General features: G+C 39.9%; 1 protein-coding gene, 1 long non-coding RNA gene and 1 other non-coding gene across 6 annotated transcripts; 1 reads left to right on the forward strand and 2 right to left on the reverse strand.

Annotated features, from left to right (window-relative positions):
• The first annotated feature begins 6,019 nt into the window (after positions 1 to 6,019).
• Positions 6,020 to 219,154, forward strand: FSHR (follicle stimulating hormone receptor). 4 transcript variants are annotated; one of them, XM_052698362.1, is made up of 13 exons: positions 6,020 to 6,377; positions 9,888 to 10,005; positions 107,824 to 107,975; positions 123,192 to 123,317; positions 171,641 to 171,712; positions 192,768 to 192,842; positions 193,246 to 193,320; positions 199,534 to 199,605; positions 201,718 to 201,795; positions 204,573 to 204,641; positions 204,754 to 204,828; positions 209,648 to 209,833; positions 216,917 to 219,154. In XM_052698362.1, exons 5-13 carry the CDS (start codon positions 171,660 to 171,662, stop codon positions 218,142 to 218,144), a joined length of 1,911 nt encoding a protein of 636 aa, XP_052554322.1. In that variant the 5' UTR covers positions 6,020 to 6,377; positions 9,888 to 10,005; positions 107,824 to 107,975; positions 123,192 to 123,317; positions 171,641 to 171,659; the 3' UTR covers positions 218,145 to 219,154. The 4 variants fall into 4 exon arrangements, with proteins under 4 accessions (XP_052554322.1, XP_052554340.1, XP_052554313.1 ...); XM_052698380.1 differs by lacking the exons at positions 6,020 to 6,377; positions 9,888 to 10,005 and adding an exon at positions 98,635 to 98,716; XM_052698353.1 differs by lacking the exons at positions 6,020 to 6,377; positions 9,888 to 10,005; positions 107,824 to 107,975; positions 123,192 to 123,317 and adding an exon at positions 142,430 to 142,666.
• Positions 70,676 to 70,783, reverse strand: LOC128090213 (U6 spliceosomal RNA). Its single transcript, XR_008210870.1, has one exon. It is a non-coding gene; the product is annotated as a U6 spliceosomal RNA (small nuclear RNA).
• Positions 211,504 to 242,588, reverse strand: LOC128088173 (uncharacterized). The gene is made up of 4 exons (XR_008210176.1): positions 242,490 to 242,588; positions 229,931 to 230,012; positions 227,052 to 227,215; positions 211,504 to 211,595 (listed from the first exon to the last, which is right to left on the reverse strand). It is a non-coding gene; the product is annotated as an uncharacterized LOC128088173 (long non-coding RNA).
• Positions 242,589 to 288,358: the final 45,770 nt, after the last annotated feature.

Below are 288,358 nucleotides of genomic sequence, written 5' to 3' on the forward strand. Positions count from 1 at the left end.
TGTCAGTGTCTGCAGCATTGGGAAGGCATTCTGTCCAGTCCCTTGAATCTCCCCCCAGAAAGTCAGCACTCAGAAAAACATTCTGAAATAGGCAACCCCATGGTACATTTCTCCTCGTGAGACATCTATCCAGATGAGCTGATGGTGGTAGCAGCCAGGCCACGAACAAGAAAACAATAAAAGTTTAATGGGACCAGAGAGGGATGAAAACAGCATAATTCTAATCACTAGGCAACGCTGTGAGAGGAGAAGGCAGCCCCTGATTTTCTGAACCCTGCTCTTCCCACTGCTTGTGCATTTACACTGGTGAAGAAAAACAGGCCTCATTCTATCTGGGTGTATCATGATCTTCACCACGTCCTATAGCTGCGGTGTCAGTGAAGTACAGGCTACATGCTGCATTTGTTCTTTGCAAATAGACAGTTTGTCTGTTCCCTCTGTGTTCGCTGCATCATAAATAGTGATGCAGCTGTTTGTGCCTCAGGTTTAGGAGAGCAGTCACAGGAGTGCACATCTGCCTCCTCACTGCCCCTTTGCCCCAAAGGAGCTGCTGACTGCTCTGCTTAGGGCTCATTCTTATCAGCATGACTTCAACCTGAGCTGAGCCTCTGCTGTCTATGGGAAACTCCTGTGTTGGTTTTTGAGTTTGTTTCCTTCTTTTACTGACAGTGAATAGACAAAATGTTTTATTCTGTAATTTCCAAACTGTTTGAATCCTTGTGTTTTTTTTTCTGTTAGTGAATCATAATTTTCTTTTTTCAGCCTTTGTATTAGTGGCTACAATGCCTTGTTCAAAGGATGCTAGAGGAGGAACTCTTAAGCAGAAATCATACAGAAAACATGGGGAAAACCTGATACTTAGTCTAGTAGGATGTGAGCCTGAAGCCATTTTCTCTTCAACTTTCAGGAAAAATGCCCTTCATATACATAAGAAAACTTTAACTTATTCAATATTGTTTGCTGCAGAATGCCTCTCATGAATTGATCCATGATGCTGTGCTTTTGTTATAAATCATAGCCAGACTGGGAACACGGAACTGTGATATACAGTGCTATTCAAATCACACTCGCTTTCCTCTAAGGAGCTTGTTTGTTATGGAGACTTGAGAGTTATAAATAGGACCACAGAAAGTGGGCTTCATTGCAAAATATTCCAGAAAATATTTTCTCAGTGGGGAAGAATCTTTCCAAAGAGCCTTTTGATTTTCCTGCTCCGGTACATAATTCTGCTACTCTCTGCCTTGGGTTTGTCAAGGCTGAGCCAGGGCAGCAAGACTCGGCTCTTCAGAATGTGCTGCTGCTTTCCCCCACTGTGCCACAGACCCTAGTGCGTGTTTCCATTTGTTCATCTACGTAATAAGGAATTACTCTTAACCTAGATTTTAATTTGAGGACCGGCACAGGACAAAGGCTGTCTCTGACAAAGTAAAAAAGCTTCAAAGGTGTTTTAAGCTCCATCAGCCCAAAAGCAGAAGAGAAATCTAGTTGTGACTAGTTGGATTCCTTGAAGTATTTCTCTTTCTTTTTTTTTTCCAGTTTTTTTTGTCATGACTACGGAAGGCAAAATCTTCCCCCTGCAAACTCAGCTACATGTCAGCTTCCCTGCTTTATGTAGCTCACTTGAATTTATTATGATTAGTTTTCTAGGAGTGGGTAAGGGATGGAGAACAAGTTGGCTTCATTCTGGTCCTGACAGTGCCACTAGTTCACTGAATGACCCTCAGGTTGTTATTTCATCTCCCAGTGGCAGCATCTTTCTTGTTTGACCGTGGTAAATCTCCTCCCCACTGAGTCTCTTGCTCTGCATAGGTATTGGTATATAACATCTAGAAGGAGAGTCAACTCTTTTCAAGGCTAGAACAATAGGAATAGAATAATGGCAGAACAAAGGGAAATGGTTTTGAGGGAGGGAAGATTTAGGTTGAATACTGGGGGAAGTTCTTTATTGTGAGAATGATGAAGTGCTGGAAAAGGCTGCCCAGAGAGGTTGTGGATGCCCCGTGTTCAAGGTGTTCAAGGCCAGGTTGGAGGGGGCTCTGGGCAGCCTAGTCTAGTCTTAAATGGGGAGGTTGGTGGCCCTGCACTCAGCAGGGGGTTTGGAGCTTGATGATCTTTGAGGCTCCTTTCAACTCAAGCCATTCTATTATCCTAATTCTTAGTATTTCTAGCAGTAAAACTACTAGTGAATGCAAATTTTTGTCATTATATTACTACAGAGGGATCATTCACACCATTATCTTGCTGAGATTTCAAAATTTTGTGTGTGAATCAGTAAATAGGAGGAGTGAGGTCCTAGAAGTATTCTAGATCATCTGGAGGGAGATGTGAAGTAAGTAACCATAAATCATGCAACAATAATATCTTAATTTTTAATGCTTTTCCTTTTCCTGCTTTTGTGATGGATTTTATTCCTTCCCCTTGAAGTTCTAGCGGCAATTTGCTGTTACACGCGGCCTCCATCAAGAGAACATACTTTGTTGCTATAGCAATTCTTTCTCACTGATATTTTATTGCACTTAGATGCTGGTGGCAAAAAAAAAAAAAAAAAAAAAAAAAAAAAAAAGGCAAAAAACACCAACAAAAATCAGCATTGTTCTCCTCACAAATGGTCAGCCTCTGTGATCTCTTATTTCTGAGCAACTTTTAACTATATTCGCAGCAATCTATATTCTGGTAAACGCTTTGTGCTAGGCACCGTCTAGAAAGGTTTATCATTGCTCTCTAAGTGGCAGGCTGCACACAGCAGGACACGCTGCAGCACAGTGTCTGACATAGCAGATATAGATTACTGTTAAGATAAATTCATCCTTTTCATTTGAACCAGCTTCCAATTTGAAGACTTGATATCACCTTGTCAACCAAAGGGGATGTTATTAAGCAATGGAAGAGTTATCAAAGGTTTCCTCAAAGTTCCTTTTAAGACACTTTCTACATGAGCCAAGATATATACTTATTGGTGAATGTAGGGCTAGGCTAAAGTGCTAGGCTAAAATCCCTGTAGCTGTAAGGGATACAGAACGAAAGCTTTAAGTGTTTTTCTACTCCGCCAAAACCAAATGCCTAAACTGCCAGATAATTAGGCAAGAAAAGGTCATTAATTCTGTCTTCAGCTATCTGCAGCCAGGTTCTCTCTCCCACTCAGGACACCGGGATGCCATTGGCAGCTGCCTGGGGGCAACCATCTCGAACCTTGTTCCCCAACTCAGCCCAGGACCTGGAGGATGAGGAAGAGACCATGCTTCTGCCTGGATAACACTGACAACACTGAATCTCAGGACAGGTTTGACAGCCTGGGAGCAGGGAGATCCAGAGTTTTGAGAGGCTTTTCCTGCCTTGAAGTGTTTTTGCATTTATCACAAGAACAGCTCTCTTCTTCCACCTCTCTCAGTCCCGATGGTAGTGTCATTTCTGTGGGTAAAGCACTACCTTGAAATAGTAGGCTCCATCACAGCGAGGCACACAGCCAGCTAGCACATCCCAAGGGATGAGTGAACATAGCATAAGCAGCAGTGGGAGAGATCTTTGCTGTGCCCTTAATTGCCTCAGTGGGCAGAGCTTTATTCTTTTTTCATGGGTCCATATGTTACTCTGAGATTCATATAGGGCTGGCTGTGTCTGCTGCTTCTCCACCACTGCATTGCTGCAGGGAAACATTTCCATCAGCAGGGCTGGAAGAGCAACTCTCGCCAGGACTGGCACAGCCCCTCGCCTCCTTCTTTGTGTCTGCTTCACAGCTCCTCAAGGAGACACAAATGAAAAAAGAGCTATTTCACAGTCCAGTGAGCGTGAGACTTGGTGCAGCCTGGGGGTGAGGCACAGGGCCATGATGGGGAAGGGAGCGTGCAAGGTCAGCTGCTGCCAGACAGCAGGGATGGAGCCCCGAAGGACAGGCTTTGCTGCCTGCCCTGCGCCCTGCTCTTGCTGCACACAGCTCTGCCTCAGCAGGCTGCCTGCAGCTGCAGGCTAATGGGTTTGTGAGGGACCAGGGCCACAAGCAGTAGGTGTTCATGACAAAAGTACAAAGGGAATTTGGATGGATTTAGTGGCCTTGGAATGGAGCCCTTGGTGCTGGAGCTGCTGCTTCCATGAGGGCACCCATTGTGCTTTCAGGACTGAAGTAAGACCTACTCATTCATTGCATTTGTAAGCATCAGACAGTGAAGCAAAACAAAAACCAGGATTTGGGGTAGATCTGAATTGTGTCTGCATGCAGCCAGTCACCATTAGCCAGGCCCATCAAAGTGTCCAAATTCCACTCACCTTTTTTTCATCTGAGGTTATAAATCTTTTGTTTTGTCAACATACTTAACATATAGGGCTGAGAAGAGAATCCACAAACAATCCTCACTTGGCTTAGTTTCTGTTTATAGCATAAATAGGTGTGTGTTATGTCCTTATCACAACAAAGCCCCTATTGTTTAGGTGCTTGCAATTTTGGCCAGTGCATTGAGGCTGATATTTTGCATGCTTGGACTCAATTCATAGGCAGAGCATCTGGTTGCTGGAAGTAGAATGCACTCAGGAGTCTTCGAGTTGCTTGTGCTTCAATGCCATGTATTCCCCCCCAAAACACACGTTGTTGTTTATCTTTGTAGTAACTTAACAATGGGAGAGCTGAGTCATTTAAACTGTCTCATTTTATAAATCTTGCAAAGATTTATAAAACAAATAGAACAAAGAAAGAAAGGCTTGATTTTGAAATTAGCTATTCTAAAACAACACGTATTATTCCAGATTTTTTTTTTTCCTTGGATATATACAGAGGTGTTTGACTCAGTGATTTAAAACACCTGGGCTTTTTCAGAGAGCCTATGCATTGATTGGAAATTGCAAGAGCTATTGCTGTTACCTAGCTAGTAGCCATGCAAGTCTTAGGCAGACCTTTTCCCCAGTAAAACAGTTTTCTTTGGTGTGAAGTTCCCTGTTGGAATTTATTTATTTATTCTTTTGTCTCTAGTCAGTTTTTCTGGCATTTTCAGTTTGTCTAAGGCTGGTCATTAAAGCCTTGAGGGCAAGGTTTTTAACTAAGCTGCTGCTTGCTCAAACATTTACAGCTGGTAAAAGACTTGACTTTGTTACATTTTACTATTTGTAAGAGTGGATTGTGCTCTCAGAAGAGCTCCACTAAATAGGGAAGGCAGCAATGAAGGGTGTTCATTCTGCTCACTAGCATGTGGTGAAAGGAACAAGTGAGGACTGAGATCTGCACCACTTCTGCTCATTTGCTTTCACAAACATGTCTGCTTGCAGTGTGGTGCCCCTAGAGCGTTACCCTGTTCTTCACATAACATAAGTAAATGTAACTGCTCCTATTTTATGGAGAGACTGAAGGCCCACCTAAGATTAAAGGGGAAGAGGGGAATAAGAATCTTCACCCTCTGTGAAGAATTATTGTGATTTTTTTCAAGTAAATTCTAGTTGAAATCTGTAGGAAGTAAATATATATGTATTAAAAAGATAATAGCCATATTATGTTTATATGCTCCCCTCAAGTACTGGAAGGCCACAGTGAGGTCTCCTTGGAGCTTTCTCTTCTCCAAATCTAAACAAGCCCAACTCCCTCAACTTTTCTTTGAAAGAGAGGTGCTCCAGCCCTCTGAGCATCTTCATGGCCCTCCTCTGGCCCCATTCCAACTCAATCCAGGCCTGGATGCAGTACTTCAGGTAGGGCACCAGGAGGACAGAACAGAGGGGGAGAATCCCTTCACCCTGCTAGCCTCCCCTCTTTGGATGTAGCCCAAGATACAGCTGGCAAATTTCCATGAACTTCTTTATCATGAATTTTCATGGCAGTTTAACTAAACAAATAGTATTTGCAAAGCCAACTCAAAAGCTCTACTGTCTTCATTTCCTACATTTCTTGTAACATCATTTATGCAGCTGATTACAGATTCCTTTGCAATTATTCGTATGACTAATCAAAATCTGGGGATAATAGCGATGATAATTTTGTAGTTCAGGACACAACATCTGTAGTCAGTAGCTGCCCCAATGACTGCATCTGCAAAGATCTCTCTTTCTTCTTTAGTGCACTACTTGTAAAATGAATAATAATGATTGCCTCCCTCCAAAGGTGTTAATGTCAGTGATCTCACATGTGGCAACGAGGAGCACGCACACTGCTTAGCTGTGTTCAGGATCATGCCATCTAATGGACTTTGCTCACTGCTGCACTCCTAAAGCACCCCCTCTGCTCAAGGGCTTTCCACTCTGATGCTGTGCTAAGTGCAAAGATTTGTTGCCAGGGCTGTTTTCCCACATGTGAGTCCCGTGGCTTCGTTCACACCAAGAGAAGGCGCCATCCAAGGAATCTTTCGGCTTGCAATCTGTCATCAGCTGTCCTGTGGGAGAAGACAAAGTGTGGTCCAGTGACTCAGGTATTTAAAAATACAAGTGATGTGGTGTTTACCATCTGTTGGCTAAAAGGGACAAGTAACAGAGTTCAAAGGGATTGTATAGCTAACTAAAAGCATTAAGAAAGAGCTTCTTAATAAAACTGCAAAACAGCAACATCAAATGCCCAGCTGCTAATGGGTTTCATAGTAGGTAATGCAGAGGCGCTAAACTGATCTTAATGCCTAAGTAATTAACAGTATTTTAAAATAACTAATAGTGAGCTATGACGACTGCTGTAGCAGCTTTATTATTATATGTGTTTTTTGCTGTGTAGTCCTTTTAGTGTGAAATACCTTTAAATTTAGCTCACTGGAAGAGTTGTGAAGGAACAAAGGAGTCAGAAGATATAAAATATCCACTAGTTTACTGAACACACAGCTCCTTTTATACATGGCAGTGCATTATGAACAATGGTGTATGATCAGCTGCTTGAAGTAACTTACATGCAGCAGTTTTGCAGGCTCTGTTCTAGAAACAATAGCCATATATCTCCAAACCCTGGTGTAACTTCAATGGGAGAGGCAAGGAAAAATAATAAAGTGTTTCTTCTTATAGCATAGAAAAGCCTGATACAACAGATATGTTCAGAGTGCTTTGAAATGATGCTTGTGTAATAGGAGGCTATGAGAGAGCATACAAATGCAAACCAGGATAGTTCTCTATTCTCAACGAACAGTTTTAGCTGGACATTTAGGATGTAGCTCCTTAAATCTACATTTCTATGTTTAAGTCCTATGAAGAAGGAAAGGCAAGTGGGAAGTGCATTTTCAAGCGTGGAAAGGATATATAAAGTTAAATTGGGGCCGCTGCACTTAAACCATTGTATATTAAACTTTCAAGTGCACCAACATGATAAAATTTGGTAAACACGATGCAATAACAGGCAGCCATACAGTTACTGCAGGCTATTGTTTGTGTTGCTGGGGGGTCCTATCCTGTGCTGATGTTATGTACCACCATTTTCCATTGGAACATGAATACCTGGTGCTGCAGCACAATAGGATTGAAATGAATTACCTTTCTCAGTTCAAATGTTTTTTTTTTGTTTTGTTTTCTGGGGATTTGAAGCGCAGTTTGTCTTGCTTTAATTTTTGTGAGAGCTTTGGGGCTTTTGTCTCACCTGGCAGAGTGAGGTGTAGCAGGACTTCATTTATGATTATATACCTTATTTTTTCAGTGAATGTATTGCAAAAAGAAAAATACTGTTTTATTAAGACTTCCCATTCTGCGGGTGCAGCACACAAACTGAGGTTCCCCTGCTTTCAGGGGTTTAGACCAATTCCTGTTCCTTTTACGGGAGCTTCAAAAACTGCTTTAGGAAATTTGTGATCTGACTTCATAGAGTTACTGGATGATTCAGGTGGGAAGGGACCTCAAAGATCACTTCATTGCAACCTCCCCAGCCATAAGCAGGGTTGCCCCCCATCAGATCAGGCTGCCCAGGGCTTTACCCAACCTGGGCCGCCAACCCTCAGCTCTGGGAGCAGTGCCAGGGTCTCACTGCCCTCTGAGTAAGGAATTTCTTCCTAGTATCTAATCTGAATCTCTCCTCTCTTAATTTAAAACCATTATCCCTTATCCTATCACTATGCTCCCTGATAAAGAGGCCTTCTCCTGTAACCTGGAAGGTTAAGGTATCCCTGACGCCCTGTGTTCTCTAGGCTTTTCTGATCCTCAGAGCCAGAAATTATTTAGCTAGGTAATCATGACTTTGCATGGCTCACATGCAAGTCTGTCTTGCACTTCCTATATTTATCAAACACAAGATATTAGGAGTCTTGTGAGATTTTGTGTAGCTAAAGAAGCTTCAGTATATGTGATTTTGAAAACCACTAATACAGGACAGTAGAATCGTTGCATCCCCTCCATTTACCTATGACAGATGTCTGACCTCTCAATTTTTTTTAAAAAAAGCTACCTTCTCCATTCTTGCCAGCTGGAAACCTCCTTTTCCAGGGTTATTCAGTGCCTAGCCATTGTAACCTTCTCCAGCTCTTGGCCCAAACAATATGTAATAGTGAAATATCCCAGTGAGCATCTGGAAGTCCAAGCAAAACAAGCTTGTCTTCTTTTCATAACGTGGAATTGAGATGAACATAAAATAGATTCTAAATTGACTCTCATATCTGTTGTAGTATTATCTTCTGCAATCAACTTCTGAGAATTTCTTGTTCTAAACAAGCTTGTTAGATTTACAAATGCATCTTCAAATATAGATGATAAATCCCAGAAGCAATGCTAGCAGTACTCAGATTCCCAAAGGCAAAAATAGGGAGAGTGAGAAAAGTGAGAACGAAAATTGAGAGACACTGGAGTGATGCCTGTGAAAATTTAGTTGGCCTGAAGCTGGGGCATGTATTAGAAAATATGTGGTTTAAGCAATCAGTATTCTACTTCAGGGGATGAAATGAAACTTTTGCTCTGAAACTAATGTGTGAAAATGTTTCCTTATGTCAAATCCCACTTAGCATGTAAATTAGGGGGAAAAAAAGAAAGAGAGGAGAGGGAAATCTGCTTACAATGATTTTGTTTGACGCTTTCTACAATCACTCTTTATTGCTACCTTTGATGGAGAAGTATTGTTATATCTTTGCTGTCCCTCTCATTGAAGATTGTGGCTACACCTTTATACCTCCGTTTTTCTGTACCTGAAGACAAGAGGCAGATACAACCTTACACTCTTTCAATTAAACTCACTTTGCCTCTCCCCTCCCCAACGACTTCCCATACCTGGCAAGTCAGAGGCCAGAACTGGCAGTGATGGAGATCAGAAGTAACTGGATGCAGGCAGGTTTTTCAGTGCAGCAGTGCCACTGCTTGCCTCACACAAACCAGGCAGGGGTTCTGGGTGGGCTATGATGTCCCAGCAAGACATTTCTCCTCACATTGCCTAGCATCACCCAAAGGCTGCTTTTGGTTGCACTACTGGCCCATTTTGTCCCTCTGGAGGAAAGTAGTATAAGAGGAAAACACTTACTTGCCACCTTTATCTGCCTAAAATTTTCTCATTGCAAAACCAATGAACCCCAAAGTTTTGGGTTTTTTTTCAGATATTTTATATTTCCAGAGAGGTTACATTTTCAACAGAAACAATTCAGTTTGACTACCAGTGTTTTCAGGCACTTTTGTGAGATATCAAAGGTTTCCTTTCAGTGGAAAGTTTCCAATGGCTGTGCTCATGTTGGAGGAGATCAGTACTTGTGACCAAGCAGTCTCAGAAGAGATAAGGCAATAGAAATGAATGCTAATACAGAAAATCTGTGCCTAATTGATTTTCATGAAAGCAGAACTTGTTGCAAAGGTGCAATATATTCAAGGCGAGATTGGATCAGGCCCTGGGCAACCTGATGTACCCATGTGTGTCCCTGTTAATTGCAGGGGAATTGGACTAGATAACCTTTAAAGGTTCCTTCTAACTCTAAGGATTCTGTAATTCTAATTATTTTGTATCTTTTCCCTCCTATTTTCCTCACAACCTCCCTGAAATGAAGCTATGCGATGCATTTTGGAGATCATTATGTGCAGTTTGCAACATCTATCAAATGGACCAATGGATCAAACTCTCCAAGCCAGAGAAGGAGGGGAGAGTTACTGCCCTCACAGTATGAGGTAAGTCATCTCCTAAGAGCAGCATACTTCCATCTCTCAACTGAGCTGGAGCTACTGTTCAGCTGCCCACCCTGGCCAAGCTGTTAGAGTCCCATGTTCTCTTTTATTCAACACTGCATTCTCCAGGGAGGAACTGCTATGGTCTTCAAGGAGTGCAGGTTATTCCTCCCGCTTTCATACCTTCTGTTTAATGTTGTCTCTGTGAAAGGGTTTTGTTCATGTCTCTGAATACTTTGGGGATGTTGTGGCTTCTGTGCTCTGGGTTTTCATACTGACAGCTAGAACTTGTCACCATGGCTGAGCTATGTTCTAAGCAGTGTGCAAGCATGACAATGCCCAGAAAGCTTTCATCCAGAGCTGCCATATAAAATTTGAACAGAATGTACACTCATGGCTCAAGGAGGAATGCATGTGTGAATGAATTTAGCCAAACAATAAGGCCACAGCAGTGATGTATTTTTTCCACTTCATCAGCAAGCCAATGAATATGTAAAGTTTCTATGGCTTTCACCAAGCCATTGTTGGACCTGATATCCTGGGATGAACTTGGGATTCTCCATCCAGGAAACTTAACTTGCTGTCCTTTCTTTTCCTTGCCTATGAGTTGGCACACGCCTCTCAGACAGGCTGACTCTTGTGACTGACGAAGGGTTTCAGATGCTTTTTGACATTAGGTGTCATGCTGTGACTGGAGCTGTGCAAAATAGGTCCTGCTACAGTAGTTTGACAGATGCAGCAAATCTTGCTGTCAGTTTGCTGGGTTGTGTGCCGCATCCTTGCATATGCCTTGGCACTGAGAAGTGTCCCTTTGCTCTTGATAATCCTGTCAACAGTTTTGCAAAATGTGGGGGTTGATAATGTCAATGCTCTTATTCAGCTTCCTGGCAAACTAGGGGTTAATCTGAGGCTTTTGAGGGCAGACTGCCTTCTGAGTGGACAAGGAGAGGCTGGAGATTCACTTCTTTATCACTTAATTAAAAAAAAAAAGAGAGAGAGAGAGAGAGAGAAAAGTGAAAGGGCTCCATGAATTTCTTTGCTCCTGTATTTTGCTTTCAGTGCAAGTTCTAGGTGTTAGACTGTGTAGCAGAAATGCTGAGTCACAGCCTGAACCATTGATTGAGCACCTGATGAGAAGGCAGGGCCAACCCAGGGGAGCACAGGTGCATGCAATTATGCAAAGCAGCTGGGTGACCAGAGGGGGTGGAGCCAGGATCCACCCCTTCCCAGACCTCATTTCAGTGTTAGCAGTGGAGATGAGGGGGTCTGTTGCTGCCTGCCAGAGGCCTTCCAAGGTAAGAAACTTTTTCTTCCTTCATTTCTGTAGCTGCTGCATTTGGGTTTCTTATTTATTGTAGCCTGAGACTTTCATTGTTGTACCGCCATTGTTGTGGTACTTTCCATCCCGTTAGAGCGTTATGTGCTGTTATTAAAATAAAGGGCAAATGATTTAAGATGGTCTCACGTATCTCCCTTTCATCCTGCATTCTCCTGATGCACTGGGGTGAGCAATTGCTAACCCATCTGATTGATGTCCAGCCTGGTTAACTGCATGGCTTTTGCTAGGGCAGATGATAGCTTTATCCTAAGGGAAAATATGTGAAAACAAGCAAAGAGAAAAGTAGGGTTGTGAAGGCCCTAATTCTACCCATTATTCAAAACATCAGCAGAACTAGAGGTGCTTTTGATTGCTACCACCTGCCTGCTGGCCTGCTTGGGACACACCTGGGCCTCTTTAAATTTTTTGAGGGAAGACAAAAGAGTCTCAGCTACTATTTTCTCAGTGCAGGTATTTCTGATGGTTGCAGTTTGTTGCAAGAGCTTTCTGGTAGGTGCAAACTCAAGCTTCTCTTTTTATTTACTAAAATGCAAAGTCCTGTTCTGGCCTCCTTGGACTTGGTATCTGGCAATTAAGTTAGCCAGCTGCAAGCCCACTGCATGCTTCTGTAAGAGTTACTTTTGTAATTTGTAAATGTACTTTTAAGCTGTGGTTTCTTTGTTGTGTTTTGTCCCAAGGTGCTTATTTACATTGGAAAGACTTAATTGTGTGTCTGGAGATTATATGCTTGCTCTGGCAAATATGCAAGGCTGTAACTTTCTACTAGTCCCATGTTAGGAATTCAGGTCTGTGAGATGCCACATGCTTGTTCTAGCATTTTCTTCATGCTTTATCTGCTTTATTACACTTGTTCAGTGTCTGTACTGGACTGTTGTATAATAAAGATCATAAACTCTATAGGGAAATCATAGTCTCTTTCAAGACCATCAGCACAGAGCCTCAGGTGTGTGCCCCAAAGCCTCAGTTGAAGTTGTTGTTTTCCATTAACAGTAAGAGCAAGCCTATGCTTTCTTTGTGGGTGGGTTATTGTACTGGGTCAAGTTACAGCTTGTTAATGAGCTGTGATTACGAGGTCCTCTGCCACCTGTTGCATTACTGGGCTCCTGCTCTTGTGCCTGCACCCAATTCACCGCAGGTTACTTAAAGGATATGCCCTTCCCTATTGAGTTGTTTTAGTATGCTAGGTTTAAAAAAGTGTTGGTGTTTGGATCTTTTTACTGTTATTATGATTATCTTCTCCCCACTCCACAGAGCTTTCTGGGCTTGCTTCCTACAATGCTATAGCGGCACAGGTGCAGAAGCATAAAAATCAGAGCAGAGGTGGGCAGAAGAGCAGGAATGCCTTGAAATGTATATGGGGTGAGTGAGCTTCAGGAAGCTCCAGGAACTAGTTGGTGAGGTGCCCCAGCAAACTGCTGTTGAAGGTGATGGGGTCCATCAGTGCTGACCTCTTAAGTACCACTTCTTAAAAGTACAGGCACTTCCAAATGTCTGAAGTTTCCATGTGGATCAGAGCAGAAGATTGGCTTGGCTGAGCTGTGGTCTTTTTCTAGAGCTTAGAAGGAGAAAGGTGTGATCAGTGGAAGCAGTGTCATATGATATTGGAGGTCAGCAGTGATGCTGTTCACCATTGTAGGGAGAAAATTCACGCAGCCAAAACTCAATTAGAGTTGAAGCTGGTCAGTATTTTAGGGGACAATAAAAAGGGATTTAAAAAAAAAAAAAAGTTAATAGCAAAAGGAGGATCAGACTTAATGTTGATCTGTTATTTGTTGAGAACAGTCATCTCACAAACTGGGATGCAGATGAAGTAGAAACATTTAATGCATTCTTATCTGTCTTCCCCACCAATAATGGGCTCTGCAACCCGTGGAGCTCTGAGTTGAGGACCATGACTGTGTTAACAATGAACTCCCAGCCAATTTTGAAATTATGCATCCAACTGGAGAAGCAGATCTTGCACATAAGTCTGAGGAGCCAAATAGGATTCATCCCAGGGTACTCATAGAACGGGCTGATGTCATCACAAGACCTCTGTTAATTATTTTTCAATTGTTTTATGAATCTGGAGAGGTCCCAGTTGACCAGAAACTGACAAATATTGTCTCAGCTTCCAAGAAGGGCAAGTAAGAAGGCCCTGGTAATTACAGACCTGTCAGTCTCACTTCTTCAGTGCCTGGCAAAATTATGGAGAAATGTTATTCTGGGAGTTATTGAAAAACACTCAAAATATGATGCAGTCACTGGTCACAGCCAACATGGGTTCATGAGGGGAAAGTCCTGTTTAACAAATTTAATTTCTTTTTATGACAAGGTTTACCACCTAGCTGACCAAGGGAAGTCGCTTCATGTTTTCTTTTTTGAATTACAGCAATGCTTTTGTTACTGTTTCTTCCAGTATCCTTCTGGACAAAATGCCCAGCATAGAAAACAAAAACATTGTACAATTGGTGAACAATTGGCTGATGAGTCAGGCTCACAGAACCAAGCTTGTAGGTGCATACAGACTTGGGGATGAGAGGAGACTTAAGGAGAGCAGCCCCTTGGAAAGGGATATGGGAATCCTGGAGCAAGCTGAGCACGAGGCAGCGGTGTGTCCTGGCTGCTAGTGAAGTCACACCACACAGTGAGTGACTTATCAAGGTGAAAGCAATGTACGGTGCTGAGACTTGCAATAGCAGGAGATGCTTTTATTCTTTTGCTAGAAAACCATCCAGGCAGTCTATTAGAGTTGTAGTATTTAACTGCAGTGTGTATATCATGCTGCATTGTTTGCAGTGCAGGAATGTTGGTGGCAATAACAGTATTGCTTGATGTAAACCTAGAGGGAAAGTTCAGGAGTCCTGTTGAACACAAAGAGGTTGCATAGTTGCTCCCTACTGCTTTTTTTATTTATTTTTTTTTATGAAAGAATAACTCTCTTCTGGAATGAAATGAAGAAGATACTACTTTGGATCTGCATAATTTATTGCATAAGATATTTACCTTATTAATGAGTTCTGAGGAGAAATTAACGTTAGAATCTCTTGACTTTGTTCAAGTTCTGTATTCTGACTTTTTTGAAAAATAACTTGTGATTTTTTTATTAGCAAGTAGATCCATGCCTAAACAGCTGCTAGCATGTACTTTTGAGAGAAATGATACTTTCAACTATAAGTAAAAGTGTGTGGTTTTTTGTGTTCTTCCTCTGAATCTTGTTTGCTGCTTATTGGTAACTTGAAAGTCTCTTAGTAGAATAGTGAGGGAAGAAAAAATGGATCAGTAAAATTGGCCTTAAATTATGTTTAGAAAAAAACTATACTAGGAAAGATTGTTTTTACTTCTTACTCCTTGCTGAGAAACTTAAGCAAAATAAAACATGGATTTTGACTCCAAGATCTAGATTTCTTAAGTCCTACATCCAAAACTCCACTCCAAAGTCCTTAGTAGTAAGACATTTGCAAGTGTATTACTTTGGCTGGAAGGTGCCTCACTGGAAGCCTAGCTTATACTACAAATACTTATCAGTATGATTTTCTAGCCAACCATTCCACACTATACAAAGGTATAATAAAACAAGATTCCTTTTGTTGGGAAAACTTGGAAATGCTGTTGCAACTTGAATGTGGGATTTTTTTATTTTTTTTTTTTTCCGCCTAAGTTTACACTTACCTTTGAATAGAGAGCTGACCTCAGTTTCAAGTTGATATATGTAGGTTTGTAGGCAGATACCTCTAAAAGAAATTGTTTTATGGTAATGTTTGTGCATCAGGTATCAGTCCAAGCCTCAACTCTGAGTGTTGGCTTGGCAACTTACCTGGTACACAGACAAACAGATGCAAGCTGCATGTGGAGCCATTGCTGTAGAATACAGGGCTTTGATGCATACTTCCCATCCTGCCGTTGCTCAGGAGAAGCTGCTCCTGCTGGGGACCAGAAGTTCTGTGTTGCATCTTCTAGATGATACCAAATCATGCCTGCTACAAGCACAGCTGTTAGAAGATGGGTCTTGTGTAGTCTTGATTGCAGAACACAAGATAGCTTTGGGGGGTTTAGTGGTCTTTCATGACCTGAGGAAAAGGCCCCTGTCATGTGAGCTTAGGGTACTGAAAGTCTTAAGGGGAGCAAAATTAATATCCTCTGTTTGCATTGTAAGCCTAGTCTTTTTTCCTCCCATCCAATCTGATCCCTGCTAGCTAGCCAGGCAGATACCTGCTGCTGCTTCTAGTCAGCTCATGCTGTGATGATTGTTGGCTTAGCAGGATACACATTAAGTGGCACTAAAAATAAATAGGAAATTGGGCTTTCTGGTCTTTGTTGTTGTTTTATTTTCCTCCTTTAAATGAAAGAAATTGTTAAGATCTGAGAACTGTTGTTAAAGCAGAGACAAAACTAAAAAGCACCTAAACTGAAAATACTCCCTGAAAGCAGCACTGCACAGGAGGAGGTGATGTTCTTGGTAGGTGCTGTGGTGCAGACATCTCCAAAGGAGCTCTTGCACTCTTGCAAGGAGCTCCATGGGGCAGTGGCACTTCTTGATGCTGCGCCCACGATGCCATGACAAAATTGCTTTGAAATATTGCGTAAGTGCTTTCAGAAATAACATCCTCTGACTGAGGTACCCAAAAGCCTAAGGTGGGGTTAGTACAGAATTTAATTTTAAATGACCCGTTTGCAAGAGACAAATGAGACCATCTGAACTCCTTTTTTTTTTTTTTTTTTTTTTTACCCAAATGTTGTAGCTGTGTAACAGTCGTGCCAGACTGGATGTTGACAGTATTTAACATAATTTGTCTGTACTAAAATTAATACTGTACTTCATGTACTATATTTATATCTATCTATCCTCTTTCATGTCAAATAAGTTCTGGTGTGTGGGATGCGTAATAAGATTAGATAAAATATAAGTTTAACCCTGTGATGTCTTTTGCTTCCTGCAGGTAGGGAAGGTTGGCGTTATTTTGGTATCAGCCTGTTCTAATATACTTCATACTTTTTTTTTTCCCCAGTGTTTTATTGGGTTGTCTTGTTCCAAAACTATAGTATGAAAACTTCAAAAATCTTCATTGTGTGTTTTACATGCAGTGCAGCTATACAAAGATGAATATTGTGAGGGCTGTCTACAGCTGAGCTTTTTCTAGAGCTGCTTCTTAATGCAAAGCTCTAATTACAAACCTTATGATAAAATTAAAAATGTGGAAGCAGTATTTTGGAAGTTAGAGCTATTCTTTTAATTAAGGGATTTAAACCTATGGAAAAGAACTGAAATTCATGTATTACCTTTTGGCAGTTATTCTCTAATTGGTGTATGGGAAAGGATAATGAAAGGTTTCAGAAGGACACAGAGGAGTAGATCCAAATTAAACTTTCTGAACCCCAGTGGTCCAGTATATCTGCAGTCTAGAAGGAGCTTAGCTCCATGTGGGATGCAGGCTGAGGATCACATCCCCATCTTGTACCTGAGCCAAATGCACAGCAGGGAACCTGCTAAGCTGGGAAAATGCTGTGCTTTGCTGTGGAGTCTCTGCTTGTACTGAATCCTTCCGAAGAAAAGGAAACAGGCACTTGGAGACCTGTTGTGGTTACGGAGCAGAAGTCATTCTCCTCTGTCCTTGGTAGGAGCCAGCTGAACTTTCTCTTGTCAGGTGGCATAAACCACGATACTCTTTGGTGCTCCCCATCGACCGCAGAGGGAAGATAGTGAGATGATTTAAGCTTATCCTAAATGTACCTGGTAATAGCTGTTGCCTTTTCCTCTCTTTGGAGGGGAGACAAATGGTAAATCTTTTTGAATATACTTATACATATATTTATACATGTTATTGCCAAAGACTTTACTTTAGGTTTGTGTTTGGCAAAGCAGGAGGGTTGAAGTTAACTCTTTGGTATCTAAGAATCTGCTCTTTGAAAGCTGATTAAAAACAAGGACTAAAATTTGAGTGTCTGTCTAGCCTTACTTGCTTGAGATAGAGTTCTGGTTACAAGTCTTGCTAAAGTAAAACCACATCTCATTTGCCTACCTTTGTAATTGCTGAGCATGGTAGGGGAGGTGTTCAGTTGCTGTAAATAATTTTGGCTCTGATGTCAAGACAGCTGCAACAACTGACATCAGCTGAAGGCTTGTCTACAGCTAAGTACAGCCAATAGGTATTACAGCATGATTTACGAAGGATCTCGCAGCATAAACCCCATATGTTTTATAGATGCTGAAAATGAGAGGAAACTGTTTGACACGTAGAGGCGTATTTTGTAGCATCTTATATGGATGAAATTGCCCAGTTAGAGGTTTCGTGAAATAGATTTGCAGTGATATGCAGCACTGCATGATTCAGGCACGTAATACTCTAAGCATTCAGTTTATCACAACCTATCATCTTAACTTTGCTAATTTGACAGTTTCCTAACAGCGTGGTCACAGACAATTCTGCATTGTCTGCTACTCACCATGATCCGCAAGCCTGTAGGAAGGGCTCTAAAGAAAGGGGGCTCTCACATGCAGTGGGGAAAACTGGGGAAGGGAAGAGGTAGAAAAAAAACTGATTTCAGTTACATTAGCATTACTCGTAACTCATTTAATTTTTGAACTCAGCAATAGTGAAATACCATTGCTTTCATGGTGTGAGTAAATGGTAGCAAACTTCGACTAAGTATGCCTTGTGTAAGGGTTGATTCTCCAGGTCCTCACTGTTGAAGGACTGCATAATGAGTTGAATTGTGAATGGGAGTCAGCGAGGACACAGGAGAAATACAGTCCTACTTGAACCTCATGTGACCATCTGAGACATCTATCTGGGCAGTTCCTTTGGAAGCATAAGAAGATAATTGAGGATATACTGTTAGGAGCTTCTGTTGACTCCTCTGTTGTGGGGCAGCCAGCCACAAGTCAGTGTATGGGTAGTGATAAAAAGGCAGCCAGTCAGCTCTTCAGCACAGCCAAGGCTGGGCGTCCTGCTCAACCCTTGAGCAGTGCTTTTGCCATTAGGTATTCCCTAGTAACATACTGTGACGTGGCCAAAGAAAAGGGGAAGGTATAGTTAAGCTGTACCTTGGTAGATAATGATATTCTCAGTATTTAACAGAAAACTATGTAAGTAGAAATCACCTTAGTTGGGCTGATCTTATTTGGTTATTTTCATCATTAGGAGTTACTGAAGACAGCTGAAGAGCAAAAGGTGATTGTTTAGTCTATTATCTTTTTGTTGCCAAACATTACCCAACTGATGCTATGTTATTTTTTCCCCTTGAAAAACATTTCATTTTTATGTGAAATTAGCACTTGCTAGTAATACCTCTTAAATGTGCCCTGGGGTATTTTAAGTATTCCCAAATAACTGCATAAAAACCAGTGCCAACTTTCTTTTGCAACCTTCAGAAGTTGAAGTGCATAGCAGCCCCAGCTCCTCCTTGCAGAAACTGATGCTGCTACCAGTCTTCTGCTGATGTATGCTGGTACCTGCATCAAAATCCAGGCATTCCATATCGTGCAATATGTAGGAATGTCTGTTTGCTATATAAAAACATAAATGGGCTTACAAGGTAGTTAGTGAAATGTAAACAGGGAACTGGATGCTACCACCCTCAATTGTGTATAACAAGGGTGTCTTTGCTGAGGTGGAGTTTGCTGTTCTTTTTATATCTGAGGTTTCAGTTGTAAGTATGCAGAAAGGTCTATGGCCAAACAAAGTTGGGGAAAGAAAGTCTTCATTTTAATTATAAAACAACTGGTGTTTCATGATTGGGTGTGAGCTCTTAGCAGGGAAGTGAGAGGAGCCATGGTAAGATGAGCAGCTCTGAGGCAATAATTCTTGAGGCAATAATTCTTGAGGCATGTCACCAAGAAATTGCTCCCTGCTCTGGACATATGCAAGGAAACTGTGGTGACCTGCAATATTGGAGCAAATATTATTTTTTCAGCAGCATGTAATTTATATTTAATCTTCTCATATTGCCTTGCTCACAATTTACTTCGTCAAAAGCAGAATTTTGCTGACGCATCTCTGCTTTCCAGCTCAAGAGTTGGACAAAAACAGGCTTGTTTTTAGAGCAGATTCCATTCACAGATCTGCTCTTCAAGATGGGCTGATGGTATTGCTGAGGAGTGTGGGATAAATCATTAGAGAATAGAATCAATCCGTACTTGACATTGAGATGTTTTAGTTGGCTGGGTGTCTGCTCACTGACTTCAGAGTGAGGGACAACACCAAGCGATCCAACGTACGCCTTCCAGGATGTATTTAAGTCTACTTGCAGTAGTTGATACCCAAGGTTCCCAAATGTACATCTAAATCCCAGAAGATGTTTCAAGTATACATGCATAGTAAAAAGGTTACATGTCATTGTGTGTTTCTGAGAAATTGCAGATATATGTTGTAGTTTTAGGTATTTTCTATCAGAAATAACTAATGCTTTCTCTTGCATTTAAGGACAGCTTATACATCATGATAAAAAGAAACCACACTGAGGTTGCATTGCTGGAATCAGTTCTGGCATTTTCTTGATTCTGAGATACTGTTTATTTTTATGCTAAGGAGGCTTGTTTTGGTTTATTTCCTTCTTTGTTGTCTATTTCTTTTTTTTTTTTTTTTTTTTGCTTAATATTTTGTCTGCTTGCTTGCTTTGTTTTTTGGTGAGGTTTCTGAAAACACAATACATCTTGTGGAAACGGTTTTCCTTCCTATGGGTTATGTTACTGTGGGAGATTTATGGTACAAAGCTGTTGTGTGAGCTACTGAAATGGAAGGGACCTGTGGCAAGGTGTCATAGATGTCAGTGAGCCCCTGGATCAGGATGAAGTATCGACTTCACTGATTTTCTGTTGCCAAAAAGTAAATCCTTCTTGTAACTTCAGGCTCCTGCAGCACTTTGCAGTCTTAGGTGACAGCAGAAAAGGCTGTCTGCTTACGCTTGTTATCTTTCTCTGTCCATAGATACCAGCATCGCTTGTACTATTAGACAGTCTACCAGACGCAGCTTAACTCTTATGTCCCACCGCCTTCCTTCCTACGTTTTTAGTTCAGCTTTCTCTTGTGCTTGAATACTTTTTCAGATTGGGAAAATGACATCTAAGCTCAGAGCTCATCAGAGTGGCAGAGCTCAGTTTTGACAATGCAGGTATGGGGACGTACATGATCTGTTAGGATGAAACTCGGTGGAAAAGAAACTTGGTAAAAATCATTAAAAAATGGAAAGGAATGCAACTGAGTGTGTGAACAACTATGAGGTGCTTAGCTGCCTGTTAGGTTGAATCACAACACATGGTCTGTCAGCAGCAAACTTTGACATCTGTTGTTTAATAAGTAAATTTGTTGTTCTATTCTCAAAATTAATAATTCAGATTTTAAAAAAATGTGGAGAGGGACGATGTGGGGAACACTTTTCCTCTAACACACAAATATATGAACTTGCCCTAAAGGCAAGGGCTTGGCATGAGATTCCTCTGTTATCCAAATGCCACTTCTTATATTATGCTTTTACAAGTACAGCAGCATCAGTATTGCTGGTGTGGATAAAATCTAGCCTCCATAGAGCTCAGCTGTGAAACTCGCATGGCAGCAGAAAGGGCAGTTGATCCTTTCTCATTTTTAATGCCCCAATCATAGTCTGAAAGGATTTTAGAACAAAAATAAATGAGTTAAAGGCTGATTTGCGAAGATCAGGGAGCTCTCTGCTCTGTGAATTGTATGCGATGAAGGAATAAGAATCAACAGAAGGGGGGAAAACAATAAGAGGGTGGCTTCATTTGCATCGAGATAGCAATAACTTCTCTATATGACCCCTTAGCACTAAATACCAAAGTTCCAAGTCCTGCAGTTTGCCTCCTTGTCCAAACAATGCACTGAAATAAAATAATAACTCTGCCTGTGGATGATACAAGTTAAACAACGTTTCTGTGCCAGCAGTCTTTGTAAAGAGCAGTCATCCAAATGCAGGAGTAAAGCGAAAAGAAAATTAAATAGCTGGGGTATTTGGAGAGCACCAAGGATGCAGAACAGCTAAAGATAATTAAATTACATACAAATAAATTAGTTGCCATAATGGCCAGATTAGGAAGTAACACACAGAAGTATAATCCTTCCAAATATTTGAGTAGAGCACCAGACCTGGAACTTAACTGTTAGCTGACATATAAGAGAAGACTTATAGCTTTTGCTTAAACTTAAAAGCACCTACAAATATTTAATTTTTCCTGCCACAAAACAAACACAACTTATCCTCCCCAAACCTAGCTGAAGTCCTGAACTTAGTTCTTTTCTGTAAAGATTTAATTAGGTTTTAGTTGATATCTTTGGCTGAAAGCGTTAGACCTGATGGTGTCTGGGTCTGCTATGTGCCTGGGATAAATTTAAGTTAAAAAGTAAAAATAATAAAGATCATGAATGTATGGGGGGGGTGGGGAGGGGTGGATTTTTTTTTTGCTCATCCAAACACTTTTGGACTAGAATGGCTGCTGCTTGCACGGTTCAAGTAATAATGGAGTTTCATACAACATGAGTTCTAGTTGTGGCCTAATTTTACTACTTCATACGTGAAAATATCGCTGAGAAAGAGAAACAGCAAAAAGATGATATGTTAGCACTTCTGATCTTATCAGGATGAATTGGCAGCTATAATTTCATCTGCCCCTAGTTGTTCGTTGGTGTCCTTCCAGTGGGGCTTTGGAGGAATGGAGCCACGTAGTTGGTGGCAGGACCTCCTCTGTGACCATTGTATGTCCCTGCCACCAAAGCCTTTAGCAAGATCTGAAGGCAGTGGTTATGCCTACGGTGCTGGTGTTATCCTCAGTTGGTCCTGTTGAAATAGAAAGCTTAAACCAGAGCAAGGGCATACAGTGCAGGCCAGGAGCTGCAGTGTCACACCTATCCAACATGCACTGTGTGTCACTCCTAAGGTACAGCACCTCAGATGCATATGGCTGTCAAAAAATCATAAAAGCTGATCCTGTTTCTTTGTGCAGTCCCAGTTTGTGGACTGGCGATGGTTATTTTTGTTGTTGCTTGTTTATTTCTTTGAAGCTGTGTTGACCTTTTTCTGATTGTTACTATCTCTGCTGTACAATCAGAAGGTCCTTTGATGAGGGCAGAGCATGCAGATAGCGCTGTCATTTGTAGTGACTGTGCTTTTGGGTTGACAGGCAAACATGATTATTTTCAGTGGAAAGTTGCTATGTGTTAAATTTTCACTGGGGGGGAGGGGGGAGGAAGGAGGTATCAGGTAGTAATTGATGTATGGGGGGAAAAATCCATGCACTAATAAGCAGTATGAGAACAGCAGAGTAGATGAGATTGATTAGCTTTCTTAGGTCCAAATTTTGTCTTTGGTGGTATTAATGAAGATGCCATTTATTCATCAGTGTAATTTGTTTACAAAGACATGTATTCTTACTTTATTTTTGGCTTAGAATTTGGGGGTCACTAATCATATACTGAAGCTGCTGATATTTATTTTTCAGGGATCATCTCAAAAGGAAAAAGAACAGGTTTATCTTGGTTTTACATAGTGACTGTAAATGTAACAATTCAGAATGGTGGAGTTGTACAAATGGTGAGCTCAGCTTTCTTGGCCATTCATACTCTTCCTGCATCATAGGAGCACTGTAGAACTGTTCATGATTTTCTGTCTGCTTTGTGTTAGCCTTGTATCTTGTAATGAAGTGAGTGAGAATATATGAGCTGCACTGTGTTCAGCATGCAAATAATTTTGATGGCTAGGGTAGTGGAGAACCTGGATGTTCTGAATTTATTTTTTAGGAATCTTTTAAGTAACATGTTTAGTCAAACAGTTGGGCAGTCAGCACCTCCCACAGATATGAGATTATCTGCAGCTTCTGAGATGAGGAAAAATCATTTTTCACTTCTTTCATGGTTTGTATTTATTCAAATAGTTAATGTTCCTCTCCTCACTAAAATTGCTAGCTTGTTAAAGGATCTAGCTTTAAAAAAAGGAATGGGGGGGGGATTCAAAATATGTTCTACTGCCAAAAAAAAAAAAAAAAAAAAAAAAAGGGGTGTGAAAACAAATCTTTTATTTTGCAATAAATGTAAAACAAAGGCCAACTCTACCATGGTTTTATTGCACCAGGGGAAGGAAAAAAAAAAAAAAAAGCAGCAGCAAGCTGAGGCAGTGGTCGTAATGGCACCTTCATTAGGAAATATCAGCACAAATGATTATTTTATTAGGCTGTGTGTCCAGCCTCAGAGCTTGGAGTTCATTTGATTTCATGCTGCCTACTAGAATGTTAAGGAAACATTGGTGTGTTAATATGTATCCCCCAGAAAGGCATTTTGTGGTGCATCAGTGTAACATGCCGGTCATTTTTAGGCTTCCAGTTCTTCCATGCATAGGCGTTGCTTCAAGGTCACCAGCAGCATAGTGTGACTTTCTGCCTATTGCATTACTAGTGCGTTCTCTGCTCTGCTGTTTACTTCTTTTGACCACAATCATGGCAGATGGGCTGCAACAAGTGAGTCAGAGCTGCTGCATAAGTTGCAAGGTGGTAAACCTTATCTATTAGAAATGTTCCCAAGCCAAAGTCTTTTCCTGTACCTGTCCTCAAAAATCATGAAAAGCATGTAAAAAAGATCCTGGGACTACACAGATATTGGGTTGTGATTTTTTTTCTTTTTCTAGCATGCACATAGTTTACAGTTTCAGGCATATCCGTAATCTCTAGGGAAATAAACATAATTAAAAGGAAAGATATGCTTGTATGTGTGGGTGGTAGTGTAATATTCTCAGGCTTATGGCCTTAAGAAGAAACAGTAAATAGCATATGAAACTCCATAAAGTGCTAAGCGTTGGCAGTTTTGTTCCTTAAGGGTTATGTACTGACCTAAAGAAGTGAAATTCTTATTTAATAGGGTAGACAATGTCTCCACAAAAAGGTGTTAGGTATGAGCAGAGCATTGTCAGCCTCGTGTTCAGGATAATTAAAGCTTGCTGCTAGAAAACATGTGATGATAAATTTTCAGCAGTGAATTGCGTTGATTATTTGCAGCGGTTGTAAAATACAAGCTTTTTTTCAGAAGCAGCATGGACTAAATGATATTTTTCTTCAATTGCGTGAACTGTGCCCCCTTACTCCTCCCACAGGGTAGTAGATAAATCAGAGTTAAATATACACAGTTGAAATGCTCTATTTGAGAACCTGCTATGCCAATAAATCAATATTTACTTGCTGTTTATGCCATATATAAGTGGTCCATTCACAGATGTTGAATAAGTTTCTCAGAGGAAACTGCTCAATATGCTTAAGACCTTAGCAGCAATAACTAAAGTACTATTCCAATAGTATCACTAGAGTAGAAACAATTTTACAAAACAGCCTGGGCTTTATGTAGGGCTTTCTTTCAGCTGATGCTCTTAGTCTTCAGATGTCTGCTCCTGCTGAATTAACAGCCTTCCAGAATATCTGAGGTTATTCCCTTCAAGCAAATGTTTCTGTTACTGAATTCTGGGTAGCTAACTAACTTGAAATGCCTACAGTTTGTATTTTATTTTAAAATATTAAATTTTTAAGCATTTATTTTATTTTAAACTAGCAAGCTTTTTTTTTTTCTTTGCTCCATTGCAGACCTTGTTGGTTTCTTTCGCCAAGCAAACAAGGAGAAGTTAAAGCACACAATTTGGCCACGTGCTTATAAATTCATGGAATGTGGGATTTCTTGCTGAGAAAAACAGCGGAATGATTGCTATTTTATCTAGTAAAACAAATGCCCTTCCCAACAGAGATGATAATTCCTGCTGAACTGAATTCTTACAGATTTCCACTAAATATCTAATTTTCAAAAGAGCTCAAATGCTACTTCAGTATCTAAATGAAGCTCTGGCAATACCTGGCCACCAGCTGCTGTTCCCAAGGATTAGATGCCCAAATAAAAACACTTTGTTTTTCCCTTTGTGTCTAAATTGACATCTCTAGGTACTGAGCTCATTCCGATTTATATTTGAATGAATAATGGGTAATTGCACTTGTAGAATTGCTAAAAAGTCTGGTGCTAATTAAAGTGAAATGGCAGCTTTTTAGCACTGCCGTTTTAGAAAGAAAGTATCTCCAATTAGCCCCCTAAATCCTGATTTAGGCACCCTTCTTTAAATCAGGTGTGTACAGTCACAGATGGAGGCACAGCATTTGTTCACACCGTACCCATTTTAGATTATCAGCACATAAAAGCTAACACAACTAAAACAAGTTATCACTAAATAATGAGCTATTTCCACTTAATTGCTGCAGAACTGCTGTGCTGGGAGATGGACGTTAGGAGGAGCAGAAGAAGCCTGTGCACTGACTCTGTTGTATTATTAAGTAAATGATAAAGAAATCATCTGAAAAAGTAAATGCTGGTGTGCTGGCTTTTTGATGGAGATGCTGTTCTCTTTACTGAAAGGATCAGACCTTCCTGAGATGTAAGGGTGTAAACTGTGATCAATTCTGGGCTATTGAAAAAGCCAGAGGTGAAGGGTTATAACTGAGCACCTGTCAAGATGTATGTCATAAGTATGTAGCAGTACAGAAATTCTCTCGTGTATTTAGGCTCTTCATTGAAGAGAAACGCATGGAAATGAGAGTGCATTGGGAGAGCATATACAATATTAAAAATGTTGATGAGGACTTTTGTTAACTGCTTTCCCTGGTACAGAAATAAGAGGGGAAGCTGTGAAACCAAATCAATGCTAGCAGTGAGCAGAAGGGTGCAAGTCTTCCAGTTTGGGACCTACCAGCACACAGCAGGAGGCTTAAAGTTGCTGCATATTCTCACGTCAGCACCTTGTGAGGGGATGTTTGCTTGATGTAGGGGTATGCCTGTGGTGGTTTGTGATGGGATGGGTGTAGCTTGGAGACATCATCGAAGAAAACTCACCAAAGGACATTTGTTTGATATGATCTGCATAATAGCATGCAGCTAGTGAGCACAAAGATGGTTTCAGCTTTCTCTTACAGAAAGGCAGCTGGATTTAGGGAGTAGGCCACCCACTGCCGGGAGAAAAACACTTGAGTCTTCAGTAACTTCCTTTCACAGGCTTTAGGAGGTGAGAATGGTACTGTGGCAGTACATGCCTGGGAAGGACGCTCAATTTCATACAGCTCACCCTCTCCCACAGCCCACTTTGAAACTGAAGCCTCTGCAAATGAAACTTTTTTTTTTTCTGTTACTTCTGTACAAACTGTCTGTTTTCTCTGTTCAGAGGAGTTTCACTGGGAGGAAGGGAAGAAAGTTTTCCCCTTGTCTTTGCCACACTGATGATTTTTGTAGTTGTCCTTTCCTGAAATATCGAAGTTAATTTTGGAGCTATTGAAGAGCGTGGTGTAAATGCAGCTTTATAACCTTTAACCACAATGCGACACCCTCCTCTCTGTTATCTCCGCCTCCTGTACCTATTCTTGAAAGCTGCCTGGAGCAATGTTTCTGCCTCATAAATCTGAGCCTTTTAGATAGGTAACATTGTCTACAGCTGAAGCAGTCCCTCTGATTTTTCTGATAAGGTCTGTTTGATGTACTTCTGGTAAACAGTTTTATTTGTGGGTGGTTACAGTCATGGTAAAAATCCAAATAGTGACAAAATAGTTATGAGAGGCAATGCCAGAATTTCTACTTGTTTTGCGTTTACCCTTAACCTCAAGCCAAGCATCCTGTCAATTATTTTTTCAGTACACTCTAAATACAGACCACAAAGACGGTTTTGTTCCATCCAAAGTCCCACACCATCAATTAGTACAGGAGGACATGTTCCTTGGTAGCATTTGAATCCAAGCAAACCTAAAATGAACAGTCTTTTTCTATGAATTCTCTGTGGAGAAACTGAGTCTGCACCTGTGTTGAAAACCAATAGCTTTTCATAGTGCTAAACTCTTAAATGTAGGCATTACACTTGCCAGAGTGTGTGTGGTTTGTTGGTGGGTGCTCTTATTGTGCCTTATCTGCAGAAAATGAATCATCTGATATAGACATGGCTTTTCAGGAACCAGTGTATGCTGTTGAACTAGAACTGCAGAATTGAATCAGTTGCCAGAAAGATAGGAAAAAGATACCTTAGAATACAACTGGATCAGTAATACTGCAAATACTGCTTTTTTTGGCAGGCAATCAAGAAAAAGTTATATTTGGGTACTTAGAACTCTTCCTAACTGCTTAACTTCTGTTTTGGTTGTTTTTGTTTGTTTGTTTGTTTGTTTTTTCATGCAGTAACTCTGTGTGGTGTTCGTTTGTTTTTTTTTTTTTTAACGTATCTGAAAATCAAGCTGCTTATGTTGTTGCCTATGTCCAGCTTGCTGTTCACCAGTAACCCCTGCTCCTTTTGTGAAATCCAGATCAGATTGGAGACAAAGGCTCAATCATGCATGACTGCTTAAAGAATACCTTCAGAGTTTTGTTGGCACAGAGCAGCCTGTTTTTCAGGACAGATGTGTTGACCACAGACAAGGAGAGAGTGTAGGAATGGCCCCTTGCCATTAATATGTTTATAGCAGCAGTGAAGTCAGGGAGGGAATCTGTCCCTTAAAGAGGTGCTGTGAGTTTAAATCTGCCTTGCTGTACATACTGTATAATTACATGAACACAGTATTTCCTAGTGTCTCTAAGGAAAAAAATCGTTGGCTTTTTGTTTAAAGCTACACCTTTTGAAATATCAATATTACAGTTAGTTGATGTCCCTTTCAAGCCTTGTATCTCGGTACTGATGGTTCATGACTTTTTGTCTTTTAGCTAATCATTGTGCTGAACAAGCTGTTGCTTAGAACTACAGCATTCACTTCCCTAAATGCCAAATACTTTGTTTTATGTCAGTGGTTGTGCAGTGCAAATGCTTTCAGAACAAGTGTAGCTGTGTTCCCTTGTTAGTTCAGAAGTTTTGGCAGTGAATATAATGATAAGAATTATAACAAAAGGGTGGGTGCTCCTCGTTCAGATACTTAAAGCTCATTTTGAGGCAAGAACAGTGGGTATCTGCTCATGTGGAGATGACATCATTTCAACTGAGGCCATTGAATTTCAGGATCAGAGCCTCCTTTGGAATTTCTCAGTGGGAGCACTTTTCCTGTGTGTGCCTCCACTTGAGCAAAGTGTTTACATTTCATTTCTCCTTATTCTCCCTTGTGCTTTATCTCCATGACTAACTGTTCTTTTTCTGGTGCTTTTTACAACGTTTAAAAAAAGGAGGCATCCAACCATCTTTCTTTGCTAGAAGATGTCAAAGGCTTCTGATAAGTTTGTGATGCTAGAAAGAAGTGTTGTTCAGGGGGAAAGATAGCAAGTGATGCTGCTGGTGGTGTATTGGAGCATGAGAAGGAAAGGAAGAAATGCAGCACAAAGATATGTCAAAGCATCTGCACTAATCAGCACATTAGCTAGGAGGTTGCTTACATGAAGTATTGTTCTCATATTACTCAGCAGACAGTAATACCTTGCAAAAAGAAAGGGAGATCCTCTTCTTACCTCGGTCATTCAGTAACCCAGTGAACTGCATATTGAAGCACAACAGGCATGTGTTTAACCAGATCACTGAGGAAACTACGTAGCAGGCTTTCTCTCTCACTAGCAAGGTAGGCATGGTTACACAACTTGAAAAGGTTTTCTGTGGGAGGAAGAATCTATCTGATTTAGAGGACACTAACTGTAGTTAAACTGCAGAGCTGTGCCTGGGAGATTTAATTTACAGCTGGACAGAAGATGTGAGTAGAGCAGTCTAAGCTATCACTTTACAATATTGGTAGACTTCCTACAAATCAGGTTTGTTTAAATTCCAAGAAAGAGTCAGATGCTATGTGTCAGTTGACTGGTTAAATTGCATGAGCAGAGAATTAAAGAGATAGAGGTTGATATGGCAGTGAGGCAGAATTATCAAGGGCATCAAGTCCAGGGGACAGCTAAAATTCAACTTGTACAGGGACTGATCCCAGGGCTGACCTCATTTGATACTTTCATTGCTGACACTGACATAAGCAAGGGAGTTAATGGAACTTTCTGGTGTTGAGCATAAGAGCATATCAGTATAACAAACCCCGTATCTTGCATGAAAGGAGTGATGGTCATAACCTCTGGGTTTTGGAGGTGATCGGTGAGAGGGTGGTGAGTGATGGAGAGATGGAGGAGGAGAAGAAAATTTGTCGAAGGAAGTTGATTGGGTGGATGGGCTGTTTCATTTTGGTTTTACTGTTTTCTCCTTCATGTATTTGGTCAGCTTAGGGAAGCTGAGAACTACTTTGGGAAGCACAGTGTGGCCAAGGCAATATTCAGCTAAGAGTTTTTGGTGCATCATTGCTGATGTCTGAGTTGCCAAATACAAAATCCCTTTACCCAATTATTGTGAAATCAAAGAATTACGGTATACTGACGGCCAGCTGAATGCTGTTTTGTCAACATTGACAATGTCTAGAATCATGATTTTCTTAGAATACTTTTTTTTTTTAGTATATGAATAACTTATTTGTAAATCCTCTAATATTTACCTGGGGCTGGACAATGCCTGATGTTTAGATAACAAGATGCACTAAAGCAATTCATGTTACTGACTAATCCGTATGTTCTATGTGTTGCAATTAGCTCAGACACTATATTCCCAATTTTGCTTTTAATTTCATTATTTTCAAACCTCATATTTTAATTATTTTGTCGCATGTCAATTTTACAGCATATAATTCACAAATCTCCTTTTAATGAATGAGGATTTACGATTAGTTAACATGCCAAAGAATGCTGATGTAAAGATTTCTCCACAGTTGCCACCGTACCACTGGGAAGTGTGGTGAACCAGCTATTTTATGTTTTCTTCTTTAATATTAAGCGTGCTGAACATTATGGACTAACTGAAATAAAAATAAATGATGAGGAAAAACCCTTTATGTAGCTGAAAATGCAAATTGAGTGGATTTCAGGAGTTTGTATATTCATGATTTTTGTTCAGACTAACAATGTAATGCCACATTAAAAGTGTTGGAGAAAGAAAGAGTCTGAGGATATTCAAAAATCATGGTTGATTTAGTTTATATACATATAACAGTAATACCTGAGAACTACACATTGAAGCACCAATAACTTCAGATCTACAGTTTGCTCTTTGATACATACAATTTGATAATTTGTATATATCAGGTTATCACAATACACTATGATGAGAATTGCACACAATGCAGCTTGAGGAGTTTTTGATTGAAGCATATAGATTATTTCCAACACGTACAGCATGAAGTATGTGGGGATCTAATGCTGAAGTTGAGTTGCTAATGTTGCATATGAAGTCTTCCATACTCCGTGAAATAAGTTGCTTTTTCATATTCTAATCGTACAGTTTAACTAAATTTACCTACTAATATGTTTTCTCTGAAGAGAGATTACGAAAATGTGAGGTTCACACATCAGTTATCTAATATGTAGGGTCTGCAGTTCAATAGTTTTGAAAACAGCTGTGAAATTGCATTAGTGGAAGCTTTTGCTCTATACCTATTTAAAGATCAATCGGACAGTTTAAAGATGGTCTTTCTGGGGAAGCAAAAAACACTGTGCAAGAACAGTAATTAACATATTTTGAATGCTGATAAGTTTTCAAATGATCTGATGTTTGAGTTTCTTGAATAAGACTCAGTTACTCCACCAAAACCTACTCAGACTTCTCTTCTGCTTGTACTTTATTTTTTATTCTCTCATGCCTTAGTTATAAATAAGCATCCCAGATAGACTGGAGAGAGGGAACTGAGTGCTCAAAAATATGTCAGTTAAAAGTGTTTTTACTGTGTGAAGAAAGGGAATTAAAATATTTGGACTGGTTATTTTGGAATGCAAGTAAAACTCTGATTTTACTTTTAGCATTTCTCAGGCCATGCCCACTAATTCTCCTCTCTTCAAGGTGAGAATAAATATGCCATTAAAACTCTAGAATTGCAGTTTCAGTCTACTTTTTTTTCTGCACACTGTTTGTACTGCAGCTGTCAGCATCCTGTTCCAGATCTTAGTTTCCTTCATAGTTTTTAAGCTTTTTTTATTAGATGAAACCTTCCAGCTAACCAGAGCACCAGCGTCTCTGTAAATGTAAAACTAAACTCAAACTTCAGAATGTTAAAATCAGAACCAAATTTTGGTCAGATTTCCCATTTTTCCATCTGTTAATGCCAGCATAGTAATCTTCTTATCCCCATTAGTGCAGCAGTGAAAGGCCAAGATGATGCCTTTCTGTGCATGTGTTGTGCATATGCAGGAAACACACTATTATACCCAGAACTTGAAGAACTTCCCCAGAATGACTGTGACTTTCAGTTGCTCTGATTGCTGTTATTCCTATTGGGTAATGTTTTATGGAAGCACAACAGAAGCAAAATAAAACTCAGTGGCATTCAGTCATTTAGGCTGTCTGTGCCACGAAAAGATGCTGACATGAGCGGTGCAGGCTGTATTCAGAAAACTTCTGGAAAAAAGATGCATGTGTTGCTGAGGTTAGATCTTACATTATTGTGTGTTATTATAATGTCTTGCACGTGCCATAGGTGAGAGAATCAGAGTGAGAATACTAGTGAGTACTATACAGCAGTGCTCTCTTCTAAAAGCATGTGTTAATCTATTAAACACTATTAGGTTGTTTATGTGAGTCATCAGTAATCTTTCTATTGCCTCTTACTTGCATCTATCTTTTAAAAAGAAAGGAATAGCACAGCTGTCACAATAGGATGTTCTTGAGCAAGAGAACTAGTCTCTTGTGTAGCCAAACTCCCTCAGCAACTCAAGAGCTGTACAAGGCCACTTATTAGTAGCAAAAGGGACATTTTTGTCCTTGGATGTATACAGATGGTGTTTGGTGAAGTACATAGAAGCCAACGCACATCTTAATAGTAGGAATAGTTGAGACTTGTGAAAGTTTATAGCTATAAAAGAAAAGCAATTTTTTCTTTAATTTTTATAGTTGTGGCAGTGGGGAAGCACAAGCAAATATATAAGAGCTCATGCTATACAGTAGAATTACAATTGAAAATGACTATAAAGAAGCAGAGGAAAAGCTAACCAGACATTTTTGTGTCTACTTGGTTAAGGAAAAAACAAGCCCTCTGATCTTACTGTAAAAACGGTCCCTCTACTATCAATGCTCTGCTCTCTGGGCTGTAGCACTGGGAAGAGAAAGGAATTTCCCCTATTGCCCACTGGTTCTAAGCATTCTGTCTCTCCTTCCCCTCCAGTTCATGACAGTTTGCACCCTAAACGAGACATCCATGTGTTTCAGCTACCAGTAATAAAGTGACCTGTATGAGTGCTAACTAAAGGAGCCTTTATTTTCCCGTAAACCAAGAAATAAAATGTCTGTAGTTGAAAATGCAAGTGCTATTTGCATGAAAGCGGTTTAAGTGTAATTTGTGCGTATGTAAGTAGGCATTAAATAGCCAAAGCTCTAGTTTTTAAAGAAGTCTTAAAAAAGAAATTTACAGCAGGATAGCAATGCCGCCTTGGTTACCAAGGGCAACATGAAGTGTGGGTTTAAAGGTATTTCTGTTGGTGTTGCGCACATGTAACATTTTCTCTTGGATGATACTAGGTGACATAATGTTTGCATTATGTCAGTTTTTGAGACTTTATCTTTAAAGGAAGAAAAAAAATGAGTTAACTGGATATCTGTTACCATTTGAGAAATCTAGATATGTACATGCATTCCCCCCAGTCTCTTTCCAATATTAAGCATAAGTTAAACCCTGTACTGTAGCCAGTGGTTTTTGGTATGCTTGCACTTAAGCTAATATGGTATCTGCACAGTGTGAACTAGGCTGTCTCTGAGGTGAAGCTAAAACTATTTCCTAACCTGAATATTACACAAAGTAAACTGGTAACATTTGAAAATCTTTGTGTTGAAAGTCACTTTTACTGCAGCACAAAGCAACATCTACATGCCAGTTTTGGCATGGTCAGGATGAATTTTTGTCTGGACAATATTTTTTTTGCTATTAAATATCAGTAGTTGTGTACAAAACTGACTATACTCATTTCTGCAGCATAAGTGTCACAGGTACAAGCTGTTCTGTCCTGAATGTTACTCCTTTGGGTGAGCTGATGTCAGTTTCTGTGGAGAATCTGTGATTTCAGTGTTTTACCTATGATAGGAACTAGACAGAACCGTAAGTTGCTTTTAACGAGCTTGCCATGACAAGGTGCAAAGACAGCAGAGTTTTGATTTGGTATGTCATCCTATACAGTTCACAACCTTTAAAATGTTTTTCTCTCTAAACTAGAACTTATGTATGGAGCAGATGTAGGTTCAAATACATGCAATAGTGGTCAGAGCTGTAAGAGACCATCTGATACTTGGCATGGAGTTTTTCTGACCACTTAAGATTGCTTTTTTTAATAGTCCTCAGAGCTGATGTTCTGACCCATTCTCACTTGTGATTTATTCCCTGCCTGCCCAAATGTTTTTCTGTAGTTTAAACTGGGTATTTTAACTTCTAGTTAACAAACCAAATTGCTGCAACTTTTCCTGTTGGTTCCACTTTGGGTAGCCAAGTCTTATTTAAGTGACCCTTAGGTGAAGTTTGAGCATTTTGTTTTTTCCTTTTGAAATGTCCTGACTCTCAATGTACACATCTGCCTTGAGGTTGGAGCTGTGTACCATGCCACGGTGAAGTTCTTAGGCCTCGGAGTTGAAGAAAGATGTGTCCAAGTAATTAAGAGTCCTTCTCTACCATGTAAAACTCTCTTGAGTATTTGCCACTGTGAGAGTATGCGGTCTGGTGAAGGCTGTCATGAATTAAAAACAGATTTTCCACAGAATGAAGTGGAAGTTGTAATGCATGGGCTCTGAGAAATCAAAAATAAGAAATCTGCTACTCTCTATGCAAACGTTGTCCCCAAAACGTAAGAAATAGTATCTCAGACAGGATGGATAAAAGAATTTTCAAGTGAACGGCTAGGTTAAATAACTTTCTGTGATTGTGATACATGCACTTAGCCATAGCTTCAGCCATGACTGTTCAGAAATACTAAATGATCTTCAGTAGTTCCCTGTTTCTCAGTCACAGGTAGAGATCCTTGTTCCACTTCTCAGTAGTTTATAGACAGCCAGTTAGTCAAATGACAGTTTTCAATAAATGCAGAAGCTGAGTGTTGTATGCAACTTCTTACAGTTCTCAGAATATGCAACAGAATTGTGCCCATCTGCATTTTGTAGCAGAATGGGCATCTGGCACTGACACCTGCATTTGTTGTCTATGAGCACAGGCACTTTAAAAATGGGGTAATTGATATTCTGAGAGCAGAGTTTCAATGTCAGATCAAACACAAAAAATAACACATGGGCAGGTTAGCGAATGACAGGCTTGCTGTGGCTTCTGGTAGAGAACAATGATCTGCTATTGCACTAATGAAAGTCCACAGAGCAGTAGGTAAAGGGCATGTCACTAGTGTTAATTTACTTGAGTGTCCCAGCAGAAGAACAATATGAAATGCTAATCTCTGTGAGAGAGACGTTGCTGATGTGACCTTAGATCACATTGGAAGTGCATCTGCATGTAGATTTTCTTGTTTTATCAGCTTTGCTATAGTAGCTGGTTAGGGTGAAAGCATGAAGTAGATCATGGGCCTTCCCTACTTAGCAAACTATATTCTGAACTAGGCAGGCTTGGAATTATGTTGTAAGTTTGACTTGCAAAAGGGCTGTTCTGAAAGCAGTGTTTCCTATTTCATTATGTTAACCCGTGGCATCGGAGTTGTATGTTCCTGGTATGCCAGTAGAGGTTGAAGCTTCCTACCAATATTCAGTTCATTCTGTTGCTGTGTGTCATTAACTAAGCTGAGAGCTCAAACTTTCAGAGCTGGATCAAAGGAGAAAGCAACTTTTCTCTTGCAGCACAGTAACACCAGGACACGCATGAGTTTGAAGACTTTGGAGCACGTTGTGGATCTTGACTGGGCTGTCCATGTTGTCCAGATTTGGCTCCTTTTGACTTCATCTCTTTGGGCCTATGAAAGACAAGCTGCATAGGCAACATTTTCCTAGCAGCAGTGTAATCATAGCAGCTGTGAGACAGTGGGTCACTTCCATTGGTGCAGATTTTCATGAGTGCATCTTTCAGGTTCTTGTTTGTTGCTGGTGAAAATGTGCATCTAATGGTGGTGACTGTTGAAAAATAGTGTTTTGTAGCTGAAAACTTGCTCTATCAAATAGTGTTATTGTGCTCCTTGTGTCTGCTGAGAATTACGTAGAAATACACAGGAGGCTTTACTTTCAGAGCAACATATGTGTCAGTGAATATTTGGAGAAAAAAGATGAATGAAGAAAGTCTGCTTGTAAGCAAGCAGGACATAGTGTTCCTGACAAAAGTCCAATAGAAGAAAATATGCGACAGAAAAGCAACAAATTGCAAAGCTTAGGAACTGTCATTCACCTGTTCAGGTTGCCATATGATTTATACAACTAAACAAGACAGCAAGCAGTGAGCGTGCATAATTAATTGTTTGCCAATGATTTATGGATTAAGGGCTACTTGTTGTAGGCATAGCCTCATAATTCTGAGTGATGAATAAACTGATAATTTATTGGTTTAGGGAGTAATTCTTCATGAGAAAAAGGGAAGAGAATACTTCTAATTTGTTATTTGAATCAAATTCACTTAGTTATAGTTAGTCACCTAAACACTAACCAGGGAAAGATGAGAGCTAGCATATGCGTCAGTGAAAACATCTCTGTTAATTGGTCTGAACATTTAAAGATTAACGAAGTCCTTCATCTGCATTAATGCAGCTATGTGTATTCCTATAACTACTGGTTCTCTGGCTGGTTTCCAAAGTGTGGAGTTGAATTTGAGTAAACTGTAGAATAAAAATCCTTCTGTGTCATATACAAGTTTCCAGTCAAATCTAGTTGTGGTCCAGCTGCTGACTATTCAACTACTACTAGCTCACTTCAGAGTGCCATAGAAGGCAAAGGCAGGGGAGGCAAAAAAGACCCAAACGTGACAGATGATGCCATGATTGTCCATTTAATCTCTGCTGATTTGGCTACCTGTGGGCTTCCACTCCACTTTGGGTACTATGAATTGGTGTGATAGAAGACAAAAGTTTTAATAAAATCTTTTCCTTGACAGCAAATGGCAGCAAATGGAAAATGGCATTATTGCCTGAACTCTCCAGTGATTCTTAACTCTTGGAGATCTATCAGGTATTAGAGTGGTTAGGCCCTGGAACAGGCTGCCCAGGGAGGTTGTGGATGCCCCGTCCTTGGAAGTGTTCAAGGCCAGGTTGGACGGGGTCCTGGGCAACCTGATCTAAATGTGTATGTTTGGTGGCCCTGCTAGGCAGGGGGGTTGGAAGAGACCTCAAGGATCATGTAGTTCCAACCCGGGTGATTCTGTGATTCTGTGATTCTGTATTGCCTGCTTGTACAGTTACTGGTGCAATGAAACATCTCTGACTGGGATTTTAAAATGTTACTGGGGCTTTAAAGGGTGACTGTATGATGATAATATGGGGAAAAATGGGAATACATGCATCCATTGAACACTTCTTTGTGCTACTCAACTGTAATAGGTAAGAATGATGCATCAGGAGCAGAGTAGCAAAGTTCACCCTGCTGTTGCCAAAACAAGAAAGCTCTCGTTTAATATATATATATTAAATATATAGTTTATATATATAAATATATATAGTTTTTTTTCTTGTTCATGTGTGTTTGTGCCTGCCTTCCTGATGCAGTGCTGTTGAATGCAGATGGGCCACTTGTGTGTTTTGCTCTTTACCTGTGCTTTTCCAAGTAGTGTGGCAGAGTAGTTAAGTTACGCTTTCCTTCCCTTCAAAAAGCAATAGGTATTTTTGGTCATTGATAAATGGTGTTTTTAGTGCAGTCCATCTGCAACAGACACTAAAAACATTTCAAGAGTTAGATCATTTTAGCTGTGACATCATGCCAGCACTGTCACCTAGGTAATGGAACTAATCACCGTAGCAACAAGACTTTATCAGTCAGCAGCCCAAACATTTCTGACAGATGGAAAAGCCTAAAGACTTCAAGAAGGACAGAAATGAAACATATCTGATTGGGCTAAGTCATATTAACAGTTCATGAGTAGGAATCTTCTATGCAGGGAAATTAAATCAGAAGTAGTGATATTTTTTTAGAGGCCCATTTACTTCAAATTAAATTGTTGAATGTTAAAATTTTCTTCCTCTAGGGAAAAAAAAATAGCATTTAATTAAAACAAGTAGATAAACCTGATTGTTTAAATATTATTGTGCAACCTCTAGGTACTACTCTTGTTTTAAACATTGTATGAGGCTACCTAAATGACAAAGTACTCCTAAAAATCTTAGCCAAGCTTTACTTTGCTTCAAGGGCAGTACTTAACCCTACTGAAATGAGATGGAGAGCACCCCACACTGAGCCCTTCCCTGGGGATTTCTGGTGAAATGGCCAACTTCCAGCAGTACTCTCTCTGCTTTGGTCTTTGGGAAAGACAACCTCAGACTACAACTAGCACAGCCAAACACAGCTGGGATCAGGCCCAAGTTGAAGAAGAGCCAGGGTCAGTTTCTCCCTCAGTGCATTTTTTTCCTTGGACTCGAGCAGACCCAAGTGCCACCCTGTGTGTATTGCTCTGTTGCAGAGTGGTTTCAGTTTCATTGGAAGATGAAAGCTGAAAATACCCCTTCACTTTCTGCTATGGTTCCTGGGCTGTTAGGTCCTGTTGCTCATCTTTGTGGGCAGAAGTGATGCTTCTACAGGTGGCACAGAGTAAGTGATGGCTGCTTTAGGGACAAAGATAAAGGACCTGATTAGGCTTTCTTGATCCAATACAAGAAGGAAAAGACTGGAGACAAGTGGATATGTTCTGCAAAGTCATCAGTTGAGAATGTGGGTAACATCATCTTTGCCAGGAGCCTTGACAGAATAGCAAGGAGGGCTCTAAACTGCATAAGTGTTGGTGATAAGAGCTTGTAATTAAATGAGGAGGCAAAGTTTGGGGTGGCTATGTGCACTTCGGGCAGTCTGCAGATAAAAGGCGCTGGTCCTTATGTGACCTCTGTCTTAGCAAGACAGCAGGCTGAGATGCAAACAGTGCAGGAGGGTTCTGGAACTTGTCAATAGTAGTTTCTTAATGTAGACATAAGAGAAGTTTAGATGTGATGTTCTCTTAGATGTGCTACTCACAAGAAGAACTGGTGTGGGTTGTGACAATCCATGGGCCAGGCTGGTGACTGGTGTGAGGAAAGTAGCAAAGTGCAGATCCTGGAGCTGAGGCAGCAGTCTTTGGTTTATTCAAGAAACTGGTTAGTAAGATCCTGTGGAAGGTAGCTGTCTCAGTTGTATTCAAAAGTGGCAAGAAGGACAATTAGAGAAACTGCAAGTCAATCAGACTCATTTTGTTTCTAGAAGCAAATCCTCTCAGAACCCATTTTTGAACCTGTAAAGCAGAGAGTTTTTGAAAGTGACCACCATAGATTTACAGAGGGCAGGTCGTGCTTGACTAGAGCTGTGGATAATGAAAGATCAGTGGATGCCCTCTACCTTGACTTTTGCAAGGTTTCTGACATTATCCTTGTATCTACCGTGAGGTGATGAAAGCTGGGGAGGGGTGAGCGAGGCTGACTCAGGAGGGTCAAATACCAATGACCAATGGCTAGTGTCCCACTATGAAGATGGCAGCAAGAGGGAGTGTCTCACTGATCTAGGACTTACCCTGTTTCATATCTGTGACCTGGAGTAGGAGCAGATTTGCACCCTCATCACATTTTTCATCCTGCGCTGTGTCCTGCGTCTAGAACAAACCTGGCGCTGGGAAGCTGCACTTCTGAAGGGCACTTGGGTGTCCTGGTATACGTTAAGTTGAATGTGGGCCCATGGGGCTGTAGAGAAAGCCAGCTGGTTTGGTACAGCATACTGGGATGTATTAAGAGGGTCATAGGCAGTAGATGAAGTAGTTATTCCTTTCATCTTTGTGCTCATTAGATTATATCAAGTTTAACACATTCTGGTTGGTGAACTGGAAGAAGTTCAAGGGAGGCAACTGGGGTAGCCAGGAGAGGAGAACTCCCTCTATGGTCAAATGCAGAGGCTACATAACAGAGCTCAAGGGTGTTCTGGAGGCTTTCAAGCCATGAGCAACAGGGTCAGAATTTAGTTTTAATCATACTCTGAGGAAGAGTTTAGGTGAGAGATCTGCCCTGGTCCCTTCCAGCCTGAATTATTCTGTGATTTTTCTTAAATTATATTCTACTGGAAGATAGAATTTCTCTTTATTCCTCCTAATCTTTCTGCCTGCATCTAATCTCTTAAAACTCTATCCCTGTGGTGACTTGTGAATCAACATCAACATAGGTATTAGAGTTTCTTTCCTATAATGAAGAGTTATATCTTATTCAGATGAAATGCAACTAATCATAGAATATAGCATTTAAATATTGTGTGTGTTATGCTTTCTGGCTGCATCACCATATGTACTGAGATATACATTAGTGCTTTAATCAAAATGGCTTATATTGGTTCAGGCAGCAACAGTGAATAAAGTCTCAGATAAAGAACAGTGACTTGCTGTTCTTCAACATAAATATTAGCTGCTCTCCAGTAAATGCAGCTCATCCTTCCTTAGAAATGCAGTACACGGTAGATGAAATGCTATTTCTCCCACTTACTTACTCATATTATACAGACTCAATATTAACCTAAGCTTTGCACTCTGAGGGAATTAGACATAATTATTTTTGTATATTGTCTGATTGCTTTCCTTATCAGAAGTTGAGGTTTTTATTCCTACCTTTAGTATCCGACACTTTCTAATGGAAGGGGAGACTTTGAGCAAATAAGCTAGGGCTCAAAATAACCATAGCAATTACTTCTCGTTCTAATTGAGATTGTGAAGGTGTAAGTCTGCATTAAAAATTTCTCTGTGCATCTTGTGAGGTTTTTCTCATCATCTCCCTTCCAGGCAAACACAGACATGTTGTGGTTTATGTTCTGTAGCCCCAATGGTTTGGGTCTTGAAAGCTGCTTTTAAAGATTCAGAAAAATCACAGTAAAACAGCTGCTTGGATTTATGAAATATAAATGGTACAGTTGAAAACGCACAGATGGCCTCTCTTGGTGATGCATTTCAGAAATGTGCTTAGATGTTGTTCAAAATATGAATTTGAATAAATCTATGGTTGCTTAATGATTTTCTAGTTGGTGACAGAAGCTACTGGTGGGAGAGAGCAAGTAGTCAGATATTCAGTCTGATTATGGAAACTTACATATATCTCCTTGCTTTTTGCATTTGATGAGATTAAAACTATTTTCTAATTCTTATTTGAAGTTCATTTTCAGCCATCTTTTTGCTATGGCTCTGAACAGTTGCAAAACATAGGATGGAGGATTATTTCTGATAGAGACCAAGTTTGGATTCATTGCGTCTTGCACTGCAGCATTGTTGTTTCTGAAGGGAATGTCTTCTGTCTCAAAACACCATGTTCTGTAGAAGGAGTAAAGAGGAGAGGATGTTACTACTTTTACAAGTGTGGAATAACTTTGTCACAGACATATGACTGAAGAATCCCAATACTCTGCTTGGACAATGAGTGCTTTGAGAGGAAAAAGGCCCTTCATTTCATGTTAGTAGGGATTTCTTTTATGACTTAAGCAGCCACTGAAAGGAAGTTGTTTGTTTGGGTTACAGTACATAGCAAGACTTTTTAATAGGAGCAGTTGAATGTTGTTGTTTTTTTTTTTTTTTTTCTTGCATACAGGTCATTAAATTGCTATCCATACCTGTCTAATAAAAATAATGCAAAACCATGCTTTTCTGATGTTTTCTTAGGTATCTGACAAGTATTGGGCAGCACTTTAGTATGTTTCCCAATACAGTAGCATGTTGCAAAACTATTCTATTCATTAAGCACCAGTTGCCATTACATATCATTAAAATGTTAACGGTATTCAGTTTCCTCTATTGGAAAGTGAAAACTGGGAACGAAACCAACAAAGATTCATGTGTCTGATTATTACCATGCTGGAAGTAAATAATAGATCACTATGCCATTCATGGTACAAGTAATGGTTTTTGGGTAACAGCATACATCCAACTGAAAAATGATGGACGCATCAAAATGAAGTATGCCACAGTCAAAAAGTACAAGCTTCTAAAATAGATGATGATAAGTTCAAGACCTGTGCCCAGAACAAAATAATTTTCAGTCTCAAATAAGATTTATTGCTTCCATCTTAAAAAATATTGAGTGGCGATCACAGTTTATTTAATTAAAGAGTGCAGATGCGGGGAAATGTTCCCATGGTCTTCCAGCAATTGCCTTTTATTTATCAAGCTCACAAGCTTAGAGCATCAGCGTAGATGTGCTGAGAGTGAGAAGGTGCTCACAGGCAAGAATGCACATTTAAAGTACTTTATGCTAATCAGAAGTGATCAACTTGGCACTGAAGTTTTGGAGATGTTTGGAAATGATTTTTGTTGAATGTAATGAGGATTACTAAAATCTCATGCTTTCAAAAATTCAGGCCTGGCAATATTAGCACAGGTATCTGAAATCAGTGATGAAAACTTCCTACAAAAGTGTCAGCACTCAAATCCAACGTCATAGCCTTCATTCACTTAATATTTTGGTTGTAATGAAACACAGGGATAAATCCTGCAGCGTTAGCTGAGTGAGTTTCCTGGACAAAGAAGTAATGTAGGATTTTTCCTTCCTGCCCTTCTTGCGTAGAGAATGGGATTGCTCTTTGACACTGTACGCTTTCTGGATGTATAGACCTTATTGATTTATTTTTTTTTCTGGTCTTTGTTCTCAAGTTTTGTTTAGATTGTTTCTTAGGCTGCTTATTAGGATGTTATAGGAGATAAGGTCAGAAATATTATTGAAGTCAAAACTGTACTATGCTATGGTATCTACTGCTGCTTCTCACTAAGTATATCACCATGCCAAGAAGCTGGGGAGCTTTTTACATTTCTTCCTAAAGAAATCCTTGTTTACAGTTTGTCATCTTCCTTTACATCCGTAGGATAAAAAGAGGAAGAAGAAACATCAGAAATTTTCCGGACTCTCTGAACTCACGTGGTAGGCCATCCCATAGAAATGTGGATCACGTTTTGCAGGGGCATAAGAGTAGCTAAGATGTTTTCAAGGACTTTGTGTTACTTCTAGCCATGCTGGTGAGGAAGGATAAAAAGGGAATATGGAGATCTGGAATAGGAAGATATTTAATGTTTTCTGGCAGTGTGTCTGTTGTGTCCTCGGTGGCTCACGTAACATGATTAGCTCTGAACTCCAGAGTTTCAAAGGTAAATGATTCCAGAGGGAGGTGATAGTATACCTTGAACAAAAAAAACTAATATTTCTCTCATGCTTTTTATAGGCTTTTTTTTTTTCCATGCTGTGCTCTGACATTAAAGAGCATTAGCTGCAATAAAGAATAACAATAAATCTGATTCATAGATGGGAGTATGATAGGGAGCATAGAAGAAAACTCCATAAATCCTAAATGTTTTGACAAATGCAAATCAGCAGTCAAATGTAGTTCACTGAATTTGCAGTATACAAAAGCGTTTATTCTCATGCACTTGTATATTTCAAAACTATTGTATTTTTTCCCCTTTAGCATCCCAAACACTATTCCAGTATAGATTTGTTTTTAAGAAAAGCCAAATGAGTGCAAACATCGCTGGTAATGGGCCAAGAAATGCAACTGTTGTGTTTATGACTCATGCACAGATATGTCTTTTATTGCCAGGAGTAAGGTATCTGGTCATCGGATTTAGTAGGAGAATCTCACAGGGTTTGTGTTGTACCTCGGGAAAACAACATGAAGTGCAAATCTTAACTCTGACATCACTCTAAAATGAGGTTTACAAACACTTTTAATGTGACTTAAGCTTCTTACATAGCTCGTGCACTCCTGAAATTGATTAGAATAGGATTCTCAACTTCTTTAGGAGGCTGCAGTAAAAGAGTAAGTGTTGGAGGAACTGAGAGCAATGTAGCAAGTGGGCCTCCCTTCCTTTATTGTGTTTGCTAGGAGCCATAAATGTCAAAGGGTGATAATTCAGAGACAGTTATTATGCATAGTAAGCAAGACTCTTTAAAAAGGCATACATGTATATATGTGGAAAGAAAATTTGTTCCACTGAACTCTGGATAAATTTAAATTAGGGAGAAAGTATTCAGATGTACCTTCTTGCAATGATGTATGTTGCCATTCCTTCAGGGAGGAATCACAGAATGGTTAAGGTTGGAAAGGACTACTGGAAGCCTGCTCAAGCAGGACCACCCAGAACCATGTCAGGTATCTTGCAGATCTCCAAGGAGGAATCTCCACAGCTTCTCTATGCCAGTACTCCAGAACCCACAGAAGTGCTTTCTGGTATTTAGACAGAGTCTGTTGTATTTCAGTTTGTGCCCATTGCCTCTTGTCCTGGCACTGGGTGCAATTTAAAAGAGCCTTGCTCTTTCCCTTTGCATTGATAAGATCCGTTCTGAGCCTCTTCTCCAGGCTGAGCTGTCCCAGCTCTATCAGCCTCTTTTCATAGGAGAGGCGCTCCAGGAGGGAAGAGGACAACACTTCCCTTTCAACCTCATGGTATAGGATTCTGGAAAGGCTAAATTACAAAACTAGTTGATACTTAGGCCTGTGGAGTAGCAAAGATGATGCCATGGAAAGCAGTGAAGTTTAGGCCTTCTCACAGTATTGCCACGTAAGCTGCAGTATCTTCTTGGTAGCACAGCTCCAACACGTCTGTGGAACCACAGAGTACTTGTAGCTGGCTCAGTTCTCCAAATTTCTAATGCAGGGAAAAGCTTGGAAAGAATAGTACACATGTAAGCAACATCCTGGGTTGCCATGAAACGTGGTGTTGAGCCAAATGGGAAAATATTAGTTAAATTTGCACTAAGTTAATCAAGTAAAGTGCAGATTGATGTGTAAGAATTATAATGCAACAGTGGAAGTGGTGCAGAGGAAGCTGTCAGAAGTGAACTGAAAGTAGAACCGTTAGAAAGTATCTAGTGAATTATTGGATTAGGGCATAATCTGATTTAATATTTTCATTAATGACTTCAGGATCAGAAGTAGGGGTGAATTAATGAATTTTTCTGATAGCATAAATTTGGAACATATCAATAAAACATGAATTACCATATTATATGGAAATAGATGACCTTGAGATCAGGAATGTTATAAATGTGGTGGAACATTGCAGTACAAAGTTCAAAGTAATTCACTTTGGGACTATGAGCAATAATTTAAAGCATTAACTGATAAAAGCTGAGAAACCCAGTTGTGTGTTTGTCATCTGTAGGCTCATGAACACTTGCACGATGTACTGCAAAAAGAGCTCATTGGATTTCTAAACAATTGTTTTTAGCTTTATTGTAGTGATCTCCATGCTGTGTGATTTTTGTGTATAATTTTTCAGAAAAATAATATTAAATATTTAATATTAATTTACAGTGAGTGGGTAGAAGAACTGAATAGTAAAAATGGTGTAACCCCTGTAACTTTTTTTTTTTTTTTTTTTGAGAAAGGAAAAAGTGTGCTGTTTAAGAGTTAAACCTCACTGCCTGGGACAGCTCAAGGCTGCACACAGGTGGTTGTAGATATCCCTCTACTTTCCATGCTCCAAGTTTCACCCTGGAGACCTGCATTTTCTTCACTCCTAGTATTTTCCACTGTGCTTCCTTGCTTTGACCTCTTCAGATATCTGCTTGGAATATTGTGGAATAAAGGTCTGGAGGGAAGAGAGACCCAAGAAAACTAGTTAGTATTCATAAAATCATAGAATAATTTGAGCTGGAATCGACCTTAAAGATCACCTGATTCCAAATTCCCTGCCATAGATGGGAACACCTCCCATTGCATCAGGCTGTCCAGGTCCCCACCCAGCCTTATCTTGCACACCTCCAGGAGCGGGGCTTCCACAGCTTCTCTGAGCAGCCTGTGTCAGTGCCTCACCACTCTCATGGAAAGAATTTGTCCCTAAAGTTGGATGGATCTTTGAACAACCTTGTCTGGAGACAGAGAGGTTGGAACTAGCTGACCTTTAATATCCAGTCAGCCCAAGCCATACTATAAAATGATGATGGAGAACCTATTCAGTAGCAAGAATAAGTTTTTCATAGAATATGTTTAATAAAAGTTCTGGGGTAAGCTCTGCTTTTTCTGATGTTGTTATTCCACCTACCTCTACTTCATATGACATTACCAAGAATGCACAACAGAGCTATCCCTGATTTTGCTTCGATTGAATGGCATTTTACAAACACAAAGCCATTCATCTCAGCTTATACGCACAACTTGGCCAGTTTTTCCTGGGACAAGCTTGCCTTTGGAAGGGTACAAAGATTCCTACACTTCACTCAGCACTGTAGAATCACATGCAGGAACCATGCTCATCGTGTAGTCAGTCTCTCTAACAGAAAAGAAATTATTCTGCACGCTGAGAACGACTTTTCAGTTCACAGACAGGATGAAGGAGATTCACTGAAGCTTTAAAGAAGAATTATACTATTCAGTAACTAGGAACTCAGATGTTTTTGTGCAATATCAGAGAAAAGCTCCTTGAATTAACATTAAAATAGGTGCATAACATAGATATCGTTTTCCTGGCCATACAGAGTCTGCTGCCATATGCTCACAGTCAGAAATGGCATGAGGTATTATTCATAATGGCTTTTATTTATGGCAATTTCTGGGACCTAGAGTTCTAGCTATGATGGCTCAGCAGGTTTCCACAGCTCAGCTGCGACTAGACCTAATTCTGATTCTTTCAGACTGTTCCTGCAGCCAGAGCAGTAACAAATAGAAGAGATGCTGCTGATAAATTGCAGATAGAAAAATCTAAAATCAGTATAACAGTTATAGCCGATCCAATCAGAAACAAGAAGAGATATTAGAGGAAGTTTTTTTTTGTTTGTTTTTTTTTTTTCTAAAAAAAAGGGAATAAAATCCACTGTGATTATTACTAAACATGATGTGCTTCTCACAAAGGAGTTGGATACTTAGATATTACGCATTTGGACAAAAATGCAGTTGAAGAAGAAACGATGTACGCTAAAGGCAAAGTGTCTTTCTGGGGCAAGAGTGGTTTGCAAAAATACCACCTATGGCGTCACATTTGGCTCTGGACTTTATTCCTCTCCTTGTTTCTCTGCTTTGCTTTGCATTTTTTTTTTCCAGGCAATTGCCAGCTTAGCAGTCAATAATATATACAAGAGGCTTTGATCTTTTTGAATGTGGTGTCTTTTTTTGTGCTTGTTGTAATACGGAATGCAAAGCAATCCATCCACTCAGTGCAGTGTTTGAATGGACATCAACCCTTGCTACCTTCACCGCTTGTGTATGTAGGAAAAAGATTATTTGTTGCTTTAACTAAGGATTTAACAGGTCCTATCTAAACTTAATGTTACTTCTTTACAAGAAATGGTATCAACAGGGTGAAAGCTGGGGGAAAAAAAAAGTTGGTAATGTGTTTAGCACAATCTTACCCATGTTTAACTACTTCTTGCTGTTTAGACATGTTTAGTTGATCAATTCTTTATCTGGAGGAGAAGAAATTGCAGCTCACCAGGAGCTTGGAAGCCAAGTGAGCTTGCTTGGAACTATTAGAAATTAAACATTACAGCCATTCCCCAGAATAAACTGCCAGTATGTAAATCCATGTTATGTCATTTGTTTTTTCAATGTGGAAGAAATCATGATACGGGAACGCAATATACCTTCCTCCAGTGACTTCTAAGTGGGGGAAATACCTAACTTCTAGCGCAGGAAGGGTGTGCACTCTACATGTGGCAAGGACCCTTGGACAGGCAAGGCGTTGTTGTTGACACCCCTTTGCTGCTGGAGATACTCCAAGCTGCTCTTTGAGAGAAGGGTAAACTTCGATGCAGGTCCTCTCTGCTGTTCTCAAGTAGGTATTCAAGCAGAGGGAAATAAATGCTCATCCCTTTTCTTTTTTCGGTGTTCACACACATAAAGTACTGACAGCTTTTCCTCCTGTCATCCTTGAAACTGCAGGGTAATTAATAACCAGAATCTGTTTGACTCCTGGCCTACTGCAACACCTGCTTAAATAATAAATTTTTGCTTCCTTGGAGCTTGTAATGTGCTTAGAATGTATCCACTGCTCTTGAAAGGTGAAATAGTGTGGTTTTTTAATGGGCACTGAAATTTAGCTGAGCTCAACCAGACGTGGCACTTCACTGCAATGCAACTGTGATTAGCAAGAAAGATTTTGTTGTCTATTATTTGACATCAGAAGTAAACTTTCCTGATGGCAAATTACATGTCTTTCATTTCATGAGTTCATTAATGTATTTGCGGCCAAATGGAGTGATGGAAACAGAACAGAAATACTTGTGAGTGTTTGGAATCTGCACTGTTGCCTCAATAAGAATTTCTGTAGGATGCAAGCAGATGTTTTGGCTCAAATCTGAGGGGCTGTTACTGTTTTACACTCAGTGTGCTGCCAAGTGAGAGCAGCAGAATTAGGCTTTGTGAAGGTCTACAGCTTTATTGTCATGTAGTTCATATTGTAGACTCTCCTGCTGGAGTCTGTATGCCAAAACAGAGAATAGTGTTATCAATTATGTGTGTTTTCCTGCTTCTTGAAAACAGGTGAAATATAGTATACTAACACTTGATTTTGCCAGTGGAAAAAAAAAAGAAAAAAAAACCCTCTAGTATCTAAAGCTTCAATAGTTTGTAGAGTGTACTTGAATTGATAAACCTCGCGCCATATTCTTTCTTGCAAAAAGGCAGCAGCTGCCATTTCCATGAGTTCCTCTGCAGACAGCATTCCTTGAATTTTGGATGAGTGAAATGAGCGATTCCTCTTTGACTGCCTTGAGGTGTAAGCTCCTCCAAAAGGGAGGAGGCAGAGAAGCAGCCATGAGGCCAAGCCAGATTCTTTCTCTTGGCTCATATGAGTGCAGAAATGGCACAGAGAAAGGAAAACCAAGTGCTTCCATTTTGCTCCAGGCAAACCTGGCTGACAGGGCTGCCTTCAGACAGCAGCTGCTCCAGGACTCTCCCATGAATAGTGCAGATTTCTATGTGCTACGCTGAGGGCTACAGTGTAAAAGTTATACCTTGTACTCAATTTGCATACCTTAAATAGCCAATATCTCCACTGCTTTACCAGGGAGGATTATACATTTTTTGCAAAGTGAACAAGTATGCTTTCAGAGGAAAGTATTTCCATGGCTACAGATCCTTTTCATGCAGCGGAACTTATAAAACTCAGCTAGCAGAGAGCTAATAAAATGACAGGAAGTAATTAAATGAAAGGATGCCTGGGTACCATTTGATGACAGATTTCTTTTTTTTTTCTTTTTTTTTTTCTTTTTTTTTCATCCACGATTCCTGGGGGCTGTTTTACGTGGCCAGAAAAGCTTAAACTCCTTAGTTTGATAAGTGATTTGAACCAAGCCGCTCAGCCTTTGGTTCCTTAGATTTTGCCACTGCATAGAAGTGGTCCTTTTGCAGTTTTATAAATTTAGTTTCTCCATGTGCTGTTGAGTGTTTTAGCTCCCAGGTAAGAAATCAGACCTGTTATGCAAGCAGAAGTTTGGCTTATGTTGCCAGTATGGATATGAAGTTAGGAAGTCAGAGCATTAAACACCAAAAGATACTTATATCTTGTGCATTGTTTTTGTGATGTGAAGAACTAGAATTAAGAACTCCCTGGTATTAACAAACGATGAAAGTGTAGAGAATTCCTGGAAGATAGTTTTTGTTGGTGGGATGCTGCCTTGTGATCCTCAAACTTTCATATTTTCTTTAATGTTTTCTGAGATAGAGATCACGATTGAGACAAATTTCATCTTTTCTCCCTAAGCTAAAATATAGATTACTAATAAATTGTGTAGTTCAGTATCAGGAAAAATGAAATCATATGTGAGATCTAATTTTAATGTTCCAAGATCTGGTTCATTTTGGCTTATCTTTAATCATTTACATTGCACATGGACTATTCTAGTAGTGAAATGTTTTTAAATACTCATAACTTTGCTTATAATTCTAAGAGCTTTCATTTTCTAAATAAAATCATGCTATTACAATGAATTCAAGATAAATATCCATTTAGTTTAATGAGATGATCACATTTCTTAAGGATTGGACACACTTTTGTAACTTTATTAATAACTGGCAAGCTCTCATGAAATTCTGTGTTAATTGAAGGACAGCTTCAGTAAAGATAAAATGAAATAATCCTTCTGATGTGTACACATGAACCAAACAGATGGTAAAGACATTTCACCAACATACTCGAAGTACTGGTAAGTAAATGCAACGATATTATTTTGATTGAAGGGACTCTATTGGAACCCTCTGACTTTTTTTGCAACACCTGTATCGAAGGTATCCTATTTGTGTGACTATGAAGAGCTTCCAAGTCGTATTGTAATGATTTTTAAAGGCCAATTGGAAAGAGATTGCACTGCCAGTGTCAAGTTGACAAGCTCACATCCTTTCCTTCATGTGAAGTTCAAAGTTCATGAAGATGTCAGTGTGTAGCCTTGCCAGGTCACCCAGCTGGAGATTAATACTGCATAATAATCATGAAGTTCCAATTCCAGCTTTATCAGTTCAAACATTGCGAGGCTTCACAGGGGAAACTTTGGCACAAGCGGGTAATTTTCAGATAAGATCTATTCAGTGTTAGTGTCAGAATTGATCTCCTATTGAGATGTTTTGCTGGGTAGATGCAGAAAATGCAGACTTGCTTTTTCAAGTTAAATAACAATCCTGGTAATATTTGGTGGAAATCCTGCCTCAGTTAGTAAAATGTCCTGAACTTAAAGCAAGTTCAGTCTGTTTCAGGAGTTGTGTGTATGTTGGTGCGTATGAGTAATATCCATAACTCAGCAGTAGCATTCTGCAGGTTTTTGTTGTGTTTTTTTGTTTGTTTGTTTGTTTTTTACAGTATTAGAGATTAGCTGTGATCAATGTTGGGGTATCTGAGCTGGAGCTTCCTTGACTGAAATGAGTGAAGAAAAAAAAGGCCAAGCGTTGGCATACTTTGAAAGCTGTTGCCACCTGGTCTTACAGTGCCTCCTCTCAGTCTGAATAAAATTGAGTCTGGGATAGGGCACACTGCAGAATTGCACACTGCAGAAAGCCAAAAAGCCCTGCTGCTGGCCCCTGAAATTAGTGGGACAGTAGATGAGGGACAGTTGAAAGGTCACAGAACTGTTTAAAGTGGTGTGATTGAGTTTACTTGTGGTGGGATAGCTATAATTTGTATGCCTGCTTTTAAGAGGCGTTCTGGAGTTACGTTGAGTGCCTGTCTATGTGGATAAGAGCCCTCTTAGTAGTACTTCTGCACATCTAATGAATCAGTCAATCAACACCAGATTAAAGAGCTGTGCTTCTGAATGCCAGCCAGTTTTTTGCTGTCAGTTTTTCTTTTCTGCGTGAAATTGTTACCTGTGTTTTAATTGATACTTGCTAAAATACATATTTATTTTGAAACACGTACCTTACAATAGACAGCTTGAAAGCTGCCACCAGGCTTACCTCTCACTGAGATGCTACTGGCTCAGAGCAGGAAATTGTCCATCTTTTCTATATTGAACAAATAAAGCAATGTTCCTTTTTATTCCATACCTATAAATGTAGCTAATTTAAGTCCTGAGTGAGACTCTTGTCTCCTTTTGTTGGTAGCCATAAAATGTTTGAGCTGTTCCGTGATATATTCATACTGTCCAGAAAAGAGCCTTTGACTACCGTAGTGTAGTTTTCTCTCATCTCTGTTGCACAAAAGAACATATTGGTGGATGAACATATTATTCATAAAGTTAAGCCAATGTGATTCATCTCCCGGGGTGACCACTGCAAAGGCAGAGCTTGTGGTTCAGAGACTCTCACCTCTCAATGCTGGGAAAGGAGAGAGCCCTGAACCTACCAATGTCCTTGTGGTCCTTGAAAGAGCTCATTAAAAGTCTTCCCTCCAGCTCCAGTTCCTATTTTTTGGGACTTTGACGGAGAGAAGAAGGGCCACAGAAATGTAGGTCAGGTGAAGTTCAATACTTTTCTAAGCACACTCTGCTACTCATCTTGAATTCCTTCATTTTGGCTTCTTGCTTTCCTGAATATGCCCAGCACAAGCTATCTGTCTAAGTGGTTGCTAAAACCCTGCAGCACCCAATTGCCCTGTTTCAAGCGTGTGCAACTTTTGTAATGTCTCTTGGAGGTGCAGAAGTGCTAATCCCACCAGGAGGGGCTAAACTGTGGCACTCGGTGTTAGTGCCTGTGGGTTGGTGCCCTCTATAGTCTACATAGAAATGCTCTTTGTGCATGGGAAAGGCACTTTGATCTCTACGAGGTCCTTAGGCTAAAATTGTGGGTTACCTAAGAATACCCAAACTCTTACACAGTTGACTGAGGATTTTACTGGCTGCCTCGTTGCTCTGAGATGCCTGGGGAGTTAAAATGTAAAGCTTTATGTTGTACATCAACCAATGGTCCTCCCAGCTTCCCCTGGATATACAGATGACTTATTCTGGTTAAGGTCTTTGAGTGCTTGGGAACATTTATTCCTAATTTCAGAAACATTTCGGAAGATTTTTCAGTGCATTCTAGTCCACTCTGCCTTTTCTGTAGCTTCTGGACATTTACTGGAGCATACAAAGTGGGTAATGTATGTTCTTTGACACAACTCCAATAACACATTGAGGATTCTTGTCTAATTTCTCGAGAGGTGTTAAAAGCAGAAATAAGTGTGAAGCAATTAACCAAAATGCATGATTATTTGTCCCTCCGCAGACCTCAAGTTAAAATACTGAACATTATTTCACTTGAATGTGTTTCTTTCAGTTTATTTGTTAAACTCTCCATGAAAATAAATTTGATAAGTGGGACTCAGTGTTTTTGAATTATGAAAATGGAAGTTTCATTGCTGTCCTGGCCCCCAAAGACAGTATCTTTATTATCTTTTTAGTTCAGATTCTGGGCATAATGTGATATTTAAAACTGTAGATCAAGTAGAAAGCAGATAGGTTTTATGTAAAGCATGCTAGTTTTAAAAGATATAAGAAGCTGAACTGCTTTTCTTCATATGGCTATGAAAGCCCATTAGAAAAATTGGAATGATTCCCTTTCTGTGCATTAAACCCTTCCTGCACCTTGTTATGGTATTTCATGCTGGAAGAACCACGTTTATGCTACCTATAAGTTTTCTAAACCACCCACATTAAGATGGTTATGCTAACCAACGTACAGTCTCCATCTTTATGGTCTTGATACAAGCAGGACCCGAGCCTGTGGGGAGAAGCCTATTAGCTCCCATATAAGCAAGAATGATGAATTCTTTCCTCCCTGAAATCACCCTGCAGTCCCACTGTGGAACCATTTGGGAGAGCAGAGAATGAATGCACACACAGTAAATCTATCTGCACCTTATGGGGCATTGACTTCCTAAAGGAAATTGCTTTTAATGTGAGGAAAAGGCTAATCTGTAACTTACAAACATGAGAAAATCAATCAATAGATATACCTATGACAATGGGATTTTTGACAGGAAACACTGCAAAATGTTATTTATCTCATCTGCACAGCCAACAAATTCACACCTGGGAAACAGTTACTTTTGATGTAGACATATAACATAATACTCGAATGACTTGTGCAGGCATTGGCTACAGCAGATAAAAAGGAAAGCTGGATTAGCTAAAAATATTTGTATTGAAATCAGTGTATTTTCTTCCTTGGAAAGGGGGAAAAAAACCCTCTAATTTTGGACTACAAGACTACAGGTAGAAAAGTTCAGGTCTTGCCCTTCTCATTTTTGAAAGACACTTTTCTAGTTCAAAGGGGCTTTGGTTTAGCTTTAGGGGAAATATCAAGGATTATAATTGGAAGACTTTTCTAGGTTTTCCTAGCTGGATTTCAGAAACACGGTATGTACTTAACAAAACCACACACACAAAAAGAACAGAGCAACTTTGAAATAGACCTTTCATTCCTACTGCAGCCATACAGCCTATACTGTCACCGTGCATTTTCCCTGGGAGGAACAAGGGGTGAAAGGTACCAGAAAAAAAGGAGAAGTGCAAGATTAAAAATAAATCAAAAAAGAGAAAGGATGTCGAAAAACGTGGATTTATGCCAACTCCTAAATTTTCTTCTTAAACTGATACATCTGAAAAGATTTGTCCATATGTAATGGGGTTTTTCCCAGAATTAACTGTGACAAAATTTGCGTGGATCACATGGGGATGAAGACTAAAAACTGCTAATTTTAATGATCTGGCTATCTTTGCTGTGCTCTGACCCTGTTGTTGCTGAAAGACATGGAAAAGGAAATATTGGTGGCCCTACTGAAGTCAGGGGAAGCAGTGTGGCTGACTTTGGGGGTGGGAAGGCAGGATTTCACTCTGGGAAATGATGTTATAGTAGCTGTATGTGTACTTGTGTCTCTGTTTTGTGTTAGAGAGCGGAGGCAGCTGACATTTTTTTTTGCCTTTTTCTTCAGCAAATACTGTGTTTTCCTGCTCTTGCTTTTTTCTTGGGATGCACTCTGTGTTGTGCATGTTCTGATTAAATATATTCTTCTGAGTACAGACGTACTAAATATTGAAAAGGAAACAAAAAGGAAGCATTTCAGTAATTATGTAGTTAAGGTACATTGAACTGACGAATAATATACCTTCTTTATGTAAATCCTTAAGCCAGGAACTCTCGCTGTTATAAAGTGTTTTAAGTAAATGTTTTAGGTTGCAGTGAATTAACTGCTTTGCAATTATTACGCTTTAGAATAAGGAATTCTTGTATTTTTAAGTGCTCTAGCCAAGAAGAGTCTTGCTATTCTTCCAAATTATTTCTACATTGCAACGTAATTGAAGAAACACAAGTCATTTCAATGTTGTAATACTTCCTGAAAGGGATGATAAATGCTAGTAACAGTCAACCAGAACCACTTATTCACACTTTACTAGTCACCAGGAACATTTTTTTCTTGAATATATTTTTATTGCATCTACTTTTTGCAGTTAGAAAACAACTTAGATGTATGATACAAAGCTTGCAGCATTTCTGAGTCCTCAGGAATAATCGGGCAGTCCTTCCTGTGAGGTTCACTGTAAAGACTTGCAGCAGCCGATGCTCTCAAGTATTTTACAACTTGTCATTTCTGCAAAATCACCTGGCTCATGTAATGTTCTTTCTGCAGAAAAAGGTTTGCCACTTGACGTTTTAACGATAACAATATCAATTTTGATGCATTGACTGTTGAAGACTGCATCTCCTGATGGTTTGAGTCCACTGCTATGTTCTTCTCTGGGACTGATGAACACCGAAGGCCTGCATGACACTAGGATCTCCTTGTTCAACAGAGTTTTGGCCATGACATGCAGAAGTGGGAGCTGGGACTTCCAGGATTTATTCCCTGCTCTACCAGTGATTCATTATTTGCTTGAGATGCAGAATGCCTTGTAGACAAGTCTTATGGCGCTGGATGTTTTATTCCAACAGCACTTCATAGGGTATTTCAGCTTGCCATTGTTAAGGAGAGGAGAAGAAAGAAAAAAGCCAGTTTCTGTCTGTCTAGCTGAAAAGAAATGGAAAACGTAACTTGTGAAAATACTGATTTTTTTTTAAAAAATGTTAATTAAAAGTTCTAAATCATTGCTTCTAAGGTTAGAACCAATACTGGATCCAACATGGCTACTGCATGCTTGGATCTCTCTGCTGACTGAATTCAAAGTAATTCTTGGGGTTTTTTTCCTCTCCTTTAGGAAATGATATCCTACATATTCCTGGGAATATTCTGAATATTAAAGCTTTACTGATGGTAGCCATCTTAACGTTAACAATCCAAAAGTTCTTCACAGAAAACTTATTTCTAGATGCTAACTTCCGTCTGCTTTTTTTTCTTGCAAATACTTGAGTGTTTTATTTTTCATCCAAGGCCATGGGGGAAGATCCCAGGCACAGTGTGTGCTATGAGCTTCCCAGTGAGAACTACAAGAAAGCAGTGTTTCTGCTTTCCAGATGAAAGCATATAGTGGTCATCTGCAAGATGTGGCCAGTTTTTAAATGTGGGACATTGGTTTTGAGTGAAAAACCTGAACTGAACTAGTGGACGAAAGGAGAATTTATTATTTAATTGCATTGTAAATTAGTACAGGGCTGTAACTCACCAGCTCTGTAATATATATAACATCCAGGATCACGTAGCTAATGACTAGAGTGGCTTTTCTTCTCTTTTCTGGACTAAAACCTTTCTCTTGTAAGCACATTCTAAGCCTTATGTGAGGTGTATTTTTTTGTGAAGCCTGAGAAAGCTGGCATGCAGTAAGCCTGGCAGCTGCTGGGCCTCAGGGGATGGATACATGGGACCTCTTATTCTGTGAATCCCGGAAAAACTAAGAGTTAGAGCTGTGCTGTTTGGCTTGTTTCCAGTCTGAGGTTATTCTGGGTATGTGCCTGGAAACACAGGATACAAAATATATAGTTACCTTTGGACTTTGGCAGGTTTATGCGGGAGCTGGTGAGTTTTCAACTTTAAAATTGTCTTTAAATTTTTTTAAATTATTATGTTCTGTGAAAAAGTTAGGTAGAATCTGACACTTATTTTTATTTCTAGCCATTGTCAGTAATTATGCTTCAGAGTCTGATTTACACCCTCAGTACACCCCTGTGTCTCCAGCACAGGACAGAGTCCCAGCAAAACTCAGGCTAGAGTTGTGCAAAAAGATCTGTTTGCTCTTGAACATCAGGTCATGGTTGTAAGATATGCCCAAGTCTCTACGTTATTCATCTTCTTTGCATGAGGAGACAGGGAAGCTTGGAGATGCAGGGTGCATTTGATAGAATTAAGGGGAACAGAAGGGCAGTGTTGGCATCATGGCTTTTGACAAGGAGAAGCATTAGAGAGAATTATGGTGACCTGAAGTTGCCACATTGTCTACTTTAAGTCAGGCTTTGTTTGGCAAACTAGGGGAAAAAAATCAGCATTCTAGCATTTGATAGCAAATGTTATATGGTCCTGTCATATTATTTCAAGGCATGAAGTCAGCATATAATATTGCAACCTCTATCTTGAACTCAGATGTTTTGGAGCAAAGTTCACCTCCTGTGAAGAAAAAGGAATAAACATAATTTCTCTCCACCTTGCTATCACTGCTATCCACTGTTTTCCCATTTGGGATCTGAAAGATTCCTTAAGGAACTGCATCTACAGCTTCACTTATTTTTTCTGGTGAAAAAATCCTCTAATGGAAAGGGTGTCTCTGCACCCTCTTCTGTGGGAAGAAATTAGGAGAAAGAGCCAAGGCTGCCTTGGCTTAAGGACTGATGTGGTTTTGCAGTTGACGGTGGGAGATTTTTTTTTTCCTCCCTTGCAATAACATTTGGTGCTATTGGAACTGTCAGTACAGTGGGAAAAGCAATTAATATTTTTTTGCCTCAATGTCTTTCACAAAAATCCTTACTTTTCTGCAAGCAAAGCTCTTGAAAGAAATCATAGTTCACCTTGAGGAATGATAAGAGAGAAAAAAACTGTAAGAAGTTTCTACATGTCCTTTCCTCATTAGCAATGAGAAACTGTGGAGGGAAGATATTCGACGGCGCAAGTTTTGTAAATACAGTTGCAGTAAAATCTAATTTCAGGGCAAATAAAAATTGGAAAATTAGATTAATTTATCTTCAACTTTGTCTATACAAGTTTGGCCAAAAATAATTTACCAGCCTGAAATAGTAATGTAGAGAAGAATTATTATTACATGTTTTGTCAATTAGAATTTTTTTTTTAGCTAAACTTATCCACCTCTTTTGCAGATTTAGAAAGTTTGAGCATACAAAAGTCTCATCACTCATAATTTTGTTACATTACACACAGTGCTGACACTTCCTGAGCCACAAGAGAAGCTGTAAGAAGTGATGAAGGTCAGATGAAACCAGGTGGTTCTCACAAGGTGGGGAGTTGCTCTGGCTTCTGTGGGAATCCCAAGTTCTCTATCCCTTGAACTCCAGGTATTTGAGTAGCCAAGAGAGGGCTGCCCTCAGCAGACCATTTCTGTGTATCTCTCGGGAGCAAAGTGTTCCACTTAAAGCCTTTGTTGAATAACCCTGGCATCTCACAGAACCCAGAGAAAATCACTTCCTATATGCTGAGCATGACAGGGCTGCATAGCTTGCCAGAGACCGTAACAAACCCTGAACAGGAAATGGCCTCTAAGCTGAACAGCATGGAATACAAAGACTTCTATTTGCAGTCTGACTTTCCATATGGGGCTTGCACTGTCAGCTCAGTACCTCTCCCTTTCCAAAGTTAGTAGTGTAAGATGCCCTCTTGCAGTTCACGGGAGTTGTGTATCTAAATGGCTGTGAGGAGGAAAGCTTTATAAAGTTACCGAGCTATTTGATGCTGCAGTGGAAGTGTGAAGGGCAAAACTCACACTGATGGCATCAGAATTAAGGCTTCATCCTTTCTCTTTAAAACCTTGATTTCTACTGCATTAATTTTACTTTAAACTTAGGGGTTTTTTTTCTAGCGTAAAGAATTCAATAACATAAAGGGCAGTGCCTGAAGAGCCAAGCTGTGTTCATAATCCCTTTTTCCTCAGCATTAAGTAGGTACCTAGTGGAAAGCATCCCCTCTTTGGGTTATTTAAGTGCTCAGTAAGGCTCTCAGAACAGCTCTCATTTCAGATGATGCATGACCCCTGATTCATTTACAAGGTCGCTAACATTTCTCTTTAAGTTTCTTTGAAATAAGAGTGTGCTTTAAAATGTCTCAAAGAATTAAGATATTTTTGTAAGTGACAGATGTCTTTGCGATAGAAATATTTTCTTTCTTAGTGAAAGGCCAGTTGTGCCTACAAAGTTTCCACGAGGTAAGAATAATAGTGTTTAAAAGCTTCAGCAGAACATTAATGAAGGGAAATAATTTTCTGTGATTTGAGAAGTTTTCTACAATGTCTGATAACGTGTCCAGCCTACACAAACACCAGCCTTAGGAATGACCCTTCAGTCATTCCAGGTGAGAACAGATGGGGTGACAAGATCCACGGGAAAAGAGGTTTTATATTTGGTCTCCATCTTCACTTCAGACATCAGTAAAAATTGGAAAACATGAGTCTCTGTAGCTTTTGCTGTCACTGAAAAGACTGAAGTGTTCACTGGGTTGCTTCTTGGTGAGATGGTGTTCAGTAGGCCCATGCTCTGATGTCAACCTCAGCATGTGGAAGAACCAATGAGGGAGCTGGGGTTATTCAGTTTGGAGAAGGGGATGCTCAGGGGAGGCCTATGTAATGACATGGAGAGAGGTTGTGGAGAGGTGGGGGTTAACCTCTTCTCCATGACTAGAGATAGGTCAAGAAGGAATCGCCTCAAGTTGATTCAGGGGAGATTCATGTTGGATATAAGGAAAAACAGAGTGGTAAGGTACTGAAACAGTCTGCACAAGGAGATTGTAGAGTCACCATCCCTAGAGGTGTTCAGGAAACACATAGATGTACTGAGGGATGTGGTTTAGTGAGAAATATTGTTGAGAGGTGGGCAGTTGGACTGAGTGAACTTAGAGGTCTTTTGCAATCTTGGTGATTCTATGATTCTATGTAACATAACGTATGTCTGCACCTAATATCACAGCACATCAAATGGGCACCTGTCTGTAGCTATGTATGCAGGAGCTTACATGGCTGGTGATTCTGGTGAGTGCAGAGCTTTCTAATTTCCCATTGAGCTGCTTCTGAATAAGTTTTAGACAAGATGATGTATGACAGAATAAAACAAGCCCTAAACATTTTAAGTTCCCAATGAATCTAAATGGCGCAGAAAGATTTCAACGTATAAATCTCAAAATTCCTTGTCGTGTGCTTTCTTTCTCTGATAAATGAAGATTTTATAGGACCAAATTTCTTTAAATTTAAAATTCAATGAGATCCTGAGACAGAAAATTCTATAGGAGTTTGGAGTCACTAAATCTTGGACTAGGAAGTCTAATCTCTTGTTAAACATACGAGGCTTGATAATCATGGAGGGAGATCTCTTGAGTTGTACAGGTCCCCTTTGGACTTGATGGGCCATATCTCTGAAACAGACTTTGGACGGAGACTACAGCATGTGGTGGTTCAAAGTGTTTCCCAAACCGGGGATAGTATCCTACAGGAACCTTAATATTTGTCTTTTTTTTTTTTTTTTTTTTTTACACCCAGCAAGTATTAATGTTTAGCTGAGTAACAATTCAATATATTTTCCTCAAGAATATATATTTAAATAAAGGATTAATACAGCATGTTATTCTAACAAGAATTTTTTTTTTTTTTTTTTTTTTTTTTTTGTTTACAAAGACCAAAAATAATCAGGAAAAGCTTTCTGTAAACTCAGTTGCAGCAGTGTTTTCACTGAAGCTGAAGAATTCCTTGAAAATTGGTAGGGAGTTACGACATGAACAGGAATCAAGGATTGCAATCAGTTTGCTTTTTTCATCTGGTTCCAAACGGGAGTTTCTCTGCCTGAGTCAGGTGTGTTCAGCAAAGCACTGTGGCACTGCCCAACAGTGAGGATTTGAAGGGCTCCCACCTCCTCCCCAGCTGCCCTGATGAGTGGGGAGAATGCTGCCCCACAGCTGGTGCTGTATTGCTATGCATGAAAGCTGGGAGGACACGTGGTAGGAATTGTGATTAGGAGAGGCTTGCTGGCAGCACAGGTTGGACCTCTGCTCAGGGCTGTGCCTGTGAAGTTGCTATCTAGTCTTTGCATTAAATATTGAAGTTCTTGTATGAAACCTGTTTTAATTGAATTGCAAGTCTCTTGCTTGCTGCACTCTTTGCTTTAAAATCTGTGACAGCACTGATATCACACAGCAACACCAAAGGAAGTAGTTTATTCATTTGCTCAATGTTGTCTCATTTATGCATACCTATAGGGTTTTTATAGGTATGAATGGACATCTTTCCAGGGAGGTTGTGGAGTCTCCTTCTCTGGAGATGTTCAAGACCTGCCTGGATGCCTACCTGTGCGACCTACTGTAGGGAACCTGCTTTGGCAGGGGGGTTGGACTCAGTGATCTCTGGAGGTCCCTTCCAACCTCTACAATTCTGTGATCTTTAAAAAAGATACTGACTTCACTGAATTCTCCTTGTTTGAGTAAGAAAGTTGAGAATGTCACTGTATGAGTAGTGCAGAGTGGAAACAAGTTGCAGAAGCATTTTCTTCTATATGGTGTAAATTTGAACCTGAGACCTTCTATGCAAGGTGAGAACTTGTCCTATTTGTCACTACACAACTCGGTTCTGTCATTTTCACCACTAATGGGATTTTGCAACTGAGTGACCTTGTTAATACAGCAATATGTTGCCTGCCATATCATCGGTAACAGTGCTCCGAATAATAAAAGAGGGGGAAAATGCTGGCCAAAAGTAGTGAAAAAAGTAATGCTAGTTTCTTTCCATTCTTTTCTGGTAAGAGAAGAAAAGCTTCCATTATCTTAAAAATTATCCTACTTTAGAATCCTACTTAATGTGATGAAATAGTTAAAGGATGGCTCTTCTCTGCACAATTTAGCAGAATAGCTCGTTAAAGATCTTCTTAAGGGAGAAAAAGGGACGTAAATATGGAATGGATCTTTTGAACATGGCAAAGCCTATCATTAGACTGGGAGGATATTATAACGCTATCATTGGAAAATTGCTGTGAAGAGTGGCTATGATAACTGTGTTTTTCAGACATTTGTTATCTCCAAATGTCATAGTTCCATGCCTTGTACTATCTTAATGATAAATATTGTTAGCATTGAAGTAGTGCTAAGGATGGCTATTTTCTATATGTAAAATAGGTATGAGTAGTACATAGGAGTGACCTAAGGTGTTTGTTAACTGAATAAATATGGAAAGAGAAAAGGACGTAGGGAAACGGAGCTACAACCAGTTTTCCAGGTCCCTGTCCAATCCTATGCGTAGAGAGGCAGTCTGCACTGCCTCTTGATTTATGGCTAAAATCTCCACGGATAATTTATATTGCCACCTGTCTGAAGGATGTTTGAAATGAGGGCAGAATGACATTCAGCTGGAATCGTGAACCTGCAGATCTGGCAAGATGTTGCATAAGCAGAACTGCAAAGAGGGATTTGAAAATTCCTCTAATTATCACTCCCTAGTAACAAGCCAAGAACAATGTTTTCAGCAAGCCAACAGATTAACTCAAAGGCCGGCTTTTCAGTAGAGGAGGCAAGAAGCTTTATGGGATTAGTGACCTGTGGGGAAATGCCAGAGTCAATGAGGAGATCTCCACTGCTCAATGAAGCATCTTGCTGTCTCATTTAACTAAAGCTTTCTTCATCTGAGCCCACCCGGTGGCACAGTGCAGAGCCGAGGTGTTACCTCTGATCGAAAGGCAGAATAGCTGCACTGATGGCCAGAAAAGTGCCAGCAAATGTGTTGCTAGTGCAAGATCTGCTCTGCTGCCTCAGGCACTGCGGATGTGGACACAGAAAATCACGTTGTAAGTGCTGATGGATTCAAAACCCGCCCGAGTTTGTTTGCTTACTTGTTTTTGGTTAGGCTATGTCTTGTTGTTTGTTTATTTATGAAGTGCGTTTTATGAAATGAGAAAGTGATGTACTGAACATTTTTACATTTCTGGGTGTTTTTGAATTTGAGAGAGTTTCAATATTTGTTTCCCAGCTAAATTCCTGTCTGGGAGGAGAATTGGCTTGGGATACCTTGAGTTTTCTACTGGATACAGTACTTACAGCGTTTGCATGGCATTAGCAATAATTCAGGGATGGAAGAAGTATGTATAATATTTAGTACTGGACTGATTTTTGTGCGTTTCCAATTTTTATTTAGCAATTCAAAGAAACTGTAATCAGTTGATCAGTATCCATGAAGCTCATTGATAAACCTTATTAAAAAAAAAAAAAATAGCTTAGCACATAATGGTTGGTAACTTTTGATATGCCCCTGTCAGGTTATGTATGTATTTTCTGGAAGAGCAAATGATTTATGAAAAAACACTGGAGCACGTTGCCCAGAGTGGTTGTAAAGTCTTCATCCTGGGCTCCAGCTGACCTTGTTCTGAGCAGGGATGGGATTGGATTAAATGATTTCCAGAGATGAAAATTTCTCAATTGTTCTGTGATTCTGTGGCTGAGTATTTTCAAGAGCTCATAGTCCATGGGAAAGAAGGCAGACCTGCGTTAAGAAAAAAACCTCAACTTACAGATTTCTTCAACGTAGAAACTGCTGTAATTAAATGGGATACTCTTATGCTGGAGTTGAACATCATTAGCTTCTTTTATGAAACCTAAGAAAGAAAATAAGGACTTACTAATATACAAAATTTCCCTAAATTAAATATTTATATTAAGTATTGCCTGAATATATGTTTAAGTGAGTTTTTGGGCGAATGTGTCTATTGGGGCTTGCTGTTTTTCTCTTTTTATAATTGAAAGAGTTCATAATAATCAACTTCATTTCTCAGCCACTGTTTGGGCCAAGGATTGGTGTCAAATCGGTTTTTTCAGTGCACAAGGGCTGCCAAATGTGCATCTGTCTCTTCAGGCAGCTCTAATCCTTCATGGTCCACTGACTTTACCTTTATGAGTTCTTCTGATTGATAATTGAGAGAATAAATCTTTGAAGAACTTATATAAATGCAAAAAGAAACCCCATTAAGATTCAAGCAGTAAAATGCATATTTTATATGGTACCTTTTCAATCCTCTACCATTTAAATTCATTTTGCCAGACAAAGATTCAGGATTGGCATTCAGATATAGATTTTGTTTTCATATGCACTGTCAGCTGCGCCCTCTATATTTTAACTTTTAGTACCAGCAGAGTAAGTGATCTGTTCTGAGAGCTGTCTTGCACTGAAGCACTTCACTGTGTTGAAGATGCAGAACCAAACAATTCAGCGTACTGCCTCCCTGCCCTTGTTGAATTTATACAGATGAGGCATTGTTTTTAAAAAATATTAGGTCTCATATGGAAAACAAGATCGGCTAGTGGTGGATTAATAGCTCCATTCCTAATGATGGAACAGTTGGAGTAGAGGGAGCAGCTCTACACAAGCCTTTGGTAAAGCAAGAAAACAAGGTGGAGCACCAGCACCTGCTGCCTACCTGCCATCAGTTTATTAGACTGATAAGCGCGGGCTACTTTCCATTCATACAATTTGCAGATAATATCCTAGGGTTAAGTTAGTGAAGAAAGGGGATACAACTGAAAGCCTTAAAAATTTATTTGAATGTTTTCAAAAACCAATAGCATACATTTAATCCTCATGGGTCTGTTTAGCTGTAGGAAGAATTGTATCAGCATGGCAGGGTAGCGTATAAATATAGCCTTATGCAGAGGATGACAAAGATTTAACTTCAGTAAATTTTGAGACCACTTGGCTTTGCTTATGCAAAAATGCTCCATTTAATTATTTCAAATTCCCTCTCTCACTTATGCCTGTCATAAGGTAAATACAATCCCATACAAAAAGAGAAAAAGCATCAATTTTTAATGAAATTATTCCTTGGATTTCTCAAGAAAAAAAAAAATCTGTACCTTTAAGACTGTTTATACGTTGTGCAACAGTTATAAAAGCAGTACAGTAGCAACATACCTGTGATAGACATATGTAGATAGAAGTGTAATTTCCCAACAGATACAGTTTTTACCCTGTGTGGTTGTGACTGTAAAACCTGCAAAAACTGCATTTTCTTGGCAAAAAGACAAGTTCTGTTTATTCAAACGAATCTATCACTTAACTACTGTTCTCTAGTGGCTGAGGTTAGGTATGCTTTCCATAGATACAGCCCTATTCACTGTTGTCCATTGTGCCCTCTCTTTGGTATTGAGTGGTCACAAGCTGTAGGATAGGTGTAATAAGAATGGCAAGCCTTATTTTTGTCTACCTACGCTGCAGGTAGCATTAGACAATATTCAAACATAGCTCCTGGGACAAGATCGTCATTGTTTGAAACCTGACCTCTTTCTTAAAAAAACTCAGAAGTGGAAATCCTATTGTTGTTTCTGTCTGCTAAAGTGCAAGTATGCAATAGAGAGATATATCTGAGTAATTGGATAAAAAGTAATCAGGTAGTTCTTAAACTGTCTTGGCAAAGACCCACGATGGATCCTTAGATCTCATGACTTCATAATTTTTTTCTTTGCTTCATAAATCAGCAGTCTTGCCTTGGATAATTGATAGAACAGAGTGGTACCAAAACAGAGGTATCTTTCTATTTATAAGGGTGGGGGAGACAGGAGGACATGAAGTGCCATAATTTCTCTGCTTTTCCTGGAATTTATTACTCATAAAGTTGTCAGGTTGATAGTGTCAAAGACTAAAAGGTTTTGTCTGCCCAGTTACAGCATATGCAGTGGTAGAGAAAATTTTGCAGTCCTTGCCATGTCAGTGTCTGCTGCCCTGTGCAAAGACGGAGATCGTTGCAGTGAGTGTATAGGATGTGACCTGGCTGCCAGCTTTAAGTGGCATGTCCCATCTCATGGACAAAAACTGCAGCCAGTAAGGCTTTGATGAAGTGGAACTAACTTCGGGGAGAAGATCATCCTAAGCCCTAAACATTACTGAAAGTTTTAACCATGTGATGTAGTAAGTCAAAGCTTTGATTCAGTCCACTTTGTCAGGTAAGTTTCACCCCAGAGGAATGTTACGTTTGACTTATTTAAACTCTGTATTTTTTCTCATGTTAAGAGTCCTCTTCTGTTTCCAGTATCAGATTTCTTTCAAGTAATAGCAGATATTTGAGGCCTTTCAATAACAAAAAACCAGAGAAGGTGGTCTGGGTATATGCAATCTATAAAATGTAGAATCACCCATCTTTACACAATGGGAAGAGACCTTTAAAGCCCATCTCGTCCAACTCCCCTGCAATGAACAAGGGCACTTACAGCTAGATCAGGAGCTCACAGCCCAATCCTGCTTGACCTTGGGTGTCTACAGGGACAGGACCTCCATCACATCTCTGGGGAGCCTGTTCCAGTGCCTCAAGGCCCTCACAGAGAAAGACTTTTTCCTTATACCCAACCTAAATTTACCTTCTTTAAGTTTCCTGTCATTTTCCTTGTTCACCCTGCTAAAACTGCTTTATCTGCCCACGCTGACACCAGACGTATAATGCAGTGACCCAGAACAACTCCTTCATCCAGCAGTCTTAGCTCATCTCCAGTGGTTTGTGCTCAGAGAGCAGCTCTGACTCGAAAAGAGATCCAGAGCCCAAAGGAGGGCCCACAACCACTACAGAAAACCATAAGCAATGCAACCCCGCACTGTAACTTGACGTCAAAGCCTATTTCATTGCACCCACACCAAGAATTTGGAGACAGTAATGGTGTCGTGAAATTGTAACTGTTGCAAAACTATGGTGGTACTCTTAATGGGAGTTTTAGAATCATCTTTGATGTTGTTAAAATCTGATCCAGCTTCCCAAAGCAGAAGTATATGATAGCTGCAAAAAACATTTGCCTGAAGAAAATATTTTTGGAAAGCAGTAATTTTAACTATACTAAAGCATAGATTTTTAATAATTGGTATAATTATTCCTAATTTTTTTATCTCTATGTTTGTCCTATTCTCATGTTCCTGTTATCTTTTATTTTTCCTACCTTTCTAGATAGAACTTTTCCCCATTTTTCCATCTCTACCATGTCTCCTTCCCTTTCTTATTGTTGTTTCCCCTGGAAACCTCACCATCGTTTTCTTCTCCTTTACACATAGCATACCACCTCCCTTTCTGCCAAGCTGAGCATTCTCACATACTAGTGTCTAGAAGTGACATGGATGATTCAGGGATTTTTTCTGCTTAATTTGTAGCAGCATTCCCTAACAGAAGCAGCTGTAATGGCTCTTCCATCTTGCATTCAACTTATTTTTAATAAGGGTAGTTATGCTGGCAAGCTTTGCTCCGCACAATCACATATGCACAGCTAGCACAGTACATTTCATGTAAGTGTTTGGGTTGTCATTAGAGACGTGACAGCTTCACAGTAGCTATGGGACTGCTGTTCCCACTGTCTCTAACTAGGGAATGAACAGTGCTGCAGCTTTACTGGAAATTCTTTGCTACTGAAGGGAACTAATCCTACGACTGATATGTATTTAAAATATATGCATTTAGTACTGCAAGTTAAATTATATTCAATTGCAGCAGCATCAGTACCACATTTTTTGTGTATATCCAAAATAATGGGCAGACGTTTTCAACTTTAGGCATTCTTACCATTTAAGGTGTAAAACTAACCAAAGCATAAACCTGTATCTCACCGCATCATTTCAGTCCAGCCTATTTTTCAGCCCTTAAATCCCACGATGTGATGGGGGAAGAACCAGTTCAGGTCTTCCAGGTACTTGTGTCCTTACCCAACTCAGGAGGCAATGACAGCTGCACTGCGGTTCCCACTGTGTATCTCAGCAGAGGAGTGGTCAGCTCTGAGGGCAGGAAATGCAGGGCTGGCACACTCTTCTGCCCGTCTCACACTCTGTCATGTGCCCTACCTGCCTGCCAGTGTAATTCATTTTAGGATGAATTTAGCACCCTGTTCCAAGTGGCGTTCCAGCAGCACTTTGGGCACTGTGGCTTCAGATGTACACAGATCTGGACAGGTATCATTGTGGCCGATTATACTTAGATAACGTGTAGAGCTTTCTTTAATTTAAATTTTAATAGAGCTTGATGTATTGCCAAAGCACAGCCAGTGTAGTGGCATCTACCTTGAGCCATGGCTTCACAGGTCCTACCTAGTGCTAGGTCTTCCCAACCTTCATTTAACTAACTAATATGCATATCCAGTGATGCACATACCATTTCTCAATCTCTGAATGCAGTATCATGTTGGCAGAGAAACTTCAAGTTACTATCACTCCATTTCTGTCTCAGGCATAGACTGTATTGGCCCATATTGTCTCTGAGCAAAACAAATCACATTTTTCTTTACAGGCATAAATGAAATAGTTCTTGAAGAAATAAAATAATAGATTAAAGCTGTCAAATTCTATAATCTTCTCAGTGACAGATATGTATTTTCCCTTTCCTTTGAGATCATCGTTTATGATGCTTGGAGGGTGAGAACAGGCATTATTGTGCTGTTAATGTTATTATTTTGTCTTTCTTATTAGAGCAGAGATGAAGTCCAACAGATAAGAGTTGTGTGGAATTTTCAGGCTCCTTTTTTCTCATACGCAGATAATTCCTACAACAATTGAGTCTGTGGGAGCCGTCTCCCTGTAATGCATTTAGCAGTACTAACAGATGCTGCCTGCTTGGTTCACTGGCACTTTCTTTTTGTCTTTAACAATGATTTCTTTTCACTTAACACCTTAATGAAAACTAATGTAGGAGATAAAACTTTAAATTAAAGTACTCTTATATTATAATTGGTATTGACCTTACCAATTAAATGTAAAAAGAATTACATTTTTATGTTTTTTAATTGTATGCTTAATAAATGAGGAATGTAGCTTGTCCCTCAAACAAGCTTTCTTTTTTATTAAGTCCTTGATTTTATGGAATTCAGTTACTGGCATGGGAAGAGAGACCACATTATGGCAACAACAACAAAAAGAATTGCAAAGATTAATTTTTCACAATTTCCTTTTAATAACGAGAACTCCAATCCTAAAAATATTGATCGACTCAAAAATTTTAATTATTTGTTTCTATTATAAGTATTTAAAAGAATAACATGTTTGCCAGGGAATGTGTAGGCAACCTACTTTAAGTCTCCTTGGTATTCAGTGTATAAACCAATTCTCCATGACCGGTAGTGGTTCATTTTTGATGGCCCAGAAGCAGACTGTACATTCAGTCTTAAGATGTCAGAACCATAGCAGTGAAGTGCACACCCATAGTCCCCTGTTCTCCCTCCTGCTGTTCTGGCAGCTATACATGCTGGTTGTGCTTCAGTACCTGCCTTCCTCTCCAGGCTTGGAGCTCAGGGCTTGGCTGGTTGCCATTCCCATAGGACTCATGAGAGGCTGCAGCACCCGTGATGCCGAAAGCTCTCATAGATTCCAGCTCCCAAAGCACAGAAACAAGTTGTGTTGGGACTCTGTGACGTGTAAAAGGGAAGACAAGGAGACAGCCAATAGGAGATTTTCAAAAGGAAGAGGGGCTGTACCAACTATGGATAGGTGGAACAGTCTCCCTTGCAGTTTCATATTGACTGCCAGTCTGCCTAGAGGAAAACACAGGCAGTGGCTGCTCTTCCAATTAGCAATTCCCACATCAAATTTTGACCTGATATAAATAATGCAGCATAATACGCAAAGTTCGTCAGGCAACATCATTTTCAGTTAGAGAAAGGATACTGGGATTCTGAGTGATGATTCATGATTAGGACATGGGTGGAAATTTTCATCGAACACGATATGGCAAGGCAAGCCCTGCTCTGTTATACCACAAAGGTCTGAGAGAAGGAAGCTGGCAAGACCGGAATATAAAACATCTGGAAAACCAGACGTGAAACCATGGTGACATGAATATGAGTCTTGTGATTGGTTTCCATGGGACCGGGATTTCACTCTGATTTTTACAGGCAACAGATAGAAATAATAGTAGTAATTAGAGAAGTCATCCACAGAATAGGGAATTTGGCATTTCCCTTGAACAGCAGACACACATTGTAATTGTCTCCTCTCCAAATCTGTGCTTAGACTGGCCAAAAGAGTCCTGCCAAAATGACACTGTGAAAACAAGCCAAACGTAGCTCCAGTGAGGACAAAATGGTGCTGGTTTCCCTAATGGATGCTTCTGTATATGACAATTTGATAGACCAGAAATGTGCCTGTGTGAGTTAAGGATCTATGTGTTGATGTTTCTGTGGAATTGTGTGCTTTCTAAGCCCTCCAGGGTTAGCCCCATCAGCTGTGCCAAATGCTGGTTGGAAGCAGACTTGACAGAAAAAACTCTGTGAGTCACATTTGAATATTTCAGTCTTTGCAGTAGATGCTGGGTTTCGTGGAAGTTAGAAACCACCAGAAGGATTAGACTAGTTATGCCCAGAGAACCCAGAAGATCTGATGGTTATGAGCAGCTGTAGCCCTGCTGGGAAGTACATCCTTTCTAGGATATATATGAACTTGGACGTCTGTTGGATCATCTGAAATTCGGGAAGTCTCTTTGGCTCTACAGGAGTCATCTTCCTCCTCTCCAACTCCAAACCAAAACTGTGCTGCTTCTCCTCCTAGTTTGGAATACAGTTATGTACAGTATGGTAGAGCCACGCTATGTTTTCAGCAGCATACTTTCTGCCCATATTCTCAGCATTCTTTACAATTATATGTTGTTCTTCTTTCATTCTTGAGCTAATCCTCAAGCCTCACTAGAATTGCTGTTCTTTGGCTTTAACTTAACCAAATGGCAGGTCAGCTCCAAAGTATAGTGCTGCTATCTCTGTTACTTAGGGATTTTCTGGACAGCAGTTACAGTATGCTCCAGTATGCCCATTCTCTCCCAGCGTGTGGGAAGGAATGTGTATTATTCCCAGATCTGGACATTGGAAGATGTTTCTGGAACAGATTTAATTGATGTTTGGCTTTCAAATTTCTGTATCACTCAGTTTGCCTTTACCTTTATTTACATAAAGCCTCGTTCAGAGACAGTTTCTCACTCCTGCCCATAAGTACAGTCATATATGGGCAGTACTTAGTAGCCTTCTCTTCTGTGATACTCGGGAGCCATAATGTACTTAGCCCTGCTGAAGGTGAAGATGTGAGCACTTGATAATACCCTCCCTAACATCCAAGAACTAATCCCCCCAGGGACAATCATTGTTTTCTTTATTGCTTTCAGTCTCCAGATACAGTCTGACAACTGTGCAGTGCCGTTTGGAAACCTAGGGCCATTTGTCATTTAAACATCTCCCAAGTGTTACAGCCACAGCCTCAAAAGACAAAAGCAAGTGTTGGGAGCTTCTGGAAACAGTGTAGTTTGGTAATCCTTACAATATTAAGTTGGATATTAAGACTTTTTTTTTTATCAAGAGTTTCCACTCCTGCATCAATCCTCTCAATAGCAATAGAGCCTTGTCATTCTCAGCAGGGTATTTTTATTATTTAGGCTGGGAACTGTGCAATAACATCTGTGAGGATTTAGAAGACAATTGCCAACTCAGCCAATAACTAGATATTATCTTGCAAGGTGGAAACAAAATCTATGTGGGACTTGAAATGCAGAAAATTTTGGTACTTTACACTCAGGATTTATTCTCGCATAGAGGTTTGCAAGCTATTTGTGTACCTTAGCTATTATAACACTTACCTTTCTGTGGAAGGGAGATGATATCACATCATTTATTTTGTGTTGACTCTACGGGCTATAGGAAGATGGCAGATATAGCAGGAAGAAAACAGGTGGACTTTTTTTTTTTTTCCTGTGCCAACGTTTAGAATCAGAATTGTTCAAGTTGGAAAAGACCCTTAATGGTCTCTTGGTCCAAATCCCCTGCAATGAACATGGAGAAAAAATATGCAACTCTTCACAAGTTTGCTTATCATTCTTGCATAGGGGCCATGTTGATCTTCTCATCTTCTGCATCATTCCAATTTAGTATATGTGCTGCTGAAGCAAGCGTATGTTGTCTTTAAAGAGTTAGAAAGGAGCAGCCAATAGCTACTGATGGATGTGTAACTACCAGTCCTATCAGGTGTATGCTCTAATTTTCTCTTTGTCTTTTTGCTTACATTCTTAGTGTTCTTTCAATGGCCTTTTTTCCACACCACCTTTCCCACTTTCACTTTAAAGGTTTGAAAAATAGGCAAACTTTTACAAGGGGGACCCTCATAGGGAATTATTTTGATTTTCTGCCACCATTATTTCCCATCCTTCTCTTAGGTCATGTCTGGGGCCCTGTTCTCCGTCACTTCTCCAATGCATGGGTGAGGCTGACTGAGTAAGAAGGGCAATGAGAGCTGCACTTTTAAGGGGCAATCCCTCAAGCTTGGCCCTGCCCCTCTGGCTGAATTTTAAGGGAGCAATTGGGCCAGGTCTTACCAGTACAATAGGACTCCTTGGCTGTAGATGAACTTGAGCAGTATGGTTTTGGACACCCTCCGGTGAGCTGCAGGCATTGGCTGGGCAATGCTTGATCTCTGCATGCTCAGCCAAGCCAGCCTGTTTGGCTGCGTACTGCTAGGTGTCACTAATACATGTTTGTCTTGTTGTCTTTGCTCAGTTCAGACCACAGTAAGAATTTTGCTTTGCTCTGTAGGCATAGGGCACCCTTTAGGAATATGTTGCTGTGGCCAGTCTGCAGGATGGTGAGACCAAAGGAGTTAGGTAGACTTTGCTGCTGGCTGTGCTTTAAAAGAGAGAGAAAAGGAAAAAAAAAAAAAAACAAAAAACAAACCAACTCCTTGTTTCTTCCCCAGCTGAAAGTCTGCCATTCACTTTGAATTTAGGCTTCTAATCAAAATAAGCATTGGCACTTAATTGTATAATAGGTGAATTGCCTTTAACCTCTGGTTTCTTTGGCAGCCTTTTGCCTATGCAGTTTTATTTATAGTGTTTATTTCAAAGATTGATGGCAGCTGGCAGGAGGCACTGAAACAACTGATAAAGATGACTGACATTTTGTCAGCTGACTGGATGACAGGGATATATTGCTTACATTTAAACTGCTTTGTGTGAATAAATCATTGTTGATGCCAAAATCTACCTTTGGTCTTCATCTGATCCCTGAGAAGTGGTGGCTGGGAAAGGTGTTTATTTAAGCAAGGAGAAACTTGCTATAAGGAACAGGATCTTATGCTCAGTAAAACTTTCCTTAGCAATGGCATTTAAATATTTAAAGTATTATTGAAGTACTTGAGATCTGTTCATGGTAAAGTTAAGGACAAAAGTATTATTCTTTTTGAATGTTCTTGGAAAAAAAATAAATAAAAAGCAACTGTTGTGGAGTCCTGTGGGGCAGCTATTAATATGGATGAGGAGAAAGATCTATGCAGTATATGTAAGTTATTTTCTTTTCTCTTTGAAAAGGTGCTAACGATCTTCAAAAACACTGAAAGTATGTATTGCCAACCCCTTCCACGTGCCTATGATAGTGATGCATACTCCAGCCCTAAATTTTAGGCAAGCAATAAGTTTGAGCAGTGTTTGTTGGAATTATCTCTTAGTTTCTTAGTTTTCTGCACCTTTAAGTCAACTTGAGTGCTTAAAAGGCAGAGTTCTCACGAATAAATACAGTGTGGGCAAGCTGTGTAAGGTATGTCTGATGTAGGTACGCAAAAGCTGGGTGAGTTTCTCTGTATTACAGACATAACATTCTGGAGACCAGGTGTAGGCTTTTCTTCTGTTACACTTGAGCTTTCTGTAGGGCTTCTTGCCAATCTGTTCCCAGTGGGTACGTTGGTTAAGCCAAGAGCAGGCATGATGGAGTACCCTCTGCATCTCTGTAAGGCTCTGAAGGCACAATGCGGAACAGTGGGATGTTGCTGAGACCTTTATCAAACCATTCAGACTGAGGAATGGGTGAAATATTTTCCAGGACTTGACAGTTCATTTGCATGCACTGGAGTCCTTTCAACAGTGAAAAGATCAGTGTTACTACAATTGCCTGTACAAGGAGTGACAAGGCCAGCAAAACCAAATGCTTCTCACTTAACGTGTTTTTGTACTCCCTTCCTCCTGTGGTATGCTTTACACTTTTTTTTTCCCCCTTTTCAATCTGAACCTGGTGATGTCTTGTAACAAAATGAAGGCAAGTCTTCAATGTAAATGCAGAAAAACTTAGTCTTTAGCCAGTTCAGTTCCTCAGAGTGGGTTTTGGGTGGGCTGTACTAGTGTAAGTAAAAGATATACACCTCTATGGATTGAGTGTCTCTGGAGTGTAAGCTGACAGAGCAGCAGCAATGAATAACTGAGACAGTGTTGGGGATGATGAGAAAGATAATCTTAACCTTCAGTACAACTGATCAGCTCTTTCCATTGGTTTATTTATTACAGATCTGCATGGGTTTGTTTTTAACAGTGTTGGAAATAAATAAATCCAAGATAATTATTTTTTCTTAATTCGTAGAATCTCAACATCATACTTAATAGATCTGGACATGAATGTCAATAGATGTCTGCTTCTGCAGAATGTGTTTTATAGTTTTTTATTTTTTTCTCTGAACTCTATGGCTTTCCACGAGTGGTATATTTGCAGAGCTTTAGGATAAAGGCACATCTGGATCTTGCTGTGCATTGGCACATGGGATGTATTTATTTAAATGTCAAGCCATTTTTGGCTTTTTCCATTGGCACTAATATGCACCACGTCAGGTTACATCAAGCTGTCTCCCATCATAAGACTTGATGGGATTTGACATGACCTGACATAGCACAATGTAAGTGTCTCCTCACATCACACACTAACAGAAATCTGGCTTAATAAGGAGTAATAATGCAGAAAACACAAGAACTTTCTTGCTGCCTCTTATCTGAGGCAGGTAGCAAGGTTAGGTTCCTGGCACACATTTAACTGAGTCTTGCACAGTAAACTCCTGCCTTGTTCTTTGTAGCCTTATGCAACAGGATCAGCTGCCACACATATGACACAAATAAATAAAAATTCACTTTTTATCATTCTCTTTTGAAAATCTGTTGAGAACACAATAATGTAATAGTTCAGGCATTTTGCCACCCTACGTGATTCAGTTTATTGTTCTGGCCTCTAATGTTCTCATTTTCCCCTTCCTTGATCACTTAATTTGTAATGTTGGAAAAGGGGTTGTTTAGCATGGCTTTTAACTTCTATTTTCAAAGGTTCTCTTTGCATTTCTAATGCTATTCTTTATCTGTTCTGCCATCTTCTTGTAATCTACCCAGTGTTCAATACTTAATTAAAAAAAAAGTTACTTAAGCATGGTTGAGTGACCTCTTTTGAAACTCTATTAGTAACTCCATTCTGATTTCCGTAGTTTTGATGAATGCTTGCGTAGGCATTGGATTCAAAAGTAAAAGTCTTAAAAGAAACTTATGCTGACATCTTGCAGGGAAACTCTCATTGCTTGTATGGAAGAAAATAAGAGATGTTATTTAAAAAAGGGTTTGTGGAGACAAAGTGTGGGACAAAGGAAGCGTATTCTTCATGTCTAAAAGTAAGCAGGAATGAGGTCTGCTTTTTGTCTTTGGAATGGGATGGCTTTTGATGAGGAAGGCTTGTTTCTCCTCTTCAGTTGTGGAGTTCTTTGTTGGTGTTACAAGTTTTCAGTGTTTACCAGGCATCTGTCAGAGATCAGGGTGCATATAGCAGGAGGAAACTGACATTAAATAACACAGAGGTCCTTGAAGTTGCTTCTGGACCAGCAAGATTAGAGAATTAGAAGGCCCCCAAGTTCTGTGCTGACATGATTCATGTGATGATTTTCCTTAAAAAAAAAAAAAAAAAAGTTTGTGGAAGGCTCCTGATTTTCAGTACTGTTGAAGAGTATATTGGTGAGAGAAGATGATTTCTCTGTTATTAGAAAATGAAGTCGTCAAGAGATGAGTTAGGTACTCAAGGACAGCCTGTGATCAGTTCCTTGTTACTTCCCAGACAGCTAGACTGAATACTTCTCTAAAATATCATGGCTGGATGGTCACGGGTCATTGAGGAAACCCATACAAAGTTAGCTGTTTTGTTCTGTTTTCTGTTTTATATAAAATTCTTAAATATTATCAGGTTTTCTTCTTCTTAGAACTTCTGAAACTCCAGCCTGATATTGCTACTCTTCTGATTACAATTTGTTTCTCCAATTCTAAATACAAGCCCAATGTCTTTGCCTACACTGGGATTAGGTAAATTCAGATCAGGATGAGTGCATGTTATATGCACAGCATTTCTGTTCCCAGAATAGTTTCTGGAAGATATTGTGGCCTGCAGGAAAAGGATGTGTACCAAGGTCTTGTTATAGGCAGCAGGCAGGATGCTGCCAGGGGGCCTACTGGAAGACCTGGTCTGTGCAGGGTGTCACAGGGCTTATTCCACAGTTACGAGAACAGTGTGTCCAAGACATTAATAAATCACTCTTGTATTTTGGGCTCCTTTACCAAGCTGTCTCTATTGCAACCTCGTATGTAGCCTAGCTCATCAGTTATAATCACTTTAGGGAGAGCGCAAGACAGCAGTTATCAAAGTAGGATAACAGCTTGGTGGGGTCAAGCCATGAGCATTTATCCATGTTCCAGATATACATGCTGACTGGGCTTAGTTAGCCATATGAATTGCCTAATATCTGTTTGAATCTTGTTGAAATGTCTTCAACTGAAGAACAAATGTACAAAAGAAAATATATTTAAAGAAAATCTCAGAAAAGGTACAAAACCATCATTGCTATCTAGTATTTGGAGCTAAGCATAACCATGAAAAATGAGTGATGTCTGTATGTCTGGCAAATGATGGAATAGTTGTGAGAAATGCAGGTATTGATATGTGAATGAATAAAACACTAGCTGCATCTAGTGAATAAAGTCAGTGTCTGAACTGCTAAAGAAATACCTTATTCTTATGAGCACACAAACCTAAAATATCACCATCTTCAGGTTTATGAATTTAAATGAACCCTAAAATTAACAGTTATATCATGGGAGAAGAAATCTGTATTTCAAAGTAGGAAAATATGAAACTGATTGTACTGAGTGTTTCATAAAGAAATTGAAAAGTACACTTTACAAATACACACTTTTTGACATCTCTGAATGGTAATTTCATCTTTCAAATGTCTTAATTCTGTCTTTATTTTTATTCTTCAAAAATCCCTGTCAGGCTTCTGAAGATATGTGATTCTGTGTACTGGGAAAAATGGATTGGAGTATTGTCAGTTAAATATGAGGAAGTCAGGCTTCCTCTCAAGCTGAAGAGGAATGAGATATTCAAAGTCAGCTGCAGCAAGGTGATTTTAATCTGACAGTTTGGCAATCTGAAAAACTGTAATTTCGCTCATATAATCTTTTTTGTCCTCTTGAGCTTTACATATTCCCTAAATATGGTGCAGCATAATGGGGACTCAGAACTATTCTTCATTCAAAACAACAGAAATTCTGCCCACTGAATATTTAAGGCAGCCTTTTATAAAATCTGTTTCAAAGGGGGATTTAATCTGATTTTTCAATCTAAATTGTGAAGCTTCTAACAATGGCCTGTTCCTTCAGAAGGCCTGGTATCCAAAAAAGCAGATTACTGCTAGGCAAAACCTTTGTCTGCAGAAGCCTACAAGAATTATGCAAAAGAATTTCTGTTACTCAAAATACTAGTTATCTTTCTGATTATAATTCTTCCAGATGTTTTTAACCTTTGCTGAGAAGGCAGAGTTACTGAATGCTTTATTTGCTTCGGTCTTTACTGCTAAAACTGCGCCTTGGTAATCCCAGATCCTGTTGGTAAGAGAGAGAGTCTGGGGAAAGAAAGACTTTGGTCAGACCCTATTTGGTCAAATAGGATCTGATAAGAAGTCACCTAGTGAAGCTCAGTACACACAAATCCATAGGCCCCAGAGGGATGCACCCATGCTCTCCATCAACTTTGAAAGTTCATGAGAGCAAGAGAGATGCCTGAGAACTGTAAGAAAGCCAGCGTCACTCCGGTCATCAACAAGGGCAAGAAGGAGGACCTCTTAAAACTACAGCCTCACCTCTGTCCCTGGGAATGTGATGGAGCAGCTTATTCTGGATGCCACCTCCAAGCAATTGGAAGAGAAGGAGGTTATCAGGAATAGTCAAAATGGATTCACTGAAGGGATGTCATGCTTGACCAATCTGGTAGTCTTCCATGATGTTATGTCTGATTTGGTGGATGAAGAGAGACCAGTGGATGTTTGTATCTTGTCTTCAGCAAGGCATTTGACCCTGTCTCCCATACATTCTTGTAGGTAAGCTTAGGAGATGTGAGATAGGTGAGTGAACAATGAGATGGATTGAGAACTGGCTGCCTGGAGAAGCTCAGTCTTCTGATCAATGATGCAGAGTCTAGTTGGAGCCCTGTAGTCAATGGTGTTCCCTGGGAGTTGGTTTTGTTGAACATCTTCATTAATGGCTTGGATGAGGAGACAGTCCGTTCTCAACAAGTTTGCTATGATACAAAGCTGGCAGGAGCAGCTGACACCCTAGAAGGCTGTGTTGCTGTTCAGCAAGGCCTGGATAGATTGAAGAGTTGGGTGGAGAGGAATGTTATGAGGTACAAAAAAGCAAGTGTAGAATCCTACACTTCAGAAGGAATAATTGCTTATGTCAGAACAGTTTATTCAAAACCAGCCTGCCTGGATGCTTTCTTGTGCAGTTTTCTGTAGGGAACCTGCTTTATCAGAGGAGATTGGACTAGATGATCTCCAGAGGTCCCTTCCAACCCCGATGATTCTGTGATAATATGGTTGTTTCTTCGTATTCTGCTCTTCAGCCTTTCACACAGAAAATAAGTGTAGGTTTGGAGTGGAACAAGTAATTTAGCAGTAATTCAGTTTTTCTGTTAAGAATGAGTCACCATCTGACTTTCCACCCCATGCACTCCAAAGGTCTGCTGTGGTAATCACCACTTCTCATATGCTTTGAGGTCATCCCTCTCTGCTGACCCATGAAGCAAAAAAATGGCAATTTCCTCTTCTATGACAGGGTAAAGCCAGCTTTGGCAATTAAATTTGAGCTGCTTGGTGTCAGTTGGCTGTTTTGGGTAATTGTGCAGCCAACTGCTAGACATCCATCCTGTTCCAGTTGTGGAATTACAGCTACGTAGGTTCTGGACTTAGGAAACCTTAATATAGGTGCTCTTGTCATCTATAATCTGAACAGCTGTGTTATGTTGTGACAAGTGATAAGAATTCTCTGTTTAGGAGTATACAGAAAGGATTTTTGCCTAGACAACAGAGTATTCCTTGTACCTAGCAGTGAGCTCACTGTGTTTAACTTCATCTGATTTTTTTAAATTAAAATCAATAGTTTGTGTTATAAGTATTGATAGATTTTTCTTTATTGTTTGAATAAGTATTTTTATTGCCTGTATATATTAGTATTATTAGTATTATATAATAATAATGTTATATTATTATATTACTAATAATTGTATTAGCATATATTAGCTCTAGAAATTCTGCATTCTATCTTAACTGTTTGTATGCTTCAATATATAAAAAAACTGGGAAAGGAGCTAAACCAAGAGCAGTCCCTTTGAGGAATTTTTTTCTCTCCAATTGTCAGATGGTCAGTGGCTTCAATAGAAGTGCTCAGCTGCCCTTTGCAGCACATGGAACTGGGGTGTAAATAGCTTGTGGGGTTTTTTTTTGCTTTCACTAGTTATCAATTATTTTAGTATAGTGCCTTAGTACCTCACGTATACCATGACTCAGTCTGAGTATTATCCTTGCACAGTCGTTTAGTTTCAAGTTGTAATGTGTACCTCTCAGATTTTATAATGCTGTGCCTTCACTCAGAACTCTTTCTAGTGACTATTCTTTCTGTACATGGGTAGGAAAGAGCTTTATAGAGTTAAGGATTGAAGTGTCAACTAATTAAAGTCAAATTCATCTGTTTTGCTTTAATGATTCTCTTTTATATCCTTTTTTTTTTTTGGAGGGGGGGATAGGGGAGAGAAAGGGAGAAAGACTTCTGAAAAAAGGCAATTTAATCTTTAAGTATCTTACAGTATGAAGCTACTGCATTTCATAGACTCTTGTGGCTTCTATTTCCAGATATCAGCGCATTCACATAGCACTATTGTTATTCTGGGCAATAGTAATGATCTGCAGTAGAAGTGGTCTTTTGCATGCACAAACCTAGAATAATAGAGGCCTGTGCCATTCCAGCTAGAAAAGAGCATCCATTTATTGTCACTAGTGATAGCAGGTGTACAGTTTGCTTCCCAAGATACCAATTGTAAAGGAAGAAGCACATTCATAAATGCTGTGAAATGAGGTTTTATCCCTTCCAGTCAATTGCAGTGGAAATGAAGACACAAATTTGTGACTACAGTTCTGAAAGTACCTCAGAAGAGTGCAAGGTACTGTGAGCAGTTAGGTGAGCAGTGCAGGACTACTCTTGCTTATCACTTTGTTGCATATTTCAGGTAGCCAGGCATGCCTTGCTTGGCTGAGGCTCAAGCTCACCCTGTGTTCTCAATTCTCTTTATGAGTTCACCTCTGGTGTCTCTGTAGTCACTTTATCAGACACAGAACCCCATCAAGCAGGGCAGCTGCAGTAAGAGTGCAGCTTCCAGGACTATCTGTTTCTGGAGCAGCACTAAACTGTGTTGCATTTGTTGGCTACTGCATGGATTCTTGCCAACTGCAAACTGTTGGTCCTGCACAGCAGGAAGCAAAACCCAGTGGCTGTAGGAGTCTTTCCATGGCTTTCAACAGTGTGCATTGGGTTAGCCCCTATAACTGAGATTCCTGGGGAAAAAACAAATTTGCAGCAACACCATGTGGTAATGCAATTAAGCTTTCACTGGTGTGAGTTCTTTTGGTTTTAAGGTACAGATCCATAGATAATCACCAAACTACTTTGTTATGAATTTTAAAATACTTTGGGGCGCTACAATGACTTGCCTTTCCCCTTTGAGACTTCTACCTAGCATAGTTTTCAGGACTGATAAACAGAGCTTGCATTTTCTGTTATCAGCCTATTTCCTCAGGTGAATTTTAAGTTGCATTGTATTCACAATGGGGCCATCTTCCGGTCAGTTTGCTGTTATAAATAAGCATGCTATTTATAATTGCATGTAATTAGAATTGTGCATTAGAAGCATTTATGGTATCTACCAAAAATACTGATTAAATTATATAGTGAATGTGTGCCTTCCTGGTTTAAATATGTTGAACACTTTCCAATACTGTTACAAATAAATGAACATATATTCTCTTCTCCCTTGCTAGCACTCTATCTCACTTTTTTGTTAAGCTCCCTAAATTTCTTTGACTCCTTTGCAGAGGGAAAAATATCAAAGGGCAAAAGTCCAGCCCAAACCTAAGGCTTTTTGGTAGTTAATTTTTCTCCCGTGTAATCTTTCCTTTTTCTCATGATTAAAATTGACCTATTACAAAATACATCAACACTATACACAGTGATGTTGTAAATAGCAATAGATCATGCATGGATGCAAAACTTTCATTTAAACCTGGTAGCTGAATCACTGTGTTTTTTTATTTTTCCCTTATCCTCCTACCTTTTCTTACCTCCAGGGGTTTTAATCAGTAAATTCCTAGTCATCATAATGAAATTATTTCTGTTACTATCTCAAAGAAGATGTTCTCCTGGTCCTGAAAGATCCTTAAAAGTATGCAGAAGTTGGTAGGCTTGTCAGTTGCAATCCATTACCTTTCCTTATTAGAAGTGGAAAATATCCAAGTATGAAGCCGTCTTCAGTCTTGTAGTATGTCCTATACTATATTCTGTCTGATTGCAATCCCACAATTGTTTTCTGTTTGTAAAACTGGCAGTGAATGATCTTGCAAAATTCAGGAATCTGGCTGCAGAATGAAGTATTTATGTTGCTTGAAGGCATAGCATATTTTTCTAAGCACGTGCAATAGAAATAACCTATTCTTCTTATATATTGTCATCTGTGTTGCGTTTCAGCAGCATAACAAGTTCCTCTGTGTGACAAGTGTCTAGAGGTTAAGAAGTTTATTAAAAGCGTTCCTTATAGTTTGTACCATATCCAAAATTTTAACAGACTTAATGGAAGTACAGACTTCCCACTCTGTACTATGGGTTTAGCCACGATTGCTAAAAGCAACTGGAAGTTTAAGATTGAAGCTAATTATATAGGTAACTGGCTTCAATTTTATTATTATTATGAGCTTTAATTACAGGCATTAATTCAGTGATATTACAGGTGCTGTTCTCTTTCTTTGGCTCAAGAAAATGTAAATGAAGTAGGAAAAGGAAAATCTTGTTTGAAGAAGGGCATTGAAATGAGGTTGGCTCTAAACAATCTACTTGACTCACTGGGGATAGGATACTGTCATTAAAACCTATGGCGAATTGCTTATGGATTACTTTGTAGCCTGGTTGCAGTACAACGTTGTAACTGTGGACAGTGGCAAAACTCTACACGCCTGGGTGAGGAACATCTAGATCTGAGCCTGCTGGCTCCTCTGTGTCCTTTCCATTTTCCTTTGCAGTTCTTCAGTACTGCTTCGTTTCTCCTCATATCTCTCCTACATCACAGTTCTGATCTTGGCCTTATTTCTCTCTCCTTTTGCTTCTTGATCTCTGTCTATGGCTATGAAGCTACGATCCAGACTGCTAATCCCAACCTGTCATCTCTACAAGAACTTTGTTCTTGATTATTGTTTCTTTCAATCACTCAATCTGCAATCCCTTGTGCACTGGGATGTCTTCAGCTGTATGTCTACTAGCATCATTTGACATGTCTCTTGATTGTATTCCTTAGTAATGTTTGAAATGAGATCCCACACTGGGAAGATGTAGCGTGTGCTGTGTTATCCAGGTGGGACACAAGTCCTGTATGATGAAATCTAAAAAGTTCGAACATCTTGCTTGCTCAGGTATCAGTGTATCCTCAGAGACCATGCCTTATGTTTTCAGTACCGCAGACTTGCATTATAGTGAAGCAGGAACTTGCTGTAGTCTGAAGCAGATTTGATTGCTGATTCCAAGGGGACTGCTCCATGAATATGAAGAGAAACAGCACTGGCAGTGAGTTTGCAGTCCTGCTCATCAGCTATCTGTTGCTAGATGGTGTAGTCAACAGAGGTGCTGGTCACTTCTATCTTCCATAGGTCCTGAATGGTCAAAACCATGAAAAAACGGATGCATTCTGCATTTCATAGTGAACTTTAAGATTTTACTGTGACATTTCATGTTCTCTTTGTCATCAATTTCTCACTTCCTTACAAAAGGTAAAAACTCTTCTCCCATCTCCTATGGGATGGTTCTGCTGCAAAGGGAATTATTTATTTATTTATTTATTTTTGCAGCTTCTAGCAATCATTTTGAAAGGACAGAAATTAAGTTATACTGTCCCAACATTCATTTCACCACTCTGCACTGTAGCAGGGGTCAAAGAAGCACCAATGATGACATTATCTGTTGAGCTCAAGTAATGCAATAACCGTGTTCCAAAATAAAAGACAAGACTGCTGTACTTGATAATTATTTAGTGAGATAACACTGTGGAGATGCAGATTATAGTAACCTGAACCAGTGGAAGGACTGGGGGGAAGAGGGGGTTTGGTTGCTTTCTAGTGTGTGTGTGATTATTTTTCCGGTTCTCCATAATCACCTTCTGATTACCCTTGAGTTTTACTTCTTAATGGAGTTTAGGGTTTGGAGCTTTGTTCTAGCTCGTCGTTTCTTAATTTTTTAGGTTCTGTTACTGAATTGTGTTGCTGGATCAGTGTCTTACCTGTTGCAATGGCAGGAAGCAATTACCAATAAAAGCAAACAAGAAACATCTGAGCAGTTAGTGAAAACAAACTGATGATATGGTGGCTTTGTTTATAGAATCATAGGATTATTAAGGCTGGGAAAGACTACTAAGGTTATCTTATCTAACCATTAACCCATCTTCCTGTGTGCACTATGTCCCTCAGTGCCATATCTCTACATTTCTTGAACACCTCCAGGTTAAGAACCACTCATCTCTGAGAAGCAGGAGATCTGGATGTCTGCATACAGATAAAAGCCACGAGAAGGGTTAATTGGATGAGCAGCAGTAGAGAAGAATAAAAATGATTATCAGACAAATGTGAGCAGAATGAAACTGACCTGTATGTTGATGCTCGTGACCCTTTTATATTTTTCCTGTTCTTTCCACAGGTACCTTGGGGCAAACAAAATAGCAATGTTTAGTGAAAGGTGAAGTTTTTAACCTGTACCTATGCAGCTAACAAGTAGACTTGTAGAAGCATGGTCAATAAGACAGCAGCATCTAAACAGTAGCTTTGTTTCCAAAACCAAACACTTTGTTATTCTGTTGGTGCTGTGTCTTTCTTATTTGTTTGGATTTTTCCAGCTAGAATCACAAAATGACATGGGGAAAAAAATGTTTGCTTCAGACTCTTAGATCAAAAGTGCCCTAAATTACGATATGAGTATGCTGGAGCAGGTCCCCTTCAAACACTGTGGTTGAATTGCTCTTTGTCTTTGTCACCTTCTGGAGCAGAGGCTGGATTCCTGACATCCATTAATGTCGGTCTACAAATCATTGTCTGTGACACAGAGGAAGAAATTCTGATTTACACCACTTCACACCCTGATGAATACAGCTTAGGGACACTGCCCATAAGTGCTTAGGGCCCGTATCTGTTAATAGAAGCAAACAAGTGTGAACCATAAGGATTTAGATCTTCAGTGGGAAAACAAAAAACAGAAAAACCAACCAAACAAAAACAACCCGAGGTTCCAAAAGCAGACAAAGGAAGGAATTAAACTGCTCGCTCTTTATTTTATGGTCTGGCTTTGTCTTCACCTTACCTGCATGGAAGCAGCGAAAGTGGAAAACAAAAGAAGAGAGCAGTTCTGGAATGGTACCTACTTTTTTCCCTCACTTTGGAAAGAATTAGTGTTGCTATAGTTTTCATCTCCTCTAAAGCAGGGACGAGTTGGGGCCCTCCTTTGCTTCAGACTTCTGACCCCCACACCATGCCCACTTCTGTGGCACCAGAGCCTTTCAGCCACATGGCAAGAGATGGCTCTGACTCCTGTTATACGTACCTCTCTCTTTCCCTTTCTTTTCTCAGCTTGCTTGGGATTTATTAGATTTCTGCATGGTGCTCATATGTTTAATTAATTAAGGCAGGCTGAAATGTGGTTTTCTCTTGGATGTATGCAGAAAGAGTTGAAACTTGTGATAGAGTAGAAAGTGTTGATGCTGCAGGGCTGTACTTCACAGCCTTGTAAGGCCCTCAAGCAAGTCTTTCTCCTGCAAAAATGAGATTTACCCTTTCTGAAGGCAGTTCCTCTGTGCGTGTGGAGTGGCACTGCCTGTGATCCTGCTCTCAAGTTTTACATGCTACCACCACTCCTGGATATCTTTCCAAAGGAGTCCTTATTTGCATTCATGGCCTAATGAATCCCTCATCTTCACATTATACCTTGCAAGCGTAGAGATGGTGGAGGGAGGATGACTGCTGCAGGGTATAATCCCCTCTGCATATGTAGAACAGGTGAGCTGCATCCAGACAGACTGAAAATTTACTGCTAAAAATCACTAGTAGTGAGAGGACTTTCTTGTACATAGTGCTGGAGACACCTGGCATTGTGATCACTTCTTGTTTCTAGAAATAATGCACTTGTTTCTTGTCAGTAGTGACAAGTAGCCTTTTTAATGTGTTGCATATAGAAATAAGAGAAAATGCAGAATTAAATGTTCTCCTAGTTTTGGCAATGTGATGAACAACACCAGGCAGCATTTTCATGTTTCAGTGTATATAAATTCAGTATAACCCACGTCTGTCTAGCTTAGGATGGTAAAATTATAGCTGTAATAAATACAGAATCTTTCGTTCGTAATGTACTTTTCTGTTTCCCAAGAGAGAAGATTTGGGAACAAACTTTACAGATTACCTTGTTTCAGCCTAAGTGCATTCATTTAAAATGTTTGCTGTGCTGGACACTTCTTACAGTCTGAGTTTTCCTGCTGTGGTTATTGCTCTGGCTGCACGGATCATTGAACAGAGAACTGATATGCCCTTCCTTGCTCTCCTCTAATAATCAGGAGGGAAGTAGCAACTTGTGTTTGCAATGAGGCTCTCAAACTAACAAACAAAAAAAAAATACATCTAGATAGCTGCTGGAAATAGATGCCCTCTGAAATACCTTGCTGACCCATGCTCCTTGTAAGTACTTACGATTTGAATTGTGTAGTGCTTGATCATGGAAGATTTGGATTCACATTTAAAATCTGCATCTTTGCTTTTTCACTTGCTTATCACTGGGTGTTTACTTTTGTCTGTTTGAAGTCTGCAGACTCCAGTTTCTGTGCCTAAGAAAACGCATGGAATAGCAAAGGTAATGCTTATGAGCAATTACTTTATGAATGTCGAAAACCTCTTATGTTTCTTTTTGCATCCGGTATTATCCCTCTTCCTCAAGACCTATGAGCCATGGTAGCTCTGATGATATCATCTCAAACAGCAAGCATTGCTAAATAGCTCTAATGAAATCTCATCAAGCAAGTGACTCCTGAAAGGTATGCTCTTTGTGAGAGCACATATTAAAAAAAAAAAAGTCATAAATCAAATAAAGTAGCTGTTATCTGTTCTTTTGATGGTGTTGTGCTACTGATAAACAAACAGAAAATCCTCAAGAACTAGCATGTCATTTTAAGTCTATTTTTCCCATTCAAAAGAGCTATTCATTTCAAATAACAAAGAAAGGTTGCTCTTATGCATGTCTGTGTGGTGTTCTGCACTGTTGTATGGGTGGCTTACAGCACCGTGTTTCATATTCAAATCTGTTTGGTATTTCCTTGACCTCTTATGTAATTAATGTCTGTAACTAAAAGGCGCTTCTTATGAAAAAGCAAGAAATTTGTTGTGTAACCATAAGTAGACAGCCTACGTTTGTCTTGTCTCATCCATAAAGCCACCTTTCCTATTAAACTAGCAGGACGGTTTTGCCTAAACTGTCAATGCAAAGTTGCAGTGTACTCTCAATATTTCTCTTACTTCAAAGCAAGGGTTTCGGCTGCTGAAAGCATTTCTGTTTTCTCAAGTCTTAGTTTCAGCTGGGATGGAACTATTTTTTTCAGAGCATCCAGTATGATGCTATGTTTTGGTTCTAGGAGAAAAGCAATGTTGATTGATAACACACCAATGTTTCCAGTTGTTACTGAGCAGTGTGGTACAGACCCAAGGATATTCTAATTTCTCAGCTAATACTAATGAAAGTCTGGAAGGGAGCAATTAGGAAGCTGACTTAAACTGGCCAAAGGGATATTCCATACCATATGATGTATGCAGAAAGAGAGTTTTGGAGAGGGTGAGAGTTCATCTCTCTTTCTTCAACTCCTTGCAGGCTAGCTAGGCATTGGTCAGGACCTAGTGGTAAGCAATTGCTTGTGCACCAATTGCTATATACAGTCATATATATATGTCATATTAATTATCCTTTCCTCTATCTTAGCAAATAGTTTTATCTCAACCCATCAGTTCTACTGTTGATTTTCCTTAAGATTCTCTCCCCCATCCCACTAGCAAGTGGGGAGAGTGAGCGAACAACTCTGTGATGCTGAGCCACATGCAAGGTTAAACCATGACACTGATCATATTAACATTAATTTCAGCAAGGTGTTGTAGAGCCAGTAGCTCCAAGTTGGTGCTGGAATTGTTCCAGATGGGTAAGTGTAGGATTCAGCAGCCTGTGGTGAAGTTGGGATGACAGTAGATTTTGAGGTCACCCTCGATGCTTTCTTTCCTTCAGGGATATACATACACCCTGGTCTTACTTAACTTTACTAAGTCTCTAAACCAGGCCAGTTTGACCTAAATAAACTGCTTCTTGTGGTACAACGTTTTCACACTCAAAGACTGAAGGTGCTTTTCCTTTATAACAGTTTCAATGTCTTTCTAATGGTTATCAGTGGGAGTTTTATGCCACTGGATATTAAAGTGTCATTCCAGACTTTATTGACTAAATTTGTAGACCTTGTTTCTCTCACTGGGAAGAACTTTTCTGGGGGCCACCATTAGAGGCAAGTGTGGTTATGCTAAACAGCATCTCTGGTAGTATGAAGTATGATGATATCGGAAGTATGGTGATACAGGATGTGTAACAAAAGAGCAGTGTTCATTTCTGTGATGAGGGGGCTGAAGAGGGGGCAGGGGAGTTGGAACTAGATGATCTTTGAAGTGCCTTCCAGTGCAAGCCATTCTGTGATTCTGTGAAGTGGTAGCCAAGTTTACTCTGAAGCAATTCCAGTTCACGCACAAGGCTGCAGTGCTTACTGCAGCACCAACAGAAACTGAGAGAAATGGGGATATAGTATGGTTTGGAATGGTGTTCTTACCATAGCCTGGCTAATAACAGTTCATGTTGCAATAGTGTTAGTGCAAACTTACGGATTAGGGTAGTTTGGAATCTGTCATTGATGCATGGAGATTTATCCACCAGTTCCATTAAGATTGATCCCCTTCACATTGATCTGTAGCTACCTTCTCCTATTTCACTAACAAAACCTGATTTAACTTATATTCGGTTCAATAAGGAGTACTGCCTGCTGAAATAGGATTTGCTTTCCTGCTCACCTTTCTAGGAAGCCATCGTCAGTTGTGTTTTCTGAACAAAACTTCTTCATCCCAAATTCATGAAGAGAAAGTATTTTGCTACATTTTTCCAGTATTCATGTGGGATTTAGTACATAATCCAGTGCTGTTTCCATCTTGCAAGGTCCAGCATTTACAGGTGAGCTGGGATTTAACAGTGACTGACATGAATGTAAGCATCTGATTTCTCTTCTGAACAACAATTCAGAGTAGGTATCGCTACTGGGGAAGAAAACAGAGTGACAGGGAAATGTCAGACATAATATTGGAGGGGAACTGCCGTAAGAAAGTAGTCATAAGTGAGCATAGCTTTCAAATATCCCCTACAGGATTTTGTGCTGTGGTGAGTTGGATTTTTTTTATTTTTTCCCCCCAGTTCGTAAAGCCTGCACCTTGGTACAACCCCTGGAGCTGTGACATACAACTGCTTTGGGAGCATTTACTCCCAATTTTCTTTCCTGATGCGGGAGGGGGTTGATGTATGGTTTTGATCTCATGGCTATTCCATTCCTCTCTGCCATGCAAAGTTCTCATCGTTATTTGGCAGCTATGACCCACGCACAAGCGGTGCAAGGGCCAATGCTTCCTGACCTGCTTCTCCCTTCCTCCCTGTTTCTGATAAGACCTGTCATCTGGCCCTTTTTATATAAAGACTGTTGTACGCAGCCTTTAAATAGTACTAAACGGTAGGGAAGTGATGGCAGTTTTTAATCACAGTAGGCTCAGTAATAAGACTCTCTTGCAAATGACATGGCTCTAAAATTTTGATAACGTGCAATCTAATTATCCAGCTGGCCTTTATCCAGATCTAAGGCTTATGTTCTGGCAAAGTGAGCACACCTAATCCTGCTGGTGGTTCAGCTCTGCCATAACACAGCGCTCAATATGAAGCCTGAGCACAGGGTTTGCTGTGTTTCTCAGCTCCCTCCAGTCAGGTCTGTGCTCTGCCACACACACACAGCACCACTGCCTAATTTGTTCCCTCTGCTGTTGACAAGGACACTCAGGACCGAGTGCAGGGAGCACAAGCAGTGCTTATCAAAGGGTGCAGCCGGCTGGAGTTCACCTCTTGGCTTTTGGATCCATCATGGCTTCTGCCGTGCAGAACGCATAATGCCTGCACCTTCCTAGGGAAAAGCTTTATTGTTATTTTTTTCACTTCTCTCCCAGCCTGCTGAGCATACTTTACTAATAGTAAAACAGAGAGGAAGTTCAAACAAAGCAAAACCCAAAAGGACCATGCTTTCATGATTCTCTTACTGAAAAGATTAAATTGCTAAAGCTGTATATCAGGCCAATGGATGTCGATGTTGAGGCTGGATATGCTGGATCCTTTTGGGAGTGAAAACTAGAAGCCTAATTCTCAATGAGGGAGGAGTTCAAGGCATCATTATTTGTCTGCTTTTGCTGAGAAAATGGCATGAGCAATGTTGCTATGTTTCAGCATAACATCTTGCTAGACGCATGTATCCTGTTTTTGCTCTTTAAAACAATCACTTGAGAGAAAAGAAAAAAAATCTCCAAGCAAACTGCAGACCATTATTATGAAAAACGTTTTGTCCCCTTGCACTGAAGGCTGGGCTTAGAATATGCGTACTTATTCTATTAAAACAATTAAAATAAAGCAGGGATTCCTCACTGTAGTTCATGTGCAAATATTTTTGCACATTCCTGTGTATACTGAATTGAGAATCTTGCTAAAGATGAAATAGCACTAAATTACACACATAAGGACAGTAGCAGTCAGATCCTAATCCCAGCCAGAGATTTGGGGTACTAGTTTGATACATTAAAAAAAAAAAAAGAAGAAGAAAGACAAGGAATACTGCTTTGTTTGGTTTTTTTTTATATCATCTACATATGAGTTTTTCCATCAAGCATCAAATTTGGTGTTTGTATTCTGAATTATAGCCCATGGGTACAGAATAAACTTAAGCATGACCTGCAATGTTAAATAAGAGAAATTCAATTTAAATCATCGTGTAATGCGTATACCTGCCGGGCACAGGGCATAGCCTCACCCAATTAAGCTCTGGTATGCACAGTTCTGACATATATCACACCAGTTTGTGATTGCCTCAAGCTGAAAAATCTGGGCTCTTTTCACACTTAAATACTCCTCTCTCAAGTCGTGTCCCCATGACATCAGAAGGACATGGAGTGGAATGCATGGAGCCAAAAATATTTGTCCCCTATGTTTATCAGCTTATTCAGGTTTTGAAAGCACCTGGAAAATCTCGAAGTTTGATAAGAAAAATCTGAGAGTAATTATTTTCTTGCCTCCATGCTTTTTCCTATAGGTTTTCTTTAATCGTTTGCTTTTTAGCTGGGAAAGTAACAGGATTTTAAGTTTCTCTCCATTTCTGAGGCAGCGTGCTCAGTAGCAGTAGCCTTAGTTTTTTTTGTCGTCTTTCATCTTTAAAAATATTTACATTACAAATGCTGGGCATACTTCTCAATAGTATAAATAACAAGACTTCTTCCATAGAAGAAAACAGAATGCACTGAATAGATTTAATTGCATGTTTTCACCTAAGGGCCACTCTATTGCAACAACCACACTGGACTTACCAGCTCAGTGCATCTCTTGCTCCTGAAAATGCCAAATCCTACCTGGTCATTTCAAAACACAGGAAGCACCAGCCTCAATCAGCTATATCATCCTATCTTTTTTGCCAGGACATTTTAATGTGATTGGTGTGTGAGGAATAGTTGTAACAACCTGTAGGAGAGATGAGGAGTGTAATATGAGGCAACCATCGAGTCAGCAAAGGAGCATACATATCTTCTACTGAGGGTCTTGCCTCAGTAATGAACGCCATCATAAATGCATGGGGAAATGGGGAACGTAGTGCAGAGGAATGTGACTGGAGAGAACAGAAATAGGGTGGCTGCAAGAGACTTCAGCATAATGCATATTGTCTGCTATATGTACTCAGGATATTTCTGTTTAGCCTGAATTGAAAAGAAGGCATTTGTCGTGAAGGCATGTAGAAACACTGTTTTGTCCTGTGGACTGGGTGGTGAAGATCAGGCTTGTTTTACCACCAAACAGCCAGGTGCACCTATATGACATATATGGGGGGACCTTGTTGTGGTCTTCCAGTACGTGAAGGGCGCTTATAAACAGGAGGGGGAATGGCTGTTCACAAAGGTGGATAGCGATAGGACAAGGGGAATGGTTTTAAACTGAGACAGGGAAGGTTTAGGTTAGGTATCAGGAGGAAGTTTTTCACACAGAGGATGGTGACACACTGGAACAGGCTGCCCAAGGAGGTTGTGGATGTCCATCACTGGAGGCATTCAAGGCCAGGCTGGATGTGGCTCTGGGCAGCCTGGTCTGCTGGTTGGTGACCCGGCACATAGTATGGGGTTGGAACTAGATGGTCCTTTTCAACCCAGGCCACTCTATGATTCTGTGACTTGAAAGGCAACAGGGGCCTCTGTTGTATTTCTTTGAATCACGTTTTCTTGGACCAATCAACTTCTCTGTGTTAGTAAAGGGTTTAGTTAATTGTTTTCTTTATTTTTTTCTTTTTAAATCTATTGGTTGTTTCCTTGCAGTGAAGGAACGTGGCTGTGGAGTCAGTGTCAGTTCCAGGAAAACAAGATAAGGGATGACTCAGGAAGGGCCCCACACGTCCCAGTAGTTCTTCTATGTCTTTTATTTCCCTATTCCAACTGCAGACATTGCTTCTCAATACACTGGTGGGGTTTTTTAGAGTTGGAGGAGTGGGTTGTGAGCAAGACTCAGCGGGCACGTAAACAAGTAATGACTTCAGCCATTTCTGGGTTACATTTTTAAGTTTATTTACAATGATGGCAGCCCAAACTATTTTACTGGTATATTTCTAAAAGGCAGCTTCTGTTCTGGTGGCCCCATGGGGTCAGTGAGCACCCTGTGGAGCCACTGCCTATCTGCCAGCACACAGACACAGCCTCAGCTGGGAGAATCTGCAGCACAGAACATTCTCAGAAGTTTTCCTGTCAGTCTCACCAGGGTGGTTTCTTCCCTGCTGCACACCTGTTTCTCAGCCCAGGGGATGCTCTGCTTCAGCACAGACTCCCAGTTGCTCAAGGATGTCTTTCAAAAGGAGGAATAGAAAACACTCTTCTCAAATGTACCATATATAAGTTTTAAACTGTATTCAGCTGGTTACTTTCCCAATCACCTGCTTTTTTGATGTCAGATATTTTACTTATGCCTATCTTCAGGAAGCGCATTAAATGAAGATTTTTGATAAATTCCCTTCTTGAGGTTTCTCTCAAAATCTCTTGTGCCCCCTCTGCACTGTCAGAAGCACAAACGTGTTCTTAAAAGCTGCGTTAACATAAGGTTCACTGGCATGCTGTGTGTTTTTGGTAATTGCACTGTGGGAGATTGGAGTTGGTTTGTAGCTGCATCAGGATGAGGATGGAATGAAGTACAACACTGGGAAGATTCTTGGTTCCCACCAGTTTGTATTTCCAGCAATGCCTGCAGACAGCAGAAGATTCAGAAAGAGCAAGAGCGTTGGGCTTTATTCTGAGCTTCTCTCTGAAAAAGTAAATCAGATTTATGTCTTGTGGAAACCACCCAAGTGCAATGACATACAAATAAAAGGAGAAGTGCTGCATTTCTGCATTGAATGTGCACTAAGCTGTTTTGGTTTTTTTTTTCCTTTTTAAAAAAAAAACAACCTTTGTCTTGAATTTAAAAATCTGTTGGGCAGGATTGCTGTAATGTGTTTTATTTTCTCATCTACATAAAAATCTTGTGCTAGTCAAACTCAACAGAGAAGTGATGGCTGATTAGATCTGCCTGTTAGCATCTGCTTGACTCTAGTGACTGAGAAATGCTTGGAAAAATTTTTCCAAGGCCACTTACTTTTGCATTACAGATAAATTTCAGAATCCATACTGGAAATATTAGCATTCCCCAACAGAACTGCATAAGGGTTGTGTTGGCCTTGTTAGTATTCCTTAGTAAGGAGAGACTCAAACACCTGTGTTCCTGCTGCCCCATTCCTCGAATGTGCTGCTCTTTGCTCTATTACTTTTCAGTTAAATCAATTTTTATCTTATAGTGCCAATTCAGTGGATTTTTTTCTACAATGTGCATGAGATTACCGAGCATTTCTGCTTTGTTGTTGAAGTTACAGTTGTGCTGCTGGCAGATGATCATTTTCTATACCCATGCATAAGCCAGATCATTTTCCGATTCTGCCAAGGGGAAAAGCCTGCTCTGTAATTGTGCATGGACCCTCCTATTCAGCATTGCTCAATGGCAACTTCAAACACAAAGAAAAAAATAAAATCTGTGTTTTAAAGTGTGGGAAAGACAGAATCTATGTCAAAGCCAAGACTTGAATGCTTTCTAACTAATGTCCTCTTTTTCTAGAGTTTTATTCACAGTATTACTATTGTTATTTAAATAAAATACATTTTTTATTGTTGAGAGAAATCTGGTGGAAAACAACTTTGTTAAAATGGCATTGAAGAAAGCAGTGCTGTACGTTACATTTTATTTCTGTGAAGCTGGGGGGGATTAATGTATTGCCTTGAGCTCTTGCATTAGTATTCCCAGCTACTAAAAAACAAAAGTCATACTTGTTTCTTTTTTCCCAGTGAGCAGTTTGCCTAGCTCTGGGTGATATGCTTACTAGCTAGAATTAAAAAAGCTATTAATTTTTACCCAATTTATTTCTACTCCTGCAGGCTCTTACTTTCTCATAGGAATTTAGGAAGGCTCTTAGTGCCCTTCACTTGGCTGGATTGTGTGTACCTTCTTTTTTGTTCCCCAGACCTACTGACACCATAGGAACTGGACACTCTGCTCAGACTGACACATTTATCATCACAAACTACTCACCCAGATCTCCAGAGCATTTTGTGTGTTATATGCATATGCATGATTAATAGGTATTTTTGCAGATATTTTTGCTTTTTTTTTTTTTTTTTAAAAGAGTGAAACCAAGTGAACAAAATCTTTTTTTTCCAGTGAACTGTCTGATCAAACGGAAATGAAAATCTGTTCTCTTCTGAGCAATTTTTCCCTTTTACAATTACAGCCTTAACTCCCTCAACTAGGCTAACTGCTGTGGGCAGTTCCTATCATAAACTTGCTACCCAGTGGCAAAATGTGTGTAGCTCAGAGAATGCTAAGGGCAAATTATGCAAAATATTTCATGAATACAAAGCACAAGATGTTCTGGGGAAGCCCAGTATTTGAACACCCCCAAGGTACAGAGGCCTATATTAAACAGAGGGGGGAAGTGCTCGTTGTCTCTACGTCTGCTTGCATCTGTTACTATGCTGCTTGCATTGGCTGGGTTTGTTGTCAGGAGCAGGCTGGTGTTAGTATGGTACAGGCTGTGTCCAATGCCTCTGTCACTGTTGCTTAAGACAGGAATGGTGTGAACAGCAGCATTCTCATGTTTGCAGGAGTATCCAGGCTTCAGTTAGGGACTCTGAATCGTGTTTAATTCTGTTCTTGGAAATTATAAGGCCTGTGGTAATTAGGAACAACATGGAAAACATGAATGAGACAAATTCATGGTTGAATTTCTCCCTGTGATGTTTTCTTTCAAGAAAGCTGTTGATCAATACATCATTGATCACTGGAGTTTATAACCCCTCCAGTGGGACTCCTTCTCTACCCTCTTGCAGCAGTATTCCCAGTTTCACTGTATTTGTGGAGTGTGCTTCAGCAGAAATTCTCAGTAGTACTAGGCAAAATTCACTCCAAACATTTCAAAACAATAATGTCACTGATTATCTGACTCTGAAACATACTTATAAACAGCTATGAGGAGCACAGATCAGCAAGTACTGATGAGGTGGTTGGTTACCCTTTGGCAGGTACTGTGAGCTGATACTCAAGGAAGTGTGAAGAACAGCTTTTAAGGCTAAAAATGCACCATTAATAGAAATGATCCGCTTGTCCACCTGTAACCTTTTATGTGTGTTACACTCAAGTGCTCAGGCAAGGTGTTAGTCACCTCCTGCATCCTGGCCGGTAACTGTTGGACAAGAACTGTACAAATGCTCTTCAAAGGTGCAAATCTGCTGAGGAAAGTCGTGTCCTTAATATAAGGGTTAAATGAAAAGAGAAGAATGTCCAGATTATATTATTAACTACTTCACAGTAATTGTGGCAGTTCATTTCTGTTATAAAGATGGAACATCAGGTACTTTTTACTTCAGAGCACGGTACTAATAAATTTCGAGTATTTATGTTCTCAATTTTAATTCATGTTGGGTTTATTTCGCTTTTAATTAAGAATTGAAGTAAAAAGGATTGAGAAAAGTTAAACAGTGAAAAATAATTACGTATATGTTCAACCTGGTTTGCTTCAACCTTCCCAGATTCCTTTGGGTGCTACCCTGAGGCCCACCTCCTTTCACCCAAAACTCTCAGAAGAAAGTTTTAGCCAAGCTCTATCCTTGAGCTCTTATCCATTCAGTCCAAGGTGAAGTAGTTTCTATTAGGAGTAGACTAAAATGTGCCTTTGCTGTACATACTTCTAATCAGAGAGAGAAGGGCTGGGCAGCTGTGTATGTGAGGCAGCTGTGATGAGCAGCACACAGCTGATGCTTCTCATACACTTTCTTGCTTGACCAAATCATCTCCCGCTGTACTGAATCAAAGCTAAAGAATTACCAATCACTTTCCTACCCATGACTATCAGACACAGAAAACACTGTAATTGGGCTCAGCTTAATTCAGAATTCATTTTTATTTATTTTCTAGAAGTGGAACTTCACTTTTGTTTCTGTTTACCTGACCCCAAGTAGCTGAGATCTCTACTAGCAGATGAAGGGTTTTCTTTGAGAAGCCACATGTTGAGAGTTTCGTCAAAAATAGCTGAAGTTTAACACTCTTGTAGCATACTGCATTATTCATAGCATTGTTTTAATCTAGTAAAACATTTTCTTTTTTCTTTGGGTTGTTATTGTAGCTGTTCCATTTCCCTGGTAAATGATTAAGCATGTACTTGTTCTAATTTTTGATGCCTGCAGGTGGTAGCGAGCTGAGCTGTCTCTAGCCCTACTTTGAAAACAATACAGGTATTATTCTCCAAGAGAATCACAGTGTGGCTTTCTGTGGCACAGAAAGTAGCTCTAGGCACTGAGATTTGAATTATAAAATAATGTTATAGTTTAAATGTGAGCTCACATTAACAAAAGGAAGTATCAGAGTCAGACTGGCTGCAAGACAAAGAATATGTTCAGTTTGGCCCAGGAGGCATTTGTAAGTTGTGGTCTTCCAGATTGACAAATTCAGACTGGTCACACCTGTACTCCAACCAGTGGCTGAGGCTTTTTTGTCAGTGTCACCTATGAAGCTCTGGTTTGGGGGGTTCTGCAGGAGACTCTAGGTTGCTACATGGGTTCTGCTTATTAGCTTTCAGACTGTGTTTTGTTTGGGGAGCGTTGAAATAGATGATTCTGGGTGCAAGACTGTCTATGGTAAGTGTGCATGGCTGTTTGAAATTGAACTGTCTCAAAATTTCAGCAATTAAATGTAATGTTAGCAAGAAGAGCTTAATTCAATAAGTATTCTTTGTGATCTGGAATACTTTTGAAAGCTGTGTCTGGGACAACAGCCTCCTGTCAGCTGAATAAAACATTTTCCCTAGACTATGAGTGTAACCAAAGATAGGGATGGTTTGCTGGGCAACAAGCAGATAAGGACAGAAGAGATATCTTTCATACAACAGCACTTCTGTATTTTCTAGCTAAGACCTGGTGGGGGCTTAAAGGCAAGATTCAGTTTGATGAGAAGGCTGAAATTACAATTCTGTCTGTAGCGTAACAAGTAGTGGTAAGAAATGAAACTTAGTAATTATATGCATTAGTTCTGTTTGAATTAAGATGTGTGATTCAAATTCTGCTTCTGTTGACAATTCTGTAATGGGGTAGTAGCTACAGCATCCTTGGCATACAGTAATTGGGAGGAGGGCTGATGTGCTGCTGTGTTCAGGAGGTGGGAGTACGGCGTGGCTGCTAATCTGGTGATGCACATTGACATGGCTTCCCTGGAGTAAGGTGATTTCTGTGCCATTCCTTCATAATGAGCAGCTCTTTATATCCCTAGAAATAGTGCTTGTTTTATGAAAGAAAAATCGAAGTATCAGTGTTTATGCCAGTGGTAACAAGCCTTCTTTATGTCAAAATATTAGGCATCACTGAGGAAATCCTCCTGTTGCGAAATAATTAAAATATTAATCTCCTTTTTTACATTTCAAGGGATTGTGGGAGAGAGAAAACCAAAAAGCAGAACTTGGAAATGCATGTGCAAACTGCTTACTGATAGAACAGAAGGTTGTCCTTGTATTCAGAGTAGTAACTTTAACTTTCAAGTCTTGCTTCTGTTAATGTTCATTAATCCATACATGAATCACTTAGTCTGACAGTGGAAAAATATGAACTCTAAATGCAAATTGTGGACATATCAAAGGGAGGTTATCAGTGGTTTATTTTCAGGAGGGTAATAAAGGCTTCTGAGTTGAATAGGTCTAGCTTTTCACAGGGTGTCAGAAATGAGGCTAAAATGATTCTTATCACAATGTTTTAAAGAGACAAAGTGATGTAAAGCTAATTTCCTTTTCCAAGAGAAATTTGCTGTGACATTGAGACAACAGAGCAGCATACTGTTGGAAGCAAGCCGTTCATTGACAAATTTAAAATTCATTGCCAATTCAGCAGTATCTTTAGACCACAGAATTATATTCCCATATCTCCTGAATATTAACTACGTTTAATGAAATAAATATATCATGGTCTATAACTTTTTTTTCTTTCTTTTTTTTTTTTTTTTTTTCCCCTCAGTGAGGGAAAATACAACGTATTTTCTATCTAATCCTGCATTAATTACTTGTCTGTTCTAGATATATATATATTGATACTGCTACCTATAGACAGCAGAGGGTTGTTTTCTTTTAGTTGGTCTGATCATTACAGCTTGACTATGAAGATTGGAAGGCTTGGTATAATTTGTAGTTTTATTTATTTGCAAAGAGAGTTGGTGATTAGAAAGAGTCATAGTCTTATTACCAGATTAACTTGCCTCACTCATGCGTGCTCACTCTGCAAGAGCTCTGCCTCTCCAGTCCTGGGGCAGGAGCAGAAAAAAGAACTCATCTTTGCTCATCATTGCTTCTAGCAAAACCTGACAGCTGTTAAAGTAGCCACGCAATGGTTTTCCTATTCCACATAAATTAAGAAATCTCTGTGCTTCTGATCTCTTCAGTTTGCTGTTTCCTATGTGGAATATAAAACTTTCAATTTTATTTGAAGAAAAGGCAGGGAGCTTCAGGGAAGAAGAGAGAGGTTCAGTAGGATGTCACCACCCTCTTCACCTATCTATACTGGTCCTTTTTCCACGGAAGAGACTCACACGCATATACAGTATACGTATAAATATAAGTTTTTGTATAAGTATATATTTTGTATAAGATTTCTCTGCCTTTTTTCAGGTAATCCCAAAATGTATAAAAATGTTTTATCATTGGGGAGGGAGAGAAGGAGAAAGGTCAACAGTCGACACTAACAGAAAACTGGGGGCAATATTAAATAAGGAACTGAAATTCAGATGTCTCCATAAAGTATAAGCGAGGCATATAATTCATTGATCAAGTCCAAAGAGAATTTTTACTAAAATATGTTGGTGTCTTCCTTTATGAAGTGCCTTACCTGGAGTGGCAATACTTCATTCCTATCCCCAGCTGAACAGGCAGTTGCTAAAATGCAGTGCTTACCAGGTTGCAGCTATTCCTTTGAGAAATTAAATGCAACTGAAGAAACTCTGAGAAAAGATAAAGCCTCTCACCAGACTTCAGAAGACTTTTGAATATCTTCATTTGACATAACACGCTACTATACAGGAAACATGATTTAAGCTTACAAGGTGCAGAAATGAGGATTACTGAAATGACAAGAGGGATTAGCCAGTGAAGGAAATAGCTGAGAGTGAATTTTTGCATCATGGGACCAGAGAAATTAATTTTCAACATTTTTTTTCAACATCTTTTGCTACAAATGCCCTGTTTCTGTATGGCTCCTAAAAGTCATTGGCCATTCAGCAGAGATATCAACTATGTTCAGTTTGGTTGGCAGTAAAGTAGTCACATGCAAAATATGTTCTTTCCGTTTATCCTGCTCTTTTTCTTTTCTTTTTACCCTATTAGTGAGTGGTAGTTTATTGAGATCTTTCTTTTTTTTTCTTTTTTTTTTTTTTTCTGACATATACTAATTATGAATATTGGTAGAAGATGGTAGAAGAAAGAGCCATTATGAAGGTTCACAGCAGTGACTCATCTGCAGCTGCTGTACCTTTATGGTAATGAGTGCATTGTTAATAACTTGCTGCCCTTATGTAGTTTTGGCTGGCTTTCAGCTTTGCTGTTCTTCACTGGATTACAGCAGAACTCACTGAATTTTTGTAAGGGCTACAACATGCCAAACATTCTGACGTTCCTGAGGCAAGTAAAGGAAAGTAGTCGTAAAAACCCTTTCCTCAGTGCAGGATAGGCTGTGCGCTCTTTTTTGTTTTATGCAAACATTACTGCTGTATTTAAATACAAAATATATGTTAGAGTAATATGAGTAGAATTCTTTATTTTTTCCATTCTGCATCTGCAATGTACAGATGGTCTGCAGTTGAAATCTATGTCTATTGGACTGATATCAACTGGGTCAAAACCAACTTGCAGTGGTAGGACTTTCACATAACTATACAGGAAGGGAACACTTACGCCTAAATAGCTACATGGAGGCTCCCTGTGCTATATATGTCCCTATGCAATGTATCTCACGTTCACTCCTTCATGCGGTGCCATCGTGCTTCTAAGAGAAAAGTTGAAGATGAAAGCCATTCTTTATAGAGGTGAGTGTAGTGCTCTCCCCCGATGAGGGATACACAGTGAAATAGCTGTCATCCTACAAACCGTTTGTGCACCTAGGCTGCCATCGCAGCCCCCAGTGTATATTTTTAGTATTAATGTAGCATTTTTAAAGGTCTGCTGTCTGTGAAGCAACTTTTAGTTATCCTAGCTGTGCCTTTTTTTTTCCCCTTTTTTCACAGATGTCAATCTCTCATTCCCTGTGGTGCATGTTCTTCGATCCAGCAATCCATACATAACTGTAACTGAAATCTTCTGACCTCTGAAAGTCCCATTTGTAAAATAGAATATCATGAAATTGCTGTGATATTTTCATTATTTGGATAAAAATCCCACTGGTCCGGTTGGAGTTCTGCCTCAGTAAGAGCCATAGAAGATCCATTAATTCTAGCTGGCTCTTATTATATCTTACTGAGGAACAGAGGCGCAGTTAGTGTTTCAGCTAACATAAATTTTTGAAAACCATGTACACATTCAGGGCTGTATCTGGGCTCACCCCCAGTCCTTTTGGGTAAAAAAAAAAAAAAAAAAAAAAAAAAAAAAAAAAAAAAAAGCATGCAAATGTTCTGCTTTAAATAAGGAAGGAGCAAAATTCTACAGGAAATGGAGAGAAGGAAAAAGGATCTTGCAAAAGGTGAATTAGATGGGAGTTTTGCGGTGAAGGTGCAGAATTGAGTCATCCCAAGTTTAGCAACTGGTGATGGGGACTGTCTGTAGCCCATTGGCAGCCATTACCACCATGGACGCTATTCTTACCTTTCTGTTGCTCCGGCTTCCAAGGTTTGTTGTGCTTCAAGAAACTGATACTTTAGTAACTTCTTGATGTTGAGCTTGAAGAAGTCTTGATATTCAGAAGGCAATAAAACAAGTGCATTCACTGGATAATAATTAGGTTAGCAGATCAAAATTGGAAGCTGTTTTGGATGAAACATAGTAGCACCTGGTAGATGAAGAGCACTAATGTTGACTTCTTTTCCACCTAAACAGAGGTTCATGGTACTAGGTCTAAATTGGTTGAGAATTGGTGAATATAAATATAAGTTGATTCCTGGACCACATAGGTCTTCTGTTTTCTGCTGCACATACCTACTAAAACTCACTGAATTTAGTGGACCTTGAAATTTCCAGAGCCACAAAAGTCTCCTTCATTTCACAAGAGCATCTGTGCAAAAAGAACATCAGATATTTAGTAAACCAGTGTAAACATTCTGCTACTAAAACATCCTCTGAAGTGGATAATTCAGGAAACAGTTTTGCTCTTGCTTGATATGAAAGCAATGTAAATAAGCATTGTTTGAGTGATGTTCTTGCATTTTTAGTAATAAAGAAACTGGCCTAGGAAAGATGACAAAAAAAAAAAAAAAAAAAAAAAGGAGGAATGGTGCTGAAAACTATATGCAGATCTCTGAGCGTCATCAGTTTCAGAAAAAGCTTGTCAAATATCCTGAAAATTCACCAATTCTCTGTGAGTAGCTTCACTAAAACCCAAGTTGTAGATGTAGATTTAATTTGAGGTTTGTGTTCATGCAAGCTTCAGACAGATAAAAACTTTCCCATGTCAAGCAAACATGAACAGACTATGACAACAAAATCTGGCACTTCTAGAAAGAAAGCCAGGTTTATTTCAGCTATACTCCCAACATCTCAGTATAAATGCAGGAGAGTGTTGAAAACATCATAACAAAACAGGCACCACAAGGACAGGTTCTAACACTCTAGATACTCTTTTTGAAAGGTCTTCATCTCATGTTACGTGACTTAAGGATACAAATGTAATGATATATGATAGAAGATACTGAAAAAATTAGGAAGCTTTTGTCAGTGCTCAGTGTAACATGCCTATTTGTTTTCTGTTGGCTGTTAAGACAGACAAGTAGTTAAATCATTGTGTGGGTCAAGGGGAAAGGTGTTTCTCTAGGACAAAACTGCATGTATTGATTAGCCTGGTTCAAGAAACCAGTTCATCAAACAACAAAAGGATGTAAAGAACATGCGCTGATCCTTGATGAGTGAAGGCTAACAAGGAAGTGCAGGTTGAAGCATAAAGAGTGAACTGGATTTGGGTTTGTGTCTATCATGACAGCTAATAGATGATGGATCATGATAGTTGGTAAGTGCAGCATATATGTGCACTGGTTGCTTTTATGACATACTTTTAACTCTTTCAGGATAAAGCAAAGCTTTGTGATAGCTAACAGGTATCCTTTTCACCCCATTCTTCCTCTAAGAGAGAATATGAAGGCAAGTACTTGGGCTATGGTTAAGTCCTCAAGGGTAGGAACAGTGTGTGGATCCAGGAGTTGAACTCAGTGATCCTTATGGGTCCCTTCCAATTTGGGATATTCTGATTCTGTGACTGGAAGCCATATATATTCTGATTTGATGACTTGGAAGCCCAAAAACACAGCCATTAAGAGAAAGGAAAGAGGTGATCATGGCTGGAGAGGCTTATCCCTGGAGTCAAAGATTGTAACAATAAATTATGGGGGAAAAAAAAAAAAAAAAAAGTTTTTTGATAATGAGCTTCAGTTCAGTTTTATTTTGAATTCAAAAATTGTGAAAGGAAACCAATAGTAATTAGACTCAGCACATGGTAATTTTATGCAAAGGGAACATAAAAATAAAATTATACCTACAAGCCAGTAGGAGAGAATATTTCATTAAGCTAGGGCAACTCTGTATATGAGTTTATAAAGCCCAAAATATTTTTCTTGAGAAGTCAATCTCATTCTTTCCAATGGTACAGCTGTGTTTGTTTATCTAAGGACAAAAGTTGGTCTTGGAGGTGGAATATCTTTGTCTGATGTTTCAGCCCTTACAGTCTAGTAGAATTCTACACATAATTAACACTTCTCTGATGCGTAATACATCACAACGCAAGTGTTGGGTCAAGCGTTTAGTTTCTTGCCTCTATTATTATTATCAGTCCCATGGAACATCTAAGCAGTGTAAAAAGCAAGAAGATCACATTGCCTGTGGCTAAGAATTTTGCTGCAGATGGACTTCATAGCCCCTGGACTTTCGCTGTCAGAAACAAAGAAGCATGAAAATGTCTCAACCTCTTCATTTCTGAAACTCTAGGGATGGATCTTAAACAGTTCCATTATTTTGGTAAGCCTAATTCAAATATAAATAGAATTCATTCTGTATTTGGGCGCCCAATTTATTGAATTTGATCCTCAGTTGAAGACTATGTGCAGATCAGAACAAGTGTCAAATCAGCAGACCACACAGCTTAAATACAAATATATAGCATTTTGATTATATTTGGTTTTGATTTTTTTTTGAATATTTTTGTTATCATGTCATCATCTGCCACTTTATATATCATTGTCAGCAAAGGACTACTATAAACATCCTCTTTTTCTTTCTTCATTATCTTCGTTTTGAATCAGCTGCAAGGACACAAAAACAGCAGAACAATAAGTGAATAGAAATTTAGTGTCCTCGTTTAGGAAACATGCAGTACAAAACTGAAATAGGTTTAACAGGATGAATATCAGAAAGCAAGTTGCCATCCATACCTTAATAAAGCATAACTTACCAAATATACAGAATGTTTATGTGCTACGTAGTCATATATCTTAAGAATTTCACTTACCTACAGAAAAGCACATGATTAAAGTGAAATGTATATTAGATTGCTTCTATACCACTTCTCCAGTAAATTGTCTTGTTTTTCACTTGGTCAAATCAGAGTTATCCTGACTTCCATCATTTTCCATGAAATGAGGATCTGGCATGCTATACATAATTCTCTATGAATTGCTCTGAGAAATTAGTCTTCTATAAAAATAAAACATGAAATGCATCATGAGGAAAATGTGTGAGACCAGCCATACTCGTCTCACCAAAATGAGGGACTCAAACTCAGCAGTGAAAAGAAACATGGATAATAATTTGTTGTTTTTTTATACTTGGACCAGAAGAAATGTTCTAGTGAAAAAAATTGTTCTGAAAGTCGGGAAAGAGCTGCATTAGCCTGAAATGCTAAGCAAGGTAAATATTTAGGCACTTGGGCACCTCTGTTAGTGCTAGTATTGGCTTTTTTTCTTTCTTTTTTTTTTCTTTTTTTTTTTTTTGGATTGGAAATCATGGTTGACCTCTTAGACTTCAAAGTGGTCACTTGTGACTAAAGTTTCTCTAAGTCAAATTGGATTCTATTCACTTCTGGCTGGAGGCTCTGGCTGCCAGCCAGGCTGCTTTGCTTAATTCAATGCTTCAGTACAAATTTTTTACCAACTCCAGTCCCAGAAGCCTAATTGAGACACAACCCTCTTATATCCAAGAGCTGCTCCCATTTTCCAAGTAAGGTAGTGCTGCTGGCCTGAATGCTATCATGGAGAGATGTGAAGCTGCTGCTGCACTCCCAAGGGGAAGGAGAAGTAGCACAGTCGTATTCCTGCACCATCCCTCAGTTCTCAGGTTCTTCACCTGGATAGGATTTGAGACCCACTCTGCCCACTGATAGCAAGACTGAAAGAAAAGGCATGTCTGATACAACGGTTGCAACTTAAACTGCCATGCATGCTCCCCTGTAGGAGCACGACAGTTACTGAAGTTATTACAGACCTCTGTCTGGAGTTCATCTTTCTCTTCAGGAGCATCTGTCTCATTCTGAGAACAGGTTGAACTGAATTTGCAGTAGAGAACAGTTGACCATGGATAAAAGTTTGTTCCTGTTTCTTCTGTTTCTCAGTTACTTCACTGAATTTCCTTTCGGGGCTAGCACACTACCTGTGATCTGTGCTTGTCTGAATATCTTTTGAAATATCCACAATTCTTTTTAAGTGTCTCAGCCTAACCTTTTCTGATATTTCCTCAGTTCCTTGCTGTGCTGGCATTTTTTGAAAGATCTTTTAGCCCCACCAATATGCTGGCTGATTCAGCCACCACATTAAGCAAGCTTCCTACTTCCAGCCACTTCCACCTGCTGGACCCTCCAGAGAGCCAGAGCTCTTCTGAAGATACAGCAAGGGGACAGGTTTTCTTTGTTCTATTGAATGGCAGCCTCCTCTCACTATGCTTGCTAAAACTCAAGAATGGTGATACCTGATAAAGGAGGATGGGTCTGCACTGTGAGTGTAAAGATATATGTATGGTTCTGTACACCATGGTGTTAGGAAGACAGTTTCCACCAATACTGCTGAAATGTTTCATGTATAGATAGAAGGCACTGATTGTTTTCTATGACAGGTCTTAGCAAGTGCACATTAACGCTCATCCAAAAGGTGAATCTGATCCTTCAAAACAAGTCCAGGTAAGGATGCTGCTTCTGCCTGGTTTTGTGACAGTATCACTGTATGGCACCAAGTGAATGACAATTTTCTATGCATCATGCTATTCTCTGGTGTCTTGAACCAATGTGAGTATTGTATCCCATGTACCCCCATTCTACAGCCAAAGGCTTCTGTTCAGTAGTACTACATCAACCCAATGTACCTTCGACAGTTTTGGCTTTTTCTGCTGCGGTACAGATCAGATAGTCACTATTTCTCTTTTTCCTACCGAGCAAAGCATGGAATAAATGTAAGAATATTTGCATCTAAATAAGTTGCCAATTTTAATTTTTTCCTTTAGGGCATAATCTTCTTCATTCTGGACAGGTTATCTCACTCCATCAGGATCAGCCTGGCCTACTTTGTATGTAAACTTTCATTTGTCTGTATAGTTGCAAATACATTTTTTATTTTGAAACAAAATTGGAAAACTGTGAATGTTTAGGTAGAGTGCATAGAGCAGAGTCTGATTCTCCTCTTCTCTTCTGTGTCCTTACTTGGTCCTGTACGAAGCAGACACAAGTCTGCCAGTGAGCAGATTTACAGCCAAACGTGCAATTGATCACACAACTGTAGACCATTCAAGCTGTCTTTTTGTACAGAAATTACCTCTGTGCTTTAATTCCCAAAGTGTTCCCTTTTCTCACAGGTGTGTCCAATGCTTAGCAAATCCACTTTCTCTTAATTGCAAGCACAGGTATTATTCTGCTCTGCATCGTGCATTTTAATTATTTTATTTTTTACTTTTTTTGTTGTTTGTACTGTTCAAAATTAACTGGATCTCATGCAGTTGCTCCTGATTTATTTGTGAATTCCTATCATCTTTGTCTCTCCTGTCTTTGGAAGGAGTAGCTCAGAGAAACAAAAACCCAACAAGAAAACCTGTACATTTTTCTTACAGGCAAATTTTACATTTCAGGTACTATTCTTCTGTAAAATTATATTATAAAAAAATGATCGAAGAGGTGGTGAAATATTAAGTTCTTTCATTGACTCAAGGATAGACCTAGTAGAGCTTTAGTGAGCTACTGCTGTGGCTGCCTATATGTTATTTTTATTGTATGCAGTTTAGTGATTACCAATTCTATTCAATCAGAGATATTTACGAGAGAGATCCTGCAAGCCTTAAAACGATTGCTGGGTTGAAGTGAACATTAGTATGATATCATCTGATGATTTTCATTGGACTCATAGTTAGAGGGTGGGAAAGAGGAAACAAGACCAACTGAGATTTAGATTTACAGTGAAGACAGTGAGGTGCAGGTGGGATGAGATGTATTCTGCAATTCTCCAGCACTAGAAGGAATTAGAAAAGAAAGTCTCCTTTGAGAAAAATGCACCGTTTGTTTGTTCAAAGTGACCTTGCAATCCATCAGCCATTAATTTGATAGCAAAGAACGTGATCGCCACCCTGTGGTTGCGGGTAGAATTAGGCTAATGTAATGTCACTAATTAAAAAGTAATTAATGCTTCCTGCTGTCTGCAGTAAAGTTTTTTTGGTTGTGCTTTTCGGGTGTAGCTGGGGAGTTCGTAGAGATGCAGAAATATTTGAGAATGGAGGAGGTAGGACTGGGAGTTGAGGCTCCGGCATTACCAGGGAAAGAGGATTTATTTTGGGACATGTAGCTTCCAGAAATGAAACTCTTATCTCTGTGTGTAAGCTGTATTTTACACATTCCTGAGTTGTCTGAAGTTGACTTGGTTTTCACAGGATGACGAAAGTATTCCAGAAAAAAAGCAGTGTGGGAAAAATGCTCTGTGCAATAATTTGTCCAAACATTTTTCTTGAAATTTCCCATTAAGAAAGGAAGCCCAAAAAACAGAATGCCTAGAGGGGACTATTGCTGACAATGCAGAATCACAGAATTGTAGGGTTTGGGAGAGACCTCTGGAGATGATTGAGTTCAACTCCCTGCTACAGCAGTTCCCTACAGCAGGTTGTGCAGGACTCCACAACCTCTCTGGGTAGTTTGTTCCAGTGCTCTTTCACCCTTACAGTGAAGATTTTTCTCACTTTCAGATAGAACTGCTGTATTCCATCCATGACATCAGTCCTAGTTTTGTAAGAAAATAGGCTTACGCTTCCTTAGCAGTTTTCTGAAATTCCTGACTCCCGAGAAGAATTGTGTTCACTAAGTCTATCTGTACATGGGCTGCCTTGGCTGAGGAATCATTGTCCTTTTGCAGAGGAAGGCTGGGAAGATTAAGCTCCATATGCTTAAGCCATTCTATGTGAGCAACTTCTTAGCTTAAAATTACCAGTGTCAGATGATGTTTTTAAGAAGCCTGGTTGCTAATCCTATCTCTCTTTTTGTGAGTGTTTAGTGCTCATGAATATTTTTGGTGACCAAACAACATCTTCCCCTCACAGGAGCACTTTGCCTTTTGCATGAGATCCTTCTGGGAAGGTTGGGCTTTGTGGGACTGAGGACTTTCTCCATATCTTGCAGCCCAAAAGTGCAGATGTTCTCTGTAGCATGGAGCACATCTTCCATGAGGAAGGAGGTTTTGTAGAGCATCCAGCAACATCTTCTTGATGTTTGATTTTCCTATATTTTGAAGAAAGAATCTTGAGCTGATCTGCTTTCAGAGTACTTCCACAGCATTATACTATTTCTGAGGCTAAGGCATTAGGAGAAGAGACCCAAGGGTGACCCGTGGAAATTTTGGTCATCTGTAATATAATTTAATTTAGAACTTAGAGCCCCCAAAAGTTAAGTGACTGCATTTAACCTGAAGCATACTTAACCTTTAACACAAGTTGACTAGTGTGGATTGCCCACCTTATGGTGGGAACTTATGCTAACATTTTTCTTCTACCAAATGCTTTTCCATCACACTGAGATCCTGTAAAGGCTGGGAATAAATATAACCAGTCACCTCAAAATCAAGATTGGAGGTGAAGAAATATAACTGCAGTGCAGTGTTACCATAGTAACAAAAGCTCTAAAGTGATCTAATCTACTGTTAAATTCCAGCTCAGAGATGAACGAAATCAACATAACAGAATAAATGTTACATTAAAAGGGGTAAAATGATATTTTGAGAGTGCTATTATGTTTGTGTCCTCAAATACAGCATAAAAGCCACATTTGAAAGGAGAGGGAATTGGAATTGCACATTTATCATATTTGTTTCTAGCTCAGTCTCTAATTAATATCCTGCGAGGATAGCTGTCAGGTGACTGTTTAATATATGGCCCGAGTTTACTCACGCAGATGTACAGCTTTTTATAATATTCTCTTCCTGTTGTTCTGTTTGTGCAGATGGAGAATGGTGGCCCATCCTCTGTGCATCCCAGATTTTTGGAACCATTAAAGCCTCCCACCTCTCACTGTTGCTGGATCTAAATGAGTTGGAATGCTGAATCCTTCCTAAAAACTGGGTTAGGTCATGAGGAACCTATAATGGGACATCGGTAGGCAAAGTTGTTTTCAATTTTATTTTTTTCTCCTTGTCTTAGGGAACGTTGACAGATCAATGACTATTTTTCATTCTATTTCAAAAGAACAAGTCTGTAAAACCTCCCATGAAATTAATTAAAAAAGCAGGTATAGTTTTGAGAAAGATTAGTGAAAGTCATTCAACAGGAAAAGTTTATCACATTATGTCATGGCATAACGTTCTCAAATATAAACCACATGCATTATCTGAACAGGCAGAGAGTAACATTGGTTTTTTTATGGTTTATTCTATTACCATTAAGATCATTGGGAGTTTCAGCTATCACTGAAGATTAGCTGTGATTTTAGTTTGCAGGATTGGAGGTTGGGTTGTTTTTATTTTAAGTGCTTGTGCTGTAAGTTGGAAATTTTAATAGCTGTTATTTGAGCATTTCTAAACTGACTACAATAGTAAATTCGTTTTAGCAGTCTAGGCGAGTTCTGTATAATTTTGACTTATGCATAATAATGTAAAAATAAAAAGGAAATAGTTAAACTAACAGCAGTAAATTTGTAATAACTTTAATTAAAAAAAAAAAGACTAAGCATTTTAAAATGTTCAGTATAAAGAAAACTTATTTCATTGACAGAGTTTGACCAAAAAACCCCAGTCTTTCTTAATCTAAGCAACTGGCAAATATTTCACAATAGAATATGTCTTCATGATCAAAGACGCTCCCAGAATTTCTCTCTGGCTCATAGCAAGGAATAAATTAGCTTTGTGTTTTAAAAGTAGGTCTTCAGCTGTATTTCATCAGCAAGGAACAGGTGAAAATAGAATTTACAGAGTATGTCTTCTAGTTTTTTTTAATAGCTCATAAACAGCTTGCGAACAGCATGCTTTAGAGTTACATTTTGCTTTTCCAATGGGAGAAGATGAGCTCTTAGAAAATGACAACTCATCTGCATGCAATTTACACACTGCATTTTTGCAGGAATACATTTAACTTTTTTGCACTGTTTTTTTTCTGGTAGTAGCATTTCATTTTCTCAGTGCAGCACAGAAGTTTTAAGTTCAGATTTTGAAAGGTAGATCCTACGTACTTTGCAGATGTAGACTTAAGAGTGCAAAAATAGCAGGATGGCCCTCTTTCTAGCTCTTTCTTGAGCAATGTGTAAAATCTAATATGTATATAAATGTTTGGGTTTTTTTCTGATATCTAATTATGTATTTGTCTCTTTGTCCTTTATACCATGCTGATCGCTCTGGTATCTTACATAAAATTCTTGCTTCATTATTGAAAGGCATGGAAAGCAGAGCTATTTCTGAGGCAATAATCTTTGCTTTTATAGTCTATTCTCGTTCACATTGATTGCTTGAATTTGAAACTCTGATGACATTCTGAAAGTAATAAAAAACTGTGGAAGAATTTGTTTCTTTTTTGCCAACGTGTTCTTATAAAGTCAAGCAGAGCTGCTTACAAGCATGGTACAGTTGCTGTTGACAAATTCAGGTAAATGAGGAGCAAAACAAATTCCATGAAGGTTGAAGCTGGAGCTTCCCTTGGCTGTTCTACAGGTATCCTTTCCTTTTCCAACTCAATCTGTCTTCATTCCATTTGAGACTTCGCTGAACTTGAATGGATGAAGTTCTGTGGGGAGAAAATAAACACCATCATTCTCTTCTGTCAAACCAAACATTTTTAAAAAATTCTGAAGTGTGATGCAGACTCCAAAGAGGCTGGGCTAACTCAAGAGTCTCTACCCCCATATACATTAAAATGTACTACAGTGTACCAGATCTTCTTATCTGTTCTATTTTTGAGTCCAATGTGATTCCTTACTTTAGTTTAGCCAGTTAAAAAGTGCAAGATGATGTGTGTTGATGCAGAGGAACAAAGTCTCATGATTGAATTTTCAGGTGTATCTCCTCCATAAGGTAAGACCTTTTAACCTGTGTACAAGTATGCTAACAATTATTTGTTCCTATTCTTTTCATATTTCATGTAGATATTTTATAGGTAGCTTCAGGTAAGCATAATAACATGCAGATAATTTTGTAAGTGGATACCACTTCTAAATCTTCTTTTTGTCAGACTTGAATTAATATTTTAGTTACATTTTAGAGGTCCCATTTAGAGTTTCAATCTCTATACATATGGCATTGTGCTAACATATCTGAAATGTAACTTCTAATGTAGTCTTCAATAACTGAGAAAGTGAAGGTCTAGTTGAAAAGTCATTGATTTAGGCTTGAAAAAGCAGAGGCAGGTAGAGTGTGGTGACATGATAGAATGGGAATGTGAGAGATTTCAGGTCTGTTCTTTTTTTATGATGTCCACCTCTGTTCTCTTCGTGTTTCTTCTTGTAAACCACTTTGCAGATGAGAAACACAAGGATGTCCCTTGCTAAGGGTGGTCAGTGATTCATGTAGACTTCTATCTTGTTTTTAATATAGTCCAGGAGTAGGTATCTGTGAAAAATAACAAATGAGTGGAGCAAGTACGCAGTTACACTTCTCCCATCACTTTCCCAAATTCTGGCAGTCTGTGGCTATTGACATACTGACCAAGTTTGTTGTATTAGTCATGCTTTTTTCTGGCATTTATAGGTCATTCTTCCACAGATTTCTTTTTCTCTCCAAAGCATCCTTGGCAACAAGTTTTGACATTTTAGTTATAGATTGTGGTCAGAGAGAAAAATCTACTTGCTTTTCCTAGACTTAAAACTACTGCTTGAAATTACAGAACTGAAAAAGTACCAGATCAAACTCAGGCATAAGGAATAAGCACTTGGTTGCCTCTACTGGCTTTCATCTGCTGCTGTATCCATTTAGAGGTGGGTTGCCTAAAAATGCATGCAGCATTCAAGCTGTGGATACACTGTAGGCTTATAAGGCGGTATAATACTGATTTTGCTTTTGTTTTTCATCCCTTCTTAATGATTCCTACCAGTCTATTTTCCTTCTTGGTGCCTCTAAGCCATGAGCTGACATTTTCAAAGAACTATCCTTAATGACTCTGAGATCTTCCCTGAATGCTGAGAGATAATTTAAAGTACATTAATATATACATATTTAGACTAGTTCTTCCCCAAATGCTTTACTTTAAAATTCATCTGACATTGATTGATTGTCTCGTCGCACAGTATTGTGAGATCATTCTGCTACTTGTCACAGTCAGTTTTCATTTTTAGTACTCTGAATAATTTTGAATCACGAAGAAACTTTGCCGTCTTACTATTCATTGCTTTCTTGAGCTTTTAATATGCTGAAGAGGGCTCATACAGGCCCACAGTTTTGATGTGTTATGAAAAATGACTATTCTTATGCTTTATGTTCTACCTTTTAATAACTCATTAATTCTGTAAAGGACATAGCTTGTAGCTCCATACAATTTAATTTTTTTAAGAGCCTTTGGTGAGAAGCCTTGTCAGAACCTTATTGGAAATCCAAGTGGAGCAGATCAATCGAAGTGGCCTCATTCCCATTTATCAACTCTTTCAGCGAACTTGAATACCCTCAAGAGACATGACTTTGTGTCTCGGTTCTTCTATGTTGTATTTATTTGTGTGTCTGCTACTTCTTCCTTTATTACAGTTTTTATCAATTCACTTGATATAAAAATGAGATTTACTGATCTGAACTTTACTGAGTTTTCCATTAATCTTTTAAAGAAAAACTTGGCTCACAAATCTATGTATCTCCACTGAAGCTTGTTTAAGCAAGGAGTGCTTTCATGTGTGATTTGTTTTCAGGCTCTTACTGAATATTAGTATCTATTCTTTCCTAATCTTAAACCTTCCTTGGTTACGTTTCAGTTTGAGGCAGTCAATGTGACTTTTCTCCTGGAAAGAAATGATCCAGTGTGCCATTTCTCTTGCTTCCTATCAAACACTGAAATAATGGATTTCAGAGCTCTGATAAATAGTGACCATTTGCTGCTTCTAGAAATTGTTTGGCAGACATGATACTACTGATACACTCTTTTGGAAAACTATCTTTCCTCTTTGTAATTTCATCCTTAAAATTCTCTTTTGTCTGTACATATTATGATTTTTAGATTTGATTTCCTAGTATGCACTTTTCCATTTTCTTCAGCTGAATACACCTTCCCATTCTCGATTTTTTGGATTTGCTGGAAGCATGAATGTAGTTTCCAATGTGATTTGTTATCTGCCCTCCCTTCTTTCACAAGTAAAATGAAATGGTTAACAGTACTGAAGTGTGAATTATCTCTACGAGGTGCTCAAATCAATCCTGTGCTGAGGGATTTTGACTCCCCCCTCTCTCTAGAAGCTCAATGAAGCCCACTAGCATGGCACTTGGTATGGTATTTTTTAAAGCATTGCAGCCTGAGGTCAGCACCACTGTATCTGCAGAGCTAGTACTACCTGAGCTGGGTAAATTGAACCTTGGCACAGTATATTTTTCAGTCTCCTCTCCTGCCAGGTATCCAAGAGATGCTGTGCTGGATGCACATTCATTTCCAAGCTAAACATGATACTCACAGTTCACTTCATGTGTGTGCTGATGTCTTAACATGTTTCCTTCCAAATACTTGTGCATATTCTGAAAGCAGTGTGCCATGAAAGCATCTGCACGAAAGCACTTGTTATTAATGTGCCTCATTTATTTTGCTATTAATATGCCCAGTGCTGCTACTGACATCAGTAAAATATCTTCTAAACTAAAAGTCTGTTTAGAAGTTGACTTTGCATGCTAGTTCACTAGCTTGGAAATAATGGTTGTAGGGCACATAAATCTCTGACTACACAGATGTAAATTAACATCTTAAAAAAAAAACATCTTAAATGTTGAGAAGGTGAGTCTTTAAGAAAGTCTTTGTCAGGGAAGCATAACAATTGGCAGCTGAAGGGGGAAAGGTAATGTAACAGAAGATTTTGTTGGCAGGAAGCAGACTTGAGATTGGACCAACAGGCAGCTAATTGAAAGAAATTAAAAATAAAAGACCCACACCAGACCAGGTTTCATCAACAAAATACTTAAAGGTAGACAAAATATTGAGCTTCTCTCTGTGCATATATTTAAGGTTTGCTTTGTTCACCATTGTTGATAGCAACTGCCTTTTGGGTAGGATGTCCTGTGAAGTGCCAGAACACCTTTCTGATGAGGTAACCTGGTGCCTGCTAAGTCTGTGCAAGGCTGGATCATCTGAAACAGGTTCTGATCTTACACCATTCTAAGCACTCAAAGCATTTAAGCTGCAGATTTCTGTACTAAACACAGGGAATGTATCTGCGAAGTTAAACAATCTTGAGGCTCAATAATTGTAGGCCTTACTTAATTTGTAAAGAAATGTACAGATACAGAAAGTTGTTCTTGCAAACTACATTGTGGAAATAAAAAATATCTGGCTTTATAATTTTGCCGTGTTGAACTAGGTATTTAGGAGAAGTTCCATCTAGCACTCATATCAATTGCTCTTTTACTCGTTAAAGAGTCTTTATTGCTTAATTGTGGTTTCTGTAGTCTTGGTTTTGCTTGGCATTGATGTCTTTCCACTTTATAGTAATGACATTTGTGAGGCTATGTATCGGTCTTTATTACTTCAGTCTATTCATTTCAGGTTCACCTTTACAAGAAAAAGACTATTATGTTGGAAGAAATCTCTAATACATTATTTAGCCTCCTTTTAACTGCAATAAAAGAAATTTCTCTACTGTAGATGATCTCTAATCCATGGATAGCCCCATCAAGGATATTGCCTGGGTATTATAAAAATGCTTGATACCTTATTCCTATTGCTATATATGGCTGCCATTATTTCTCTGTATCTTTTCAGGAAAAGTTTATATGAATGTTTGTAGATCTGGAAGTACATTTCCTCCTGAGCAAGAAGAAGAACATTTCCTGTTTTCCATTGTTTTAAATGCTATTTCTGTTCTACATCAGACATTTCTACTCTTATCCTCCAACTAGAATGCTGGTTTGTGGTTGAAATAGAGCTTCGAGATAACATTTTTTCTTTATAAACTACTATCTTCAACGTTTGTTTCACATACATCCAAAATGCGTTCATTTTTGGTGGTTAAGAATTTTGAGGCCAAATATTAAGTATGCATTAAAAAGTGTGAATAGTTCTTGCTTTGGTTGGATGTTCTTTTTAAATTTCATTCATTTAAACTCTTTTTCTGCAGTTCTCTTGCATATTTAATACACTGATCAAATTTTTTTTTGAATTGTAAAGGAATCTCACAAAACTTTGAAATGGTTTTGTTCCGCATTAAGATATGTGGAACAGCCATCACTTGTGTCTCTCTCAGCCAGTGTCTTTCTCTTAAAGGCAGAACTTTGATACTCTTCTTTTGCTGCATATGGAATATTTCTCTATTCATGCATCAGTGGCAGAATATCAATGTTGAGATATGTGATACAAAAGTCAGAGAAAAAAGGGCACTAACAGCTAGAACAAAAGCTACTGGAGCTGTAGAAAGTTTCCATCAATTTATATTAATAAGATACCAATGTGGGGAGTTAAGCTGTTAACCCACCAGCTTAATATGAAGCGTTCTCAGCAATTTGAGTCCTCTCCTTTCCCTGTAAAAGACATAGTACAACTAACTGAGTTAACGGCCTGTCTTAAGATGGTACCACCACAGTGTCTCTAGTACTAGATACCCTTTTCTATTAAGTTAGTAGGAAGTTTTATGAGTCTGGAGCTCTTCACACTTTCTTTGTATTATTTTCATCATAATACAAGTAAGTGATTCGGAATACAAGTAAGTGAATGGTGATTCAGAGAAAATCAGACAAGTTACTCTCATGGGAATACAGAACAGGTTGATCACACTTTTGTTTTCTAAAATACACCAAAATTTCTGTTTATTACTGAACTCAAGGCTTGCCTGGAGGATTCCCACAAAGCAAAACAAGCACTGTGTATTTCAGAGTGCTGTCGATACTAATACTGGACTGATAAGCAGCCCATGTGAATGCAGACTTGGCTGGCAGCACCTCTTCTTGGAGAGAGGCAGCAAACAACTTCCAACATTTCTACTCTGGCTGTAGTCTGTGGAGTTAGTTAGTATGCTGCAGCTGTGCAGATTTTCATTTCTGATAGAACTTAGCCTGAGAGGTATTTGCTGATGATTGTCAACAATCAAATGAATTATAGATGATGTTGGTAAACAAAATGCTGCCTTGATGAATGATGAGTTGGTTATACTATGACAAGACTGCTAAGTCATTCAAAGTACTGATTAAACCCATTACAGTAAAATAATCACCATCCATTACCTTTAATGTCGTGAACTGACAACCTAGTTAAGGCAGCTGATGGTGTCAGCAAAATGATTTGTTGGTCTTCTTGTCCAACAACAATAAATCACTTCGATAAATCAATGAACAGTAGCAATAAAACAATATATTTTCATTTTTCTTGGCATTCAATTACAGAATGTGTATATGGACTTATTCTTAAACATTCAGTGATATGGCAGGATTCAGCATCCACCAGTAACTAATACATACAGTTGTTGAAATCTAGTTTTGTCCAATCATCTTTTTCCCTTTCTGTTTTTTTTTCTGCTGTGTCTCCTGTTGTGATACACCACTTGTTTTACTCAGCTAGATTTCCTCAGGTCTAAATGGCAGAACTTATACAATACTTTTCACTGCATCCAAAGAAGTTTCATCTTCTAAAGATTTTAGAGATACAGCACTTTTTTCCAAACCTGGAGGATAATAGTAATGTTCTTCATTTTTCTTCTTGCTAGTAATGCCTCCAGGCAACTAAAGTCCATAATTTGGCTTATAGATTAGGTGAAAATTGAACTTGAAATGCATTTGGTCAGCCAGAACAGAATCCAGACTTCTGTGTTGCTTGTTGATGAAACTATAAAACTTAACTTAAATGGCAGCCAGTATTCTCACTGTTCTGCCATCATCAGGGCAATGACAATCTGTCCTTGCAAGTAGGCAAAGAGTATTGGGAGTGTTGGATTTTATTTTAGAAGAGCACATCAGTATTTGCCTATTTCTCTGTCTCTTCAGAGATATGTTTGTGTGTGTGTGATATTAAAGTTTTGGTTATGCACTGAATTTCAACCAGAGTAGCAGTTTCCCTGGAAATCAGTCATATGCTCCTTGGCAATTATGAAGGGCAAGGCATCTCCTGAAGACTGAACTTATCAAGTACTTTTATTAGAAAGCATTGTGCATTTTAACTGAATGTGTAGAAGGCTAAAATCCTTCTTTATTTATTTCAGACTAAGAAAAGATTTGGAGTACTTTAGCAATTTTTTTCTGAATTCCTTCCTCTTTCCCACTCATGCACACACACACACAAATACACACTGAGTCAGACCTTAAGGAATTCAGAGGATATAGATGTTTTGTGTAATTCAAAGCAATACTGGGAGGGTAATAATAAGACATAGAACAAGAAGATACAAAACGAAGTGGCTATTGATCTTCTATCCTGAGTTTTCTTGTCATTTATGTGTTCCTGCTTGGTCAGATTTGACTTTTTTGCATCACACTTGCATTGTACAGAAAAAACAGGTCCCTTTCACATATGTGTAAGAGATAAGGAGGAAGAGTTGTATCTTTTCCTTGTACAGTAGCAGAGCTTGAAAAGAATAGCACAAACTGAGGAAGTAGGAACCATTTACTAATGGTTAGAAGTATGCCCAAAGTTACTTAGCACACTGGACCTTGTCTTTAGTGGTTATATGAAGTGAAATAAGATTTCAAAATGTGCATCAACTCTTAGATTGTTAACCTCCTTTTTAATGAAGAAAATATGAAAACCATGGCTGATAAGCCTTTCTGTGCTGCTAACCTGGAGACTTCACCCAGATGGGCATTTGGGACGGTATGTGTTCCCACTGTCAGATCCTGTGCAGCCCATCAAATAGCTGAAAATAAGATTCAGTTTTCATTTGCTTCTGGTTCTGACTCAGTTCAAGATAATGATTTTATGTGGGATCCATTTCTTTTAGCACTTGCCTGCAGAAAACAGAAGGATCATGATGGAGATTAAACTTTTTCAATGTGGCGATATAGCATATGAAAGATTTTCTCATTTCTTTCTAAAAATGGATCTGTCTGTAGAGAATGATTGGTCTCACTGGACATATGGGCAGTTAGAACAAAAGAAGCTGAATGTCACTAAGGGATAGTAAAAATGAACTGTTTGACTATGAATTATTTTTGTCATATTTAGATTTGAGTATAGAAAATGCAAGTACTTGATATGAGTTATGTAGCAGATGCCAGAATGTGTCATGAAGTGTTCCATTTTTTGATGAAAATGAACACAGTGGAGACCCTGCATTGACTTTGGAGAAGAAATAAGTTGTTGGTACTTATTCCAGAAGTATTATCTGCAGCAAACTGTTCTGAAATTACAACTTTCAGAACACCATGGGATATTTTCTGTGTAAGTTTTATTAAAAGATCATTTGAGATAACCATCTTCAATTTGGTTCTGGAAAATCTCAGCAATTGCTCAGAAAACAGGCAGCAAAGCAGACTGTTGTCCTATATTGAACCGCCTGTCTGTGATTTCTGAGAGAAATAAAGGTAGAAATAGGGATTTTTGTTGAGAAAAATAAAAGTTTTTTTTTTTTTCCTCAAGATTTCCTGGCCTCCCAACTCAACGTCATACCTATATCTTTTCTGACAAAGCAGGGTGTTTTAGATGTGGGCTTTTTTTATTATTTTTTTTTATTTTTTTTTTTTCTTCTCCTCTCTAAGCCATGGATGCTCTCACCTAGAAACTGACTTCTTCGGGCCCTACTGGAGCTGGTTTTTACTTTGTCATACTTCTTCAAGTGAGCTTCAAAACTGCCAGGACAGTGCACAGAGCATGGCTTTGACACTTTGCTACCTTCCTTGCTAATGCTGCAGTACTTGAATGCCTAGCAGGCTTTGATTTGCCTCATGCCACAAGGAGTTACCATCTCCAATGGGAGGAACTTATACACCAGCTGGGGCAGAAGATAAGGAAGATATTTTATATTGCAATTTTCTGGCTTATAGCATGTGTCCTTCAGGCTTCTCTGACTTTAGCGTGGTTGGGTGTGCCCTGTGAAGTTCATATTATGAACCACTCAGTGCCCACTCATGTTGCACAGCTGTCACTCCTGATCCTAAAACTAGACAAGGGGAACAGGTTCCCCACTAACCCTCTCTACTGCTGATGAAAACTTGGACAAAAAGCTGTGGGGGAGGAGGCTCGGGTGTTCTTTCATAACAGCTGCACCTGATATGCAAGGCCATTGGCCTCCAGCGAGGTAATGTGGCTTTCAGTCAAGGAAATGCTTAGAGGTGAGCACAGTGCCTTAGAGTCACACCAGAGAAATTTCATACTGTCAAAAGCAATTTGATTTCCTCAGCTCCAGAGCAAAGATGAGATAGAATTGCTTTTTAATCTGAATCAGTGTGGCCATCTATATGAGAAGCAGTAGGTCACGGCCTGAAACAGTGATTGAGCACCTGGTAAAAGGGCGTAGCAAGCCCTAGGAGCACAGGTGCAAGCAATTCCCAACAGATGCATAAAAAACCCAGAGTCCACCCCTCTCTAACCTCATTTAAGGGCTGGCAGCTGCAGGGGAAAGTTCTCTACTTGGAGGTTCTCTCTTTTGGAGTGTTTGGTGAGCCCTGATCCTTGGAAAGGGGTAAGCAAGTTTTTTTTTTTAATAGATTACGATTGTTAACTTTCTTGGATGATCCAAACATGCTGTAGGGAACCTGCTTTGGCAGGGGGGTTGGACTTGATGATCTCTGGAGGTCCCTTCCAACCCCTACAATTCTGTGATTCTGTAAAGCAACCATGTCTGCTGCCTCCTGTCCTTGTGCCATCTCAGAGTTTTACTAGGCTATGCAGTATTTCAGGTGGCATAGATACAGGCTGTTTAATAGGCAGTTTTCCTATAGAGAGCAAGAATATATCTGTGGAGCGTTTTTCAAGCAAATGCTTTTCCATGCCTTGCTAAAACTGCAAAGTATAATAAAAAAATTGGTGATGTGTGGTGGATAAACTCAAGCATTGAGCTGATCATTCCTCTGAAGAGTTAAATTGTGTTGTTGTTTTTTTCTTTAAGTGAAGCAATAACTTTTTGTATTTTTGATAGCTAAATTCTGAGATAGGTGTGCTATAATTGTACAATCAGTGAAAGACAGATGATGTAGTATATCCAGGAGCTTGGCTGATGTAATTATTATACTAGAGTAGGAAAGAAGGATACTCGCCCTATCCTGGGCTTGCATGGTAAACTCTGGTGGAGTAGATCTCTAGCAGAGATCCTTCCCCCCTGGCATTCAGCTCTTACATGGTACTAGGAGAGGTGCAGCCAGGCTCCACCCCTTCAAACAGCACAGCTGAATTGCCTTCACCTGTGCTCCCATGGCTGACTCATTGCTTGCCTGAGGTGATTATCAGAGGTTCAGGCCATGATTTAGCAGCCCCGTACACATAATGGTACTTATACACCATATCTTTGAAGAGCATTTATCACTGAGTATTGCAGGTGTCAGAGAAAACCAGCTTGAAAGAATTGCTTGAATGAGGCAGAGGGGCAAGTTACTATCGTGTTTCCTTTAATATTTCTAGAGATTGCATTTTGACACTTCTGTTGCTGTCCTAGTGTTAAGAATATGACATGTATCTGTTTAAATGTGTACTTTTATATAGATATTAGCATTTTAAATAGCTTTTAAGTTGCCAGATTGAATAACTTTTGTTCTCTATACGTGAGGAAACCCTGTTATGTGATACTCTTTTCTTGGGAAAAGATGACTATTAACCTTTTTAAACCATCATCTATGAGGTCCTTGCTGTTAAGTAGGTATGCTCTATCTCAGTCAATGGTGATTTATTTGTAAAGCTGGCTTTGCAGTGTCTCATTGCTATATCTATAAACATTTTTATAAATACCTGAAGTCGATGTTGGCTTTCTTCCAAAGCTGCTGTAGAATTTATAAAAAAGCCCTAATTTACTAAGAGAACAAATATTGAAAGTTCCCCCTGAATACATTCCTTTTGTATGTTGGCTGAGTTTGATTGAATTAGGATCCCTAATGTAGCTTCCTAAAGTACATCTGGTCCTTCTTGTGGCTGTGAGAAATGAAAAATGAAATACTGAGACTACGCAGTTCCTGTCATCCAGTTCAAAAGATGTAACAAACCCTAGGTGATCCCTCCAATGCTTGACAGTGATCCTACATGTGGCTCAGAGAAAACTGGACAATTTTGCCTTGCTGTCATGTACAGTTTGAAGGCATGCTTCTATACTGAGACTATTGCAGGGAAAGGGGAAAGGAAAGTGGGAGTGAAGAACATGCACATCTAATTTTAATAGCTCTCAGAAGTGCTTTCTTTGTCTTTGACACCTGCCCTAGAATAAATGCAGTGTACTGCTAAATAACATCTTGTCACAAAGACCAAAGCAATGATTACGCTATGACGAGGTTCATAAGGCAATTTTATTTCACGCTTGTCTATTACAGGCAAGAATGATCTTTCAGGAGGAGAATGAGAGGTTTTTTAAGCTGCATAGTTTTTGTTTTTTTAGTATCTTGCTACTGAAACCCCCTGAGTGTTCTACTGCAGTCATATAGTAATAATATTATTATTTTTAAACAAATAAAAAGCTTCTTCTTTGCTGGGAATGCATTCTGTGTCCCAGCTCACAGCAGTTTATCACAAATTTTCCATTTTTTGTCAGCTCTGCATATGGTGTTTGAAAACTGGTATTTATTTATTTATCTTTGTAGAGACTGGGGTTGTTGATATTAAGAGCATTCTTCCCACAATTTGATGGGGGGGGGAAAGGTAAATTTTACACTTCATCAGTTCAATATTATTAAAATTTAAAAGTCTTTCACTTTATTTCCTTGTGAGGCTCCCTCACTTGGCAGTAATCTTAATTCATGCCTTCATTTCTCCTATAAGAATATATTCAAGACTGGGAATTTGGTGTATATTGAGAATCCCATCATAAAATTCATATTCAAATCAAAAATTTACCAAAATGTTATTAAGATTCAGAACAAATTCACGACCAAGGAAAAACAACTGGGATAACCAAAGTAATATGTATGCATGCATGTATGTAGATACAACATTTCCAGATGTTTTCCAGAACAGCTTGTCTATTAAATCAGTGTTGGAGTAACTCTCTTAATGTACTTTAGGACCACATTTACCTTTCCCATGGAAACATCCAGTTGATTACCCATACTCTGGGAAGCGCATCACATTCATGTTCCCTGTAAAAGTGCTGGGAGCCAGACACTATTTACTCTAAGTGGAGAACAAGGAAAGAGAAGAGTCATTTCAGAATACAGAGTGAGCTCTCTGAAAAACAACTTCTAGCAAATCTGGCTGTGTCTGTGTCAGATGATCCTGACATCACTTGTTGTCTGCAGCTGTACTGCTGGAGCACTGTGACCTGAACACCTCAGACCAGCACTTTTTGCATCAGTGGAGAGCTTATAGTGAGTGGGACTTTGACATCGAAGTCTGCAAACCAGAGCAGCTGAGGCACAATTTCCTGCTGAGCCAGCTCGGTAACTTTTAGTGGGAGGGCACTCGTGACATCTTTGACTGCTGCTATTCATTTATCAGAGTCCAAAACCCATCTTCCCTCTGTTGGATCAATGATATCTGTGACAGAGCCCAGTGAACAGCTGGTACCAGAGTGGGCACACCACAAGGCTCTGCTTACAACAAGAAAGCATTTCACTGAAAATGAATTGCCAAAAGAAAGAGACTGAAAAATAGCCCCATCTTTTTATTCTGCCTGGGGGAAGAATTTCATACAGCAAGTCACTCAATCGGTGGGATAGATAACAGTCCTGTGGCTCTGTGTTGCCTTGTTATGTAGCTCCATGGGAGACAGTGCCCCCTCAGTTGAAAAAATGCCTCTTTCTGCAACCTAATGAACAAACTCCTTCACAGCGTGTTCCCCCAGCACTTGGGGGGAAGAAAGTCTCAAATCGAATATATTGTTAGTGTTCCTAAAGTGAAAGGGAATAAAATATTTTGTTCCTGAGATGTAAGACTTTAATTTTTTTATCTCCTATTTTGTTGTCCCCAGGAAAGGATCTAATTTCTTTTGTAGGAAAACAGGTTGTGATTGGTAGAACATTATCTCCATTTAAAGAAATGCATCAGTACGTTTCCTATCCTCACGTTAACCAGAAAACAAAAATGTTTATTTTCTTTTTCTTGACATCTCATTCCTGTTTTTTTTCTAACAGTCAGCGTGAGTTATAGTATTTGTGTTATGATGTTGTTTCTTTCTCATCATTTCTTGCATAGTCTCAATTCATTTCAAACATTTTATGAAACACTGGGAATTTTGTTCCAAATGTCGATTTATTCTGGGAGCCATATGATCTAACTCAGTTCACCCAGGTTGTTTTCTTTTTCTTGGTGGTCATTCTCTCATACCACACCAGTGGCAACAAGTATCAAACGATCAAAGTAAAAAGCTTCCTGAACAATCAGTGATCACAAGCCCTCTTTCAATTTAATAAATTAGGAAGAAATTCTCTGAAAGGGTGGTAATGCATTGGAACAGGCTGCCCAGGGAGGTGGTGGAGTCACTGTCCCTGAAGGTGTTCAAGAGCTGTGGAGATGTGGCACTGAGGGATGTGGTTGGTGGGCATGAAGGAGATGGGTTGGGGTTGGATGTAGTGATCTTAGAGATCCTTACCACCCTTCATGATTCTATGTCTCTGATTCTAATGTATTTTCTTCAAGGTATTTGTCAAATATTTGCAAGCACTAAAGAAAAATCAAGCTTGGTTAGGAAAACCTCTAGTCCAGATTGTTACGCAGTGGGTGTGGAAAATGGAATATGGATGAGAGTGAGATATCCAGTGGTATACTGTGGTGACCCAGACTTCTTGCACTTTTTTCTGATCATGAGTTGCATCAGCACAATAGAGTGCTAATTGTATCTCATTCTTACTCTGTAGGATCATAGAATGGCTTGGTTTAGAAGGGACCCCAAGGATCATCGAGATCTAACCCCCTGTCACCAGGGCCACCAACTTCCAGATCTGGTGCTAGACCAGGTTGCCCAGGGCCCCACCCAACCTGGTCTTGAACACCTCCAGGAATGGAGCATCCACAACCTTTCTGGGCAAATATCCCACTGTTACTACTAGCATATAAAAATAAAATTCAAATAACGAATTTAATGTACTCATGGCAGAAAAGAAACACAACAGTTGATGATAGGATGTTTGATTTTTCTTATTTTTTTTAAACTAGATAATATGGATTATCTTTCACCTGCTTTGCTCTGGTGGTTAAACAAGATGTACGGAGCCCTAAGTAACAGTACAAGAGTAAAGGAGACTCCATCCCTCCAATTTTCCATACAGAACATCTCAACAGGTAACAGAACATCATTGTTTTGTATATAGTGTTTCAGGTGTATTTGAACTCTGCATTCTCAGAGTTCTCAATGCATTCATGCATTCTGCATGCTCAGTTATTTGGGTTACTACATTCAACTAGAAAGCATAGCTCTTAGGAACTGTATTTAAGAGATGCTTCTGTAGTAACTACTGAGAACAAGTTACTGTGTGGTAATGAGAATTGTGTGTTACAAGAGGAGGAGTTCAAAGTCAGTGCAGAGTGAAGATGTCTGTGACACCCAGCTCTACATGTTCTCTGATACCTCTCCTGTCATACTGAAGAGCTGGCGTGTTACCCATCCAGCAGTGATTTGTTGTGATGCTGTACTGATGAAGTACAGGAGGATGCAATTTGGTAAACTTGTTAAAAGTAAACTTGCAGTGTGCAAACGTAAAATGAAACGTGAAACCAAAGTTCGTAGCATTTTAATTCAAACATTTGCAAAGAAGTACTGAGTATTTTGATTTAAAGTGTTTATCTGGTTAACTTGAAGAATAATTGCAAGTTTATGATCTATCCCAACAATGAGACCAGAACAAGCTTAATTCTTCTGCTTCAGAAGTTGCAAGAATGCTGTAGTAAATAGGCGTGGACATTTATCCTTGTACTTACTAGGCTATGGATACATATACTGCCTATATATGTAATATATTATGTAATATTTTAAAGTTTTGCAGCCTGTGTGACCTAAGTAAATTGGTAAAATAATCTCATTGTCCTCCTATGACTCCAAACTAGATCTCACATTTGTGATTTGTGATTTGTTTCCTTTAACCATTCTATGAAAGGCCTGCAATTTTTTTTCTAGCATAGCGCCCCTGTAGTTATTAATTAAAAAATAAATTTTTTTGCTCTTTCATTATTTTTTTTTTTAAATTTATCTGCAATTATAGTATAAAAGTGGCTCAGTCAAAAAGCCATTGAGCGCTATAAGACATTTTATTGTGTATTGTTACTAACTATAACAGTAACACTTCTAGATCTTTGAAATCCTACTAAGGTTATATCCTCTTCTGTTATAAAAGGAATTTAGTACCAGTGAAAGATGTACCACAAAACGATGCTGCCTTTATGTAAGATGGATGTGTGGTATCAGCAGTGAGTGTTCCCCCACTATTTAGGTGTCAAATGGTCTTGTAAAACTAAATCAGTTGTTTGGGAAGAAATCTGTAGAAGTGCTGTAACTGTAATACTTCAGCCTAGGAACTGCTGCCATGCCTTTGCTGATTCCTCAAGAAACTCTTCTGTAGCAAATGGTTGCAACTCCCTCTTTACTGTGCTACATCTTTGCTTACAAAAAACCTTAGAAATTTTGGGAAGTCATTCCTTGTCTTTTCCCACATTGCTGAGGTCAAGTTTTTGAGTTCCTAGGCCTCCTGTGGACGCAGACTTTCCCAGTGTACCACCACGTCATAGTATTTCTTACACATGTGATGGCTGTAAGTAAATTACTTGCAAGTCCCTTGGCAGAGTTCCAATAAGTGGATTGTTCATGTCATTTTTAGTAAGTCCTGTGCCCCAGACAGTGTTTTTCCATGTTTTCTGCCACCGGTGATGTTGGTGTATATGTTTAGCTAATAGGGTCTTGAGTATTCAAGTTTCCACTGCTGCTCTGGGCCTGCAGCTGCCTGGTATAGACTACTGCAGTTTACCTTTTGCCACTGTTGTTTGGACTAAGGCCTGATCCCTGTGCACAGTGTCTCCCAATCACTGACACCTCTGCAGCAAGCTTTTGGCTTTACAGCACGCTTCTATAAGCTGATCTAAACTCTAAACAAGACCATGTTTCATTTTGTGAGGTTTCTAGCAATAGCCTGCTCTTGCCAGCTGGCCCCAGAAAACTTATTTTCCATCACCTGCAGTTGGTGACACTTGCCCAGTTGAAGATTGCTGCTTATCATTGTTGTTTTAATGATATTGCATCTGGCTCCACAAACCAGCTGGAAATGAGAACAGTCATTCACTGAATTGTATAGCTGCAGATATGGCAGCTGAATGATAGGTGGCTGACTTCTGCTGTCCATACACTTCAGGAGTCCTCGCTTTGACTGGAATTGTATCACAGACATCTTCCTCAAAAACTGAAGCCCTCCATATTTTGGTGTGTGTTTGCACTACTCACTGCTTTCTTCCTGAAATAGTTGCAAAGTGGGATTACATGTAGCTCTAATTCACATTTTCCTTGCACTTCCTCACTACTTCTTCATGGATATCTTTAGCTCAAGCCTCTTCCTTTGTGTTTTGTTTTGTTTTCCCAAACTGTGCTTTTGCTGTTTTCTCTAATCCCTTGGGTGGTTCCAGTGGGGTTGATGATATTTGGAGGTACCTCCCTGGAGAAAAAGCCTCTCTCCCCTCTGTCTCTGGAATCACAGATTGGTAGGGAGTCCTTAAGTCTCCAAAACTACAGGCAGATAAGAAAGATTTCAGTCCAGAAGCTTAAACTTACTGATACTTACTGTGGTTTAGTTGGCTTGGGATGGCTATAGTTACTCAGTGCTTCTCTTGGATGCCTGTTGTTTTAGATACTGTTCTTGGCAATTGTGTTTATCTCACTCTGCCTTTTTTTTTTTTTTTCCTTCCCACTGAGTTAACTGACCTCCCACTACCCCCTTTACTGTTCTTTATCTTTCAGCAGCCATCTCTAGTTCTCTGTACAGACTTTGTTCTCCCTGAATTTATGTTTGTACCAGATTCTTTGTTAGGAATCCAGTGTGGCCAATGGTCTGAGTCACTCTGTGCTAATCATATTCTCTTTCTTGATGTGTATCACACTAGAAGGCCTCCGCTGCATTTCACATACCACATGTTGGCTCATAAAGAAAGAGGGTTTCATGCTGGTGAACATAAGTTTTTCTTTATTTAGAGGATTACTTTAGAAATGCTGCTAATGTACCATAGACTTCATCTATAATATGTAGACTGAAGTCATGGTTTTTTCTTCAAACTCTTCTTCCTTTTGTATTTTTTTGTGTTTCGGGTTTTAACAGGAACAGTGTCTCTGGGGCAGAAGCAGTGTTTTATCTCTTTAGTATTTAGTACTTCTGCAACCAGCATGCTTACTCTTTCTAAGTAAGGTCATTCACTATGTACATTAGCAACAGTTTCAGTCTATGCCAGAGAGACATCCTGCTGAATATGACATCAGTTCAAAAGTGCTCCAAGAGCTGTATGACTGTCATGTCTCACTTTCTGGTGTCTGTTTTTCAGTTCTGGGGAAATTTCCTCTCTGTTCTCCCATTCATCTGCTTCCTTGTAACACCAAGTGTTTTTGAGTGCTTCTCCCATTTTAGTGAAAGATCACATTTTAACAGGAATAGACTTTTAGAAAAATGTGTGTTGAGAGGGGATCTGTGATGCTTGAAGTGCTGGTTGAGCTCTGCAGCATGGGAGCATTGCTTTGGGCAGGATTGAGCAGGGGCTTCTTAGGGGGCTGAGGGGAAAATGATAAATGGAATGAAAGGTGGTAGGTGTGTGGTTGGACTGGATGATCTTGGAAGTCTCTTTTAACCTTAATGATTCTATGACTCTGTGCTGGGCTGGATGTTGCAAGCCTAGGTTCAGTCCCTGGGTCTGATGCAGGCCTTCAGCGTCCTGGCCAAAACATTATGTACTCAGTGCAGATTACATCTTTAAGGTGACTCCTGGGCACCCTTGTCTGACCTAACCTGTTGCATGTTGGTTGGAATAGGTGATGTTATTTTTTGACTGGCACCAAAAATAATATGGTTATCTTCTGGAGTAGGTAAATCTCAATATTGCCTGATCTGATTTTGTATAAACTGTGCCCATATTGGAAGTTTCCTGCCAGTTTGGAGAGGAGATACATTTTTCTGATGGAATTAGAGCTTGATAGAACTCTTGGGACTGAGCTCATCCCAAGGAGAGACTTTGCTCTGCAAAAAATGGTGGCTGCTTGTTTGACCTTGCTTCTGTTATGCGCATCAATGCGGTTGTCCTCGATTTCAAAGCTGAATGTTAAATGTCTAAAATAGTATTTTTAAAATGTAGTTGTGATATATCAGTGAATGCAACCAAGCTGCTGAGATTAGTAAGTCCGTAATGTTTGAGGAACTTTAATGCAATGACCTTTTAAGTCACAAGTTTCAAGGAAGAAGCTAATACACCCAACTACAATATTTACATTAACTATGCAATGCAGTGTTTACTGATCTTGGAATCTCAGTAAATGAGCACCAGACAAACAAGTGTTTTTTACGCTAATCCTGTAAATGAGAAATAGTTTTTGCCACATATTAAGGCCTCTTAATTTTTCGGCAGAAAGCCAACAAAAAGGGCAGAGTAGATTTGAACTTCTTGACTGTAGTTCTGTATATTTTGTGTGAAGTTGACAGCATTCAGTTACATGTACAAGTTTTCTTTGATTGCCTGGGAATTTCTTATGCTTTATTCAGTCTTTTGCCCGTTTGTTTTTGTTTTGGCTAGTAAAGGTAATTTGAGGGCGCTGTAATAGAAACAGATGTAATATAGCAGTATATAAAAATATAAGTTGTGTCTAAGTAGCACAAATACTGGGACTTGTTTCCAGGTCTGACGAAGAACAAGAAGGTGACTGTAGTCATAGGTACAGAGCTGCTTGGGAACCATCATCCCTAACAATTCAAATCATTATTCCTAATTGTGGATAATCAGCAAAGAAAAGAATTAAGTATGCAGTTTTATTTAACAGAATGCTTTGAAGAGGTATGGAATTCTTTGTAAATTATTCATGCGCTTTAAGCTCAGAAGTGCTGAAACAAAAAAAAAAAAAAAAGGTGGAGAATTCTGCTGGGAGGTGCCAGTTGAGAAACAAAGCAATACTGCTGCTACATGTAAATGCAGCTGAAGCAGGATAGCTGTAACATTAGGGGAAAAAAAAATCTTTGCTAAAATGTCTGTAGTGATACAGTTGATCTCTTCTTCAGAAATTAAATGATTCATTTTGTCCGTGATCAATTCCAGTTAACGTGTATTTATGGCTCACTACAATTTCTCTGAAACGTAAAAGCAAGTCACAGGGGAAAAAAAAAAAGTCACATCTGGGGAAAAGGCATCAAGGAAACCCTGCCATGATGTCATCTTCTCCATCTTATTCCCCTACCAGGAATCTCTGAGATAACCCTTTCAACATCTTTGGTGTTAACAAGCTATTTAAGTTCTCACTGCCTATCTCAGTACTTTCCTGCTGTATTAGACACAATTTAAATGAAAAAAAGGAAAGAAATATTGCAAAGCGCTTTTGATTTGGGGTGATTAGTTGAGCAATAGTGGGCACGGTATGGACTGTCAAGTGAAGTCTTAGGAAGGAGGGGTGGCAGCTCTGTCACCTTATTCTAACTTCCATATACTCCCTGGTATACTCTCTGCTATGAGTATGCACCAAGAGAGTTAAGTTAGTAGCAATAAAAAAATTGCTTTATCTGTGAATAGAGTGATTAGTCTTGCAGTTCAAACTGAAGACACTTAGAATCCGCTTGTGCTTAATAAAATTCTTCTTTTTTGAAGAACTGGACTTTGTGGTGTGGGCAGATTGTCACCAGTGTACGTACTGTGGCAAATGCTGAGCAGCTTGTCATTACCAAAGAGAAGCCCAGTCAACAGGCAGCCTTCTATTTGTGATGTTCTAGTAACTTTCGTTTTTTTCCTCTTTGATGGAGAGCACACGAAGAGTTCTCCACAATTTATTTTCCTGTTTTTCATGACACTTTGGTGACTTTTCAGTCATCTGCAGCAACCTTTCTTGTATTTTTGATTCCCTTGACAGTTCCATGCAAATTGTTTGTGGTCAATATGCAGAAGCTGGAGTACTTCGGCCAATGGTCCTGCATACAAGCAAAGTCTTGCTTTCTGTATGTGTGCTGGATATCAGCATATCTTCTCTTGTCCCCAGGGATGAACAACAAATTCCTTGGCTTGAGAGATGCTTCATGGGTACAGTATGGAAGCAGACTGTGTCCACTTACGTTCCAATGCCAGGACATTTTCACAATCTAGGGGTATAAAATCCCACTTGGCTGGGAAACTAAACAGAGTATAAGTGAGTCAGTCTTAAATACAGATTGAACACTTCCTACTTCTTTCCAAGAAATATATATTTAAAAAAAGTTTGCTGGTAAGTTTCATATAAATTAAGCTGACTGAACACTAAGCCATTTTTGGAGACATCCCAGTGTGCCCTGTACCAGTTCTTTACCATTCTGTATGCATACAGAGAAGGTCAAGCAGTGAATTAGCAAACAGCTTTGATGGTGCCAAAGACAACAACCTGCTTCAATACATTACCAAATAATAGACTATAAATTATGTAAGCACCAAAATGCCAAGCAGCAAACAGCATTTCCACTGCTAAATAGAATCACTGAATTCATTAGGAACTGCTAACCCTGATGTATTTATTTTGAGGAGGATGAGCATTAACTGTTTGTCACCAAATTTCCTTTCTGCCTTTTTGTCAAGTGTGCTCCTTTCTTTTTATCACTTTGCTTCGTTACGCGATTATCTGTCAAGCCCTGCCTCTAGCACACAGAACCTGCATTTTGATTCATGTTTAAACCAACACCATAAGGTGACAGACATCCAAGGCATCAGCCAAAGCAGCTCTAGAGGGGCACCACGTGGCAGCATGTGCTGCAGCCTTCCCCCTCTGGGCTGTGCTGTCATACTCGGTGTGGTCTTCAAGAGCTTACCTAGATCTTCCCCAAAGAAGATGTAATCTCTTTTCCCTTCAAAGGGCTTTTTTTTTTTTTTTTTTAAGTCAAGTCCCCTTACAGAAGTACAGAATGTAAGTAAAAATACTAAGATGGATGCTCGCCATCCAATGCACTGTATGTTTTGCACAAGTGTTTTCCTGATCTTTCCCACCAGCAGTGAGACATCTCTGGCAGTATCTAGCATAGAAGTGACAAAATTTGTGGTGGTGGACGTTACAATCTTAAGGAAAAATGCATGTAATCCTATGCAAAACATTGTAGTTGGACTTGGGAAGAAAGGATGTACAACTGAACTGAACTTACTCCTTGCAGAAAGCTTTAAGCGCTTTGGTTTCAGGGAATGAAATCACCTTGTTGGTGATGTTTTCATATATCCAAGTAATTCTTTGAGAAGCAGAAGCAACCTGAAAACACTATTTAACAGAAGTTCCTAGAGGTTGTAGCTGGACAGTATTATGCTAATACAGTTGTTAGATTTACAAGGACAAGTAGTGTGACATATGTAAAATAAACTTATTGACAAAATAAATGCTTCATAGACTCAATGAGCTAAGTGTAAATTAGGCTAAAAATAATAATAAAAATAATAATAATAATAAAAAAAAAGTAAATATTAATGAACAAAATCCATAGTCTAGCAGAGCAGCTGGTACCTGTGTCAGCTTGGCAAGTAGCATGAATATTAGGTACGTGGAAGGACTCAGATAATTGCAAAGCCCTATAGAAAAATTTGGTAGTTCTTACACTGTATTGGTTGCTATCATTATGTTATTTTTCAGATCCACTAAAAATCAGTGGAATTGTTATCAAAGGATAAAAAGAATAAAGTTGAAATACATCACAGGCACTGGGTATGAAACATTTGCCTCTGAACATTGTACTTGTTAAGCTTTGTTCTTTCATGGAACTCTGCTGTTCCTAAATACATTTCTTTTCATGACTGCCTACAGCTTTTAAGACAAACTAATTCTTCCAAATAAAAACACCTTTTCTTTTTCTTGCATTTTTATCTGGTTATTTCACTAAATACAGTAATTTTCTTAAGGCCTCCAGAGCAAAGACAATTGTCAGATTAATTTCAGTTCCAGCCTGAAGAAAAAAGAAACCATCAAGAGAGCATGCTGTGTCCTGTGGCACTGTTTTTCTGTAAGAGGACATAGGACACACATAATGATGTGTTTCATAGCTGAAGCTTGCTTTGATTATTTGTATGCTCATTATAATCTGCCAGTAATGTTGCTTAAGGCGAGGCGGTGGTGATTCTACATCTTAATTCTGCAAGGAAACTTGAGACATCAGAGAAACAGTTTTCTTCCCTTGTTTATTTCAGAAAGCAAGAGATTGGAAGCTGACCTTAGATTACAGGTGTTTGAAAGTAGATTAGTTTAAAGTGTGAGGAAAAAGAAGATACTTTGTACGACATCTTTCAAAACAGGAGGTGCCATCCTTTGCCAGTTGAAGCCCCTAACAAAGGACTGTTCTCAGTCAAGTATCCAAGTTTTGGCAGGAGTTGTCATTTTGATATGCATGAAACAATTCAGATGCATGCATTTAGGTGCATACTTGGCAAGCAATGATTTCAACTCTTTGTAATGAACCACTGTCCCTGTGTGAATCTGGAGGCAGTAGGAATACATAACTCAAGAGCTAGCTACTAGAAAGTTCCTCCAATTTCTAGAATTATTGGTGTTGGCATATTTCAGTGTTCTTCTATCCAACCCCTATACGAGGTGGTGTAAGTATGAGAAAGAGATCTTATAAGTGGAAAATAGTATCTAATCTGCATAGCAGAAGGCCCTCAGCTGCTGTGAAAAGCTAGTACTCTAAGTCAGGACTGGATTTACATGTTTAAAGTGGCAACAGTGTTTACACTAAGGATACGCTTCAATCCTATGCAATCCAGGTGTTCTGCTAAACAGACATCTAAGGAAGAGGAAGAGTGGAGAGAACTTGTATGATTCCTTCTCATAATATTACTTTACCCTCCAACTTTCAGCTCTGGGAATATTCTATGTTTCTTCTTGCTTATCTGTTTAGCAACCTCAGATCTTCAATCTTCCAAGTAATTGTTTAATCCTTCCTTGAGTCAGACACAACACATTTAATAATGTTTCTTGAGTTAATCATCATCTACGAGCTTCTCCCAGACCTCTTTGCCTTCTTCTGGAAATATGCCATGTTGCCTTCTGTTGAATCACTTGGAGACAAAGAAGAAAAAGGATAAACCAGAAACCATATACAGATGCGAGTCTTAACTTTGGTGCTGTCTCCTTTATGTATGAGAGAAATGTCACTTTCTCCTACATGTTGGAGAAAACACCCTACAACAGCTGTGGTTTGTCAGTGATGAAAGTTGGAGTTTGCAGTAGGATATGAAAGTGTGAATCTTGGCCATGATCAGACCTGGGAACTTTTTCCCACTGGAGCTGGCATACTTTCTGTCCATAAGTTGTATGACTTCAGTTCTCTATCAGCTGATGCCAGCTCTAGATTTAGCCAAATATCCTATCTGAAGGATACATTTGAACTGGGTTTCTGTTTTTTCCCAAAACATCATCTCATGTAGAATAGTTGTTGCTCATCCTTTTTTCTTAAGCACAGGTGTGTTTAGTGTTAAGCCAATATGGCAGAGTTGCATAACTGCCATACAAAGTTTAAAGATCTTATTTTCTTAGAGTTGCTTTTTTTTTTTTCTCAGTGTCTTTTTCAGTCATTTTCTGCCTCACTTGATACTCAGTCATGTTCCCGTGCTTCACTGTCACTGTGAGCATTTGGTAAAATCACTTCTATAATTTATTTGAATTGAGATATATTAGGGTGACCAGTGGCTTAGTGGTTCAACTATGACTACTTGAATCAGCTTCTGGATAACATACAAAATAAGAATAGCTCCTCATCTGCTGCAGAACCTGAGGCCCCTGATAGCTGCTATTATTAGAAGTTACTTCCACATATTGTTTGGCCAGATAATGCCATGCAATTAGGCCTTAAAAATAAGCAGTGAGAGAACTATTGGTGATAGACAGGTGGTTGGACTGGATGGTCTTGTAGGTCTTTTCCAACTGTGGTGATTCTATGATTCAATGGAAAGCTCTCTATAAAAGCTGATATGGTAGAGCTCAGCAGCATGTCCATATAGCACTCTCCTAGATTTGTTGTCTTTTAATGTCTCTGTTGCTGCTCTGATCCAGAGACAAGCTGTTTATCCAGACTGCTGCAGGCCAAATCTTCAGTACTGATGCTCTGGCACATTGGTATTGTGGTCAGGGAAAATACAGCCTGGCTCCTTCTTACTTATATTCCTTCCTATTTTCCTCCATAATGTTAGCTGTATCTCACTGGTGTTTTTTCAGTTTCTTTGGTTGTCACGTTTATCTTCATCTGGCATTGAGTCATCATGAACTCAATGAATCTGTTACTGGAATCAGGTCTGCTTCATGGTTTTTGCACAGAGGGTGAAATGTTTGTAGGACTGTGGAGAATAGCACAAAAATAGAAAACCCTGCAAGTCTGGTGAATGTCAGTACAGTTTGGGAAGAAATCTTCACTGTCCCATATGGCTTCACTGCTGTGCATAGAATGGCGGGTAGCATGAAATAGTCTCCAACATAGCCCCACAGCTGAGCAGATGGAAATTGCTCTGGTCATGCAGGGTAGAAAACAAGTATAGCTGGCTTCCAAGGGCACGACTGCAAGCCCATGTTTAATGTGTTATGGTGGAGTGGGATGGGGCATCTCTAACAGTAAAAGAAGAAGGATTTTTTACACCTGTCCTGTACTTGGTAAGATGGCATTCATATATTGCCAGGAGTATTCTTTCTAACTCCCAGAGCTGCTGTGGTCTGGGAGGGTGCAAAGCAATTTTCTTGTGCTTTGTTTTCAAACAAGCAATAAAAGTCTTCCTGAGGCTGTGAACGCAGTGCATTCTCTTGAAGGGCACACCACACGTTGTTTTGCAAACAAAGTCACTTTGCCCACATGCCAGGCCAATCAGAAGTTATGTGAGCAAGATGATTTTTAGGGTCCTTTCCAACCTAAGCCATTCTAAGATTGGTTCACTGGATTGCTGTGCCCGACCTGTTGTCAGTTTAGTCCAAAAGGTACTTCTTTTTTTTTTTTTTTTGCCTCTTAGCCAGATGTAACACAATAGGATATGTCATTAGTTGATAAATTATATCGTACTAAACAATTTCGTGTGAGTCAAAAGGATAAAAAAAAAACTGCAGCAGAGGTATGAAAAATGAAATACGTTGGTGAAGCATGGCTTTAGTTTCTGCTTTGAATTTACAGCATTTAATGGATTTAACTTTAGTGGAAATACATAACACTTTTCTCTTTCAACCCACCAGTTGGTCTCCTTTGACCCTTCAGTGTTATCACAAGGGTGGCAGCAGCCTAGAGATTCTTTCTGAGTTGAAAACATGCAATCTATTGAGAGGTGTAATAGAAATCTGTTAGTGCTTTTTATTTTTTCCACATAGGTGAGGATGTTCCAGCCAGGTTTAATTGTACATTTTTAAGAATTTGAGCCATGGCTTGTGAAGTTTGTTTGAATTATTTGAAAAGCATCTTTGTGCTATGTAAACATCAGGTGTAGTAGAGACAAACAAGAGGAAGTTGAGTTGTTACTGGAATGTGAGTGGGAACCTTAGCAGATCTCTGCCCCTCCCCTAGGCCTCCCAACACATACCAGCATGTTCCCACAGGTAGCCAGGTTTCAGCTGGATGTGCAGTAAAGCACAGAGCACATCTCAAAAACTTCCCTGACCCTAAACTAGCCAAGTGCTAGAGGTCTTTCTGTGCACAGAAGTGGGGACAAAAATGCATATTAGAATAGTGTGGTGCTTTAGAAACATGGTAATGAGGGCTATAAAAGTACCTGAGCTAGACGGAGAGGATTCTCCTCTGTCACTTGTCAAATCTCATTAGTCTACCTTCATTCTTTTCATTAAGAGCAACAGCAGGACCTTATTCTCCTCCTCCTTTCACAGAGCCACAACTGACCTTGGCATGTGCTGAGGGCACTTGCAGGCAGATGAAGAATGAGGGGCTTCTCTCTGCCACCTTCCATACAATAATCTGCTTCTGGCAGAAGAGTGGGGTTTTTTTGGTGTTTTTTTTTGTTTGTTTTTTGTTTTTAATCTTTTCTCTTTAATAGAAGAAGAAACTATTTCAGTGAAGCACATAGCGCTGGACACTCCTATAGCACCAATTCAAGCTGTTCCCTGTTTAGACGTGCCCAGCTTACTTTCAAAGCTCATTTGCTTACATTTAAGTGCATAGGTGATTTTTTCATTATTTTATCATATAAACATAAGGTAAAGAATCTGAATGTTTTAGTGATGATTGGCAGAGCCACATTCCAGAAGTCATCCTATTAACTTGGTGAGCCTGTTTGTGGGTGAGGGTGAAAAAAAGAAGCAGAGTACTGCTCAACAGTAGTTGAGGAACTCTGCAGAAAGAGCAGGGAAGAGTGAGAGAGGAAGATGGCTACAACAGGTCCAACAGTGTTTAGGTTTTAATAGAGCCCTACATCAGTCAGTGATTGCAGTAAATTTTGGGAGGGAGTCTTCTGTAAAAGGCTTACTGAGAGTAGGAAAACCCTTGGTTGCCCTTCTAGGGAGGCTTAAAACAAAGGTGCAGTATTCATTCTCACTATGTAGTGGTAAAAATAAAAAAAGGCTCAGTGATTCTTTGGCTCCTAATTATCACCTCAGGCAGCTTATTTAGCCTACCTGTTGTGAAGGTAAGAAGTACCCTTCGCACTGTAACACTTGCAGAGTAATTGTGTCACGTTTTAGCCTTCTGCCATCAATATTAATAACCTGCACTAATTGCACAACGCTTTCTTTTTTTCCTCTTTTTCCAAACCTGCTTTGGGGATTAGTCATTAGCATCTTCTTTAGAGGCCTTAACAGATGTTAATTTGTATTCTTGACTCTGTTGGTTGTTTTTTTTTTTTTCTTGTATCAAGTGCCAGCATAAAATATATTTCCTAGGATATCTAGTGTCTTTTATGTATCAATCAGAGCTGCGCTCTTCCTTTTCTCATGCAGGGATGGTTTCTCCTAAGGTAGATGAGGTCAACAACAGAGAAGGTAACTTTTATACATTGTGGCATGCCTTGGAAACAAAGACATCAGTAGAAAGTTAAGTGACTCATGGTGTTCTGTCAAGATATTTCTATTTCAGACTTCTTTAATATATTTCAGTGCCGGAGATGCCCATCCAGTTTGAAAGAATTTCAGTGTATTCAGTTGCTCTAGCCAAACAACAGGCTGTCAATGCTGTCTGTTGGCCGACTGCAGGTATTAGAGGAGTAAGCAAGTTTTCTCCTTATGGATAGCTCAGCACTTCAGTCCTCAAAATGTGTGCTCTGCCAGGCTGCTCTTTTCTTTATAGGGGTTATGCTGGCTATGTGACATGTTGTGGAGGTATCACTGGGTTAAAGTGTCTTTGTTTTATTTCATGACAAGTTGCACTTGAAAGTATTACTGACCTATTGACTTTTGATGAGTAAGACATCCAGCTTTGCTGTTAAAATATGTGGTTTTCTGGATGGCAGGCTCATGAAAACTTGGAAACAGTGAGAAAGAAGAATTGTCAGCCTACTTTTTAATGGTAATGAAAGTTTCTCTTTACTTGTGGGTTGAAGACAAATAGCTGAGCGGTAGATCATAACCATGCTCAAAAAATAACCAACAATGTAGACTGCAGGAAATGTGAGCAGTCAAGTCTGTACTTCAAACATCCTAGGAAGATGGTTTTCTGAGCTGTAAGTAGGATCACAAAAGAATGTGGATAGAAAGGAACTTCAGGAAGAGTTCACTCCAGCCTTCTGCTCAAAGCAAGGTCAGACCAGGTTGCTCAGGCGTCAGGCAGTGCTGGGCCCATATCCCTGCAGGGAGCGGTTTGTCTGCCCCAGGTGCAGGATTTTGCATTCAGCCCTGCTGAATGTCACCAGCTTCTTGTCAGGCTTTTTATCTAATGTTTCCAGGCTCCTTGGAAAACGGAAATTACATCCTTAATTCTAGAGAGTTTTTAAAGGGATTTAGGAGTGTAGGTATTCTGGTGTCTCCCTGTTTTAACTGTTTCTCTACAGGTGCTAATATGCACATGGATAGTTGTTGTTATGGGCAGGTTTACTTTATACTACATTTAGGCAAGGTTTCTCTTGCCTAATACCTCTGACCTTCTCTTGCTGACAGGGAAAGGCAGAAGAGAATAATGCATGATGCAAAGTGAGATTCTAGGCAGCCTTTGGTACTTCTTGTGTGTTATTTTGATCCAGCAAAACGAAAATCTTTTTTGATCCATGCAAAGAAAAATTACTTCAGTAACTGTTATTCTGTAGACATACAATGGAAACCTATAGGTGGGCTGTGTCTCTTATTACTGAGTGGGGATGAGCAGACGCAAGGTAGCAGTAATAGGTGGAGGTGGCAACTATTCTCTGGCTTCGGTGTTGTCTCTTGTAAAAGTCTTCTGTAGGTATGAAATAAATGAGAGTACTTATAACTTATTGGTGGTGGGGACTTCACCACCAATGCCACAAAAGCATCAGACAGAGTTAAATAAGTAGTCATAACTCCCCTGCCCCCTAAATAATACCGGAAGTAAATTCTCACTGCAGAGAAGTATCAGCAAAAATATTAGATGGGATTGTTGTCCTTTCAAGCTGAGCAGCACCCGTCCCTAGTTTAAGCAGATAGGCAGGGCCATTTGCATCAGATGCTAATTAAGTTTCAGAGCTGGGATGTGGGGGATAACAGGAGAGAAGCAGGAGGCACAGTGCAGTTATTGCTGCATTAAATATAATGCTGTACAGCGTGCAGCTCCGTGGTCTGCAGAGGTGCTATTTAATAAAAGAACTAATTACAGTCAAATTTTGAAGTCAAAGGGCAGAAAGTCGCAGGAAATCTGTGTGAGAGTAATTTCATCAATTTTTTAATCCTTTTCTCCTACCAGTGTTTCTTCTTGAGTGAATGCACTCCCTCTGGTGGCTCGTTTATTATCTCAATTTCATTTCTTTTTCAGTTAGGGTTGCATGCAAGCAGCTGGCTAAAAATTGGGAAAGCAATATGGTACTGCTTTTATTAGGCTAACTTAATGTTTTATGTTCTTGGCAGTGTATGCACAGATAACGCCTAGCTATTCAAATGTGTTTTAAAATAATTTCCATTCATGGAGAAAAAAAAAAAAAAAAAGCAAAGCTTAAAAGGAAGAAAAAAAGAAGAAAGAAACTGCTTACAAGAATATTTCTGAGAAGAAAATGTTATCTTTTTTATCAGATAAATGTTCCATTGGCCTCAGTGATCTGCTGTTATAAAACCCAGGTTGATCATTCACAAAAAAGTGAACCAGTGTTATATCAAACTCTCTCATAATGATTTCCTCTTAGGAGTCTATCTTTTATGTCTCACGCTGTAAGTTTCAGGACAGAAAACACATTTTTCTGATCATAGCTTGTTAGGAAAATAAATGCTATTGCTGTTTGTAAGCCCATAGGAAGAACCTGTGAGCTGGGAATCATCAAGAGTGAAAAATCTCCACTCGGAAGGATAAATTTATTTTTGGTGTGGTTTGCTTATCATCTGTTTGTTGAGGCAATTTATTTACTTGCACATTCTATAGAACAATTTTGGTTAAGCAAAACCAATCTTACAGTGGTATTTGGTAATTAAACTCTATTCTGAGACTGAAAAACATCAGTAGAAAGAGTGTTAATTTAATTAGATGTCATGTTGTGTTTCAAAACAGAAGGACAAGCTAAAACTGCTGCAAACCATAAACTTGCTTGCTTGCAGATTGATGTACTCCAATACATGGTGAACTTTGTCCTACAAGGAACTCTTATTGAAGAATTAGATTTAAATACTGAGCTGACCATGTCTGTGCACTGCAGTGAAAAGATTTTTAATCATTTCAATGTGTTCAGGGGAAGTTTGGCTAGGACAAAAGAAAAAAGAGCTGGGGGTGTTTCCTTTTTGCTTCTTTCTGTATCTCCAACAATCTGGGTGGCAGACACTTTGGTCAGATGGTGGGGTCTACAAAACACCACAGTTCCTCCAGCTCAGTGCTTGCAGACTTATACCAATGCTAATTTTAAAGGCCCATCCTATTAATTAGACTCATTTACTGTAGTCTTTAAAGAGTATAACCATATAACCATGTAACGTTGAACTAACTGTCTGTCCCAGAAATCATCTAATTACATAATCTATAATATTGTTTCTGTCATGATTCACTTAATTGCATGTCTGTTGCTACAGCGTGTGAATTTGAGAAAATTTTTGTTTCCTTACTCAAGAAAACAGTTTGTGCTCTCAAGACCAATTTGCCAGCTGGAGCATGTATTTCCTACAAAAGAATGCAAAGATAAGGCTCTTATAAATATATATAAATACATGGAAGCATCACAATTTCTGCAGCTATACTTTCCTACTGATGTCAGTAATGGTGCGTCACAGTCAGCCATCTTCCATCTTCCTGTTGGAAGTTCCACTCTGGCAGCTGCCTGTGAGTTCACACAGTCCAGGAAAAGATCTGGAGGTATTTTTGCTTTTTATTTTTCTCCTCGTTTTTTTATCTTGAAGGTAAACAGTCGTGTTTGTGAACTGGTAACACAGTTGTTAAGGGAGGATCATCGTCTGATTAATTCATCCAGGGAGCTGTAGTAATATGGCTGTGTGTTACTTAACAATGATGGATAGAAATCAGGAAAGAGCTGCTTCACGAAATTAATAGACACTCGAGTCTATTCTTCAAGACCTTGGATTGTATATATAAAACAAGTGGGAAATTATTCCAAGCCTCTATTTATCCCCATGTAGTTTAAGCATGGCCCTGAATCCTATCACTAATATGCATGAAATCACTGTTCTATTTTATATACTACTATGGTTTTATTTAATTCAATGATAATTGGATGTTTCCCTCAGTTTTATCTCAATGGTGTTTCAAGAGAATCCTATGTTTGTGCATTTTTGTGTTGTTTAACAACATCTCACTCTAAACAGCTGTAAATGAAAGTGGAGCAGTGTGTACCGTTCTGATGAAAATGCCTCACTAAACAAAAAGAGGAAGGAGCCAACCTCCCTCCACTTCTTTATTAAACTCATAATTTGTTGTTGGCCCTGACCCAGTGTTTTAAAATGTCTATGTTTCACCAGTTGTGTTAAAATGAAGCATGCTTGGCATAGTTTTGAAAGTCATTAATATTTGAAAAGATCCCTTCTGACTCCAGTGATATTTTTTCAGTCTTCCAGCTTCTGCATATAGAATTTTTACTAAGATCCGGAACAAATTTTGTAGTTTGGTATATGAAATCCAGAGTTGATCAAATTGCTACGTCTTCATCTTGATGTCATTTATTTTGACATTCAGGGAATGTTACCAGTTTCTCAACTTTGTTGTAAAAACTACTATCCATTTCATGGGCTGTATTTCAGATTTAAGGTATGGCTTACACTTGTCTGCTCCCTGTGAGGAGCTGTTGGCTGCCATGAGGCCTCCCCACAGCCTGCTCTGCTCTGGGCTGGACAAACACAGGATCCTCAGCACTCCTCATGCATGCAATCCTTTGGGCCCTTCTCCACCTTCGTAGCCTTCCTGTGGATGCTCTCTAACAGCTTTATGTCTTTTTTGTGCTGTGGCACCCAGACCCACAACTATTGCTGGAGGTGAGGCCGCACAGTTCAGAGCAGAGGGGAAAACCAATCCCCTCACCCAATCTTTTTTTATCCCATATATTCCATATTTCATATACATGTATATTAAAAGAATGAGTCACTCTTTCCTCTAGTGGTCACTCTCGTTCTTATGACACTATAAAGAAGCCTTAACAGAATGGACTTTGCATTTTATACATACAGCTAATTTAATCCTTTTACAATTCATTACAAACATTCCAGTGTTAGAAAGAGTCATTGTCATGATTTTTTTTTAAAACTTTTTCTATGTAAACATCATTTTTCTCATCTGGAGTATGTTTAAGTGACTGGGGAAAGAATAACTGATATTTGGTAATGTTAGGGTTACTGTGAGGTTTATGTAAGAATTAGTTGAATAGTTTAAAAAACCTTAATCATCTCCTCTCAAACACCAACTTATCAGTATTTATTTTAAAGGTGAGAATGGTGGGATCTTTTCAAAGAAAAGACACCATCTTGTGTCTCATTAACTTTGCTTATAGTTATAATTATGGAGGAATTAAACGAAAGAAACAAGCAAACAATCAAAACCCCAGCAACTTAACAGCTGCTTTTACCAAGGTTATTCTTCAGCTTGCTCAGTACTTCAGCGTGAGTCAACATCAGCAGTTACCCATGGAAGTCCTGCTAGTGAGCTCACGTACCATGCAGATGACTCACAAGCTGTGCATATCTGGAACAGCCATTTACCACTGCAACAAAACAAAACCAGAAACAAGTCTGTATCACTAAAATGTCATTTCAAGTGTCTTGTAGACAAATGGTCCCTGATGATAGGCTGTTGCAGAATGACTCAGTGACAGGAATGTGTTAGCAAGGTCCCTTCCACAAGAATTAATACGTGTAACAAGGAATAATAAGTAACAAGTGTTACTTAATAATAAGAATAATAAATAAGGACTCAAAGATGGGGTTCAGTGTCCAGGCCTTATGATCCTGATAATGTTTTTGAAGCTATTTCTTGAAGAGGTACCCCTTGTTGTGTATAGAATATTCATTCTGTTTATTTTCCAATGTTAAAATTAGCTCACTGGTCTTCAGAGATCATTTGGGTCGTGGTGTTTTCTCCTTTTGGATTCCTTTAAAGGTGGTAGGGAGGAAGAGAGACAATTCAGCATGTGCATAAAGAAAAATAACAGTTAAAAATAAAGGTGTGTTATTTAGCTCTGGCTTCAGGGTTGTATAGCTTTTAACGTGTGAAAAAGATTATATACCCTATAAAATACTATATACACACATAGATATATTTTGCCTAGGAGCAACATAAAAGCTAGGATTCTTGGATCTATGAAGGGGAGCATAAATACTACCTCTCTTTCAATGGCAAAAATGCCTGGGCTATAAGGCATAAAAGTACTTACTTGTCCCTTAGTCTTATCACACAAAATGTGCAAAACATCATAGCTGAGATGGAAGGCTCCCTTACCATTGTAGATACGCACTGCACCAAAAGCATTCTGGTTCTTTCAGCTGGGGCCTGTGATTTCAATGGCACTTAAAAATTATAATCTTAAGTATTAGGCAACATTTTTGTCATCGAAAATCAGCCTTACTTCTCTCCATCCTAATGTAAGCCCATAAAGGATCTTTGACCATGAACTGAAACTTGCTGAGAAAGCATCTCCCACGAGTCACGTGTTCCATCTCAGCTTTTAGGGCGGACCTTCGAGGAAGGGCGTCTCTGAGTTGCACTTTGAGGTCTTCACACTCCTTCCTTATAGATGGAGGAGAAGGAGACAAATGTGAAGACAGAGATGTCCTTGGGTCTTACCTGCTTGCTGATTCTCTTGGCCAGCTGCTCCTGCTGCCAGCATCACATGTGCCGCTGTGCAGGCAGGATATTCATCTGCCAGGAGAGCAAGGTGGTTCAGCTGCCTCGGGACATTCCCACAAATGCCACAGAACTGTAAGTAGAGGGAGGGAAGGGTGCAAGCAGCTCTCTTGCCGGCTTTTAACATAGCTGCTGCTTGGCAAGCCAACGGCTGTGCTTGTAGGGGGTCAGTGGGGAACTTCACACCAGCTGTGGAAAAGCACAGTGCTTCCTTTGGCACTTGGTTAATTACAGCTTGAAGCTCCTCTCCCTTACTCTTATAATGCTCCCTTTCAGGTCTCTGTTAAGAGAAGGTGTAGTACCGTGTAATACAAAGTACAGACTGGATTTTAAACGGGATTCCTTTGTGCTGTGACAGCAACTTGAAGCTTTGTAGGGTTTCTTTACAGCTTGCTCTCACACCATCAAAGCATGTTTGTGGCAGGCAAGTTTTACTACAACAACCTAGTGAGTTCTTCTGCCTGTGCTGCAGGGCCTTCCCAAAGGTTCAGGCTTACTTGCCAAGAAGCAGCTTATTGTTTTCTGTTCTGAAATCACAAAGGCAGTAAAGAAAGGACTGAGATAAGCTTCAGAGGACGATTCTCCTGTATCAGAGAAGCAGCGTGACTGACTTGGAGGGAGCTGGCTGTGTAAAGATACAGTATTGTATTACTTGAGGAAGAGTTTTGTTTATCTTAAAGCTTCTTGTTTTCATGAACAGTACCGTATTGCAGCTGTTTTCTGTGTCACTGGCACAGGCAAGCAAGAGAAGTCATGCAATGTCATGCACCTGCATAAGCAATTGTTTTCCTTCTAATTTCTCTTAAAGCAGATTTTATTGTCCCCTTGCCTACACCCACAGCTGTCTGGCAAAAGTGAAAGGAATGATCCTGGATAAATCCTTAAGTTTGGTGGGAGGATGCAAAGAAGAATGATACATTGCGAGTTGAAAAACACATCCCTATCTTAACCTCACAGACCACACCATACCCCCACTTACTGTCCCACAGTTTTCCTAGTGCAGAAGTTTTGTTTTATTCAGAAGAAGCAGTTGTTTTGCTCAATGAATCAGTGGACTGCAATGAAAACTTGGAGAAAATGCCTGAATTAGCCACAGGTCAGTAAAAGTTTAAATCATTCTCACGACTAGAGGGAAAAAAATCCATCTGTGAATTAGGTCATCTAGATTTTGGGCGAACCATGCTCCAGGCATACACTGCTAATTTTGTTTAATTTTGCTTTGATTGTTTCTTTAGATTACACAGTTAAGGTCTGCCTTCTAGGGATTGAAGAAAAAAAAAGCAGTTTATAATTATTTCTGCAAATAAGCAGAGTTTTATATTGCCAAAACGCACCTGCTAGCAAAATGGGATTTGTTTCCAGCAGATCCTTGTTAACTTCACTGGGGTTTGTTAAGGTTGTTAACTGCTGGTGTTTCAGCACAAGTGTGTGTTCCCTGAGGCAGGCTGACTGAAACGTCAGTGTGACTGAGAGCATCAGCTGCGTCCTCTCTTCTTGCAGTAAATATTGTACTTGGAATCTCTTGACTTGACTCTTCCCATTTACACCAACTTTTGTTTCCTCAGGAGGTAATTCTGGTCCTTGTAAACCAGTGTAGCCCGGGATTAATTTCAGCGTAGTTAAAAAATTTGTACACAAATACTCTGTAAAGTATAGTGTTCATGAAACTAAAACCAGATGCATTGACTGAGGAGTTTGGTCACAGATAAGCATTAGGTCTTCTTTCAAAATAAGATGGAAACTCTAGAAAAGTGCCTTCCTATGCACCTCTAAGCTGAGTGCCCAGTAGGGCTGTTTTCAGCAGACTGAAAAAGACCTCACCACTCCAGGTGCTGTTGCAAATGTACTGCTGGTAACAGCGAAGATGCTTTCTTCATATTTCTTTAAAACACTTCTAGGAATCAAAAGGGCTTTAGAACCAGTGTGGCACCTGGAGGATAAATGGAAAAGCATCCTCTGCAGAACATGAACACAAACTTCTCCCTGCCAAGTACAGGTCCTGCAAAGTGCTTTGTTTCTCTAAGAACTCATTCTGAAAGTGCTGGATGTGGTTTATGGCTTGACGTGAAGGAGGGGTCTTCCGTTTATTTTAATCCTTTTACTCTCTGTTATGTAGTCTTGATGGCTTTCCTCATTTATCCTGGTGTCTTTCCTAGTTTTAGCTGTTAAAAACATGCACATGAAAGCACTGGAGAGAGAACAAAAGCTCTATAAAACTCCATCACTTCTGCTTCCATGTGTTTCTGTTTCACTACAGTTATTTCTCAAGTTGGGACAGTGGCAAGCAGCTCTGTTACACAGTAAAAAAAAAGAAAATAAAACCTCAGGTTGAAAATAAAGAATCCTCACAGAACAACCAGCTGTGATGCTGCTCTTTGCTGCAGCTGATTTTTGTGTGATTGGGTTGGGTTGGTTTGTTCTTGGAGTTTTTTGGGGTTTTTTTTGTTTTGTTTTGTTTATTTTTTTGTGCTTGAGGGAGGTTTATGAGGTTTTTGACCTATTGGCCACTAACACACGCTGCTGCGATGTTTTTTCAGTTATTTCCAGACGGTGAGAGCTTATGCTCAGCAGGGAGTGTGAGCTTTGCAGCATGGGGTGAGAGCAGAGGCTCTGCTCCTGGCTCAGCACCTGCTTTAGCAAGGGCAGCACAGACGGAATGTTTGCAGCTGCCATTTCCAAACAACGGCACACAGAGCAGGGATTGGAAGCCACAGGTTTCCAGTTCTGCAATGCCTGCTTTTTGCAAAAGCTCTGGAGAGGACTGCTGCACCTCTGTGTGTGTGCTCTGCTCCTTGCTTGTTTGAGATTCCTTTGCAGCTGGCTTGCCCCATGAGTTTGCAGTAGCAGATGGTTCTTATTAGCTGTTCTATTTTATAACCTTTCCTTGGAAGAGGAGTTGCAAAGGAACATATTTTGGCTTTTATATAGGTAGATAGGTATATAAATAGATAGATGGTGCAGTGCTTTTGATAAATACATGAGGCTGTGACTTACTGTACTGGGAGCAATCCATGAGCACAGAGAGGCAGAAAGTTCAGATGGGGAATTTAAGTTCATTTGTGTCAGAAGATTAACTATTATACTACAACTATTGTGCCTGCAGAGTGAGAAAGGGGAACAACTGATTCGTCACCTGTGATAGTTCACTCCTTGAAGAATTCAAGGAGTTTTAAGATGCTGTGTCAAGCTTTGTAGACCATCCTTTTTATTTACTAAGGTTTTGTTTAGTCCATAGAGATCTTGCTTTGAGAAAGTTATACAAACACAAACAGCTTGTTCTCTAATAGAGGGGATCCTTTCAGGAATTTATCAAAAGTCCTTTAAGCAGAATTATGTGTGTAGCAAATGGGAATACAGCTAGAGATGCCGGGAGAAACTTACTCATCTCTAACTGTACCCTTCCTTGCTTTTGAACTTCTGATCTGAGTGTCTTAAATCACACTTACACTACCCCATGAAAGTAGGGAGATGTGGCCCAGCAGTTAGGTGTACCCATTTGGGCAGTAGAATATATCTCCAACAAAATAAAGCAACAGTACAGGGCAGCTTTGTAAGGGTAATGGAAAAGGGTTGCTTGGTCCAATTCTGCTTGCATTCCTACAGGGTTATGTGACAGAAATATTAGCATCAGTGTTTTATCTGCATCTTATAATTGGTGTTATTTTTAAAAGATATTATGAAATCAAATTTGTTCATGCTGTATTCATTACAAGGAGAAACTGTCTCCAGCTTAGTTGATTTCCTTATTTACAGTTGCTTCTAAACATCACTGACACAGTGATCAGTCCTCCTTAGCCCACAGCAGCCGGGAGAGGTGGATCAACAGATGCCTTCTGCTTGCCTCTTTCTGAGCCATGGAGATGTTGTAAGAAACATCTCTGGAGAATGAAGGCTACTCAAAGAAACCTTGCAAATGGTGTTATTCAGCCAATTAAAAGTTCCCCCGTGAGGAACTGTTTAATGTGTTAGTAAGCCAGAGGCTTCAGCCTGAGAATGCTGCCAGTTCTAGAAAGGAGTAGCTAAGATGACTGAAATAACTGACACTGGAGTCAGCCCGTCATTTTGCACCCATCTGTCACAATGCTGCCTGAAAGAGAGGGAAATTGCAGGCAAAATTAATAAGAGCAAGCCTTGATCATAGTGTTTTGTACTTTAAAATACCTTCTCTATCTTCACTAACCAGTTTAGCCACTGGCAGAGCCGTTTAAATGTATGTTATGTAGAAGCCTTTCTCCCATGTATCTGCAAACCATAAACAGTGGGGTTTTTCTTGCCCTCTGCATAGGTGTTTTTGTACCACTGCTCAAGGTTATTTATTTTAGATTATCAAGTCAAGGCTGAGTAGGTGTCTGCCCACTAGAACTGTGGCTGCCTCGAAATAACAAGTTCTATGTTACAAACCAAGTGAGTCAGATGTGTTTCCCTGAGACACAAGCTATGAATGATGTGAATGGAAGCTGCAACACTCCCAGTGACAGCTGCAATTAGATTTTTGTTATGCTTTCACACAGAAGGTTGAAATTTTTAAGCAATTACAGCTCTTATTCAGGTGTTTATACAGGTGGATTGACCTTAATACAGAGTGTGGAGAGAAGAAACGCAGCTAACAAAAAGACCTGTGAAGCTTTCAAGTGCATTATGCAGTTAATCAATAAATCTACACGTTATCAGACAGGGATGGTAATATTTGCACAGCAGAGCATTTTGTATTGTATGCTAACTGAAGCCAAATTTTTAAAAAACTTTTCCTTTTTAACCAGCATTACTTCTGTTAATGTAGAAAAAGTCTATGGCTAGCGTTACGTTCTTCCCTTTTCAAGTTTATGACCAGTTCACACTTTGAAGCTGAACACTCTAGAGCTTGGTGTGCAATCACCAATTGTACAGTGCTGGAGAGGTCCAGTGCATATGTTGGGTGTTGGGTTCTGTATTTGGCGTTTCCATTGGGAGGATAAAAAGAAATAAGCAGAGCATAAGAAGACAATAAAGGCTCCAGGAAGCAAGTGACACTAAAGAGGGATAATAAACCCTGTAGGGCAGATCCTCAGCTAGTATAACTTGCCAAGTACATATCTCTGTAGAAACATCCAGTTTTCACAGACTGAGAAGCATTTCAACATAAGGAGGTGCACTGTGTGCAATACAAGGGGCTTTCATGCTGCACCATGCTCTGCTGGCTTATTTGTGGTAATGTGGCAATGAATGCATGACTTCCACCTGACTTGTAATGACTGAAATGCATGATCTAGTCTGAAGATGTATAGGTGTGTACATGTGTATCTAAAGCATCTTTGAAATGGGAATGCATTCACTTAGAATGCTGTGGCTGTGTTTGACTTTTTATATCACTAAGTTTTTCCAGGGAAACAGAGTGAAAGACAAGACTTGTTTTTTTGTTTGCATATGACACTGAGACTTTACAAAAGGTCTCAGCATGAGCCCTTGGGGTCAGTTATAGAGACTCCTGCTGCACAAATCTAGACTTTCCAGCAGCTTCTGTCTGGTTCCCTGTGAGGCATAAATTTGCATCCAACTCCATCTGGATCCTCTGCCTGTTCAAACAGGTATCCTTAGGACAGAAGGTGTTTCTGCTGTTCTCCAACCAAACCAATGCTTTTACTCTTCACTCTCTTAGTTGTTACTCTGAAGCATTTAAGTCATACAACGTGACTGTCACATGCACGTCTTCATTGTAGGAGGTTTAAAAAGATTCCAGTTTAGAAAGAAAAACTTACGTAGGCACTGGCATGTGATCTCTGAGATCCATAATTCGTAAAATGGCAAACAATTCTTTGGAATAACAAAACTGAGGAGAGAAATATTGGTTAGGGACCTAATTGATGAGGAACTTTCCTATTCTTCGTCTGTCTTTTTGTGTTTGTGTGGATTAGAAAAATACTTACGGTAAAAATGATGCTCAGAATCAAAGATTTGTATAAAAATCAACTGGTGAAGCACATGTTTACATTTACATTAGCTGAAACACTGTCCTAAGCACAAAAAGAACTGGGCTTATGTCACTTCCCAGCAGATGAATGGGGTTCCTGGTATTTCTCATCTCTGTGTCTCAAAATAAAGTCTCCCAGTTTGACATTTCAGACATGACCTGCTTTACATCTACTTATAAAGAATCATAACTTGTTTATTGAATGGCATTAATATCAGTGTTTTTTCTAAAGCATTTTGAAGATTGAACTTAGCCATTTGTAGCTGTTGTGCTTCTTTCTTTTGTCTTGAACAAAATGTCTGCATCTTGGGTGTGTCCCCATTCAAATCTCGTCTCATTTAATTATATCCTAGAAGAGTTTGCTGGTAATGTGATTTGTAAGATGTGAGCTGACAGGCACCAAGGTTGAGCAAGAGAGTTCTGTTAAGGTCAGAAATGGGTAGCTTTCAAATTAAAATATGGTTAAAAGGGAGAAGTTGTTAATTTTAGGGGACATAATAATGAAGGATATAGATCCATCTTTTATCACTCTGATAAAAATGTGGATTAAAAAAGCAGGTATGAAGAATTCTGAATTCACCAGTGCCTTGCAGCAGCCGATTTTCCTTTGCTCTGAATGGTGTGTCTTACTAAACCCTTCAGTCATAAGGAGCTCAAGGTGTTTATGCTGAGGTGGATGCAGAAAGGTGAGTGTTTGTGCCTCATGTTCCAACCCAATGGGGAATAAGCTGCTGTGCTGTCAGTGTCACGAAGCCATACAGTGCTCCTCAGTTTTCTCTCATGCACTGCACCTTCAGCTCCTCGCTCTAGTTTATAAATGACATTTGGGGAATTTCAGTTAATCATTTTCTGGATATGGCCTTCAGCAAAGTTATACCAGCACTACAGTACTGAATAAATAAATAAGTCTTGTTAACCCCTTCAAACCTAAGCCATTTCTCTTAAAACTTTACCAGTGGTATTTTGTGATGTATGTTGAAGATTTCCATTGGTAGGTGATTCCAAAAGTTCCCTGCTTAATTCTGCAATTATTCACCCATTAAATGTGTTGTCCGATAGGCGTGCAGGAGAAAGTCTACTGCACAGCTTGAGGGTTTTCTTCCCAGGTGCCAAGGAGGGTCTCACTGAGCTGGGAACATCGCTCAAAACATTAGGTACGTGGAGAGCTTAGCTTAACAAGGATGGAAAATAAGAGAATAGATGAGGGATGCTAAAAGAACAGGCAGTGTGGTCATATCAAAGAAGATCTCCAGTGAATATACTGTCTTGAGGTAAATAACTGCTCTAAGTGCCTGCAGTATATATATGGAAGGGGGTCCAGTGAAACTGAACCAAATTACACAGTGTAGCAAAGAGGAACAAACTCAGTCACCTCACTGAGGAATGGAAGAAACACATGTAGAGTTCCCTGTACTTTATACGGTCTCCTCTAGCTTGACAGCTTTTTATTTAGTTCTCTTAACTTTCCTGAGTGTCCTTGTGCAGGCAAGCTGAAAGATAATTGGGATAGGTTCACAGCTAATTTAAATCGTCATAGCTTCATTAACTTCAGTGGCAAGAGCTGAGTTCGTTTTCACTGTATGGCAGTGGCATTGCCAGCAGTGTGTTTGTGGTGGCAGTGGGTTGGCAATCTATCTGTGTGTGCTTTTGTTAAACAGGACTCTTTGGGCACAAAATGCAGGTATTGTTTTTCATAATGGCGTATTAGTTTTATGCTATGAGAGGTAAAACTGTGGTAGGAAAAGTCACTTTCCTTTGTTTAAGATATTGACCTTTCCAGGCAGAGCCTGCAAATTATTTCTCAGCCTCTTCCTACAGTTTGATGAGACTGCTCTTATTATCAGTGAAATGCAAGTCTTTAAAATGAAGCTTATTCCAAATTATAGGTCAGAATCAAGCCTGGATTTCATGTAAGAGTGTAGAAAAAATATTTCTTTTAATTGTCTTGCATAAATTATAATAAGGAGCCCAACTGCTGCCTTTCTTCTGGTGCAGCTTCTTTCTTTTTTAGCATGTAGGGACAGGCAAGCTTGTGATTTGTTCTTTTTATTTAATGTTTTCTTCGAAACATCCTCATGCACTTTGGGAGCTCAGTCTGAAATATATGGATGCTTCTTATCTTTCATTACCCTATCAGGCCAGTTTGATGCATTTGTTCCTAGGTAGCCAGAAGAGAATTTACAGCTTTATTACATGCAAAGGGAGATATGTTCCTGCTTCAAATGAAAACTACCTTCAATCCAACCGTGCACAAACTACTCCTTGTTTTTCATTGATATGTTTCCATAACTTTCAGGCTTTCTGAACCCATATTTTTGCCTGGACTGGCTAAATAACGCTCTATCTTTAACTGTAACACATTCAAAATTTGATAAGGTCAGGGCAGCCTGGACTTTGAACGTGCTGTTGCTTGGTGTGCTGCAAGCTGAAGCTTTCCACTCTGTACACCATCTTATCTACACAAGAATGCAGTTGCTAGTCAGCACGTTTACATATTTTGCCTAGAAATCCCATTTTGTGAAAGCCTATGCAAGACTGTCCTGGTAACTTTCCTGGTGACCTTACATTTCCCTATATGAGAGAAATGTGGATCTGATTTCTGTTGTGATGCTTTGCTCAAATACAGCCAATTAATAAGAACTGATTTGCAAATATTTCTTCATACACAATCTGTGAATCTTCAGTGGTTTTCCAAAAGCTCTATGCACATGAATGCTGGGTGGGGAAAAAAATCCAAGTTTTCTGAGTTTGTTGCACCCTTTGTTTGAGTGGCATAAGGAGGGCATGTGTGTTAAAGTGATGCTGAGCAAACATTTTTCAATTTGAAGTGGTAATTAGTTATGTTTAATAAGGATATGAAGTTAGTCTGTGAAGATTGGAAGAGGAAGTAGAAAAAGTGGTGTGTACTTTGGTTTGGTTTTCTTCATTAAAGGGGATTGTCACGTGGGCAGATTAGGGATTTTAGCAGTTTTCTGTAATAAACCAGAGTCTTTATTGGTTGTATATTCTGTGCTACACCTCACATTTAGAAATGATGCCCGGTGTAACAGTCTTGCCCACATTGGTTTTGAGAACTGTGGATTTCTGTGCCGACTTTTGCTTTGATTTCTTTTGTAACTTACACAATTGCATACCATAAATAAATCGGGCTGTTGCCTTTTGTAGCCCAGTAAACATGTTGGAGGACATGCTATTTAACAGGAAGCACTCAAATCTAAGAGAGCAAAAACAGTCATCTATGCAAGAAAGAAAACTTAACTCCAGTAGTGGGAGTTACAAACCATGCTGTATTCTCTGGCATTTCCATCCTCGCAAGTGCAGAAAATGAGCACAATCAGCCAAATCCCTTTTCTCCTTCTTAACTACTGGGAAGTAATCAATGCTGAAGTCTTTTCTTAGAGCCTAGTCTCACAGCTGGAATATTTATGGTATACAGAAATTTCTGAGCAAGCAAGGTGTAAGCACAGAGTCTGTAAATCTCCTCACCTTGCAACCCCAGTACTGTTAGGAGGCATAGGTTTGATGCTGAAAAACTTGCTTCATCTTTGAAGTTTTCTTTGGCCACTAAAGATACTATGGAAACCTTTTGTTGTTGTTGCTTTGGCAAGTGGAGAGTCATAAAAGAAGTACAGATTGTGTAAGAAAATGACAGCAGTACAAGAAATGTCCCAACAGGACAACTCTCTCTAGGTGGAATTGCTGGTTTGGAAAAATGTCCATTGTATCTGAATCCCAGGAGTTATAAATCTCCTATTTGCAGTATATTGTTGCCATGGTGGTTGAAGACCAGACTATGTTCTTCATGGTAGTGACCCCTTAGAGGAATGCCCTACAAGAAAATGTAGAATTTCACTCCACAAATATTTGTACACATCCTAATTGCTTTGCCCAAGTAGTTCTGTTGCGTTCCAGTGGGACAAATCATAGGCGTGGAACTACCCACCTGTATGTATTTGCAGATTCAGGACTTTGTACTATTGCACTGCACAGAAACAACTCCAAGGAAAAATAAAAAGGTTTCTGAAAGTACGAACGAAATACAGACCTGATAAAATGTATTTAAAGTCGTGAGTTGGGATTTTAATGGTTTTAGTAAGGTGCACAGAGATGTTGGGATATTCTTAGTGTTTGAATAATTCTGTATTTCTGTAAATATTAACAGATTTCACAGCGTTCCTTTTAAGTAGCTAAAATACAATTTTAATAATTTCAGAAATGGTAAAGCTATAAGGTGTTAAAGACAGGTCATTTCCCAAGTTACAGGGTAACAGAGGGAATCAGAGGGCAGCTGGGACTACAGCTCTTTCAGGATCTTATTCACCAGACCACAATCCTGTGGCAATGTATTTCCCTGCTCAAATAAACAAAAAATATCTTGCACACTCATATTGCTTTCTCATAACTTTCTTACAATGAAAAGCCTTTATGCTCAGCAAAAAGAAATGGCTGTTCTTTTGAACCTAAGTAATGAGTCATAACTCTACTATTTTTGTAGCTTTCCAGCAATGCACATGCAGTTTCAGGGTGTTTTCTCATCAAATACGTTATTGCTATCAGAGTACTGCTGCATCATCATGTGTCCACATATGTCCAACCTGTTTTTCACCCTGTGAACCATATATCTGCCCAAGCCATGAGAAGGCACTTTCTTCAAGAGCATCCACTGAGGAGTACTTTCCCTTTTGATCATACTGGTGTCTTGTTCTGGCAGGGGCAGCCTTGTAGCTTCAGGACTGTAGACTTGCAGCAGTTATTGCTTGCCATTTTGTTTGTCTGACAGAGGTGTGCATACTGTCTGGGAGAAGTGCTCCATTGCAGAGAGTCTTGGTCAAGGCTTTGAGAGAGATTTTTTTTTTTTTTTTTAATCTGTCAGATTGCCAAAAGGTGACCTTGGTTCCAGGTACAGATTCATGTTTGGTGTCCTCCGGGCTGAAGGAACGTAATTGTGGTTATCAGCTAAAATAGGGAATGAGGCAGGGTCTGCTTCAGAAGTTCCTGCTCTCATCTGCCCAAAGATATTTTGCATTCCACAAAAACCTCACTAAGCTCTGCTTTGGAGGGAAAGCAGGCCATTGTATTTATTAGCAGTGCTAATAGCCTTGCTAGCTAGAATACATCTCTACAGTGTTCATGGTAGAAAGGAATGCACACATTTCTGTAGTGCATGACATGCTTGTATCCCAATTTTATGAACAGCTTTAGGCTTTAGCTTATACTGTACAGACAGATTCAATGTTTCGTTTGTCCAAACTCTGGATTCATGTGGGCTTTTGATCCTAGAAGCCCACAAATCCATAAGGCATGAATCTTCAATATATTGTTAACTACTTTTCCTAAAGCACTCCAAAGATTGAAAACAGCGTACCTAGGCTATATAGAGGCTGAAAGTTCACCTTGGGCATTAAGAATAACATCACTGTGGGAGTTTCTATGGCACTGAGTCCTTCCTACAGCAGTATCTGTATTTCAGTAGCTGTTGTCACAAAATCCAATGGCTGTGCTACTGTGCTAGCATGCCTAACAGCATGCTTCCAAATTATGCTTGGCTTATATGTTCACCCAAATGGTTATTTAAAAAGAAAACTCCATGAATCTTATTGAGGAAATGGTGGCTGAATATACTTTCTGGGGTGGAGGGGCATGGAAAGGTGTCAAATCAATGGCTAATGGTTGCCTGCCATCTTAATGCTGAAATAGCAATATTCTCTATGTTAGAGGCTACCTATGGCAGATAAAGCAGATGATACATCTGTGAATTTCAGGGGATTATCCTTGAATGAAGGAGGCAGGAATATCAAAAAGCATACACAAAGGCAGACAATATGTCAGTTGTTTCTTTCTGTACGTTCATTGCATAGTTACTTTTTTTGCAATTCAGTATATGGACCCTAAATATTCGTTTGATGAATGATAATAGCAGTAGTGCTTTTGCCAAAAGCAGCATATAATAATTTTTAAACACTGCAGTCAAATAAACAAAGCCCTAGGAAATAAATGTTCTTTACAACTGTCAAGCTCAAAGCAAATGTCCATTTTCTCATCACCACAAAGTGTGCCTTCATCTGAGAAAGTGGGAGAGAGTAGCCTGAATCACTCCTGTTATTTTCACAAATTATTTTCAGGAATAGATATAGATGTTACATTTAAAAGGGAAGAAAAGGGGAAGAAAAAGTGATTGGGTAGCAAGATGAAATTATCAGAAATGCTGAAATACTGAGCAATATGTGTAACCCAGCAGCTTAAGAGAGAGCAATTAGTGGCACATTTTATCAGTGATAAAATTCACTTATTCTTTCATTTTTTGTAAAACTGTCTTTAAATTAAGAGACCTTTCACCATGTAAGACATTTAAAAAAGAAAAAGAAAAAGGTGATTGTGTAAAGAAGCTGTAATTAGAAGTTTTAAAGTGATGATACAGACGTTTGAAATGGATCTGAATATACATAATGATTCTGGAAGGGTAAGCGTGAGACTTAACAGTGACGTTTCAGGTTTGGTGGTGACACTGACCGTCATTTCTTCTAGCCCAAAGGCAAAACCAAACATAGTTAACCAAGTCTCTTGCAGCGGATTCCATCAGCTAGATAAAGTGTGCAGCACTTAATGTGCAGTACATCTGCTGACTGTGGATGTCACTGGAGAAGAATGTAAGGACAAGTCATTCTTTCATTATGAACTCTGATCAGAATGATTCCATCTTTGCATAGACAAATTATCATTATGTTGCTGATTAGTTAGCCTCTGTTCCCACTATTCAAGCTCATGCATTTGGTAAAAGGTCTCTTCAATACCCACTGAAAAATCAGTGGAAAAAGTCCTATTGATTTCTATTGGATTGTGCAATATTGTTGGGCCTGGTCTTCTAATGTATTGCTTTAATACTTAGTAATCAATATTGAAGCATCAACTAATGAAAGCCAAGGAGTCTTGGCAACATTTCTCTCATACTACTTCTGAATAAATGTGTATATAAAAAGAGAGTATTAGACAAAATGAAGTCACTATACAATTTATACTCCTTTAATTACCTTCTGTCACAGCAAGTTATCATTACTTTTAATTAAGCAAATGTCTTTGGAGTGGTGAGATGTGCTGCCTCATACTTTGCGCCTGCTGGAAATGTTTATTTCTGTATTGAAGCTTTAATACGAAGTGTCAGGGGGATAGAAAGAGAGTAGAGGTTTCAGTATCAAATATATTCAAAATATTTGTGGGGCTTGCAGTTAATCACTGTCGTCTTTTGCCAAGGAAGTTCCCTGCCTTCTGCAATGGCACTGCTTGCTATAAAACATGAAATCTGCTTCTGATCGAAATATAATAAAAACTGCTTATAGATCTAAGCTGAAATTTCTGTCAGATATTCAGTGTTATGTTCTTGAAGATTAAAACCTCTTTGAATATTTATTTTCAAGGTGTCCGGCTATTCTAGATCAGCTTTGAACTATCACTGGAGTGTGTGAATGATGCTCAGTAGTACATCTGTCACATATTCCATTATAATAAGGTTATTATTCCTCTTTCACTGTTTATCTATAATTCAGCTACAGCAATGAAAAAGACTCTTATGTACTATATGTGGGCACAAAGCCCGTGTAACCAATGCAAGCTTTTCAGCCAGAGGATGAAAGGGAGTTAGTGAAGGTTATCAGTGCCAGGCATTGTTCTCACACCTCTGGGGTGTCATGCAGTGTGCCAAAAACCTCTTCAGTTACACAGTATTTGTTTAAATAAATTCACAGCTCTTCGTTTGGACTTGGCTTAACTTTAATAACAAGGCTATATTGAAAGGGGGAAAAGTAGTGGTTTTTTATTTATTTATTTATTTATTTGTTAAGTGTTTTAGTTTTCTGTGCTGCACTCATGTTAATGCTTCAGTGTTTATGTTAAAAACTTTGCAATGAATGAGTAGCTCATGGTGATGTCCTTTTGCTAAACAGTATAAGCACTCACATCCAGACCCAGGGTTGGTGACCTGGAGCTCAACTGAGATTTGAAAAGCTGTTTGGAGCTGCAATGTGCTTTTCCTCAGCTTCAGTATGGGGGAGGAGGCCACTATTAATCAAAATAAGCTTGTGTGAGATAGGGTCATTGCCCTGTTACCCAGAGAAGGAAAGCAGTTGGGATTCTTCATTCTTTCCTGTCCTTTTAGGGGAGATCAGAGCATGTTGTGTACCAGCAGTATCTCTGAGCTGTACCCATACCTTGCTTTGATAGAACTGGTGACCAGCCCTTGTTGTGAGCAGCAGTGTGTCCGGGTGATTATGTCCAACACAGAGTAGGAATCATTTGCTGATATGCTCCTTGGTCACCTGGCTCTGGAGCTTGTAAGCTCAGATTGACCTAAGCAGTCCCTGTGTAAAGCAAAGCTCCTATGCAAGAAACAGAAATGAAGAAAGCAAGCTATTCAGGTGCAAATCCCTCATGCTGATCAAACTTAATTCCTTCTTGCTCCCCTCTGGTGGATAAACGCTGGCCAGCTTTTTGGGTGAGAGGAAACTTGTAATCCCAGCAACTCTTCCTAACCTAAGCTAACATACTAAAGGACACATTTTCAGAGAGCTGAACAAAAATACTTCACTTGTGCATTTAATTCCACATGTAATGAAGGATACTTTGTGCTCCTTTGTCCATTTAGTTCTGTTCTCCCTGTAGATTTCTGCTTTCACTTCCAGAACAAAGAATTCATATTGTACTTATTTATTTTCCCTGTAGAGGAAAAGAAAAAGAAAAGGAAACTATGTTTGTGTTTGGATACCCAGAAACATTTATAGCTCTGCATTCAGCTCTGTGTACAGCTGTTCTGAGAGAGATACTAAAAAGCTGCAAGAGGCTTCTTGTGCCACCTTATCTCCTTCAGACAAGAGAAGAAACCCCCTGGCTTATAATGATAAGCTACAGCCTTGATCGATTTGATCTGTGCTTTTGTCCTTCATCATAATTTGAGCTATTGATTCTATTTATTAAAACTAATTCAAGGAACATAAACCCTGAGTGCTGTGCTGTTCCAGATCAGGCTGCTCTGGGCAGTCTGATCTGAAGCTAATCCATTCACCGCTGATTTATTTTCATTCTGTTTTCAAGCAGAGTTCTGTTCTGTGTCCTTACTTTTTTCCTCCATCTCTCTCAGCAAAAAAACCACCACCACCACCAACAAAAAATTTAATTTCACACCTCCAGTGGGAGCAGTGTGATCTGGATTCCTTTTTCTGATATGCAGAGTGAGCTCAGGAAAGTTTCTCTGGCTCATATTTGTGCAAGTTTTTACATGGAAGAAGGTGAGGAAAAATTAGAGAACTAGTACAGCAAATGGGTCACAGTAAGCCTTTAAGCATCGGGAGAATTGCAAGGCCAAGTCTATTCCAGTTGCTACTGTCACTTCTTGGTAGAAAATTCAGGGCTTTGTGGGTGTTTTGGGAGAGGACAATTTGTAGTGTCTGTGGGTGGTGAGCTGAGGCAGAGATATTGTCCATTGGTCAGTAGCTTGCTTCTTAAAGCACCTATGTATGAGAAAAGAAACTCCAATCTCATTTAGTTCCTGATTCCCTGGCTATTTTGCAGCAGATCATGTACTGCAGTCCAATATAATGAGCAGGAAGCAGAAATCTTCAAAGAGAAATGATTTTGAGGAAACTGTTTTGGTCTGGAGAAAAAAAGAAAGTAGAGATTGAAGGGACTGTAAGAACTTGAAATTTCACATTGGCAGCATATTTTCCCTGGCTTTAAAAGGATTAGCAAAATGACCTCAAAAAACTTTGTGGAAAGCTGAAGTGTTCTTTTAATATTTTCATTATTGAAGAATGCTGAAGTGCTCTGATGGAATTTATTTTTAGAAATATGTTGTAGAGCCAATTCTTTGGAATGAAATAAAAGTCCAAATGAGATGCTGAAAGCATTAACCCTGATTCAGTTTTACCTTTTGATCTGCTGGCAGAGGGAGGGCACTAATCTTTTAATTGTTTTAACCTAAGGAGCAACCTTTTCTTCTGTGAGATACAAACACCTGCTCTAACTGCAAATATCAGAGAAAATTTCAACACTTCAATGAGACAAAGATCACCTTTTCCCAGTAGTGTTAGAACGAGTTTTGTTTGCTGATGTGAGCATGTCAAATGGTGAGTCCCATTTTGGCAGAGCCATCCTATGCTGGCTGTGTTGTGGTGGTGGTTTTTTTTTGCTTTTCAGATATGCATCTCAGTGGAGAGAAAGGTGTTCCTACAACTCTATCTGGCTCAGGCACACCTTGAGTGGTGTCATGTTTTGGTAGTCAAACTTCTTCTCATGTTTTACTTACATGAATCTATACATTTCTTCATCTACCACCAGCAGTATCCTGTAGAAAAATGCTCCATAGCTTAAATAAATGTTGTGCAAAGAATGAAGTCCTTCCATTTTTGCAACTTTTTATCCAACTCTCGTCTTACTGTTCTGGTAATCATGGACAGTTGTCATCTTGCTCCTCACTCCATTCCTAGATCATTTTTTATGGTTTTCAGGCCTTGTGAAGACCTTTGCAGGATACCATTCATGACCTTCCTTCACTTTACTAACTCTTACATCTATACTCGTTTCTTCCAGTCGGGTGCTATCCAATTTTACATAAGTTATCTAGGAAAAGGACAAAAACATAGGTTACACTCACTAAGGTTATGTATTGGCATGACTGCTAACGTCTTTCTTAGGGGGTCTTTCATAACCTGCAGCTGCTCCATGAGCAGGTCAAGTTTCTCCCATCTTGATTCCATTCTCCTGTCACCATCTTGAACAGGACTATGTGCATTTAGTATTTTAAAGTGCTCTACAGAGGTCTCATGTTTGAACAGCATTCTGAAGGTGAAAACACAAGGCATACCTTTATCCTGAATATATGATTTGTGGTCAAGCTGGCATCTTTCTGAAACAACAATAAATGCTTTCAAATTCACCAAAGATCTCATCTTGACCCTAGTACAAGATTTTCACTGTGTATTACTGGGAAGAGACATGTCAATATTAAATGAGATAATATAGTTAGTGTTTGTAAGGATGGTGGTTGTATCTGTTCAGGTTCATCATTGTAACATCTGAAGGTAAATCCCTGTTTATTAGAAGTTCAGTAGATAAACTCAGCATTTGCAGTGGTGACCTAGTCTTCACTAAAACAATGAAAAATATATTTTATTTTATTTTAGTATAAGAAGAAGTAATAAGACTCCTGGTTTCATCATTTGTTTCTGTATTTCAAATCAGTGATGTCTATGGAGAAGAGATCTCAATAACTGAGAAAGACTGTGAGGGAGAAAAGAAACTGTCAGGGGAGTGGAGAATTAAATTGGAAAGAGCTATCCATCTGCAATTCATATCTCTGTGAATGTTTCCCTCAGCAATAGCTAATAGATGAACTGAGAAAAGTTCTTGTCATGGAAACTGGACAGCTAGAAAGAGTACCAGTGACCTGAAAATATATTGTGAGCTATGACAGTAAACACGTGTTTGCTGGACATAAATAAAATGTGCTATGTCAGTCAAGTAGAAGACCTCATCTTGGCCATTGTCTGTGTGGTGCAAAGACTATCCAAGCTCTCTTATGCACACAGGAACACACTGCTCAGACTAATCTTGTTGGTGCTCGCGTGTTCAGTGTGCTGTGTCCTTATTTCTCTTGCACCGGCAGCAGCACAATCAGGAGCCAGCTGCTGCCTCCTGGCAGTAGTCAGCTGGGACATTCAGATCAGAGGAAGGCCTGACCAGAGGGCATGAACAGAAGGTTTTGTGTCTTTGTATGGTGCCAGACTAAATGAAAGGTGGGATTTTTCAACTTTTCCACTTTAGGTGGTGGTTATTTCAAAACATATCTAAAATGCAAATGTACCGTTTGTTATGTGAAAGGATGGAAATGCCCCACTCACCAGAGTGAGACATGGGATCATATGGCATTAGGCCAGCATATTTCTGTATGAACTGTGTCAGCACAAGTCCAATTGGTGGCTTGAGAACAATGGAGGATGTGCTGTTCATATGCTTCCTGCTTTGGAAGTTGCTGTTTTCCCAAAAGCTGCCAGTTGAGTTAGTTGTGTTTGGTGCTCATGATGCTTTTTGGAAAGTATATATAGCATATATTTGATAGGAGAAAAGATATTTGCCTTTAAAATGCTCACACTCATATCCAGAGGAAGAAGATAAAAGTATGATCAATTTTTCAGGTGCTGTTCCTTAAATGGTTTCTGACCACTCTGGTATCTGGGAGAATCAGGTATTTCATTGCAACTTCAAACAAGCTTTTGTGTATCCAAATAAATGTAAATATTTGGTGGATATTCTCTTATTAGGCTGTGTGTGCTAGTTAAGTGAAGTAACAACGAGACACTTTTCTCTGTATTTTATTATTTTTTGTGATTTCAGCTGTGTCCCACTAAACAAAGTAGGTATTTTGCTTATGAGACTACGGATAAGAAAGATTAAAAGCATGATACTTGACAGTCTATAGAGCTGACCAATTGTTCATTCATTTGTATGAAGCTAAACAAGTGGAGGGCTGGATTCTGTGGCTGGAACAGGGCAACCCGAGATGTATATACAGACTGGGAGATGAGAGGCTGGAGAGCAGCCCCATGGGGACGGATCTGGGGGCTTTGATTGATCACAAGTTGGTGAAGGATCTAGGTGAAGAGGGCAGTGAGCACGGAACAGCCTGCCCAGGGCAGTGGGTACAGCTCCAATGCTGGAACTCAGAGAGTGTTTGGTTAGTACTCTCAGATATAGGGTTCGGGTTTTTGGAAGAGATGTGTGAATCCCTTCCAACTTCGGATATTCTATGATTCTATGATCTTTCTAATGAATTAATCAGGCATGATAAAGAGACAAAGGCAAATTATTTATTATTTTGCTAAACAGTGAAGGATCAGCAATACATTTTGCAGAAAAACTTTCTGTTTGAAGAGAGTTTTGTCTTTAGTAAAAAATCCAACCCAGAACTTGCAGGATTTTGTCTGTGGATAATTTATTTCAGTCAATAAAAATAGCATAATGTGTGGTGAGCATGCTGACATAGCAAGTCCTGAGGTCTTCAGGATGGAAATACTACACACAAAGGGTACCTATCACCTTTCTTGTATAACCTGTACCGATGAACAAACCATTGTTCCTCTCCCTGCTGAGGAGTATGATCTATTTTAACTCATTCCTGGGACAGGAATAGAGCTGTGTGTGAGCGAGACGTCTATTTTTGCTCCAAATCAAAAGTGGCAAAAAAGTTCTGAAGAAGACAATACATATAAAGCCCCCCATCTGCTTGGACTGTAGACATTTTCTGTCACCCTGTTTGCCTTGACAAGTTGCCCACAGAAAAGAACATAAAGTAGAACATACTGTGGAAGAAGAACAAAATACTCAGGACTTGTGCAGTGCTCCTAATACCAGGAAAGTATTCAGAGATATTAATATGAATAGACCACGACAGAGAGAGTTTGCTCAGAGTGGATGAATTTTTAATGGCTCCTCACCATAAAGATGGTTGTAGATATTAAGGTCACTTTTCAAGGAAGTGGTATACATTTCTCATGCTGTATGTTTCTCAAAGGCATATGTGAGTAAGCAGGGAGAATGAGCTTGTGCTCCTCCAAATGTAGTGTAGTGTCTCCCAGTATAATCAATACTAATAAAGTGCAGCTATTTGTAAAAATAAAGCAAATGCTGTTTTCTATAACAGAGACAGAGTAACTTCATTCAATTAAGTTATTTATCTTACACAAAACAGTCTTCACTGCATGCCATTGGCGTTAATAGGAGCAATTTTGGCTGAGTTTTCAAGCGTACTGTTAGCATTTTTTGTGGGCAACTCATTCTTGACAGTTAAACCCTTTTTGGATGAGAATATGCTAGCTGCGAGTCTGTTCACTGAATGTAAAGAGGACTTGTTTGTTTTTGCAGTTCATACTTGGTGGCAAATCTTTATTCTCTGTGTGTCTGTACTGTGGGAACCAATGTCTCTGTGTCAGAGGGTGTTCTGCAGGCATTCTACTCACGGGATGTCATTTGTGTTTGTTGCGTCTGCTGCACATTGCTGCTTTGCATCTAAATCTTCACAGTGGCATTTGTCAGACGCTTTGCAAAGTGAGTTGACGTATCCAGGCAACTAGCCTGGATAATCACAACTCTGTAGAACTCAGTTCCTCTCCGGCTTTATCTCAGTGTAAAGCATCTCAGCCTAATGAGATGGAGAATTTAGACCTAGTGAGGAGCATCGAACGTCTCAGGCTGAGCAACAGTATGCTGTTTTATCTCTTTTCCTGACTGTGATTCTTGCATTTTACTTTTTTCTCCATCTTTTTGATATTTTTTTTTTTAAGTCCCCAGCATCCGAATTCATCCCCCTCTATTCAAGCAGAGGCATTTAAAGTCATTTTGAAGGTTTATATTTAACTGCCTGAACGTGTGACCTCAGAAAAAAGTTATCTGCAGCACGGTAGGGGTATGTTACTGAGGACAGTGTGTGCTTTGTCCAGAAATGAAAAGTGTATCAGTGCTGAGACTAAACATACTATGTTTTTTTTGGAAAACTAAGAAGAAGAGGAGAGGAGTAAGCATACAAGTATGTTTCTTGATCATTTTTGCAGTAATGTAGATTAACTGATGCTTTCTTTTTTTTAAATATAATTCTGTGTCCTTCCTGATCTCTCTTTATTCCCTCTTAACTGCTGAGGGGCACATCATGCAGCTTATTAGCTGACCTAAGTGGGAATCTGGGAGTAAAGCAACCCCCACAGCAGCTTTTCTGTGAACAGCATTACAGTTCTGTCAGGGAAAAGAGGTCCTCAGCAGTGCAGGCAGAGATGTGCCTTGTTTCTGTTATGGTATGTTGGGTGCCTCACAATGGAATGCCAATGGAACATCAGCTGTAGGATCCTAAAATGCCTTCCTTCAGCATTTTGTAGTCAGGTGGAATTATTTTGCCTAGCAAATATTCAATGCTATCACCATTTTGAATGGAAATGCCGTAACTTCTATTCTTGTACTTCTAATTCAAAATAGAAAAGGGAAATGGTTTTAAGGGACACCATTAGTAAAGATTAAAGAGTGATTTTTCATATGCAGCTGCACGTGTTGCCTTTTAAAGTCAGACCTTCAGAGTAGAAAGTCATTACTAATAACCGTATCATCACAGTTCTAATTGTATTTACTTTGTCTGTACATTTCACTGTTTAATAGTGCATAAATGAAAATATTTTCTTTCTCAAAGGTGGCTGCTTACATTACTGTTAGGCCTGGAATGATTCCTGAGTTGTGTACCTGAAAGGGCATCATGCTCTCCCCCAGATTTATTGTGCTTTTTTCATTTAAATGTAAGAATAGTGTGACTCTGCTATCTTTAAAAAGTACACAAGCTTGCATGCAGCTATAATGCCTTACGCTTCGTGAGTTTCACCCTAATAGCTTCTTGTAAAATTTTAATGTTTCATCAGTTTACTTATTGCTATTTGTAGAAACAGCCGTAAAAAGATTGCTTCAATTTCTTCCATTTTGGTAGAGTTAGAAAGACAAAAAAAGAAAAAAGAAAAAAGAAAGAAGGATGAGTTTTTTATTATGATGCTGAAACTTGGGAGCTCTGGCTTCAAGCCCTGACCCTCTGACAAATTTCCTTTGTGGTCTAAGGAAATATCTTTTGGTTTGTATTTGTATAGCAAAGGCAGATGTGATCAGTTTTCTTGAGAATTAAGGGGAAAGGTGCCAAGTTACTTGTAAGAACTTCTTGTACCCGTTTCTCTTCAAGTTCTGAATTGACTTAACTTTTTGTCAGGGCCTGATCTCTCCTTTAAAAAAATATTAACTAGGCGTTCCAGTATTTGAAGGGAGCGTATCACCAGGAGAGGGAATGACATTTTATGAGAGTGGATAGTGACAGGATAAGGGGGAATGATTTAAACTGAGGATAAGTTTAGGTTAGATATTAGGAGGAAGGTTTTCACACAGAGGGTGGTGATGCACTGGAACAGGCTGCCAAGGAGGCTGCGGATGCCCCATCCCTGGAGGCATTCAAGGCCAGGCTGGATGTGGCTCTGGGCAGCCTGGTCTGGTGGTTGGCAACCCTGCACATAGCAGGGGGTTGAAACCACATCATTGTGGTCCTTTTCAACCCAGGCCATTCTATGATTCTAAGACCTTTATCTTGTCCATTGACTGTGTGGTCATTGAGGTCTCATTGAGGAAGTACTTTTTTTTTCCTGTCTTTTCCATAAAGTGGATAATGCCTGATTTTTCTTCGGAATGCTCTCCTTCACCTGCTCTTCTTACCCCATGTCCATTAAGAGGCTGCACAGTCTAGATAATTTCTCCTTTCACAAGCATTAGAATTGGTTAAGTAGCAATGGGCAGATCACAGTAGGTGAATGCAATGATTAGATGCTTTCAGCCAGATTGTGCACATTAGCAAGGGATTAAGGTCTCTCTTTCATAAATCAATTTAACTGTGTGTAAAGTAGGGCTGCTTAGACTCTTAAACGCACAGATCATGTCTCAGATGGAAAAATGAATTTTAAATTGTAAAAATTGTAAAATAAATGAATTGTAAATTGGAAAACTAATTGCAAATTGTAATGCTTTTCCTTCAGTACTCAGGCATGTCTGTCTGTGTCATCCAGTACTTTCCTTTGAAACAAGTCTGCAAATAAATTATATGAATAGCCGTTACTGAAAAATATTCTGCTTGCTTTTAATTTTCCTTTGGATGAACACCTGTTGGCAGTTGAAAATAGCTTTAAAACATCATGTGAATGTGATATAAAGACTTTAAAACCAGAAAAGAAATGAAAGCAGTTTTTGTGTATTGGGGTTGATGATTTTTGAGGCCTGTTTCATGATGGTTTTGGATCTGATTTATGTATTTACTCCTCTATGTCTGCTGATAGGAGGGGGAGACCATAGCTGTGTCCAAAAGCAGCTGCAAAATGGTTTTCAGATTTCAGAGGTCTTCTACTTAACACAGCTGATTTTCATGCTGATCCATGAAAACGATTTTTAAAAAGGTTAAAATTGGAAATGTTTAAGTTTGATTGCACTTTGGGAAAGGAACTCGAGACTTTGGCCCGTTGTGCACTTGCCTGTAGATGAACAGTCTCTAACTCCTGCTTTGAGATCCATAGGGTCTGAAGCCTGTCTGAGCTCTGTGAGCATGCTGAGAATAGCACTTCTGCATGGTCAGAGGCTTCTGCCTGCCTTGGGTTGGGTCACCTAGACATCATGTCATAAAGCAAGAAACAGCTGCCATAAAATAAATTTTCTAAGAAAAACTAGAAGCTAAACACAAGGCCTAGAGATAGCAATTGAGCTCTTCTTAAGAACTGATGGGAGGCAGTCAGCTACTCACTGACTTCTGCTAGGATTATTTAGCTTAGCGTGTGAATTTCTAGTCCAAAATCAAGTCATATTTTTTGCTATAAACAAAGAAGGATTTGACCTTTTACATTAGCTTTATTTTTTTTCTGCTGATGAACCATTCATGTATTTCAAAATATTAAAATACGTGTGTATTTTATGACTATTTCTAGAAAAAATGCTGTTGTTTGTATATGTCTGTCTGCACATTCCCCTTCCTTGTGGAGATGTTTATTAGACCCATGCCCTGGTCAAAGAGAAGTCATTTCAGTGAGCTGTGGACTTAGAGATGTTCTTCAAAACTTTAAATCAAATCACATTTAAGCTCAAAGGAATTTCATGATTCAATCCAGTGAGAATAAGGAGAAAAATTAGGGCCAAGCTGATACAGCCAGGTTGGTTTACACCATCTAAGACACAGTTTGCAATGTCTATTTTTTTTTCCAATTACAGCATGAAAAGCAAAATAATCCTTCACTGTTGCATTGTCTCATCAAGCAAAAAACACAAATAAACACGGGGCAGAGTTTTGTTGATTCTTGTATTTTGTCAAGAGCATGCTAAGTAGGTCATAGCATCATTTCATTTTGTCTTCTCCTGATTTAAGGCAGATTCGTCTGCTGGGACCTCCAGCAAATTTCCAAAGCAAGATGCAGTAACAAAGAAACAACCAAAAAAATTACAAAAAGAGCAAATTAAATATCATTGTAAATCTTTTGGTCTGACAAAACACATGGTACTGCAGAAGATTAGATGGTGATAGCCCCAGTATGTTGGCTTGGATACTGAAGTCAAATGGCTTTCAACATCCTGTTGCATTTATTTATTTGGAACTCAATTTGGTGATTTAGCATTATGGTCATGGAATATTTTAGGCTTTTTTGTTTTGTTTTCCTTTGGTCCTTATGATCTAAAGCTTACACTGTCTTCTTGATGTAGTTCATTTTAGCATCATGAATTTGCAATTTACACGGGAGGTAATTCCACAAGGCACACACTTTCTGATTAGCTGTGTAGATAAGAGAAATGAGTTTTAGAATGTTTTGTAAGAACTGTACTCAGCCATGTTTAATGAAGCAGAAATTAATGAGTTTTTTTCCAAGTCTAATTTTCAATAATTGCGGTTGTTTGTTGGGCAAAGTTATAGCTGGTAATGGGGGGCATTTTCCAGAGAAGGGAGCTGGGAAGAGGGGGCACAAGCACAATGGAAGCAAATTCTGGTAGAGACTTTTGCCAAGAAGTCTTTTTCCAATTGCTTAAGGAAAAACTTGTGGCACCAGGGTCTGAGAACTCATTTGATGAATATGGAAAATACAGTGTTTCACACCTAAGTGACTAACCTCACAAGCACAGCATATTTATGTTGATTTTCTCACTGCACCCACTTTGCACATTTTCTATGCACCTCTGTTTTTAGAGACAATTTGCAGAAATGACCTTTATTTATCCACTTTTCTAATCTTATTTACCAAGTCTTTTTAGTTACCCATACCTTAGGCACCAGATGCTTGAATAATTATATCCAGTCTTCTGTCTCTTTGTGGTGAGGTTGATCTACTTTCTTTCACTGTGGTCACAGAGGGCTAGGTGGAAGAATATTAGTTTTTCTTGAAAATTCTTTTCCACTTCATTCTTACATTCTGTCTGTCTGAACTACTTCAGCTGCTGAAGACTCTATTTTAGGGAAAAGTTTCATACATATCTTTGTGGCTGAAAATGTTAGTTATTCAGGATCATTTTACTTTTACCTGCTAATTTCTGTTTCTTGCATCATCTTCTACATACTTTGAGATAAACTTGGCACTATGAGATTTCTTTTGAACTAGACACAACAATATAGAAACGACATATATTTGGGTTGTATGCCCTTCATTGTGATATAATGTGCAAGTCATCTGTGTCAGTGGCTTCATATCAGCTGAGACCTTGCCCTCATAAATAACCAGGCTTAGATGTCTGTGTGTAAGTAAATAAAATAGTAGGTGATAGCTCTGCTATAATTCTGATAGGCCTAGCCTTAATTAGCAACAATGTTTCAGTATTTTTGTAATCGAAAAATTTATTTGTAGCCTTTCATGAGATTAACTAAAAGTGATAAAAGGCATGTAGATGTGTAGACATTAGAAGTGGGACATAGGAAAACCTGTAGGAATTGGGCATGTTCAGCACAGAGAAATATCACCTGGTCTTACATGAGATTAATTCTCTCTCCAGGTGTAAAAATATTCTACCACACAACAGACAACAATTATTCTCAATCAGAATACTGAAGTGGAAAAAAAACAGTTAAATATTATGTAATACAATATATCTAAGTGCATATGTATGCAGTAACTTGCATATATATATATATATATATGGAGTGTATATCTAGCTTTGCATGTCAGTGACAACTAACTTTCTATTGATAAAGTCCCAAAGAATGACCTTCAATAAAAGTATTTAAACTGAGGCTTAAATCCTCTCTGGACATCAAAGGTTCCACAGGAGAAACGGGCCAGATTAAAATCTAGTTTGTACTGTTGTCCATAGCCAATAACCATTTTTAGTGGTATTATATCATTATAATCATATAAAATCATTATATACAGTACAGTTATTATACAGTTCTTCTATTTCCAGCCAGATAAGATGAAAGGTAACAGGTAACCATGTTTCCCTTGCTTGTTTTCTCATTATGTGTAAAGCTTTTGATGGCCCCAACGCTGGAGACCTTGCAAGGGCTTCTGGGATGAACTGCAGCATAAATAACAATAACACTAACATCCATGAACTTTGAGCTTGTATTTATGTGTATACATATATATATATATTTATATTTTTTTAATCTGTCCAAGAGAAATCAAATCTAACTGTATATATCTCTAAAAGAATGCTAGGGTTAAACTGTCTTGTTTTCCTTGGTGACATAAGGAGTTTCATAGCCTTGGTTTCACCTGCAATAGGGCACAGAGAGAGGTTCCTGGCTGCTGAGCACCATTTGGGGTGAGGGAGAGACTTGATGCTGGGATTCCATTCCCTGTGTCTGTCCTTCTGCTGCTGGAGCATCAAGGGAGCACAAAGCCTTCTTCCATCCCAGTAAAGATGCTGTGAGAAGAGCTCTCTGGACTTTTGTTGTTTTGTTGGGTTTTTGTTTTTTGTTTTTTGTTTGTTTGTTTGTTTATTTATTTTGAGGGTATGGAAGACCTGGGTGCGTTGGAAATGAGATGTAACTGCCTGCATAAGGTACAGATTTTTGGATCACATAATCCTTAGTCTAACCTTCCTCTTGTCCTGTGCCAAGTGCCTGGCTGTGGGTTTTTAATTCTGCACCATGTGCTGAATGTTTATGGTTTTCTGTGGTTTCTGTTTGGGTACCTAAGTCCTAGCATTATTTATTAGGACCAAACAGTGCATTTCTCCATTAAGTACATGTTTTTAAAGGACAGCTTTTTTGTTTGTAATGAAACATACTTGAACAAAGATGGACTGTATTTATTTCTTTGGCCTTAAAACAATTGCAGTCATAAAACCAAGAAAATGCTTTTCAATTCTTTTCTCCACGTGCCCCAGTAAAAATTTGTTACTGAATAGCTAGTATCTCAAGTAGAGTGCAGATAGATTCTTGGAGCCTAATTGGTGAGATTTATTGTAATACAGCATTCCAATAGTTGTAATGGACTCCTATTCATTGCACAGTTGATAATTCAACAAGTAACTGATTCTAATTTTCAATATTAGTTATAACATTAAAGCTGGCTTTATTAGCCTACTTGGGGATGTTTAAAAACAATTAACCTTAATTTAATGAAGTGGAATGTGAAACTTCAGCTATTAAACTTCAGTTCTACCTTAACTGCTCCAGGGCACTAGGAATGTAGCTCCTAAATTCTGGCTCCTTATTAGCACAGGATTGGAGACTATTCAGCAAAGAAGCCCAAGGTTTGATTCTTCTATGTACTTGTAGCATTACTTATGTAGGTAATGTCATCTATGAATGAAGCTCCCTTCTTAAATTAGTGTCAGGATCAGGCTGTAAATTCTTTGTGGGGTAAAGAATGGTATAGGCCAGTGTTTAATTAAAGAATTGCAAATCTATTGATGATCTACAGAGAGGATTCATTTCAGAGTATTGCCATAAAAATACATAAGTGGCTTTTCAGACAGAGCCCACTTTCTACAGTGCCAAAATTAGTCATGTCTCTACAAAGGAGAGGTTAGGAAAGGTTTCAAAGTAGATCAAAGTTAAACAGTTGCCTGATGGTTCAGCTCTGCAGCACTAAGCCTGCTGAGCGGTCTGCACAGATCCAATATCTGAACTCTGAAGGTACAGACATAGCTTTGCATGAATTATACTGACTGTGCTTTTAGTAGGGCTTTACAAATTGCTTGATCCAGATTAGGCCTTTTCTGGAAGCCCATTAATCCTTCAAGCATTTGCATAATGATCTCAATGCTGTAATATTTGTGTGACAGTATACAGCAGCACTGTCTAACTTACATTAATAATAGTGCAAGAATAATGGAATACCAAATTTTTATCTTTCAGGACTGAGATTGCCACACATTTCAGTGCTTAAAATAGGATTGGGCAAAACTCACTGCTGCTATAATCCCTCACTGACATCTCTAGAAGTAAATGAGTTGTGCACTGACTTTGTCGTGTATAAGTAAATGCTAACTTGAAATTTGATAATCTAAATGAGAAGATAGATTCTACTGAAGATCTAGAATTTAAAAAATAGAAACCTATCATAATGGTACTCTTATGAGAATATGATGTACTTTTTCCATAGGTTTTGATTAAAACGTGATGCTCTCGTGAAAATTCTAAACTCCTCAGCTGAAATAAAAAATAAATAAGGATTCTATAAGTAGTTTGTGTGAACAATAAGGAATAATGTCTCTAGTTTGTAAGTATTGTGTTAAAATGTGCAGGACTACACAGCAGGCAGTACCAGCCTGAGTTCCAATTTCTTTAAGGTGTAGTAGATACTGGACTGTTCCTTTTGTTGGTGGTGGTTTTGTTTTTGTTTTGTTTTGTTTAATGTTTTGTAGTCCTCTATTTACTGCGATAAAAGATGAGTTCAGGTTAACAACAAAGTTTATCTGATATTTCAAACTTTTATTCTTCATAAAGGATCTTCTGTGAACTTTAAAAAATGATTGAAGTATTATCTTGGTCCCTATGTAGTAGAATTGTGTATTCCAAAGTTCCAATTTTACGGCATATTATGAACTAATTAGAAAAGAGACTGAGAAGCAGTAAGGAGTATTAAAGTGGCACTGATGGGAGATACAAGCTGACTCCTTAAATTATCTGTGCAGCGGGTTAAGGCTTATCTTGCACGAACACGCATGTAGCACCTTACTGCCTTGAGTTAAGCAACTCATCCCAATCCAAACTCTACAGGATTGCTTCATCCTGTGCTTGAGCATCTCTCAAAAGAGAGGATGAGATGAAAAAGACACAGTTCCCTCCAAGTGTGCAGCAAAGCTGCAGTGACCAGGTGTTTATTTCTTACTGAAGCCAGCAGGGAACTTGCTACTCACTGATGGATAATCTTTCCCCAGCAGCACCAGAGGCAACCCAACACAGCGTTGTAATTTTGGTCCAGGCAGGCATCTGGAATCCTGCAAACATTATAGCTGTTATTTTGGCTGTGAAGCCTTCAGGCTGGAAACTCTCCTGGTATCAGGGCTAAAGGTGTATTGGCAAGGCTGCCACACAGTCCTGCGTGAACAGTGAATAATCACTCCATTTTCTCTATTTTCAGAAGATTCATCCTCACCAAGATGAGAGTCATTCCAAAGGGAGCTTTCACAGGACTTCGTGACCTAGAGAAAATGTATGTATTTTGTCAATATTTATCAATCAACAACCGTTTTACTTCAAAAACAGCAATTTCTAATTGCAACTCCTCCTTTTACTGCCCATGAGTAACCCCTGTCTCTGAGCTCCATCTCATTTCATCTTTCTATTTAAAAAACAAATTTTCCATTTTTCAGATTATGTTGTCTGAATGTAGCATTGTTGTCACAAATACATTTTTATATCGAGTAGCTGGGCTGCCCTTGGTGAAAGCAGTGGTTCGGTAGGGAGTGTCATTGTAGTTGCATACAGAGAGTTGCAGTCAATGGCTGGGAGTATGTGAGAAGCTTCTTCCACAGGATAATTCTGAAATTCCTAGAATATACAGAGAGCAAGTGTCTAATTTCTGTGAATTTTACTAATAAGCCTGGAGTTATAATTATGAGTGCCTTCGATGAACAGATATATCAGGTACCCATTAGTCTGCTGTATTGCAGCCCTCCAAGACAAGGCTTGATCATATGTTGTAACAGCAAAGGGACTAGTGCAATCGGAAGATGTTGCAATAGAAAAAGGAAAAGCACTCACCTGTCTTTGAAGATGTAGGCTTGCAATAGAAATTCCACAAGGAAGGGATCTCCAACCAGAGATGCAGCCAGGCTGCACCCCTTCACCTGTGCTCCCAGGATTGACCTGGTCCTTTCCCCAGGTGATCAATCAGTGGTTCAGGCTGTGACTCAACAGCCACCAAAAGTCTGCAGGTTAACTGATGCTAGCACCAGAAAAGGTAAAATTCACTGTAAAATATGAACTACTCTGGGGCATATTGTGCTTTTCTAAATTAATGCATATATGTGTAAATCACATATTGTTTAGAAATTCTTTCAGTGTTTGTACCTTCACTAGTGAGGGTTGCAAATATACTGTTTGTCCAAGAAGGGCCTAAGTAGCAGTGAGGAAATGCACTTCAGGGTCAGTGCCATTTTCAGTTCTGTTTTTGTAAGAGCAAAACTGCCTGCATTTTTCTGCATTGTCTTCTCCTTTCATCATCTCATGCTCCTGTTTAAGAATATAGAGGAAGGCGAGCACACTAGAAGGCATAAGAAGTGAAGATGCTAGAGGATTTCAAGAGGTCTTTGTTGAAAATAAAGGTTTTATTTTCTGTGCTCAGGAATCACCAGTTGGGAGAAAGATCAGTGCTGTGTCACCAGTTACTTTGGAACTTGTTTCTCCCCAGTCATGCTGGATTCCTTTAAATGCAGTCCTTATGGAAAAAACATTCAGCTCCCTCGACTGTGAAGTGGGCTGCAAAAGTGCATTATAGATTGCTCCCATTGTCTTTAATTACTCAGAAACCATATGCTAGATATCTATGAAATTAACCATCACACTGAATAGGATGTCTCTAAGTGACGATTTATTGTTAACCAAAATAATTGCTAATGGAAATGAGCTCAGTTTGAAAGTGTATCCGTGTAATCTGTGTACTACTAGAACATGGAGAAGAAATGGGGACATTCTATTGCAAAATACCCTTGAAAGTAGAAGTGTGATAAATATGTAAATGAGACCAATCAACATCAACAAAGAATGAAGTATTTGCAAATGGTGTGGCAAACAGATGAAATTTGAAAAAGCTCACAAATCCTAAACCTAATCCATAAATAATTGATCAGAAATATTCATGATAACGTAGAGACCAAATAAAGTGTGTAATCAAATGAGATATTTACACATAAAAACAGAGCTTTTGTGTGAAAGCCTCATTTCTCTTGCAAGATCATGCACAAAAAGGAAGATTAAGGCAAACTTCAGTTTATCTAAGGAAAAGAGCTAATAATGGTGTGATATCTCCATGTGGTAAAATGTAGATAGCCTGATGTATACAAATGAAATACCTCAATGTAGTATATGCTTGTGTTCTTGTAGAACTAAGTAGGCTAGAAATAAAGAGAGTCACAGTATCTCCTGAGTGTGTTACTGATTCAGAGCAATTCAAAATAAATAAATACATAAAAATAAATTAAAAGAAAGAAAGAGAGAAATAAAAAAGTCTGTACTGTTTCCATCAGTTATCATTTCTAGGTGATTTCCAACAGTGTTTCAGAGAATGAGGTGGACTCACAAATTTCAGGGAACAGTCTTCTTTCTAATCATTCATTGGAGATGAGCTGGTTGAGCACAAGTTAAATCAGAAATTAATCCTCTATAAAAATCTTAACTCGATTGAGTTTACATCCAGAGTGAATGAAGGCTTTTGAATATAGCTTGTTTTCTTCCCATTTGCACTGTCCAAGGGATCTCCAGTATGGACACGGTCTCCTTATAGAAAAAAAAGATGAGCAGGATCTTGAAGTGTCAGCATGGAGCACACGATCTTCCCTCCCTCCATTCTAATCACAAATCAAAATCCTTGTGTTCATCTGTTGCCAAACACAGACTTTGTGTTTGGAGATGGTGATGGTGATTGGAAAATGAAGAAAATTATCACCGGGATATTTTTACTGTTTTGTGATTTTTGAAAGAATGAAAGCCTATCTGGAACACGACCAGCTTCTATTCTTCTTCTTGCCCACTTGGATTCCTTCAGTTACTAAAAAAACATGATCCTGTGCAATCACAGAATCATAGAATGGTTTGGGTTAGAAGGGACCTTTAAGATCATCTAGTTCCAACTCTCCTGCTATGTCTTATAAGACAAAGTTTTTCCCCAGGCATGTTCTAGGGAAAAAGATATTTTGTTAAATAAAATGTTCCAAGTTACAAAACATATTGAAAGGTTGTAATCCTTTGAGATCTCTCTTTGTAATGGTGTAACACTGAATTTTTTGTATTGAAAAGTATTTCAGAGACTCACAGATCTGGGGAGCATCTTAACCAGCTCTGTGCTACCAGCTGTGCAACTTATGCATAGCTCTGGCTTCACATTAATTTAGCAGGAAGGGAAGCAGATTAGTCATTCTTGTTATATTGATATTTAGTTTGTTCCTAGGAAGTTTTAGCCAACCAGAACACGGCAGCTCTTCTTGACTCCTGCTTAACTAACTTGTTTGCACTACCAGAACAGATTAATTCTCCAGTTACTAAATTAAAAGGCAACACCATGCAAACACATACCTGGCAAAATCAATTCAACATGCTCTGCAGCTCCTATGTCATCTTCAACCCACACTAAAACTACTTAATTTGGAAATAAAGCCTAAAGCAATATTGAAATCTCTCTTTTTATCTTGCTAAGTTTCCTCCCAGTTCTGTGATGTAGCAAAGTAAATTCTTGAGTGGTGGTCTAACAATGCTTGACAGTACCTCATATTTATAGGAAGTTTGGTCTGATCCTCAGTAGCTGAACTAATGATGGGGAGATTGGGATATATTACTGCTCTAGGGAGAGGTGAATGCTTCAGTCCCACTTGGAAAAAAACAAACAGGAATTTTATTTCAAATCCCAAGATGAGTGGCTAGTTTAACTTAACCAAGGAAGCTAGACAGCAATTTCAGCTTCAAATCACTATCTGGATGATAGAAGTAGACTGAGGATGCTGATCTCCCTTGGCTTTTGAAATACCCATGTAATGATTTTTGGAGGACAAAAGAAGTCTGGCTTAGGACTTTGGTCATGCTCCTGACCTGTGTCATTAAGGAAAGATGTGCTGTGGAACAATGTTTCTCTGAACAGTGATATTGTATTGAAGCAACAGTATTGCCTCACCCTGTGTAAGCCAAATAGTCTTCACTTTTTTATCCTGAAGCGCAGTTCCCTTGAAAGTTCACTGACAGTTATTTCTTCTTTTGAAAAGTTTGAGTTAAAAAATAATGCTTTATTTCATGATTTGCTCCCAAAATCTACAGTTTTGGGCAAAGGCAAATTTTAAGAACACAAACCATACTGTGTTCAACAAAGCTGGATGAGACTGATCCTTTATGAGCTCTCAAAATCCTAGAACGTGCAAACTTTAAGGGCTGAGGGAATCTGCTGGAGTTGACAGTCCTGCAAACTGAAATCTTCTATCCATGGAAGATAGCAGGAATATAAGCACTAGCTATCTATAGTATCTTCATGATTCTGTAGAGAAAAAAGCTTTGGATCACATCTTTATCTCATCTCTCAGGTCATTCAAGCTATTGCATTTTTTTTGTTGGGATTGCAGAGCTTGTGATTGTTCAAATAGATTCTACTGGTCTGCTTTGCCTTAGATACATTGGCACCAGCATATGTTGTATTTGGCAACCAACCTGATGTACAATGCTAAAATCTTTCTGTTTTGCCTCATAAGCTCAAAGACAAGCCACACTTTCTTATTCAAAAAGAGTTAACATTAATGTTTCATCTAATCCAAAGTGAGGTATTTGAAAACAGTGAAGACTATTCAGGAAAGTATTTTGAAACACATGTTAAGGTTACCAAATCAAGGTGTAACTTGCTTCCCATGAGTGGGGAAGGAACAAAGTTCTTGGCTTGATTTTAAAAGTCTCATTGGGAGACTGACATAGTAGTAGAAAGCATCACCGACTGTAAGTCTTTTTTATCAAATTTGAACCACCTGACAACTCAGTGGGTAAACAATCCTGACCTTCTTCAGCAGTATCCATCAAAACTGCCAGGGTTAGCAGCTGTCTAAGGGATGTCTGTCACTCCCTCCGCTCCTGAAATCAGTTTCAATCAGCCCAAATGTGATTCTGTAGCATTCAGTGGCATACAGCCCAAAAGGAAGGAAAAGAGGAGAGGGGAAGGCAGAAACTGCACAATCAGCTAAGGATAAGCAGTCTTCTGCTCAAAAGAAGGCTGGCTGGCATGTTCCAATTTCTCCAGGTGTTTTTGCATAATGTATCATGTTCTGCCTCGTTCAGTATGCTAGGGGCTGTGATTAAATATGACCATTAAAGCTCTTTTGAGAAAATAGATTCAGTGTAACCAAGACAATTGGAACTTGTCTCTAGGTAGGAATTCCTTTCCTTTTGGAAAGTTTTCCTATTGGAAAACCCTACTAATTTTTTTCTAGAAGCAAAATATGGCTTTGCAGGAGCTACTGCGATGTTCAAATTAAGTAATGCACGTTTACAAAAATATTTATTTACATCCCTAAGGTGAAAGAGAGATGCAGTGCTTTCTGTGTATCAAAATAAGTACCAAATCAGGTAAGGATCATACTTTGATAACAAATGCTCCAGGGTAAAATCTCAAGGTGCAACTTAAAGGATATTGTATTCTAATTTATATTATAGGAAATTATGTGTAACAGTATGCACCTTAAAGGCAGGGCACAAAAATAAGTATGCTATTGAACGCATTTAAATGAGTCTAAATATGTATTTTCTCTGAGGGAATAGGGGACTACTGTTCGAAAACCTTAAGACCAGTAACCAGCAGAAGCAAAGAAATTGAAAGTTCAGGCTGACATTCCAAAGAATAACTCTTTCATTGGGACCACTGCTATAGTAAAGGACTTTGCCTTTCATCTCCAGGGTTTAACCCTGCGTAAACTAGTAGCAACTACAGGGCTGCCCAGCCACCACACACTGGTATGAGGGCGGTGAGCAATCACAGGAATTCTCCAGGTTCCAGCAGATGGACTCATAAGTTTCAGATGCTCCTGTCACAGTTGACTGTCTGCATTTAATGGTGATCAGCATCTCTTGTCTGTACTGGAAGGGTTGCTTGCACTTCAGGTCACTGGTTCAGCAGCAAAACCATGTAAAGGAGCTAATCTTGCACTGTATGCATTCCTTAGCCCAACAGCATCCAAGGTGTCAGTCTTCATTTGCCCATTGCTGTGCTCTGCCCTTTGAAATGGGTTCCCATAAATGGGATTTGATGGGGAGCAGCCATGCGAGCTTCTCCCAAGGCACCGGTAACATATCATCAATGGAGAAGCTGGGCAAAGCACTGAGTTTTGCAGCTGTTTCTCAGCATGGCACTGAGTGACTTAGGCACATTTCCTTGTAGATTGAATGCTATTACTACAAATGACCCCTTTCTAACCATTGCAAATATCAACCACGGATAGCAAGTTTTAGTTTGGTACAAAAAGCATATGAGGTCTGGTATGTTCTTAATTAAATTTATTTTCTGAAAGTAGAAGCTGTGCTTTGTGTTCTAAATACAATGTAATGAGCCAAGGCTAGTGTTCTGTAATATAATTTATAAATGTTCTGCTGCATCCTCACCTGGCATTCTAATTTTCTCTGCCAAAGCTTATCTGTGGAAGAGGTCTTACATTTGCTGTTATTGTTGTCATCCCTTGCACAGTTACAAAACAAATGAAGTAGGTGCTTAATATTCTTGTCAGTAAGTCACTTCTGATGTCAAAGAGCAAAGATTTTAATTACAGCTTTGTAATACTTCAGTAAATGTGTAGCTTGATCAAAAAGTTTTACTAATACTTTGGTGGGGGAAAAAAAATGACAAAATAAAAGCACTTGAAAGAAGAAGATAAGAATTGTAAAATCAATTCATTATGTCCATATCAGCATTTTCTAACTTTCCTATTTAAAAAGTCCCAGGAAATAATAATAATATTTGCATACTTTAATGGAAACATATCAGAGTGCAAAAAACAGTATTCCATAACTCCTTCTGTATAGTTTGGTATCTTGATGCTTGCTTTCTTTGATAGAACATATTTAGAAAAGAAAAAAGGAAGATACATTTTGTCATTACTTTCTTCACTTGAGCAAAAATGAAATTTGTGGGAATTGTTAGCATAATCTTTGTTTGTTAACAGCGTTAATATAAAGCCAGCATTAGAAACTGAAACTTGAACAGAAGAATCATCTTATCTCATTTCTCTTTCCTGCTTTATGGTTGTCTAGACAAAGAGACTGTTAAAGTAAAAAAAAAAAAAAAAAAATGGAAATCCGTTTTCCTGAATGCATGCCAAATGTTTTAATGCCTCTTTTTAATGCCCAGTGTGACATGTTCACATTACCTGAATTCATAAAATCTAGCTGGCGGCCAGTCACAACTGGTGCTCCTAAGGGCTCAATACGGGAGCCAGGTGACAAATGATAGGAAGAGAAAAAATGGTCTCAGGTTGTGCCAGTAGAGGCTCAGGTAAGATGTTAGGAAAAATTTCTTCACAAAGACTGTGTGGTCGAGCAGTGGAATGGGCTGCCCAGGGAAATGGTGCAGTGTCTGTTCCTGGAGGTAGTTAAAACACGTATGGACGTGACACTAAGGGCCGTGATTTAGTGATGGGTCTCTGCAAGTCAGGTTGATGCTTGGACTTGATGATCTTGAAGGTCATTTCTAGATGAAACTAGTTCATTCTAGAATTCTACAAGTCTAAGACAAAAGTGCATGGAGAAGAACAATTGCTTTTTCCTATCTTTAATTATGAGTTCTGAATTAACCACATTCACTCAAAATGAGTTTTAAGGATTCTAATGTATAGTTCTAAATAAAAGTTGTAAGTCTGGCGGTCCAAAAACCCACCACGTGGAAATGGTAAGAATTATTGAAAGTATAGGGATCAAAGAAAATATTCACTAAAATGAACACATTCGTAGATGCTTTCCACCTGAGGAAGAATGGGATAGGTAGGCCAGGGCATTGGATGAAGACGTTTGACAGAGGATGTTGGAGTGGTCTGTTCAGTCTGGATTGTGTGGGAAAGGTGATCAGGCATGATTGCTCCTGCCAATTCTACTGCTATAACTGGAGCACTGGATTTCAATTAAAACTATTAAATGACAAACCAAAAAAATTGCAAGAAATAATTCACACAATGTGTGATTTGGCTATGCAAAATGCATCATGGTGTGAGGGCTTGTGGTTCCTGATGCACCACAGTGCTGTGTGGGTGGCAATTTGGGTTAAGGTATATCTCAAGAGGCATAGAAGTGCTGTGTACTTCTAGGTATATTCAGTTTCTGGATTTACTTGAAAAATTACTGCTGTTGGGGAAAAAAAAAAAAAAAAAAAGGAAAAGGAAAAAAAAAAAGTATTTTTATGGAAAAGTTTTGGAGTTTCTTCATCATAAAAAGGATTTTTTTTTTTAAATTATTTTTTCTATTAATCTTATTTCAGTGTGTTTCTAATTACAACAGTGTGTGAGTGCAAAAGGTGTGACCTTGTTCCTGGCATATTCTAACTGGGATTTTCTTCAGTACTTATTCTTACTTAATGTTATTGTTAAACATTTTTTGTCCCAGAGAGGAAGGTTGGCACCAGTTCAGAAATGGTAATTCAGTTTCAGGTGGACTTCAGAAAAACAGTCTCCTACTGATTCTATCTAGCTTTTCCTTCTATTTTAGAAATAATGCTGGTGGAATTGGCATGCTGCAATGGAGAATTGCTTCCTATTGCTATACAAATGCTGATAGAAACCTCAGGAAAACAAACTGAGATGAAGTCAAGACATTTATTTTCTAAGCAGGAGATGTTGATTGTCTGACAACATTATATTACCCAGCTTTTATTTTTATAATGCCAAAAGATTGATTTGGATTTAATCATTAGTTTGATGGGTGTTTTGCTCAGTGGAGAGGAAGTTGAGCATTTCATCGTTATTAGTGAGCTGCATTTTGATTTTTCTATAAAAGATGCTGCTAGCCTCTGTTCATCCAAGGTGTATTGTTTGTTTTGTGACCAAGCCAAGAACAATTTGCTTGCAAAATACTGTGAATATTTGTTTGGATTTCTTGAGCAGAAAGATGTTTTTGATGAAGATCTCCACGTATGTGCTTGATTTTCTTTAAGAAAATAACACATACCATTTGTGTATATCATTTGTGAGTAAACTGCTCATGAATAAATATATGCAGACAACAGAGGATTAGGGTCTGGGGTTAATGACATACTGTTGACTTTCTTAGTTCAGAACCACGTCCCTGCAAACTACCAGTGCCAATTGCTGAAGGACACTAGAGAGAATGTTTCTGGAACAATTATGGAATAGATTCTCCAGATGGAGAAAAGAAATATTTTGTTCATCCTATTCTGAGGAGGAGAAATGCATGTAATACGTAACAGTGAAGAGCTGCCCAGTGCTGATGCTCAGCACAAATTCCTTGAATGGTTTCTGTGCGTTACCTGTGTGCTGTGAGTTTCATCCACTAAAAGGAGTAATGCAGAATTTCAGTTGTGGACTAAAATAAACTGGTTCTTTGTTATTCAGGAACATTATTTAGTTGTGTCTTGTTTGTCTATTCAAAATGACATCTTTATCTGGAAATGTTTATCCTTCGTAGTGTAATTATGACATGAAGGTGCTCATTAGAACATATCTAATCCTTTTGTCAATCTTATCATTTATTTTGAATGAGATTTTATGATTACATGCTTTTTCTTTTTGTTTTCTGTACTTTTAAGACTTCTTGTGCTGGATTCTTAAACTTTATTCCCACCGCACTGTGGGAAGGGAGGAGCATGATATGGTGAAATGGATTTGTTTTATTATTTACTACTTCTGTTCCCAATTACATGATGCTCCTTAGGAAGAGTGACAGCAAAAGAGCTCCTTAGAGGCAGTGGGATAGGACATTTCCTTTGCAGCCTAATGAGCATGTTCGATGCAGAGCAGCTTTGAGCTACTGTAAGTAGCAGAAGTTTTGCAGTCAGGTATGGAAATGTGCCACTCAGGGACTGCACTGAGGAGCAACCCCTGAGGTAATGAATGCAATTTCAGGGAGGTCTGGGCAGGGCTTGCTGCCACTTGGAATAAGTCACTGAGGAACACTAAACCTTCTCCAAAGGTGTTGGATATAAGGAGAGAGAGGTGTATGAACTCTTTTTCCATTCTCTTCCACCTAAGCAATTTCCTTTGAGGTTTTTCTGGCTTAACATTAATAGTCCTAGTTTATATTTTAATCAAACCTGTCTTTTTTGAACTTAAAAGCTTTTTTTTCTTCCTGGGGACGTTCTGTACAGAGGAAGGTTGAGACAGATTGCCTCAAAGCTCACTTGAAGTGTTGTCGCACAGCACTATCCAGACTTCCTTGCCATAATGATTTCAGTGTACAGGCAGCCTTTGCTCTTCCCCTCCCTGAGCCCAGACCTCTGTGCAGGGCTGAGCTGCAGAGAATTTACCTCCAGAAGAAGAACATAGGGCAGAGCTAAGTGGCAACACGTTTGTATAAAGAGGCAAGTAAATAGATCACGGTCCATCTGTCACAGCCAGCCTCGTGCCTCAGCATAGCTGATGACACTCATCATTTATTTAAAAATAAGATTTATTTTTTTTTTTGCCTGTGTTTCTTAGTAGCAGATTTAAAAGTGTGAACAAGTGGAGTGGCTTTTCATGAGCCTTCATCTGTCATTGTCAAAGAGCCTGTTTTGCGTTCCCTAGGCCCAGAGTACCTCTGAATAGCACACATGTTGTCGTCCAACTGTGCTGCCAGGCACAGTGCTTTAGGGTAAGCAATAACGTGTTAACAGACTGTAAAAATAAGGGGCAAATTGTGTCAGAGATTGACAGTCACTCTGGTCACTAGAAGGAGAACTTCCTAATGGGATCCCAGCACTTGTTTAAATACCATTCCCACGAACTGTTGAGCCTCACTTTATTACTGGTTTCATGTAGCCTTCCTTCACAGGATTGTTGATTTCAGATGTAGGGACACTGACAAAAATATCCAACATATTTATTCTTGCTTTGTGATGGTGTGAAGTCGACATCGTTCCCAGCAATGTGATCACAAGGCATCTTTTTGTCTGCAAATCTAGGGATGCTTCTATTATTCAAAATCTGTGAACCTGTTGATGGGTTAAAAGCTTTCTGTAGTCAGGTAAATGGCAGGAGTAGCCTTAGTTATGAATCCTTTTGTTCACTGAAGTGTGAACAATAGCAATCATTCTTTGGAGAAGATTGTCCAGGATCCCACTCATTCTATTCTAGCCATTAGTGACTCTTAGTAGTCTTTTTAAAAATCTACAGAGCTTTCCCCAGCACTGACCTTGTCTAATTGTATTGATTGTTACTAACTGAAGGCTAATTAGGAAGCAAGTTGCTATGGTAATTCTTGAGTCATGCGTATAAAGAGAAAATACTGCTAAAACCACCAGTGCATGATGACTATTATCATAGTTAAACAAATTAAAAAATATAATTCATTCAGATTAATTCTGCAATTCAAATGAAGATACAGTATGCAACGAGACCGTTTTTTTTTCCTTGCTACTATACTTTCCTCTTTTGCAACCATTTTGTTCTTTCATTTGTCTATTTTCTAAGTTACTCATAATTTTAGGACAAAATTGAGTTGGGATTGTTCATCCCCACCCCCAAACCTTCCTCCCACACAAAATATGTCACAAGCTTCCTGTGACAGGAGGATGGCTCAGGGGCAGAGGATAACAGGACTCAAACCCCTAAATTTCGAGGTCATTTTTTCATATCCAGTCTGCATATGTGTGATGAATGGTTTATTTTCACATAGGTAAGTTGGTGTCTTGCATACCATGAGATGGTGATCTCAGCCTGTAACCTCAGGAGATGATGATTCACTCCAAGGTATGACTGCTGCAGCTGGCTTTAAATCAGAAGCCTCTTTTGGTCGTACTTTGAAATGGCTCTGAGACAGAGCTGGTCTCTGTGGGTGACTGAGCTCCACTGTGAGGCACTGTGGGAAGGTTGGATTGCTTTGGCTGTGCTGTGGCTTTTTTATGAATAGATGGAGGATTTCACAAATGTGAAATAACATCTTTCCACTTTGTTATTAACTAAATGTGAACCAAAGGAAAATCAAGGGCTCTCTTCCCTGTGTGATGAGGGTCCTTCACCCTCTCCTTTGGCACCGTGCTAACCAGTCGGGTCAAGCACCAAGTTTAACTTTCCTGACCAACCTCCACTGACAGGTCTTTTAACTTCAGGAGAGAGGATCTTTCAGAGGTAAACATGGTAATGTTCCCCTACAGGTGCTATATTTGTTTTCTCATTTTCCTATGGAAATAAGATACTCTAGATTCAAAATATGCATTTTGTTTTTAGAGTGATGCAAGAAACAATATAGAGCTTACCTTGTAGTTTTTAATTTGCTACTTAACATGCACAAAGCATTCATTTAAATTTGAAAATTAAATTGCTCTCGCAGGGTTGCTTTTGAGTGTATGTATTTCTGTGCCCCTTTGTGGATTGAGCTGTATGGTTTCTAGAGACAACATTTATGTAAAGATAAGTAGAGAAAAAAAATTCTGTACATTTTTCTGAAATGATGAGTGCTAATGTAAATACAAGTTCAAAAAATTAAAGTTAATGGGCTTCCACACCTTCTGCTTGGAATGTTAAACCTTCTTCAGTCTCAACTAAAGCAATGATAGCAATCAGAAATCAAGAATTTTAGTTTCTTTTGTTTTTTTCTTAATTTAAGTGTATTTCATCAACGTGACTTCTCCAAATAGTAATTCTTGAAGTCTGGGAATTCTACAGTGTTGGTTTTTCTTCGTGCCCCTGTGAGTAATAATCTTTTTTTCAATATTCTTTGCTAGAAACAAGAATGGTTGTGTGGAGTTTGTGAGTTGTGGAAACGTGGTCAGTTCCTGTTTGCTTACATCGGTACAGGAAGACAGAAAGAAAAATGGCATAAGTATATACTGCAGTGCAGTACAACAAAAGAGAGATGACAGTGTTTAAGGACAGCATCATTTCTGTATTCTTGTTGTCTCCTACTTTGAGCTGTGTGGCGAGGTGGGTAGAAACCTTACTTTTCCCTTGATGATGAAGGAAGATCTGGTTTAGATAAGGTTTTCTGCATCATCTCTATCACCAACTTCTTTCTATGCCTGCAGCTGAAAATGACCCATGATAGTGTGTAGAGAAGGTTTCCCAAGGAGACGAAAATCAGGTCACTTCAGAGCACCAAGCATGCTTTTAGATTCCCAAGGGTTGCACCTTACTCTTATGCAGACTTCTCTGGAGGAACCAGTAGTAAAGGCTTCTCAAGGGCTGAGGGCTGAGTCCAGCCTGAGGAACTTCTCATCAAAGCCCCATAGCAGCAGGTGGTTCAAGGAAGCCATTTTGTTTGTTTGTTTAGAGTTTCTACAAGCTTGGATACAGCATAGTTACGGCAGAAATCCTTCAGATGGTTTGTGAGCAACTTCCTTGTAAATGGGGTTAGCAGAAAGACTTCTGCTCATTGATAACAGTAAGCACCATCATGTGGCTGAGGGTCTGTTATCTGTATTGCTTTTATTGGAGTATTCTGTGCTGGCATATATTAATATACCAGATTTTCACCACGACATTCTATGACATATTCTCTTTCTACTGTAAGTCTTTCTTACCTGTGTACAGACTTTTTGTGTTTGAAAGTGTAGGGTTATTTATGTTAGGGAAATCCAAATGGAATCATAATTTTCCCAGGAAAAGAGGGTCCATGATACAGATCTTATCAGTTATTTGGCACATAAGACTTCAGATGTGTTGAATCAGGTATCAGGTTCCTCTTTGCTGCTGCTGATTAAAAAAAAAAAAAAAAAAAAAAAAAGATTAGGGATTGAATGTAATTCCAGTCTTTGTATATTGTTTCATCTCTACGTTTTTCAGTAGAGAACCTGCAGATTTAGGTTTAATGATGATTTTTTTCTACTTTTATGGAACATTGCCACAATCAGGTAAGATACTCTTGCTGCACTCATGCTCTGTAAAGCTTTTACCTCAGTAGCTGCTTGCTGGTGTTTGTGTTTGCTGTTGCATTCTGTTACAAAGAGAAGTTTTGTTTTAACTTCAGAGGCATAGAAGATCCCTTTCCCAAGTAGGTTGTATCTGAGTGCTCCAATCAAGTACATATTTATGCAGTGGGGTCCTGGCTGAGTCTGGAGATAAAGCTCAGGAATAAGAGCTTGTCAAGGCCTCCCTTAGAAAGAAAGCATAAGAATAGTAAGTAGTTTTTATGAAAGGATCTAACGAATGCAAACAGAAAAGGAGACAAAAGGAAATCTCTGTGCTGGAAAAAAGATATTTTGCAGGGATTGTGTAACACTGACTAAGGGACAACTAAATCCCTTCAAGAAGGCATTTAAATGATGTAGCAGCTGATGTTAGCAGCTGGAAGATAATGTCTGTATTCATAATTGAATTTCACATTAGACAATGCAAATATCTTTCTCATGATGGATCAAGTCAGGAGGATTTACTTTCATTGAAGTGAGTGTGATGTACTGCATGGCGTGCTCTGGTGGATATTCAGAGTCCTCTCATAAGGCTTGGGAATATTTTTAGCTGAGGAGTAATAGTGTTTTGTGGTTTTTTGGTGTTTTTTTTTGACAATTTTCCCCTCCTATCTAAGTTTATTTGTACATATGTGAGGCACTTACTATTGTGAATTCCCCTTTCTGTAATGCACTGGAATTAGTAATGAACAGCCCTCCAGAGGCATCTCTTTGTTGTGTGTATGCACTTATATTAAACACTTCAGAACTCTTTTAAAGTGTCTGGGAACATCTTCAAGATGGTCTCTTTGAAAAGACTGTCAGCTGACTTAGGGTCCTGGAAGCCAAAGTCCAGGACTATCTGAACTATTCATATCTATTGATTTCACTCAAAATGAGTTTGAGGTCAGGCAGAAGTCGGTCTTCTCAGGAGCAGAGTTTCCAGTTTCCTCATTCTGGCACTGCCCTAAGTGATTATCTCTGGTGTAACTCTCATCTGCCCAGGTCATTCTCAATAAAACTATTCATCATTAACTGACTACCAAAGCCAGGAAAGAAGCAGTAAAAGATAAGTGGCAATAAACTCTCCTAGTCCATTTCCATGAAAGGAGTTACGAGGTGGGCATAATGCTTGTGTCAGCATCTCTGAACAAGGAGGACCCTTTCTCAGCTGAACAACCACTTTCTTTACCACCAACTCTCAAGAGCCTCTGGAGCCCATTGCATTTGAGAAAACCATGCCACTGCTAGGGCGGGTGCTTTTATTTAGAGGAAGCTCTCTGTCTTCCCTACACCTTTCATAGTTGAAGGGAAAATTTAGTGACTGTCTTCAAAGCAGTTGGGTTGTCAGTCAACAGGTACACCTGTCCCAGTGTCTGTGCAGCACCAGAATGCAAACCTCTTTCTCTGAGCTACCTGTGTTAGTAGGGAGGACAGAGAGTTTGTGGCTCATTTCATCCAGAATTGGTCCAGGCTAGGTCCCTGTCTCTTTTGAACTGTTTCAAGATTAAGACCCTCCAAATATATACTTAGGATCTCATACGAAACTTAAATCTCAATACCTTGGTGAATATTGTTCATTAGGTACCTTTGCTTTATAGCTACTATTCAGCCATTTTCCCTGTACTTTGCACTTCCAAAAGTGCACATGTGGCCATTATAACTCCCAGTCCTCAGCAAGCAGAGTCACATCAGCATTTCTCTATTCAGAGAATCCGGAACTGCTTAGACAGAATAGAAGTGTAGATTCAGAGTTTAATTTTAGACCAATAAGGCAACCACAAATATCTGCAAATATCCATCCCAGATGTGAAGTGGAGGGACAGCGGTACAAAGTCAGCACTTGTACCTCTGGCTTCAGACTCTGGAGCCTGCTTTTCTGCTGAAAGCTGCCCTTTCTTTCCTCTGAAGACCTGGTCATGATTTGTTTGACGTACAAGGCTTCGTGCATTTTCAGTTTTACCGACAGCAAACCAAAATTAGTATAAGACATCCCCTACAGTACGAGGAGGTATCTATCCCCTCAAACTGTACTCATTATAAAATCAATTCTTATAACGATGTGGCTTCTGTAGCTGTGTTTGGTCGTTATCAGTTGCAATTCCGCAGACTAATTGCATGCTTTTTCAGATTAGGCAGACCAGTGTAATACTGTTACATGGACAATTAATTTAATGCAACCCAACTCTCAACAGACTTTCATCTGGATTGCTGGCATGGTGTTAAAGCACTGATAGAAATAAAAAACCCTTTGCTTGAGCCTGCTGTGCAGAAATTTGCATTATATTTCCCATGCCTGAATTGGTCTATTTGAGAGTATGATGCCATGCCCTTTGGAGAAGGCAGGAAGACACAGTATTGGTGCCTCCTGATAACCTCCTTCAAAGACTCAGGTATATGCTATTTTGTTCCGAGTGTGAAATCAGTTTTAATACTCAGCTGGTGAAATGGGCATCCCACTTATTCAGGTCAGTACAGTGTGTGTGTGTAACTTCAGAGAAGTAAGGGGATGAGGAGGAGAGTCAGTGTTTGAATCCATTTCTGAAATGCCAATAACTTCTAAGATATACTAGCCTGTAACTGCCTGTAATTCAGTGGATCATGGTAGGGAGACAAGTTTTTCGTGCTCACAAGGAAAGTGGCATGCGAGAGTATCAAGTATCTATTTTTAAAAGGTCAAAAGCCTCCAATATTTTTAAGAAAAATAGCTTTTCTTTTGTAACCTGTTTAAATCAATGGAGTCGCATTTTGCTGTCGCTGTAGTGGGAAATTTCCCAAAGGAGATTCCATACTAGCCCGTTTCTGATCAGAGCAAAATAAATAAGAGCTCAGGAGTCTCTTCTGCATCAAGACTGGTATCCCAGTGCTTAATTTTTTTGTTCAGACTTAGCAAGGGCTGTTCCCAGTGGGTTCACCCAGTGGATCCTGTCTGGGATCCACTGTTGTAGTACAGAGTTCCCAGGGAGGCCATTGGCACTGAGAAGTGGCACCTGATATCTTCAGTATCACTGGTCATTGTAGACATCAGTAGGGTGAACAAAGTTTTGAAGAATCAACAGCACATCAAAAAATGAACTCCCAAAAGCCAAAATGCGCATCAGTGGTGTATCACAGAGAGTATAAGGTGAGCAGATCATGGGTATAGCCAGTGCACATACCTCCTTTGGATCAGAACTTAATGAAAACTGCAATTGTTTGCAGGGAATGGGTCACACCCAACACTGCAAAGGAGGGCGATGTGGCTGGAGAGAGGGGAAATTCCCCTTTAAAGTAGTAAACTGTGTAGTAGTACTGTGTGCCATGTCTGTGTGTGAACAAACAAGCACTCAGAAGATCTTGATCCATGGGCCACTAGTCTGTCAACAGGGAGGTGAAATGCAGAAATCCATAAATCTTCCTGCAACTGCAAGCATCGTACAGCTGAGCTCATCAGTCAGGCACCCATTACCCTGTCATTGACTGCTCTGCTACTGATATTATAAGGTCATTGTGCTCGAGAGCCGATGTCACCACACACTGTGTAAGGGACTCCTGCTGTCATCTGCCTCTGAGCTGCCATGATTGCACTTCTTCTTACAGCAGTTTCCCATGTCGTGATCTGTGTTAAACCTCTTCCTCTCTAGATTCACAGCGTCACAGAACAGCCCATGTTGGAACACACCTCAGAAGACCATCAAGTCAAATCTTTTATGAGAAAAAGGAGCCCAGATGAGATTAACCAGTACCTTGTTCAACTGCATCTTGAAAACCTCCACCATATCCCTGGGGAGGGTGTCCCAGTGATGAGTTGTTCTCACTGTAAAAATTTCTTTTTTATATCAGAATGAAACCCAATTTGTACCCGTTGCCCCTTCACTTCTCCATGTGGCTCCTTATGAAGAGAGGGCCTCTGTTCCCTATAGCCACCATTTCAGTACTGCAATACTCTGATGAGGTTTCCCCCAAAGTCTTCTCTTCTGCAGGGTGAAAAGACCAATTCCGTCGGTCTTTCCTCAGAGGGCAGCTTCTCCAGTCCTATGATCACCCTTGTGGCCCTCTCCAATCTTTCTGCATCATTTTTGAATTGTGGGAGCCCAGACTAGATGCAGTGCTCTCGATGTGATCTAACAAGTACTGAAACTAAGTTTGAGCAGATGCTTAAGCGTTGTGCTGTACTGGGGGCTCAGTGTGTGCTTTGGGGGTTGGGAAGTGCTTGGTTTTATTTTTATAAGGAAATTGCTTCCGATTATCTTATGTAGCATCTATTCAAAGGCTTGCGTGTATTAGAAATTATTAATTTAGCTCAAATTGCTGTCTAGATTTGGTGTGATAGCTAGCACTAGAGCTAGTAGTAGTATAATTCATTACAGACAAACAATGTAATAACAGTCCCATCTTCTCTCGTGATGGCATATAATAAGATATGCATTATGAACAATCCTCTACGGATGTGTATTTATACGATAAGACAAATCTCATGCACAAATACTGGCCAGAACTCCCCTATTTCTGTTTGTAGTTCACACTGCAGGCATTATTTGCTCTCCTTTAGAGAGGATCTGATTCTGCTGAGTTGGTTATTTGGTGTTCTTTGGGTTTTTGATGAGCAGGGTATGCCTTTACCACTCTTTACCAAGAAATAAATTATTCTCAGAAATCATGCATCCAAACACAGAGCAGTGCTGCTCCTTGCTTGCAGAGTGTGACTGCTCTCCTAAACTGAGTTATTCTATATTTCTCCTTCTTACCTGAGTGACAGTTTATAACAGGTACATGTAGACCAGAAAGCAGAGAATAGCAATGGCCTTCTGTTAGAAAACTGCACTTCCATGCTGGGAAAAGGCTCAGAAGCCCGTTTCTTTCCTGAACAGCTTAAACCACAGAGTGTGATGATAAGTAATCTGTCACCAACAGGGTTTCCTGGGAGAACTTTAGCAGAAGATGCAGGGTTCATCAGGAGTTTCTTGTCATTATCTCTCAGCCCTGCAGCTCCCTGAGCAGAGACAACAGAGCCAAACACTAGGAGGGTTGCTGGCTTCTGCCTATGAGATGGGTGACCCCCCTGCTCCTAGTCAGAGGATCATAACCACAATGGCTGTAGCAGTGGGTTGCCTGAGATGGAACACAGCAAAATCATTCTCAATGGGTATATTTCATTTCCTTGTTTAAAAAAAAAAATTATTCATGTGCACATGAAGAGATATTCGTATGAAAATTAAGTCATTTCCCTAATTATCTACTTTAATCAGTTCTAAATCTCCCATTTTTTCTAACCAAAACAAAGCACAGAGCCCATCTCACACTCCTAGAAAGCCAGAACATCATCCTGACACAGAAATGTTCCATCCTAAGAGCTTGAAATACACCTTGAAGAAGGGTCATGTTATCCAAGTTGTTCCAATGTTAGCTAGCAGATTAGATCATAAAAAATCATTACCCCTGACAGCCCTATCTTTCATGAGAGGTCGCCACTGTACTCTGGTTTCTAAATAAACTTTTGTTTGCCTATATAAGGCCAACAAATTTGCAGCATTTAGTCCTGAGCCATTTTGTGGTGTGAAATCTCTTCTGACTAAATGGAATTTTTGGTACTAAATATTTGTGGTTTTTTTTCCTATGATTCTTTTTCCTGGAAAACTTATTTTCAGACTGTGAGAAATGACAAATATAAAGCTGGTGGTCCAAAAAAGAGCAGAAGCAAAACCAAATCTTAGAAAGTTGATACCTTTTGTGTCATTAAATCTTACAAACTATTGTCTTGCAAGTGAATTGTACTGTCAAATAAATACGGCATAGTGAATAGCGGCTTCTATTCTATACCTTATAGTACAAAAAGAAGAAAGAAAGTAGGAAAAGAGCAAAAAGTCAATCCACATTTTTCTGTGTATGTTTATGAGTGAATTCGCCGTGGTGCAGCACATCAAAGGTAACCCCAGATCCCTCCTCAGTAGTAAGGACCTTTGGGAGCCTGGGCTCTTATCCTAGCTCTCCTAGGGACTTGCTGCAAGAGACCAGAGCAAGTCACTGCTCGTTTAGTGCCTGTTTCCACTGCTTCCCTTTGTCTGCTTCAGTGGGAAGCTTTCCAGCACAGAATCCCTTACATTGGCTGTGTAATTTATATGGAGTGGAGGAAACCAATGAAAGCATTTTATTATTGCTCGTAGACAAAGAAGGATATTCCAGAGCAGAGATCAAGACTTCTTCTCTAAAAGCTGTGAGATGCAGAGGGGGAACTACTTGTTAAAGTAAAAAATGCCAAGCCACTAACTTGTTTTTCTAAAGCAGAAGAGGTCAGATGAGTAGCTTATCATTTTTTTTGCAAGGCTGTTGTCTTTAATCAGCAGGTGATTTTCCAGGTACAGTTCAGTTGTTACTCAAGAGAAAGTGGAATACTTTTTATATTACTTGCAGTAATCTTTGTGATTACTTTTTGAATGTCAACTCTGTACCCAGATGATTATAATATAATCCATTATTTTACCTCTGGCCCATTTGGATCTATTTGCAGCTATCATAATTTCTAAAGAATAAGCTACCTAAGAGCAAGGGATAACTACTTTACAATTGTTTATCCAAGGTTTCATTCCAAAGATGTCTGCAGCTATATCAGCAGAAAAATCCAATAGACCATCGCAGTTTCATCAAGTTATAGTTGCAGTCCAGTATCTACTTCCTATAGCTGATCTCAGGCTGGGAAATAGCATTGTTGCACCATTTTGAAAAATGGCCATGGTGAATCTTTTGGCATAATCATTTTTATTCCAACTTCAACGATTACTGCCAGCATAAGAGACGTAATCAGGATGGGTTGCATGGCAACAATTCCCTCTGACTTACCAGGGGAATTCTTGAACTCTGAATCATACTAAATAAAGCCTGTGCTATCTGTTTGCCACCCCACAGATTAAGGAAGAAAAGATATATGCCTCTGGACTAACAGGATGCATCTGGTGTGTTGATAACATCAAGCTGGCCATTTTTGTTCCACAACTCTGTGTCTACAAGAGGGTATTCATTGTACATAGAAGAGATCAAGCAGGGGGTTCCCCAGGATATGGAAGAGTTCTTGAAGTCTATGATCCTTTCCATTTGGATCTGTCCATTCTTGGCTGAATTTCAATTTCTGGAGTTTTCAAGTCAATACAAAAGCACATCCTGCAGCTTGAGGATGTGTCCTATTTCTTGAGAACTTTTTAGACTTGTTCTCTTTTCTAGATAACTTTCATCTCCTGCAAGTTAAAATCTTGCACTAAATTTCAATTGGTAATTAGTGATGTCAGAAATGCAGTAGGCAGTAGTGGCTTTGCCTCAGGAGGTGTACTGTTCTGAACTGCCTTAGTTTGCCTTTGGTGGCAGTTTGTAGGCATTTCTGAGGTATGTTTTCTTATCTGTTGTCCAGCTCATTTTTAAAACGGATCTGTAGTTTAGGAACCAGTTTCTTCTGGATTTTTTCGCTTTTCCATTGTCTGCCTCACCTTTTTACTGAAAGCATGGCTTGAAATATCTTGACTTTTTGATTATTTTTCAGAGAGATCTCACAGAATGATGCCTTGGAGATCATAGAAGCAAATGTGTTTTCCAGCCTTCCCAAACTACATGAAATGTAAGTAATAAGCAATCTAAATTCAAAGGAGACTATTATAGGTAAGTGTCAAAGACTTAGCAGTTTGGTTCAGGCAAGTTGTGAAGAATTTGTAGTGATACAGGAACACTGGAAACCTCACTTTATCTTTCCCATCATCTTAGCCAACTCTCCCATTCTTTCCCTTGTCAGCTTATAGCTTGTCCTCAAGCCACCACCAATATCAAGAGACAGTGGGGTTTACTGGTCTGTGGTTGGCTCCTCTTTGGAAGCAGTTATGCTCTCAGAAAAAAAAGAAAAAAAATCTCAATGTACAGTACCACTACATCCCTGGGTAACTACACATATTTTAGCATGCAACCACAGACATTTTAAGATCTATATGTTCACATATTTCCTCTGATGTTTCATTTTCCCATTGCAGAAGAATCGAGAAGGCCAACAACCTCATGAAGATTGATCAAGATGCCTTCCAGCAGCTTCCAAGCCTCAGATATTTGTAAGTCTTTTTGGTCTTTGAAAGCACTACAGTAATTTTAAATAATATGTATGAGTTTTTATCCTAGCTGTGCTGAGCACTTCACTAAGACAGGATAATGCTCACTCTTCCCTCACTAGTTGCCTACTAATGATCTACATTCTCATACTCAAGTCTGTATATTGTCTTAAGAAAAGTTGAAGGTACTGTTCTCTATGGGGAATCCATGGACATTCTACAGTGATCTCCAAACACAAAATCTTTGAGCTTTTCTAAGCAACATGTTGAAACTAAGTGATGAGAAAAGAATCAATGCCTTTATTTTATCAGTATAAAAGCAGATCTTGGTTGAAATTCCTCCTGAGAGCTTTAGGACAAAGTCTCATCTGTCTTTATCACAACTCTGCTTTCTGTTAAACTTTGTGCACGTGATCTTAAGCATTGAATTTTTTTTTCTTCAGCAATGATAGTGCTATAGCAGTGGTTTTCATTAACATTGATTGTGAGAAGATTAAAACCTTAGAATGCAAATGCACTGGTGTAAGCTGTACATTTATTTTATTAGCCACCTTCATCAAGACTGCAATTTGCACAACTGTGGTGCCATATCTGATCCCGTGGGGCTGCCATCATGATTCAGTGATAACTGAATCCATCCTTAAAGTAAACTACTCCTCAAAAATATTTTCACAGCTCTTAGTGCATTATCCTAACATGCCCAATGGTAGATCCTCTGCTATGTATTAAAACCCAAATGCAGTCCAATGAAATCTGTTTAGCAGTAATGTTTTTTAATGACCTTAGCTCCCAAAGTGCTCTTTGCTGAAAAATGGCATGTATACCAAGCAGGATATTTTCTTGATTTTTCTAATGTCCATCCTGCTGAGCACGTATACCCAACCCTCTTTTCTTTGTTCATATAATAAGCTTCACTGATCACAGTTTATTCATTTGAATACATTAGTGCTTTGTTTTCAGATTATCTGCTTCTTAAAGATGGGATGAAATCAGATCAGTGATCCAATAAACATGAGCGATTCTAGACTCCCAAAATCACTTGTGTCTGACAGGTTCTGGGCTCATAAATGCTAAGAGGTGTTGGTTTGAATTTTAGTTTTAAGATTCAAGATTTAACATTTGGACTTCAAGATATACTGTTTATTTAATGACATACAAGTTGCTAGAGTTTAAACCATCTATAAATCCGACTGTGTGATCAGATTTGCACTGCTGTCTCTCTACACAGTATTTCAACCAGTATTTGCTTCACCAAATTCATAAGGCACTTTGACACACTTTCATTTTTGTATGCGTGTGACTACAACACAGATTCTCTCTTATTAGTAGGGAAATAAAACTTTAAGCTTGCACTGTCACAAGAAGAAACCTTGTGCCTTTTTCCTTTGGTTTCAAGCAAAAATTTTCAGATCAACATTTGATGTGAATGATTCTAACTCCTCAGCTCATTGAAATTACAATCACTAGTGCGAATTTGCTCCAGCTGAGGATCTAGTTTGCCACTCAGGATTTATAGCACAGTTTCAAGTTCCTTATCCCAGTGATATTCCTTCAAATTTCGTATTTTGCAATAGGTTGTCATAAAATTTAGACATATGGGTTTTTTTATCCTCATCAGAGATGAAATGTTGTTCATTGCTTTTGATTACTGTAAAATAGCACTATGAGCAGTGAGAAACTCCTTTCAACATTTGTCACTCCGTACTCCTCTATGCATTGACTCAAATGTTTAGAGATTTTTTTTTTTATAAAAATTCAGCTGCAGTAGCTCTGCCATGACCTCTAGAAGCAACAGATTAAAAAGACAGAGGATTGCTTGTCTAACTAGCCATTGCCCTCACCTAACCTTTGGCCAGTTTCACTCAGCTTTCCAGGCTTTTCCAGAAACACACTGATTTGGTGGCTAGAAAATTTCTTCTAATTTTATTGACATCCTCTTCATTCAAGTTTGTTTTAATTCCAAATCTTTCCTCCAATCTAAGTTGATAAAGTCCATCTTTGATGTTTTCTTGATTAACAGATTTATATTGTATCCCATTTGTGTCCTTATTTTACAAGGTAAAAAAGACTCCTTCCAGACTGTAAATAGTACAAAAGATGCAGATATTATGATCCCTAGAGTATGAACAGCTGAATGTGCCTTTCATGCTAACAATAAGATTGGGAGTAGCTCCATTGTGGGTACAAATTAGTGTCACATCATTGGCTCTGGTGAAGCTACATCAATTAACATCACAGGGATTTGATCAAAATAGTTTTATTGAAACAGATTTTCAGCAGTATCTGAGCTGTGTTCCCCACTGGAAAAGGGCAGATGTGGCTGAATTGGTAGGGTAGGAACTCGCTGGACTTGCAATTCACTCTCAGATGCGCTGGCACAGGAGGACAATTCCTGGACATACAGGAACTCCTGTCCTGTGCTGCATTATCCACACCAGCCATGCAGATGGGTCTCGACAGAGCTATGCCTCCTGTTTGTTATTCTAAGGAACAGCAGCCTGGAGGTGCCTACAGATAAACCTGTGAGTGATTGAACACTGGGAAGTCATTTCTGAAGAAGTGATTCCTGCCTTCCTTTGCCTGCCCTAAGATATGGGGAATGTTCCCTTTTCAGCTAATCCTGCCTGCATTACTGGAGCAGAACATGAAGTCCCTGTAGGAGTCTTCCAGTGAGCTTTGTGTGATACTGTTACATTGTACTAACATCACCCTCTATGTACAGTCACTAAAACAGGGATCTCAGGTCTGTGCCCACAGCTGAGCTTCTTGTTGTTCCTTCTGAAGTTTCCAGCCTCAATGGCAGCAAAGGAGATGTGTAGTTTTATTCCTCATGACAGTGCAATGACTATGATGGAACTGTTAAAATGCAGTTCAGAAAATGTTGCAGAAAAAAAAAACAAGTATTTACTAGCAGTTTTCAGGGAAGAAAAGAAAAAAAAAAAAAAAAAAAGATGCAGTTGATACAAATTAATCAGTGTTAATGCCTGAGATGGAGGCCAGACATCATAGCCCATGAGTTTTAATGACCTTTGCAGTTCCTTGCAAGGCTCTCTCTGTGCTGCTTCAAAAATGCTTGCATAGCCACTAGATCTTACTTACGAGCAGGCAAGAAGCTCTGGCTAACATTGTCAGTCCTCTCATCAGCTTTATGGTCTCATTACAGCCACTGGGTGCTGAACATTAATATGCTTTTATCTGTGCCAACCTGAGCACAAATACATTCTCCACTCATCCCGCTCCCTCTGCCTCTTACATCATCATTACTGGTATAGCAAAAATGCTATGGAGAGAAAAATACTTTAAGACAATGTTGAGATCTCCTGAGCCTTCTAGAAAAATGCAACCTAAACAAAAAAGTTTAGGTCAGTCATTTAGAAGCTGTGAAGAGGGTTGTTAATTGGCCTTCTTGGATACACGCCGAAGAGACAGTCTGCTTCAAAATGGTAACTTGCTGACCTTTTCATCAGTACAAGATTATTTGTCTGGCTCTCGCTAGGGAGAGCTGTGGCATTGTCTCTTTAATAATGCATTGATGACTTTTCAAACCTATTTTCTTGCCAGAATTAGTGTCATACGTAATCTATGTCTTTTTTGGTTCTTTTTTACAGTGAATATATCAATGTCCTGCATTAAGAGATCTCATCTTAAAACAGAAAGATTTAAATGTAACCTTTTTTTCAGACGAATTTTTAGGGCATGCAGCTCCATTGCTGGTGGGAAGCAAAATGTAGGTCATGAGAACCTATTTGATCTGTAAAATATTTTGTAGTTTAGGCTTGTAGCTGCTTCTACCTGCTGCCCTGCTTGTTGGAGGTCTTGACACACAGATGTCTGGCATGCTTCTTAAATCCATTTGTTTGATGCAGCTAGGTACACCTAGCAGAGATGGCCATGTGGTCTGAAGTCATCCATAGAACCTTTGCTCGGAGGTGGATTTTCAATAAAAAGAAGTGATGGTCCACTCACTCCTTTTGCATGAGAGTCTACTGGTTGAAGACCTCCCCTACCTCCCAGCACTGTGTGCTGTGGATTACAGACTTGTCTTCACGGATTATAGACTCTAGCCTACGAGACCCATTCCCATGAGTCAAAGGGCTCTCTGTCTCTAGTCAGCCCATGTGCAGCACAAAGCCACTAGCATGATGAAGGGGTACATAAATAATGCTTCCTGAGTGATGCAGTATTTCATTGCTTACCTTGTGTTGGCAATTTAGCAAACATCCGCAGTAAGTCAATGAGCTGAGCTGAGTGCCAGCTTTTGTCAGAGTAGCTTCAACTTGGTTTATAAGGAGCAGGGAAGTTGCTATATCTGGAAATGAAGCAGCCAGAATCTTCTAGGAATTCACTTCTGAAAAACCTTTTGTTCTCTGGTGATCACAGTGCAATGTTTTTTTTACGTGCTGACTCCAGTAAGCCTTCTCAGAAAGACAATTAATGCTTTGGAAAGCAGCCATCAGCGATTTGAAACACATGTTCTTACCGAGCTGTTTAGATACAGCAAAGGGGAACTCAGTTTAAGCTGATATTAAAGAGGACATTTGTTTAAAGCGAAGCTACTAAGGATGTGTACGTTAAATGATAAAGATACTGACAAAACTGTGCTGCAGTAAAGTTATTCAGTAAATTGGATTATCTACATTTTAACGAGATTACCCACTCCAAGGCCTCTGGAGATTTGCTGGTGGAATAAAAAGAGAAGAGAGATCTAGGCCACAGACTAGCTGCATGTTTTTTCAGTTCTTTTTCTGCAGTTAATTAAAAGAACATCCTCTCCTGCTCCTAACCACTGTTCTGTGCACTCCGTACCTCGTACCTGTAGATTTATCTCAGAACAGAATCATCTATGATTCTATGATTTGTCAGAACACTTGGCTCTTCATCCCACATTGCTCATTGGACACTAGTATAAACCAAACCCTGAGCACCTTGGGATATTACTGGGAAGATAGGACTGTGGCATCACCTAGCATGTTTATTCACACATATAAGGCAAAAGCCCTGCTAACCAGTGCAGCATTTTGTGATGTTTGGAATAAATTGCCACTGGGAGCATTGCCTGAACAGAACATGTGTAAGTACCATCATCCTTCATTACAGGAACAAAAGGATCAAGATTTTCTCGGGAAAGTAAAATAGTCCTGCAACAGCCACGCAGTATTTGGCAGCTGTTTTTGTCTTCATTTTCCTATTAAAGCAAAGGCATGCCATGATTTGTATTTAACAAGTAGCTCTTGAAAAGAATTGCGTGAATTTTAGTATATGACTCATTTAAAATGAAAGGCAGCTTCCAGACAAAGCCCAGTACTTGTTCAGCATTTAGAGAGTGTACTTTACAATACTATAAGTGGGGATTTGCAGGCTCTCCCATTGGTTCGAACTTTTTTGGCTAACTCCTTTCACAAGTGCAGAAGTACTTTACATAATTATGGCCTTGTGAAATCCACCTGTTTCGTTAATAACACTTTCTATTTAACCATATGTAATAGTTTTCCAAAGGCATTTTTTAGAGCTTTCTTGGTCAAAATTGACAGCTGTGATTTTTAAGCTAATGCAGCATCAGACCACTCTGACTCCCGGGATAAAACAGTCATTGACATTTCAGCAACGTTTCCAAATTGGCTTCATGAATATTCACTACACTTCTTAATACATATATATTTTTCCTACATATAATGCAGTGCTTTTTGTTACGAGGTAGATAACCAGTTGGCTTTTCAATGTGAACCTCTGAGGATATCCAGATATCACCTCAGAGCTCAGATGAGTGCTTATGCAAGTGAATGAGTATTTTATGGACCTTTTTGGTCCTTCCGGATTTGGTTGTTGTATTTGTCTGTTTCGCTTCAGTTCATAAAACCTGAAAGTTTGAAGCTCTTCTGAAATAATCTAGATTAGTAATAAACATAAAATGAATGCTGTTACTTTTTTCCCAGTCCCAGGCAGTGCTTTTCATCACCATTCAACACCATCAACTGTGCTCCTCTAAAATAGAATTACCCCAAATATGGTTTCTCCCTTGACTTGTATGGGGGAGAACTCAGCTTGTGCTTCTCACAGAAACCTTTTTACATTAGAATGCCAAGTTTCCTCTGGACAAACATTGGCTGACAGTTTTTTGCAGCTTCAGTATTAAGTTCAGTGTGCTTTCTGTTTTATTAGTTATAGCTTCATTCCTGGAACAGAACTAATCACCTTAATTTCTCCTCTTCTTCTTAGGTTAATTTCAAACACAGGTCTTAGGTTTTTACCTGTTGTTCACAAGGTACACTCCTTCCAGAAGGTTTTGCTGTAAGTTTTAATGATTTTATAAGTTCCTTATGAATGTCTTGCTGTTCTAACAAAATCATCGAGATCCAGTTTGCCTCGTGCTTACTTATTAGCTTTGTGGTAGCATTTGTGGTCACATTTTTGTAGGCATTGATGATAATGTAGCCTAAAGGGTCTCTATTCTCTGGAACTCCTTTCTGCAAAGCATTGTAGCTTGCACTCTGCCAACTGCTCTTCTATGAGTGCACAGGTACAGAGTCCCAGGGGACTGATAACAGCCTTTTAGTTTTGATTCACCAGCTGAAATTTAAACCAGGCTGATGGAAATGGGAATTTGTTGCCACCTGGTGACAGTTCTCTGGTCTGCATGGAAAGAGTTGCTGAACTTTGTGCTGTTTTCTCTGCATGGCAAAGAGAACAAAAGCCACTGGAAAATATCTCACTCAGTTAATTTACTGATTGTGAAAATGCCCAGGGAATGTAATATATTCTTCTGTGGAAAAAGTTCAGTGCCAATAGAAGGAAAAATATGTACAATTTTGTGGGAAAGTTTGTTTGTTCTTGTGTTTGTTTTCCCAGGAAAATTACATCTCTTTTCTTGGGGAAAAAAAAGAAAAAAATCACATTAAGATAAGAGTGTCTTTTTTTCATGGAATAGATCTTGACCAATATTTTTTTCAATTGATTGTAAGTATAATTGTATCAAAATCAAAAGGAAAACTAAAAATGGGAATTAAGCAACTATTTCTTTTTTTCTTTTCGATGAGGAATATTAATGGCATGCAGAAAAAGTTGTGAATCTTCGAATCTCTGATTATAAGATTTTAATCTGTAGGAACAGTAATCCTGCTGTTTGTCTTACAAATATTGTATACATGTATAATATACAAAATACCTTTCTGTTACATGCTTGACAGAGAAATTTGAGAACTGCACTTCAGGGCTCCATGAAGCCATAAAGCAAACGCAATGGCTGTGGAGCCACCGAACCTTCCCCCTGCTTACCTAGCATTAACTAGACTTGAATTGCTGTGTCCCACTGAGCAAGAGATTTTTTTTAGGTGAAATTCCTCACTTTTTGTAAGGAAAGCCTTGACACAAAATAGACCTTAGGTCCAAACCCTGGCTACACTGAAGCTCCATGAGAAAATTCTTGCTGACTTCAGTTGTTCTGGTGTTTAAATCCCAAAGAATAGAATCTGATGGGTTATTGAGGTTTGTGAGGAGCTGGTTGTTTCCCTTTTGCAGTGGGAAACTTTCACTTCTATGGGTGCCGCACTCCTTCCCTATTCTTCCCTCTTCTGATCTCAGTGTGAAGAAGGATGGACGTGTCAGTTAATACAGTGCTGTGGCCATATTTCACTCTCGGTATGAGATAATTTTGGAACCTCATTTAACTTCAAGCTTTGCAGATAATTCATTTTGTTCCATGCTTTCCAGCAGAAACAGCATGAAAACAACCATATCCCCAGACTAAATTATGAGTAATGCTGTTTAACTTCTTTGAGGTCTATTTTGAGCAAGCAACAGAATGTATATGTGCAGTTCTTTTTGTGTAGCAGTCAAAACTGCTGAAAGACTGAAATGCATACTTGTCACTTCAACAAACTGAAATGACAGGGGTCCTGCATTGCAAGTTCTGAAGCACAGACAAAGCTTATAAGCAACCTCGCTGACATTAGCAGGGGATTATTTTCATGGGTTTTCAGATCCCTTGCTGAATCAGACCACAAAGGCTAATGGTCCTTCCACTTTCTGGCTGGGAGGCTGAAAGAAGCCACACAACTTGTATTTAATGGATAACAGATTTTCTGGATGGTCAGTTGGGCTGTGAGACTCAAGCTTGTGTGCATTTCAATGGCATAAACCAGTCTGGGAGGCGGGCGTGTGAGGTGCGCAGAACAAGAGTCTGGAAATGTTGTGCTCCTACCTCTTTTTTTTTTTAACAGGAAGGTTTGCTCTCTGCAGGTGGTCAAATGTTCAAATGTCTTAAAAGCTGATGTTGTCAACCTTTGCATAAGAGTTCCTCAGACTGAATATAACAAAAAGCAGCATGTTTGAAATATTATAACGTATTGAAAGGCTCACAGAAGTGCAAAACAGGTGTTGTTTCCATTGTATTTTATTTTCCAGAGATGTGCAAGACAATATCCATATACGTACAATTGAAAGGAACACATTCATGGGCCTGAGTTCTGAAAGTGTGATTCTGTGAGTAAGACATGGCAAGTTCATTGTTCTCACCTGCTCATTCCTTGTCCAGAACCGAGTTGAGGATTCTGTGGGATGGGCTCTGTTCTACAGGCTTCCAAATTCAGTTGGAAGTTTTAGATTTTACCCCTTCTCCTGCATTCTCTGCATTCTGTTTTGCTGCCATGAAAAATTAATGTATCTGTGTTGTGTTTTCGTTGCTTTTGTTGTTGCTGTATTCTAACTCTGCTCCTTATTTTAGAACCTCTGGGTAGAGTAAATTTTGTAATTACTAGTGCCAAGGTTAAATGTATTCCACCTACAGCAACAGTTCATGTGATGCAAATTGTATTCAGAGGGATGGTGTGATTCATAAATATTTACAGTCAGACACATCAGTCAAAGGCATTAGTTACCCTGGCAAAATAGATGTAGATGTTTTGAAAATACAGTATATTTGTACACAATGTTAATGCATTGATACAGGCTGGTTCACAATGCAGTTCCATGCTGTGTGGTTAGATGACTCCTCGTTTGACTCGAGTAGTCATGTTTTTTAATGAACTACCTGGCTTCTTCTGCTGGCATATCAAACTGTACCGTGTGCTTACTAACAAGCTGCCTTCATTCCATCTAGCCAGTGGCCAGACTGGAAGAATCTCCCACTGTGTGTGCAGTTAACCTCTTGTGACACAACAGACAAAGACTGATTGATTTGGTTTACATTGATTTTGGTGGGAGCAGAGTCAAACTATCCATACTTGAAGAGAGGACAATAACAAGTCACCCAGCTGTTATCTCTCCCTTTTTCTCCATAAGATATCCACAACCTGTCAGTGCCAAGTTCCCTGAAGTTTTAAACATACACACATACATACATGAGATATTCATGCAACTATCTCAAATGTATTCAAGTAATGATACCCCAAATGTACTTTTTTATTTTTCCTCCTATAATTATAGTTTTCGCTGCTCAGATGGGACGTGGTTTTGTCAGAGTACTACACAGCACATACCTTATTTATTCCCATAATACCACTACAGGATGACAGGTGTATGCCAGGTTTTTAGTGTGATTTGCCCTCCTTATAGCAGTCGAGCATTCAAGACTTCCAAGGCACAATGAACCCCCACAGTCTGAGGAGAGCCAATTTTAGCAGGCCTACTGCAACAGGCTCCCAGCATGCATAAGCCAGTAATTTGGATTGCATCTAAGATTGCTTTATGCATGGGTCAACACCGAGGAGGCGAATTGTAAGTGGGTCTTAAACATACCAGTACCGCCAGGAAATGGTGAGTAAAAGCCCGTATGTCCAGGCTCTGATTTGTGCCTTTGTGTCACCTGTTGCTATCATAAGATTTCCAGATTATTTAGGGGAACCAGTAAGGGTGCTGGTTGAAGTGAGGGGAGAATGTGTCTCAGTAGAGTCTTGTCCAGGTAACAACTGAGAAGGAGGTATAACAAAGCCTTAGGATATAGGCAAAATGTTGTTTGCTCTCTTTGCTATCTGAAGGCAGTTTGCCAGGTGACATGAGTGTACAGTCCACACTGTATGACAACAGTAACTCAGACTGTATGACTCTAGTATCTCATTGAATTAGCATCATGTTCAGTGAGAAAAAGCAGTCTGAGCTAATACTGTGATTTAAAGCATACACATCAGCCTAATAGATTGGAAGGGATGCGATCAATTTAATATAATAAATATTTTAAATGCCGTAAGCAGGGACATAGCTCTCCTGTGTGCCTGCTCACTCATATCTAATAGTGCTATTGCAAGCAAAGGAGATGATGGCAGTTTTCCTGATGTGACCTGACACACACTGTAGGCATGGAATTATGCACATCTGCCTTCCGTGGTCAGAAGGGTAATCCCTTCAACCAGACCCGTGACTGATTTTCATAGCGAGCTGAGTTCACCACCTCAGACCTCAGATAAGTGGGTCACTTGCATGCTCAGCTTTCAGTGTGATTTAGGAACGTGGTGTCCGTGTTTACTGACAGTGTCACTAAATCAAGCCAGTTTTGCCACCAATCAGACTTGTCATGCCCTCTTGGAGAAAGCATGAGTTGCACTGCAACGGGATGAAAAATCATACCGTAAAGATGATAAGCATAACTGACCCAAATGTAAATTTCCAGGATCACTAAGGGAAGTGATGGAAGGAATTAAGCATTCATTAGTTAATGCACTACAGCAAAAAATTGTCAGGAAGCCCTACGGCTCCCTACCTGCTCCTCCTCTCAGAGGAAGGAGCCTGGGGAGATGTGGAGCAGGGCTGACGACATCAGAAGAGGCAGCTGGTGTGAGGAGAACTGTCTGCTTCCCAGGCAGTTTGACACCAGCCACATCCTTGTGTCCTTCTTGAGCCTATTTTAAAATAATAGTTGGCAAAGGTTAAGCTCTTCCAAAAGCGTCTTGGGAAAAGCAAAGTGTATACATAAGGAATGGCAACAGTAGGAAAGATCTCACTCATGCTGGGGTTAACCTGATCCAGCTTTGCTGGCTCCCCTTGGGATTCCCAGGGCAGCTGAGCAGCACTGGTGACTTCATCAGTTCCACCTTTGCTTCAAAAACTTACTCCAACTCATCTCTTATGGTAATGCTGGTTTGCCCTCTTCATATCTGTTCTCTGCAAGTCCTACTTCTAACTATTGGGATATTAGCAGCTGAGATTCATAGACATTTGGTTATTTAAATACTCATTTAATAATTTCTCGCTTGAGATCCTTTTCAGTGGTTTTATTTGCACATGAAGCTGTATCAGAAAAACTTTTGTTTTTTTCTCTGTTGCAGACGGCTAAATAAAAACGGGATTCAGGAAATCAAGAATCATGCATTTAATGGAACCTGCCTGGATGAGCTGTAACTATTTTTGTTGTTTACTATTCTGAAAAGCAATTATTAGGAGACAGCAACTTTTGCAAGGCATTATCTCAATCTCTGATTACTTTAGAATCGATATTGTGTTTTCCAGAAATCTAAGTGACAATCACAACTTAGAAAAATTACCGGATGAAGTCTTCCAAGGAGCCATCGGTCCTGTTGTTTTGTAAGTAATATTCAAATTTGTCTTTTCTCATTATTTAGCCCACAGAAGAGACCAAAAAAGAACATCTGAATGCCAGTCTGGATTTCGACATCTCCCAAATCTTGCAATTCAAAATTGGAAGTGTAGAAAAGTGGAAGCCATATCAGAAATATCTAGATCCGTGTTTTCACTTTGTCCTCAGAGCTTTTAGATTTTTTTATATCCAGGGATTTAAATCCAAAGTCCTCTCTGCAGTTGATTAAGCTCTATAGCTCTGCTTCATTTTTTTGCAGAGAAAATACAGTTTGTTTTTTGTTTGGGGCAAAATCAAGAATAAGTAGTTGGGTTTTCAGAGTTTACATCTGAATAGCTCACCCTTCAACTATTTACAAACAGTGAAGATTTGCCCTGCATCTCTGAAGCTTAGTTCCTAAGAGAAAATCCCTACCCTAGAAGGATGTGTATATCTCACACAGTTGAGATACAGCTCTCGAGTTGGCTGGCAGAGTGAAGAGCATGATCTCAGCAATAGGATGCTCCTGGATCTCAGCACTTCGCACTACACTTTGCTATGTAGTAAAACACCTGCGAGAGTGCTCAACTGCTTGTGTTTCTGAGCAAAAGCTACAGGATGTAAGAGCTGCAACGAAGACAAGGAAGGGTGTCTTTTTCTTGTGCCACAAATCACAAATTCATCACATCCTTTCTTTCTTCCCATCTGTCCTAGACATCCAGAGAGTCCTAGGAGTCAATCAGAAAAGGTGAAAACAGGTAAATGGGAGCTGATGGAAAACGTTACAGAGATTAAAGTGGTTAGAAATCTAAAAAATGAGGGAGAAAAATGACTGGTTAACCTTGAGCTCAGACGAGCTGTTCTGAAGGCATTTTTCCATGTAGTGATGATCAGTGCATTTATGACACAAAAATGTGTTACTGTATTCTATTCCTCTTCCATCACTCCCTCAGTGCCTTTCTCCTTTGGAAAAGACTGCCACTGGAGCATCTTTTCAGCAGTAACGTTGTTGATGTTTTTTTGGAAAAGCATTGGTTCCAGTACCAAAAATTAAATGCATTTTCTTTGCAAGTTGTAGTGATTCAAAAGGTTTATAAAATTGATATGGCTGTAGCTCAGATTCATTTGATAGTTCAACTTCTAACACTGAATTACTTGTGTAAGAAGTTTTCTGTTCCACTACCACTCTATCCACTGTTCTATGGATGGGAAATTACTTTTTCATCCTGACTGAGATCAAGAAAGCAAAGCCTTCTTACTCATCTATCACTGCGGCTTACACCTGGAATGCTGAGGAAATGACTGACCCATACTCATATCTTTGCTGGAAAAACAGGGCTGTTGAAATCGAATTTGTGCTGCAGGCTGCCATGTTTTATTAGGCTGAACATCAGGATATTTTAACTCTTGTTTTTCCTGAACCAGAGCTGTGTGGTCAGTTAATACCAATCCCTATTTTATAGTTCAGAATATTTAAACAGCATGAAAGAATGACAAACACAAATAGTAAAGTCAGGAAGCACCTAACTTAGTGAGCTTTATGCAGGCTGCACAGTCTCAGCAATCAATTCCTCTTTTGGCTGAATTAGAATCTCTTTCTTGGAAAGATGTCAGGTTTTGAGTTAAAGGAGTTCAGCGCTGACAGTAAGCAAGGAAATAAAATGGCTAATTACTCCCACATATATACGCATTCCTTCTATACAGAAATATGGTTTATTTCCATTATTTCATTTAATCTTCTTGTGCTTCCACAGCTGTGGTGACTTACACGAACTTTTACTGGAGTTCCTAGGAAATTCTGCCTCCTGTAAGCACTAAAATCATGCTGGAGGTACCAGCAAATTGCAGGAAGCTACAGGGAGACTCTCAGCATGCCCCCTCTCTGTAAATATAGTTCATCTGATCGATGATGATCCATTCTGGGCTGAGCTCTCTGGCTGTGTCCTGCCTCAGAAGCAGTGCAAGGTATGGCCATTGTCTTTCCTGTCCTTGCAATTTGACTGCAACAGGAACCCCACAGATGTGGACCACAATAGACCTCTAGAGGATCCTCAAGAGGACAACTGAGACCCTGAGGCACAGCTAGAGGACACTTCAGATACAGCTGCTAGAAAAATTGATCTCACTATTGGTCTCTCCTCTCCGGCTTCTGCTCTGACAGCCATGCCTTGCTATCCCACTATGTTCCTTTCAAACCTAAATTGGACTATCATCTGGTCAGTGTTTCGAGTAGTTCAAAAAAGATTCCCAGAAGGAAGAGGAAGAGGTTGGAAGAGAAGTCAGATTCATTTTGCTGTTCCCATACCAACTTCTGTCAAGTCTGATGACTAGCAGCCAAGCATTAATAATACACCGTGTATTCCCATCTCCAATGCTTTCTGGTTTGATTTCCCACTGCTATTTTATCTTCTTCTTCATCTTCCTTATTTAATTTACCAGTCCAGTAACTAGGGAGGAACGTCCCGAAGAATCTCTGCACTGAATTCTGCTCTATGATGTCTCGGTGGATAAAACTACTAAACCACCTGCACAATGTCTGCGTTTCCTGTCTGGGGAGTCTCTTGATGGTATATCAATAATTTTCTCTAATAGACATCCCAGCAAACCCTGCAGTAGTTTACAAAGCCCTTTCCCCAGCTCATGTTGGTTTACATGCAATAATGAGCACGCGCGCACACACACACACACACACACACACACACAAAGAAAAGAATTTTTAAGAGAAGAAAAGTGTATTTTCATGGGTGAATATTCAGTATTTATGAAATTGTTTTAAGATGCACAGAGACACAGATCCTGTAATATTTTCTTAGTTATTTTTAAGTCCAGATGTACTGTTTATTTGTTGCTTCCACCCTGTATATTAACCATTTGGGGCACTGATGTTTTCTAGCTAGTGAGACAAAGAAAACATTTCTCATGCTCTTGGTTGGAATATGAACCCTTGTGAAGTTCCATAGACTCTTAATGATTCCGTGAGTGATGTTGTCTGTGAACGTAGGGGAAAACTGCTGTTCAGTTGGTGAGTCATTAAGATCTACTCTAGCTGACAGTTTTCAGGGCAGGCAACTAAGGGCAATAGTCAGTCCTTGAAACAACTGCGGTTGTTCGTTGCTGCCTAATTACTACTTTAGGTGTCAAAGCTGGAAATTTAAGTCTGAAACTTCTCTTCAACTGCTCCTGTGAGACACAAGTCAGTCCCAAATACAGCCCAGGATCAAACCTTTGTTCTCTCAGCCTGAGCAGTGGAAGTTCAAAGCATTTCTGCCTCCACCAGTCCATTTTGTACTTCTAGCTGAAGCTACAGTGCTGGGGCAGGGCAGCAGTGTGGGATCCATCACCAAAATTTCCAGCTGTGGGCACAGTATGGAGACAAAGACCCTCCTTACCCAAAGTCAGTAACTTTGGGTATGACTTTGTTAGCTAGGGCCACCCTATGCTGCAGACTGTGCATTCCTGTATTAATTTTGTTTTGGAGAGAGGAGAATGGAGGTGCAAATGTACATATCATACATGGCAGATGTCTGAGCTTCACAGTGCGCTGCTGAAATCTGATTTCCCCTTCACACCACTCTCCTACATTAATATGATAATAAAAACACTTTGTGCCTGTTGTGATGTTGTATAATAGAGATAAAATAACATGTTGTCTTGCCATCATACTGTTACAGATGTATGTATCTTGGGGGGGGGGAGGGGGAAGGGAACATGGAGAAAATGACAAATGATGTCAGTTCCTTTATTAAGATAAATTCATTTATTTTGTAAGAGAACAAAGACCAGAGCAACCTCAGCAAAGGCTGCATCCTGCATCACTCTTGTCCACTAAGAGCATGGGAGCTAAGAGTGATTTTGTATAGTCCATTCTGCTTTGGTGTAGAAGAAAGAAATGTACAATGTACTCTTCCCTTGTCACAAGCTGAGGGACACAGTTTGTCCCTAGCCAAGGCAATGTGGCAATGTTTTGTCCCAGATATTATGGCATGGGGACAGGTTCCTTGGAAATGGAGTGTCACTGGTCCTTTTTCCCTTTCCCTACATGTGTGGCAGTAGTCTCAATTTAGTGTTTGCACCATGTTTTTCCTCCTGTGAGCTTCACTAATGCTCTTCGTAATACATCTGTAGCTGCCTTTGATAGCCTGTCTCACAAAGTAATTGCCTTCCACATAAATATATCTCTCCTAACCTCCTGTAATCTTACCCCTTGCTCTGCTTCAGTCGATACTCTCTCTTCGTTTTTTAAACCTCTGGAAACATTTCGATGTTTTTGTTCCTTGCAGTTTGAACTGTATCACCTTTCTCTCTCTTTAATCTCTTTTCCTTCCTAATGAGTACAAAATCTGAAATCCCCAACCTCTCCTCATATCAGTAACCCCCATGGGGTTCACTTTGTGTTTATCGCCTCTTCTGTGGTGGCTTTTGCATGATGTGATGCTCATGAGGGATATCACAAACTTCTCTTGTAACTTCATCAGCCTACTTTTTTCTCCTGTAACAGTGTTCTTGGATGCATTTCTTTCAATATTTACTAAATTCAGAATAATATGGAGCTAGTAGTTTATGTCATTGTTAATCCTGAACCAGAGGGTATTGGGATCTTTTTCCCAAATCAAAGTAACATCTCTTAATTGCTGTTTACAGTGAATAATAGTTCGGGTTTCCTTGAGGAACCCTTATTTATTCCTGGATTCTGTTTTCAGCATAATTTTCAGTTGATCTCTTTTTAATCACGTCTCTGATAATGAGTAGGACGATCTGTAACACGTATCCACTATGTAGCTGAAATAAATTTGCTTTTTACCAGGATTTTCATATGTTTTCTTAAAGGGATATTTCAAGGACAAGAATCAGCTTCCTGCCAAGTCATGGATTAGAATTCATTAAGAAGCTAAGAGCGAGGTCTACATACAAGTTAAAAAAACTTCCCGATTTAAGCAAATTTAGATCTTTGATTGAGGCAAACTTCACCTATCCTAGCCACTGCTGTGCTTTTACAAATTGGAAAAGACAAAAGTAAGTGATTTCATTTGTTTTAATTTTTGGTTTTTCTCAGCAGTTGGTAGTGAACAAACTGGATATGAAAGTACATGAATAGAAATAAATAAATGTACAATGCATTCACGGTTCCACACGCTGCACAGTGCACTGCCTCTCCATTCCAGGTAGGTAATAAATTTTGGTAGCTGTATTGCTATCAGTGTTTTCTCCAGCTGAGACTCCAGCCATCTCTCACTGGGACCTGTTGTCCTCCACCAGCCTGGAGCCACCACCCTGAAGACATCCAGCAGAAAAATGTTTATTACTTTTCAGGAGGTAACTGGAAGGAAATCTGTGTTTCCAGAGAAGCAGGTCAATACGGCCATCAATTCAGGAGGGTATCAGACACTCTCAGAAAGCCACACTGAAGTTGGAACCAAATAAAATGAATTAATAGAAAGAACAGACTAATTCGGTTAGAAGGAACCTATAGAGATCATTAGGTCCAACTGCCTGAACATTCAGAGCTAGTTATAGTATATAAATGAGGGCTTTTTCCAAATGCTGTTAGAACACTGAGAAGCGTGGGGCGTCAGTCACCTCATTGGTAAGACTTTGCAGTGTCCGACCACCCTCACGGTAAGTTGATTTTCCCAGTGCCCAATCTGACCCTGGTCTTGCACAGTTCTGGGCGGCTCCCTCCTGCCCTCCATTTCCAGGAGCAGAGCCCTGCACTGCCCTCTGGAGCTGCAGGGTGCAGAGAATTCACCTCTCCTCCAGACAGGGCACCAATTGTCTTCAGCCTCTCCTCGCAGGATTTGCCTTCAGCTTTGCTTTGCTGACTTCTGAATGCAGTAAAGCTAAATATTAGCAGGAGAATCACCAGTGCCACTGTTACTTTATCTGTAGCATCTACATACACACAAGATTTGGCCATTATTTCTGTAATGGTTAATACAGAACGAACCTTTTCTGTCCAAATCAACTAAGATAGGCAGGTGTTTTTAGATTCCCAAAGTAATTTCCAGGGCTTGTTTTAATTTGTCATTAGCAAAGATGTGCTGAGACATCAAGTATTAATGATTTCCTTTGAGTATTTTCAACTATTCAGATAGGCTTTAAATGTACGTGTTAAGTAGTTAATGAACTTGATGATCTCCAGAGGTCCCTTCCGACTAGGATTCTGTGAACTCCTGAATTTGTGCCACTGGAAAACTTGAGGCACTGTACCTATGGAAATCCATGCTATTATTTGAAGTTCTTTTACAGAATGTGTTTGGAATTTGCCAAGGCAGAAAGAAATATACTTTGGATCAGTGGATCAGTGTTATAGCTCAAGACATTGTTTTCAGAAGCTGCCTGGAACTTCAAAGAAAAGTAAAGCTATGTAGAAAAAGCATAATCTATTAGTAAGCTTCATTTAAATACTTAAGATAGCCATTCATCTTAGTTTTAGCAGTGTCTGTCACCAGGCAATTAAGGTTTCATCCTGCTTGTGCTGATAGGTACTACGTATCACCTATGTGTGTTTTTAAAACTGTATGAAAAAAGTGCAATCTGATGTTGGACACCACAGTGCTAAGGAAAATATTTGGCAGAATCAATCCCTCACTGACTATTTTTGATCCACAGTTCTGAACTTCTTACTGCAGAAGTTTACCACTAGTTGATATTTCCACGTACTTCTACATGCTTGTTCAGGCCTTGGTCGTCTGCCTGCCCCTCCAGCACCAAAGGTAGTGGTAGTGGTTTGCTAATGAGTTCAGCTTGGTGAAATCCAGGAGGCTGCCATCACAAGCTGCCAGGAAATGAATGAATTTTTTAAAAATGAAAATCACTGTAAGGCAACAGGTCTCTTATATGGAACTTTCTAGGAAGCAGTTTCGGTGATTAAAAAAAAATTGTGCTATGAATATGTAGCAGAGCTATATACGTTTCCTTAAGCTGACCTATCAAATCTCATTTGTTCCCCATAGAGGAAAACAAGCCTTCTTACAATATATCTTCTGAATGGCTGACACATATTCTGGTCTTTGCTGAATGTATTGTTTCTAAAGGGGGAAGCTGAGCTCCAGAATACCCCCAGTAAATTGTCTCAAAAAAAGTATCCTAAATGACTGAAAGATTTTTAAAATAGTGGGAAAATGTATTAAGATATAATTTTGTGAAGTTAATAAAACTGAGTCTGTGAAGGAGTTTAATCACCTTTTTGTTTTTCTGAAGGACTTATACTTAAAATATAATATATCCAAAAGCATGTTAATTTCAGATTAAAAAAAAAGCTAAAAATACTCCTGAAAGAATAGCTACACTTCAGCAATGGTGACGGTTCTTTTTTTCATTTCAGCTTATTCTAGTAATTTAATTCAACTAATATTTCACTTATTTGTAGCTAACGAGGCAGGAAGGCTTTTGTTTATTAAAAAATAGATGTAGAAGGGAGCAGACGCACACCAAAATCTACAAGGGATCCAGCAACAAACTGTGATCTTTTGGTTAAGATTATGAAATCTGGTGTTAAATAAACACATTTGGAGGAATCATTTTCTGTATATAGCACATTCCAGATAGATTTGAACACGCTGTGAAAATGAATGAACGCTAGTTTCTTACATTTTGATACAAGCTAAGTTTTCATCCAACTAGACTGTGGCAGGAATCATTGGGACAACATCACTGTCCTGTAAAAGAAATGCATTGGTAACAGAAAAGTATAAAAATTCAAACCAAATCCATAGGTGCTCTGCTGTATGTTACATGAATAAATGTGTACACATAAGCTATATCTCCTGATCAACAGAACAAAGTTGAGTGCATTTATCTGTGTTTTCAGTGCTTACCAGACGTATCTTTTAAAAATATTACGCATAAATACAAAATGATTGGAGTCAGTCATTTAGATCAGTCTTTCCAGTTAACTGCTTTTAAACATAATTAAAAACAATCATTAACATCTGTACAGTTGTGTCGTGTACTGAACTTGGTAGGCGACCAATATCCCCTGTCCAGAGATGAATGTCTGCCTGTTGGTTTGGTGCTATGTGTTTGGATACCAAAGGTATTCCCATGCATTCCAATACAGATTAGTTGCACACACTGCAGCTGTACCCACTTGCATTTCAAAGCAGCGTTCTCAACTAGCTGTGTGTAATCAGGCTGCTTAGGTTTTTGAATAGCTATTAATAGTCTGCAGTGTTTGCTCACACAGCATCTAGTATTTCTACAAGAGTTTCACTTGGTTTAATGCAATAGACATTGCTTATTCTGCTGGGAATAATAATGTGAGCTGACTTACTGTGCCTCTTCACCTGAGCCTGTCATTCCCCTATAGAGGTTCTGTAGTGGAAATGCTAAGTCACAACTTGAACCAGGGATTGAGCACCTGGTGGGAAGGCAGGGCCAAACCAGGGGAGCTCAGGTGAATTGCTTCACCTGAGTGACTGGAAGGGCTGTAGCCAGGATCCACTCTTCCCAGACTTCACTGAAGGGTTGGCAGTGGAGGTGAGGTTATCTCACTGGAGATCTCTGCCTACTGGAGACTTTCCAAAGGTAAGCAGTTTTCCTTCTTTGTTTCTGCATCCACAGCTGCTGCATTTGGACTTGTTCTCAATTGCTGCAGCATCAGATTGTGTTACCCCGCTACTATCACTGTACTTTCCATCACACTGTAGCATTACATACCTCAGAATTTTTCCTGGTTATCCAGAGGGTGCTTCATAACCCCTGGAAGTGTATTTCTAAGGATCATTGCAGTATTTGATGCACGCATCAGAAACCTCACGAGGAACTGAGACAGGAGCGTGTGGCTCCATTTGTATATTTCCTTTTTTTTATTTTTATTTTTTTTAATTTTTATTTTTTATTTTTGAGATATTTGAAGCATTTGAGAACCTTAGATAAAATAAGTAAATTGCCAGAGTGGATGATGAGTGATCACTTCTCCTGTCTGCACCATCTCTGTCACATTAATGGAAGTATTAAACCTATGAAACAATTAAAGTGTTGGCAGTTTTAATTCTTTTCTCAGAAGGATTGTATGATAAATATTGATCTGCAGGTTTATCATACTGGGATACTGTGATGCTGACCTAACAGTAAACTGCTTTTTAGGACAAGTCCAGTGAGGTACATTGAGCTCTCACATTCCCCTGTGACTGGAAAATAATATCCTTAAAGCTCAGATAGGGCAGAGATTGGATGTTAAAACTCTCAACTTGACACAGACCGTTATGAACTTCAGCAAGCTTTTGGCTTTCCTTGACATAAAGATCACCTTCTGCCTGAAAGATTGGCAGAAAGATCTGCCTGTGTCCTTGCACTTGGTCATTATTCTTTGGAGGAGGTATCACTTGAGAAGCTATTTTTAAAGAACGTGGCAGCACTGGGGGTCATGTTCTTGTGAAATGAAGCCAAACATAATATCAGTTGCTCACTACTCACTTGATGTCACTCCTTGGTAAGGATGGCTGGTTTGAGGTAGGGCCCAATGCAGAACCGAGACCTGGACTATTTATTCTGCTGAGTGCATTTCTTAGCACACAAGATCCTGCTGTCACCAGATCCAGATGGACTGCATGAAATAATTGCTCGCATAAACGTAGTTGTTTTTGTCAGAATGCTGTGCCAATTTTAATGTTATTCTTTCAGTTATCCTTTCTCTGGTTTATTTTTCAGGGTGTTTACTTGAGTAAAACAAGTTAAGCAGCAGCAGAGGTTAACAAATAGCCCAAATAAATGAACTGTGTTATGATACGTGCCCTGTCCCTTGCCAACAGTGCTTTGAATTTTTGCTCTGAGAGCACAAAGGGCAAATATCTCAGGGCAGTCAGTACCAGGTGATGGCTTTTCTTTCCCCTGAGAGTTTGCAGCTGCCCATCATAGTGCTCACGGTGCAAGGAAGCAGCCAGGAGGCCCTTCACTGCCCATCCTCAAAGCAAACAGAGCAGTGAACTCTGTGGGAGCCTGGTTCTGTTTGAGACCTCTGGTTGTTAAATAATTCAGGAATGAATAAATAATAATAATCAGAAATATTTCACTAGCTTTACACAGCTGTCTTATCTGTGGGATAGAGCTAGCTCTAGGCAGTCTCCATAATTCAGGAAATGGCTTATTTTTAACTCATAGCTGAGAAATGATTGGATAAAAACACTTCCTTCAATTCATTTACTAAAACCAGGAGCTGCAATAGCTTCTATGCCCTCAAGTGCTTGTTACACTGAAAACTGAGTGACTTTCTCTCCCATTATTTCTCCTTAGAAGCATACAGTCCCTTTCAGCTAGAGAACTGTTAACATATCGATCAACACGCAGGGCCCTTCACTCATCCTTACATGAACAGAACACAGGGGAACAGAAAGTAATGCCTTGCTGTTGCAGCTGTGACCTCCAAGTGCATATTTGACCTCCCAAGAAATCGGCTTTCTGCCTCAGTTGACAGGCAAGATAAAAAATATTAATAACAGCAGACGATGCTCAGAACCTCATAGGAAACGTTTCTCGCCTTCTGGTGCTGGACCTTCGTTAGTTTTTCTTTCTTCCTTTGAAACTCAATTCTTTTGAAGATGGAATAAGTGCACCAAGGGTAAAATTAGGTTACCAAAGAGAATTCTAGCTTTTAACCTACTGCTCATTGTTTAACCATTTCAAACCAGCTTGAATAGAATCATAGAATCACAAGGTTGGAAACTACCTATAAGATCATCTAGTCCAACCGTCTCCTCATTATCATTGCCACCACAAGCAGAAATAGGAATGGAATGGAATGGGATAGGATAGGATAGGATAGAATAGAATAGAATAGAATAGAATAGAATAGAATAGAATAGAATAGAATAGAATAGAATAGAATAGAATAGAATAGAAAGCTGTCAAGTTGAAATGGAAGATAAGCTGTGGTCCCGTCCTGGAAAACAGACACCAAATTTACTGTCTAACCAGTAAGTGAAAGTAGGCAGAGCAGAACTGCTCTGTTGGCTTTCAACACACTGTCGACTGTTGTATTTGATAATTCAAATTAAATTTGATCCACCTTTGTACAAACCTATGGATGTAAGTTTCTGGAACAGCAAAACTTCGATGTTCTATGAGAAACAGTTATTTAAGGCCTTTATTTCTTGCTAACACATTTTTATAGTTCTTATTTTGATGGATCTGATCTTCTCAAATAAAACATTTGTTTCTTCCCTTGTTCTATGCATGCAGAAGGGTTCAAAATTAATCCTCTAGAAAATAAAGCCAAACACAAAGTATCAAAAAAAAAAAAAAAAAAAAAGAGGCATTCAAAGAATTTTTTCTTGAAATTTCTGCATTTTTTTTTCTGACTGAAAATTCTAAAAACATTGAAAAACCCAAACGATTCTAACAATGTGGGTGTGGAATTGAAGGCTTCCCTTCACTCCTTTTCCCTTCACTTTCCTTGAAAAAGTATGATTGAAGCAAAATATTCTGCCAAGTCTACTGTCTTTATCTGTGATCCATCTTTCAGAGATTATCTGAAAACCCTGCTTGATTCATGCTATTTATGTGCTTTAATGGCCAGTGACAAATATGATATTAGATACAACGAACGGCACACGCTGTAGATGCTCTGTGCCCTGAAGGAATTCTGATATTGAGTATGACACACTGACTGCCAAAAACTTCAGGAAAAAGGGAGTTCAAGAGTAATACTGATGAACAGGGGAGTGATTCTGGTTATACAGACTCCTTTCCTTATGGGCACCACTGAATTGATTCTTCAGAGTCCAGTGTTATGTAGGGCTTCATCATCATGTTTTCCCCATGCAGAATCACCTTCTCAATGACATGTTATTGAGAAATTGAGTTGAAATAAGGGAGGCTTCTTACTCTGTCTAGGTGAATAACTGCATCAAGATTGTTAGTAAGGTGAATATCAGGATTTAATTCCCATATGTTTTAAAATTAATTTACAGTAATGTTATATTAGTAGGGACCTATCAGTCTTGTGCTTTCAAGTTCCAGGCAAACCTTTATAATCAGCTAACCAGAAGAACAGAAGTGCTGATGTAAACACTGTGATTCTATGTTTGTTGTGAGCCTCATGCTGTGTCTCTTAGTTTATAACTGCTTTTTTTTTCTCTTTTTTTTTATTAATTTCAGCACGGAATTATACCCAATATGTAGCATATCTCAGGCTAAGCAAGACCTTGATGAGCAGACTGGCAAAAAGAAACACAGACGATCCGCAGCTGAAGATTATATTTCCCATTATGGCACACGTTTTGGCCCTGCAGAGAACGAATTTGACTATGGCTTGTGCAACGAAGTCATTAATGTGGCTTGCTCACCCAAACCTGATGCCTTCAATCCCTGTGAAGATATCATGGGATACAACGTTCTGAGAGTTCTGATATGGTTTATCAACATTTTAGCTATCACTGGGAACACCACTGTCCTCATTATTTTAATAAGCAGTCAATACAAACTCACTGTACCTCGCTTTCTAATGTGCAATCTTGCCTTTGCAGATCTCTGCATAGGTATCTATCTGTTGTTTATTGCATCAGTAGATATCCAGACCAAAAGCCAGTATTACAACTATGCCATAGACTGGCAAACTGGGGCAGGATGCAATGCTGCAGGATTTTTTACCGTTTTTGCAAGTGAACTCTCAGTCTACACACTGACTGTGATAACTCTGGAAAGGTGGCATACCATCACCTATGCCATGCAACTCGACCGCAAGGTCCGACTTCGGCATGCTGTGATCATAATGATTTTTGGCTGGATGTTTGCTTTCACGGTGGCACTTCTTCCCATATTTGGCATCAGCAGCTACATGAAGGTCAGCATCTGTCTGCCCATGCATATAGAAACACCGTTTTCTCAGGCTTATGTTATATTTCTTTTAGTGTTGAATGTACTCGCTTTTGTGATCATCTGCATCTGCTACATCTGCATCTACTTTACGGTGAGAAACCCCAATGTTATCTCTTCAAACAGTGACACCAAAATTGCCAAGCGCATGGCTATATTGATCTTCACAGACTTCCTCTGCATGGCACCAATATCTTTTTTTGCAATATCAGCTTCACTCAGGGTTCCTCTCATCACGGTGTCCAAATCTAAGATCCTTCTGGTTTTGTTTTACCCTATTAATTCCTGTGCTAACCCTTTCCTCTATGCCATTTTCACAAAGACTTTTCGCAGGGATTTCTTCATCCTGTTGAGCAAATTTGGTTGCTGTGAAATGCAAGCCCAGATTTACAGAACAGAGACTTCCTCATCTGCTCATAATTTCCACACAAGAAATGGCCATTACCCTACCGCATCAAAAAACAGCGACGGGACTATTTATTCACTGGTTCCTCTGAATCACTTGAACTGAGGTGCTTGCATGAATTTGTGTCTGAGGCAGTGTGATAATCACTTTCAACTATTTGAATAATGACTTCGACATAGCATGCAAACTTATTTTTTACGAGAAAACATTTCTATTTCCACTTTGCTTTTTTGTTCATCATCGAAGATGACACATCATCTTCATTACTTCTTGAAGGACAAAGAATGAAAATGCAGTATATGTCAAAGTGTCCTGGTAGAACTGTGTCCAGAAATAAATGAGCTTATAAATGCATATCTCCTACTGTACAGGCAGAGATTCCCCTCAGTCTAGGAAAATGTCAGCTGCTTACTGAGAATGAAGTAATGGTTATATGTGGTCAAAAGGGAAAAGAAAAAAGAAGAAAAAAAAAAAGTGGAATTATTTTTGTTGTCTGTGAAATATGTTGGAACAAAGACAAAGAAATAGCTTTTTTCATTAACCATATCTTCTGAGGTTACAGGAGACAGAAGCCCAGTTTAATGTCCTCCTAGGACTGTTGATTGAGACAGGTGGGCCCAAAAAATCAGATTTCGTATGAATTTCTAACAGCTTTGTTTAGCTTAAGTTTTGTTTCTAAGACAAGAGAGGAAGAAAAAGAGCAGAAGGAATCCTTCATAATAATCATTTCTAAATTTGATTTAATAAAGTTGAGTTAAAATTGCTTTTGCAGAGCTGGATCCCTTGAGTCTGGCAAGGCAAGGCAATGAATACTCTTCAAGACTGTAAGAGCCATTGCAGGCCTGTACCATCCCCTTCACGAGATGCTGGTCCTTTCATAGCTGCTTTCAAGGTAGCAGTTTGTGGCTGTTTCTTTTTTTTTTTTTTTTTTTTTTTTAATTGAAAAAGCAGCGTAAGAAAAAAATGCTAGATGTATTTTATTCGTGCCTGCAACGCCCAAAAAGCCTGCTGGTTTCTTCTCACCACTGAACAATGTGTTTTATGTGTGTAATCTTAAAACTATTTTGCATTTTCCATTCTGAAATCCATTTTAATAAAACCAATATCAAAACAAAGTGCCTTGAGAACAACTGTACGGTCAGAGATATGCTGATGAAGTAAGCAATTAATGTTACTGCTTATCTGGAGAGTTCCATTTATGCAGCACAGCCTCCACAATTGGGTCACTGTGACCTATGAATGAGATTTGCCTGATGAAAGCCTCCACAATGAAAAAACCTGCAGTCTCTCAGAGAGTTAAGGAAGCACAGAAAGATATGCACACCTGAAACTTGTTAAATAGATTTCTTTGCAGCACTGACATCCTAGTTTTAACAAATCTTTTCTATTAATTCTCATTTTCCATGTTGTAAGGCATAAACTATTGATAGCACTTGAGTTTTAGTCATTTAATATATATGCATTTAAACTATTCAATATATAGAAATTACTCTTGTCACATGAGACAATTGTCTGTTTGCCCTTCTAACAACCAAAGCTTAGAATCTCTGACAATGGCACTACAAGTGCCAGTCAACTATAAGTTCAGTCTTCTGTTCAGTGTTCAAGAGATGAGCCATGAGTAGCGAGGAAACAGTCTGTTTTCTCTGGCTCAAAGGAAAGCCTTGTAAGTTATTCTAACTTCAAGCCCACTGCCAGCTTGCTCCACAAACCATCTGACAACTGACAATATTGTAATGACTTCTAGTTTTCCTCTCTATCCTTCAAGGATTTGGGATGGCATAATCCACCCAGAAAGAGCTGCTGCTTTGGGCTGTCATCCAGGGGCAGAATTCCTGGGTGTGACACAGCTTGTGTCACTGCACTGTGTAAGTAGTTTACTAAGCAAGGCTAAGACCTGGCCATCTCTCCCAGCCCCATCAACCTCCAGTAACACACAGATTCACACAGAGAAAGATAAAAAAGGAATGCAAGTGTTGAACAGAGGGACAATGACATGCTGGAGACCGCTTGGAACATGAGCTGAGCATGAGCTCATTACAAGCACCAGGATAACATTTAACTGATTTGAATGGACTGAGCACAGGGGCCAAAATGGCAAGTAAGCCAACTGGAGGGTGGAGAGGGTATTTCAGAGAAAACCAAAAAACTGCATAAACGTATCTTTTCTATTAAACTTTTTTTTTTCTTCTCTGTTTTAACTAGACTTACATTTCATGTGAGTGATTGCTTGATTAGTCCCAGACTTTGAAAGCAATCCCAGATGCCACATTGCTAGTGCAAATTTGCCTTACATGACCCTTGTATTTCAGTCTCCACCAACCCCAGGAAATGCCCAGTTATAGAAGTATGTCTGCCTTTGCTCTCATAGTGCCACTGTCAGAATGACATAGATTGTGCTGAAAGTCAATTTGCTGCCTTTGGGGACACCATAAACTTCTTCATCTGCCTGATACAAGCATCTCTTCTTCAGGCATGTACCTCGAGAGGAGCCCCTACCTGACCTCCCCAGAAAGCACATATCTGGAGTTGTGATGGGTAGAGAGAAATGGGGTCACTACCTCGATAGGCTAAAGGTCACAGCATGAACATTGCCACCACGGGTAAAAGTAATGGGAGCAGCTGGTCAAAAGCATCAATAAAAGCAAAAATCTGACTCAGTAGAGAAAATGAACTGTGAGCCATTTTCTTTACAGCATTTGCTCTGGGGGTTGCACAGATATGCCAACCAGGGTTTGCTCATTAGAAGACAGGTCTATATTTGAGCTTGTTAGGAATTCAGGATGAGGCTTTGTATCCTATTTAGGAAGCCTGGCAAATCATCTGACCACATTTCTTTCCTGTAGATTTCCTCCTAATCATTCCACTGAGGACACAGCAGATAATCTTACATTTAATTTATGCAGCTTTGTTGTTGAGAAGAGTTAATAATGCAAAATGATTTATCCTTGGGGAATAATCTGATCATCCCCCCTCCTCCTAGAAAGAGAGAACAGAAAAGAAAGGTGCATCCAGTTCAAATGGTCAGGTAACCAAAGGCAAACCTCCTCACATGTTTGCATACTTAATTTGAGTACATGTAATCTCCCATTACATATTGCAAATGTGAATTGCATGTAAACTCTTCTTCAGAGTGAGCTTTTAGTCAAAGTTAACTGCAGACACATATTTGAAAATCTGGGCTTTGTTTCTTTAAAATATTCATGCTCAGGCACAGGATTTTACAGCTGTCATCTGGATAATTAAACTCTTCATTAACAGTTGTTCTGAAACCAGTAGGTGACCTTTAATTAGGGATGAAAGTACTCAGGAATGGATTTCAAGCATTAAAAAATGCAGAGAACTCCCTCTCTTCCCTCGTCCGTTGAAACCTTTTGCAAAGCATCAGTTTTCCAAGAGAAATAATGCTGGGTGAGACAAACGTGTTTCCAAGTCTAATACAACAGGTGAATGCTTCACTTAGCTTTACTGTAACTAAAATTTGTAATTATTTCTCTGTCTCATACATCTTTTGCCATATGTCACCTGGATCTTTGCTACCTCAACACCAGCAGACAGATGTATCCACACAAAAAAAGAGCCATAAAAATTAACAAGGACACAAGGAGAACAGTGCACAGATCGGAATGTGCTGTATTTGTGGGTGGGTGAAAGACTGAAGGGCAGGACGGAGCAAGATAGACTTTTTTGTTGAGTCTTCTTAAGATCTAGTGCTAAAATTCTGCACTAATGGGGCCATTCTGGATGAATGCAGCTCCTAGGCAACTAACAATAGAAATGCACATGGGAAAATCTTATGGAGAGAGAAATTTAAAATGAAGTTCCAGTCAGGGGTTGGCCACTACAGAGATTCATTAGGCATCCTTGGTTGAGTGAGGGATGGTCACAGCGTTGTGGTTATAATTAGAGATGTATTATTACATGAAGAAGAAAATAACAATCATCATGTCCTAACCACAGTTTCTAGCACTTAGCCCATAGTAGCACAGTCTTTCTGGAATTCTGGCTTACACATGCTTCTCAGGTCACCTCAGCAGACCCTCTGCAGATCAGGTCAAACTCTTATCAAACAGCACACGACGCAGCCATACCCCAGGCTCAGGCTTTATGTAAAGATCACAAGTCACTCAGTGCTCAGAGGAAAAAGATGGCACATCCCTGTACACTAGGTGTCATGGGGTTTACCACAGCAATGTAATATACAATGAATATTTTGTATATGCTCACTCTGTGAAAAGGAGAGCAGTTGCATCAGGTGCCATACAGGCTACAGACAGCACCGTTACCAGTCTCCTTTGCATTGCAATTCAGTGTACTTCTTGTGAGTTACAAAGGTCTGATTAATTCTTTGAGCTGCTTTTTTTCTTGCCCAAGCTGCATGGGCAGGCATGTGGTCCTGAATATCTGCCTCAGCTTTTCCCCATCTTGGTTCTTCCCAGGATAAGTGGTTCATGCTGCCTGCGCCCAGCAATGCTCTGCTTTTACCTGCCATCCTCTATTAGCAGAATACCTGCTCCTCAGAAGTATTGCTTCAGAAATCAGCAGCGAGAAGTTCAAAAGTCTGCTCATTGTTCACTCTGTACAGAGTGAACTTGTCTTTTTATGTTGCTTTCCAGTTTCTCTTTGCTATTTTAGCTATTTTTTGAGTGATTGCTGTGAGGATAACTAACCCTTGCCCAAGCTTCAAATGTTCTGCTTTGAAGGAGACTCTGTTTGAGGCAGCCGACATCAATAAATCAGGGTGAAACACAGACTCCCCTCCCTGCCTGCTGCAGATTCCCTGGACTTTGTTAGGGAAAAAAAAAAAAACTGATTTTTACACAGGTGATTCAGAGTTTTCTTTCCCTCATGCCACAGATGTCTTGGCAGCAGGAGGCATTCCCTAGTGAAAAGCCAGAGAAAGTGGGGCCATCAAAAACTAGAAAAGTAAAGCCAAACTAGGGCAGCTTTCAATGGGCCTCCACATTCCCCCAACACTGCCTGATGCCACTTCAAGGGAAGGCCCAAAGCCTTTCTTTTTCCTCTCTCTTTTTTAAATTTCCTGGAACAAAATTGGCATTAAAACAGGATTCGCTCTACCTTGCTATCTCTACACGTCCTATTGCATAATACAATACCAAAATTACAAGTTGGCACAAGTACTAAAAAGAGTATTTATATTACCTGCACTAGCATCCTATGTTCCTCAGCAGAGGCAACTTGCCTAGACCTGGCAAAAATTGGGTTGAGCTAGATGTCTTTGCCACAGGTATTGAGGCCATATCTCCGTGGCATTGCATTTTTTGCCATATTGACTTAACCAATATTTGTTTTACATCCAACGGCTCCAGTTTCTCCTATTACCCAACACTGCCTTTCACCAGGACTACACATTCTCTCCCTTCAAAAACTGCTTCTACTCACACCACCACTTTTAGCATCAGTTTTCCTTCCTTCCAGCGACAGCATTATCTTTCCACGTGTTTACACTGGAGTTACAACACTCATTAGTCACTAAAAAAAACATCCAAGGCATTGGTATTTTACTTTTTTTCACCTAAAGATGTTGTTTACCTCTTGGAAATGCTCTGTCTACAGAATGTTCTTCCATTCAACACCATCACGACTATCACTCAGCTTCAATGCAGGTGCTTCAGCATGCAATTCCTGAAGGCACCAGCTCAGCAGTGTTTTGGACTTAGTTCCACTGTTGCTTGTGCACCTGTTCCAATTAGACAAGGGTCATCACTCTTGGCTCTTCAGAAATGATTTTTGACTGCCCTGACTGTAGGTCCTAGTCTTGCTGCAGTGTTCAGCCATGCAAGCAGAAGAGATCTGCTTTTATCCAGGAGAAAAGTAATTCAAAAGTTAAGTGAAACTGAAGAGAAAGCAGGCAACCTGTGTTCACAACAGCCTCATCATTACTCGAAGACTTCAAAGAGCAACAGAAGGGCTGCCAAATTCTAAATTAAGTACTTACAATTTGGCAGAGCTCTACTTGTTGCTGCAGGTGAAACATTTTTTCCTTTGGATATCCCTGCTGCACGCATCACATAGCATCACAGGGCAGTTTTCGCCATTGCTAAGTTGTGTTCCAGATCTCATGCTGTCAGCACTGCCTTCGTTTAGCACTGTGGAACATCTCGTGTGAAACCACCACACACCTCTGACCACAAAGGGCTAACAGTTAATCATGTAACTAACGAGGCAACTAGATAGGTCTAACTTTATTTCTTGAAAATCACTCTCCAGGAATCCTTTGGCTAGCTCTCCCTTTAGGACTAATTCATTGAGAAATATCTTGTTTTTCTTCTGCCATGGTTCCCATGTGAGTCATAGTTTAACTGGATACATTGTTATTTTCTTTGTAATTAAAGAACCCATAGCATGTTTTCACTAGGTAACAGACAACATCAGTGCTCTACCTGGTATCTTCTTGCCTAGCAGGCACTGGTGATGATACTTGAGGCTGCAAGTGAGCTAAGGCTGTTTGCACAACACGTGCTTCCTCTGTTCACAGTATTACTGCAGCCTCTACACTTTCCTAAATCTTGCAAACCTGCAGTTAACCATTGTATGTAGGCAATTACTACATAACTACATAACTACATACTTATGTAAGTAGGCAGAGATCTTCAGAGTACCCTAAATAACCAGTAATACCTATGCAAAGCACTCAGGGATGTGGACACCTCTTTTGAAGACAAAACGTTATCACCCCTTTATTCTCAGTAAGCTGTCTGAGGAAATTGGTTATGGTTTAGCGTGAGATAAAATGATAATCTGCCCTATATTATGTAATATTTATGCAAAGGATGTCCCCAGAATCTTCCTTATTATTTTCATGATTTCTCCTCATAACCCAAAAGACCACAAGGATAGCACAGCTTCCTGTAGGTGAACCTGGAGACTTGCCACTGGCAGAGCGAGAACAACAAAAAATGGGACAGACAGACAGACAGAGAGCATTGGGGAAAAAAAGATGTGTCAAAGCTCGAGGAGCTTTTGTCATATATCAGAAGCAGAACAATTGTCATAATCTTAAGGCTGCACCCAAAATCCAAGATGGTATTGGGACAAAATCTTCCACGTCCTGTGCTCTGCAGCAAGAAGATGACTGCAGTAAGAGGAGAGAGTCCTGGGAGGATTTCAAAGGCTTTTTCCCTTTTAGAATGTCAGCAAAATGAAGAAATGATATTGAGGAAGGAGGGAGGCGGAGATGGGGAAAATGAAATTTCTCTCACTTAAAATAAGACTACACAAATAATTCTTATGAGGCAGTGAAAAGAATTGCACTGAAGAGGCTCATAAAAACACAATGTCTAATTTTTCTAAGCTGGGTGTCCTGCAAGCAATGGTCTGCACTAAGACTAATATTCATCCCTGTTCAGAGTAACAGCACAAGAGCCATTTCCACAATAAATGACCTTTAAGCAGGGCTGACATGATGTGCAAGTTCTGTGCCAGCCCTCTGCACTGCAGCAAATTGAATATCAGGACGGTAACGTTTGCCTTTCGTCTATGAAAAATTGCTCACATCCTCCACCACCACTCCTAGCCATTCCTATCACACATTTGTTTGCAGGTAATTTTGACTAGGAGGCGCAGGAAGGAGGCACCCAAGCTACAGGAGCACCTGAGCTCCTCTCTACTCCAACCGCATGGAAAATAGCAGAAAGAAGAAAGCCTAGGCAAAGGGATGGTACTGCAGATCTAAGCTTTTTCAAACAAGCACCCTCTCCTCTGCAGACCGTGGCTGAAAACCACAGAAGCTGCTGTCCTCCCAACAGCCAAGCAGTTGGGTTGATCATTGCTTCTGAAAAAGGATTTCTTTGTATCATAGACCAGGCTGCCCAGAGCCACATCCAGTCTTGCCTCGAAGTATCCTTACCTATAAGCAAACCCTACTGAGATCTTCTACCGAATTACAGTTGAATTTCCTTGTACACACACACGAACACACACAAAGAAGTTGTTTAATCATCAAGCACCACTTTTACCACAAGTCTCTCACTGTCTCAGTATCTCCTTCCAAACTTTGTCTTCATCTTTCATTTCACTGGTCATGAAAATGATCCATTCTTAACCAAAGGGTAGATAATCGCAAGACAAGGGGAAATGGTTTTGCATTACAGGAAGAAAGATTAAGGTTGGACATCGGGGGAAGTTCTTTACCAAAAGAGTAGTAATGTGCTGGAACAGGCTGCCCAGAGAGGTTGTGGGTGCCCCAACCCTGGAGATGTTCAAGGTGAGTTTGGATAGGGCCCTAGGCAGCCTGGTCTCGTATTAGATATTGAGGTTGGTGGCCCTGCCTGTGGAGAGGGGATTGATGCTTGATGACCTTTGAGGTCCCATCCAACTCAAGCCATTCTGCGATTCTGTGATGCTATAAAGTCCCTCCGAACACCAACAAGTCTGTCTGGAACAAGCAGCCCTGTCATGTGTGGCAGCAGTCGTGCTGAAGTCCCACTCCTTTTTGCTCCCTTGGCAATGAAGTCCATATCAGCAAACACAGCTGTGTCTGCAGACAGACTTGAGCCACTCCTTCAGTCCTCAGAGCTGCACATCCTGACAAACTTACTGTATATGCAATGCATGCTTTCCCCAGGCAGCATGTTAGACACAGCAAAATGAGATCGGGTCCTCAATAGTTTTGGAAAATTGTTTTTGATCATACACTGTATGAGTAATTTACAGAGAAAAGCATAGGAAAGAATTGAGCAGGTGTTGTCCCACTGACTGTGCAGGCATGGAAAGAAAAGAGGTGGTAGGAGCAGCTTGGAAGAGGGCTGACTGCATCCTGCATAGTCTGCCCTCCCATCCGCCTCACAGAGCCTCCTTCATTTGACTGCAATATTTCCCAGCAGGTTTGATGCAAATGTATATGATAAGCAAGGGAGCAAGAGGGAACCTGGGGAAATAAACATGTTTAGCAGCTTGTGCTTTGGCACTGCATTCTTATTGTGCTTGTGCTACTTATTAACTAACAAGACATAGAAATATGGCTGTGCTTGAACAGTATCAACTACTCACGTTGAGTGATAACCAGGCGTGAGTCCAGCAAGTTGAGCGCTCTTCTGCTTGTGCCATTTCCTACCTTTTTGCTTCTCTTTGAACCGATGCTGTTACCTCTCTCTCTTTCTTATGCGCTTGTCCCTGCCTGTAGCAGACAGCAGTTACAGAGTTGCGAGTGGTGCCTGAAATAGGAAAATACTGCAAGAAAACTCTATTTAGAAGCTAAGAATATCTATTTTTTTCCTTTGATTTTTGTTTTTTTTTTTTTTTTTTTTTTTTTTTTTTTTTTTTTTTTGTGTGTGTGTGTGTCTTTTTTCCTTCAAAACATCCTTTGTAATCCTGAACATCACTGTGAAATGGATGCTGACAGTTCTCATTTACTTCAGAGAGGACTTCATCAAAGGAAATGTTGCGGTGTTCTTTCCCTCCCCTCTACACACATGCTTCTCTCCCCCCCCAGCTCACACAAACACTGTGGTTTCCTTTCCCATTCTCTTTTCTGTTCTGTGTCTGCAAGCACAGACAAGGAGCACAGCTCTTGGATGGGAATAGCTATGTTCCTCAAACACACACAGCTTGTACAGAGGTCTAGGGGACTCGGATTGGGCTCTGTTTCCTAGGGTAAGGAAGAAACTGAACGTTGAGACAATTTGTTTGAGAAAATCAGAAGGCACAGATGGAGAAGCCCGAAAACGTCCGTGTCCTGACTGGGGGTGAACTTTTGCAGACAAAGAAGTCACCCTTCATAAGAACCAGGTTTAGATAGTTTGAGATGGTCTGCTGTGAAGGAGAAAGGTAGTAAGGGATGCTAGCAATTCTAAGAACCGATCATCACATTACTTACGTGACATCAGATGGCATTTATCAGATAACAAGAACAATAGCACAATAAAGACCTGTTGCGTTTAAAGTTAAAGGAAAGAAAACAAACATAAAACACTGCTAGTCAATCTCTGATAGTAAAGTCAGGCGGATAGGCAGTGTACACCTCCCTCAATGCTCCATGCCCCACAAAGGACCTGCGTGCCCTGGCTGTCCCTGCTGCCTCCTGCAGCTGTCAGCAGGGCTTGGTGGGCAGGAGGAAGGGTGGCCTTGTGCAAGACACCTGTCTCACCCAGCACCACTGTTTTGTGACCACCTGCTATTTTTGTATTTGCAGGCCTTTCACTGTGGTTTCCTGGCTATTCCCTTAATTGTATTAATTTATATTTGCATAGAAAATCCAAGCTCAACTCATCTGTATCAATAATTCAGAACCTTCCCTTTCCTCTTCAAATAGCAAGCAGCTGTCCTGGATTCCTACTGCATCCAGTGCTTAGAATATGAATGTGGTGGCATCAGTTACTGCTGCAGTTCAGTAGCAGTTTCTGTCATATGTTTCAGCATTATTTATAACTTGATCACTATGCTTTCTAGACTCAGCCCATGCATCTTCCAGGAATGGACATCACGTTCACTTCTTGAAGAGGCTCTGAAATCAGCAGTAAGTATTCCCTTCGCCCTTCTCACACCCAACAAGCTTTCTTCTAGACAGCTTGCTTAACCCTTTCTGTTGCTATGACAAAGCTGAAGGAATTGTTACCCTCTTCCTCTGCACCAGGAGCACTCACTCCTCACTATACCTCCTGAACATCCCTGGAGCAGGCTCAGGCCACCTCATCTCAGAGGAATTCATTGTGATGTGCATTCATGGCAGTCATTTTACACTAGCAAAACAATACAAATACTAATGAATTCTGGGCTTGTTTTGAGGCAATCAAATAGGCTTTCCTGTTGGAGGATCAGAGAAGCCTGTGCAGCAGGAATTGACTGCAGTTTCTGAGTGCCTGAAAACTTTTAAAACCAGGCTTTTTGCCAATGGGAATATAACATAAGTTTTTATGATGACCAGGACAGCTGGAGTAAAAGTGATGGGCATGCCCTAAGGCTGCATCAGGCTTTTGAGACAATCTCTGCATTAACAGCAGAGGTGCACAATGGGGATCCCTGAAGAGGTGAAGCAGTAGTACTCCAAAGGGCATATCTGCATTCCTAAAATCATCAAGGTGCATGGACAGCCCACCTGTGTCTTCACCTATGGGAAACTTGCCAGTGACAGCAATCAAAGTGTTCCAAGTTGCCGAGCATCAAGGGAAATTCTGCCTTGTGAGCCCTGCCTGTTGCCCAGAGGGAAAAAGAGATTTTCAGCCCACATTTCATGCGCTCATATCATCATGGAAAGGACCCCCATCCTCCTTCACCCTCCAGCAAAGTCCTAAACTCCCTAAAGAAGTGGACACAGGGTGCAAGGGATAAAGCTTCTCTCTGATGCAGTTTTCAGCCCAGAAGAGCCATAAATGGAGGCAGTTTCACCTGGATCAGCCCCCAGGGAGGAGGCATACTGCCTTAGGCACAGTGCTGCCTTTGGTTCCTTCCCCAGCCCAAGGTCATCCCCGTGGTTAGCCCTCCTCCCTGGAGCTGCTCTGTCTGAAAAATAAGTGCCTCCGAGAGCGGTATGGCAGAACACTCCCACACACAGCTGCAGAGGGAGTTATTTAACAGCACGGATGTTATTAAGTGCAGACTGTAGAGCCCCTTCTCTTCCTGCAGTATAAAAAGCAGCATTACATCATGCCTGTACTGAGAAACACTCCTCCTTTAAGGATAGCATAGAGAGGTTATCTCGAAAAACAAGACAAAAATGCAAGGGTGCAGGCAGGTGGGCATAGACAAGGCCAGATCCTTCCACTACTGTGTTGACCTTGCTTGTGTTGTTCTTCTTCTCCCTGCCTGTGGGACATAACATCCTGGGGAGAGGAGAGGATGGGGGTTTGTGGTTCCCTATTTCTTCTGCTGCCCCTGAAGCAATGACAGAAACACCCATAAGAGTTCAGCATGATGGAAATGTTGTATCTCACCTGAGATGTTAAAGCCCTAAGGTGCCAAATGTCTCCTGGGAGCCTAAGAAGAGCCAAAGACCACGAGGTATGTCAACAGCATCTGAAAGGCACACAGAAAACAGGAACTATAATCAGTCCGGGCCAGATCACCAACCACAACCAAGGCAGTAGTTTCTCCCATGCTATGTGAAAGATCCTCAGATTTCATTTCTGCTCTCTGTGCTGATGATGCTGACGAGAGTTAGGATACATTTAATGCCAGGTGAAAAGTTTAAGACAATGCTACACAAGCGAACACTTGCAGGAGTCTGGCAGAGAAGATTTGCTTGCAGCAAAAAGGCAGACATTCATCTTGATATCTTTCCTGTCACCTACTGCTGCAAATACGTCCCTTTGTTGCTTTCTCTCCTCCTTCCCAAATAAGTATTTCACATAGGAAAAAAAGAATATAGAAAAATAAATTTGTTTCCAGCCCTATAATAGATGCACTTTTTTTTACTTCAGGATTGATCTCTTTCTGCATTGGTAAAAATTTACAGTCTACTTCCAGTATTTTGTCACACATTTCCACATTTTTCCATTCATGGGACAAATTATATCAATAAAAATCCAATTTGCTCTGCTGTATTTAGGGAACAACTCTTGTATGAGAGCTGATTCTCTGAGGTTCTCAGTTTCTCCTACAAAATGCTCTACAGCTTAACATCCTTCTTGGGAAGAACATCCTCAGAGTTGCCTGGGGGAGGATCAAGAATAAAGCATTTTCCATATAGCTTTGGACAAAAATTGATGTCCCATTAAATGCAGGTAGTTTAGAAGGGCAGTACTTGTGGTGCTCAATGAAGACCTACTTTTGATTGATTTAATGATATCAAATCACTGTCTGGTGATTACATTGAACAAATGGTATTAAATCTTTAAGAAGAAAATAACATTTAATTTTGGAAAAATAATAAAGGCAAAACATCTAAATCATTTGCTATAGCACTGTTATCTAGTAAAATATCCAGAATTTAGGTGTCATACATTAGCCTAGAATATTCATTTGTATGAAATCAACATACGGATGAGATGCATGCAAGCATTCTGCTCAGCATGAACCCCAAACACCCACCACAGCGCTAGATTAACTGCAATAACATGTTCCAAAAGGCAGATACACTGCAAAGCAAACTATACAACTCTTTAGTGCTCTTCGACATCCAGTAGGAGAAGGTACCATTGAACATTCCAAATACACCAAGTCTACAACAATGAATCACAAGAAAAAAACACGACCAGGTTGCCAGCAACAGTCAGATATTGCCACAGAAGGGAAAAGTCAGTGTCCAAGGAAGAATGGGCTCCGCATGGGCTGGCTGCTTCCTAGAGAACTGGAGTTATTTCTAGAAAAAGCGGATTGTAAGCAGGAGCTTTGCCCTGGAAAGTACCTATTTCTCTGAAGTAAAGTTATTGAGCACGCATGAGGAACGAACTAATTTTTTTTGGACAATAGGGAAATGCAAAACAAAATGAATTCAGTTCCCTACCTTTCCCACAGTAGATCAGAGACTTATTCCAATAGAACTGCCTCAGTTTCATGAAATAATGAACAAAGGAAAATCTGCACAATAAAGGATGCTTTTTTTCATGTGCTCCTAGCATATATGCTTTACTCTTTAACACTTTCTTCCTTTGACATTTATTTTGTAAAAGCAATAAAGTCTTGAAAATAAAGGACATCCTACCTCATGTCCTCTGCCACTGAAGCTTTCATGATAGATGTGATTTATCAGCTGAATGTATGGAGGATAATGCTGGCAACGTGGTCAGACCATGGGGGTCAAGCCCAACTCCAAAACAGAACAAAACTACACAACTCATTGCCTAAATCTTGGTATAGATCCAGGTAAAACAATCCAGTTCTCCATTCGTTATGGACATGGCCCTTCTCAGGTTGCTAGAGGACTGTATTCCCCTCAGGGATAGCTCACGGCTCCCCAGCTGTTCTACTGCCTCAAGAATGAGAATAAAATCACTCAAAGTGGCACACTGCAGTGAGAGCCAGCCAGCTCCTGCCAGCACTGACCCCCCTGACTAATCTGAGCCCGATCGATGTGAAAAAATCTTGTTCTTCTCTATCATCTGCTTGGTTGGAGGTATATAGGAAAAATCTGACTTGTTTCTGTGTTTTAAATATTGTCACACATGAAATGACTGCTTTTATTTTAGAACCTGAAGTGGCCAGCCTGTCCTTATTGAAACAGGTGCACTGTGGCTCACAGGTTGCATCAGATAAGTGTCCCTCTCGTGTCCATTCCTAAAGGCAAGTTGAGGAATTCTGGTTTACAGATCTAAGTAGTGTTTTACATTTAGCTCATTGGAGGGCAAATAACCACCAGGAAATAAAGAATCTGATCCATAAAAAATACGTGGCTGGGATCAGCACTGTGATTATTTCTCCTATTTCAGACAAATGGAGACCCAGAATATTCACCAGGTGACTCCTACTAATGATCACAAAACAAATCAGTGAGGTTTTGTGTTTTCCAGGGGCAGCTAAATTATTTGCCACTGAAGGTTTCCAGTGCCTAATAGATCTCAAAGCAAACCATGCAGGAGCCAGTCGGGAACCAGCAGCCAGGTGAGTTTTAAGTTTGATGGAAAATATTTTTCGCTACTGGATAGAGGGGAGTTACTAAATTAATTACTTCAAGTCACAGTCATACAATTAAATAATAAATGAAATAAAATACGTAAACAAAAAGCAGAAATCATTAATCTTTGCTTCACAACATAGAGAGAAAAAAGAAAAACACAATCTCAAACTAAGGCCAAAGTTTGGTGACAGAGCTCATTAATGCTGATAACTGAGCCTAACTCAGTGTAAGAACACTTTAAACACTTTATCTGTCTTACAGGTGTCTTACAGGTGGCAAATATGGGTACAGATCCTTCAAGTCACTTGATGCAGTCATGTAGAACATCTGAGGCTCTGCTCACCTTATCAAGTAGCATAGGTTTCTTGAAGAGTTGGAGCACTAAAGAACACTATGTGAAGACCAGAGGTCTATAATATTTTATGTGGTTTACAATACCCATGCAGGAAGCTCTTGCTATTAATTTACTTCAAGCCTGGATCCATAGAATCATAGAATGGCTTGGGTTGGAAGGGACCTCAAGGATTATCAAACTCCAACCCCACCTGCAGTAGGGGCCATCAACTTCCATATCTAATACTAGGCCAGGGTACCTGGGGCCCCATCCAATGGAGATCCACAGAGACAAACACATTAACAGACAGAGAGCATTATGTGCAAATCTTTAGTACGCTCCAAAAAGTTCGTGGGATCCAAGACTACTCCACGAGGGGAATAAAAACTCCAGTGAAGAGGAATGATAAGAAAATTGATATCAAAACATACTCCAGCTGTGCTCTAAAATGCTAATGCAGACTACATTGCATGTACTGATATAAACCAGGCTAATTCTGGTCCCATTTATATTATCTTCTCACTTCAAACCAGAAAAAGGTGTGCTGTGAGATGATTTGAGTGTTTCAGAAGTAGTAGCCAAGCCAGAAGTAGTCACTATTGCACTCAGTCAACTGTTACTACTGATTGCCTGAATAGGGGATTTTCCAAGTTCCATTCTTCATTCTTCTTCGGTACTTTTCTTCATGCCATAACCATTATCAGGACTATTTATAAAAGGATATGAAAGGTGCACTCCAAGGAAAAGAAGAACATCTTTTTCTTCTGATGATATGTTGCTTGAAAATGTGGGAACTTTTTTCCAACTAAAACCTCACTTCTTGTAATACTGGAAATGTCCTCAACCATCCTTAGAGTCCTACCTTCCCTCACGGAAGCATTTACTACCACATGCTATTGGGGGCTAAGGAAGCAGATGCTAAGGAAGGAGATGCTGAGACAGCAGTGACACTATGGTCAGTGGCAAGGTGAAGTGAAACCCAAGATCCAAACAGTACTCCAGAAACCCAGATCCAAACAGCTCCGTCCAAAACCAGTCTGACAACAGATCTGTGATGAAGCATGTATCAGAAATCTAGTTACATCTGTACTTACATTTTTCTTTCACGAATAAATGGCATGTTCCTTCTAAAAGAAACTTGCACAATTTAAAGACAAAGTCAGGGAGGAGTACCGAGTATGGCTAATATCACAGCGTTATGATGACTGTGCAAAAGAGGCCCTCTTTTCTTTCTATTCCTCCCAGATTCTGCCAGTATCAAAGGATCACCCAAGTGCTTTGTGCACATGCATTATTCAAGACATGCACTTTTTAATGAGAAATTTTACACAGAGAAAGCAGGCACTGGCAAGATGTACAATGTAAACAATACATAGAAAAGTTATCAGTATGTACATGGTGGTAATATTAGGCAATAAAGGTGCTACCACAATTGATTGATATCCCTTAATAATGCCTTTCAGTTTTCCTAAGGGAGGAAGAACAAAATGGAACTGAGACTTCCCAGTGTTAAGGATGGTATTTTGTAAGTTCATATTTCTTTACAGTCACTTTCTAGGAAAGGACTTTGCAATGAATGTAATCTTCTCTTAAAGAACCCTCCCAGTGTGCTTCCCTTTACAAAATGGCATTAGCTATTATTAAAATACATATTTATTCACATGGAATTGAAAACATTCTTATTTCATTAGGCTTCTACAAGTATATGGTAATAGTAAATGTATCGGGTCACTGCACTATCTGCATCATATTTATCTCCTTTTAGATTCTGCTTGCAAGCATAGGAATAGATTGGAGTAAAATCTATTTTAATACAACGCAAAACACAAAGCACTTCAAAATAAAATCATTCTTTTCCATCTGCTTTCTTTATGAGTTTTGCCTAAGGGTTTGATTTCATAAAAGCCAGACAGGAGTTCAGCAGCTTGTGCCATCCAGAGACTTTAAATGTGGGGATGGAGATTGTAAAGGTGGTTTGAGATTTCCAAGCTGAATGTTTGTGTTCATAAGAAAGAACCGCTTGCCCATAATGGCAAAGCTAAATTTGTGCAGAATCTGTACAGGAGGAAGAAAAAAATAATGTGATTCTATCAGCATAAACAGCAATATAATGAGCTGCTTGATGAAGAGCCCAGTCCTTCACTGTACAGACACCCCCAGCTACCCTTAGACCCAAGCCTTCCTGCAGGGTCCCAGGAGCTTACTCACCTCTTTGGCCTGAAGCTACTGCTTGCTTAATCCACTGTGACTTCTCTGACTTTCAATACTTTAAAGTCCACAGAAGGCAACACGTTGGGTCAGCCAAGAAACTTCACCCAACACCATCTGCAGCTAAGTCTCCTGCAAAGGTAACTGAGCATGGTGTGTGCTTAAGGGACATAGTGACCCCAACAGAATCCTGTATAAGGTGCCTCCATAAGTGATTACTGTTATTACTTTTTAAGTACATTAATGTATTTATGTCCATTTTGAATCTCTCTCCCATCCCTGTTCTTACTCCTTTTTTCATGCTGTGTTACAAAGCTGGCTATTTCCAAAATGTAAGTAGACATGTACAATTAATAGCCCACTTCTCAGCACTGCATAAACAAGACACGTAACGTGGCAGAACTTAGCCTTATTGTGCTGGAAGCTACATACCAGTCAATGAGACACACTGTGCTTCATCCCTTGGTCATCTGTAATGCACTCCCAACAGTCTTCCCTCCAACATTACTGATCACTCTACCACTTTCCCCACTATCATAAGCTTCACAGAATTTTATTATTTCCATTCATTATAGCAAAGAACAATTGCTAAATATCACTAAACTGGTAGCTGCTAAACTTCTAAACCACTGCTGAATACAATATTGAATGCAACAAGTATACCCTCTACTGAACCACAATTTTCCATTCACAGTTGCATTCTGTAATTTAGCAACTTAATTGCTATACAAACCACCTAGAAGGGCCCACCATGGTATTTGCAGACTGCTAATCTTTTCATCAAGATGGCAGATCTCAATAGTTTTGCAGAAATCAAAATATATGGTGTTGACATTATTAAACAGAGCAAAGTGATGTTTCATAAATCTACAGCAACACTTCTGTTATTATTTTAATTCCCTTACTTACGGATCCTTCCTTTTATGTGATTTATCCTCCAGAGAGCCAGGAGATTAATTGTTCTATAATTTGCTGGGTCATTCAATTTACCCAATCAAATAGTGGCACAATATTAGCTCTGGCATTCCTCGGCCCTCATGCTCTAAGACTTGTTAGAAATCAGTGCAAGCAGGTCATACATCTCCTCGGGCAATCCTTTCCATACTTCTGGATGCAGGCACCAGAGTCCTGAGATTTAAAAGTGCTTAACTTGAATAGTTATTTAACATCCTCCCTAATTAAGAACAGAAGACAAACTGTTTGTTACCATGCTGAGACACAAAGCCATCATTCTGCTTCTTTTTGACCATAGGAAAAAACTTTCATTGACCAGTCCTGAGGCAAAACTTTGGGGGATAGGTGCTATTTTTATTAGACTGATAGCATTGATCACAGAGATAGTAGGTCTAATGAAAGATTTTATCACTCTCTGAGAAGTTCGCCTTACCTAAATCTTTAAATTATCAACAGTGCTGTTATGGGAAGAATTCTACTTTTTTTTAGTGTTGAGACTGATCATTTTATAATTCTTGACTGTGACCTTCCATGTGCCAAGGCTAAGGTCTCATCTGTTCCTCATACATTTGAGGAATTACAGAATTGCAGGGGTTGGAAGGAACCTCAAGAGATCACCGAGTCCACCTCCTGCTGAAGTGGACACTCTACCATTGGTTGTACAGATAGGCTTCCACCCAGGCCTTGAATAATCTCCATAGGAGAATCCATAAGCTCCCCAGCCAACCCTGTTCTACTGCTCCATCACCCTTACTGTAAAGAAGTTCTTCTGCATGTTTGCATGGAACTTTCTATATTCAGATTTCAGGCCATTACTCCTTGTCCTATTGCTACACACCATTGAGAAGAGCCTGACCTCATCCATTTACCTACTACCTCCTTTTAGATATCTATAAACATTTATCAGATCCCCCCTCAGTCTTCTCCCCAGGCTGAACAGACCCAGGTTACTCAGCCTTTCCTCATCCAAGAGATGCTCCAGGCGCTTAATCATCTTTGTGGCCCTCCCTGGCCTCCTACTAAAACAAGGAGGTTTACAATGTTCAGCACTGTCTTCAGCCTCTTTTATCTACTTTCCGAATTTACTGTCAGATTTAAGAGTGTCACATTCCCGTTTACTCTATGTTAACATGAACATGTAAACATATCCAGTTTCTCATATAATTGCTGTTCTCACTTCTAATCTGCAGCTGTCTGTAGCTTGTATTTCCCTGATTACCAAATTTCAGGGGCTTGAAATTTAATAAATTCTCTTAAAGAGTTTTCTATTATCGTCTGTACTCTGATGTTTCAATTTTTCTCATTATCAGTTGGGCTTTTGAGAATTATCCCTTTTTACAGCAGAGAGAAAGTAAGAGAGATTGCTGAGCACGTCTGTCTTCCAGTTAGGATCACAAATGCATTTGGGGTTCATCATTCACATTTCATCAGTGCTATTTACTTTCTTGCTCAGTGATCAAGTTGCCTTATGTAATAGAACAAGACCTAACACTGTTTTTTCCTAATATCTAATATTTATTTTTTGTTTGTTCTTATAAAACTACCTAACATATTTAGAAATTCAAAGGAAAGCAGTTTTAGCAACTGCTTATTCCCTCTACTTATCTCACTTAAATTATAAGGAGACACTGTTGGTAACCTACTGCCTCCATCCATATGGAGGTCTGTGAACTTCAGCATGTAAGAGGCTCTTAGATAAATCACTTTAGGGGATAGCATCTTTCTTGCAGACATCTCCTCCCAGGCTACAAGCATCCAAAATACATACACACCAGCCATTCAATTTAATTTTTCTGCAGAGGCTATGAGCCATGATTTGGGCACTCTGGCTATCTTTGTCTTGCTACCAACTCTCAATAATACTAATGATATCCAATTTCTTTTCACAAATGGGAATGTGTAATTCCTCTTGTTTATGGCCCAAGCTTCTCATGCTCTTAAAAAGACTATTAAAGAATTGCTCTTCTTTAAACCCCTCAGTGCCTTAGCTCTTTGCATGACTGTAACCTTAAGTTTAAGCAACATGATTTGGGGCAACTTATTGTGTTAGTGTCTGTTAATTCACCATCAATTGCATGCTATTTTTAAATCCTATGGGTCATTTTAGGAGGTAACTCCCCAGAAGTTGGGCTAGAGACATAGACCCAAGTCAACTCATGTACCTTCCAGCCTTCCTCTGCTACTTCTGGTGTGCTGACACCTGCAGCTCTGCAATGCCGACATGTTAGGGGTGTAAAACATTCCCTCTCTCAGTTAGATATGGTGGTGTGGAGAATCTCATCCAAAGCTTTTCTTAGATGTGCTTTCCTCCCTTACCTATATCACATAATACTGAACTCCAGAGGTCATCTCCTCTTCCAAAGAAAGCTCTTCTGTATGTCCATACAGCATAGTGATATATACCTATTACATCAAAGTTATTAACAGCACTGGTTTTGGTGACCACAGGTTGTGCAATCCACTGTGGTAGCACATATGAAATGCCTCCAATTCTATGAGTAACATCATTTCTCTAGGATGTAAAGGATTGCACCTAGCTTTCACTCCACTAACGCATGCTATGGGCAACCCACTTTATCATGATTCCAACTTGCAGCACCAACAGAGGTCTGGAAGACCAAATATTCGTTTTCTAATACACATACCCTGATGGATAGCTCCACCCTCCCCCAAGCACTGTTAATCCAGGGCTCGCACTGAAATAAACATGCTTCATGTTGGCTGTTTTGCTTTCACCAGTGGGTATTCCTCAGGCAGTTCTGCACAGCCTTGGGATGAGCTGCAGGGATTAGCTCCGAGCAGCCCTCAGGGATATAGTGTCAACTGTTCTCAATTTTGGTCTGCAGAGGCAAACTGACAAGTGCAGCTAAGCCTGATAACAAAGATCATGCCAGAAAGGTGCCTGATGCAGTGCTGTATCCCCCTCTGTTCCCTTGGCACCTGGCAGGCTATTTAAACTCTTTCTCCTATCCACAGACAAACTGTGGGACACATCATGCTCGCATGAAAACAGCCTCGCAGTCTTCATATGGTAAATCATGAGCAAGTCCTTGCAAAGTACCATGTGGGCTGAAGAGTCCAGCTCTCAATGTGGGGAGAATGGCATCCTGCATGTTTTTGCACAACCACCAAGATGGAGTATTTGCACTTCAAGGTAGCAGCAGGATAAATCCTCTCTTGGCTGTCTAAGGTAAACAAACATTATCTTCAGCGGGAGAGATTTGCAGGTAATCAGTTCAGTGTGCGCTCTCTCGGAGCAGCGCTGTGGCCCTGGACAAATGTAATCATTAGGTACATAATTAAAGAGTATGGATGGAAGTAGGGAGCTTAGATTTTCTCTGTATGTGAAACTTATCCACCTGCAATGGAAAGACTGTGTCTGTCGCTCAAAAAAATTCTGGAAAGGCAGAAAAAAATTCAACACATATCCCTGAGAATGATTAGGGAATATGATAACACATTTAAGAACAACTGATTCTAGATGCTTCAGATATCTATCCTGTCAAGTTGCAGGAATTACTTGGTTATGTTCTAAAAAATTCCTACCTGCTCAAAAAGCCTGAGCAGAATTCACGCTCTTATCTGGCAGTCAAATACATCAAAGAGCAGATGGCTAGAACCTGAGGCTGGGAAAAATGAGAGTGGAAAACCAGTGCAGTTTTAAACAACATTTATACTTAATCACAGGTAAATTGGATTCTCCATGACAGGAAGACTTTGCAGGAAAGGGATAGGGCTTAGTTTCACTAATAATTCAAAAAAAAGTTATCTCAGGGCAGCCCTGTGCCCTTGACTATTGCTATGGGAATCCCACGCTGAAGAAACTCTGCCATGCTCCCCCTCTTATTCACCCCAGGAGGGCAGGCATACTGGGGCACATGGAGGCCATTCCACAAGGCAATGCACATCTGCAAGAAGATGCTAAGATGGCTTCAGGGTCCTGCCCTGCAACATTTAGCTGGTATGACAGAGGATGCTGCCTGTCCCACCTGCATGCCCTCTGCTTATCTGTATCATCAAAGCAAGAGCTCAAGGGACTGGGAAGGTCTAATTCCCAGTGCCACAGCTCATTGATTCAAGAGCTAATGCAAACCACAATTGATTGTGCAAGTAATTAATAAGTCAGAGCGATAAGTGCAGCGCTGCAGAGAGGCTGAAGGCAGGTCAAGCTGTGACCCTGCTGGAAGACTCCAGATAGAGGAAGGAAATCTTCCCCGTATGAATCACCTGAGTTTGTGCATCAGAGTCTTTAATTCACAATAATTTAATTCTCTGAGGCATAAACTAGAGATCTACAGCCACTTAAAACATCTGAGTGAGAGCATCCAGGCATGCTATGAATTTTGCTCACTGTCTTCACAACTACACTTCAATTTCTGCTTCTCATGCAGATGGAGACCCAGAGCCAAAAAACTGCTGTTCAAACTCAGCCTCAAGCATACTCCCAAGGACAGGTTTGGCTCTATGTTGTCTTGATGTTTTGACCAGAAGGTGCTTCTAAGCAGCTCTATGTGCAGCTCCCTCCTGCTCAACTGATGGCATCTTTTACCAGTCTTGCTGTGAGAGGGGCATGTTCCCCAAAATACTGTTTTTGAGAGTCGATGTAAAGTGCTTGCAGGTCTCATTTGGACCTAACACTGCTTTATGCAGGGAATTGTGTAGTTGCTGTAGGTGCATAGCAGTGTTCTAGCTGAAATAAGAACTCCAGTTCCTTGCAGCTGAGTAGTATATAAACATTGAATGCACCCGGTTTTAAAAATGGAGTGTCTTCAACGAGGTCATAAGTACTTATACTACTTCTCCATAATACTAAAAAGGCAGCGAGGTTCAGAAATATATTTTAATCATTAAGTGAGAATTGCAGTAGTAGATTCATGCACCTAAACCCAAGCTGGGTTTTAAGAATAACATGCCTTTTGTCTTTTATTCAAAGCCAATTAATATTTATACTTTATAGAAAGCTACAACTAAGCTTTAAGATCAATGAAATCTTTCTGATTTAGATCTGTAACTGCTTAAATTACCCTTATCCTGTCCCACAGCACTGCTGCTTTTAAGTGCTGTTTTTAAGTGCTGTAAGAACAGCACTTCTCTATGCATTCAGTTATAGGGTGACGGTAATGACATTTTTTACTCCAGTAGAATTTCATCAAGCTAATAAATATTACTATACATTTACATCTACTTCAGAGATTTCAGCTGAATATTCAGCTATTTATTTTCAAGAAAAATGGTTTCTTCTCCACGCAGAAATTATCATAGCTCAAGAGAGCCTGATCTCTACCAGTCAGGAATTTACTCTCATATGAGTAAATCAGCTCCTGCATTAATTTAATTATAACTTCTGTCTGTTCTAATCTGATCCTTTGTAGAAGAGAAGAAATGGAAGTGAACGAGGGATATCGCATTGGAAATTTTAGCTACATCTAGAATGCAATCAGCGGGCTGTGTTAGACAACTATGGCCAGACTCAGCTGTGCTTTCTATAGAAAGTAGTTGATGGCTTCCAAGAAGAGGCAAAATGATTTTACCCATCCTCCCTGCAGCAGTGAATAGGTAATCCCACCAGTGTTGCTGGCCCATCATCTCCAGCCTCTTCCATAGCAGACCTGTAGCTCTGACTGGACAGCTAGAGATATGATCTGTACCACATCCATGCTTCTGCAGCTTGCACCCCTAGCAATGATTTGCCATGCAGCAAAGGGCATGTTGCTCACCTCCCCGTAGCTGAGGACCTGCTGTCTGACATTTCCAAAGGGGCTCCCTGCACTGGTGCAGCAGTTGCCAAGCACAAACCAGTGTGGCATAGGCTCACCTTGCCCCTTCCACACGATAACCCATTTATCTCAGCCTGCTGTTAATAAGCCTTCACAGCTCAAGAAGCAAGCATCTTTGGAAACAACAGCTTAGACTTTGTCCTGATTTCACTCCAGCTCCCTGCTGACAGATAGTGCAAGCAAGCTCTTATATCTTGTCTCACTTTTCTGATTAAAAGTATTATCTTTATGTGAGGCTAGAATTTAAGGCATCAGATTGGACTCCAGCTGTAGGTAAGTGACAGTGTTTGCTAGATAAGTATCCTGAATGCTTTGCCAAGGGTTTGGTCTTCTGAAACAAACTGTAATGATACCATAAATAAAAAATGGCACGCAGGAGGGCTCAAACTGACTTTCAGCTTTAGCACAGTGATAAAAAGGCATTGCCTTTTACCTAGGATACAAGAAACCTTCCTGCACAGGGTTATCCAGAAAATAATCCTATAAACACGCACAATTAAAATAAAAGGGGGGGGGGAAAAAACCAAAGAGCTGTGCAACAACAGATTTCCCAGGTAAAGCACAGATAAAAATGCATATGCAAAGCACCCTGTCATGATAAAACACAGGATCTCATTGATCACTTCAAACCATAATCCTCAAGCAAATACAAATCTTTTTCTTACCTCTAAAAATAGAGCTGGATCTTTAACCACATTGGAGGAGTAGATAATAACCATCAAGAACCCACGGAGGCTCAGCTACCAGCATGAAGATTTTCCTCTAGTTGAGAAAAAGCACAGATTTAGCTTTCCAAGCATAAATGGGAAACAGCATAAGGGAAATCAGCGTTTGCTGAGGGGAATATTTTTTTCTAGGTGGGATAATGATAGTCCTTTCAGGCTCTGTCACATACATAATTGGTTCTTTTTTTTCATTAATGAATCTCTATCTCTGGCTCACTGAACTAGACCACACGAACAAAGGTGATCCAACAAAAAAAATAATACATGATTAAAAATCATGCATTTCTATGGAAGTATAAGAGAAGGAAAGCTGGCCTGCAGAAGAAAGGCCTTCTCTCCCATACATCCATAGAAATGAATGATTTCACTAATGTAAAGTGAGGTCTACTACCGTTAAACCTTGTCAGTGAGATCAGAAACAGGGCCCTGCTGTCTGCTCCTTAAAGTACATTATTTTTTGTTAGATCACCTTTGTTCATAACACGGCCATTGAAAATTTAATGTTCTTACATATATCACTGTCAGACTTTATTGCACATTCACAGAGGAAAGTAATTCCATCAAGTGATAGACTATGAAGGCTACTAAATATAGATTTATTGGAAATTCCAGTTGAAGATAAGTGAATCCTTCCTGCCAGCTGGAATGGAGAGCTACTCAAGATATTTTCTTACCTATCTTTCTTGATAAAGAGAAAAAGACGTATGTTGACGTATGTTCTAAAATCAGATTATCACTGCAGTATCTATAAGGTTATTTTTAAGTATCCAGTGATTGTCTTAGCTCTGGAACAAAAGACATTTTAGTCCGTAGACTAAGCAATTGGCCAGAGTACTGAATAAAGTAAGTTGTTAGGAATACAAAAGACAAAAAAACTCCCTTTGCAACAAGGTCCTGTTCCAACATCTCATATTCAGAACACAGTTCCCAGGCCAAAACTCAACGTCTGGTGATCAGCAAGGTGATGCAGGGCACAAGAAGACAACCACAGACCTGCACTATCAGAGAATCCACACAAGTGCAAGAATCATGGACTGCCATGGGGGCAGCTGGGGTGTCCATTGTGCAATCTCTTGGAAGAAAGGTATGCTCTTGCTGACCCAGAATAAAGTCACCAGCAAGCCAAGTTGCTTTTGTCTCCTTTTCTCGCTGCAAACCAGAAAGATTACAGTGGGGCACAAGGAGGCTGCAGCAGACCTGCTGACAGGGGCTTGGTGGTCAGGGAAAGGGCTGCTGTCACAGCCTGCTGCACCACACAGCCTGGTGCTCCATCTTTTGCCATATTAGGGCTGGAGTTATAGCCAAATCCTGGCTGTGGATCAAAGCACCTAATGCTGGGTGCGTAGCTGGGGTCATCTCCTTTACTCATCATTCCCTAAAGGCTGCCTTGGGCAACATGGATCTTAGTAGGTTCGAACCATGACAGATGTAGGAACAAAAAGTACCCCTCATCCAGCAGCATCACTCACAGGCTCTGGTCTAAAAAGTCATTCAGTCATAACACTCCTCCATCGATAACTACTTGTATCAAGATCATGAAACTGAGATTATACATTGATTTATATAAATAGAGAAGTAATTTTAGAGTACTTCAAGTTTTCTTGGGAATATGATTCTTTGCCTCCCTCCCACTGAGCTGTCTATTCCATAGCTCTTATTGTCTACTATTTTCTAGTCTGAAAATGTTGTAACATAGGATTTATTCTGTTTAATTTCTAGGAGCTAAAATAATTAAGGTTTCTTTTATTATTATTTCATTCAGTTTTCATCAACATTCTGGAATACTATCTGAGTGAATCTACCTCAGATTTTTTTCCTGTTTAAGTTAATTGGCTTAATTTGAACTAACAACACATTGGTAAAGGAGCGGGTGAAGTCTCTACGTCGCGATTCCACACCAATTCCAGTAATGCCAGTGGTTTATCCTGAGGATCAGCCTTAGGCAGCAAATGTTCCTACACAAACACACCACTTGAAGAATGAACTTTGTTGCCATTGCAGTAGGCTCCAAAAGTACTTTCATGGCTGGTATATAACAAAAAGTCATTTCACTATATTTGCTCTATTTCACATCTCTCAACTTCTTTTAGCTTTACCCTGAGCTGTTGTATTTCTATGGGAATAGCAAATCCATCCCAAACACAGCACCGTTCTTTTGAATCACTACAGCAACAGGATCTCTAAAAGCACTCATTTCCTAGCACAGCTCACCAACTAAGCCCAGCTGGTACCTTCCTGGTAATATTACCGGTTTAAGAGACAGAATAGTTGTGTCAACAAAGTTAAGGGTGATGCCCTTTTCTATTTAAAAGTCAGAGTGCTCAGTACCCCATTAAAGCAGAACTGAGTCTCAAACAGGTTGTGATAATATCTAAAGTGCTCTGGTTGCTCAATGATATGGAGCCATCCTACAATTGCAGCTCTTTTAGTAGGTCCAGGGATAGTATTTAGCATGCAAGAAAGACAAGCATGTCAGGAGGGAGCACATCTTCCTGCTTGGAGATACTCAAAACTTCTATGGACATGGTTACGAACAACCTCTTTTAGGAAACCCTGCTTGAGCAGAGGGATTGGAACAGATGACCTCCAGACATGCCTTTCAGTGTCAACTCTTGTGTGGTTCTTTGAAGAGATAGATGCAGATGGCTTAGATATCGTGTACCCATCAGAGAGAGAAATGCATAAGAATCACAGAATGGTTTGTGTAGGAAGGGACCTTAAACAACACCTAGTTCCAAGCCCCTTGCTATAGATAGGGACACAATATATAATAAGTATCAATTTAGCACGCAAAATATAGTAGATTACACCAGTGTAACATTAGTTAGGCTAATTGAAGTTTGGATACCCAGGAATGAATAGAAAATGTAAGCAGAGGTCAACTGGGAGTTTTCTACCAGCAAACAAGAAAAAGACTGGTTAAATCTATACAAACCATTTTTACCTTAGTAGTGTTACTTAAAAGATTATTTCTGATTATTTTAGAGATGAATATATCTTTGCATTAGTTATTAAGAAACATAAGGAAAGGCCAGGGAAGAACATTCAGCTACCCTTGGACCATGACTTATCACAGGTTCCTATTTGCAAATGCGCAGGCTCCCCAGAAGGTGAATATTCATACTCCTTGGGTTTTAACTTTCCATTTTCCCTTTACACTTATGTTCCCCCTCTTGTAGCATCCCCACTACAACTCACTGCAGACGCTCATCATCACAGCAACACAGGACTGTGCCATGTTATACAGAACAGCACTGCTCACTGCTTACCTCCTGTGCTGCATAATTAGCTGGTTACATGAAATCCTTCCCATCTGTTACCATGACAGCCCAGACATCTTGGGAAGGCTTCCATGAATTTTTGCACTCCCACAAAATGGGGTCAAATAACAATTATTTCAGTGAATGACATCTAGTGTACACCTGGAGACGGCACCATTTCCAAAAGCACTCAATGAGAGTTAAGCTCAGTGGAGAGATAAAGATAGAATCTACTGCTGAGAGAGCAAACAAATTACACAGCACATGTGTAGGTCAAGTAGCTGAAAGGCTGCCTTGGCTGCCAGATTTCACATCCACCGATTGGCTGGGGGGGACATGCAGTAGCCACCAAATCTGACCTACACTCAGTCAGTGTCAGCTCAGATCGGAGAACTGGCAGGAGTCTGGAAAAGGAAAACAAATGTTGCTGCTGCCTGACTCTGTCAAAAGGGGTTTTATTATAGCGGTTTTTATCTTGGGAAGATGTGATCTGAGAAAAGCAGACAATGCTTAGAACTAATTTCAAAGAGAAAATGACAGACACATGCAAATGCTTGAAGTGAGGGGAGGGGAAGGGGACTGAGCCTGTGAGAGGCAGAAATGATCAGAGGGCTCAAACATGCAATGGCAGTGCAGATAAGGGCAACAAGAGGTTAAAAGCAATATGAGTGTAGGTAGCCTACCAAGATAAGAAGGAAAGCAACATAGCAAATTTCCTCAATCAGATTATTAAAAGGATAGCATCTCCTTGCATGATGAAGGACCTTGCTGTCACAGAGTCATAGATGATCCCAAGTCAGAAGGCGCATAAAGCAGATGGGACAATCCCTTCCCTTGCCCGCTGGCAGTGCTGTCCCTGTCCCTTTGGGCTGCTAGGGCACTGCTTGCTCATGTTTAACTTGCCATCAGTCAGAATGTCTAGCTATTCAGATCAGATAATTTCATAGAATCATATTATAGAATGGCTTGGGTTAGAAGTGACATCAAGAATCATCAGCTCCTTCAGCCTATCTTCACAGGAGGGGTGTTCAAGCCCTCTAAGCATCTTCATGGCCTTCTTTGGACCCTATCCAAAAGCTCCACACTTTTCCTGTATGCAGTACTCCAGATGGGGCCTCATGAGGGCAGAGTATAGGAAGACTATCCCCTCCCTCGCCCTGTTGGACACCCCTCTTCTGATGGAACCCAGGATACCATTGGCCTTCTGGACTGCAACCCACACAACAGATCCTTGTGGTGTGGTTTACTGCCTCCTTTTCCTACTTTCTTTTTGAGAGAGATGGAGACCTGTTGTGGTCTCAGAAAGGCATCCTTAAAGAATAACTAGTTTTGTTCCACTCCTTTGTCTCTAAGAAATTCTTCACAGGATATGTTGTTCAGCAATTCCTTAAACAACCTGAAGTTTACTCTCTTGAAGTTCAGGGTCTCAACTATTGTCCTCACAAACAAGGCAAACCAGTACACCTTTCAAGCTGAGCTGTGCCAGACTGTGCGGGCAGGTGTTCAGGAGAGCCTCCAACAATCCCTGCTCTGCATCAAGGTTGCTGTCCCCATGTTCCCTTCTCCTTTGTGAGCTGGACTAGGAAAGGCAAGAGCACGTGACACTGTTTTTTCCTAAGTCTTTCATGTGTGCTAGACATTAAATGTAACCAGCCTTAGAAGGTTGCTGAGCCAGGGCTTTGGTCTGCAGAACCTAGCCAGGTATGCAGAAGTTAGGAGCCTCAGGACTGAAGCTCACTCAGCTCACAGCATTGCAAGCAGCCAAATGTGGCACACTACGTCTGAAAAACCACTTCTGTTTAAAGGGACAGACATTATCGGACATCTGAGCTGCTGAGAGCAGAAATATCCACCCTACACACTCCCCTCCAAGGAAGTACAATTCCTTGTAATCTTTTTATGCACTTGATTAACTGAACCATGTTTCTAATTAGATCCTCACGGAGCCTCAATCACCCAGCATGTATGGAGAGGTGGCTCGCATGAAGAGAAGCTGTGCTGGTCAGACTAGTCCATCTGATTCCTGTACACTCATACCTGACAAAAGAGATGAGGGACTTCTAGTCAATGAGGTGCAGCGGTATAATGCCTAAACCTTGGCTAGCTCATCACAGCAACATGAGAGTTGTAGACAGCCAGGGAAAGTGCCAGTCAAAAAACCCATTTCTCAGACAAGGCAGAGGCAAGGATGAGATAGGGTGATGCAACTGAGGGCAAGAAGCTGAACCAAGTATTCAAGTAGTTATTGTTACTTCCTTATAATAAAATAAGCAGAACTTTGCAATACTAAACTACAGAAATTGATCTGGGGATGATCATGGGATCTATATCGCTGCCTGCAAAGTATAAACAGAAGAGGGTATAAAACACTCAGAAATGACACATCCATTATCCAAGCCATCATGTGAAAATACAGATGACAATTGCAGCCCTCTGTATATCTCCTAATTCTTACAAAGAACGCTTTTATTCCTGCCAGAGAAAATGAGGGATTGAACTCAAAGTGAAGAGCTTGGGTTAGCTAATGGAACTTGCTAATTCAGGAAAAGCTGCGCCTTGAAAATCAGAAATTGGTAAATGAATGTAAATCCATATAAAACCTTAATTCCACTCTGAACGAAGCTTCTGCATTTCCTTATGCCTTTACTACAACACTGCTTTTGAACAGAGCTGATCAGGAGCCAACAGACTGCAGAGAGGCTCCTGTAGGCTACCACTTAACTTTCTGCACAGATAGAGCAGCTCAGCTGCTAAATTGCACAGCCCTCCAACCCCTCCAGTCTTTTGCACTCAAGGCCACTTGCATCTGTATATTCTCCTATAATAATTGCATCGGCAGCCTGTGACCATCTCCACCAAACCATTGGCTGTTCCTCAGCAAGGAGTCTATTGGCCTTTTATTGGCAGAACTCATACAGTACAGCAGTGAAATAACAGAAAGTACACCACATCTCTCCAGGGACACAGCGACATCTATATTCACATAGAGGTCAAGCAGAGGGCCACAGCTTTCCTGTATCATTTCAAATCAGGCACCTCCAGCAACTCTACAAGCTATGGACCACAATTGCCTTTGACACCGCAAAGGCAGCTGGTGTGTTAGCCATTGCCAGCTTCAGGGAGAGTAGCCCATACTTGCATGTCTATGTGCCTGGATGCGTTGCCACTTGCCTTGCTGAAACGTGGTATTTGCAGAGAGGAGCCTTTTATTTGGAGCCAGGCTGGCTGAGACATGGGCTTTGCAAATGAACTTTCTCATTATTTGAATGAATTTGAAACCTGCTGTAAAAGAGTGTAGTGAAAAGTTTTACTCATACATTAAATTTTATGAGGTTTTAGTCTGTGTAGGACCTAATATATTGGAGGGAAAGAAGCAGAGGAGGGAAAAGCAAAATAAATTATAATGAGATCTGAAATGCAGTTAGATACTTTATATACAAAGAAGCCATTGGTGCCTAACTGACTTTCTAGGCACGATTTCTTTCTGGTACAGCACCAGCAGTTCTGATCACCTGGGGAGAAAATAGAGAATTATATTGTTTCCCAGTTAAATTACAGAGAAGAGATTAAGTGCAATTTGTATTGCAGAAGGAAGCACTGGCAGCATGTTTTGGCTTGAATGCCATATGAAGTTGGGTAGGGAATCACCGTTGGTGTGATGCTGCAGTAAGTGCCTATGGGCTGCCACGGGTCAAGCAGGAACATGGTTACCTCCTGTCCCATGCATCTCCCATTGTGGAGGGTGGACAGACACAAAACATGATAGGTAGTTATTACAACAGTTTTAAAACATTACTTATTTCCTGAGGATTTGGAGGGCAATCAGAGCTAAATACCTCCTGTATGGGAACTGCTGAGGCATGCCTGAACCTCTGACTGATCACCTGAGGTGACCAATGAGTCAGCCACAGGAGCACAGGTGAAGGCAATTCACCTGTGAAGTCTGGCTCCACCCCTCCTAGATCTATTTAAAAGCTGGCTACTAGTGGGGAAGGATGTCTTCTGGAGATCTGTTCTGCTGGAGTTTTGTGAGTGAGCCCAGGATAGAGGTAAGCTTTCTATCTATTCTCTTTCTGTTATCATTATCTACTTTGCCAAACTCTCTTGTTTATTTTGTAATTATAGCATCTTAATATTCATTGATTATATACTTGGCAAAGGTGAGCCAGGCAGGCCAAATATACTAAAATTTACATCATGTGTTTTGTTATGAGCTAGTGGTTATCATTGAAAAATGGGGTCCCTTACCTGTTACGGGAAATATCTCCCCCTCTTGCGTGGCAGATTACTTTCAGGGACTTAGCAAGGATGTACTGATCACTAAAGAAAGAGGATTGGCTGCCTACATGGTGGTATGGCCATTATTAAATCATGCTGAAATAAGAAATAATACTTTAGAGAATGGAAATCAACTTTTGAAAGACCGTATTGAAAGATTAGGGCAAGAACTTGGCACATTAACAGGGAAGAAACCAATTCTACATCTTCCAATAGGCTAAGTTTGTAATGTTTCAATAAACAATGACCAGACTCCTGAATCAACAGACTTGGTTGATCAGGAAAATTAAAAAATCCAAATTAGATCTTGAATATCCAATTTTGACAGATCCACTAGAAGTCCATTCTGTCATAACTCAAAAAACAAAAAAAAGTACAGGACAGACCAGCAGGGGTGCTGCCTGATCAGTGGCCCCCTGCCCGGCCATACAAGGCAACAGGATTGATGGATTTAGTACAGCAATTTCAGCAGAAGCCTGGAGATAGTGTGCTGGCTTAGTTACTAAGACTGTGGGATTCTGGGGCAGAAAGTGCTCTGGTGAATGCCCAGAAATAGCCAAGTTGGCCACTATGACTGTCCATCCTGCTCTCAGGCAGAGGTTATATGTGGGTAATCAATATCTTGATGAAAACCATTCTATAATAGAATGGTTAATGGCGGCCTGCTGTATGGTATGGCCGAATAAATTGGATATACCTCTACCTACAGGGATGTGGTCCTCCATGGAGGACCTTCAGAACTATATCCATGAACTGGGTGTAAGGGAAGCTATCTATGAAGACACATTTGATGGCCCTGATATGGTCAAATTTTCAGCAGGGATGACAGACTTGATTCTGCTGCAAGCTCCCTCTCATCTTTATGGTACTTTAGTCTCTATATTAAATCCCCTGGTGACCTCAGAAGTTGTAGTCCAGCAGCCTGCTCAGTAAGTGGCCGATCTGGGAGAAACAGAACGCCTGCGGACTAGGCGCGACATTCAGATGTTGGAAGAAGCAGAGGTCCTGCTGGTAAGTAAAACCAAAATGCCAGCTATTTGAGCTCCTCAATCGGGACCCACAATGGTCTCCCAAAAACAAATGTTTAATGATTTAATTAGGGCTGGGGTCCAATTTCCTAAGATTGACCGCCAGCCCAATCGTGTCCTTCTCCAGCTCTGGACACAACTAAAGGACAATCAAAAATTTCAGAACTACCCTAAGAAATCAAGGGTAAGGGTTATAGAAAGAATACTAACAATGACATGGAACCTAAAAGATCTCATTGTTCTTCATAGGAAGAAAAAAAAAAGCAGCCTCAGGTGTCTTGGGCCACAATGCCTGAGCCACTGGAAGCAAAAGAATTGGCCATAGCACAATTTACGGTGTGACAAGGGATGTTAGTCCCCCTAGGGCCTCCAGACAGGATCGGAGGCCCTATGTAGAATTAATGATTTATTGGTCCTGAAAAAATATTCAGAGTTGCATTATTAGTGGATACCAGAACAGAAACATCAATTATCTATGGAGATCCAACAAAATTTGATGGGGACAGAGTGATGATTGGTGGTTTTGGGGGACAGACTATTCCTGTCACCCAAACATTGTTAAAACTGGGAGTTGGGCGTCTCCCACCCTGGGAGTACAAGGTGTCTATTGTCCCACTCCAAGAATACATCCTGGGCATAGATATTCTATGGGGTCTGGATCTCCAGACAACCGTGGGAGAGTTCAAACTTTGACAGAGATGTATCAGTATTTGAGCGGTGCAGGCAATGTTAAGAGGCCATGCGAAACATGGGCCTGTTTGCCTGCCAAAACCGCTCTGGATTACTAATGTGAGACAGTATAGACTCCCGGGTGGGCAAGATGAAATATCGAGAACGGTGCAGGAATTAGAAAAAGTGGACATTATAAGACCTGCACACAGCCCGTATAACTCCCCCATATGGCCAGTGCGAAAGTCAGATGGCACATGGAGGATGACAGTAGATTACAGAGAATTAAATAAGGTCACGCTGCCAATTCATGCAGCCGTACCCAGTATTGCCTCCCTAACGGACACATTAAGTAGGGAGATAAAAACCTATCGTGTGATCTAGCAATTGCGTTCTTCAGTATCCCAATTGCTGAGGAATTGAAAGATCAGTTTGCATTTAAGTGGGGAGGCAGGCAGCGGACCTTTCAGGTCCTGCCACAGGGGTACGTGCATTCACCAAAGTATTGTCATTATCTAGTGGCACGTGACCTGGACGATTGGAGAAAACCTGGTGATGTTAATCTGTATCATTATATTGATGATCTCCTGCTGACATCTGACTCAATGGAGGCAGTAGGACAGGCAGCAGATTCATTAACCATTTATTTACAGCAGAGGGGATGGGCTATAAATCCCCAAAAGGTGCAAGGTCCGGGCCTGTCTGTAAAATTCTGGGGGGTGGTTTGGTCAGGAAAGACCAAAGTGCTACCCAGTGCTGTCATAGATAAGGTTCAGGCGTTCTCAGTCCCTACAACATCGAAGCAGCTGCAAGAGTTTCTAGGTATATTGGGTTACTGGTGTTCCTTTATACCTCACCTAGTGCAGCTGCTAAGGCCACTATATAGACTCACAAAAAAGGGGCAGCTATGGGACTGGGGGAAAACCGAACAGGATGCTTTCCAACAAGCAAGACTGGCAGTTAAACAAGCCCAGGCATTGGGTATATTTGATCCTACCCTTCCAGCCAAGTTGGACGTTCATGTTACTCAAGACAGCTTCAGTTGTGGCCTGTGGCAACGCCGGAGCTCTGTTTGGACCCCCATTGGTTTCTGGTTTCAGGTTTGGCACAGTGCAGAAGAAAAATACAACATGATTGGAAAAAAACAGTTATTGGCCACCTGTTCAGCATTACAGGCAGTAGAGCCAATATCTCAACAGCTGAAGTTATAGTCAAGACCACTCTGTTGATTCAGGGGTGGGTGAAAGATCTGACCCACCTTCCTAAGACGGGTGGCCCAAGCACAAATAGGCGAACTATTGTGCCACTATCTCAGCCAAAGGAGCAGTCTGTCTTCATCACCCTTGAAAGAAGAACTCCAGAAGATCCTAAGCCCAGTGATGTATCACAGTGATGCACCAAAAGAAATACTGGTCGCTCTGCCAGAGAAAAGTCCCGTTCAGGAGGGAGAATATCCTATACCTGAAGATGCCTGGTACACAGATGGGTCCAGCAAGGGCAACCCAAGCAAGTGGAGAGCAATAGTGTACCATTCTTCCACCATCTGGTTTGACGAGGGGAATGGTCAGAGCAGCCAATGGACAGAACTGTGAGCCGTGTAGATGGTTATAACCAAGGAATCTGGTGATGGTATCCTGAACATCTGTACAGATAGTTAGGCTGTGTACCAGGGACTCACTCTTTGGATTGCACAGTGGGCCACCCAGGAATGGACTATCCACACCCAACCGATCTGGGGCAAAGATGTGGTTAGGCATATGGAATATGGTCAAACACAGGACTGTATGTGCTGCGTGATATGGTTTAGTATTAGTGGTGGCAATGGTGATGAGGAGATGGTTGGACTAGATGATCTTGTAGATCGTTCCAACCTTGTGATTCTGTGAAACGATGAAGCAGACACGCTGGCTCGAGTTCAATGGATTGAGAATTCGCCATCTGAGAACATCGCCCATTGGTTACATCAGAAGCTATGGCATGCTGGACAAAAGACAATGTGGGCAGCTGCTAAAGCATGGGGACTGCCCATACAACTACCTGATATCATCCAGGCATGCCAGGATTGCAACGCTTGCTCCAAGATGAGTCCGAGATTGTTGCCCAAAACAACAGCCCACCTTGCTAGAGGACACAATCCTCTCCAGCGATGGCAGGTCGATTACATTGGGCCCCTTCCTCTCTCCGAGGGGGCAAGATACACCCTGACCTGTGTCAACACTGCAAGTGGGCTGCTGCAGGCCTATCCAGTACCGAAAGCAAACCAGGCATATACCATCAAGGCACTCACTAAACTGATGTCTGCCTACAGGACACCTCAAGTCATCGAGAGCAACCAAGGGACTCATTTTACTGGTGCAATGATACAGTGCTGGGCAGAAGAAAATAACATCGGATGGTGATTCCATCTGCCATATAATCCAACGGGGGCAGGCCTCATCAAGCGTTATAACAGTATTCTTAAGGCTGCTCTGAAGACAGACTCCCAGTCCCTGCAGGGGTGGACAAAAAGACTGTATGAAACCTGGCAGGACTTGAATGAAAGACCTCGAGGCAGCACACCCAGTGCCCTGAGAATGTTGCAGACAACGTGGGCCACCCCGCTTAGGATTCAAATTATGGGCACTGATCATAAGGTAAGACCCCAATTTGGTAACGAAAATAATCTTTTGCTCCCTGCCCCTGAGAATTTAGATCTGGGTACCCATGAAACAAAATGGCCCTGGAAGGTGCAGGTAGGACCCAAGTGGTGTGGGGGGAGATTGTTGGAGGTGGGGGGCTCAGTAGTCCCTCCAGTAATGGGTACATGGCCTACTGATATTGTGGTCAACACTCTGATTTTCATTGCTAAAGGGACCCCCATCATGTCCCTGTGGCAGATCAGGACACTTCTTTTGGTGCCTGATATCGTTATGCAGCCGCAGACATCTGCCCAGAAGGTGTGGTACAGGTGGCCAGGACGTGCCCCAGTACAAGCAGAAGCGTTGATCCAGGATAGAAATATGGCCTGTATCTTGCCCTGGAGAGCAGACCTTCCCCTCCTGGTACCTCTGAAACATCTGTATTTCTCCCCATGAGTCTTTGAGCCTTCAAGATCACCGAAGGGAACAAAATGCCATCAAGCGTTCCAGTGTTGCTGTCAGATCACATACAACAGCCGGTGATGGTCTGCATGGGACTGATGGAACACAGAATGGACCTGCACCTCATAGCCGCGTGCCTCCATTCACATCATCAAGCACTGACCCATAGAAGAATATGGACATTCACTGATCATCACTCATCTTGAATTGTACCAACATGCATCGTGATGAAAATTGTATAAGCGTCGCCATATACTGGACCTCTGTATTAGGGAAAGCTTATCCTTTAGTTAACCTGATCATTGGTTCATGCCATGAAGGGGTGGAGTGTATGGGAACTGCTGAGTCACAGCCTGAACCTCTGATTGATCACCTGAGGCAAGCAATGAGTCAGCCACAGGAGCACAGGTGAAGGCTATTCACATGTGGAGCCTGGCTCCACCCCTCCTAGATCTATTTAAGAGCTGGCTACCAGTGGGGAAGGATGTCTTCTGGAGATCTGCTCTGCTGGAGTTTTGTAAGCGAGCCCAGGATGAAGGTAAGCTTTCTATCTATTTTTATTATTATCTGCTTTGCCAAACCCTCTTGTTTATTTTGTAATTATAACATTTTAATATTCATTGATTAAACACCTCCATCCAATGTTTTAGCTTAAAAAGACTCCTCTTGCCCTACAAAACATTTAAGAAGCATTCTATCCCCAGGATCACCCCTTTCTTCAGATGTGCTGTGAGATGCTTTGTGTTATGATGCACAGTGCTGGGCACTGTCTGTCAGATCACGTTAAGCTAAAGCAGTGGCCTGCAGCACAGACTCAGTGTGATTCCCAATAAATTGTCAGCAGAGTGGAAAGCAATAGTTGCCCATAATTTGAATTTCATGCCCACTCATCATGGAAATCTTATGTGACAGTTTGTTGTGCCTGAGAGCTTGCTCAAATAGATGCCTGCATCCATAGAAAGTATGTCCTCTAGGTCTGTATTGCCCACACAGCTTGCTTGACACTGGCCTCATGGCATAACACTGCTCCACCATCATCATGAATGCTTAAAATAAAAGGTTCATCAGTGGTTTAGAGGCCTGGATCTTAATTATAACAGCTGTGGAGGAATGGAAAGCTGAAAACAACTGAAATTCAATTTTACCTTGGCAAGAGGAAAAACACATTTAGACACTTTTGTCCTGGCTCAAACAAGGAGAGCACATGCCATCCTTCTGAGCTGCTGCTCTATTTTAGGCTCTCATGCTGCCCAAGAAAATTTTTTGTGGCAGATCCCTGCCTCTGGCCTTTCCCTGGACAAGTGCTGCCATAGGAGACAACACAGTGTCTGCTCTGGGTGTGCAGGAGCTCTGCTGATCCCTCGGCTGGCAGCATCAGGAGCTCCTTGACTGGGATGGAGGCATGGTCACGCCTTGGACCGTGAAGGCATGCTGCAAATCAGCAGTATCAAAATCCCGCTGTCAACTCAATAAATGAAATGAAGGCAATATAAAAGTGTGTCACCTGATGGGAGGAGATGCTATGGTGCTGTCTCTCATCACAAAGAACAGCAGTCCCCACAGCCGGTGGTCTGTTAGCAAGGGGTTTCTTGTGGGTATCACAGCCTAGGAGAGCTTTCAAAAGGGATGTGAAGGAATATAATGAAGGGTTCTGTGAATTTTTACAAGTATGAAAAACAGCATGGGAGAAGATGGGGAAGTGTTTACAATGTTAATGAGGCAAAGGTATTAGAGGATGTTGTTTGGGGCATGCAATAAGTGGAAGCCAGTGCATTAATGAAAGACAACACGGAAGGGCAATGTATGTCAATGAAAGGGAGGAAAAACACCAAGCGTGCTTAGGACTTGGGGGAAATCTGAGAGCTGTGGAAAAGTGCAAATTCAGATACATAGCCAAAGAGACTTGTTAGAAGAATTTTCTCTGTGGCTGCATTTGGGACTGATAAATGAAAGTCAAAAATAAAGGATAGTACTTGACCATCTCAGGTACCTTGCATGGATGCATATAAAATAGTCTTTCACTCTCCAAAAATGCTCTAACGTATTTTGTTCTTCTCACTGAATTTCACAGGACAGCTATAAATCCTTCAGAATAATCTCTATTGCTCTCCAGACCTTTGGAGCAGTATCTATCGAAGCTCTTTCTTTTAGCATCCAGAAATCCTATAGATTTTCTGTAGGACCGTTTGCTACAAACAACGTCTCATTCCAGCCAGGATGCACAACATTAGAGTACTCACACAAACCCTAATGCCTTCTAAGTCTGTTTTCACATCTAGCCATTAGGTATTTGAGAAAGCAAATCTCCAAAACACTGAAAACCCCTTTCAAAATACTCACACATTCCTCAAGCTTTGTGTGAACACTACTATAAATTTCATTCACAAGACAAGGTAAATAACAAGGAACTCTCTAAAGTAACCTGGCACATTTGCAAAGCTTTATTTGCAGAAAAATCTAAAATCTCAGATTGGAGACCAATCTTTTAAGTAAAAATGCAACACTGCTGTTATGAGTGTGATAACGGCTTCCATTATTAATTGCATGTAAAAGAAAAAAAAGAGACATCATAAGCACCTGAAGATGAGTCTGTGGCTGAAATACACAGCAATCTCTGATCTCTACTTTTGACACAAGGCAGAAAGTACATTCCAGCTCTTTTCTTACACTAATAAGCAGAAACTGCCACCTCCACGCTTCACCAAGGAGTACAGAAGGTGTTTTTCTCCGACGCTGCCAAAGAATAGGTTGAATCTGTTGATACCTTCTAGAAGACATGTAGCATCTGATTGGGATGCCATGTGAAAACAAGAAGCACTTTCCAGACTTGATACATTTGAGTGTTGTACAAATTCTCAATCTTTTAGTTAAATGACTTCAGAGTTATACAAAACTGTAGCATTACTGGAGATGCTTAAAGTCTTGGCTTTAACTAGCTCAGGTCACCATCTTTTAAGACCAGTAAGTGCAGGCAAAAAGGATTGAGTGCTTAAATTTGATAACACCTGAAAATAAGTTAATTACACCTAAACCTTCAGATTCTGAGACAGCTCCCTGCCTGATTTATTCTCACATCTCTATCTCAAGCCAGACCAAATCTACTCTCAATAAGGAGAGCCATGTTAAAATACACAGGTTCAGTCCACTCACTGTGAGGCTGAATACAGTTGATAAAATCAAGTGAAAGCAGCGTTAGCACATCCTTTTCATGAAACATCAGTATGCACAAGCTACGGCCGTCAGTGATTTACAGCATAGCTAAATGCTACCTGCATTTGACAAACATGCATTTAAATCCATCAGCTCAGATGAATTTCAGTGCCTTAGGAGGAACAACTCCATTCATTGTTCTTTTCATCTTTGAACACAGACCTTATAAAGTGAACACCAGCGGTTCTTGAGTACTGTGCTTCCTCATGACTGTACAGCAATAATTATCTGTTACGGAGTACAAAAGTATTTCTGAAAAATGTTTTGATGTTTTAAGGTACAGATTATAATTGTTTCTAGCAGTTCAGTGAGAAACCAGATACTTCAACATGCCTTCTTCTCCCTTTGTCCTCTGCTTCCAGCCCCAATCCTCTAAACATGCACAGACACACTTGAATTAGCAGGAAACTAATCTTATTAAACTAGCAGGAGGTCTAGGGGCTTCTGATCTTTAAAGCTCTAAAATGCTATTTAGGGACTAGAGTGATATATGACAAGAATTGAAAGTCAGAATAGGAATAAAAACTCACAGAGATACCTTTCAGCTCTCTGAGTAAGGCTGGTGTGCTGTTTGCCTCATCAAGGTTTGCTCATTTGTTTTACTCTATGTTATGAGCATTTCAGTGCCACGGAGTACAACCTGTGGTCTTCCAGGGTGCTTGTTGTCAAGAACCACTGAAGTTCTCCCTTCAGCTGAGCTGCTGGGATCAGAGGACATGAGAAAGTCTTTTGGACTTCCTTCATGCAATACCCTTCTCACTTTTTGCCTCTCTCAGGCATGGGTGGAGAGGATAGCAGAATCATTGCCATGGGTCAAAGCTCTGCAGCAGAATTACTCCCACCACTCACAGCATTACATCCCTTCTTATAGAGATATGCCCAGTAATATGCTTTCACATCTCCTCTGTACCAGAAAAAAAAAAAAAAAAAAAGAGGAATCCAAAGCTGAATATAAATAGAATGCAGGCTTTATTCATGCACTAAATTATTTATTAAAAAAAAACCTCATTCTTTAGCATTGTTGCTGTATTCAGCTTGAAATTCAGATAACCCAAGAATTTTCAAGCACACTCATTTGTATTCTTAACAGCTATTCACTGCAGCCATGTTTATTTCCCATGACGCTTAATGGTTGCTGCAACAAAGTTTTGTCTACACAGATTTGTTCACACACTCTTCAAGCAAGCACTCATTTATCTCTACAAAAAAAAAAAAAAAAATTAGCCTGCAAACAAGACTACATGTGATTAATGATTTAGCAAATGCTATCTCTTAATCTCCCATTTAAGAAGTTTAAATTATCCAACCAGAATACAGAAGCAATGCCACTTGAGGAAGCTGTTCTACTAAGCTAACAGGGAACAGTGCAGCTGAACTGCATGAGGTCAACACAAAGAACAAGCAGTTAACCCAAAGTGACAAAATCGTATAACTGAAGAATGCATTGTCAGAAAAGACCTCTTATTCTAGCACTACTGTGGCTGAAAAATTCCAGGGATGCTAATGTCATATGATTTGGTTTAGCATACTTCATACATACATACAAATTCTCAGTAAGTCTTGTTTGATAGGATTGCCACGCATTTCACACCTTCAAATTGAGACCCAATCCTCATTACTGTTCCCACTCTTTCCTCAGTCTATCAGTCTCTGCACAATAACTCACTAAACTGTTAAGGAAGAAAACCCTCCATAGTCAACCCATAGTATTGTTGTACAACTATATGTAAGTGTCCAGTTAGTACCTGTATAGTAGTAAACACCTCTTATACTGAGAAAAAGAAACAGAAATGAGGTCCAAAATCTTTTTGTAATCATAGCCACAAGGTTTGCAGATTTTAGGTCTCAAAAATTGGGTTTTGATGTTTATTATTTCTGTTTTAGCAATAATTGCTCTTTGTTAGAAGTACTGTTTGAATGTCATCCCAGTGTCTACCTCCACTACTCTTTCAATTTAACAGATGACAATGTGTCTTTCCATAATGTTCACAAGCTTCGTCTAAATTCTTGTTGATAGCCGTAAAAATTAAACGTTTCTTGCGAGACCACCAAACACTGCAGAGGCTTTTCCAGCTCACCTTAAGTAATTTCTTTGTCACTAACATCCATTCCTTCCACTAGTTATTATGAAAGTTTAGCAAAAGCCCATTCTTGAAAAGTCCTTATCTCCCAAATAGACAATATCTGAGACAGAGGGTCTTGGTGCCTTCAGAGCCATCAGCCAAATATCCTAAGGCACCTTACTCCTTCATTCATCTTATTCCTTCAGTGAAGGGACAGTCACAGAATTTTATGGGGTTTTTAAATTGCTTTAGTAAGCAGCTTTACTACCCTGTGCAAAATATTGCATCAAGGTATTTTTCCTACTTCTTCTAAGCTGAGAAAATTACCTTTCTGGGGAGTGCTGTTAATCAATGCCTGAGATCAATTTGCTGTGATAAGACTGACCTACTGGTCTGGTGTGAGATAAGATGCTAAAGCACACCTTAGTTGCTTAAATATTATTTCTGCACATCTTAGAATGATTCAGCCTTTATCCTTTCCTTTGCTAAGGCATATTTAATATATCTTCTGAGCAAAATTTCCAAAACCTACCAACAGCAACTTCAGGGAGCTTCAGAAAATGGCCTGAGGCCATCCTACCTCATGCCACAATTCTGACTCATTTCATGGACCAAAACCATGAAATCACTCCCAAAGACAAGATCCAGCACAGGAGGCAGCTCCCTCTGAAGACCCCAAGCTAAGAATGTTCCTGAAGAAAGGGGTCTGTGACCGCCTACACCCCTCATATACAGCTGTACAAGTTCAGGTCCACAAATGCTCCTTCCTTAAGTCACAACACTTAAGTTTTGCTGTAAGCAACTTCTTTTTGCTGAGTCACATGAATAGAAAAAGTGGTCTAAAATGAAAACATAAATGATTGCATGCCTGTGATGTAGGAGTAATTGGAAGGAAAACCCCCTGTCAGCAACAAAACGTGGAAAAAAAACACCTCTAAGATCAACTTCATTTTCCTCTGCTTTGTTCCATAATAGAACCTTCACACTTTTTTTTTTTTTAAGCTCGCTTTAGAAGGTGATAAATTTACAAAATCAGATCTTACATAACACGAGATTTATTTTATCAAGTCTTGACTAACAAGTCTGATTCGGAGAGCTTTCTCCAGGGAGGTATCAACTATAGGAGAATCCAGCCTCTGGATTTTTAGCAAAGCACAGTCCAGTAATAATTATTTTAGTTTGCAGCTTTCTTTTTTATTTCTGCAGTGTTCAGACTGGCTGTTTGGAAGAGAGTTTTGCATTTTTGGGGGAGTTAGTCATCAGGAGATACTCTGAGTCCTGAACACAGTATGATAAGCAGACACTTAGCAAGAGGCACTCTTGTCCTACAAAAGTCAACCTGTAAGTGAGATGTGAGTCTCTAATTGAGGTCAAACGCGGGCATATTGGTCCCTGGAGTGCCAAATGCAGAGTCTTCATGGGTCCAGTGTACTAATTTCAATTACTTCTCAAGTTGTCTTGGTTTCCCAGCTGAGAATAAAACTGAGCAGCTACACAAAGTCCTGCATCATCAATGCACTGAAATATGAAGGGTCTCTAGAGAAAACTAATCCCTCCTTCTCTTGCAGAAGGGTAGCAATTCATGAAGCTGTGAGATTTCCACCCAACATCCCCATGTATGTCAGTTGTGGTTGCGAGTGGATGCAAGACATTTATTTTTGGACTGAAATTGTTGACATAGATTGTCATCACTGTCCAGTTGCTCAGAGATATTCAAAGCAACTTTGGACTCATTCTATTTGTAGAAACGTATTCAAAGCCACAAATCACATCCTACCACCTAAATAGTTGAGACATCCAATTATTAATAACTGTCTCTTTAACACCTATGGGATGCAACCTTGCTGCTTCTATGCACCTCTAAGTCTTCAGAAAAATGACAATTAGTTGTATAAACTGAGACAGTCTGAAGTGGGCTATCAATGTGCAATGATAAGCAAAGTTGTCCTATCGATAAAGAACTAGGTAACCTTTGGACCGTGCCAGAAATTTTGATGGAGAATCACTGAATATACTGAGTTCGAAGGGACTCAAAAGGATTATCAAGTGAATGCCTGACTCTACGCAGCACCACCCAAACCCTATGTCTGAGAGTGGTGTCCAAATGCTCCCTGAGCTCTGGCATCAGGGCCGTGCCCACTGCCGTGGGCAGCCTGTGCAATGCTCACCACCCTCTGGGGCAGAGCCTTTCCCTCACCTCCCAGCCCTCCCTGACAGCTCCATGCTGTCCCCTCGGACCCTCACAGAGAGCAGAGCTCAGCACTGCCCTCCACTCCTCCTACAGGGAAGCTGTAGACCATCATAATGTATCTCTTCATTTTCCTGAAGGGCATGGAATTGTTCTGGGACTGTTCTGTCCCAGAATCAAGAACTTGCTCTTGTTAAATTTTGTGTGATTCGTGATGGCCCAGTCCTTTAATTTGTCACAATCTTTCTGCAATGCCTCTCTACTCTCACAGGAGTCAACAGCAACTTCTAACATATTATCATCCACAAACCCATTCTGCACGCATTTGATTTCTATGTCCAGAACATTTACATATAAATACTGAAATGAACACATCCCAGAGAACTCCTCCAGAACTGGCCATCAGCCAGTCTTGCAGCAGACTTGCGGCACAAAATACTCCAACACATGATATAACACTAGGGCCACTCAACATCCTGTTTTCATACTTGGTAATGGTAGAGATTCCCAGACCTTGAAAAGCTGTATTACCTCTCCATCTCTGCCAAACATGATTTTGGTGGGGCTAGCAGTGTAGGCACAGCAGTCATATTTGAACACATCGCGAGCCTGTGCAGCTGGAGCCAAGGGCAATGCTCTGCATGGTCCTGAATCAAACTTACAGTGCCTCCACCTGAAAGTGCAAGCAGGGATATCTTTGACCTCTTTTCTTGTCTCATAGTTCATGGGTACTAAAATGAAGTTAACTCTTCTCCCAGTGAGTGGTACACAAGTAAGTAAATTAACATTTGCAAAGCATTTTGGTACTGCAGCAATAAACATCAGAGAAGAGACCAGGAGGAAATTAATAACTGTCTTCCAAATATGCTCTGAATAGAGTGTGTAAATAATTCATGGATCTTCACAGTGAACAATGAGGAAAATAGAACCACTGAATGTCTGCTTACTCGCTAAGTAACACCTCTTGTGTGAACAGAAGATGATGAGGTGGGAAAATAGTATGCAGACATGTACTACACTATTGCACACAAAGACAATTCATTAAGATTTGGACAGGGAACCTAATTCTCTAAATTTTCCTCTTGCAGGAAGTGGATTTATAAATAGAAAGATAAGCAGGTAAAAAGGAAGAAATTATACCAGACAGTTTCATCACACACCGAACTGTGTCCACTCAAAACACAAATATAGCTTTGGAGCACTGCATTTCCCTTTAGTACAGAAGAACTATGTTTGATTCAGATCCAATTTTCTGGTACAACTGAATGTTACTTAATCCTTAAACTAGCAAAGATGAGGGAAAAAATGGCCTTGATTCCAAGAAGACAAGTGCCAGGTCCTCTACTGCTAATGAAGAAGTTAGACATGGTCCAAAGATTTTTGGTAGAGTAATTCCACACACAGAGGAAACCGCTCAATGTACATCAAGATTTTTCTTGATGTTTTAACTGGATATAGCATATATTTGTATTTGTAAAAACAAACAAACAGAAAACATTATGAAGTGCATTTTTTTTTTAATTTGATGATGAAATAATAAAATTTTAATTATGCATCCTTGATTTGCTCTACTTTACCATCAGGTGCTTAATCTACGCTGCAGAAGGCAATCCAAATTAAGAATTGGAGCAAGGCTCAGCCCTAGAAGAACAGGTGCTCATGGCCTGTTCTAATTCAAATCAGAGGAAGTTTTGGAATGGCTTTCAACAGAAGCAGACCTGAACATTCATGGAGGAGAGATGGCTTTATCCAAAAAGGACTCATATGCTTGTACGCTATTTTTCCTGAGAGTCTCATTGCTGTCCTGATTTAATTCACTTTATCTGTGAAATTGTGGCATTAACATCATGCTTTATAAACTCACCTGGCTTCTGCACAAATTGCTCTAAGTGCTTTTTCAAGATTTAACACATTTCTGTCTATCAGTGATCACACTCAAATCCACAGGCCAGGAAAATGCTCATGGAGAAAATTCAGATTCAAGTTTTCAAGAGGAAAAAACGTGTTGCTGGAAGAAAGGTCTGCTGCAGATATACATCAAGAGATGCACTGAATTTTCCTTTTTTAGGACCTTCCTGCCTTCAAACTCTGCCACTTTCCTCATTCAGGTCATTCTTAAGTATGCTGTTTCTGTTAACCCTGGTGAGATATAAGGTTCACCACCTCTGATCTCCTACCTACTATATTTTGTACAGCGAGACAGCAGCATAACACCAGAAGTAGTACATCAGAAAAAGTTCCCTCTGTGTGGCACCAGCCTTGGACCAGTGTCATTGCCCCCAAAACTAGCACCAGCATCAATGAAAAGAACACATAATACTGAAATTCTTCTTCCATATACAAAACAACAGCACCTCCTGGTTTTGAAGATTTTTCTTCCTGTAGCCTCTAATACCCATTGATTTTACTGCATTTGTTCACTTTTCGTCTTGCATTCAAAGTTCCAACCATGTAGAACTCTAATCCTCTTGTGGCTCAGCCCACTACAAGTATTTCCACAAAAGGCAGTAATGGAAAATACTCATGCCCTTTTTTCCCCAGCATGAGAAGCAGTGGAGCTGTACCACCATGACACTTGGCCTATGCTTTCCTTTGCTGACCTAGCATGAAATTATTCTCCCCAGGATGCCCCAGATTCTCCTGATCTTTACGCTATGGCTTTCCAGCTCTGGCTTATTTACATAGAACTTTATTATGAAAGTAACATTTTACAAAACTGGAAAAGACAGCAACTAAATCCCACTAAGCTTAGTTACCTAAAAACATAACACTCACAAGCTATCTTGGCCGTAGCTTCAGCCCCCCTCCCTCACAGCTGCATACAAAAAATTGAATAAGTGTTATCAGCTCTTTTCCTTCCCTCCTTAAGCAAAACAGGCACGGGCACGATCCCATTTTGGCAGAGCTTAGCACTGGTGTTCCATCTTACACACTCTCAGTAGAGCTTTCTACTCATCATACAACACAATATACTTGTATTTTTCTCACAAGCTCACAGCCACAGGACTTGCCATCCTATGTCATCAGACATTTCTCCATTAAAGTCAGTGAGGCTCATCCAATTTTCACCAAAAGATACGGTTCCTAAACTGTATTTATTTGTTTTCTGTTTATGAGCAGTTTAAGTATTTTGCAAGCTAGGCAGTAGATACAATATCTATCACTTTGTGCACAGTACAATTACAAAGACCTTATTTTAAACTTATAATGCTGGTAGTTGTACTAAAGAGAACTAGATTATTAAATGAAGGCAATGATAAATCTATCAGAGCAAACTATAGAAACTACGGCCAAACAGAGCTGAAATGGTTACGTACTGATTGTTGTTTTACTATAATAGCTACCATTAAACTGCAACTTTATCACCACCATTATTGATTTATTTCGCTGAACTTCCAGAACAGCCCCGTTAAACTCTTAATGCCAAGTATGCGGTTTTCTCGCTCATGCCAAATGAAGAATGTAAAGACTCTCCACTTAGCTCAGAGGCAACTGTATCAATAATTCTGGATTGTAAAGAGCCCACATTGGAGCTTTTAGCTGCAGGTAAGGCACAAGGCAGGAATTAGTCACCTCATCTGACATACAAAAGGGGACTTTGGCAGTAGAAAGGGCCAGGGCTGATCCAGAAGGAGCCTGGTCAGCACAGATCACCTGGCTGAGGAGCCAAGCCTGGAAATCTCCTAGCTAGGCTGGCCACAAAACTAGAGACACTGGACAAGATGGCTCCATCTGGGACATATCCAGAAGCTAACCCTGAGAAGTAGCTGGTCACTTTTCCAGCAAAGCCAGCACCATCTTTCTAACATACTGTACACCTTGGGGAGTATCCTTAGAGGGTTTTTATTATTATTCGGAGAGACCTTTTAGCGACCTCATTTATTGGAGAGCATAGTGACAAGGTGCAACTGCACCAAAATGAAAGAGGAGAGATTTAAGTTGGTTAGGAACTGGGTGGTCTTTAAGATCCCCTCCCCCAAACCATTCTACCATTTAATTAATCAGATTGGAGATGGTTGTTGAGTTCCTGGTGTCAGAAGATGCTAAACTTCTACAGAAGCTCAAAGCCTCACAAAAGATACAATCTTAACTGGATTCTGAAGGCCTAATATGCCTCAGCCCAACACAGCTATCAAAGCAATCAAATGAAAGTAGAAAAAAAGAAAATTACCAAAATTTATCATAACCTTTGTTTTTGTATAAACATTGAGGGGGACAGAGGAAGTGCTGCATGTTCACCCATGAGCATTGTTTACAAATGTTCCATTTAAACCATTCTAAATCTTGTGTTAATAGTGGCAAGAACAACAGTGTATCCACATAATCAGAAAAATTAATGAGAGAAAAAAAAACACTATCAGGAGAGTCATCAGATGAGGGATCTCTGTTACTGTTGTAAAAGCAAAAACAAAAGTAGCTATGTGGGACAGAAGACTGCTTTGCTTCTGTTACTCTTTTCCAATGCAGTGCCCTTTATATATGCAGGCTGAGTGGAATGCATCATAAAAGATGACATTTTATAACAGCAGTTTGTAAATTTTACAGAAGCTTACTGCCTGTAAATCACAGAGCTTATTCCCTCACTGACTTTATTACTGCAAACTCAACCATGGATAAACTCCATGCCAGTTTACATGAAATTTATCTTTTTTATTCAGACTGAACTGAGGTCTTTTAATATTCCTATTCTTCTAATGATAAAGCCATCCTGATAATCTTCCTTTATAGACCTTCTGAAGGACTCTAATGTATCCGGAAAAAGCAATTCCTGGTTTTGGTAGTTTCTACCTTGTACCTATTTTCCCATGATTTTCTTCTGTCAAAAGATGCACTTTTTTCCCTCATTTCAATTACCGTATTTATTTTTATTCCAAACCCTCCTAAGGCACATAACCCATTTCAGATCTGAACTATTTCCCTTCGCCTTGCTTTGATGTGCTTTGACTCACTTCACAGCCAGACATCACAGACTGTTTTTAACAGGATCTGTGCACAAACCTGTTCTTTATTGGTAGCATCTACATTTATTTCATAGTGGAGCGACACAGTTTATTCTTCCATCTGTGCAGTGTGTATTTTCATGGTTAGCATTCACAGGAATCAGTGGAAACTGATGGCACAAATTCCTCATGCATCAGTGAGAGTTTGGTGAAAAGGTAGTAAGTGAATCAACTTGTTTTTCCAAATAGCTTCATGGAGTAAAGTGCACCAATGAATAAGTTGCTCCCCCCCCACCCCCCATTTACAGCTTTCCTTATGTTCTGCTTATGGCCCTCTTCATACACCATTTTCAACCGTAATTGAAAACAAGCCTAGATTCTGCTCAAAACCCTCTTTCACGCGTAGAGAAGACCAAATTCCTTGGAATCAAACACAGAAAGCTACTTCTTCAGGACGGTTCTTGATACAATTGCTGGAAAGTTCAATCTTATTTTCCTTGGCAAGTCAAACAAGATTTGTAGTCAGGTCGGACTTAGTTTACAGTGTTTGAATTCAGAGCTGAAAAAGGTGTCAGATGTGCCAACACAGAACTGGATATATTATGACCCTTACCCAAACGCAGCTGCTGGCTCTGCAGCAGTTCTAGTTCACATCATTTTTATTAGGGATAACATGAAGTTCCACCATTTCCTGGGTATGTATCTTGATTTATATTAAGTGTTTGGCACCAGAATCTGGCCAGCATTAGAATTCCCTCAAGAACCTGAAGAACAGCTCAAAGCCAAAGCCCCTCTGGGGGCTCATGAAATTTCTAGCCCTTAGCTAAAGAATGCCAACAGTGTTAGAAAAGTGTGTGTTACTGCTTGGATGAAACCATCATCCCTCTTGTGGCTCTTCTGACAAATGGCACCAGATTAAAATTAAATACTGCAGAGCCTGATTGTCATTTCACTTTTTTCACAAGTGTTGAGGAATGAGCTATTCCTCAGTCAAGCTGACTGCAACAAACTCAGTCATTTATACTCCAAGAATACGTGGAGATTCAGCATGTTTTTTCTTATATCTACATGACTCAGTAGAAACACAGCTCTAAGCCCAGACAAAAATAAATCATTTGCTTAGATATTTGAGTGACCTGCTACAACTTTAGAGTATAATAGGTTATAAATATCTTAATGCGATATTTCGGTATTTTAGAGACACTCTCTTGGTCCTACAGGTGGAGGGAAATGTTTACTGAGATATTCTGAAGTCCTGTAAGTCAGGATTTTCTTGCACTCACAGGTTTGAACATGCAGGTGGTTGGCTAGGTTACTGTGGGAATTATGTTTTGCTCATTATTCTATTGACCAGTAACCTCAATGTCATGAGACAGCATCTAGCAAAAGTTATGGGCTCCATTTATTTACTCTTCATGCACAGCAATGCCTGTGAAGCAGACATCTAGGCAAACTGAACAGCTTGTCCAGTTCAGTGTGGCAAGCTGCTAAATGCCACATCAACTCTAGCATGCAGGCTCCCATATGCTTCAGAGGGAAACCTCTAGAAGTCTATGAGGTTTTCCTTTCAGATCCAATGTTCTGTTAGGAAAAGAAGCCAGCCCTAAGAAATGATCTTAACACACCGTAAAAGACCTTGTAGACATATCAATAGGTGTTCCTGCTTCAGCCTTATGCTGCCATGGTGATCATGAATGTGTTCACATAATATTCATTGCTGATGCTGAAATGGAGATTTCATTTCCCAAAAGACATCCCTAAAGTATCCACAAGCCAAACACGTTTACTTCATCTTCGCTCCTCAGAGATGTTATCAACATTTAAAGGCATTTAATAGCTGCACTTTAAACACTCTGCTCAGAAATTAAATACTGCATAGAAAAATTATTCAATAAAATGGAGCACAAATCGTTATAATTCAAAAACATAAACCTTTATTATTTTACATTACTGCTTTGCGGCTGCTTCTGCTAATTGTAGGCATGTTTTATTGTAGCTCTCTCTTTCAACTGGTTTTTGTTTGTTTTTTAAATATATAGAAAAGAGGTTAGAAAACAGCTCGAGGGTGAAGACGTTTCCTCAACTGGCCACGCAGAGATGAGAAAAGACGTTTGCTATATAAAATCAGATTTTTGCTCCATATGCGAAACAACAGATGTTGGATCATTCAGAAAAGAGTTCCTGAAAATATTCTAGAAGAATGAACTTTTGAGATTATCCATCGCATGTGCCCAGGACATTTTTTTTTTTTTTTTTTTAATTGAATTTAATTAGCACTGTGTAATGACATTACATTTTATAATGCTAATCACATAGCGTAATTAGCAAATTACATATCATAAATATGTGATTGCATGAATTTGCACCAGAATTCATAATTGCACTTAATTACGCTAATTGCATCAATCTAAACTAATCAGCCATACAAATACAAGTCATACAAACAAAGTCTAGAAAGTTTTGAGAGCGAGCCCACATTTTCAGAGTACCCAGTGTCACAGCAGTGCCTTATACCTAGAATGTAAGGTATGTGTGTGGGCAACAGCTGCTCTGACCTAAGGGAGGTTTTGTGTCCTCAAAAATCTGCTTCTGCTCTGAAGTTAGGCAAACACAGCTCCATACCTTAAGAAGTTGTTGGAAGCTTGATTCTTTTCCTGTCCACGTGGAAAATATAGGAAATGATACACCTCTTCCCAGAGAAGGATTTGGTTTCAGTGAATTGTCAGTGCCCAAAAGCTGATGATATATTGGATCAAACAAGAATCTCCCTGCAGTTCTTAAGACCTAGACCCCCAGACCCACACTGCAACCCTGGCCTTCACGCACTCTTTTTCCAAAATGAATACCACCACTAGCTCTATTACAGTGGATACTGTAAGGCATGAATATAATTTACTTTCTTTACTAATTAGTGTACTATTTTTCTGTCAGTTGCTTATCACAACTCCAGGGAAGGTTTCAACCATGGAAACATGTAATGCTTTTGATGCGCTTTCAGTAATTAAATCTCATCTTACATGTTTGTATACATTTTCTACCTTTGGGGAGCAATTTTGAAGAGACTAATGGAAGTCCTGCTGATCAGAGAGAAAGACAGGCAATTATGGAATACTCCCTTCTTTCCTTCTCTTTTATCACTCTGGTGTCTGTAATTAAAATGGTTGTATAGTAAATAAGACTTTATATTCCTCAAATGAAAAGGAGCTGGTACCAATAAAGCATACAGTGTGTACAGAGAGTGTCATCAGAAGGGAAACAAACAGAGATGAAGTGCATTTCCCCATGGATACATTCTTTTAAGTCCTATTAACACTCATAATTTAATGATGGGGTGGATAAACACACTATTCCAAGACATTTAAAAGTGACATGACTCAGATGGGGTGTAATGAATGGGCTTTAAAACACCCCATCCCTTCTCCAGTGCTCCATTTCCCTGGAAAATAACATCTTTGACAGTTTTTCTTACCTCCATAGAATAAAAGAACAGCTTGGACTGGAAGGTCCTTAAAGACCACTTAAGCCCAACCCCCCACTGTAGGAGCAGGGCTGCCACTCACCAGGTCAGGTTGTTGAGTGACCCATACAATCTAGCCTTGAACACTTTCAGGAATAGGACATCCACAGCTTCTCTGGGCAGCCGGTGCCAATGTCTCACCATTCTCAGAAAAGAATTTCCTCCTAACAACTAACCTAAATCTCCCCTTTTAGTTTAAAACTACTCCCCCTTGTCCTATCACTATCTGACCATGTAAAAAGTCAGTCTCCCTTCCGTTTATCAAGTCAAGCACTGGAAGGCTACGATGAGGTCTTCCAGAGCCTCCTCTTCAGGCTGAACAAGCTCAGTTCCCCTGACCATTCCTCATATGGGAAGTGCTCCAGCCCTCTGAACATCTTTGTGGCCTCCAGCCTGGATGCAGCACTCCAGCTGGAGCCACACAAGGGCAGAGCAGACAACTATCCCCTCCCTCACCCTGCTGGCCACTCCTCTTCCAAGGCAGCCCAGGATGGGCTGTTGGCCTTCTGGGCTGCAAATGCACACTGCTGACTCACATAACAGATTTTAAAAAAGTAATCTTTGCAAGCAGCTGGAGACAAGACGCCATTTGTCAAAAGACTCCCTTGTAAAATGTTCCCTTCTTCTGAACCAAGGCAGTGCTTCCCAACAGATGTGTTGCAACCCTAGGAATGTTCTGAATGGCAACTGGGAGCTGTTAGAAAACCTCACATTCCCATATCCCCTACATACTCTGATCTTTAATGGCCTTTGTCAGACTCAGCAAGTTGTACAGTGTTATCCCCACTCTCAGCAATACAATTGTACTCTCACATTCAGTGAAAGTGTGAGGGAATGACACAACGCTTCTCTTCATCCAACAGCTCCTACCTTGAAAAGGCTCAGCTCAAAGTAATTGCACTGAATATAGTTTATGCTTGAAACCCGAAATGTTTGTTTACTGCCTGAAACAGCATAGTAAGCGTTTTCAATGTAGACAAGTTTCATGTTAACATTTCTATTTAAACACGTCATAGCTAGATATGCTCATGGAAATTCTATCTTCACTCTAACATAATCTTCTAGCATCTCACTGCACATAATATTACCCACAGGATTTAGTTCACTGGAGGCCTCCAGCAGAGTAACTGAATCCTTAGTGTAGATCTGCAAAATGACAATCTCCCAGAGTACTAAACCAGTGATATCTTCAAAAATCCTCTCTGATTCCACCTCACTTGGGATACATCTTAAGTTCTCTGTATTAAATCATTCTTTGAATAACAGTAAACATCCTTAGGGACCTAGGTACCCCCAAGGACACGTGCCCTGATCACACTGAGCGCCTTTGCATCATCTTCGTTCCCAGACTCCACTGGGAAGAGCAAATTCATGGCTCCCCTTTCTGCTTTCTGAGAAGACTGCTAGAGAGCACGTATATTTATTGGTTCCGCCTCTTCACAAAAGAGAAGCAGAAGAGCAGAACGTTGATTTCACATTTACCTGAAAGCTCAAGAGGCCTTTGCCAATGCACACAATATCCACATGGTTCCTCTCTCCCCTCTCATATCAAAGTTCATGAGGAAAAGGCACCAGCTGCAGCTGGGTTTCCCCACTAATTTGTTGAAAGTGCTCCATTTGACATAACCTAATCCAATATCTATTGAAGCAGACAAGAAGCGATGACAAGTATGATCTTTTCCTTCTCTTCACAATGTCAGCTTAAAGGCCTCTTGAGCTCTGTACCATAGATCGAACTATTTTGGAGGTCAGGAGGGGAGTGGATGACTACATTCCTGAAGAAACAGCTTCTGCAGCCATAAGTTCACGCTTAAGTCTGGATGAACGTAGATAATTTTCATTCTGATGTCTGCTCCTCAAGTAAACATTTATATGCTCGGTCATATCATTTTGATTTTAAGATAACAAACACAACACAAAAGGCCTTTTCTAAACAACTCACTCATACTGAAAAATGGATGCACTTCTACATACCTTCAGAATGAAGCATGTAACAAACAAACAAAAAAAGAAATCCATGAAGAAATGCTTATAAGCACACTGCTTATTGTGGTGAAGCTTTGTTTTACACTGCCTGTCACCCACACATTTGGCAGTGATGATCTCAGATGCCTTTGCTCATTCACTTTGTGCACTGACCAGTCCATGTGCTTTACTACTCCTGGCAGAACTAATGACTGAAAACCAAGTGTTCAGACAAATCTCAGTTGTTTCTGCATGCAGTGCTATATCAGGCTGTTAATACTGTCATGAGATATGGAAAGGTACATAGATAAAACTACTTCAGGGATACACAGAAAAAAACAGGTTATTAGCTAATTTGACAAAGCACTACTCTCTGTCCTCTGAAAACAACTCAGTCATCAAGAAGAATAAAAGAAGACTGGTGTAGTATTAGGAATGGTTAAGAAAGAAAATGAGAAGAAACAGCATTATGTCAAACTGTAGTTCTTAACAGCATGCCTGTATCTTGGGTGTCTTGCATTCTACCCCTCTTTTATCTCCAGAGGAAGCATCATGAACATAAAAGCTCGTGTTTGTGCCCAAGTGAGGAATAGTTCCACAAAGGAAATGTGAAATAGATGAGAATTCTGCCTCGAAAAGCGTAAGAGAGACCTTTGCCTCCGCAAGAAAGCAGCCTGTTCCACGCTCTCTCCTACCAACGTGTGTCCATGAAGCTGGTCCTTCCAATCTCAGGGAACTTTTATTCCTACAGCAAAGCCTCTTTTGCTTCACCACAACATAGGCAGATGGCTTGATTTGCATCAAGGTGTAATAAACAATCTGCCTTTCAGCAGTGCCAGGAGAGGAAGCACCTTAATACTTCCCAGTGAGCGCTGAAAGCTCTGGTAGTGAGAATGAAAGCAGCAGGAACCAAGAAATGCTCTCAGAACTTCATTCAGGTAAACACAGACATCCATATGCACAAATCTGCATAACACAGCAAAAAAATGATTAGGCTATAAGTTAATAGGAGTATACATGGTTCACTTTTCTGGCTCAGTCACAAGGCAAGCAATGGCAGTTTTCATGGTTGAAGTTTCCTCGTAGTCACTGGGCAATTAAACTTCTGCCTGGCTAAGGTAGGAAATAGGAAGCAGGGAGAAAGTATGTACTGGGGAAGAGAACCCATACTGCAGTGAATTTGGGTTAGGCCAATATTTATTATTTATGAACTACATCAAGACACATTTCTAAATGAAATGCTTTGTTAAAGTTCAAAATTATTTATCTTTTTAAACAATTGCCTCCCCCAGCATTTCCTTTGCCTAGCCTATTTTTCACATTCATCACATAAATAGTTGCAGTCCCCCAAAACTATGGGACAAAATTATTTTCTCCAAATATTTGTCTGATCTCTTCCTAAACCTCTGTTCTCTCAGTATTTTAGCATAATTGGGTTGTGAGCAGCAAGCCCATGCTCTTATTCTTCAGATTTAAAGGCAATTTAATAAGAACGATAGGAATTGAAAGTTAATTATTTCCAAACTATTGAACAGAGCAGAACAAAACAATGGGAATTCTTCTCTTAACTGTTAATGGTTTGGGGACTGGGCCCCTCACACTTTAACTGACATTTTGACAGTGTGAGATGAATGTTTCTGTCACAGTGTCCCAGAACAGCACACCAACAGGACTGAAGCACATTTTGCACAGCACAAACTGTATGAGAGCCTCAGCAGAATTTTCTCCAGCCAGAGAAACACAAGCAATGCAGATATTACAACTATATTCCACAATACCAGACCACATGTTATTAGTATCTGTTCAAGGCTGAAAAAATAATTTTAAAAAGCTATCGTGGAGCTGCTGTCAGGCACAGAGAAGTAGGAATGTTACGGGGACTGTTAAGGTACAAGTGTTGTGAGGGTACACTACTCACTGCAGGTTTATTAGTCTTGAAGACTGAGAGAGTAGTGCTGCAGAAGCCAAAACCTAGCAGTGTTTGGGAATGTGGCAAGAATTTGCCGTGGAGCCTCAGTGGTTGTGCTGTTGGAAAGCGCTGGTTCTAGAAGCCACCAGGTGTGAACCTGGGCTGAAATGTCAGTAAGTCATACTCCTCCTTAAGACTGGGCCATAATATTGTTTGCTAACTGAAATGCTCTAAATCCATATAAAGGTTAACCTAAGGAAAATGAATCTAAAAGAAGCTTAGAAATGGGACAGCGAAAAATAAATAGGAAAGGTCTCACGTGGCTCAAGTAACAATTCCACCTCTCCCCAGGAAGCAACCTGGAATTGTTACTCCACATCAGAGGAAAGATGGGAAAAACCAGGCATCCAGGATGTGCTAACAGTGGGATCAAACTGAAATCAAGCCATGTTTAGGCTTTTATGCTTTGCTTTGTATGAGCTTTTGTGAGGTGTTTCGTTTTGTTGGTTTTTTTTTTGTTTCGTTTTGTTTTTTTTAAACCAAAAATCCTCCACAAACAGGTCCTCTGTGCCAGGCCTAGTACATCAGGTTAGCTAGGAAACAGCAAAGAAAGCCCCATTCCTCCTCCTACCTCTTTCAGGATGTTGCAGTTTCATAAAAAGAATAGAAAAACCACAACTGAGAAGCAAATGGGAGGGAAAAAAAAAAAAAAAAAACAAAAAAACTGTTTTACAAGCAAAATAATTTCCAGTGCAGTAGCTCTGCTCTGCCTTAATATTAACCAATGTTTCACTTTCTGGTAGCCCAGTGCAGACTGATAATTAGAACACATCCATAGCAGCCTGGAAGAGCTAGAGAGATCCATCCATGCAACTCTGATAGGAAATCCATCTCAAAATGGGGAGGGAACAGAGAGAAATACCCTAACAGCACAAGGTGGGCTTCGTACTGGGTCTAGAAACAAGCAAGGTCCAGGTGTTCTGGGACCTGTGAGACACAAGAGCTGCAACAGACCTTCTCAGGCTGACACTGAATAATTGCAACAGCTTCAGATCATATGTTAGGAACAGAGCTCTAACAACTGCCCAGCAATACCATATGGTAATGCTTTTAGCCTGTAAAAAGAGAAAGCTGAGAAGGGACATAACAGGAGTTTATAAAATCATTAACAGCATAAGAAATAGCAGATAGGGGTAAGAGGAGCAAATGGACATCAGTCTGACCCAGTATGACCTTTTTATTTTTACATTCTTCACCTGAAAGCAGATGTGTTACCAGCTCTTGCTTATCAAGAGAAGAAATGAGCCAGAGGGAAGGGGGACAACAAAAAAAAGACTTCTGACAAGGCTACTGAAAATGAATACTCTGTTAGCACCAAGGTATTTCCATAAAATATTCCATCCACATCTCAATCTGCTCAGCCTGAGGTACCTCCATGACAGGTACTGTAGTCACCACTTTACAAAAGTAAGAACTGGTATACAGAGATTTAGTAATTGGCCCGAGGTTACGCAGGCAGTCTATGGCAGAAACAGGTTTTGTGCTCAGATCTTTAACTACAAAACCCAACGTGAAATGCTGAGACAAGGAAAGTGTTCCCAGAGTGGTACAAATTAGGCGATGGCATATACATTGTGCCTTGTTGAGAGACTGTAAATGAATGTTAAACAGGGAATTTGAATGCAATTATTCTGCCCTAGTCACAGAATATATCTGAAAAGGCTAACTGGCCCATGTCAGTTTTCATCACTGTTGACCCATGTAACCAGCTCACAAAGCCACTGCTTGATGTAGGTGCTTGAAACTAACAAGGGGGTGGGGAGGAAGAAAAATATAATCTTTAAAATTCTGCTGTGCTTCTTATGGTGCTCTCAATTTAAGTCTTGCTTATTGCTGCCACTGTCACATGCCTTCCCTAGCCTACATAGAACGGCGCACTTTTGTGATTTGAGGAATGTAGGCCAGAAAGAACAAACAGGAAAATATTGGAGATTGCAGGACAAATTGTGCGCTGTCACACAGAAGGCTGACTGCATTGAAAATGACAGAAATGTACCGGTGAAACCACAGGAACAACAAAAGCCGATCTGACATTGCTACAGAAAGCACTCTTTCTTGCAAAATACTAAGATCTCTGCTTAGCTGAAAGATGAGGAATAAACACACAAAATAAGACAATTAATTTATTACTGTTAAACTGGAAGTGCTTATCTATTCCTAATACCCAATTTCTGCTCATGTAGCAGTTTCAAATTCGGACCAGGGCATTCAAGAAAGAAAGCAACCAACAACAAGAAAACCATATGTATCATTACTGCTCATTTCAGTTAGGCTGAATGATCACCTGGAATGCCTGCAAAAGCCCTGCAGTGGAATATCCCAATTCTCTGCTCTGCCCAGCAGAGATTGCTCTGAAGTACTTCCTGTGGAGATCGTGAGGTTTTACAGAGGATAAACACTGTTTGGCAAATAGATTTGATACGACTGATTTACTCAGATTTCCGTATTTACTGGTTTGCCATCGCTATAATTTGTACTTGCTGTCATATCTCGTCTGGCCACATCCTGCACGTTCTATAAGGAAGGTTCTAGGAGAATTCATCTTTCGTAACTTTAGCACCACCACGTGGCTTGGTGTGTTCTAAAATCCTATTAAGAAATAGATTTTCTCTTTTTTCTCCCCCCTTCACTATAAGGGATGCTTTCACATAGGCTCTAAATAAACACTTGAAAGCGTTCCTCACTTGGAACAGGTGCAAGATAAAATACCTCATTCCTGAGCAATCAAAAATATGAGTTCTCTCTTAGGGCTGTAGGGATCCTATTATTCTCTTCAAAGCCCCTGAAAGCAAATGCCATTCTGTGCTTGAATGTACTGGCCAAAAATATTTATAATCTAACAGCTAGAACATTCAGTTCTCTTTCTCATGTAATTCTTTCAGGTTATTTTTTTAAAAAATAGCTGACATTGCAACAAATAACAGCTATTCTCTTAAGAATAAAAGAAGAAAGAAGCTGTCTGTGCTGACAGCAGCAGCAGATGCCAAATGGAAGATGCTCAGCGTTCAACTCTCTGAACACATTGAAGAATTACCCTCCCACTTCATCTTGCCATGTATACACGTGCATGATGACACAGGACACCTCAACCACGTCCACATCTCTCTCCAAGAATGCAAGATGATACAGCCAGGTCTTGGCTTGAGGCAGCACTCCACCACATATCTCCTTCCATGCTCTCCCAGCTGCTCAAGCAAATTGCGAAGTGACCCACACCACCTACCCTGCCCATGGAAGGCTTGGACCATAAATAAGATGCTGCTGACACTTGCCTCAGCATAACCTAGTAGATGAGTGCAAGTTGTGCCATCAGGCAACATTCATTTGACAAGAAAATGAACACACAGGTTTCCCTAACAAGCAAAAGAAATTTCTGAGAAATATGATGGCTATTGTTCCCATGTTCATGTGGATGGGGGTATTTAACTGCTGCACTTATTCTTTTAGATACAGAGGAATAAGCATATGTTCCTCTGCTTGTTCATTATGTGAACAGACTGATCGATCTGCTACAATTTATGAAAAAAAGTCTCACTTTATCTGAATTCTGCTATATCTCAAACATGTAACAGAATTTTCAAAAGAAGGGAAATCAGAAAACCAGAGAACCCCTACCAGGAAAATACTGGTACAGCGGTCACATAGGAAAATTTACAGAACAGATTTGCTTAGGGAAAAGAAACAAAGATAGATGTGACTTACATTTTGTCTTCTCTGAATAATTAGAAGTCATCTCAAGCTGCAGAGTAAATGCAAATGGCAAATTCTGAAGTTTAACCACTGCTGGAGATTTCATTCCCAAGGTCCTTTAATCATTAAAAGGCAAGATGGGCAACTATGCTGCAGAATCAGCATACAGGAGCACAGGGCATTGACTCAATCAGGGTTTCAAGAGTAATTAAGTGCATACCTCGTAGCATCAATAAATAACCATTGCAAACACCAGTGGTTTGATCACACTCCTCCTGTTACTCTATCACATATCAGAAACAGATATTTCTACCAATATTCTGAAGCCAAAGCAATAAAAGGCAGGTTTCCATATGTGTATAAGTAAACCAAACTTATGTTTGACATCACTGATAGATGAGTTGGCCACAAAGGCAAAACAGAACATGATATCCAACCTGACCACCCCCAGCATAGCTCCATGCTGTCCACTCAGGGGCTCAGGTCAGGTCTGTCCAGTTGGATTTAAATTTAAGATCAAGACTCGCAAGAGGCAATGAACTTCAGTTGTGCCAGAGGAGGCTCAGGTAGGATATTAGGAAAAAATTCTTCTCTGAAAGAGTGGTAGTGCATTGAAACAGGCTGCTCAGGGAAATGGTGGAGTCAACATCCCTGAGAGTGTTTAAGGAAAGGGCAGATGAAGTACTTTTGGAAGTGGTGGTGATGAATTGATGGTTGGACTTGATGATCTTAATGATCTTTTCCAACCTTGTTGATTCTGCGACTTTGTATTTTAACATAACATGTCTCAAGAGGAAATCCCTTTTACCAAAGCCCACAATAAAAGCATTGTTTAGATCACATTTTAGTACATCAGGTCACCCTTGTATTTGTCACCCAATATTTCCTCAGATTTCATTTACTTGCTTTCTCCTCAGCCTCTAATTTATGATACATCCTCCCATCTTACCATAGCAGATGAGCAGAGGCTCTGCCATCCAGCAAATAGCCATAACCTGGCTCAGACAAGAGGGTTACAGAAGAGCTGGTGCCTGCTATGAACCAAGTTGCCTGTAGCTTAGAACCCTTACTGCTAGCCTTTCTGATTTCAGACTCTTCAAGTCACCATAGTTCCGAAGACACTTCAGCTTTTCTGTATCAAGTTCATGACACTATGCAGCATCAGTTTATGATAAATTAAAGGCACCATCTCAAGTGTAAACTGTGCTGGAGCAGGTACATCTATATGCATCTTCCAACCTGTACTGAGTCAGTGCTTTTCATTTTTGACATCAACAAGAAGAAAATTGCTTGTATTAAACGTTCCATAATTTTCTGTTCTGCTTAAAGCAAAAAAAAAAAAGTCTATTTGGACAACAAATCCAATATGTATGCCAAAGGTTTTACTAGTACTTAACGAACAGTACAGGACCGAATGCCTGTTTTGAGGAGGATGGTGCTCTAATAAAACAAGCATGCCTACAAATGCAACATTTCTTTTACTAAGGTATTCAGAAGAAACAGGGTACCATTCAGATTTGATATCATAAGTGTTTTATTGGATACAGTTTAAACAGACTTTGCTCATAGAGACAGGGTGATGAAATTCATGTTAAAAATACTGCTCCTCAAACATACACCTTCACCTGCACTCCAAAAAATTAACTTCTCCCCTTCCATAAGCTGAGCTCTCTCTCTCATAGAAGAGATGACATTGCATCTCAACCCTTTCATCTGGGCTGTGGCACTGACACCTAAAGGCTGACCACATTGGTGCTCTGCAGAAGAAAATCCTTGGTCCCCTTTCCTCCAACAAGCTCACAGAGCATCTGTAAAGCCATCTGCATCCACCCAGCTTGGCATAAACTCAAACACTTATTCTAACACCTTTGTGGCTTTCACAAAGCCTCCAGGAAGCTGTAATTTCCTGTATAAACCTGGTTGAGGCACATAAATACTGTCCTTCAAACACAATAAGAGAGTCCATCAGGAAAAAGACTTCGGGAAGTTGGAGGCTGTTACTGCTATACAAAGACAGATACAGTAGTAGCAAACTGCAGTACCAAAAGCAAAAAGTGAGGAAATAACACGAGTATGTTTTGAGATGTTGGGACATTAATTTCAAGAGGGGATTCTGAAATAGAAAAAAAAGTTAGCACGCTTATTCTGTTTCACCAAATAGTATAATGATCTAAATAAAATCCTATAACACATTACTGGAACTCCTATGTCTCTGCAAAGCCGCATCATAAGATTGGCTTAAAAGCCATCTGCTCAATTGCTTGAATTTTCTTTCAGATCATTTATAAGAGGATATTTTTAATGTTTTAGCCTGACTAGTAAATATTTTCAGGTTTCAGCAATTTCAGCAAACCCAACTGAGTAATAAGCTATCGCTGCCATGCATAATCCTTCCTCACGGAAAGAGAAGAGGAAAAAAAAAAAGCTTTTAAAGTTAATAGCAGCTGAATATAGAGCAAGGAAATGAAAGTTTCAGAATTAAACCCTAGGGGCATCCCAGCAGTAGTACAGCTGATCCAGATGTAACTCTTTACCTGGATAGGAGGCATTGCCAGGATAATGATAATTTTATTGTCTTCGACATATGTACACTAAGGTCCATCCTCAGCAGGCTATGCAAATAAGGAAAAAATGATTCTTTCAGTTTAAGCCTTCCATAGAAGTGTACAAGCACACTTTATAGGCCTTCTGTTCAAAACAGAGAAAGTGGTTATATTCAAGTAGTACTCAGAATATCTGGTAAATATTCTCCTTTTATGAATTACTATAGAAAAATCTAATGGAAAGACAGCCTTGTGGAACTACATAGGTCTCACTGAAAGTAACATCTCCTATTTATTTCCATAGATACATAGATACAATAGATACAAAGAGCACAATAATATTACTTAATAGAGCAGGTACAAAACAGCTTTCCAACAGTCACCACCATTAGCTGTGTATTTTCACCAGCAGCAAACAAAGCACTTGTCTGTATCTACACAACCATCTGGAACGCATCTTATTTTTCATGCCACTGCACCACCCACCTCTGCATGCTCACATTCACTGTTTGATCTTCCTAAACATTCAGCAAGCACCAATGAATGTCAGTCGGTACTATTTTTTTGTACATAGTGCAGTTCAGTGACACACCTTTTCTTCATACGTACACACTTCCATGTCAAATGTCACTGCATCAGACCGCCCCTCTGCTGCCATGAGTCACATAACAGCAAGATTTAGTGGAATATTGGTGGAAAGGTTCAACCTCTACTACCATAACACCAACACCTCCTTCTAATTTGTTGGCCAACATCATAAAATAAGAGGCACTACTTTCAGAGCAGCCCACGTACAGTACTGTATTTTACAGCCCACAGAGGCCAACACAGCCGGACATTCACGTTTTACACTATTCATGTATCTAACAAGCATCAGCACTGTCTTTAAATTAAATGTAACAGGCTCTGAGTCCTCAAAATTAATCTTACCATACAAGGGGCTTCATCCTGTCAGTCAATAGAAAGACTAACATGCTATTTTTCTGCAAGGCTTTCCAAGCAAGTCTTTTAAACCTTAAACATTTAACTAAGCCTCACAATGCCCACACAAGGTAAACCGGTACAATCAAACCAATGCAAAGCTCTATGCTTGAACCCAGAAGCAAATGGCACAGACACACACTTTCTCCTGCAAATTAAATGGGGAACCCTGAAGATTACACAATTGTAAAATGGCTTGGGTTGGAAGACCATCCAGTTTCAACCCCCTTGTCCTGGGAAAGGACATCTGGCTTGCAACCAGGCTAACACTAAATTTCTATCAATAGCATCAAAAGAGAGGCTCATCAGCCAGAAAAGTACTGTGAGTATTCATATATCATATTCAAATAGGGCCTTAAATCCCTAACAACTCTGGAGAATTTAGCAGACATGACAAACCATGCCACAGACTGAAGTGTTAACTTGTGCCACTTGGTAAAGCAGCAATTAAGGCAGTAGACCCAGGGAAGTTACACTAAACGTGTACAAAGGTAGCTATGTGCACATATACGAGTTACCTTCAGTTATTGTTCAGCAACATGTTACAAAATGATACCATGGTTTAGGACAAAAAGAGTAGAACAAAACCACATCAAACCACCACCCAGGAACTTAGGAACAAAATTCAGCAAGCTCTGGCTATCACGTCTGGGTCAATTCTGCCCACCTGGGCAACTTTATGCAGAGAGACACATTCAAAATCTCCTTTTTTTCTTTCACCCATAGAAGAAAAGCTACCACGTGTTCTCTGGTAGGAACAATTGCTTGCAATTATTTAGTTCCCCCTTTGGAAAAAGCTTTTTAGGTGAAACATCTTCCTGAAGAACACATCTTCAGCATTACCAACATTATTTTTCAGCATTCCATTAGCAGGTCTCTCATTCAAAGAGGGCAAGCAAGGTTGGCAGCTGAGGCAGTTCAGCCATACAAGGATATCAGCACTATAATTATTTTCCTTATTAGGAAAATTACCACTACACTTAGCATAAACGTTAACGTTAGTTAAACTTGATCACATTTGTGCAGAAAAAGCAAAACTGCTTTTGGCAAGTTCTTTGGAACAGCAGGCAAAGCATTGCCAGGAACACCAACAACCCCGTACAAGAAAAAAGTTGACTTACCCAATTGGAGGTGAGGAGCTCTAGCTGTAAAACTCTCCTTCTTACATGAACTTAGTGCTGGAGATGTTCTCTCTCCAGAGGCCAGCCCTTAAATGAGGTCCCAGAATCCACCCCTTTGGGTCAGGTGTGAGCACAGGTGCAAGCAATGTTCCAGTGCTCTGGGTCAGGCACAGCCCTTCACCAGGTGCTCAATCACCAGCTCAGGCCGTGACCTAACAGTTCCCCTGCACATGGTGGTGCATTTTAATATTGATCAGAATATAAATCATTTATCTCATTTACCATTCAGAGATGGGGAGATCTGTTCATGTTGAATTAAAAAAAAAATAAAGCAGCAGTTTAATGGGAGTTACATGCAGCAATGCTACTGTTGAGTCTTGAAGTCATTTTCTACATCAAAAAAAAAAAGAAAATCAGCCTTTCATTAGGTCTGTTACATTTCTTAATTTGTTTTAGACTGTTCACTTCCTTGTTATTGTTGTAAATTCACAGGAGATAATTTTAAGCTAATCTCATCTTTTGTAGGAAGCCCTCATCAATAAACACTGAAAGGATGATTAAAATATCACTCCATGTAGAACAAACTAAGTAAAAATTACTGTGGGGAGTAAATTACCCTAGCAGAGATGTAACACCAATGCCTTAATTTTATGAAAGATTTATTATTAAGAAGGAAGGAAAAGAGAGAGAAGAAAACCCATACTCCAAGCTGTAAGACTATAAACAGGTACTTGTCAAAATAATTTTTTAAGCAGATAAATGATGTGCTTTGGTCTAATGCATCTTCATTCATGGTGAAGGAATAACTCAGTGGAGAAAAATAGTACAAGCCTCATCAGCATATTAAGGATATATGCACAAACATATGTAACATATCTATCTAGTCCTCTGCCCTCCAGGAGTTTCAAGAGCCTGGAAGATCTGCTTGCCTTTGACTCTTGCCTTCAAGCACGCACAGTTAGGATATCAAGCTGTCCACAGAGAAACAAGCTCTGGTGATAGGATGCAGGTGAGTTACTCCTATCACCCAGGCAGCTGTGGGGTGCAGTTTGTGCCAGGTGTGGCAGTGGGATGAACTAGTGAATGCTAGCAGGACTGCTAGCTTGCAGTCTGCTGCTTTGCACAGACTGAAGCCGGAGTTGCAGAAGGAGATCATGAGCTTCACATGGGGCTTATGTCTGTCTGGAAGGCAGCTTTCAGGACAGAGCTTGACATGCCTGCTTGAATCACGGTTCCGGGATCCTAGGCACAGAGCTCTCCTCTCCATAACTCTTACTTACATCTTTATAAGCAAGAGAGAATTTCACCCTAAAATTGACCAGCACTTTAATTAAAACGCAGACTTCTAAGCTGAATTTCACTAGCTCTGTTATAGTTTGGGTTTTTTTCAGGGAGTTTTCTTCCATTGCTTTTAGTTTTTTCCTGGTGAGGAGGATTGCAAGCACTGGGATGGCAGCAGCTGAATCAAATGCAAAGCAATCAGTAAACTGCAAGAAGAGGCTCTCTTTCCTTGAGTACGTTTCTACCCAAATTTGGAACATCGTCTCCAGGGCTTGGTCCCATACCCAAGCCCAGGGGCCTTCCTCATCCTTATCCTTTTTGCAGCCCTCTGTTTCTGAAGAGCTCCAAACACTGCTTAACTGCCCAACAAGCCTCTCTTTCCCATTCCTTGCAGGGTTTCTTAGTGATTGGCTTGTTCCTCACCCTTCCTATGCCCCTGGTCCACATGGATTTCCCTAGAAACATTCTTATTTCGGATATATTGAATTTCTCCCATTCTCCTCTATGGAAACAGGCACATAATTCATTTATTTATTCACCAATGTCTGCTACTTCTGTTACAAAATTACCCTTTCCATTTTACAGAATCCCCATTGCCTCATTCGCTTCTTATTCTTTATCTACTTGAAACATCTCTTATTTATTCTTACCTCTTGCCCAATTTTCATTTTACTTTCTATCTTTGCTACTCTTATGCCTTCCTTAATATTTTCTAGTTTATTCTGTAATCTTTTGAGGTCCCCTTTGAGTCTGATCTTTCATAATTCCCGTGCCCTTTGCTGCCCCTCTTCCCACTGGAAAGTCCCTGTTAGCTGCAGCAGCCTTATTTTACTTTTACAGCGAAGCCCTGCTCTCATCCCAGAACAATAGCAAAACTCCTATTGATTTCAGTGGAAATAGGACTCTTGGAGTGTTTACGGCTTTGAACAACACATAAACCCCAGCTCATGTGGGAGACAACATAATTAAGCAATAAGACATGACATACCACGTCACACTGCTGATTAATGTGTGCGCTGGGTGTGTAATAAATGCAAGCCTCCAGCACACCTGAGGTGCACATTAATCAGCCCTATTGTACATCCCGATCATTATGAAACAGGTTCTTAAAGCATTAAAATGGCCTATTTTTTTAGTAGTAGCAATAATTAATCGGAGTTGAGAGCTTCTCTCACATCCACAGCTCCACAGGGCTGCAGCAACTTTTCCAGCTCTGTTCCTTTATATTGCAGAAATAAAGACAGGCTTCATTATTTGCATGGAAAATCTGCTGATTTACCTCTTTGCCTTTGTCACACCACGGAGGTAACATGGCATGGTGAGGGCCAGGGCCCCTCTGCTGATGAAGGAGGATGAGGGAAGGCCTGTTTCACTCAGTTGACATCCCCTAGAAGTGCTGAGCTCCTGCCTTGTACTACGCTCAATGTAGACACGGTTACATCCCACCTATACATGCTCTGATAACCGCAGTATGTACAAGAAGATGCAATGAGTGGGACTGTGTTGCAGCTCAGACACCATTTGCACTGTTATTTGCCCAGGAGAGCATTGACAGCCATGCTTGGGCTCAATCATGGAGGGTCTTCAGCCCAATAAACTGGAAGTCATAGCCCCGTTGACCTGTATCAGCTGTATTTTGCACAAAGGACTGAGTGGGCTTTGCTTTAGACGGTGCAACCTCTGCAAGGCCTTGCATGCAGCCATAGCTTAGTGCCAGCACAGCTCAGCATGGTCCTGCTAACATCCCACACTTCCCTCACACAGCGCTGGGCTCACACGTAGCCTCTGGCGCTTCCCTGAGCAGACACCTTCAGACTCTGCATTTAATATCATTCTCCTGTAGCTATACCCTTCCTGAGGCCTTTGATGGCTGCCCTCCTGCTGTCTGCATGCTCTGCAGGAATCTAATAGCTGGGGATGCTGAGACCGCAGGCATCAGAACTCCCCCCGCACACCTGGATGCAGCCTGGTACTCCTGACATGAAGCCCTGTCCCACCACCCAGCAACCAGCTGATGAAGCCCCTGCTCTTTGCACTGCCCCTACTAACTCTAATTGACCTCCCCTCCCCGGATCAGTTTTGCAGCTTTTCAGTGCTGAATGAGATAAATAAGGAGCAAGCGATAACAGTAACATAAGCAGAGCTGTCCTTTTCATTCCAGAAGAAGCTACAAGCAGAAGCTGGAATATAAGCATTTCCTAGTTAGAGCTGAATTTAGGAAATATAGGAGAAAAGAAAAGTATGCAGAGTGTTTTATAATGAAATGCAGCCTGAAATTGTAGATTTCTAGGACTCAGCACAACGTTACAGTTTTTAAATCATGCCGTTATCTGCCAGCTCCATAGCCACACAATGCAAGAGGGGGAGAATTCACCACAGCACATATGGGCAGCGTAATATTTAAATCATCTTTAGGGGATCTGCTCTCAGCACAAAGGCAGCTGAGTGCCAGGCACACACAGGGCGCTGGTACAAATCAGAAGCAACGCTAACAAAATCCCACAGACAGGCACTAGATGAATGCAAACCAAAGATCTGTCGTAAAAACTGCAGCACAGGAGAAAAGGGGGGGTGGCTTTAAATCAAAAGAGGGGAGATTTAGGTTTGACGTTAGGAAGAAATTCTTCACTCAGAGGTTGGTGAGGCCCTGGCACTGCTGCCCAGAGCTGTGGGTGCCCCATCCCTGGAGGTGCCCAAGGCCAGGTTGGATGGGCCATGGGCAGCCTGAGCTGGTGGGGGCAGCCCTGCCCACAGCAGGGGTTCGGGCTGGGAGGGATTCAGTTTAAACGTTTAAAAAATAAATTTAAAAAAAAAAAAACCATGAATCATGCTTTTGGCTGTGACTCTCTGCTCTCCAGCTAATCAGAAAATTTCAGAAGTTTTTGTAAATAGCTTCCAGCAGAGAATGATTAGCATGAAGACCGATTGTGTGATTTGCCATAGTATATGGTAAATGTTTTCTGCAACTGAATAAAAGCATGATCCTGCTCTGTGGGAGGGCTGATTTAACTGCTCCACGTATCCCACGAAGAAAAAAAAAGAAAAGATGCTGTTAAGAAGCTGTGAAAAAAGTACTCAGCATTTTTTGTTCCACTGCAGAAGGTCAGAACAACCTAGCACTGTTATGGTAAGATTCTAAGTTAAACAACTGTAATTACAGGTACAATACATTTCCAGCCTTAATGCTGAGAGAAAGTACTATATTTCATGCTAATCATCATTTAGTACTGAACAATCACAGGTAATCATCAAGGCTGATAGGGATTGGTGTCCCCACCTCTCGTATGGCAATGGCAGACACATTTCTTCTGAGGATTTCAGTCCTGTACAGCCAGGTTGTGCTTCTAGGTTCGCCAGAGGTATGAATTTTATCATGCAAAGACACCTTCAAATATACAATAAGGTGCTAATTTCATCACAGACCATGCTTCTTACACTCACGTTCTTTAATCAAAATGACAAAAAGCTTTTCCTCTATTTAGCAAACACACTACCTAAACCCTCAGCATATCCCTGCAATAAAAAATGTATATTTTAGAGTAAAGGCTTCCACGTAATAATTCAGAAAAAAATACATAAATTGACAGCATATCTCAATACTTTGCTGACACAATCTCATTTTTTGTGATGAAACATCTATGTCAGATGAAAGTAAACAGGGTACTTGTCCAGGAACCCAGGGAAGCATGCAGACTCTCCAGAGTGTCTGGCATAGACTAACAGGATGTATCTGTCTCTGTTCTCCAGTTCTTGCAATGCACAGATAATGATAGTAGGAGACTGGCTTTCTCCTTCACCAATACTACGACTCTGCTGAGAAGTGGGGCAAGGCAGAGCCCTCTGGAACACTTTCACAACAGGGAGTAGGACTGCCCTCTAAACTACCTGAAAGGAAGTTGTGTATAGTAAGGGTTGGCATCTTCTCCAGGATAGGAAATAGTGACAGGACAAGTGGGAACAGCTTGAAGTTGCTCCAGGGGAAGTTCATGTTGGATATTGGAAAAGCTTAAAGAGTGGTCAGGCAGT

Source organism: Tympanuchus pallidicinctus, unplaced genomic scaffold (genome assembly GCF_026119805.1).
Source record: "Tympanuchus pallidicinctus isolate F22 unplaced genomic scaffold, pur_lepc_1.0 scaffold1, whole genome shotgun sequence".
Lineage (NCBI taxonomy): Eukaryota > Metazoa > Chordata > Aves > Galliformes > Phasianidae > Tympanuchus > Tympanuchus pallidicinctus.

What these genes read in the sequence shown, in the direction of transcription:
- FSHR (XM_052698353.1), top strand. Translation starts at nt 142,482, where the DNA reads ATGGAGGAGAAGGAGACAAATGTGAAGACAGAGATGTCCTTGGGTCTT. An exon ending in CCCACAAATGCCACAGAACT is followed by an intron (nt 142,667 to 171,640) that starts GTAAGTAGAGGG and finishes CTCTATTTTCAG; the next exon opens with AAGATTCATCCTCACCAAGA. An exon ending in GGAACCTGCCTGGATGAGCT is followed by an intron (nt 204,642 to 204,753) that starts GTAACTATTTTT and finishes TGTGTTTTCCAG; the next exon opens with AAATCTAAGTGACAATCACA.